The sequence below is a fragment of the Arvicanthis niloticus genome, chromosome 2, assembly GCF_011762505.2.
Source record: "Arvicanthis niloticus isolate mArvNil1 chromosome 2, mArvNil1.pat.X, whole genome shotgun sequence".
Taxonomy (NCBI): domain Eukaryota; kingdom Metazoa; phylum Chordata; class Mammalia; order Rodentia; family Muridae; genus Arvicanthis; species Arvicanthis niloticus.
In genome coordinates, this window is record NC_047659.1 from 100,916,309 (window position 1) to 101,201,620 (window position 285,312).

At 45.0% G+C, this 285,312-nt stretch overlaps 11 protein-coding genes, 3 long non-coding RNA genes, 5 other non-coding genes and 1 pseudogene across 31 annotated transcripts in view; 14 read left to right on the plus strand and 6 right to left on the minus strand.

Moving 5' to 3' along the window:
• Nucleotides 1–3,974: 3,974 nt before the first annotated feature.
• Tgm6 (transglutaminase 6) lies at nt 3,975–21,751 on the plus strand. Its single transcript, XM_034495747.2, has 12 exons — nt 3,975–4,248; nt 4,783–5,025; nt 5,722–5,840; nt 7,202–7,330; nt 9,085–9,262; nt 9,703–9,841; nt 11,138–11,241; nt 11,309–11,551; nt 12,891–13,232; nt 19,247–19,401; nt 19,651–19,784; nt 20,948–21,751. Exons 1-12 carry the CDS (start codon nt 3,975–3,977, stop codon nt 21,099–21,101), a joined length of 2,214 nt encoding a protein of 737 aa, XP_034351638.2. The 3' UTR covers nt 21,102–21,751.
• An 8,621-nt stretch (nt 21,752–30,372) lies between these two features.
• Nucleotides 30,373–30,976, plus strand: LOC117704587 (proteasome subunit beta type-3 pseudogene; annotated as a pseudogene).
• Nucleotides 30,977–38,420: 7,444 nt separating this feature from the next.
• On the minus strand, nt 38,421–45,972 carry Snrpb (small nuclear ribonucleoprotein polypeptides B and B1). Its single transcript, XM_034495441.2, has 7 exons — nt 45,806–45,972; nt 43,615–43,766; nt 41,927–42,038; nt 40,396–40,548; nt 39,822–39,960; nt 39,392–39,517; nt 38,421–38,717 (listed from the first exon to the last, which is right to left on the minus strand). Exons 1-7 carry the CDS (start codon nt 45,806–45,808, stop codon nt 38,707–38,709), a joined length of 696 nt encoding a protein of 231 aa, XP_034351332.1. The 5' UTR covers nt 45,809–45,972; the 3' UTR covers nt 38,421–38,706.
• A 19,750-nt stretch (nt 45,973–65,722) lies between these two features.
• On the plus strand, nt 65,723–126,402 carry Tmc2 (transmembrane channel like 2). The gene is made up of 19 exons (XM_034495440.2): nt 65,723–65,756; nt 70,947–71,259; nt 78,043–78,195; nt 83,244–83,334; nt 89,441–89,522; nt 89,827–89,933; nt 92,111–92,209; nt 93,918–94,060; nt 96,683–96,830; nt 101,205–101,393; nt 102,606–102,785; nt 104,151–104,300; nt 105,584–105,712; nt 108,485–108,552; nt 109,184–109,423; nt 117,197–117,322; nt 121,694–121,772; nt 122,951–123,068; nt 125,583–126,402. The coding sequence occupies exons 1-19, from the start codon at nt 65,723–65,725 to the stop codon at nt 125,798–125,800; spliced, it is 2,667 nt and encodes an 888-aa protein (XP_034351331.1). The 3' UTR covers nt 125,801–126,402.
• Nucleotides 126,403–135,883: 9,481 nt separating this feature from the next.
• Nucleotides 135,884–140,754, plus strand: Nop56 (NOP56 ribonucleoprotein). The gene is made up of 12 exons (XM_034493871.2): nt 135,884–136,011; nt 136,171–136,260; nt 136,587–136,701; nt 137,042–137,203; nt 137,342–137,540; nt 137,859–138,046; nt 138,130–138,281; nt 138,453–138,553; nt 138,897–139,045; nt 139,268–139,389; nt 139,571–139,702; nt 140,327–140,754. The coding sequence occupies exons 1-12, from the start codon at nt 136,009–136,011 to the stop codon at nt 140,672–140,674; spliced, it is 1,761 nt and encodes a 586-aa protein (XP_034349762.1). The 5' UTR covers nt 135,884–136,008; the 3' UTR covers nt 140,675–140,754.
• LOC117704827 (small nucleolar RNA SNORD110) lies at nt 136,872–136,939 on the plus strand. Its single transcript, XR_004606345.1, has one exon. It is a non-coding gene; the product is annotated as a small nucleolar RNA SNORD110 (small nucleolar RNA).
• LOC117704744 (small nucleolar RNA SNORA51) lies at nt 137,656–137,787 on the plus strand. The gene has a single exon (XR_004606278.1). It is a non-coding gene; the product is annotated as a small nucleolar RNA SNORA51 (small nucleolar RNA).
• LOC117704822 (small nucleolar RNA SNORD86) lies at nt 138,616–138,701 on the plus strand. Its single transcript, XR_004606340.1, has one exon. It is a non-coding gene; the product is annotated as a small nucleolar RNA SNORD86 (small nucleolar RNA).
• On the plus strand, nt 139,116–139,185 carry LOC117704735 (small nucleolar RNA SNORD56). Its single transcript, XR_004606270.1, has one exon. It is a non-coding gene; the product is annotated as a small nucleolar RNA SNORD56 (small nucleolar RNA).
• LOC117704734 (small nucleolar RNA SNORD57) lies at nt 139,432–139,503 on the plus strand. The gene has a single exon (XR_004606269.1). It is a non-coding gene; the product is annotated as a small nucleolar RNA SNORD57 (small nucleolar RNA).
• Nucleotides 140,752–146,138, minus strand: Idh3b (isocitrate dehydrogenase (NAD(+)) 3 non-catalytic subunit beta). 2 transcript variants are annotated; one of them, XM_034493873.2, is made up of 12 exons: nt 145,986–146,138; nt 145,772–145,852; nt 145,542–145,640; nt 145,312–145,432; nt 143,300–143,360; nt 143,093–143,225; nt 142,873–143,006; nt 142,675–142,777; nt 142,413–142,559; nt 141,897–141,991; nt 141,707–141,767; nt 140,752–140,881 (listed from the first exon to the last, which is right to left on the minus strand). In XM_034493873.2, exons 1-12 carry the CDS (start codon nt 146,019–146,021, stop codon nt 140,810–140,812), a joined length of 1,143 nt encoding a protein of 380 aa, XP_034349764.1. In that variant the 5' UTR covers nt 146,022–146,138; the 3' UTR covers nt 140,752–140,809. The 2 variants fall into 2 exon arrangements, with proteins under 2 accessions (XP_034349764.1, XP_034349763.1); XM_034493872.2 differs by having other exon boundaries at nt 140,752–141,177; nt 145,986–146,137.
• Nucleotides 146,139–146,218: 80 nt separating this feature from the next.
• Nucleotides 146,219–146,631, plus strand: LOC143441424 (uncharacterized). Its single transcript, XR_013108806.1, has 2 exons — nt 146,219–146,358; nt 146,468–146,631. It is a non-coding gene; the product is annotated as an uncharacterized LOC143441424 (long non-coding RNA).
• A 2,594-nt stretch (nt 146,632–149,225) lies between these two features.
• Nucleotides 149,226–157,679, minus strand: LOC143441425 (uncharacterized). Its single transcript, XR_013108807.1, has 3 exons — nt 157,542–157,679; nt 151,277–157,015; nt 149,226–149,702 (listed from the first exon to the last, which is right to left on the minus strand). It is a non-coding gene; the product is annotated as an uncharacterized LOC143441425 (long non-coding RNA).
• A 352-nt stretch (nt 157,680–158,031) lies between these two features.
• On the plus strand, nt 158,032–231,108 carry Ebf4 (EBF family member 4). Of its 10 annotated transcripts, XM_034495248.2 has the most exons (18): nt 158,466–158,786; nt 159,244–159,365; nt 169,732–169,888; nt 170,125–170,188; nt 170,324–170,379; nt 171,956–172,029; nt 172,971–173,039; nt 218,096–218,177; nt 218,893–219,010; nt 219,095–219,228; nt 219,325–219,451; nt 220,891–220,979; nt 221,099–221,164; nt 221,260–221,431; nt 221,517–221,702; nt 224,526–224,723; nt 228,592–228,667; nt 228,861–231,108. In XM_034495248.2, the coding sequence occupies exons 1-17, from the start codon at nt 158,481–158,483 to the stop codon at nt 228,660–228,662; spliced, it is 2,091 nt and encodes a 696-aa protein (XP_034351139.2). In that variant the 5' UTR covers nt 158,466–158,480; the 3' UTR covers nt 228,663–228,667; nt 228,861–231,108. The 10 variants fall into 10 exon arrangements, 8 of the variants coding, with proteins under 8 accessions (XP_076785862.1, XP_034351136.2, XP_076785861.1 ...); XM_034495245.2 differs by lacking the exon at nt 158,466–158,786 and adding an exon at nt 158,038–158,114 and having other exon boundaries at nt 218,893–219,228; XR_013108803.1 differs by lacking the exon at nt 169,732–169,888 and having other exon boundaries at nt 158,247–158,786; nt 218,893–219,228; nt 228,861–228,947; nt 229,313–231,108.
• A 16,919-nt stretch (nt 231,109–248,027) lies between these two features.
• Cpxm1 (carboxypeptidase X, M14 family member 1) lies at nt 248,028–254,866 on the minus strand. Its single transcript, XM_034496675.2, has 14 exons — nt 254,638–254,866; nt 253,604–253,765; nt 253,381–253,490; nt 253,116–253,255; nt 252,925–253,012; nt 252,222–252,372; nt 252,037–252,125; nt 251,613–251,736; nt 251,335–251,531; nt 251,069–251,248; nt 250,687–250,984; nt 250,374–250,513; nt 248,497–248,599; nt 248,028–248,398 (listed from the first exon to the last, which is right to left on the minus strand). The coding sequence occupies exons 1-14, from the start codon at nt 254,783–254,785 to the stop codon at nt 248,160–248,162; spliced, it is 2,169 nt and encodes a 722-aa protein (XP_034352566.1). The 5' UTR covers nt 254,786–254,866; the 3' UTR covers nt 248,028–248,159.
• Nucleotides 254,867–258,579: 3,713 nt separating this feature from the next.
• Nucleotides 258,580–261,794, minus strand: LOC143441426 (uncharacterized). The gene is made up of 3 exons (XR_013108808.1): nt 261,510–261,794; nt 259,495–259,688; nt 258,580–258,687 (listed from the first exon to the last, which is right to left on the minus strand). It is a non-coding gene; the product is annotated as an uncharacterized LOC143441426 (long non-coding RNA).
• Nucleotides 261,795–262,080: 286 nt separating this feature from the next.
• Nucleotides 262,081–262,783, plus strand: C2H20orf141 (chromosome 2 C20orf141 homolog). Its single transcript, XM_034496464.2, has 2 exons — nt 262,081–262,238; nt 262,322–262,783. Exons 1-2 carry the CDS (start codon nt 262,081–262,083, stop codon nt 262,557–262,559), a joined length of 396 nt encoding a protein of 131 aa, XP_034352355.1. The 3' UTR covers nt 262,560–262,783.
• Nucleotides 262,784–262,895: 112 nt separating this feature from the next.
• Nucleotides 262,896–264,521, plus strand: Tmem239 (transmembrane protein 239). The gene is made up of 2 exons (XM_034496460.2): nt 262,896–263,100; nt 263,234–264,521. The coding sequence occupies exon 2, from the start codon at nt 263,248–263,250 to the stop codon at nt 263,701–263,703; it is 456 nt and encodes a 151-aa protein (XP_034352351.1). The 5' UTR covers nt 262,896–263,100; nt 263,234–263,247; the 3' UTR covers nt 263,704–264,521.
• Nucleotides 264,522–275,543: 11,022 nt separating this feature from the next.
• Nucleotides 275,544–281,547, minus strand: Pced1a (PC-esterase domain containing 1A). 3 transcript variants are annotated; one of them, XM_034494248.2, is made up of 8 exons: nt 281,402–281,547; nt 280,326–280,466; nt 279,721–279,800; nt 279,372–279,610; nt 279,131–279,281; nt 278,796–279,042; nt 276,225–276,485; nt 275,544–275,916 (listed from the first exon to the last, which is right to left on the minus strand). In XM_034494248.2, exons 2-8 carry the CDS (start codon nt 280,447–280,449, stop codon nt 275,669–275,671), a joined length of 1,350 nt encoding a protein of 449 aa, XP_034350139.1. In that variant the 5' UTR covers nt 280,450–280,466; nt 281,402–281,547; the 3' UTR covers nt 275,544–275,668. The 3 variants fall into 3 exon arrangements, with proteins under 3 accessions (XP_034350139.1, XP_034350140.1, XP_076785865.1); XM_034494249.2 differs by lacking the exon at nt 281,402–281,547 and adding an exon at nt 280,763–281,224; XM_076929750.1 differs by lacking the exon at nt 281,402–281,547 and adding an exon at nt 280,620–280,764.
• The window catches only part of Vps16 (VPS16 core subunit of CORVET and HOPS complexes), a 21,823-nt gene continuing 17,720 nt past the window's right edge, over nt 281,210–285,312 (plus strand). The window contains exon 1 of the mRNA XM_034494247.2: nt 281,210–281,356. Coding sequence (XP_034350138.1) covers nt 281,304–281,356 — 53 coding nt within the window. The 5' untranslated portion in view covers nt 281,210–281,303. The remainder of the gene's footprint in view (nt 281,357–285,312) is intronic.

Here is a 285,312-nt window from a genome sequence, read left to right on the forward strand (position 1 = left end):
CTTTCTGTCTTCACCTGTGTCTAGCTTCTTCTCTCTTCAACCTGTCTCTGTAAAGCTCTCCAAGTAAAACTCTCTCTCTCTCTCTCTCTCTCTCTCTCTCTCTCTCTCTCTCTCTCTCTCTCTCTGCACTGCTTCCTCTTATAACTTCCCTTTCCTCTCTCTTCTCATGAGGGTCGGGCATATTTTATTCTGTCAAATCTTTACCTGATTCATCACTTTGTCTGCTACTCAATTACACATCACTTTCAAACATGGCTGCTTCTTTCTACAAATTAACTTAGCTTCATTGTTTGGGATTAAAGGTGTGTACTAAAGGCATGTCTTTATTCCAGCCAGAGGGATTAAAGGTGTGAGCTAAGGTTGAGCCACACCAGAACTAGAAACAGATTTTACCAGTAAACAACACAATCTCAGGGTTCACAGTGTGATCAAATATTCTGCAACATTTCCCTCTTCTTTCTTTTTTTTTTCCTTTGTTTGAGCTAAAAAAAAAAAAAATGTACACAGTTTAAGTTTTACAACAGAAACAATTATCGGTCCCATGAATTTAGCAGTCTGAATGCCCTTATGAAGATCTGTTGATGCAATGACCCTTCATAACTGCAGTCCTGGACCATCTGTCTTCAGCAACAGTTCCTTTCAGCATCAAGGTTTCAGTCTGACAAGCAATCTGTCCTTTTTCAGTTTGTTGAGCTGTCCCTATGCAAGGAGGATCAGCTTTCTTTATTGTCTGAGTTGCTGTCTTTCTTTGTCTCTTCCTTCCTTGTGCCTTTAAGGTGGAAGTTTCTCAGACTTACATTAGATCTTTATCAATTTTGATAGAAGCCATAGTCTTTCACCACCCGTGGAAATATAGGAAAAAAAAAAAACCTCATCCCCAAAGTAACACATTACCTGTAATGTGTTTATAAAAAGATAAAGAGAAGAAGGATATGTTTTGGTGGATGTGTGGTGAGGTGTAGGGGGACGGGGTGCCTCGGCGGGCCCATGCTGAGGCATCCCTTCCCCCTGAGAGGCCAGTCACATGACAGTATAGTATAAAATAGAGTTTATTCAGGGCATGGGGAGGGGAGTTAAGAGGGTAGTAGAGGCAGAGAGAGAGAGGGAGAGAGAGAGAGAGAGAGAGAGAGAGAGAGAGAGCGCAGAGAGAGCGCAGAGGAGTAGAGAAGTAGAGGCAGGCCATGAGCACATGGAGAGAGAAGGGGAAAGGGAATGGGGAGAGAGACCAGGCAGAGGGAGAGCAGGAAGGCAAGAGCAAGAGACAGCTGAGTCCGCAAGCAACCCCTTTTATAGTGAGTCAGGCATACCTGGCTGTTGCTAGGTAACTGTGGGGCAGAGTTTAGACAAAATGCTAGCAACTTGACTTCCATTCTGATGGTAAAACATCTTTAAAGTATACAGGTTGACCTAATTCAGCAGTGTCTTCGAGCTAATCTTATTCACCCTTTCTGTTTATCAAGGTACAATTAGATCTTTATGAACCCACACATAAACTAGACACGTTAAGCACTTGCATCCCATGTCAGGCTCCACACCGTCAAGCTGGGCTTCTTAACATTGTCAACGGGCTATCTATCTTGAACTTCAATTTCATTAGGTACCATAGGTTCACAATTAAACACTTCCTGTTCTCTTATTTCCTCTGGCTTTTGTCTCCTAAGCCTTTGTACTACCATAGCTATTTTTCTTGTAGTACGGCTATTTTTCAACCTTTTTTTTTTTTTTTTGGAGGAAAAAGTATAAAGATTGAAATTGAAAGGGGGGGGGGTATTCCAGTGGTTAAAATTGCAATGAGCACAGCAATGGCTTTGTCTTTCTTTCCTTTTTTCTTTTTTTTTCTCTCACTCTCTCTCTCTCTGTCTCTGTCTCTGTCTCTCTCTCTCTCTTTTACTCTCTCTCTTTCTGTTTATTGATTTTATTTGCAGAACACACTCAGGGTATAAAATACTTCAGTTTTTTTTTTTAAACAGGGTTTAGGGTCTGCCCCAACAGTTATAACTTTACCAAGCATAAAAGACAACACATAAAAATAAACATACAATTTAAAGGGAAAGGGTTTTTTTCAAGTAACATTTCTATCCCCTCAATTCCTTCCCTTGGTTTAAGGAATCTTAATGGAGTTTCATTTTTTTAATCCAGGAAGAGTCTGTCTATATAATTAAAATTGTCTTTTGCTGTTGCTTACTGTAACTCACTGTCTCAGAGGCCCTGTGTCATTCCTCACTCTAGGCTTGAAGCTCCCGCCACTTCTTTGTAGTCTCCCAAGTCAAACCCAAAGAACTGATGGTTCCTCTGGAAACAATCTCAGGCAAATTTCTCCTCTGCAACTTTCTGTCGGATGTCTCCTGCCCTCTTTGATGTTTCTGTCAAATGTTTTCAACAATGTTGGTGGGCTTTCTCCTTCTCCAATCATGTTGAGGATCAGATGTAAAAAAAAAAAAAAAATTATTTGCCTAATGTAATTGTCATTTTGAAAGCTTACTGCCTCTGTCTGCTAACCTAGGACTAGTCCTGGAAGCTTCTAGCCTCTGTATAATCTTATCTAGGCCTAGAATGTTTTCAGCCTCTGGGACTTGGTGCTAAATGAGCTAGCCCCCTTCTTGTTCTTTCTGAACTCTGGCTGGCTGGTTCAACTTGGCTATTCTTGTTCAAACTCCTATCCAAGCTGTTATTCAATCTGGTTTTTCTCTCAGCCTCTGACTGAATTGTTCTGCTTGGCCTCAAACTAACTTTGGGAATGTATTCTAATTTTCTGGCTCCTTCTTGTTCTCTGGCTCATTCTGTCTTCACCTGTGGCTAGCTTGTCTCTATATAACTGTCCTGGTAAAATCACCTCTCTTTTCTCTGTTTGGGTTAGAATTGGGCATGTCCTATTCTGTCAAATCTTTCTCTGATTCATCACTTTGGCTGTCACTCATTTAGACATCGCCTTCAAATATGAGTGCTTCCTTTTACAAACTAACTTTACCTTTATGATTTGGGATTAAAGGTGTGTCCTAAGGCTGAGCCACACCAGAACTAAAAATAGGTTCTCCCAGTAAACAACAGAATCTCTAGGTTCACAGTGTGATTAAATTTGGCTCTACATGTGCCTGAGTACAACATCTTGGTGGAAGGAACATGAGACAGAAGAGAGCTGCTCCCCTTTAAGGTGGACAGGAAGCAGGGGGCCAGGGAACAGAAGAAGGAATTACTAGTACCACAGTGTACATGGATATACAAGTACCATAGCCTATTCCTCTTCTCCCTCCAAGTTTTGGTGATCTGTTACTTGTAACAATCCACCCTCACAGCAGGTTTTCCTCAAATGTCAAAAGTCACTGTAGACTGTTGGGTCCCCAGTACTCAGTAGGACACTCAATACCTAAACAAATAGACCTCAAATAGATAAATGATGAGGATTCTGGGATTGAGGTCAGATTCATCATTCTGTCACCTAGAGTGGCTCTATCAACTGTAGATTTATCCCCAATGCTACCTTCCCAAGGAAGTCTTGTTTGTTATTCTTTAGACTGCCCCTCTGTCATTGTCCTTTCAGCTCAGGAGCATGTATGGCTAAACAGTAATTAGCCAAGTGTGGACTCAACTCAGGTGTTGTCCCTGCTCATTTGGAACATAATGATGAATCATTTTCGAGTGCTCTAAATGAGAAGTTGTCCTCATGACCTCTCCCATGGCATCATTATTCCCTTCCTGTTTGTATAGGTTTCTTTTGTTTTACTGTTTTGGTTTGGTTTTCTAGTTTGTTTGGGGCTTATTTTTGTTTTTTACAACAGGATCTCACTACATAGCCCAGGAACCCACTATGTAGAACACACTATGTAGTTGAACACACTATGTAGACCAGGCTGGCTCACACCCACAGAGATCTGCCTGCCTCTACTGAGATTCTAGACCTAGTATCACAAGAACTTTAAGTACTATTGATAACAATACCTTTAAGTACTATTGAGAACAAACAATGTCATGAACAGATGGATATGTACTGCCAGGATGAAGCAGATGGAAGACAGAGTCAGGAACAGATGAAGCGCCTCAGGAGCTTGGCCTCACTTCTCTCCTCTTCCTGCTCAGGGGTCAGAATCACGAAGGTGGACTGGCAGCATTCAAAAAATGGTTCTGCCCACCACACCCAAGATTACCCTTGCCCTGAGCTGGTGGTTCGAAGGGGCCAGTTATTCAGTCTCACCCTGGATCTGAGTAGAGCCCTGGACAGTGAGGAGGCCCTCATCTTCACCGTGGAGACAGGTAATTGGCCTTGCCAAAAGCCCTGGTGGTCCACAGACTACCGATTTTATGACCAGTAACTTGAGACCCTTTAGTCAGTAGCCTGGGCTTTAGGAAAAAGTGAGTCTCTGAGAAGTGGGCTGAATCCTGGGGGTCTCTAATAATAGTCTCTAGGAGAAAGATAGAAAATGCTACCGGCCTAGAGCAGCCAGCTGGGTGAGGTGACCTCTCCGGAGCCCTATGTATAGGAAGGAATCCAGGGCTCGTTATGAGCATGAAAAATAGTCAGGCACTTTTGGAATCCAAATTCTTCTTTGCTTTTCCAGACAGACAAAAGACCAGCACCACTTTCTCCTCTGCCCAGGGGATGGTTGAAAGCCAGGACAGCTGAGAGATGCCTGTCCCAGGGCTTCCTGAGATTGACTAGTCCCTCCTTTTACAGCTTCCCAGCATTTGGGGAATGAAATCTGGGCTTCTAGACCTATAGCTTTTCCTCTTCTCTAAATGAATATTTTTAAGAAACGGAGTCTCATGATCCCTTCTCCTCCCTGCCAGGACCCCACGCATCTGAGGCTCTCCACACCAAAGTCGTATTCCAGACAGCAGAGCTAGAAATAGGTGACACCTGGACAGCTGCAAAAGAGGAAGAGACAGAGAATACAGTCACCGTCAGCCTCTCAAGCCCTTCCAATGCAGTCATCGGCCGATACCTGCTGAGTGCCAGGCCCTCTTCCCGCAGGAAACACAGTGACCGAAAGCTGGGCCAATTTATTCTCCTGTTCAATCCCTGGTGCCCAGGTAGGAACTGCCACATCTGAGACCAAGGGTCCCCTGGAAGCCATCTTCAAAGGCAGGCGCACCAGTGGTAGGGCAGGTGGGGAGGGGGAAGGCTTGGAAGCAAGTAAAGGGATTGGAAAACAAAAACCAAGGGCTGGGATCAGGCAGAGGTCCCAAAATCAGACATGACAATAGAGCCATTGGAGAGAGGCAGGAAATTGGAGATTTCTCACTTTAAGAGGCCAGTCAGGGGCTGGGAAAGTGGTGAGGCTGAAGGGTGGGGTGTCAATCAGGTCTACTAAGCTGATCCCTCAGTGAGGCTATTTCCATCCTTGTGAGGTGGGAGTAACAGGACCTAACTCTTGTAGAAGTGCCAGAAATTCATTGGGCAGGCACTGAAACATACAAGTCACATCACAAGGCCTCAGCAAAGGGTAGCTAGGATCAGGACCTTACTGATGTTCAGAAAAAGATGCCGCTGCCACTGGCATCAGGGTGAAACATCAGACATATCAGGATTCAAGGGGTTAGGCCCTGCTTGGGAGAAAAAACTATCCAAAAAACGTGATTCTTAGCAGGGAGAGAAGCATGGAGCCAGTAAGCCCCTTGCCCTGTCCAGACCAGGTCAGCCCCTGGGCTCTGTCACATTGCTAAGCTCTTCCTAGGACAGTGAGAACAAAGCCCCAGCCCACATGGGGTCTGCTGACTGCTTTTCAGAGGATGATGTGTTTCTGGACTCCGAGGAGGAGAGGCAGGAGTACGTGCTGAACGACAGCGGAGTCATCTTCCGAGGCGTGGAGAAGCACATCCGAGCCCAGGGCTGGAACTACGGGCAGGTCTTCAGGGGCACAACCAGACGGGGTGGACAGGGGCTGGGATGTGGTAAAGGCAGCTTAGGACACTTCCGTTTACCCACCTCTTCCTAGGAGAGGCAAGCTGGGCCAACTTAAGGCAGGCAAATCCATTCATTCTTCCATTCACTTGGCTACCATCCCCCGTGCCAAGGCCTGCCCTGGACCCTTGGAAAGAAGGAGTTATGTTAGATACAGTTTGGAAGGAGAATTCAGTTCTGTGTGGGAATATAAGTAGTTTCAATCAGTGATTGTCAAGCACGATTGTGCATTGGAGTCACTGGAGGTCTAGAATTACAGGTGGCGTAGAAGCAGGCCTAGAAATCTGGGCTTTAAACAAGTACTTAAGGCATGCTGACACTGTTGGTCTGGGACTCTGCTTTGAGAACCCCTCCATTATCTGTAGAGAACTGGTTCTATATCCACTGCAGGCATCAAAACTCGTAGATGCTCAAGCCCTTCTCTAAGAGATAAAGATTTGGGTGGGGCCTTGTGTTCAGGTCTCTCTAAGTCAATCCTAACACATAAAGCAGTGGAAATGCTGGAGAGCTGTGCTGCGTTGTCAAGGAATGACAAGCTAAAGTATATACATATTCAATTCAGACACGAGGATACAAAACATACACATGTAGGCCTGACTACAATACCAGTCACAATGAGCGAAGAATGGAGATGTACAGAACAGAAGAACAGAGCAGAGGCAGCTCAAGAGAAGGTGAAAGAATTCACATCTGGGATGGTAGATAGGTTCAGGTCCCCATCAGAGTTAGGCAAGACCTAAATGGGTGAAGGGAAGCAGCCCTAGCAACTAGGAGTTGAAATCAGGGGAGTGTAGACTCTACTAATGGACTTTGCCTGCCTAGGCTCCAGGTGCCACCTGAAACTTGACTGTCTACCTAAGGACAGGCTGACATTAAAACATTAATAGCTCCAGGACTCATCAGCAATGATACCCTGGAAGTTTGGGGTCCATCTAAAGAGTCACCACCCTTAGCTACAGTTTTTTCTACACCGCAGGAGCCCGGGGCTGTTAAACCTTCCAGATTCTCAGAGGAAGTTTGCATGGAAAATCCTAGTTGTTACATGTCGTCAGCTGATCCAAATGTACATGAAACATGTAGAAACATATAGAGTGTTAGAAAGATGGATATGTGGCTCAATAGCCATCAGGGGAGGCGTGGGAAGGACATGGAAGGTTGCGGTTCCAAGATGACCTTTGAAGAAGGATTTTAATGTCCCCAAGGGGAGTTGGTGCAAACTGATACAGACACACACAACAGATGGGGTGGGGTTTGGGGAGGGACTGGATAAGACTCTGCCTCTGAGTACAGCTCCTCTGGGATCAGTTTGAAGAGGATATCCTGAACATCTGCCTCTCCATTCTGGACCGAAGTCCTAGTCACCAGGATGACCCAGCCACTGATGTATCCCACCGCCATGACCCAGTCTATGTCACCAGGATCATCAGTGCCATGGTAAGGAGGCCATTACCATCCGTACAGCCTGCCTTCAAGGATCCCCCAAACCAGTCCCAGCACCACACCCTAAGAATCCCACTAAGTCTCACCTCTTGCTTTCTTCATTGTTGTGTAACTAACCACACCCAAACTCCATGTTATCAAACACCCTGGGTTACAGTCAATTCTGTAGGCCAAGAATTTGGCAGGACACCATGAAAATGGCTTGCCCCAGCTCCTGGATGCTTTGGCTTGGGGTTCCTGAATGGCTGCAGGTGCCCAAGGTGGTTAGGTACTATCCTATATCTTAAGCCTTTGACTCTGGCACTTGGTAGCTCTTCGTTTCCTGCTCATCCCCTGCCTGCTGGGTTTCTCAGCCCTCACTCAGGCCTCCAGGCTGGAGAGGACTAGAAACTTCGACTGGCCAGTAATCTCACTTCTGTGATCAAAGCAACAAAGCAAGGGCATTTCTGTCAAAAGGGTATGGGCCCAGATCCCACTTCTCCAGGGAAGGAGTGCCCACTTCAACGGATCATAAGCTGGAGGTCATATGCCACAAAAGGGAGGAAGACAGCCTACTATTCGAATTGGTTTTTATTATTTTTTAATTAAAATATAATTACATCACCATGCCCTTTCTCTTTCGGCACTACAATACCTCTCTTGTACCTCTCCTTGCTCTCTCTCAAAATCATTGCCTCTTTTCCCCATTGTTATTGGTGTGTGTGTGTGTGTGTGTGTGTGTGTGTGTGTGTGTGTCTGTGTATACAATGCTTAAATATATAATATATAAATACAACCTTCTTAGCCTGTGTAGTGTTGCTTGTATGTATATGATTTCAGGGCTGACCACGTAGTACTGGATAACAAATTAGGGAACGCATCCCTAGGGAAGACCATTCCCTCACACTCTGACTCATAGCTGTCTGGAGTTCTTTGTCTTAGGTGGACTCCATGAGATCTCCCCCTTGCATGTTAGCATGTCTGTGGCTATTGCACTAGTTTAAGCAGCCATTCTGTTGAGGTACCAAAGGTGAAGCTTCCAGGACTTTAGAATGATGATGAAGGTCAGAGAGTCAAGACCAGTGAAGGATCCCAGACCTGGCACACTGCAGCCCAGTGACAGCCACACAGGCTGCGAGTCTAAGTCTCGAACTCATGGATCACATGCTTTGCATGGATCACACTGGAGCAGGTCCCTCCTTCATCTCTGAATTTCACTTTTCTCCTCCGAAAAAAATACAGGAGGATAAAGGGCTTTATATTACAGACTTAAAGCAAGTTAATCCTCTAGACATAAAAGTCTTGGGACAATGCTTGATGCACAGTAGTGTTCAACAGGCACCTGACTGCAGCTATGGTTACAGTACCACTAATGGTCCCAAATTTAACCAACATACACATATTTAAAGCAGGAAATACTCCCAAATCATAGATGACTTTTGACAACAGACTATTCAAATTGAAGATAATTGAAAATGATAAATAATGAAAAAGGTAGGCTTTTTTAGTTTTGAGTATGGGGAGGCGTTTAGATCAAGTCCCAGGCCTCTTGCATGCTAATCATGTGATCTACATTCCACACACATACACACACATACACACACACACACACACACACACAGAGTATTTTAAGAAATCAGTGTGCCCTAATCTTCAGGCAACTTAAAGGCAAAGAGTGACCCCATTGACTTGGGATTCCAATGCTCGAAGATGAGTTTACAATGAAGGAGATGCCTGCCCAGGGACTGACTCACACCCTCTCTACTCAGGTGAACAGCAACAATGACCGAGGTGTGGTACAAGGCCAGTGGCAGGGCAAATATGGCGGTGGCACCAGCCCACTGAACTGGAGAGGCAGTGTGGCCATCCTGCAGAAGTGGTTCAAGGGCAAGTACAAGCCAGTTAAATATGGTCAGTGTTGGGTCTTCGCTGGAGTCATGTGCACAGGTATGGAAAGAAAGACTTCTCATCAGCACACATAAACACCTTAAATTTGCATGGGTTTATATAGATTTGCATAGGTTATAATCAGTTTTTGTTAATGAAGAGGAAATAGAAATCTGGTTAAGGAAGAGAGGAACCAAACAGTTCGCTTATTTGGTACTTCAGGCTCAGGTTTGGTATAAAGCCTCCCTCTGCCTCTGTCTTGTTGGGTGTCACGGGTCAATCTCTTGGTCCGCAGATTCCCTCAGAAAGGTACATAGCATTGTTCACAGGACAATGCTACCTGCCTGCCTACCAAGACAAGGGTGACAGTAGCATCCACGGAAGCCCTCCGAGAGAGTGCAGAGGACTTGGTGGTTCTGAGGGAGGAGCTCCACAGTGGAGAGACTGGGGGCTGAGGCCAGAGAGGCAGAGCAGCCTGCAGCAGGCTCTCTGCTCCACAGTTCTCAGGTGCTTGGGGATCGCAACCAGGGTGGTATCCAACTTCAACTCAGCCCATGACACCGATGGCAATCTGAGTGTGGACAAATATGTGGACTCTTATGGCCGAACCCTGGAGGATCTGACAGAAGACAGCATGTGGTAGGTCCCAGGCCACTGAGATCGGGGTCAGGAGCCACCCAGCTCAGTGCTAAGGGCTTGGATCCCTGTCTCTCTCCTCATGTAGACATTTCCTCCTGATGTTGTCACCTCCCCTTAGCTCCCAGACAGTTATTGATGTATTTTTTCCATGAGAATAGCCTCCCCAGGGGAGTTTCACTGCCCCTTAGCCCCAGCTTAGTAAAGCAGGAGTCTGGTTTCCCTCTGGTGACCTTATATGACCCTGTGCAAGTGACACCACCGCTCCTAATCTCATGTCTTCACTGTGAACATCGGAAAATGAAAATAGTCAAGACGGCCTCACCAGGGCCCACACGTCTGCACAGCCAGCAGCCTACCCACCCTCCTGTCTATCAGGCCCAAGATAAACACACTTCCTAGTTCCCAGCACACTAAGAGTTTCCTGTTTCCTGACCTTTGTATATACTGTTCCCCCTACCCAGAAGGCTGTTCCCTTTGGTCTTTCTCTGGCTAATTCATCTGCATATAGGCTTCATATTAGTTATTGTTTACCTAGAGTAGGTATCCAGCAGCCATTCTTTGGTACAATCCCCTAATTTTCTGCACAGAATTTATTATCATGTTTGAGGCTTCTTATCTGTCTCCTTCATTAAAATGAACACACACACGTATATACACAAGGCTATACACATATTCACAAACAGAAGCACATGCGCATAAATACACAGAGACATACATATACACACATACATATATGTAAGGACACAAAAACGAAACATACCGCAGCATACAAGTAGGAAGATGCATAAACACAAAAAACCACAAATATGCAAAGATACAGACACATAAACACACAATTATGCACATATGCACACACACATATACTTATATGCACACACATGTACATACAAAAATACATTCACATACACATACGTAAAGACACACATCACAATTGCTAATATGATACCCTGCCTTTTTGCCTGGCATGGCAGCACATGATTGTGATTCTAGCACTCCAGGGGCTCAGAAAGGATGATCTGAGCTCAGCCTGGCCTACATGAGGATCTACAGACCAGCCTGGCCTACGTTGGCCAGAGAGTGTGAGCAGCATGAGGCCTTACTTGCAGTTGTATTTCTTTTATTTTGTAAGCAGGTTGTTCATATGTGGCATACATACATGCACACACAAACGTAAAAGTATCCATCAGACCAGGTGAATAAGTGATTCATGAGGTGAGATTAGTCTGCAATAGGGATTTCCCTTCTCAGGGCCTCCATATGTACATAGCTGCCTCCTTACCCATGTGTCTCTGGCAGGAATTTCCACGTCTGGAATGAGAGCTGGTTTGCACGACAGGACCTGGGCCCATCCTATGATGGCTGGCAGGTTCTGGATGCCACACCCCAAGAGGAGAGTGAAGGTAGGGATCGTTGGGTGGACCCAGCCCCGCTTGGCAGAACACTGCTCATGATATCCCTCCTGCCCAGGTATGTTCCAGTGTGGCCCTGCCTCAGTCACTGCCATCCGTGAGGGTGATGTGCATCTAGCCCACGATGGCCCCTTCGTCTTTGCCGAGGTCAATGCAGACTACATCACCTGGCTATGGCATGAGGACAAGAGGCGGGAGCGTGTGTACTCGGACACCAAGAAGATTGGCAGGTGCATCAGTACCAAGGCTGTGGGCAGTGACTCTCGTGTGGACATCACAGGCCTCTACAAGTATCCAGAAGGTGAGGGTCTTTATCAGCCTCCCCACGAGGGTCTGTGGGCTGCAGATAGATCCTCTCCAGATGTGAGAGGCTGGCGACAGTCACTTCGGTTCAGCATCATGTGTGCCGCCAGCGTCTGCCTTCCCTGCCTACTGCGCCTCTCTTCTGGGTTAGGTTCCCATGTATAGTAGTAAGAGTGGTGTTTCCTCAAGGTGTGTACAGAGAGTGGTCACAGGGACAGTAGCAGGTACCAGAGATGGCACAAGCAGGAGACAGGGACTGGGCACAGTGCAAAATGAGAGTTGGAGCCATTGGATCTGGTTACCTTCCAGGCCTCTGCCACAGCCTAGCCCCTAGTTTGTGGAAGAAACTGTGTTTGTTGGGGAACAAAAACAAGACAGATGGAGGTTTTTTCATTGCTACCTCCAATGCTGTACCCTGAAGGTCTCCTTTTCCCATAGGAAAGCAGACCCTGGACAGGGTGGAAAGTTGGCCGTATGCCCAGCCACTTCTGGTTGTTAAGACACACTACCAAGTGATTAAGATCTGCTACAAACTGGAATCAGTTTGTCTCTGCTGCTCCCTGAACACAAACCAGAGCAGTGACACTAGCGGGTTACAGGAAGGAGGATGGGTCTGTTCCAGAGTCTCTGCCAGAGCTGCTGTGTAGTCTTTTGGGTATTGCCTCTGCCCAGATAATCTGAGGCTCCCTATGTCCCGTGAGACTGCCATCGGGGCCACGGCCCTCTGTGGTAGGGAGTTCATATTTACCAGCCACTCTGCGGTTGAAAACACACCAAACCTCGACTCCATTCTCTCAGCATCCATATCCCAGACACCAGCACCGTCTTGGTTGCCATCTCTGCTGGGACCACCCACACACACACACACTTTTGTCCTTTTACACCATCAGGATAGGCTGGTTGGCAAAGAGAGCTCATCTGCCATCTGCAGAAACTTTCTGGAATTCAAAATATGGAATCCTGGGATTTGTTTGTTTGTTTGTTTGTTTGTTATTTTTTTGTACTGAATTGGCCTTGGCCTGAGATCAGCATCCTATTATATGAGTCTCTTGACATCCAGCTGTCAGAGATGCTGAAAAATCTGATTTTTGTGTGTGAGATTTCCTGATCTGATGTGCTAACAACTATGGTGATGTATATTTAAATAGAGAACCGAACATGGACGTTTGGCAAAGGGCTGTTGCTTTGGGCTATGACACTTGGGCTTCCAGTCTGAGCCCTCAGAGAGCCGTGGGAATTTAAGGTCACCACAATTGGTGGGTTTTCCCAGAGCAAATGAGCCTGGACCTGGGTTGGAAGAGTGTACTGCCTGCTCCTAATGTGAGGGTGCCCGGCAGGGTCACGGAAGGAGAGGCAGGTGTACAGCAAAGCCGTGGGGAGACTGCTCAGCGTGGAAGCCTGGGGGAGGAGGCAGCGGATCCGCAGGGCCAGTGTGCGTGGTGTCTGGCGCGATGACCTCCTCGAACCTGTCACCAAACCCAGCATTACTGGCAAGTTTAAAGTGCTGGAGCCGCCGGTGCTTGGCCAGGACCTAAAGCTGGCTCTGTGCTTGACCAACCTCACCGCCAGAGCCCAGCGGGTCCGAGTCAATGTGAGCGGTGCCACCATCCTCTATACCCGCAAGCCGGTGGCAGAGATCCTGCGTGAATCCCACGCCGTGAAGCTGGGGCCACTAGAAGGTAAGATCGGGGAGTTCTAGTGGGTTCTGGCCACTACCTCCTTTTCCAGGTTGCCTGGCGGGGAAGCAGCAGTTGGGGAGATTCCCAGATTTGCATCCGTATCCAGGAAGGACAGCCCTAAACTTTGTGGTCAGTGCTTGCCTCTTGTCCCCACTTTACAGATAAGAAAACTGAAGGTCAGAGGAGGAAATCATGGTCATGTGATTCACTGTATTATGATGGCAATACAAGTGACAGATGGCAAACTGGCCTTGAGGGAGAGGTGACTTATACCTTAGTCATCACAACTAATGGGATTATTTACAGACCAAATAAGCACATGATAGGAGCATGTCACAATGCCCAGGACATGCTCTATGTCGCTTTTCTAACGTCCTCAGGCATCTTAAATACTAGCAATGGCCCCATCCTTTGGAGAAGTCAACCCACACCCAGAGTTCAAATTCACACCTGGTACATGTGGAGGCAGGCATGACCCAAACCCAGACAGCCTGGCTTAGAGGAACTCGGGGAGCTTGGGGGTGAGGGTTCTAGGTCCAGAACACTGCCAGAGCCCAGCACCTCAGCACTCAGCTCTTTGTTTACAGGCTGTACAGGGGATGGCTCATTCTATGCCAATGACGCTCCCTTGATGGGACATTTGCCTAAGAGCCACACTTGACATTTCACTGCAAAACACCATCATGGCCCCTGACTTTGCTTTGCTTTGCTTTTTTAATTATTATTATTTTTGTTTGGGTTTTGTGTGTTTGTGTTTTGGTTTTTTGTTTGTTTTTTGATTTGTTTCTGTTTTTGTTGTTATTAATTGGGCAGGGATGTTCTTTGTGAGCCTTGAACACCTCATTCTTCCTGTGTGGTTTGGACCCCATTTGCTCACTCTTCCACCCTTTTCCTAATTGCCTGTCTCCTCATGTCATCTGTCTCTACCTGACTCTTCACACATATGGTCCCTCTCTGTCTCCCTAGCTATGTGTCACTGTTCTCTCCATCTCTGTATGCCTCCCATTTCTGACTCTGTCCCCACACCTTTCCTAACTGTGTGTGTTGTGTGTGTGAGTATCATGTGTCTGTCTCTGTCTTTTCTTTTACAAGCTGTCTAAATTCTAAGGATACAGATATACAAACTTAACTGCTGTCACCCCTCTGGCCCAGCTCCTGGCACACATACCTTGTGGGTTTGACAGGCATGAAGGGAGTGCCAGACAGCTTTAGCTCTGACTACCATTTCTTTTCACAAAATCTAAATCACAAAATAACACTTTGTAATAGAATAAATTAGCATCTCCTGGCTTTTAGCATTTTTCATGTTCAAAATAATACATATTCATTAAAGAACTTAAAAAGCAAAAGAGAAAAATGGCCTCTCATCTCACCCCTACCTAGGGACTGCTGGCAGGTCCTTCTAAATGTGCACTGCTGTTTGCCTTTTGAAAAGCATAGTCCTAATTAAATATTGCCATGCTGTGCACTCTTCATATTAAATTATAACTCATTTTATAAGCTCTTTATAGATATCACTTTACTCGGTTTAGATTTTTAGATAAATTCAAGGTGGCTTTTTTCTCCCAAAGAACCAGCACTAGGTTTGGTTGGTTTTCAATTCTGACATTTTTTTTTCCTTTTTAGCTTTAACTTTCATTGGTTTCTACTTTAATTCTTATTATTCCCTTTATCTTTCTTTTGTACTGTTCTCTTTTTGTATGATTCCTTTGTTCTTTCTTTTGTTGGTTGGTTGGCTGGCTGGCTGCTGGCTGGCTGGCTACTTGACTGCCTGCCTGCCTGCCTGCCTGCCTGCCTGCCTGCCTGCCTGCCTGCCTGCCTGCTTGCTTGCTTGCTTGGCTGGATGGTTAGTTGGCTGGCTGGTTGGCTGCCTAGTTGGTTGGCTTGCTGCCTAGTTGGTTGGTTGGCTGGCTGGCTGGCTGGCTGGCTGGCTGGCTGGCTGGCTGGCTGGCTGGCTGGCTGGCTGCTTGCTTGCTTGCTTGCTTGGCTGGATGGTTGACTAGCTGGATGGTTGGTTGATTGGTTGGTTGGTTGGTTGGTTGGTTGGTTGGCTGGCTGCTGGCTGCTGGCTGCTGGCTGCTGGCTGCTGGCTGCTGGCTGCTGGCTGCTGGCTGCTGGCTGCTGGCTGCTGGCTGCTGGCTGCTGGCTGCTGGCTGCTGGCTGCTGGCTGCTGGCTGCTGGCTGCTGGCTGCTGGCTGCTGGCTGCTGGCTGCTGGCTGCTGGCTGCTGGCTGCTGGCTGCTGGCTGCTGGCTGCTGGCTGCTTGCCTGTTTGTTTGTTCGCTGTAATGCTACAGATTGAATGTGGTGCTCTTTGCTTTGCAGGAACTTCACACTGAGCACCATCCCTACCCCTCCACTTTTTCTTTTCTTTTCTTTTCTTTTTTGAGCCAAGCTCTCACTGGTTTGCCAAGGCTAGCCTTCAGTGATCCTATAAGCCCAACAGGATTTTGAACTTGTGGTCCTCCTACTTCAGCCCACCAAGCAGCTCAGATTACAGACCCATGCCACCAGGCCCATCTCTATTTATCCCTTTTTTTTTTCCTGTATGTATTGGCTTTAATTTTTCTAGTTTCCTGTGGACACTTGGCTTAACGATTTTAAATCTGCCCCTTTTCACTACTGCATAATAAAAATGTCCTTCTCAGCGCTACTTTTGACATTCTTCATAAAGCATTTTTATTTTATTTTCATTTTGTTTGAAATATTTAAACATACATCTTGACATTTCTTCTTTGGAGCTAGGCATGGTGGAACAAACATGTAATTTTTATGGTCAAGAGGCTCAAGCAGGAAGGGCATGAGTTCAAGGCCAGCCTGAGTTAAGTAGCAAGAATTTTTTTTTAAGTAATAAATCCTTTAATCTCCTAACATTTTAGATTTTCCGGTTCTCTTTGTTATTGTTTTCTGTTAGATTTCCCATGGTCTGAGGGCACACACAGCATCATCTCTATTTTATACAGTTATTAATATGTTATTGATGGCACAGACTGTGATTTGTCTTGGTGAATGTTCTATATGAGCTTGAGAAGAAAGTGTATCTGCTGTGTTGGATGAAAATTCAATAATTGTCTATGAAATTCCAGCTGACTGAGGTGCTGAGGAAAGCCAGTGCTTGGGGGAAAGCCTCAGCATTTCTTAACTGTGAATAAAGTCCATGACTTAGGGGGGCTGCACATTGTGAGGGGCCACCTTTTTCAGGGGTCTGGACTGGTGCCAATGCTCTACCCAAACATCATTGGTGACACATTGGTTTTTCCTCAGGAATTTACATTCCAATGAGTTTCCAGTTGATTCTGATAATTCTGGTCCCAGGACCACTCTTGGAGAGCCAAGACCTATGACTGTGAAAGAAGTAATGATAAATGTATTTAGCACAATGCCTACAAGCTAATGAATATGTTCATTAGCTATTACTGTAAGTTGGACATAATAGTTATAGCATCTATCCAGGGATGAGTCTAAGGATTGTATCAGTTTATCCCTGAAAGTGCTTCCAGGTTCCCAGCACACCTTAGTCCTTTAATAAAAATTTGGTTTCAAAATTATTATTGTTGTTGTAACAAAGATTCTTCTAGTAGTAACCCAGTAAAGTAAGGGAACCCAGAAAACATGTTATCATCTGTTTTGTGTGACTCAAAGAGTGATCTACAACAGTGTATTTTTTTATTTTGAGTGAATTTACTAAGTAAGCAATAGAGAGGACAAAGAGATCAAATTGAATACTCAAAATTTTTCAGCAAAAGGTCTGGAGAGATGGCTCAGCAGTTAAGACCAGTGGCTGCTCTTCCAGAGGATGCAAGTTCGATTTCCAGCATCCACATGATAGCTCCTACTGATCTGTAGCTCAGGTCCAAGGGGATCTGATACCATCTGTCCTCAGCCAGCACCAGGCATGAAAGTGGTACAAATACCCATATACATTAAATAAAACTTGGGAAAAAAGTTTAATGTTTTAAACATCCAGCAGAAATCAACTGGGCAAGCTCCTACGGCAGCTGACTGGAATATCCGGTCAAGAGAGTCCAGGATAGAGTAGTTCCCCCTCTGACAAGATATCCAAGTGAAAGAACAAAGAGCAGCAGATAGAGACACCATCACCAAATCTGATGTCACAACATCCAGCAGAAACCAACTGGGGAAGTTGAGGCTGATAAGAGGAGTGCCCAGCTGAGCTTTTGTTGGGGTCCACACTAGCCCCACGTTGGGGTGGCCAAAATAATGTTGGGGTCCACACTAGCCCCACATTGGGGCGGCCAAAAAACGTCGCAGCCCAGGCAAAATGTTGAGGCCCGGGCCAACCCACGTTTGGGCGGCCACTGTATCCCAGCCCAAGCTCCCGTCTGCAGGTCGGGGTTCAGCAAGAGCGAGGGTGAGGGCAGACTCGAAGAATGGAGACCAGACAGGGTGTGATTCAATCCCGTTTATTCTTCAGTCTCTCTTCCTCTAAGTGTCTCCTTCTCTGTCTCCTCTGTCTGCTGTGTCTGATTCTGTCTGGAGCCAAGTGTCTTCTACCTAATGTCTGATGTATCTGATTCTCTGATCTCAGTCTGATTCTGATCTGTTCTGTCTCTGCCTTTTATATGTCTCACTTCTAAGCCACGCCTCTAAGTTACACCTTTAATCATGCCCTTAGGTCTTGTCTCTAACTCTGATCTCTATACTTCTAAGTCATACTCTTAAGTCACACACCTTTAATCTCACACACCTTTAATCTCACGCACCTTTAATCTCAAGGTATCTAAACCAAGATTATCGGAGTGTGCTCAGCTGTTGTAGGCTTTTGTAATCCAAGTCTCATGTCAGGGTATATGGCTCAAGATGGCTGCAAAGCTGATAGCCGCTTTCTGCTAAAAGTTGGCCCCCAACAAACTTTCTCTCTGTGGCTGAGTGTCCCATGCCTGAACGTGTGGCTTCTCTTTCCTACTTCAAGCTCTCTCAGATTGTGTGACAAACAATGGTATTGTCTGTTGAAAATGATTTTCTTCCCAACTTTTCTCAAAGGCACCGTGTTTTTCTCTTGGGATATGTTGCTGTTCTCCCTGTTCCCTGTCACAGAGTAGGGATTGGGCAGCCCATCCCTAGACCTTGAAGGACACTGAGACAAACATGTTTGTGTATGAAATGAGGAAGGGAATAACCAAATTTCTAGAGCCAGCTTCTCAGTGCACTAAGCAACCCATGACAATTTACCAAAATAATGTACCTTATAGTGTCTTAATGCACAGACCAACCTCCTGGCATATAGGAACAGCATGCTAGATGCAAAGCTTTTGGCTAATGGAAACACTTAAGAATCTTCCCTAAGTAAAATCTCAAATGTTTCTGGGTTTCAGAAATAAAGAAAAAACATAAAGCAGCAAAACAATAGTCCATTATAGTCTGGGCCACATATGTAAGCATGAACACACACACACATGAGATATAGTGGTCAAAATAATCCAAATAGAACCAAGAACTAGCTATGATTTTCAGTAAGCTACACAAGAAGAGGATGCCTAAGCAAGCTGTGTGTGGTTGGTGAGGAAGAGACACAGACGATCCAAACCATGGAAATTCAAGTCTGAGAGTACTGGCAACGGAAATCAGTAATGCCTGCCCGTGGCTGGTGGGGCTGACTAAAGACAGCCATTCGTGGTCAAGCAATATTTGGAGACATTACAAGGGAGTTTCCCCCATGAGCTTGGAAGTTAAAGGCCATTGTTTGATCTCTCTCTCTCTCTCTCTCTCTCTCTCTCTCTCTCTCTCTCTCTCTCTCTCTGATACATAGTAAGCACGCAATAAAGAGTGACTACATTCCAAGTGGGATGGGCAGATGATGTATCAAACATTTCCATCTTGAATAAGTATGAAGAGTCTGTGCAAATGTCTGGGTACTCTTGGAGACACCCATGGTACTGACTGGCCTGGATTTGAACCCAGTTGTATATGAGGTCTTTCTTGCTGTGTGCCTTTAGGTGTGAAAATACCTTCTCCAAGCCTTCAATTTAGTACCTCCAACGGTTCTACCTTTCAGAGAAGAAGATCCCAATCACAATATCTTACTCTCAGTACAAAGAAGACCTGACAGAGGATAAGAAGATCCTGTTGGCTGCCATGTGCCTTGTCAGTAAGGGAGAGAAGTTCCTGGTGGAGAAGGACATTACCCTGGAGGACTTCATCACCATCAAGGTAATTCCTGTCCACATCTACCACCATGTTGCTGGCAGAGCTGGTGGAGAGCATCCAAACCTGGGGTCTGAGTCTAGGGCACCAGCTTTGTCTCTCAAGGGTCAGGACGATTGTGGCAGTCTAACAGGGTATGTGGAGGCACAGGTGGATACAGCTAAACCCACATTCTCTGGTCTAGCCAGAACCATGGGCTCTAGGGATGTGGGGATGAGGAGGATGCTGGGTAAACTGTGGGTGTTGCCTCTCCAGGTGTTGGAGCCAGCGGTGGTAGGAGTGACAGTCGCTGTGGAAGTCTTGGTGATCAACCCCCTTTCAGAGAACGTGAAGGACTGTGTGCTGATGGTAGAGGGCAGTGGCCTTCTCCAAGGACAGCTCAGTATTGAGTAAGTGATGGGCTGTTGATTGACAGGGCCAGGCCAGGCCAAGGAAAAAGGTACTGAGAAGGTAACAGGAGGGACTCTGGGCTTCAGGAACACACCTACTACAGACATCAGCTTTTGTCCATGTCACCATTACTTCACTTACGTAGCAGATCTGCCCTTCATGCAGACGGCTACTATTTCCAGTTTTTACCCACTTGCTTCATGTTTGCTTGCTGCCTTTGTCTATTTTCTTTATTTATATATAAGGGCATTATGCCTGCATGTATGACTATGTGCCATGTTTATGCCTGGTCTCCAGAAGAGTCCAGAAGAAGGAATCAGGATCCCATTGATCTGGAGTTCCATTTGGTTGTGAGCAGCCATGTTGGTGCTGGGAATCAAACCCAAGTTCTCTAGAAAGCAGGCAGTGCTCGTAGCCTCTGAGCTAACTCTGCATCCCCATGTGCTGTCCTTCAGTCATTCATTACCCACGTTTTGATTCATATTTTCACTCCTCAGTTATATATTCCCTCAGCTCAGTTTTGACTGGTTCATCCATATAGCCAGCCATTGTTAAGTTTGCTCCCTCACTGACCCACATATTCATTTATGCATTCATTTACTCCATCTCTACAGCCCTTGGTCACATTGATCTGTGCTCTGAGTGATGTGGACTTGTTAGGGACACTAAGATGGCTGTCCCTATGAGAAGAGTATAAGGGATGAGTCTCATGGTCTAGGGTACCAGAGACAACTTGGGTGAAGTTGGAATGGGGTGAGAGAGAAGTTCTTGTGCCACTGACATTTGGGCTGGTCCCTAAATGATAATGTGAGGAGCTTTTCTGGCTTGGGGAAGGAAGACAGGATTCCCAGGCAGAGGTCTCTTATGGAAAGGGAAGGTCTCCTTAATAAGAGAATTCTGATTCTGAGGCCCTGGTATGTTGGAAAAGGAAGGGTGGCAAGATGGAACGAATGTTAGAGCCAAAAGCCAACGAGGGAAGTACGAGGTGTGCTCAGGACCAGTGAGGGAGAGGATGAACATGGCTGCAGGGGAGGAATGTGCATGATAAACAGATGGTAAAGCCAGAGGTGTTGATCCAGGGGATCTGGGGTGCACAGCCTGGCAAGCTAGACTCAAGGAAAGAGGACTGACTGACAGCCTTTTCCCTTGCTTTTGTCTCAAGGGTGCCCAGCTTGCAGCCTCAGGAGAAGGCCTTGATCCAATTCAACATAACCCCCTCCAAGAGTGGCCCAAGGCAGCTGCAGGTGGACCTTGTCAGCTCACAGTTCCCAGACATCAAGGGTTTTGTGATCATCCATGTGGCTACAGCCAAGTGATGGGCTATGAGGAACTTGGGGGAGGATTCTGTCCATCTGTCCGTTCCTTCACTATAAGAGCCAGGAGTCTCAGATTAGTCCTGCTTCCATCTTTGCTCTCCATGAGCTTAGGCAAGATCCTTCCCAGCACGTTGATGAAGGTGCTGGACTCACTAACCCTTCACCTTCAGGACAAGTGGCTGGTGTAAGAACAGAGGGGCCTTCTGATGGGAGAGTGGCATGTCCCAGCTTCCTGAGAGCCCTGGCCCGAGAGCTCTGCCAGCTCAGCCCAGGTAACTCACCATTTCTTGCTTTTGTATCATCTCTGGACATTTGGACCCAAGAATTCTCCAAGCCAAATTCACACCCCCTCCCATTAAAGAGGAGCCTTCCTGAAGCCATAAGGCAAAGCAGAAGCAAGGTTGAGAACCAAGTGATTCACCCAAATGTTCTCCCAAACTCATGTTCTTAAAAAAGCATTGGATTTTAAGCAATAGGGGATTCTTTGCTAAGTGGAGACACTGACTCTGGATTTGGGTGATGTGGCTAAAACTGCCTGAGAACAGCTGAAGGAGACAAAGGAGTTCTCCCCTAAATTCCTCAACATGGATATGCTCCAGCTCTGGCCATCCTAGAGTCCACAGGACCACCCCAGACCACTCAGCCACTCTTTCTTGGGACTAGAATGTCTTGCACTGTTCAGATCCTACACTTTGAGTCAAAGCAGGACACGGATGTCTGGAATAAGGAGCAGAGTAGACACAACCAGGCCATGAGACTACAACACTGGATATGAAATTCTGCGCTGACATTTTCTAGACAGACAAATTAAAATTAAGCCACAGTTTAAGAATGTTGACCAAGACAACAGGTGCATCTGCAACTCAGTGCCTCTTGGATACAAATGACTGTGAGGGAACTGGAGAGATGGCTCAGCAGTTAAGAGTACTTTCTGACCTTCTAGAGGGCCTGAGTTTGGTTCCCAGCACTCGTGCCTGTCAGACAACTCAGATCCTGTGACTCCATCTCCAGGGCTCCAACACTTCTAGTCTCTGTGAGCACCCACACTTATGTGTACATACACCCTCCTCCCAAACACATGCAATTAAATAAAATAAATCTTTTTTTTTAAATACAGATGAGAATATGTTGAAAGTCAAGCAAGCATGCAGTATTTGCTCCGTGATTCTTGTGGTAGCTCCATACAGGTGCTTCTCTGACAACTCTACAAAATGTGAGATGAGACTTGGAGACCAGATGAGTAGATGTTTCAAGAAACTTGAAACAGGAGAATTGCCATGGGTCCAAGGCCAACCTAGGCTACATAATGAGTTCCAGGCTAACCTGAGCCACAGTATGTTGACTGATGAGCAATCTGGGATCCACAGTGGTAGAGGTCAAGGGGGTGGGAGTAAACAGGGAACAACCTCACCCTGCTGAAAGCCTTGTGACAGCCCAGAGGGTGGGGGCATGCACAGCCCTGGAACAAAACTCAGCAGAACAGGGTTGGTATTCCGAAGACCGCTTGTCTCCCTGACAACTCTTTTTCTCTTGGTGCTTTCCAGCTGACCCGAGATAGAGCTTTAATGAGCCAAAGCTCTAGAGATGTTCTAGCCCTGACTGGCCTCACTAAGACTTTACATGATGGGACTCAGGCTTTCTGCTTCCTTTAAGTCACTCCATCCCCTGACCTTCTGCTTTCATAAAAGCTCTGAACACTGAGATAGATGAGGGATCTGGTCTTCCTCACACCCAAGCCCCCTCCCTTTATTGCAGTGGTTGCTAAGCTAATGTCAAGGCCTAGCCTAAGATTTTTAGGCTTTGCAAGCCAGGAGGCCTTGTTGTGCTAGTCAACTTTGATCCTACAGCATTGAAGTTAACATAGTGCACAAACAAATATGTGTCATAACAAACATTTAAAACAGGGTGCAAGCTGCACTGGGGAGAGTGGGCCCTTGCCTAGACAGGATGGTAGAGCTGGCCCTGGTGGCAGGAGTACAAGTAAGCCAGCCCCCAGGGCATGAGCTTGGGAGAGCTGGCCCTGCCACTCACCTTCTTTGAGGTGGCATGGTAGGGGGAGCACTGCCCTCTTCCTACCCACCTGAGGCTGTCAGGAGAGCTGGTCCCAGGTCAGGTTGTGGGAGTGCCTGAGCTAGCCCCACCCCTCTCCAGCTGCAGCACTCCAGAGAGCAGACTGGGCAGCAAGCACAGCAGAGCTTGCTCTGGTCCAGTGGGTGCTGCTGAGCCGGCCTCAAGGACTTGAGAGCAGGAGAGCTGACCCTGCCTCTTGCTGACTGCATCATCAGGTGAGCTAGCCTGGACAGCGCTTGGAGAGCTTGCCCTAGAAGTCCCAGTGTGGGAGAGAAGGTGGCTGACCAACTCAGCTGCCACCCAGGTCCAGGGCTTTAAGTTGGCCCACCTCAACATCTACCTTTATCTATGAACTGCTGGAGCATGTGAAAGAACTCATCCTGCAGACCCAAAGCTGCAAGATCTCTATGACACAGGGCAACAGCAGGGTATCTGAGAGGAGTCCCAATGAGGATCCAGTATTGATGGGGTAGCTGAAGCCAGAGGCCTCGAACCAGACCAACACTCACTGCAATGAACATTTGCAAGTAAAGATGTATGGGCAAAAGGGTACACTGTGACACTGCGACACTGCGACACTGCGACACTGTGACACACTACAGCTTCTATAACAAGATGTTTTATGCTTTGTTTCGTTTTTTGTTTTTTATTTTCTTTTTGAGGGGAGGTTGCAAGAGCAGAGGGAGGATATGAAGGGATGAGGAGATGAGTGAGACCCAGGTGCATGATGTGAAACTCTCAAAGAATCAATACAAAGTTAGAAAGAAAGAAAAAAAAAACAAACCAGCCTGCCGGCCAAGTCTACCCAGGTGTAGACCTTCCACAGAACAGCAAGTTAACTCAAATGCTAGGATCCAGCTCAAACCAGGGTAAGGTCAATAAACTCCCAGCTTGTGTCAGTGACTCTAGATTGAACCATGATTCAATCCTGGGCTAGATCATAACCTTGATATTAAACCAAATCCTAACCTTTATCCTCAAACCAAGGCCTGGCTAGTACCAAACTGAATCCCATACTGACACTGCCCCTCGGACCAACTCTCCACAGATAACTCTGACACCAGATTATATATAGTTCCCACTTCACACGGGATCTGATTCCAACCTCTTGACTGAATCCTAACCCTAGACTGAGCCCTACCCTGTTAGATCTGGTTCCAGGTCTGGGCTTTAGCTATTCTCTCAAACTTGGTACTTCAAACCGGAGCCCAGACAGACCTGCTGTCCCAGTCATTGGGTGAAAATGACTATCTTCCTGGACCAAGTCTCTAAGCATTGACTCCTTTCTCTAGAAGGACATGGGGCTGAAATACTGAGGAAACATGCTGCCTTCCCTGCCTGCCCCCATCCTTCTCACCGAGAGAAGCCGTGTCTGCAGTGTAGTTCTCACAGAGTGACTTAGTCAGGGCTTCTGTTGCTGTGAAAAACACCATGACCAAAGGGACATGGGGACAAAGTGTTTATGTCAGCTCACAGTTCCACATCACAGCCCATCAGTGAGGAAGGCAAGGCTGAAACTGAAGGAGAACAAGAACTTGGAGGCAGGAAATAAAGCAAGGATGTGAAGGAGTGCTGCTTACTTGCTCTTATGGCTTGCTCAGCCCAGGACCACTAGCTCAGGGGTGGTACTGCCCACAGTGAGCTGGGTCCTTCCACATCAATCATTACTCAAGGAGATGTCCCACAGACTTCTCCCAGAACAATCCAATTGAGGCAACTCCTCACGATTCTCTCTTCCAGGTATGTCTAGGTTTGTAGCAAACCAACCAGCACACAGACCATCTCAGCAGGCCTGTCCCTTCTGTCATATGGGTCCCTTTCTCTGATGTATGTCCCCAAAGAGAGAGAAACTGTGAAAGTACCATCCCCTCCACAGCAGGAGTCATTGCACAGCAGCGGAAGAGGTCTCCTGGATCCTCAACAAGTCATCCTCAAGCTCAGCTGCTGTGGGGTCCCAGGAAGCCATACAGAGGTGGGACTTAGGATACAAGATATTGACTAAGGAGTAACCTGGAGTCCAACACACATGGCCAGGGTTGGGAGAGCTAGACTGAGCAGACAGAGGAGTTGAACCATGATGTTCAGCCCTGTGACAGCACTGGGCAATACATCCCTATCACCTCACCTCAGGTAGCTCCAGAACTGGAATGGCTGTAGGAATGACCAGGTTGACTGACAGGACTGCGTTCCTTGGATGGAAGCCACCACTGATTTGCCTAGGAACATGACGCTGAGCAGAAAGGGGCTCTACAACTGGGATGTCCCTAAACAGACAACTGCATCTACTGTCAGTGATACTTACCAAGGAGCAATTAGTCCACTGAAAGGGGTCTAGGCTGTGTCCGGTCCCCACACTGCATGTTATATAAATCCAAGGACAAGACAGTGCCACATGTCCCTCACACACTCCCCAGCCAGTGGAGACAGGTGTCCAATCAGGACATTTTCCACAGCATGCCACACAGTGTGAGAAATAAAAGTAAACAAACAAACAAATCATTGACTAAATCAACTAACTGAATTTAGTGCTGAATGCCAAAAAGAGAACAACAGTGACAGCCCCTCCCTTAATGTAACAGCCCTATTTTTCGAGAGAAGAGCCAGAGAAAGACTCTCTGAGAAGGCTGGGGTCTCAATTATGATAAAAGCAGTGATTGAACTAGTGTGCATGCTGGGAGCTACTTCAGGATCCTTACAAATGTTCATCTTTCCTGTAAAGCAGCTCTATAGAGAAGGCCCTATTGTTCTCTCTTTCCAAATGAGGAAGAAAAAAGTCAAGTAGAAAACGGCTGTCACTTACGCACAGTCAACACAGAACCTATGATGCCTAATCCTGTGTTTTACGTTTAAATTACTATATTTAAGAGATCTATAAAACAAAAATGCCTCTACCCTGTAAATCCCACTTGCCCAAGGACAGTCTTGGGGGCTGTTGTTCATGTAAGATAACAAGCCTTGTGTTTTTGCTTCTGTGAACAAGCTTGGTTGCCCCAAAGGCACAGGATGTGTGCTTGATCACACGTGGGCAAGATGTCAGGATGTGTGCTTATCTCTGATTGCGCAAAGGCAGGAAGTATGGAGCCTAGTGAGTTTTGCCCCACCCCACTCCACCCCCTGACTAACGTAGTTCAGCATCACATTTTGAGCATGTGTTTCAGGTATGAACCTAGCCAGTATCCACAGTCCTGGCCGTATTTTATAAAGCCTCTTATTTGTTAAAAATTTATTGCCAGATTGGTAAATCTCTGAGCAACCCCAGACCCATAACACACCTAAGAGGCAGTCTGCCGTATCAGAAGTTTGCTTCATATGAAGAGACAGCTGTACAAAGATCTAGGAAAGTTCCAGGCAGAGGAAAGTTTAGTATTTGCCTTAGTTTTCTGTTACTACAACAAAAATGCCAGAGATAACCAACACACACACACACACACACACACACACACACACACACACACAGTGGCTTACAAACATCTGTAACTACAGGTCCAGAGGATCAACACCCTCTTCTGACCTCCACAAGAAATAAACATGCACATGGTACACAGGCACACATGCAATCAAAACACCAGTACACATTAAGACACAATAAAATCTAAAAATTTAAAAACAGGAAACGCTCATCTTGCCTGGTGGTTTGGTGACTTCCCTTCATGCTCTTTTGACCTCACTGTTCCTGGGCCCAGGCTGAGCCACTGCATCATGGGAAGGAACCCATGGTGGATCAAAATTCCTCATCCATGGTGACCAGAAAGTGAAAAGGTGGTAAGGAGAGACACCTGGTCTCACCTACTTTGGAGGTCTGGCAGATTTTCAACAAAGTGCCACACCTTAAAAGCTCTAGTAGCTGGGATGATGCTGTGGCAGGCTCACACAGGGCTCTCTGGATAGCAAGGACATTTTCCCCAGAGTGACTCTTGGGAAAACTCTGATCTCAACAGCCCCTCCCTCTTCCCCAGGCTGAGAACCTCTAAGCCTTCTATAGTGTGCCCCAGCACAGCCCAGGCAGAGTATCCTGACCAGATAGCCATATGCTGGAACTTTGCCCTTAGAGATTAGAGTGGAGGAAATGTGCAAAGGGTGTCAGAGGTGTTGCTGGTGATGGCAGAACCCTCACTAATGTCCCAGCTAGGTGACATCTGCCATGACACATTTGCTGTCTTCAAAGCAACCCATAATTTAAGGCTTAAAGTAATGACAAAACGCTTATGCATCTGCACTCTGAATGGAGTTTGGAGAGGAGAGCTGCTCTCTGCTCAACTCAGCTCAGCCACCACTGGGGCAGGGCAGACAACCCACCCTATCCAGAGCTGAACACACCCACAATCCTTCCATGTGTCCTGGGCTTCCTCACCGAATGGCAACTGGTTGCCCAAAGGCAGTCTTTCAAGAGGATACTCTCTTTACTCAGTCTGAACTTTTGCCCCACCTAATACCTTTGACTGATAAGATAAAGCCCACCCACACTGAGAAGGGCTATCTATTTTACTTAGTCTACTGACTCAAACCTCACCAGAGGCATCCAGAATGTTTGTTCAAAGTTCTAGGCACTCCAAGACCCAGTCAAGTTGACCCTGAGACACCACCGTGCTGCAATTGGCTGGCTGCTATGTGGACCTGTAGAAGCCATGGTAGGTAGACAGACTCTTAGGCTTTGGAAAGCTGATTTGCACCAGCAGAGACATCGAAGGCATTGAACAGTGTAACAACAGCACTCTATGCTTCCCACACGCCAAGTAGACAAGCCGAACTCTTATTTCTGTTTTACATCCCGTGGGTGTTGTTAGCCACATTCCCACGGGGTAAGGGGTTCCCAGCAGAGGAGCAGCCAATGAATTCAGGTTGCCTAGGCCTAGAACCCATGCACGTCACCAAAGGGTGCATGTCTATCCCTTCATGGGTGTCTATGGAGTGAGCTCTCCTGGTCACAGAGGCTGGGTAGACATACCAGTCTATGGGCACATGTGAGGGGTAGGTTACTGATATCACATGACACTTGCAGATTGCAATAGCTGTGACTTTGTTTTCCTTCCTCCTACCGGATTCAGAGTTTCAGGGACAGGTGAAAGTGCTTAATTTAGGTCTATGGAGTGCTTCTCCAATTTAAGTTATCAACAATGGAGCCTCAAGAATCCCTCAGACTTTAAGGTGCTTCTGGATGAGGTTAGGTTCCAAACTCCTGCTTTACTAGGACAAAGTTAAGGGATACAGCCCAGTCTGCAGTGTCCCCTCTTCACTCTCCCCCAGGAAAAGTCAGGCAAGGAGCCTGTGGGAATGGCTGCAGTCTGAGAGCCGTGTAAACCGAGAGATGTTATACTTGGGACTCGCACCTTTTGTGTTTTTCCATTGCCACGGGCCTGAGCTAGTCCAATGGCAGTGGCTCGATGATTCACTTCCATCTACATTCATGCCCAGGATAGCTGAAAGCAAGGAAAGCTGTGTATTCTCGTTATTCCTGCTTCTCTGCCTCATACTGGGGTCCCCGGACAGGAAAGCACAGCAGCTATCCAGAGATGGAGTCAATGAAAAGTGGATCAAAATTTTTAAAAGCAAAAAGATGGGAACCAACTGCCCACAGGGAACTCTCAAGCGCTCCAACATAGGCCTGGGATATGGGGAGCCAGCCGGCCCAGCACTGCACAGAAGCTCAGGACTGGGCACTGCCCAAGAAAGACTAGGAAGTCCTGAGCAATCACCCTACCTCTAGCTGACCTTGCAGGTGTGCACAAACAGGAAGTAGGGGCTAATGAAGAGTAGCAAACTTCCTGCCAAAGGATGCAGGTGTGCCTTAGCACACAGAGGACCACGGCAAAGCCTGAGAGTTTCCCACTTAAGGTGCTTAGCAGCTAATACACCAAGGTTCCAGTGTCTACACACAACTCTACAGAACTAGGTCAAGAAAGTCACTAACAACAAAAACCCACAGCAGTATACAATGGGGAGATGGGAGCTTGCTCCAAATTCAGCATGGTATATTAGCTAAAAGTCTGGGCCGGGGGTGAGAAGGGACTGACACTGAAGTAACAGAATATGATGCATGTCCGAAACAAATTCCACTTGAGGAAGTCCAGACATCACACCCACACAAAATCTGCTGTCTTGAATATGTTCAAACAACTAAAAGATGACAGAAAGCTCAGTCAGTGGAGCACTCGTGCAAGCATGAAGACCAAGAAGCATGAGCCTGTAACACCAATTCTAGGGCAGCAGCTCCCTGGGCGTTGTGGCCAGACTGGACAAATCAGTGAGCTCCAGGTTCAGTGAGAGACACTGACTGAAGAATAAGATGAAGTAATGGTTGCTAGGGCTTCCATACACAAACACACAAACACACATGCACAATGTACACACAAAGAGAAAGCTAAGGTGATGAAAACAGTATCTTAGGATAAAGTCTACCATTAAGGGATAGACATTCTATACTAGAAGTCAACAGGGATTCTGGAGTTGAAATGTATTGAACATAAAGGATGCTTTGCTCCAGGTGCTCAGCAGTAGATCTGAGCTGCAGAGGAAAGAGCCAGATTCTCTGGGTCTTTGTTTTCTGGGAGCATTCTTATAAAGCTGAGTCTTTGAGAATGGTGGGGGGGGGGGGGGTAATGAATTCTCAGGACTAGCCAGAGCCCCAGAAAAAGTCCCAACGTCACACATACAGCCTATCCACTGTATGTAGTGGTGAATTAGTTCAACTGCTTTGGCTCCGTGTTGCACCCACTCAAGAGCTCTCTGGATTTGTGAATGAACACACACACACACACACACACACAACTTGCCAGCTAATTATGATATGCCTTGACTAGTTCAATGCTTGGGCACTTCTAAACCTCCCCAAAACTAGCAAACACTCCCCTCTGGTATTCCTGAGATAACATCTCTGCTACCCCAGACCCTAGGGGCTACTTTTCCAGATTCTAACATGCCAGTGGGACTTTAATTTTCATCTATCTGCTACCCTATCATGGCAATTCTCTGTCTCTCCTTTCTCTTCCCTGGTCCCTTGCCCACACAATCTAAAAGTCCTGCCTCTGTCTCCCTGCCCAGCCATTGGCTGTATGGCAATTCCTTATTACCAATCAATTCCTTATTACCAATCAAAATTACAAATGTGGCTTTGGGAGACAAATTAAGACAAAGCATTAGAGAGAAAGCCAGAGCCAGTTTGCAGGCAGCTCAGTGGCGGTCAGGCTCCCACTACAGCACAATCATGTCTATTATGTCCTATAATGGAGGGGCCATCACGGCCATGAAGGGAAAGAACTGTGTGGCCATCGCTGCAGACAGGCATTTTGGGATCCAGGCCCAAATGGTGACCATGAACTTCCAGATCTTTCCCATGGGTGACAGGCTCTACATAGGCCTGATCAGCCTGACCACTGATGTTCAGACAGTTGCCCAGCATCTCAAGTTCCAACTGAACCAAAGGAAGGTGAGCAGATCAAGCCTTACACCCTCATGAGCATGGTGGACAGCCTCTCGTATGAGAAACAGCTTGGTCCCTACTACCCAGAGCTGTCATTGCTGGCCTGGACCTAAAGACCTTTAAGCCCTTCATTTGCTCTCTGGACCTCATTGGCTGTCCCATGGTGACTGATGACTTTGTAGTCAGTGGTACCTGCTCCTAACAAATGTATGGGATGTGTGAGTCTCTCTGGGAGCCCAACATGGATCCAGAACACCTGTTTGAAACCATTTCTCAGACCATGCTGAGTACTGTGGACCGGGATGCTATCTCAGGCATGGGCATCACTGTCCACATCATTGAGAAAGACAAGATCACCACCGGGATGCTGAAGGCCTGGATGGACTAACCTGGATGGACTAACCAGATGTGGTCTGGTCCCATCTCCCTTTTGTTTTTCTTTTTAATAAAATCGCCTTTCTTTCAAAAAAAGAAAAAAGAAAGAAAAGACAGCATTACAACCAATTCCCAACTGTTGTAGTTCTGTTTATTTAATGTGAAATGGTGTTCACACAAAAATCTGTATGTGGATGCTTGCAGCATCTTTATTCATAAAAACCCCAAACTGGAATAACAATCTTCATATCTGTCCTTCAAGTAGTTATGTGGTAAGTATATAAACTACTTGTAGTATACCCATGCTGTGGAATACTACTCAGCCGTGAAAAGGAACTGTTGGCACCAATAACACCTGAAAGAATGCCATAGCATTATGTCAATTTTTGTTTTAAAAGCCCATCTTAAAGCTGGGGCTATCATTCAGTTAACAGAGTACTTACCTAGCATGCACAAATCCCTGGGTTTACTCTCTAGTTCTGCATACACTGGGTGTGGTGATACATGCTTGTAATCCTAGCATTTGGAAAATGACAACTGTATGGTCATGCTTGGCTACATAGCAAGTCCAAGGCCACCTAGAGTATTTGAGATCCTGACTTAAAAAATTCTAAAAGATTGCATCCTTTATGTTACCATTTAAAACAGTCTTAAAATGAGAAAATTATAGGAATGGAAACACATTCCAGTTGCCCAGGGCCTATGGCACAGTGGGAAGAGTGAGTGTGGTTATAAAGAAGCCTCCTGGGACTACCCTGCCATGAGCACATCAAACATAACATCTTAGCTGTAATGTTGTCCTACAGCTTTAACATGATGCAGGGGGTTGCCCTGTACTGTTTTTTTCAGTATATGTGACTATATAGTCATTTCAAAACAACAATCTTAATTTTAAAAATAGGGATTTATTTTACTGCCTAGCACGAGCTATTCTCAAGAATGTCTCATGTGTGTCTCAGAAGAATGTGTATAGTACTGTGGGTGGGCCCTATAGTTTTGACAAGTCAACACATTCATAATAACTGAAGTCTTTGTCTGCTAAATCTAAGATCCTGGGCCACTGAAAGACTTGTGTATTGATTGCTGCCAACCAGTTTTCTGTTGCTTTGACAAAAATGCCTGAGATGATAACATATAGGCAAGCGTATAATTGAGGAGAGCCAGTAAATCTTACATCCTTTTCTAGGTCTCAAGAACACACACCTTTAATCCCAGCACTTGGGAGGCAGAGGCAGGCAGATTTCTGAGTTTGAGGCCAGCCTGGTCTACAGAGTGAGTTCCAGGACAGCCAGGGGTACACAGAGAAACCCTGTCTTGAGGGGGGGAAAAAAAAAAAATCAGGCTGTTTCCAAGCTGCCATTTTTCTTCCTTCTTCCTTTGTTACTTTCAGGACCTCAGGTTACTGAAGGAAGACTAGCCAACTGGTATGCCAAGAGACTCAAGGCTGCTCACAGTCTCACAGCCTTATTGAGATCTCTGGGCTAAGAATGCATCGCAACAGGAGAGCTGGATGAAGTTCCCTTTATCCCTAGAATAAACAAGCATTTCTTCAGCTTTCTTCTTTCAGCTCTTGAGATTGCTGACTGGTCTATCTAGTTATTCCAGCTACTATGGAAACCTTAGGCTAGCTGTGACACTGGCCTCTCTAGTTTTATCTTACCAGCTCTGAACATGCCATGTGCTGTGTCCTTTTCTCACAGACGATGCTCAGTCTGCACAGGAGACCACAGCTCTAGCCTAAACCACCCTTCATTTTCATTGTTTTTACCAAAGTCAAATAGGTTTCCTTAAATAAAGGCTCCCCAGTGTAGTATGAGGAATGTAAGTCAATGCCCCTCAAGTTGCTTTGCAGTGACACCCAAGCAACTCACTGCAAAAATATCACCAGATGATGATGCTCTTGACCTGTGCACTCAGTTTTAAATCTGTTAGAACTATTATCTTTGCTTCAATTTGTTTCAGAAGTTAAAAAAGACATTTAATGCTCTAATCTATAAAGCACCGACATGCAGCACAGTGCACTGCCCCATGGCGATTTGCCCTGGTGGTTGTGCAGCTGATGGAGGCTGACAGCTGCTGTCAACACTCCAGACAGGATCACACAGCTAAACTAGACTAGAAACAGTCAAAATTTGAAATCCGAAACATCATTTCTTTTATACAACAGTTTAAAAAAAAATCCAAAACTGCTAAGTCAAGCAATTTTAAGATGAAGACCCTATATATATATATTCAAAACTGAATCTCAGATTCCTGTCCCATTTAAATACAAATGGAAACTCTGTTCTCCCATCTGCTAAGGTGAAAAACCTTGAGTTTATACTCTCCCTATTTTTCTTCACCTCAATAATTCCAGCTGTGAATGCTATCCATTTACCTTCAACAGACACCAAGAACCTGCTCCCCATCATCACCACCTCCACTGGAACCCACGCCATCATCTTGCTGGGAATTGTGCAGTGACCTCAACAATGAACGTTACTGTGTCCCTCAGCCTCCCCCATCCCTTCTCAGGACACTCTATAGGCACCCTCCCCACTCAGTGAAAGCAAGTGTCCCTCATGGTTCCCTGGCTCCTCCTGACTTGAGCTGTGATTATCATTTTGCTCCTGTGAAGCTGGGTGGCTGCATCAGCCAGGTCTCCTCGGGAAACAGAAGCTATGTAGTGGTTTGTTAGTAAGGAACAGGACCAGAACAGAGCCAAAGTGCAGATTTCTAGAGCAGCTGTCATGACTATGGCTGAGACAGTGTCCAAGGAAGGGCATATTCCCCTGTCCACTGCTAGCTGAGAGCCAGGTTTAGCTGGATAGGGAGGCTGTGGTTCAATATAGAAGCCACTGTGGCATCTCCTTATCAGAACTTGCTACAAATCTGCCAGAGGAAAGAAAGCACTGCTGAGGAACCTCCCACAGACCTGTGACGCCACCACCCAAGTGTACCAAAGAAAGCTGCCTAGTGCCAGTACCCACTGTGCATTACAAAAGCCCCTTTCCTGCCAAATTTTGGAGCTGGAGAAATAACTCCAAAGGCTACAAAGAGACAAAATCTTTTCTGATGTCTCTCCAGCACCCTCTACTGACAAACCTGAACAACTGCCCCAAAAAGAAAAAAAAAAAGGGTGAGTGGATTTAGAGCTGACAGGAAACCTAGAACACCAAGTGCATGCTCAAACAAGACCAGTGCCTCTGGACTGACTGCCTGGAAAGCTCTCAGCTCCCCTCATACACACATGGCCTGTTCCCTTGCTTCCTACAGGCATGTGTTCATCTTGTTCTTTGTGATGAGGGCCCTTTCCAGTCACTCCAACAGTAGTCCAGACATTCCATCTCCTCCAGTGATTACCATGACTCAGCACCGCTGACTTACATATTTGTTCATTTTCTATGAAAATGCAAGCTCCTCAGGTACAGGAGTTTGTTCTGTTCTATTTGTTCACTCTTTTGTACACAGCAGTTGACTACAAAAGAATGGTGTCTAGCACATACAGTAGGTGCTCAATAAATATGCATGTACAAATATACAAGTTGTCTAATTTAATGTTGATACGTACTTAGGTAGTGTCCAATTTGTGAATTCAGCTTTGTATATATTCTCATGCATGTCTCTTTGTGACTGTGTCAACATTTCTATTGGGCATATATTTTAGTATGAAAATGCTAAATCATAGAATATGTGTATGTTCAACTTTACTAAAAAACAATCCCCACCTAAGACTGATTCTTAGTCTGACCCACTCTGTAAGTGAAACACTCAGGATTGTTCACAGCCCTTACTTAATAAAGAATTCTGGCAATCAGTGTGTTTTTCCTTTAACACCCAGCTAAACACTGGTTTACTAAATAGAAAAAAGATGTAACATACACAAGAGTAACCAATTCCGTAGCTAAGTCTAAAGCTACAGATCTGCTCTGAAAAAAAAAAAAATGTTCTAAAAAAAGGAGGGAGGGAAAAAAGATGCAAAGAGAAATGGAAACAGAGAGACAAACCCCAAGTCCAGCATCCAGACCCACACATGCAATCCAAGTCTTCCTCACAGAGCAATGCTGCCTCCTGGTGGATCTGGACCTTACAAGTTCATCATTTTAAATGCATCTGATTTTCAAAACTAGGTGATGTACATATTTAAAAGGTTCCAAGTGATATTCAGTGTACATTTTCCCTTTCATTTTTTTTCCTCTCAAAGCAGGCTCTTCCCATAAGCAACTAGTTCCTGAGACAGAGATTACTGGACCTGGACTCAGCAATTTCCTTTCTAACTTTCTAACTTTTGGCTTTAAATCATAAATATTGCTATTAATTCAGAAAATCCAAAGAAAAGTATTTCCACATAATCTAAGTCAGTACTGCCTGATTTGTGGTTATTAAAAAGAAATCAAGAATATAAATTCCCAAAGTGCTCCCATTCCTGAGTCTACCCAGTGTCAATCACTATAAAGATGCAAGTCATTGTGATGATTGTCTCCGCAATCCTTTCCTCAATAGATGAAACTAATTACATACTGCAATACATAAGAAAATAAGAATACATATATAATTTGTGTATTATCTTTCCACTGCCAGACTTTTTTCTTGATAATTGCCAATCCTAAGGAAGACCTAGTAAACTGTCAGTTGTGTCTAACATGTAACATGGCAAATAGACTCAAACTTTCAAGGTAATTAACTTTAATTAACTTTCTTGATAATTAAAATGTTTACATCCTTTAGCTCAAATTCCCATTTAATTAGCTAAATATAGAGTAATATTTATGAAAGATTCAGCCATCTCATTATTAGTGAAAAAATAAGTTAACTATCCAGTCACCGAGAACTGATTAATAGTGGTCTGCTCACAAATTATGAAGATCTGAGATGTTTAGGACAGCACAAGCCTATACTATAACCCCAGCTACACAGAAGTGGCAAGGGGGACTAAATTTAAGGTCTGTAAATTCAAAGCTAAAGTGGGTAACTTAGACACTGTCTCAAAGTAAAGAAGGCTGATGACATGGCTTCAGCAGTAGTGCAGTTACCAAGCACGGTCAAGGTCCTTAGCATTAATCCCCAAGACTATAAAGAGAAGCATCTCTTTCTGGCTGTTACCATGGTTCAACAGGTAAAGTGCTTACCTAATGATTTGATCTCTGAGACCAAGGAATGAAACAACCCCCACAAGCTGTCCTGTGACCTCCATGTGCATACCATGGTCCACACTTTCACATATACACACTAAATTTAATTTTAAATAATTAAAGGCTAGGCTAAAGAGATGGCGCAGTGTTAACACAGGTAGCTCTTGCAAAGGAGTTAGGATCAGTTCCTAACATCAACAGTGACTCACAAGGATTTGGCACCTTCTTCAGGCCTCTGGAGACATTGGGCAGGGAGAGTACACTCAGGAACATACAAAAGCCAAGATACTCACACATAAATTATCTTTAATATTAAAAAAATTTTTGCGTATACAAAAAACAAACAAAAAAGGAACCAACACCTGACAAGTGGCAAGCATTGGATGCTGGGACTCCATTTTCCTTCAAGTCACTCGATTTGCAAGTATTTTTTTCCCTTCTAAGCTGCTTCACATTGCTAGCATCCTTTGGTACACTAAACTTCACAACTCTCAAGTCCCCCACACCTTTTTGTTTTTGCTTATGCTTTCAGTGTCAAACCTAAGAACCATTATAGACAATGTACTGAATGGTTTGTATTCTTTATAATCTATATCATTTTACCTTTTCTGGATGTTGGCTGAGGAGAATGGAGTGAGGCAGGTCTGCAGTCATTCCTATCTTAACATTACGTGTTTGAGAGGCTTTCTTTAACGACTGTCAAGCTTTAAGAGCTTCTCTCAGTTCCCATCTCTACTCACAGTCCATGCCCAGATGCCACTACTGTGCTGTCACAGCTTTGACAGCTACCTAGACCTTAAACATCTTACTTGGAAGACTTTGGCTATTCAAGGCTCCCTGTGGCACACAAAATTAGCATGTTTCTTTTAACTATTCCACTAGACTTAAGAGAATCAAATTCCTTTAGGTGGTACAACTAGCTTAACAATCACGTTCCAACCCATGAACATTAAACATCTTCCCTCATTTCCTTTCACAGTTTTTCATTTTCAGAGACTTTAGACCTCTTTGATGCCTATTCTTCTGGTTGCTATCTGTGATCACTAAACTCAAGCTGTCAACTTGACTAAATTTACAATTAACTAAAAACCCAAGCATCTGGGTACACCTAAGGCATTTTTCTTTCTTAATAAAATCATTTGAACTGGGAAGACTTTTAATCCACATCTTTTGAGGTGGGAAAATCTACCTTTAATCTGGGCCTTCTGCTAACAACCTATGTAAAGCACACGGAAGACAGAAACGTGCTCTTTGCCTTCTTACTCTTGCTGGCAAGAGCCACTTCCTTGGGATTGTGAATACTGGAGACAGATACACAGCCTTGAGGACTGAACTACTGGAGTCTTGGACTTTCTATGGGTAGACAGCCATCGCTGGACTAGTTGGACTGCGGTCTACAAGCCAGTATAATAAACCTCCTTTATAATCCATTTTCTAAGTTCTGTTCTAGAGAACTCACTAGAGAATTCACTATCCCAACTGCAATTTCCCTTTCAGACTGAGAGTGGTATAAACTTGTATCCATTTCTACCCTACAACTTTGCTCAATTTGCTCACTCACTGGCTGCTTTGTGGATTTGCAACTTCCTGGACACACAATCCTATCATTTGCAGTTACTTTACTCTCCTAGCTACATATTTTCTTCCCAACTGCCCTAACTCAGCTTCCAGCACCGGGTGGAAGGAACAGCCAGAGAGGAGCTTTCTGTTGTTGGCTGTGCAGCCACTCCCCGACCCCGACAGTGCTGGGAATCAAATCCACCTTGGCAAATATTGGGCAAACATTCCATCACCAAGCCACATCCCCCGGCCCTAGGTGAGGACTTATATGTTTACAAGTTCCTTCTGTTTCCAGTTTGATCACGAAAGGATGATGGGATTGAGCACTGACTCTTTACCTCTGCTAAGGTGACTTCAGAACTACCACTGCATGCAAGAAACCCAACCCCTCCATGGTTCACGAGTCTTGATGCACTAAGTGCTGCTCACTCTCTCCATCTAAACAAACTGGCAATCCCATTACAAGTCCAGTTACAGTATGTGCTGTGCAGCCCTGAGACAAAGTTACACAGTAGCCAGCGACAGTCCCTCAACAGCATTCTCACTTTTAGTGTTTGTTTCGTAAACATCTGCCTTCCCAAGGGATATAACACTTAACAGCATATTTATTTCCTCAAACTGATCTTTATATTTGATAGGCAAAAAGCTTCATTCTGAGTCACCTTTGTAATTTTCTTAATCCAAACAGTAAAATATTAGTAGTAAACAGCTAAAAGTAGGGTTAAAATTTCCAAGGTAAGCATTTCTAACTATTACGCACTCTAAAGACAATGGATGTAACAAGTGTATGTATAACAGTCTCTTAGTTTATTACAAACCAGCTTCATAGGCCACAGGGGAAAAAAAGGACTATGTACAGCCTTTTAGGAAACAGGCAAGGAGCTGAGGAGGACCAAGATGAGTCTAGGGCCTTGGAGGGCACATTTCCCAGGGAGGGAGCCCTGAAAGGGACACCAGACAATCCAGTGAGATTCCATTAACAGCATAACAAACAAACAGGTCTGTGGTAACCTGACCCTGGGGAACAGTGTCCACGTCTCCTCGGAGCTACTGACATAATGCTGTGTGAAGATCAAAGCAGACCTAAAGCAAGAGAAACAAGTTTCTAGTCAATATCTGATCTATAACCCAAGCCCCCAACTTCCCAACTCTGCAAGTAGCTATCAAGTGACTACAGGGACATACAGTGCTAGTTAGAGACATTCCTGAAGTTGACTGGGCTAAGTCTGAAAAAACTACAAATGTAAAATCAGGGACATAAAATAAAATGATCATAAAATCTGACCATTATTTATCCTAAGACCTACTATGATGACTTCATGGAAAGAACACAGGGCTGGTAGTCAAGATGCCCTCTAGGCTTTGGGGGGAATGGGAAGGGGGGGGGTAGAAAGTCTCACAACCTGGCTGGCCTCAAAATCAGAGAGATCCATCCTGCCTCCCGAGAACTGGAATTAAAAGCATGAGCCACCATGCCCAGCAAAAGATACTCTTAGATTAGTCAAGGGCATCAGACAGTCTCTACTGTAATCCCAGGCTCTCCTCTTATGTCGAGGGCTTCTGGGTTGACAATGAACACACCTCTGTTCCACCAGGGAGGCAGGCCAGCCAGTTAAATGCTTACCTCTCTTGCATACTTTCTGCACACAGCTGTCCACCAAGAGCTCATTCTTCTAAATTTGAGGCCCCAGAATGGATGTGGTCTAAAGCAAACCTCCAGTTCCTGCCCTAGTAAATTCTAGGAAAGCAGCACTTACCTCGCATCCCTGGAGGAGGAGGTCGCATCCCAGGAGGAGGCATGCCCATTGGAGTTCCTCGGCCAGGAGGGATCCCCATTGGGGGACCCATGGGAGGCCTCATGCCAGGAGGTGGGCCCATCATACCTAAAAAGAGAGGCTCATGTGACTTTCTAAAAGATGGAAGGAAACATACAAGGCTGTCTACCAAGTCAGGAGGTATCCACCCTCTCAGCCTCTACAAGCAAAGCAGCCCTTGAGCCAGAGTGGAGTTCCTAATGGCTTTTATCCAGCTAGTTCCCAGTTCAGTCAGCCAGGCTGGATCTCAGAGTAATCCTGCTTAATTACACAAACCCATCATCAGTATCAGTCAAGGATCTATTTCATCATGAATCCAGCTATGGCATTTTGTGACTAATTAGTCCTAGTGTCCTTTGATGGTGATATTCACCTGGAGGAGGTGCCCCTCGGCCCATAGGTGGAGGAGGACCCCCACGACCAGGTGGGTACTGAGTTGGGGCTCCTGCAATACTGGCTGTGGCTGCAGCTGCAGCAGCTGCAACAGTGCCTCTTCCTTGTGGGGTCATCACCTAAGAAAACAAAGAGGAATTAAAGCACTATTCAGTACATCTTCCTATTCTTCTCCCAAACTGCACTGAGCATCAAGTCTCCCAAAGCTACAGCTCATGCCATTAGACTTTCCATGTAAATATCCTGTATCATCAGGAAGCCTGACTGTTCAATTTCCAGCCTCTTGGCTGACATTAATATTAAGGGTTCCCAATCCAACTTGGAAAAAGCACTTATACTTTCAGTTAAAACTGGTGACATGGAAAAAGAACTGTCACAGGAACATTCTGCTGAATTCAGTTGACTAGAATACTTTTTGTACCTCTCTTCACACAGACACTAATAGCCTGACAATCATGACTCTCATGAGACTGGTCATTCTGGACTCCTCCCCAGCTGTGATTCTCCCTTGTCCTTTTGGCTACCAGACTGGCAATCTTCCTCCAATAGCTCACCTGTTGGGATGGCCCTCCAACACCTCGGACTGGCCCCGCAAGTCCTGCAGGAGCCTGGGGCATGGGAACACCAGCTGGGATTCCTCTGCCAGCAGCTCTGCCAATGCCTGGCCCCCCAGCAGCTCCAGCAAGTGGCACTCGGGCAATGCCAGTCTGAAGAAAAGAAAGAAAGATGCCAAAATGCTCACTGCCTTCAATTCTAAGTCCATCTTTGGAACAGCACTACCTAAACTTCTCAGATCTATAAGGCATCTAAATAGCACTAACTATATACACAAACACCATTCCTCCTTCCATGCAAGACCAAGAACCTATCTCCCCTTAAAAAAACTAGATCTTAAATCTAGAGAAGCCTGCCACCCCATACCTACATTCATTCCCATGAGAATAAAAGCCGGAGTCAAAGCTCAAGACTCTTAGTAAACATACCACTTGACCGGGCAACAAGTGACCATGGCCAAATAATACCTCTTATACACACTCACAAATGAGAAAGGCTGTAATGTAGAATTTAAAATAACGAAATGAGTGAGATAAACTACTCTGTACTCATTTGAGAGGCTATCTGAAAGTCATTAGCAAGACTTAAAGCAAAATAAGAGGTAACTGAAAATATAAAAATTAAAAGGCAGGACAATATTTTTCATGTATTACATACAAACCATGTGTGTGAATAAAAATAAACACAGGAGCTGAAGCTACAACTCTGTGGCAGAATGCTTGCCCAGCATACAGGACGCCCTGGGTTCAACCCAAGCATGGCAAAAATTAAAACAGATGCATACACACATAAATACAAGCTAAGAATATTCTCCTGGTTGCCAATGTCTTAAGAGAAAACAATTTGGCTAGATTCTTTTTAGAGAGCTCTATTTATAAACATAGTTGGTGTTTATAGAACCAAGAACATCTGGGATCAAATGTCAGGTTTACCATTTACTAGCTATGACATCTTGGGTGAGCTAAAACTCAAGTTTATTTCATCTATAAGATGAGGATAATTTTCAAAAAGCAAACTAAAAATCTCTTATAATGATTAAATAAGACACTGACATCCCTGGTGCACAGGTAATAAATATAATATAAATACTAATATTCTGTAACTACCAAACAAAGCATTCATAAATTCTATTATTTGAAGCTGTTTTATTGTTGTTTTTGTTTGAGACAGGGTCTTACTATGTAGGCCTGAAATCATAGATCTACTTGTCTCTACAGGGACTGAAGGCTTGCACCACAGTACCCAACAGAGCTGTTAATTTTTTTGAGATTGTAATTACAGCTGCCCCTTTCCCTTTCCTTCTCTTTTTCACTAATTGTTGTTACATACACATATGGAGCCTCAGGCAGCTCCCCTGATAATTAGGATTCCTCTGGGGGTTGGGGTTAAAGCCACAAATTCTAGCTGCCTCTCCACTCACTGACAAGGTAGTTGTTTTATGATTTCATTTATTATCTGTAAAGGGGTACACAGCCAAAGTACCTGACAGAGCCTGGCCCCCATGAGGGCAGGTATTTGGGAAGGACTTACATCTTTGGGAGGAGGTCCTTCTACTGTCATAGAGACCAGGTTCTCCCCTCGAAGCAATACCAGACCAAGGACTCGCTTCTCTTCCCTTTCTGCTTGTTTGGAGTTCTTTGGCCTAAAATTGAATTTTTTTAGGAAAAAAAAAAAGCAAATATTAGAAGGTAGGGAATATTGAGGTTTATGTGTCTAGGACCCACCAAGGTTGGCTGTGTATTACATAATCTCACAAATGGTACGGTACATAAACTTTCTCAAACAGGTCATCTGGACAGGCTAAGTGATCTCATATGGAGATAGCTGGCTGTTTTCTACCAAGCCAAAAAGATACAAAGACCAGGAAACAGGACAAGCAGCAAGAAAGGCCAGCCCTGACAAAGATGCTTCTACAGCCAATGGCAAATCCTTTCCTGGTAGTCTTAGTTATTACCTTGTTCCCTCCCTTCAGCTTAAGAGTTCTCAGAAAGAGGTAGGCTAAACAATTCTTTATCAAAAGTGAATGCCACTGGCCCCACACCCAAGGCCTACATTCCACCCTTCACCTTATATGAGAAACAGAAGGAAGAGAGGAAGGGAACAGAGTCCACACACAGAGATGGTGACTTCTCAAGGATGACCTCAGACCAGAGCCCACCCAAACGATGAATGTGACGAGTATGAACTAGGAAAACTAACTACAAGATGGGAGCAGGAGTCATAAAGGCAAAATATCCTGATTTTTAAAAAGACAACTTGATTTTTTTTTCTTTTCTTTTTTTTTTTTTAGCTCATACTGGCTTGTTAAATAAACCTATATTGGCTTTTCATAATGGAAAAATAGGTAGTTAAGTTTTTTTCTCATTAACTTTATTTAAAAAACATTTTTTCAGTATTTTTTAAAACCAGAAAATCTTAAAATGCAAGCTCCACACTGATCTGCCCCACTCTAACACCTACCAGGCACTCAGGTATCTCTGCATTTTTATTCTATACTTGATCTTGGGCCATAAAAGAAAAGAATCTCAAAAAGAACTTAAGGGAATTCGGTCAGTACATAATATGAATGCTGCATAGGACAAGAGTGTCATATGACAAGGCTCACCATCTTGCTGAGCCTCAAGATGTCCTTAATATATAAAAGAGGACTGAAATAGACCACTTTGTTTAACAGGCCTGAATTAGCTAGTAACTTACAGAATTGCAGCACCAGAAAATATCTCCTTTTTTTTTTTTTTTTTTTTTTAAAGAAAATGCCAACAAAAATGACTGGCCCCAAACCCACATGGGGAGCAGAGCACTTACCCTGAAGAGGGTCAGAGGCTTCTTAAAGCAGTTTCAGACCAGGCCGAATTAGGAGAGCCCTTTAGGCTACAGCTTTACAAATAGGTAATGAGGCCAGAAAATCAAGTTCTCCCCCCTCACACACCTGTGGGGAGAACATGAAAGCCCTTTACCCCAGTACCCAGGGGCATGCAAAGTCAGAGAAATTAAAAGCCTAGCAGCCCTCCTCACCAACTTCCACTTTGCTAGATTCGGAGAGCAAGGTTTGCTGGACTAAGGAAGAAGTCTTAGCGGCCAACAGTCCCATTTAAGTTATTCGTCAAAAGCAGGTGAGCAAGCAAGAACACTAGTTGTGTCACCATCCCAAACTTGGCCTGCCCATCCCATCCATTTCATCCTCAGTTCTTTCTCCCGCCCAATCGCCCTCTCCTTACTTGATCTTCCTGAACTCATCACAGTCACAGAGGATCAAATTCATGTGCTTGTCAAAAGCTTTGAAGGTGCCGATGAAGATCCGGCCGTCTTGCAGGATGCACCTCATCCTGTAGTCGATGTGCTGCAGCATCTTGCTGCTCTTGCCCACCGTCTGTGAGGAGAACAGGCATCAAGGAGGCTCAGCTCTTCTGCACTCACACACTTCCGGCTCTCTCCCAAGTCTTCCACCACAGACTAATTTCTCAACAATTTTTAGCTGTCTTCCACAGTCTTTACGTGAGAATCTTCATATCACCCAGCTTCAGCCTAGACTTCTGCCCAGTAACCTGCTAGTCTCCCTTCCCTTTAAGTGATCTTCCTCAGACTTTAATGATTTTGCCTATGTGTATCTGTCTCAGGAGACTGTAAAGTGTCCACAAACTAATCAAATCCATCCATACTAAGGCAGACTCGGTGCTATGAACATTTAAATCCATCAAAACAACTAAGAACTGGAATCTGACTGACTGGCACTAAAAATCCACTTAAGGAAAAGCTTATTACTAGTAAGTGAATCAGCTCTGAAGCAAGAATGAAGTCCTCAAACCAAGAATTGGTTAGTGTGCCTCCAGGGCTTTGTGTAATAGGGTTAATTTTTCTGGACTAGTGTTAATTAGTTTGGATATGTAATATGCCGATATATAACTTGTTACCCTTAATTTTTAATTAAGGCAACAACAGTTTCTATCCTGGCTTCCAATGTAGCTTTGCAAAAATAAAGGGGGAGCCTATATACATCCCAAAGTGAACACAAGTACCTGTCTCTCTGAGAAACGTATGGGCTTTCCACCAATCTAACTGGTATTATGTCACCCCTAACTACTCAAGTATCTTCTCTACCAGGAACTGCAATTGCTGTTCACCCTGTGAGCATGAGCCAGTCCTAATCTTAAGACCCAGATTGTGTTTTCTGCTTAATCACATTAAATAACTCTGTTCTAGGGGATCAGCATACATCGGTCCATTTGCCTAGTAACAGCTAAAACTTTATTGGATACTCCCTGTATATTCAGGCCCTTGAAAGGGATTGTGTATTTCATTTGATCCTCAAAATTGGGCCCAGTGTCATTCATTTTTACTGGTAAAATAGGCTAATCCGGCTGAAAATTACGTAAGGACTTGCCTCAGTCAACTCTCAAAGAAAAAAAAAAGTGGTATTGTTTCAGCACCTCGGGTTTCTTCAGCTACACAACTAGAGTAATGTTCTGGAGATAATCGAGGTATTTATTACATTTGCTTTGCAGCCAAAACTAATCTCAAAATCAGGATCCTCTGCCTTCTGAGTACAGAAATTACAAATAACAAACTGAGATTTCAAGCAGCGGCCACTTTCCCTGGCTGACCTTTCATTAAGCCTATGAGAAATCTTGCAGCGATATTTTACTACCAACAGTTAAAGCAAGGTCGGGCCTTCAGCAACCAGATTCCTGGAAACCTCTTGCCAGCTACTGCTGTGCTCTCGCACTTCTCCAGACTGCTAACCCTCCCTCACACGGGGGATCGAGGGGGGCCCTTAAACAATTACCTTCAGAGTCAGCTCTGGACCGGAACCCACCTACTGGAGAAAGCGTTCTCGCCCCTCCCTCTGCCGTTACTTCTGCCTAATGCTGAGCTACCATAGTGAGTTATAGTAGAAACTGCCTGGCTAGGAAAACTTCTTACTTCAGGGTGCAGTCCCAGCGCCTGACACAACAACATGAAAACATGAGTAGCAAGGTCGCGCTCTGCGTGCAAACACTCTCCTTCACCCTCCCGCTCCCTCCGCTGCTAGACTCCGGTTTCCGGCCGTGACCTCCACCACTCCTCGGTCTCTCCCGGCGCTCCCCGGCCGGCCCGAGGCTCGCGCCTGCTCCACAATTCCGGACACACATTGACACACAAGTTTAAGGCTACCGAGGCCGCGGAACCAAAACCGCCGAGGCTCCAGGAGTCGACATTTGACGGTCGCACATCGGCCTCTGTCCCCCGGCCGGCCTTCCCCTCGACCCGGGCGCAGCCTCTTGGCAAGTCTTGGCCTTTGCGCTGGGATTAAGCGGCTTTCCACCCCGACCTTCTCCGCCACAGCGGCTCGGTTCCAACCCACGGGCGCCGCCAGCTACCGCCCCACTCCGCACCCCCCGAGCGCCCTGCGGCCAGCCCGTGCCTTCTCACCATGGTGGCGGTTCGGATGGCTCAGATTCCCGCCGGATTCGCTTCCACAGAGGCCTAGTCGCCAGCCAGCCGCTGGATTCCCGCCGCCGCTAACGGAAATGCAGCCTGCAAAATGCCGCCGCTTGTGAAGCTACTTCCGGTCCGGCCTCAGCCCTGGAGTTCCGGTCGCTGGAAGCCAATTAGGGGGCGGAGCATTAGTATCAGCTGACGGTTTGTTTGGTGTTTTTGTTTTGTTTTGTTTTGTTTTGTTTCGTTGTGTTTTGCTTTTGGTGGAGTTCTTCCCCCCCACACACACCTTGTTTTGATTTTATGGGCTTTTCCTTCTCGTTTTTGTTTTGCTTCAGACTGGGTCTCACTGTGTCTTGAGCTCCGGATCCTCCTACCCACAGCGTCCTTAGTACCGGATGCTGGCGTACACCGTTATATTTGGCGTCAAACATCAAACTGAAAGCCTCGATAGGACATACACCTTCCCCGCTTAAGTCTCCGCCGGAGTGCCTTGTTTTACCCGCCGGTGTCCCGGAACCCCACTCCCACCCCAGTCTCACCCAGCACTCTGGTGGAACTCACTCTAGGAAGCCACTGCTCTAGCTGCTCTCTTGGGACTTGGAATGTTCTTTCCTCTTTGTATTTGCTTTTGTCTCTTGAGGAGCGCGCTAGACTTGCAGGTATATGTACACCCTCACGCCCCTACCTCCAGGATTTAAACAGAAATGACTTGAGGACTTTCCTGACTATCCTTTCTAGAAAAAAAAAAAATTGCAACTTTTTCAGGCTCCTTACGCTTACTTTTTGCTTGTTTTTATTTTTTTTCTTTTTAATATTGATTGCTATCTGACATGCTAGACTGTAGTCCCCCTTGTTATGGGGGTCATACCTTCCAAGACTCCGAGTAACTCCCCAAGTCACAGTATGCTATTTTTTCTACATATGCATACTTATGCATATCTTTTTCACTTAAAGCAAGTATATTTTGTTACCCTTGAATTGGCAGCATCACTAATCAAGTGCTTTAAAAACCAGAACTTAAGGGCGGGCGGTGGTGGCGCACGCCTTTAATCCTAGCACTTGGGAGGCAGAGGCAGGCGGATTTCTGAGTTCAAGGGTCAGCCTGGTCTACAGAGTGAGTTCCAGGACAGCCAGGACTACACAGAGAAACCCTGTCTCGAAAAACCAAACCAAAAAAAAAAAAAAAAAAAAAAAAAAAAAAAAAAAAAACGGAACTTAGGCAAGACAAATTTTGGGTCGAAGGTTTTGCGTATGGATTGATGTCCCCTTCCCGCCTCTGGAAGTCTTGCCTGCCTACAGGAGGTGGCTACTTAAGTCTCTATATACCCCTCTGGTAGGACTCTCAGCTAGAGTCACCTCTATACCTGTATCCTCCTCCGCCCCAGGCTCCAGCTAGTAGGTGGAGAAAAACCTCAACTCCCTCTTCTCCCCCCCCCCCACCTATTTTTATTCTCACTCCCAGCCCTCTCCCAACACCAGATCCCTGCACTCACCACCCACTCCCCGCACCTGCACCCCACCCCCACCCGTTCCCTTCCTCATCTCTTCCTCCCCTACCCAGTTCTCTCCATCCACCTCCAATGACTATTTAGTTTCCCATCTGAGTGAGACTGGAATCCTCCCTTGGAACCATCAGTGGTATGGGAAGGAGGCAATATGGGGAGTGGGAGTGTGAGAGATTTGTAAGGGAAGAGAGAGGGAAGAGAGGAGGGAGCAGGGGCTGTGATCCGGATGTAAAGTGAATTTTAAAAAATGTCAGGAAAAAAAACTAAACAAAAGGGGATTTAGCCAGGTGGTGGTGTCACACACCTTTAATCCCAGCACTCAGGAGGCAGAGGCAAGCAGATCACTGTGAGTTCGAGGCCAGCCTGCGCTACAAAGCAAGTTCCAGGACAGCCAGAGCTACACAGAGAAAACCTATCTTGAAAAAAAAAACAAAGCAAAACAAAACCAGGAACTACCTGAACACCAGCACTGCAATGTAGGCCAGCCAATTTGGTGAGCCCTACTGACTACTGTGGGTAGCAGATACAGTGTGGACACAAACCTGCACAAAGGGTTGACTTGTGGCTAAGATCCAAAACATAGTATTTCTTTGTGCTACTCAGATCAGTGCGGGACACAGAACATTAGTTGCTTATTTCTGGAATTTCCATTTCAAACTGATAGACCAAAGGTAACTAAAACCTGAATAAGAGAGTATTATATATATTTTTAACTTATTTTATTGCCCCAGTAGAATGTAAGCTCCGCTACAGTGTGGATTTTCTTTGTATACTGTTTATTATTTAGACTACTGCTTAGCATAGGGGCATAGTAAATGTTTGTTTAATAAATTAAACTTATTTGGTACCATTACTTTTTAATCTTTGCCTAGAACTTTCTAATTTATTCCTTTGACCTTGGTTTTTGTTTTTTCTTACTTTCGGTCTTTTATATAAAGTCACTTGCTGACTAGCTGCCCAGCAGATATACTAAAGTTAGCATGTTAAAAACTGAATTCTTGCTGGGCAGTGGTGGCGTACGCCTTTAATCCCAGCACTTGGGAGGCAGAGGCAGGCGGATTTCTGAGTTCGAGGCCAGCCTGGTCTACAGAGTGAATTCCAGGACAGCCAAGGCTATACAGAGAAACCCTGTCTCGGAAAAAAAAAAAAAAAAAAAAAAAAAAACCCTGAATTCTTGGCCTTATTATTCTTCTTCCAAACAACTTCCCCATCTCAGAAGTTTTGTCAAGTTACAAAAACAAGGAATGGTGCTAGGACCGTGGCACATTGGGTAGACTGTTTGTGTACAACATACAAAGCCCTGGGTTCAATCCCCAGCACCATCTAAACTGGGCTTGGTAAGCTATGCCTACCATCCTAGCAGGCAGTGGGATGGGTAGACAAGGAGTTAGAAACTGCAGTGAGATGGGTAGACAAGGAGTTAGAAACTAACCTGGGCTCCTCAGGCTCCTGTCTCAAAACAAACAAACAAAAACAGAACAAAGTAATGAGAACATGAAGCATAGTCAATTCCTTTCTTCTGGTTTATAATCTACCTGTCAGGAAATTGTCCAGTCCCCACAGTCATCCTACCTGGAATAGGACTATTGTTGTTGGTTCAACTGCTATGATTGCTAGTTTTAGCCACCAGCATCGCAGACTTGGATTTCCAAATGAGTCCATAACTGCTCTCTCTGCCTTACTCTTGTTTTCAGTGCTGCCAGAGGGGTCCTTCTAAACTATACTGGGATTCTCTCAGGTGACTGCTTATCCTGTTCTCTACCTCTCACTAGCTTCCCAGGACCCATGGGGAAAATCCAGCCTGTCCTCTCCTTAACCTCATCTCCTTCAACATCCTGCTCATTCACCAGTCTCCAGTTGCACTGGTCTCTTTGTTGCTTCTCAACCGTGGCAAGGGCATGGTACCTCCTTAAAACTCTGCCCCCTTCACACCATTTCTACGAGATATCTTCACTGTCCCATTTCTGTGAACCTACAGATAGAGACATAAAGGCCCAGCAAGATAAATTAGCATGCCCAAGGTGTCAGAATCAGAATGAAAATATAGATAGGTACATCTGACTAAGCCGTTTGTTTGTTCCCAGGTTACCCAGCCACCAGCAGATGCATAATTCATTGAAGCATTAAAAGTACTTATTTAGAGGCAGGCACATGGCATGTGCATACACATATCTACCCCAACACTTGAGTGATGAAGACAGAAGGCTCAGGAGTCAAAGCCAGCTTCAGCTGCATAGCAAAGTCATGGCCAGCCTGGGCTGCACAAAACCCTGTCTCAGAAAATGCAAAATAAAACTTTAGTAACTACTAATAGCATGAATTATTATTGGGTGAGGGTTAGGGTGAGTTTCTTATCTCAAGAAGCCTATGTTCTACTGAGAAAAAAGAAAACAAAAACAAACAAAAAGGAATAAGTGTATAATGCAAGGATCCAGTGGTGAACAGGAAAGCCAGCTAGGGATAGGGGAGTTCTGGTATATACCTTGGCCAGGCCATTAAGGAGAGGCCCATGGGCCAGTGCTTAGATAACACCACAGATACCACGGAGTCCTGCTATAAAACTTTGTCTAGACAACCACAATGCTCTGACTTCCCAAGCACATCCTAGTCCACTTCAGCTCATCCCACTACAACTTTCATTTGCAAGGTACCTCTCCAGGGCTCTGCAGCATCTCTTCCACGTTTTCCACCCTCTCTAGTTTCTTTGCCAGTATATTCGGTAGTAAAATCCAATCTCGGAGTTTTTATCATTTTACTAGTTTATCTGAGTACATCTCCAATGTTGCAAAATGTATTTATTCTCAGACTCTTTTCACAGGTTGACACACACACACACATCTTGGAAATCAAGTATGCCTCTGCTAGTGGTCATTTGTTGTGGACCCCACATTTAGGGACGTTTACCCCACATTTAGGGACGTTTACCCCACGTTTAGGGACGCTCTATCAATGTTAGAACCCGCACTGCTAAAAGCCTTGGGGGCTAAATTGTTAGAGCCTGCACTGCCCCAAGCTGCTCCAGTCTGAGGGTCAGGGTTCAGCAAGAGAGAGAGGACAGATGTGAAGAATGGAAACCAGACAGAGTGTGATTCAATCCTGTTTATTCTTCAGTCTCTCTTCTTCTCTCCAAGTTCCTAGTTCCTAGTACCAAGTCTCAGGTCCTGGGCTTTGGGCACCAAGTCTCAAGTCCTAATCCTAGTTCTAAATTGCTAGTCTCTTTCCCAGTTCCAAGTTACCTGCCTCAAGTCTCAAGTACTCTTCTAAGTACAAGTGTTTAATTCCTAGTTCCAAGTTCTTCCAGCTCCAAGTCTCAAGTACCAAGTGTCTAATAATTTCTTCTGTCTGCCTCTCACCTTTTATATGTCTCACTTCTAAGCCACGCCTTTAAGTCACGCCTTTAAGTCTTATCTCTAAATCATATCTTTAAGTCACACCCTTAAGTCTCGCTCTAAATCACACCTTTAAGTTTCACACACACAAGGGAAGATCCTGGGTATCTAAAACAAGATGTTATCAGAGTGTGCTCAGCTGTTGTAGGCTGTTGTAAACAAGTCTCTTGTCAGGGTATATGGCTCAAGATGGCTGCAAGGATGATAGCAACCTTCTGTTAGCTCCCCACAGTCATTTACCAGACTTAAGTTCCAGCCCTTCTACTTTTGCCCTAGGTTATTAAAATGACAAAAGTCCTTTAAGTAGTATTAACATTCATACAATGAAGACAGGGGTTGGTAGCAGTGCCTTTAATAAGAGTTACCTTGGACATGGTATCTCTTTACTGCGATGAAACCCTAACTAAGACACTAAGTCCCCATTGCCAGGACCTGTAGAGAGCTGCGATGTGCCATGCTGTAAAGATGACGCTGGCTCCCACCCCCCACCTGCCCGATGTCGAGTGCTCTCTAAAAAAAACAAGTCCTAATATGGACAAGGCTGGTGATCTGTGCTGCTTCCCTTACGTGTGCCTATCTGCTGCCTCCTGGTAGCTTGCCAGGGTAGGTTGCTCCAGGAGTATTTAGCCTGTGGGCGGGCTTTCCCCCTTGGGCAGAAGAAGATACAAAGTTCCTGAATAAACTGCTTGAGGAAGAGCTCCGGCGTTGCGTCTTCCTTGCTGGACGAGGTGGGTGCGACAAGGACCCATACAGTGAGAGAAGAGAGCTCCAGTGCCAAGATATCTGACTCTCTCCTGGCCTCTGGCACCAAGTGTACACGTGGTGCACAGACACACAGGCCAAACCCCACAAATGCTAAATTAATTGAGATTTTAAAAAATTGGAGATAGTAGTAATGACCATAGACTCATTCTCTGATGTAAAGTGCATCATATATTAGGTAAAATATATATATATATGTTTTTTTGGTTGGTTGGTTGGTTGGTTTTTCGAGACAGGGTTTCTCTGTATAGTCCTGGCTGTCCTGGAACTCACTCTGTAGACCAGGCTGGCCTCGAACTCAGAAATCCGCCTGCCTCTGCCTCCCAAGTGCTGGGATTAAAGGTGTGCGCCACCACTGCCTGGCAAAAAAATACTGTTTTGTCAAGACAAATTATACATACAGATACATGTGTGTGTGTGTGATTTTAAAGAAGGGAAACTGTCAAGATGGTAGGGCTGGTGTTATGTTTTGTTTTGTTTTGCCTGGCTGGTACTGATGAAAAATGTTAGAAATGTCAAAATAATTTCAGTTTAAAGACAATAACCTAGCCTCGGATAACAGGCCCTTTCCTGTTCTCTATCTATGGCTCACTTATGTGCTGTCCCTGGGAGTTCCCACAGTCACAGGACATAGTCCTCCCTGGGATCCTGCCTTATCTGCAAAGCAGGTGAGGACTGAATGTAGGTGTCCCTCTGTCCTCTGTGAGGGAAGGCCAGCCTCCATCCAAGGGACTCAGGCTCAGGTCAAGTTTAAAATAGGACAAACACCCTGACTGGTTCTGGACTATGAGGAACCCAATGAGAAAAGAGACCCCCGTGTTCTTGGGGACTGGTGAGGCCCTGAACTTGAACAAGCTCTTACTTATTCTGTCTCTGTGGATGAGCCCCAGGCAACCATCCATGTTCAAACAGCAAAATTATTTTCCTTTTAAACTGACGATACATTTTCAGCTGTAGCCACCTCCAGTTTGACTTTCTTTCTTTTTTTTTTTTTTTTTTTTTGTTGTTGTTCTTTTTTTTTTTTTTTTTTTAAGATTTATTTATTTATTATATATGAGTACACTGTAGCTGTCTTCAGACTCACCAGAAGAGGGCATCAGATCTCATTACAGATGGTTGTGAGCCACCATGTGGTTGCTGGGATTTGAACTCAGGACCTCTAGAAGAGCAGTCAGTGCTCTCTAGAAGAGCAGTCAGTGCTCTCTAGAAGAGCAGTCAGTGCTCTTAACCACTGAGCCATTTCTCCAGCCCCCAGTTTGACTTTCTAATCCCCAGTTTTTTTCACTGGTATTCATGGTATGCCTCAACCAGCCGGGTTTACATCCCCTTTAGCCTACATGATGGATGCCTTCTCACTCCTTTCTGATCCTACCTAGTTGTCCCATGCCCCTCCTATTGAGAACTGTCATGTCACTGAGACTCCAGAGGCTCTTACTGCACTCTTAACCCCAAGTGCCCTACCCAGTCAGATGGTCCAGAGCCCTTTCAGACTCTACAGCACTCAGTAAATGTCACCTGAAAGCATGGGCTATCTCCGTTCCTGGCTGATTGCTAATAGCCACTCCTGTCACCATTACTCTCAGGACCATCTTAGTTACTTCTCTGTTGCTGTGATGAGACACCATTGGTGAGACCACTGTCTTACAATCTGGCCCAATTGGGAATGAGCACAAAGGGAAAAGGCATAATAGAAAGTCTCCAGAATGCTTAGGGGTTAGAAAATGGGCAGATCACAGGGCTCCGAGTTTTCTGGAATATTGGCTGTCTACCTCTGATAGATACAACAGTTTCTCATACTTCCTTGTTTTCTCTAACTAAACTCCTGTCTGCTCTACTGCTCTGTCCCTTCAGAATTCTCTTTCAAGAGCACAGTAACAGACTGCTGCAGAAATCCAGACCACAGAGAAATGGAGAACTCTGCTGCATAAAAGCAGAGGCTAACACTGGAAGCTTTAGTTCAAATTTCAGGGCCTAGCTGTTTATCTCTCCAGCTCTTCAGATCTGGTGGCATGGGATTCTCCTCTGCCTTGCCTCAGACAGTGGCTGTCTTGGTAGGTGTGACAGCTGAAATGCTTCACTAGGCCCTTTAAACTCAAGGGTTTCTTACTGGAGTCTCAGCAGAATCAGAAATGCCAAGTTCTTCTAGAACTCCAGAGCTAGACTTGAAGGAACTCTCCAGACTTGAAGTCTCAACATCTTATGCGTGTTCTCTCTCTCTCTCTCTCTCTCTCTCTCTCTCTCTCTCTCTCTCTCTCTCTCTGTCTGTCTGTCTCTCTCTCTCTCTCTCTGTCTCTCTGTCTCTCTGTCTCTCTCTGTAACCTTACTGCAAGATAGATCTACCTTGAGGCCTCTTTCTGTCACCTTACTGCCAGATCACAACCTGGAGGTCTCTCTGTAGAATTCTCATGTAGAGGTGATCATATTACCTACACCATGTCTACATGGTGCCACACCATGTTTACAAGAGTCACGGCTTTTCTTACATGAAGCTACCTAGTTCACAGATAGGAATAGGTGGCCAGACACAGAGATCATGGATCTGGACCACTTGAGGTATTTCACATTAATCCAAAACACTGAATAAAGTGCCCTCACTAGGACTCCCAGCTGGAGACAAGAGTGAGGCTTATTATGACACAGATTCTGCCTATTCTTCCAATGTAACCCATACCCAGTCAGCCATCTCGAGAACCGGTTCTCCTTAATACCCATTACACCTGGCTGAGCATGCCCAGCAGGCAGCTGGGCTTCTACTCTAGATTGCCATAGTTCTCAATTTTACCCTCGTTCATTCTCAAAATATCTCTCAGGAGGCTCAACAGGCTTTACATTAAGACTTCACTGCCATCCCAGGGAAATGATTATGGAGTCCAGAAAACAAGCCCCTATTCCCTCCACATGAACTGTTGTTCACCAGACCACCCATTGAGGAATTGTTTAGTCCTTGTAGTCTGTTTGCAACTATAGTCAAGCTGCTGATGTAAAAGAAACTCAAGCATAAAATTGACATTAGAGAATGTGCTAATAGATTTCCTTAGGAGACAGTAAGTCACACAGTGGAATTTAGCTAAGGGAGCACTATCTCTCAAATAACCCAGAGGTAAGTAGTCTGCTAAGGCTGTTAGAGATAAGTGACATTTACAATGCTAGGATGTAAGTGTTTGCTCACGAAGACTCACCAGCCATTAGGTACATCCCCAAAGAACATGCCTCCAGCTCAAGGAGGCAGTGCAGGGTCACAGTCAGTGTTAAGTCCTGGACAGCCATGAAGACCCCAGGTCTCTTAAGAAAAGTATAATCCTGTCGGATGGACAAGATGGATAACCCCAGGTAACAATTATTTGAAAAGAACAATACCAGTGTACTTAAGAAATAATGCTGGCAATATCTGTGTTGTATAAACTCTCCCATCTGCCCAAGTGACCAGACTAGCAATTCCCTGTCTCTACTTAAATTGTTCAAAGTGTAACCTGGGGCCTGGGACTGAACAAGAGATTGAAGGATGACAGTATAAGTGGAATGCACAATCCTGGGGTGTGTATTAGTCAGTAAATCTTCCTTTTAAGGCTGACTCTTTTGAGCATTATAGCCCTAGCAGGACAAACACCATTAAAGAGCTTTTCTTCATTAATCTCTAAGTGTGCAGAGTGATTTCTCTCTGGGAAGACATTATTTCTATAACAGTACAATGTTTGTCACTGTAGATTCATCTGTTCAGAGTTAAGACTGTCCATGACCAGAAGCTTAAAGCACCTATTTTCTTTGAGTCTTTTGAAAATTGTGGGGTGACACCCAGGTGGAAGCCACCTACAGACATTCCCACATCCTTGTGAGTGATTAAGAGTCTCTTACATTTCTGAATTCTATGATATAATTCTACAAGCCCCTTCCTCTTGCTTCCTGGAATTCCAACATGTCCCATATTTTCAGAGACCTCTAAGACTATTCCTAGGCAGAGGTCTTTACATATCTCAAGACAGAAACCCAGTCTCTATTTCTGGACAAAACTCCAAATGTGATTGTACTGGGGCCTACTTGGTGTCTTTTTACTCAGATACATCTGTCTTTTGAAACTGACCTGTTTCCCAGAAAGGCAACTTCCTTTGCCTGTACAGCACTGTACAGGGATGCCCTGCCATCCCAGCATGCCAGCCAAGTGAGCATGGCTCCTAATGAAGAGAGAGCTATTGGAGCAGAGTGTATGTAGATTCCAGAATGTCAAATGACAGTCCTCCAACAGAGGGACTGCCCTGTGATAGAAGTGACTAAGAAACCTAAAGCTGTTCAATTCTCCCTATGTGGGACTCCTGCCATGGTCTCAGCTGCACCAGGTTATTGCCAAGTTATTGGTTATCGGCGATGATATACACAGCTTGGTTTAGTGCTACTCCATGGGATGAAGTTATAGCAGCCTTTCCTCTCCTAAAGCCACATGGGATAGAGAGAAATGGTGGACAAGGAGTTTGCCTGTGCACCCACAGAAGGAGAGCCAGACCCATGGTAGGAGCTGGCATTGTGAACAGAGACCATGACCAGGAATTCCATAAAGCACCTATCTTCTAATTTCAGATTTGGAATGTTCTTAGCCCATTTTATGTTGAGTAGGCACTTTACTTTGGTGAACAATTAGTTTGGACAGCCATGGTTGGTGCATAATAACGGAACATCACATGCAGATAATCAGCATATGGAGAAGAGGTCAAACATGAGGCATGGTCTTATGTTATAATAACCTGCTCTCTTTATAGCAGCTGATATCATCCCTTCATAGACATCCCTTCATAGACACTCTCCCATAAAGCCCTAACTCTTAACCACTTCATGAAAGTACTGTTATGTCAGGAACCAAACTTACAACACATGAACCTTTGGGAAAAGATAATACAAACCCATAATGGGGATATCCCAGTTATGGCCACAGCATCTCAAGCCCTGAAAGACCCTAAAAGTCATAACAGAATGTCATCCATACGACAGCTGAAGACGAGACTGAAAAATCTTCAGTATCTTGTTTATAGTCAACTCATGGTGTAGACTAACAGGAATAAGACCCCTGTCTGATTCAGGTGACTCCTAAGTAGGGTGCAATATTACAGAACACATTTGTCCTGAGGGAATTCCAGTTATGGATTGGGTCTATCCCCCGTGTGGGCAAAAATAGCATAGCCTCTGAATCGTGAGCTTTTTTTCTCTGTGTCTCCTAGAACAGTAAAGGAGGGAATGAGTAGACAAAAACAAAAACAAAAAAAAAAAAACAAAACAAAACAAACCAACCAACCAAACAACAACAAACCCATGATCCTGGGTCTGGAGAGATGTCCCAGCAGTTTGGAGCACTAACTGCTCATCCCAAGGACTTAGGTTCAATTCCCAGCACCCATATGGCAGCTAACAACTGTCTGTAACTCTAGCCCCAGGGTATCTGATACTTTGTGATCTCTAAGGTGTATAGCATTACATGCAGACAAACACCTATACACAAAAAGTAAAAATAAATAACAGACAAACAAGCTCCATGACCAACACCTGCCCACAAGTTTCATTGTGAGTTTGGTAAGATGTACCTCTTAGTTGCTTGGCTTTTATCAGAAAACATTTGTCTCCTGGTTTGGAAAGTCTGTATTCTTCCCAAAGTTAGATTCTGGAGTGGGTTTTAACATCCTAAGAGTCTGAAACAGCAGCGACCACACCAGGAGTGTCCGCCAGGATTCTTGTGCCCCACCTTCAGTGCTAATCAAGAAAGGCTAAGTAAGAGACCAGCACTAGTGAACAAGCCTCAGAGCCTGCTCGTATGTCACACCTCAAAACATGTGAGAACATGCTGCTATATCCAGATCTCCCCAGCCTCTTCCTCCAATGCACCACAAAATACCTAGTAACGAGCTCTTTGCTGTGGTTGGCAGCTGCAGAGTAACAACCTTATGACAGCACCAGATCCTGTTGTCCAGTGGAAGTGTCACCGGCATGCAACTGGATCCCTCCACTGTACTGGTTTACAAGGTTCTGTGAGTGGCACTGGGATGTTTAGTAAGCAGACACCCATAGCTAATTATATATATAAACTTTTAATTGGGGAGATAAATTAACAAATTACTGCAAGAAGTGTCCGTTGATAAAGAGCTTAGTGACACCCTGAAACAGCCAGTTGGTGTTGTACTGTTTTATCGGTTGCTCTTCTCCTGCATTTGGCTTCCCCTGATCACATAATGAAAGAGAATTAGTATAGCATTCAGCACCTTTAGCCCTAGCAGTGATGGTGCTCCCTGTTCGGATGATGCACTATATGAGACACCCCTCCAGTATGATTACTTACCAAGGCAATGCTTGTTTCTATTCAGTTGAATTAGCAGCCAGTGTAAACCAAATATTAATTAGCAAAGGCTTTGTGTTAAGAAACAAGAAAGGATGTTTTCTGAAAGGATGGAAGCTAAAGCTCTGTGGTACTCGCCTGTGCTCTGCTCTGCTCAGTGGATGATTTTCCTCCTGAGTTGCAAATGTGTGAACTCAAGAAGATTCACACCTATCCATGCCGAAATCACCTAAAATCAAAGGCAGATCTTGATGAAATGTACCTATTCTGGCCACAGAAAGAGATATTTTAAAGGGAGACACTTGTATTACCAGACTATTGAAACAATGGACACCAGAGGATTAAAATCTCCCTGGGAATCTCATGCTTTAAGAAGGGAAAAAGCTAAGCTGGACAGTGGTGGCACATGCCTTTAATCCCAGCACTTAGGAGGCAGAAGCAGGTGGATTTCTGAGTTTGAAGCCAGCCTGGTCTACAGAGTGAGTTTCAGGACAGACAGGGCTACACAGGGAAACCCTGTCTCGAAAAACAAAAACAAAAACAAAAACAGAAAGAAAGAAAGAAAGAAAGAAAGAAAGAAAGAAAGAAAGAAAAGATAAAAGATGGGAAAGCTAAAATTAATTAATTAATTAATTAATTAATTAATTTAAAAAATAAAATTTAAAAAAAGAAGAGAAAAGCTGAGACTCAGTGCCAGCCAGAGGAGGACCTTACCTCCTCTACTTCAAGGGATCCACACAGTTCTGACCACTCCTCAGACCACCTTACAGGACACAGCTCTGGCCCTCTATTTATGCCTAAACATTATGTCAGTACCCCAAAGATAGACTTGGGAGTTCACTAGACAACCTTTCTTTGTTCCTCTTTCCAGGTGACCATACTGAATAAATCTTTCTCTGCCTTCCAGTATTACTTACCACTTTAACTGGCATGTTGGGCATAAAGAACCATGCTTAGCTGTAGAGAAAGTTTAATCCAGGAACATCCAAAGACCTTCTAGGTCTCTGTGATCTGGCTGGAATGCAGACATGCTCTGGATTACAGTATAATCTGGTTGGAATACAGACACACCCTTAGCACACACTTTTATATCTCTAACAACAAAGGTAAGGTTAATTTGTAGAAGAAAGCAGCCATGTTTGAAAATGACATCTAATTGAGGGGCAGAAAAAATGACATCAGATTTGACAGAATGAGTCAGAAATAGGATATTCCCAACTCTCACTAGAATAGCATTGGAAAGAGAGGTGACTTCAAAGAACAGGAGTGAATCAGGAAAGAAGGGCATCTCAGTTCAGAGCAGTTTGTGGTTCATTCAGTCAGAGGCAGTTTTTCCAAGAACAATTCAGTGAGAAGCTGAGAGAGGCCAGTTTGAATCAGTCAGCTTGGAGAAGAGCCAGACAGCTGAGTTGTAACAGCCAGAGTTCAGAAAAAAAAAAAAAAAAAAAAAAAAAAAAAAAAAAAAAAAAAACTAGAAAGGATGAGCTTATTCAGCAGTAAGCCTCTCAGACAACAATTACATCTGGTAAATAAAAGGTACATTTACACTTAGCTTATTGGGACTGCCAGAACCTGAGCTTTAAAAAAAAAAAAAAAGTATTGATTCTTTGTGAATTTCGTATCATGTACCTCAATCTCTTTGTACCTATCCTCTGTTCTTGCAATCTCCCACCCCCAACAAAAGAAAAAATAGATGGGGTAGATGTTGGGTCAGCTTAAAGCCCTGGGTCTGAGCCTGGGTGGTAGCTGAGTTGGTCAGCCTGCCAGCTCTTCTGTGTCCACATCACCAGGGCAAGCTTTTCAGCACTGCCTGGGTTACAGAGCCTGAACTTTGACCCTAAAATTCCCAAAAATAATTTTGGAATATTGGGATAGATAGATTTCTTTCTAGATAAGAGCATTGGCTGTGGGAGCAGAGGATCGAAGTTCAAATCCTCCACACCCACATAAAAGTCAATCATGACAATGTGGGCAAAGAGGTAGGAAGATCACTTACTGGCTGCTAGCCTTAGTCCAGACTCAGTGAGAGACCCTGTCTCAAAAGAAAGGAAACAGGGAGAAAGAGAAAACGGTACCATACACAGGTACACACATGATTGTTTATACAGTACATATATTTAACCACATGCTCATACATCCCTTCCTAAACACACACAACAGTTTTGGGATGTCATACCACAAAGAAAGACATTTGCATTCTGAATTGCTTACAGCAAGTCAGTCCTGAATGGACCAGATGGAGAGAGAAGATGGAACTGACCCACGTGGCTTTTTTTCTCTTTATTTCAACCAACATCGGTTGCTTTCCTCACTACTCACTAATGCATAACAATGAGTGGCTGGGCTCATAGACCATAAAGTTCGACCCTTGCTAGTCAGGGCACCTTGGGATGCTCCATTCTTCTTCTTTTTTTTTAAATCAGTTTTGATGTCTTTTGAATTGGTTGGATTCGATTGAGCCATTTGGCAAACAGACATTTTGTGTCTAGCCTTGTCTTTTGGGACTTTTTTGAGTTCAGGGTTCTTTTGAACCATCTGTGTGACAGGCCTCAGTGCTTTGAAAGCTCTTTTGAGAGAATGTGGGGGTTCTGTTGAACTACTTGGACATCTGCCAGCATTGATGAGGAAGCCAGAATTGTGTTGGGAAGTATCTGTGAGGGACACTGAGAAACAAGGTGTTAAAGACATTGTACTTGTACAGCCATGAAAAATGTTATGTCTGTGCTGTCTTGGTGCACTTAGGAAGAGTTTTAGCTGATTAGTCTTTTTTTTAAACTTTTTACTTATACTTTGAGAATTTCATATGTGTATAAAATAATGCATTTTGATGGCATTTACTCTTCATTCTCCTCACCTTCAATTTCTCCAAGATCAATTTAATCTGATTTTTTTAAAAGAACCTACTGAGTCAAATTTGGCTGTCCATATGTACTGGAGAATGGGGTCACCCGCTGATACATTGCCAACTTACTAAGGGCTACACCCTTAAAGAAAACTGACTTTCCTTCCCCTAGCAGCTGCCAACTGCCACTATCTTCTCAGCTAGGGATGAGGCTAATGACTCGCTCCCTAATCCCTCATCCCTCATCCCTCATCCCTCATCCCTGCTGGAATGCTGGTTGGCTTGATCTTATGCAGGTTGTGTGAAGGAAACTGCAGGTGCTGTGGGTTCATGAGCTACTATTTTGCCTTCCCTGGCTCCTGGTTCTTTTAGTCTTTCTCCCCTCTCTCTCCTTCACTATGTTCCACAAGTCTTAGGGGGAGGGAATGTGATACAGATGTGCTATTTATGGCTGAACACTCCATAAACACCTATTTTCTGCACTTTGACTAGTTTGTATCTCTGTATTACTGTCATCTGCTACACAAAGAAGCATCTCTGAGGAGAACTGAGAGCTGCACTATTGTATATAGTGTCATGCTTTGTCCTTGTAGCAAAACAATAGTCACAGGTTCACTACCAGGCCTATGAACTCCCCAGACTCAGGTTCCAGAGACATTTCCAGATGTCAAACCGAAGCCAGATCCTGATTTAGACTGTGATGGAGAATGGTCCTCAGAAAAGTGATACAGGAGATGGTCAGTGGTTAAGAGTGCATGCTGCTCTTGCAGAGGATCAGAGTTCAGTTCCCAATACCCACATGGGGTGACTCCCAACCACCTCTAACTAACTTTAGCTCTAGATATGACCTCTGTGGACACTGCACTCTAAACACACACATGTATGAACGCATGTGCGCACACGCACAGAGAGAGAGAGAGAGAGAGAGAGAGAGAGAGAGAGAGAGAGAGAGAGAGAGAGAGAAAGAACCACAGTTGCCTACTGCTCATGGAGAGAGAAAAACTGTGGGGAGCCAATAGAAGGCAGATATCATCCTTGCAGCCATCTTGAGCCATATACCCTGATAAGAGATTTGATTACAATAGCCTACAACAGCTGAGCACACTCTGATAACATCTTGTTTTAGATACCCAGGATCTTCCCTTGCATGTGTGAGACTTAAAGCTGTGATTTAGAGCTGAGACTTAAGGGCATGACTTAGAGATCAGATTTACAGACAAGGCCTAAGGGCATGACTTAAAGGCATGACTTAGAGGCGTGGCTTAGAAGTGAGACATATAAAAGGCAAGAGGCAGACAGAAGAGTTCAGTACAACTTGAAACTAGGAATTAGGTTAGAGAGTACAACTTGGAGTAGGAATTAGGCATTGAGGAAGAAGACACTTGGACTAGAGAACTCAGAAGAAGAATTATTAGTTATTAGGCACTTGGCACTTGGAGGAAGACCTTGGAATTAGACATTAGGCACTTAGCACTTGGAAGAAGTACCTTGGAACTTGAAGGCACTAGGGACTAGAAACTAGGGACTAGGAACTCAAGACTTGGGATTTGGACTAGGAAGAGAAACTGAAGAATAAACCAGATTGAATCGCACTCTGTCTGGTCTCCATTCTTCAAGTCTGTCCTCACTCTCTCTCTCTTGCTAAACCCTGACCCGCAGACCGGAGCAGCTTGGGGCAGTGCAGGCTCTAACAATTTAGCCCCCAAGGCTATTGGCAGTGCGGGTCCAACACTGACAGAGTGGTCTGTGACACTTTGGCCCCCAAACACGGGGCAGCTCGGGCCACAACAAAAAACATTCTATGAGAACTAAAAGTCCTGACCACTAGGCCAGCTATATTATCTACAGAGGATACCATAAGGAATTCTTCAAACTGAAGAGAATAATAAATATATTGAAGAGACTCCAGGGGGTAAAGTTATGCTAGAATAGTAGTTAAACAAATAAGAATTAGGATAATATCAACACAAGGAAATTTTATTTAAGGTAGGGGGTTGGAGAGATGGCTCTGTGCATGCACACACACACCACTCAATAACAAAAATAAAACCTTTTTTGATTTTCAAGACAAGGTTTCTTAGCCCTGGACATTCTGGACTCACTCTGTAGAGCAAGCTGGCCTTGAATTCATAGAGGTCTCTCTGCCTCTGCTCCCCAGTGCTGGAAGTAAAGGTGTGCACCATCATTTCTGGCCTAAAAATAAATCTTTTTAAAATGCAGGATGCTTTTTCTGCATGCTTTTCACTAGTAACTCAAATATTAATGGTTTTAGTTTCCCGATCAAAACACATGGACTAGCAGATTAGATTGAAAGCAGCAACTGAGAGCTATAGAGATGGTTCAGCAAGTAAGGTACTATCCTGGTTGGTTTCATGACAACTTGACACAAGCTAGAGTTCTCTGAGAACAGAAACCTCAATTGAAGAGAAGAACAAAACCAACCTCCCCCTTCAGATTGCCTGTAGGCAAGTCTGCAGGGCATTTCCTTGATTCACAATTACTATGTGTGGGTGCAGCTGGGGGGGGGGGGAACAGGGAGTGTGCCACCCCTTGGTAGGTGGCCCTGGGTGGCATAAGAAAGATGGCTGAGCAAGCTAGTAAGTGGGAGTACTCTATGCCTCCTGCTTCAGTTCCTGCCTCCAGGTTCCTGCCTTGAGTTCCTGCCTCAGCTTCCCTTAGTGGACTGTGACCAGGGGTAGATAAACCAAATAACTCTTTCCTCACCAAGTTGCTTTTTGTCACGGTGTTTTATCACAGCAATAGAACCCCAACTAAAACAGATGCTTACTGTAAAGACTGATGATCTGTGTTCGATTCCTAGAAACCCACATGGTAGAAGAGGCTCCTATAAACTGCCCTCTGCCCTCCACATGTATGCCAGGGCATTCATAATGTGTGCATGTGTCTACATACAGATAGAGACAGACAGACAGACAGACAGACAGACAGACAGACAGAGACAGAGAGACAGATTTGTTGGGGACTGCATTAAATCTGTAGGTTGCTTTTGGTAGGATAATTATGTTCACAAAACTAAGTCCTCCCACTGATGAGCATGGGAGATCTTTCCACCCTCCAGTGTCTTCTTACAATTCTTTCTTCAGTGTTTTAAAGTTTTTATTGCAAAGGTCTCTCACTCTCTTGCTTATTAGGTTTAACCCAAAGCATTTTATTTTGTTTTGAGACGATTTGTGTTTTCTGATCTTCTCCTTTATTATGTCTTCTGGCAGATGGGATGACTGCCAGTTTTTGGCATCCGGCCATTTTGCTGATCTACAAGTTTTCTGTGGGGATTGTGGAATTTATATATATATATATATATATATATATATATATATATATATATATATATATTCATATATATGTGGAATCATATATATGGGATCATATATATATGGAATCAAATATATGGAATCATATATATAATCATATATGGAAATAGAAATACTTTGACTTCTTTTCCTGTTTTATCCCTTTTATTTTCATCTCTTGTCTTCTTCCTGGCCAAGCACTATAGTGAATAGAAATGTAGAGTTGGCATGCTTCTCTTCTTCTTGATCTTAGCAAGAATGCCAAGGATCTTAACACAAGACCTGAAAGAACAAGTGGGAAGATATAGGCACAGGTGAGGACTTCCAAATAAAACTTTAGTCCTTGAGAAATAAGAATAACCACCTTTAAGTGAGATCTTATAAAATCAAAACTTTTTTTTTACATTAAAAGAAACTGTCAATCACATAAAAGTCACCCTAGACAATGGGAGAGAATCTTTGCCAGCTATACATCCCACAGAATTAATTTGCAGAGCAGACAAATGAACAACAAGAAAACAGACAACTCAATCACAAGAAGAACTAATGCAGTGCCAGCAGTACGCTACCTTCCTGGCTCATCAATACAGCTGACTACCCAGGCAAGATATGCTGACTGGTGCAATAGTGGCCAAGTTTGTTCCAGAGGTAAGCAACCACTTTCCAATTGGAGTTGAAGACAAGTCTATGGAGGAAATTCATCTCTAATACTGTAAATCTGGTCAAAATCCCATGGTTGGGAAGGCCACAGGCCCTAGTGGAGAAGCTACCGCTGTTGTTTTGGTAAGTAGACATCATGTACCCATCAAGTTGAAATTAATTAAGTGGAGCTTTTATAGGTCCATGTCCCTCCCTGCTGCTGGATTAATGTTCCTAGAATACAGGAAAAAAGAAAACCAACTCTCTGCAGGATTGTTGAGCTACTAACCTCCCTGTCCCAGCCAGATTCCTCCTTGCAAGTGTATCTTTTGCTGCAACTCTGTGTCTCTGATCAATTCCTTTTTAAGGGATAGAAGGACCTGGAATCCCTCTAGGGGAACACTCTAAACTGATACCAAGGAGAACTTTGGTACCATTCTTGTTCTGCAGCCTTGCTATTACACAATAACAGCGGTTCTCAAAGCATCCAAATGAACTTTCCCTAAAGGCAAGCAGCATTAGAGAAAGCTGCTGAATGAAGAAGCAGGTGACTACAGTAGAGACAGTCATCATTGTTGGCTCAGGTCCAAAGTGTAGATTCCAAGACCCAGGAGTGCTTGCCTGGCATGCACAAGGCCATTGGCTTGATGCTAAGTGCTGGGGGTGGGGGGAGAGGAAAGTAAGAAGATTCCCTTGTCCATCTCTTATAATCTTCATTTAAAACGAAAGCCCAGATAGCTTATACCTTTGAGTCCAATCAGGGACTCAAAACACTAGGAAAGAGCCCTGCAACATAGCTCACACCTTTCCCCTGGCTGGCATGCAAGTGGTATCGTTGTCAAGAGATGAGCCTGCAGTTCCTACCCCTCTAGGGCCCTCATGTATAAGTGATGTCTGAAACATGAGGCCACACTGTCCGTGGCAGAGAAACCAGAGCGGAGGAGTGTCTGGATAGATTGGCATGCTGCACACTCATTGCTTCCTCCCCATCTTTCTCTCCAACAAAGCCTACCTCTACCTTCAACCTCAGAGGACCCAGATGCTGTCAGGTCCCAGGAAGAGGCCAGTGACCATGACAGCATGAAATCACCCCAGGCAGCCAGTATATGAAGACGTGAGCCAGTGTAAGGATCTTGAAATTCTGGAAACCATGAGCCCCCAGTTAAAGCGCCTAGATGAGGAAGGTGAGTCTTCAATCTTCATCCTCATGGGTGCTACTTACCAGGCCTCTTGGCACAGTGTGTAAAGGGGAAGCAGTCTCAAGAGGCATGGGAAGGCCCTGTATTTGAATTCAGATCCTGCAACTTGAACTGAGCAACTTTAGGGTGGCTGGCCTCTTCTGAGCCACTGATAGGATGAGGGTGGTTGTCACTCCCTTGCAGGGCTCCTAGAAGGACTGAAAACCACCAGAGCAGAGAATCATGCAGAGCCACATTAATGAACTTGCTAGAGCTGGCCACCCATCTGCACGATACTAAAAGCCACTGTTTGCAGCTGTCTCTCCTTAACAATTCTCACCTTGTGACTATCTGTCTTTCTGTTGCGTGGTGGGGGACAGGGGATGGGAGAGTTCTGAACTTAGGACTTTTCCAAGGGATCAGGGAAAGGTTGGACTGAGAGCGTCTTGAAACTGAAGATTGTGTTAATAAATGCTCAGGGCCTGCCTGCTACCTCCGCTTCCTGATCTCGTTGTAATTGCAACTGCATCCCAAGTGATGGGATTACAACCATGTGCCACCATGCCCAGCTCCTTAGAAATATTTTGAAATACTTAATGTGTATGATCATTTATTTATGTGTTATACACCAATTGCATAATCTCCTTTAATCTTTTTTTATTTGAATTTTTCATACAATATATTTTGACCATGTTTTTCTATCCCCCTAACTCCTCTCAGATTCCTCCCACGTCCCTACCCACTCAACTTGGTGTTCTTTCTTTCTTTCTAGATCTCTCTCAAAAAATAAAAATAAAAAAAAAAATCAAAATTGACAAGCAAAAGCCCAATAAGACTGAATATGCCAAAACAAAACAAATTGAAACAAATACACACACACACACACACACACACACACACACACACACGAAGCTCATCATTTTGTGTTTGCCAACTACTCTTGGACATAGGGTTTGCCCTGGAGTGTAGTAGATTATTTAGTGAGACTCCATTGGAGAAAACTGATTTTCCCTTTGCTAGCAGGTATCAATAGCAAATAGTGTCTTAGTTAGGGGTGAGATATATGTCCACATTTCCTCTCAGTGCTGGGATCCTGTCTGGCTTGAACCCTTGCAGATCTTGTGTATGTTGCAACCATCTCTGTAAGTTCAAATGTGCATCACTTCTGTTGTCTAGAAGACAGTGTTCCCTTAGAGTCATCCATTCAACTCTGGCTCTTACAATCTTTCTTCCTTCTCTTCCTCGTAGATCATTGAACCTTAAGAAGAAAGGTTTGATGAAGACATCTCATTTAGAACTGAGTGCTCCAAAATCTCTCACTCTTTGCACAGTGTCCAGTTGTTGGTCTCTGTGTTGATTCTCATCTATTGCAAGAAGCTTCTCTGATGTGGGTTAAGTGAGGCACTAATCTATAGATGCAGCAATGTGTCACTAGAAATCATTTATTGTTACATTCCTTTAGCACAATAATAGCATTTGGTTTCCCCCTAGGCCTATGACCTACCTAGCCTCAGGACAACGGCCACTTTAGCAGTGTTGGGTATGTGTGCTGTCTCATGGAGTGGGCCTTAAATCCATTGTTTAAAAGTGGTTGGTTAATCCTATGACATTTGTGCCACTATTGCACCGATATGTCTTGCACGAAGGTTGCTGCTGCAGGTCTCAGGGTTTGTAGCTAGGAGATACTGATGGTATCTCCAGATACATAGGTGACTGCCTTTCACCTCTGGCAGTGCAGAGCACCTTACAGTACTATGAACTCGATTTAGTAGGGCTGAAGTTTCCAGTTAGGTGGCAGCTCCACTTCTCTGTGTTGGACATGAGTAAGCGTCTTCAGCAGTAGGGCCTTACCATCAGGTTGTAGAGAGCAGCAGTAGCCGGGAGCAGCACTAGCCTGTAGTGTTTAGGGAGTTCCATGGGACCCCTGTGGCCAATGACCCAACAAGATGCAGCCCTGCCACTAGAGGTTTTACTTGGTGGCATAGGAGATCTAGTTGTGGTATTGTCTCCCTATTATTTGGTGATTCCACTTGTATTCCTTTCACAGTCCATATACATTAGGAAGCTTCTACCGTAGTAGGTTTCCATGTGGCTTTTTAAAAGGCCTTTAGTTTTACTTGTTCCTCCCCGTATTCCCTCTTTTCCCCTTCTTTCCCATTTCTCTTCCTAGTTAACCCTCCTATTCTAGTTTCCTCTTTATCTCTCTATAACACTATACTCTATTTCCCCTTCCTTGGGAGAGCCTCTCCTCCCTGCTGGTCCTAACCTCTGTGGTTATTCAGACTGTAACATGTGTACTGAATGCTTAAATGCTAACATCCACACATAAGAGAAAAATACAATATTTGTCTTTTGGGGTATGGGTTACCTCCTTCAGGATGATTTTTTTTCTAGCTTCATCCATTTACCTGCAAGTGTCATAATTTTATTTTATTTTTCTTCCTTGATAGTGAGATGCATCACTTGGGTACAGCAGAAAGGTGGATTCTGCCTTCTAATCCAGTCTGTTAGTCTGTGTCATTTTGTTGGGGAATGGAATCTATTAATGCTGAAAGTTATTAATGAGCCATATCTATTGAATCCTGCTATTTTGTTCTTGAGGCGTGGGCATTTTCCCTCTCTTAAATTTACTATTCTTAAATTAATCAATCCTTGTGTTCTTGGATGTAGTTAATCTCTTCAGATTGAAGCTTTTCATCTAGTGCCTTCTGTAGAGCTGGACTGGCAGAAATTGCTTAAATTTGGTTTTATCGTGGCACATTTTTCTTTCTCCATATACTGTGATTGAGATTTTGCTGAGTATAGTGGTCGGGTCGCAGCATTAGGAAGATTGAGAACCACTGAGAATCTGCAGAATCTAAAGTCACCTAAGAGGTGGGAACCTAAACTGAGGGATTTCTCCAATCAAACTGACCTGTGGCCATGTCTGTGGGGAACTGAACTGTCTTGATTATTGATTGTTATAGAAAGGTCCAGTCCCCTGTGGGGAACTGTCCCTCAGGTAGATGGTCTTGGACTGTATTTTTAAAAAGTCAGTTAGGAGACTGGCAGAGAGCAAGTCAGTAATCATTCCTCTATGACTTCTGCTTCAGTTTCCTGCCTTAAGCATCTTCCCTGACTTCCCTCAGTGACGGACTTTGACCTGGAAGTGGAAACCAAATGAATCTTTTCTTCTACAAGTTGCTTTTGATCACAGTATTTATCACAGCAGCAAGAACAAAACATGGGCTGGAGAGATGGCTCAGTGGTTGGGAGCACTGACTGCTCTTCCAGAGGTCCTGAGTTCAATTCCCAGCAACCACATGGTGGCTCACAACCATCTGTAATGAGATCTGATGCCCTCTCTGGTGTGTCTGAAGACAGCTACAGTGTACTCTCATACATAAAATAAATCAAAAAAAAAAAAAAAAAAGAACAAAACATAAGCTAGCTTACTCATTTCTTCAAATAAATCCCCTTCTGTAAATGAAATTGTGAGGTAGTTTTATGGTGTGTATTGTTTGGGTCTGAAGAAGAGAGAGAGGTGCTAAGATGTTTAAGCTTAAAGTTGCAGACATTCTGACCCTAAATAACACATTCTACTTATTTTATATTTCAAACTCTTTGTTTGAGAAGTCTTTTGAAAACCAATCATTGTCACTGTAGATAAGTTTAGATTTATCAATTGTGTTGCAGTTTCTTGATTTCAACCAGCACGTAATGGAAAACTTGATCCAGGAGGAGGAGGGGACTCTGTCCCGTCTCATGTCCTCGCCACATGCCTCTTCTCCTTTTACCTCAATGCCTTCATATGCTTTCCCACCAAGAGCATTTCATCACACAATGAAGGCTGGTGATTCCATCAGGGAGGAACAAGAACATTTTGAAACATGCCTAGAACATTATGCTGTCTGTCCTGGCTGGCTTTATGTCACCTTGACACAAGCTAAAGTCGTCTGAAAAGAGGGAACTCCAATTGAGAAACTGCCTCCACATGACCCGCTGTACAATATTTTCTTCATTAGTGATTGATGGGGAAAGGCCAAGCCCATTATGGGAACTAAAGATTGGGTCCTTTCCCATCCCCTGCATGCCTCATGCTGAGTATTTCAAGCCTGTTTTTGTCTAGCTTCCAAAGTTTCTTGAGCTCAAAGGACAAAGGCCTGCATAGAAGCAATTCTCTTAAACTTTAAACAGCATCTGAGACTTATTTAATCCATGTGGCAAGATGCACAAAGTGAAAAAGACTGTCATAAAGGAACATAGAAGAAGGATGCTCATAAGAGCTTCGGAAATGACTCTAGGGAGAGTTGTGCTTTTATGAACAGTTATGTTGGAGAACAGAAGAGCATGAGCTAATGTTGATCAGACATGGGGAAGTCTGTCTGTCCAGCTTCTTCTTGGCTTCTCTCTTCCTAATATTGTAGAACTGGACACCTCTACATCAGGGTGGGTCTCCCGGGATATGAGGAAAGGTCAGAGAGTAAGCTGTTGGCAGTAATAATTTGAAAAAAAAACGGCGGCTCCCAATCTTGCTTGTTCTTAATCTGCCGCCATGTTCCCGACTAGCCTAGGCCTATGGCCAGGAGCGATGGTGGCCATACCGCTGCTGCTCAGCTCGGGCTGCCTGCTCAGGCAGTCAGGGACACCAGCTCTGCCACCCACGAGACGCCAGAGTGGGAGATGGCTCTGCCAATCTTCCATGCTGTCTCTACAAGGCTGGGCAGTGTCCAGACCACGTGGTACCCGGTATGAATGAAACTCTAATGCTTAAATATTAATCAAAGGCTTTATATGTTTGGTAATGCTCAATAACAATATGCCCATACAATCAGAGGTGTAACCCAATACCCAACCTAGATATACCGACTACCTTTGACTGCTAGAGACATCTGCTTCCATGTTCCCCTCTCTCTGGTCTCTCTCTCCAGCTCCTCCTCTTCCTTCTTTTTCTCTCCTTACTCCTCCTCTTCCTCTCCTTACTCCTCTCACCTTAGCTCCTCCTACAGTAAGCACTTGTGGTTTCTCAATTTTCTTCAACATAAAACATTCAATATGCCAAGGTGCTGTATTTGAGGGCATCATGTTCTGAGCCCAACAGAGCTAGCAGGCTCTGGGAAGCATGTTTGCTTTTTGCTGCCTAACCCCCACAAGGGAGTGATGTTTTCTTGGACTGAGTCTTGTGGAGCCACCACTGTCTATATCCTATTCTTGCAGGTGATAAGTCAGCAAGGAGATCCACAAGGAAACAAACATCAGTAGCTGCAAGTCCCCAAGACAAGCACCGAGCCCAATGTAGTCGGAAGGATCCTGCTAAGAGTAGCCCCAGAACAGGGTCTTCCCAGAAGAAACAGATGGAACATGGAAGCTATCAAAAGGGATTGCGGGGACAGAGACCTTCCAAGGTGGAGAGGCCTTCCCAGGGGAGGAAGAAGGACCGGAGAACTTCCCTCAAGGAGCGGAGAACACCTCCAAAGAAGGAAAGGGAGACTCTGCGGAAGGAGACAGGCAAGCAGCTGAGAAAACCCAGGTGTGCTGTAGCTCTGATTGAGATTCTTCCTCTGCTCAGCTACCCTCTTCCTGTCTCTGTACGGTCGGTTTTCTCTTTGGGAGAGAAGTAGTTACTGTTCTTGCTCCTACTTTTCCATACCATCACGGGCAGAACGGCCCCAATACAGGGTTTTTAAATAGCAGTTCCTATTGCAAATCAGGCTCTGGGTGTGGGAGAGTAGAGATAAGATCTCAAGGTTCCTGACTTTCAGCTAATAACTCACTATCACTCCAGAAGAGATCAGCTAAAAATAATGAATAATGAATAAAAATAATGAAGCCATTTGGAAGTCATACAGGGACCATGAACACTCTTTCCTCTATGTGCACACACCCTTCTCTTTTCTAGAAATATGACAGTCTAGAACTTCAAGAGGTCTGTCTGCTCTGAGGCTGTGGTGTTTGGATAATTGATTTAGAGTCCTTTGCTCCACTCATATATGGGCGGCAGAGTTGTGTATATAATAGTAGACAGGCAATTTATGAAATTAATGGATCAGGTTTTCTTCCATTTGGTGGCTATCGATTTTGATGGCTTCTCTGGCACTCCTTAGAGATCATCTATGATTTACTCTCTTCTAGGGACATTTGAAGGATCCTTCATGATTACAGATGAGGAAGGCTTTTGAAGCAGGTGTGAGAATGAGGATTGTGGCAAAAACTTGATCTTCCTTCTGGGTTTCTGAAAGCTTTCTTTGTTCATATTGTTAACAGAGTTAGTTAGGGCCAGAACCTGGACACTGCCATATTCAATAAGAGAAAGAGAAAGGAGATTTATTAAGTGTGACCACACTGGGGGAGGAACAAAGACATCCAGTAGCCATAATTCATGTCTATCTTGAGGCCCCAGCATGAAGTTCAGGTTTAAGTAAAGGGCAGGAGATATGGGCAGGAGATATGTATAATAAGGCAGTCCTGGTCAAGGCAAGGTCCTGCCCATCATGAGTTCAGGTCCAATCTCTCCCGAAAGGTGGTCTGACAAGCTGTTAGACCTGTATGAAATCTCTTCCTGTTTCTCCTCTAGCTGGCCCCAGGATTCAACCTTCTCCTCTCAGCATGAGATTCCTTGGAAATTCTAATTTCTAGGGTGCATCATTCCAATAATCTTATAACCAGAGAGACACAGTGTTTCATTCCAGACTTAAGAGCTGGCTTAGTGGTTAAGAGCACATACTGTTTGTTCTTCTAGAGGACCCAGTTCAGTCCCTATCACCTATGTTGAGCAGTTCACAAATGCGTCTAACTTTAGCTCCAGGGGATCCAAGGCTCTTTTCTGGCCGTCTCGGGCATTACACTCAGATGTACACACCACATACTGACACACATTTATTTGTGTTCAGAGTTGTACTACTATACAATATTAACAGGCCTCAGCTCTCAGGCACTGGGATTTTAATCAAATTCTACCTTGCCTACTTTTTCTTTCAGTTGGTTGTTTGTTGTGCCCAGGATTGAACCCAGGTCCTTTTGTATTCTTAGCACATGCCTTACCATTAAACTACACCTCCATATAGTTTGAATGCATTGATTACCCTTGTGTATCTTATATTTTAGAAGGAACCAGTACTCTAAATGACACATGCAATACAAGGAACTACAGACAAGGACTCAGCAGCGCCACTTTTAGTTGACTGACAAGACAGGGTTAGAAGGATAAAAAGACTCGGCCCTGGTTCCCCAGATGCTGATTATCTAGCAGGAAAGATGAGACTCAATTAAGACAAGGCAGAAAGCAATGTGCACACGAGACAAGATTTGATAGTGTTGTAGTACTGGGGCCCTGAGGCATCAGGTTTCTTCTACAGAGAAGGCGAGTACTTCAGTAAGTATGGGGGGGGGGGGGGGTGGAGTTTAAATAAACAAAGACAACTCCCTCCAATGAGGGAATACATCATACAGACTCAAAGACAGTTATCACTGGGAATGTGTGAGGTATGACCAAACATGCCTATGGCTAGGCTTGCCTGGTCTATTGGTATGCTAAGATTTCTTTATTTCCAAGAGTTAGAAAGCTAAAACTCACAGAGCTTTCTGTAAACTGGTCTCTAAAACCTGAATTAGCAGTAGTCCTGATTACTCTCTTTATGAGCATCATTAAGGTTATCCAGACTCGATGTCTTAGCATTCTACTGCTGTGAAGAGACACCATGACCAAGGAAACTCTTATAAAAGAACACATTTAATTGGAAGGTGCTTACAGCCTCAGACAGTTAGTCCAGGATCACCATGGCAGGAAACAGACAGGTATTGCTCTAGGGCAGTAGATGACAGCTTTAAATGCTGATCCACAGACAGCAGTCAGAGAAAGAGAGAGGCAATGGACCTGGCTTGGACTTTTGAAACCCCAAAGAGCACTCACAGTGACACACCTCCTCCAACAAGGCCACACCACCATATCCTTCCAAAACAGTCCCACTAATTGGGGACTAAGCATTCAAACATATGAGCCCATGGGGGCCATGCTCATTCAAACCACCACACATAACCTTCCTTTTCACCTACCCTGTCAGCGATTGTGTCTCTTTATCACTGAGGCTACACTGAGCACACACAATCATTTGGATCCTATAGCAGCTGAGCAGATAGTATTACCAGGGCATGGGGAGGGCCATAGCATGGGGGTTCTCCACAGAAGTTCTCTGTTGTTGTGCTAGCCAATACAGTAACCATTAGGCACTGGAATGTGACGGGGGGGGGGGGGGAAGGGGGGAGGAGGAATGAGTTTCAAACTTAATTTAATGCAGCATAATTTAAACTTGACATTAATGCAACCGAGTTGACATAGTGAATTTATTTAACTTGGACAGATAGATATAGTTTTGAAACTAACCCAAACTGGCTTTGGAAGCAAAGTATTCTGTTAATGATGTAAATATTGAAGAAAAATAACCATATACCACTTGATTTGGAAGAAACTTTTTAAAGCATGTCTAAAACAATTTATGTATGTGAATCTACTTTTTCAACTATAATTTTACAAACTATAAATACAGAGCAAGTATATCTGATAAAAATTTGAGTTCTGAATTGATATGCACTGTAAATGAAGAGTGAATATCAGGTTGCAAAGACAGAGCCAAGACTATCAATAGAATGGTGTGATGGTTTTTACATTGATTATGTAAAGAATATAATCTGATTGAATTATTTAAGTACATTATTTATTTTTCCATTTAATGTCACCATTTAAATATGGCTCTTAAAAAACTTTAATTAAAATTTTCCCAATTTTGTGAGCCTTTAGGCTGATCTTTGCATAGGATGTCTCTGGTGTGTCAGAGGGCACCTCATACTTTTTGTATAGATTCATGGTCTTGCTGATTTATCTGTAACCTGAACTGCAGCCTGGCTCTGAATCAGAGTGAGATGAGCATTCTCAGCCTAGGAAACCTGCTCTGGACCCGTCACTGACCATGAGGACTTCTCTGAGTTCCTTTGACTGACCCTGGCTGGCATCCAGGCTCATGAACAGGCACAAGCTATTCTGATTCAAAGTTCAATCTCATGTAATTTGGTGCATTTCCGTTTCACTGGTCAGTTTCCATATGATGTTATAGTCAAAACCATTTTACAAAATGTTAATTAATACAGAGAAAAATCAAGGTCTCCTCTTGGGGTTCTTAACCTCATTAATAAAAGAACTTTAGGATAGACCCAAATGGAAACTCAAGGACAATTTTATGAAGGTCTAAAATAACCGCAGGACAGGCCAGCTATAAACTACAGCTGGTGCCCAGAGAATGAAGACAGGAAGGGGACATCTATGTCATCTTAGAGAGAATGGAATCCAGATACATGGTGGGCAAGCAGTCACATGGTAGGTGAAGGGCTTTAGAGAAAGCATAAGAAAACCCAGTATGGGTAAGCCCAAAATGCTTAGGAAAACATGCTTGAAAAAGAGGAAGAAGAAAAGAAGTTACACTTTTCTGGATAACTCAAAGAAGCAAGCAGATTATATGCTACGTGACTGTAGCCTGGTAAGCCGTATACTGAGGACTTGGACCTGGGAGGAAAAGGAAGGGTGTGTCTTTTTGAAGGACTAATTATTCTGCCCATCTCTTTAGCATGGCTTAAGGTGAGCCCACCTTCCTAAGGGTGGTCCCTAGGCCAGGGATTGACCCTGCCCAACGGAAATGTTAGGTCTCTACCTAGGTCAGAGGTCTATTCTCTTAACTAGAAATTGTTGTTGTTGTCGAATGGGCTTTTATTGATATTATAACACTATGATAAAAGGGACAGAGGAAAAATGTATTGCCTATGCCCTGTACTACTCACCACCTAACCCTACCTGCCCTTGAGGGTTGGAGGTGAGGTGGTGCAGAGTCAACAACACAGACTTCAGGAGCAGGTGAGAAACACTGCAAGCTCTGTGAACACTGCTGCAAGCTCCTTTAATACCCTCCACCCACACCCCCATTGGTCCCAAGCGTCTCTTCTAAACAACAGTTCCTGATAGGCTGGCATTGTCTGCACCAGCAATCCTTGGTCTCTAAGGTAGTCCTCAATTAGGTCCTCCTGCAGGAGATGCTTTTTGTAGCTGAGTTTACATAGAGGTGGGCCCCTGCCATTCCTGCTACAAAAATGGATGCATTTTTAGGAATCACTGAGGCAGAAATGCTTATTATATGAATTTGAATACTTGGGAATCCAGGGAGGAACGTTACTAGGGGACAATTTACCCTCATTCAACCGTAAAAATCGTATTTCCTCCTGTTCAGTGTGGGATTAAGCTCTAAATTCTGAATTGTGCAATAGTGTTGTAACCTCAGCACTCTCACTACTTGAGGACTTTACTAGTGTGTGTCTTAGGGTTTCCATTACTGCCATTAAACACCATGACCAAAAAGCAAGTTGGGGAGGAAAGGGTTTATTAGCTTACACTTCCTTATCAGTAATGGAAGTCAGGACTCAGGAGCTATGGTGGGTGCTGCTTACTGGCTTCCTCCTCATGCTTTGCTCAGCTTGCTTTCTTATAGAACCCAGGACCACCAGCCCAGGTGTCTTTAGTTAGGGTTTCTATTGCTGTGAAGAGACAACATGACCATAACAACTCTTATAAAGAAAGCATTTAATTTGGGGCTGGCTTGCAGTTTCAGAACTTTAGTCCATTATCATCACAATGAGAAACGCAGCAGCATGCAGGTAGACACGGTGCTGGACAGACACAGCAGCGTGCAGGTAGACATGGTGCTGGACAAGGAGCTGAGAGCTCTGTATCCTGATCCTTCAGCAACTGGGAGAGAACTATGTTGAGCTTCTGAGACTTCAAAGCCTGGTGGGACAGTGACACACTTCCTCCACCAAAGCCACACCTACTCCAACAAGGGCACACTTCCTAATAGTGCCATTACTTATGGGCCTATGGGGGACATTTTTACTAAAACCACCACAACAGGGACAGCACCACCCACAATGGGCTGGGCCCTCCCCCATCAATCACTAATTTAAAAAATGCCTTTCAGGCTTGACTATAGCCCCATCTTAAGGAGGCATTTTCTTAACTGAGGTTTCTTCCTCTCAGATAATACTAGCTTGTGCTAAATTGACATAAAACTAACCAGCACAATGTATGTGTAGGGGGGTGAATACCCTATGCACATCTGAAGGTTATAGGACAACTTCATGGAGTTGATTCTCTCCTTTTGCCTTTATATTGGGTTCCAGGGATCAAACTCAAGTCACCAGGCTTACATGGTGAAAGATATAGAAAACTTATGAAAAGTATAGAAACTTTTTATGACCCCTAGACCTGAGCAAAAGAATGCAGGTTCACTAGTCCCAAGGAAACTGAACTGAATGTAAGATTTCAGGCCTTCACTGCACTGGAATACATTCCGGGAAGAGTACTTTATCCCTGAGTCAGAGGACACTTGCTAGATTAACATTCCTCAAGCCTCAGGGAAGAGAACCCACCTGTGGGTGGGGAAGGCCCAAAGCAGGAAGACATATTCCTAACTACAAAGAAACATGCAAGTCATCTGGGTAGTCCCAGGAACTGGCTGACCGCAAGATAAATGGTTGGGCAAGGTTACATCCTTACAAAAGATAAGTGTATAAGATGTTTTCCGAATGACCCTGACTAAATTTGGGTTGGGACCTTTTAAGACTTTCTACTGTTTTTATTTATGTTTCCTTGGTAACCCCTTCACACACCCCTTGGTTTGTGGTTCTTTCCTATATAAGCCCTCCACTCCCAGCCAACAGGGTCGACACTCCTTTGCCCCTGCGTGGGTCATGAGTCTCAGCCTCAGTTGACTGACCCCGAAATATACCTCATGCGGTTGCATCAAGAATGGTGTCTTGTGAGTTATTGGGTAGCCGTGAATTCCTGAGGCTTCAGGGAGGTCCTCTCTTCGTGTGTGTGTGGGGGGGGGGGGTGTCTTACAATGGCAAGTGCTTTGCCAAATAAGCCATTTTGTCAGCCCTAAAATCTTACAAGGAATGAATGAATGAATGAACAAAGAAAACAATTTTAAATCAAAAGTGTCTCAACTTTTATTTCTATTGGTCGCCACTGTGCTAAAGAGTATATGGATGGAAAAATCAGAAAAATCAGGTTTGGGAAGGCAACCTAATCATCCCTTAGGCTGCAGGACACAGACTTGGTCTCCTCTAGCTGGGAGAAGGAGTCACTGCCAGTTTCTGGTGGGGACAGCCTCCATCTACCCTGTGAGTGTCAAGAATCCTGCCCATCTTTCCTGTGAATTCCTCCCCTGTCTACAACCATTTAACTCATCTGCCTCAGCCATGGCTCTGCCCCTAGGTCCACTTCCTTGGGCTCCAGTGTCTCTACTGGAGAGTCCCTGTCTGAGGAGGAGCTGGCTCAGATCCTGGAACAGGTGGAAGAGAAAAAGAAACTCATCTCCACCATGAGGAACAAACCCTGGCCCATGGCAAAGAAGCTGAGGGAACTCAGGTGAGTGAGCTTTGGAATGAGCTTCTCCCAGCACAGGAGGCTCATCTCCTCCAGAAAGGGGGCATGCCTTCCTCTTCTTTGCCTCAGTGAGACAGGACAGGAAAGGAGATTTGCTCTTCCAGCCTCCCCACCACAAGCATGGCACAGAGAGATGCACCAGGACCTGTCAACCTTTAAGATTTGCCAGCAGCAGTCTGTGTCAGGCCTTCAATCACTTATAACCATCTCTTCCACGCCCTGCCGCATGCGCTGGTTCTGGCCCTCTCTCATGACCCAATGCAGAAATGCTGTCCCCAGGAAGCTGACTATGATATCCTTTCTGTCTTGTGTGCTTTCGGCACCCACAACCTCCTGTTTCAGCCATCTCTTGCTCTAAGGGCTTGTGCAGCAGGTGGGAAGGTCTGTTAGCATGACTTGTGTCCTAAGGCCACACTGGGCATGGTGCTCCATTGCTGTGGGTTTGAACTGTGATGCTGCTCCCTACTCGTGCTATTCGACTCTTAGTTCCAGCTCAGCTTTCCCTTGAATTGCATATGAAAAGCTGGTATGCCAAATATTATGCTTGAATGTCTGATTCAGTTTTGAGCTAAAGCAGGACTCACATTGCATAATTTCTGGTTATCTACTAGAAAAGTCTTCCCCATCATTAACTTTGCTGCCCCACATCTGGCCTTCATTTTCAATGACAGCGACTTACTTTCTTTGTGTAAATCTCATTTTCCCTGACTCCCCTCAAACATGAATTATTTCATGCTTGGATTAAACTCCAATTATTATGGAGAGTGGTATGGGAGTCATGTATTGGCATTATTTATTTCCAAAAACAAGGCAGAGATTCTAGCCACATCAGAAAGTGAGTCCTGACAATAGTTCTAATAAGCAAAGTTAACTCTGTTGCAGGGCAAATTGTCACACTCTCCCATGTGGCCCAGGCTCCCTGTGTTGTCCCCTGACTCCTGCTGCACTGACAAGTAGAACTTCCTGCCATAATAGAAATCTCTTAAATCTGTACTATAAGATATAGCCACTTGTGGCTCTTGATCACTAAAACACACTAGTGTGACTAACTGGACTCTTGTTTTTTTTTTTTTTTTAACTTACTTGAATTTATGTTCTACATAGTGATAACAATAGTTGTGTAGGCTCTCACTACAAAAAAAAGCTGAGGATTTAATATGTTGGTTAGCTTGATGTAGCCTTTAATGTATATCATAAATATATACATTTGCCAATTTAAAACTGTTTGGATGATGGGCTGGCTTCTTCCAGAAGTTCCCTCTCCCTGTCCTAGAGGCTGGGTTTTTCCTCCTGCACCAATGTCCTTCTCACAGAACCTTGTACTCATGTACAGTTTAGACACAACTTCTATTAACAATGGGAAGAGAATCATCAGGACACTTGAGAAAATAAGTTCTCCAGGAGGCTCAGGTTTCAGAGTTCCTATTGCTGGCAGGGTTGGCAGTGACTTTGTCTCCCTCATTTTCACATCTCTGTGCCAAAGTATATTTTTTCATGTCTGAACCTCCCTTCTTTTTCTTCTCTTCCCTTCTCCAGCAGGCCTTATTCTAGGCTCAGGCCTCAGGTTTCCCAGCCCCTAAGTCTCCAGCATCCTCTGTGGGAACAGCGAAGTGCACCCTGCCTGACCAAATCTTATACACCAAGTGAGACTCAGCCAAATGTCCCTTCTGGTGGAAAGTCTCGCTGGGTGTATAAGATTTAGTCAGGTGGGATGCACTTCAGTGTTCCCACAGAGGATGCTGAAAAACTATCCAAGTGGCTACCTTTCTTTCCACACTAGAAGAGACTTGTTCCTGCTTCCTGTCCATCAGTCAGGTCTCATCTCCTTCAAACATTCTGATTCATCCTCCCACAGGGAGGCCCCTCCTTAGGCTTCCTTCAATGGTACAGCTTTACTCAGGAGCTGGCCCTGGTGGGCAGGACGATTGGGAGCTGCTGTCCACGATGCCCTTAGCACTCATTTCTGACTGACTCCATCCCAGCCATAAGGTGAGTTCTGACTGAGCTTATTCAGTTCTGATGAGGAAACTGCTAGAACCCCTGAAAAGGGACTTCACAGTTACCACAGTCTCCTCCAGTCACCAACTCCTGCTCCCTGTTGTCTTCAGCCCAAGTCTACAGAAATCTGAAGTATGGCTTTGTTTTCTGTCAGCAGCTTCAAGGCCCGTCCCATATTGAGTTCCATCTGTCTCTTCAGCTAGCATACGGAGACACTGGGTATTTATTCTGAACAGCCACCTCTTCAGTCATCAGGAGATGCCTCTGGGGGCTCTACTAAGCATGTTGACAATCACACACAGTTGCCAAGGCTGACAGGCAGGCCCAGGCTGTCCTGATTCGAGGCCTTGGTTGGTTTTCTAACATCCTCTGAGGGAACACTAAAGTGTGATGAATCCTACCTGACTGACTCTTATACACACAGTGAGTCTCAGCCATGTGTCCCCTCTGCAGGGAAGTCCCTATCACCCCTTTCTGCACTCAGGCTGTATGCTCTTGTTTGTGGAACTGTGCCTAATTACTTTTTGCTGAATATTCATTCCTTAGCTGCCAGACCCTACTCTTTAGGTACAGTAAGCATGGCAATCCTATTTCCTCAAAACAGCCCTGTGACACAGGTACTACTATATTTCTATTATATCTACCATTGAATTGACAAGGAAACTGAGTCACAGAATCACCAAGTAATTTGTCCAATGTCTCACAGCAAGTTAAGTGGTCCAGTCTGGACGTGAACTCGGACACTCTGCCTCTAGAGCCTATACTGCTAATTACTTCTCCGGAATTACCAGACATTGTAGACTGCACCCCCTTGCCTGCTGCATGACTCTTCTGGCAATGAAGTCTCTGTCCTACTTACTTCTCTACTGCTATGATAAGACACCATGCACAGCCAAGGCGACTTATAGCATGGTTGGTTTCAGAGTGTTAGCGTTCATGCTAGCAGAACTAAGGAAACTAAAAGCTCCTATCTTGAACCACAAGCAAGAGACCACAGTGGGAATCGGGTGATTCTTTTGAAACCTCAAAGCCTGCTCCTACTCCACCCAGTGGCTTCCTCCAACAAGGCCACACCTTCTAACCCCTCCCAAACAGTTCCATTAGCTGGGAACCAGGTATTCAAACATATGAGCTCATGGAGGCCACTCTCATTCAAACACCACAGTCTCCAACTGCAGTTAGCATTCCTAGAGGCTGTATCCTCCTTTTTAGAAGCACTTCTATGGGCCTCAGCCTCTGACACACACATGAGGCTAGCTGGCCCACGCATAGTAACTAGAGACTGTCTCAGAAGGATGGCAGGGTACAAAGAACGGTGACAGCAAAGCAGAACAAACCTGAGCTTTGGCTCCTGCCCCACCTAAGTGTTTTTAACAGGCTCCTCAGTCACTCAAACAGGCCCCCTTCTCCTGGCCTTTCAGCTTCACATTCCTCACTTGTAAAATGAGGAAAATGCATGCCTCCTGGGATTGTCCCACAAGTCAAGATAATATCAAGTGCCCTAGACAGAATCCATAAACAGGAGTTGTTGTTATTATTAAAGCTTGAACATCTTCTGTGTTTAAGCTCGAGATACTGTGTGTCCTGAAAGATGAGGTTGGGGATAAAGATGAGTCAGAGAAGCATACGGACATCATTAACAATGATGAAGGTAGGAAGTGTTATTGACATAGGAATGTCTGGTGCCCGAGAGTTGAGGATGTTATTTCAATCCTAGTCAGGTGGTTCTTGCTTCATCAGAAGACTGATGTCTCAGAAAGTGACCCAAACTAGTCTGAGAGTGTAGCATGAGAGTTCATGCCTGCTATAAAGAAGACCCTAGGATCACTCCTCAGCCATTGTGGGGTTTGTTATAGAATCAACTACTCAGGGGAAGAAAGGGTGATCCTGGCTCACAGTTCCAAAGGCATCAGTGTATCACAGCAGAAAAGCAAAGTTGCCAGGGCAGCAGCCAGAGTTAATCTGAGTGGGGAAACAGAGAAAGCAACCTGGAACCAGGGACTAGCCAGAACACAAAAAGGCTGCCCCTGCAGACCTGCTTCAACCAGTTGGCTTCTTCTCTTAGTAACTCTACAATTTCCTGTAACAGTTCCCTCAGCCAGGGAACAAGCACTCAAAATGTGAACTTGCAGGGGTCCTTTCAGATTCAAATCACAGCATTCCCACCACAATAAAAATTCTATGGAGCAGCTAGTGCTTGCCCTACCAGCCTGACACCCTGGATTAGAGCCCCAGGACCTATGGCAGATGGAGAGAACTGACTCCTCAAAGTTGTCCTCTGACCTCCACATATGCACACATGCACACATATGTTCATATACACACACATATCCATAATTTTAAAAAATACAAAGAGTTTTTCTACTTTTAGTCTCTCTGACTTCTACCACCTATCTATCTATCTATCTATCTATCTATCTATCTATCTATCTATCATCTATTTATCATTTTTGGTTTGTTGAGATAGGGTCTCTTTCTATGTAGCCCTGGCCTGGAACTCACAGAGATAAGCATGTCTCCTGAGTTCATCCCATCATGCATTGTGAACCTCTGTTTTGTTTTTTTGTTTGTTTGTTTTTTTTTTTTTTTTTTGAGACAAGGTTTCTCTGTATAATCCTGGCTATCCTAGAACTCACTTTGTGGACCAGGCTGGCCTTGAACTCACAGAGATCTGCCTGCCTCTGCTTCCTGAGTGCTGGGATTAAAGATGTACACCACCACTGCCCAGGCTGAACCTCCCTGTTTTAATGTTGTTAATCTTCACTATACCTGTCATGTAATAGTTTGTTTACATATGTAACACCAAGGGTCAAAGTCTTGGAGAGAAATGACAAAATCCCGTCTATCCATATCTAACGTATGCCTGCCAGTGGTGGCGGTAGGGAAAATTCAGTTGACAAAATGCCCTGACTCATAAAACTGGTATTCCAACTTAGGGTATATACACGGAAGGCTTTCAACGACACCATTTAGATTTCTGGTTTAACTCTTGGGTCTCCTTACCTTCTGCTTTTTTTTCCCCTCCTAACCAGGGAAGCCCAAGCCTTTGTGGAGAAGTACGAGGGAGCCTTGGGGAAAGGCAAGGGCAAGCACCTCTATGCCTACAGGATGATGATGGCTAAGGTATGGTGGTCTTCAGACAGCAAACTGTGGGAGAGCCTGCTCAGCACGAGGACATGGGACCCACCACAAACACCTGCCAGCTTGACAGTTAGTGCCAGGTTACCCTCAGGAGTCTGAACGTGAGGTCCAGTAGGCTACTCAGAGTCCTCCAGGAATGGAAACCAGCTACCTCTTGCCAATTATTCCATACTTTCCTGTGGGGCTTCAACATGTATGAGATTTGTTTTCTCTCCAGTAAATAAACTCGTAGAATGAGTGACAGTAAACATCACTGCTATTTACTTTTGTTTTCCAGCACTCAAATCAAGGCATCTTGATTTGGTGAAAACATAGCCAGGCTTTGAGTTATCAGGCTTAGTGGTGTGCCTATAGCCTGATCTTATTGAGGACTTTTCCCAATTCTAATATTCCCTCCTCTCAGATGACTTTAATTTGTGTCAAGTTGACATAAAACTAGCCAGCACTGCAGGGGAAGGCATTTCTGTTCAATTCTTCTATGTGTGGTATGTCATTCCTACCTGGAAATGCAGTTTCATGGTTCTCCAGAAGTTTCAGCTGGCAATGTTTAAAATAGGTCTCTATGTCTGTTTATCACTTTAATGAGAATAATTTCATTGTCTTGCACATAGTTTATAAACATTGTCAGCCTGAAGTAAACTTTCTCACAATCAAATTTTAATAAATCAAAACCTCTCCCCTATTTATAGTTGAATAAGATTTTTGTTTTATTAAAAATAAATAGTAAAAGTGTATTAAATACCTTCCCCTTTTTGGGTATGAAAAGTTCCTTTTTATTATTGAGACAACTATCATTCACTGTAGATTATCACTTCATAAACACATTTGCTCTTATGGCATTTTTTGTGTGTATGTTTTTCTCCAGGAGTTTTCTTTAGATCTGAATTTTAAATTTTCTTTGCATTCTGTCCTGTCCAGCAGGGCATTAAACAGGGGTCTGGGGAGGTTACCTGAAAGAGAAGATGGGGGACAGGCAACCGCAAAGAATGGCGATCTGTCTATATAGGATGATCAAATCACAATTTTTACTTTTTCACACAGGGGTTATATACACAAAAAGGCAGGATGTGGGGGAAGGGGTTGATGCAGGAATGCAAGTGTTCAGGGGGAGTACAGATATTTTCCAGAACAGAGTATCAGCTGAGTGAAGCTTCAGGTCACTATTATAGACTCCACCTATAATTCACTTGTCCTCATCTAAGTTGGTACTATCCATCAAGGTTACTTATCTACAAGGTCTATGATGACCCAGGCTGGCAAATTTCCACCAAAGCTGCTTGTTTACAATATCTTATAGCTATCTGTTTCAGTGTTTTTCCACAGAGACCCGAGACTTTGTGTTAGCAGGCTGACTTAGGCCTATGGTTGATTTTAGACCTTCAGTGTATAAGCAAAGCTGCCCCTGACAGCATTCATTTATTTGTCTGTGGACGATTATTTGGGGGAGAGGGGGAGTGCATTGCAGTGTACCTATGAAGGGCAGAGGACAATTTAAAAGAGCTGATTCTTTCCTTCTGTGTGTGTCCCTGGGAAAGGAACTGAGGTCATCAGGTTTGGTGACAGGAACCTTTGCCCCTGAGCCATGATGCTGACCTCTGCTCTGCATTTTTGTATGTATGTATTTGTACATATGCTTCAATGCCCAGCTTCTTTCTCTGCCTCTGCCTGACTCCAGGGCATTTTCAGTACAAGATACTCAAAGCCTTGAAGGATTATCTAGTGGTTGCCAAAGAACTCAGCAGTAGGCCATAACTCCAGAAGCTAAGTTTATAAGATTGTTATAGAAGACCAGATGTTGTATTACTAATTTACATGAGAAACAATTACTGATACAAGAACCAGAAAACTTGGAGTCCATGTCAGCACTGTTTTGCTTGTTGCTGTTGGCCTGGTTTTTGATGTTTGATTGGTTTAGTTATATGGGAAATTAAAGCCAAAATAAACTCAGCTCAGAGGAGCATGAAGGGCTTATGTGGGCAGACCTACAAGGACGGCAAATAAGTTTAAGATTGAGTACAGAATCAGAGCTTGGGGAGGTGGATGAAACAGGAGGGGTGCAGCAGCCTGTGTCTGTGATCGAGGCTCCCTGCATTCCTCCAGATACTGCGATCTTACCAAGCAGAGCATTGCTTACAGACCCATCTTTGCAACCATCTCTGTCTTCTAACAGGTAGTGTCCTTGTTCATGTAGTAACCAGTCAAGCAGCACATTGTCAAGTCCTATCTGGGAAATGGGGGCTGGAAGAAATCTGATTCCTTCCTATCCATCTTCTGCTAGCTCTACAAGGGAAAATACCATTTCCTTCACAAATAGCATTTTACAGAAGAATCCCAGTGTGAGCTAGGGAGATGGTTCAGTCACTAACTGATGTTAGGGAGGACCCAGCATCAGTTCTCAGTTCCCAGGTAACTCACAATTCCATGGGGATCTGATGCCTTCTTCTGGCCTCTGTGGACACAGCACACATGTGTTGCACTTACAGACATGCAAACAAAACACATAATACATAAAATAAAAATTAATTTCTAGTTTTACTCCACTGTGGTCTGAAACAAAGAATTTTCTCACTTGTTTATTTTTTTTAGACTTGATTCATGTCCTAGGATATGACCAGTTTTAGAGAAGTTTCCATGTGCTGAGAAAAAATGTGTATTCCCTATCTATTAAGTGGAGTATCCTGTGTATGTCTGTTAAGTCCCATTCACCTAAAGTGTATCTTAGCTCTGAAGTTTCCTTGTTTTATGTTTGGAAGCCCTATCCAAATATCAGAGTGGAGAGCTGAAGTCCTCCACTAGCATCGTGTCGGGTCCTGTGCCATCTTTAATATCTTCTCATGTGTCATGAAATTCGGGCCTTCAGGATTTGGTGCATAAACATTTACAACTGTTAAACATCTAGGTGAACTGTTTCTTTTTATTAATGTGCAGTGTTCATTTTAATTTCTTCTCATTAGTTTTGGCCTGAAGTTTAGAGTGTCTGATGTACAGGTGGCTGAGCTGTTTCTTTATGCTTTATATTGGCCTGTTCCTTTGTTTTTGCATCCTATGGTAGTTGTTTTGGTATCTTTGTCAGATAAGTATGCTTCTTGGAGACAACATATCATTGTGATTCAGCCATTATTCTGTACCTTTTTATTGGTGAGATGAGGTTTGCACTTAAGGTTATTATAGAAGGTATTTGCTATTTCCTATAAATCTGTTAGGTGATGTTCTGGTTCACTGAATTATCTATCTATAGATAGGGGTGTGTGTATGTGTGTGTGTGTGTATGTGTGTGTGTAGTCCTTAGAGAGGACTATAGTCCTTAGAGAGTCAGCTCAGAAAGAGGGAAGGCTATTCAGGCTCAGGCTCACAGTCACAGCTTCCTAACCCATGAATAACCTCATTGTTTTGGGCCTGTGGATCATACAGCAAAGCAATACTGCACACCTCACATCCAGGATACAAAGAGATGGGGAAAAGGGCAGATCTGGTGGTGCATGTCTGAAATCCCAGCATTCAGGAGGCTGAAGCGGAAGAACCTGGAGTTCCAGGCAGCCTGGCATCACCACCAGACCCTGTCTCAGAAAGGGGGTGAAGAAGAGAGAGAAGGTGAACACTGGAACAGGGGAAGGGGAGTAGGGTTTCACTGTACAGTTTGGGCAGACACCCAATGACCTAGGGACCTCTTATTAGGCTCCATGACCTCAAATTTCCACTATCCCTTGATAGCACCCCTCTGGGAGCAAACCTTGAGCATACACACCTTTGGGGGACATTCAAGCTCCAAACTATCAGGAAAGGAGGAATTTTTTTTTTTTAAATTACGTTTTATTTGAATAATAATACTTCACATACCAGTCACAGCTCCCTACCTTCCTTCTCTTCTCCCAGTCCCACCATCACAAATTTCTCCCCCTATTTTCCCCTCCCCTTCTCTGAGGAGAAGGAGAAGCCCCTCCCCCTTGAGTACCACCCCATCAAGTTGCAGCAGGACTGAGCGCCTCCTCTCCCACTAAGGCCCTACCAGGTAGGCCAGCTAGGGGAAGGAGATCCAATGGCAGGCAACAGTGTCAGAGGCAATCCCCACTCCAGTTGTTAGGGGACCCACATGAAGACTAAACTGTATATCTGCTACAGATGTGTTGGGGGCCCAGGTCCAGCCCCTGCATGCTTTTTGGTTGGTAGTTCAGTCTCTGTGAGAGGAATTATTTCTTTACTCCCTTCAACCCAGCAAGGTGAGTGATTCACCCAAGAAAAGGAGAGCAGCAGACCTGGAGCAAGATCTCTTCCTGCAGCTTAGCAACACTTCCTGCAAGCTGAGGCTCTTGGCTTGCTGCCAAATATGAGTGCCTTGTGAGGCTTCTTTTTTCTTGATTTTTGTTTTAACATGAAGGAAGTTGTATCAGAGGATCCAGAAAATGTACACAGAACTTTAAAATTCATATCAAAATGTCCAAATTTGGATTGTCTCCTGCACTATAGACATACAACATATCATAGCCCTGGCTTCTGCAAATGTCTCCTGTCCCCACTCACCCACCCGCCACTGCCCTACCTCTCTCAGCATCCTCCCTATTGGAGGCAGGCTTCCTGCCCTCAGTGTCCATGCCCTATTCCCTTCTCTGCCCCATACTTCAACATTTACACCACATACACACACAACACACACACATATACACACCACACACACAAATATACCATACACACACATACACACCACAAACACACACATACACATAGACACACCACACATACATACACCACACACATCCACACCCCATATACACACACATGTACACCATACCCCCACACATAGACATACACATACCACACACATACACCCCATACACACCACACCCCCACACATCCACACCACATACACACATACACACCACACCCACACACATACATATCACACCCACACACATATACACACCATACACACATATATACCCCATACACACCCATGCACACACACACCCCACACACACCACAAACACACACCCCACACATACACATATACACACAACACATACACCCCATACACACACATAAACATATACACACCACACATACACATATACAAACCACACACACATACACATCCTATATACACACACCACACACACATACACACTACACCCCACACATACACACACTACACACATATACACACCACACACACATACACACTCCATACACACACATACACACAACACACACATACATACCACACACCCAAACCCCCACATATACACATACACACACCACACACACATACATACCCCCCTCACACACATACACACACACACCACATACCACACATACACATATACACACCACACACATACATACCACACAAATATACACATACCACACACATACACACACATATACACACATCACGCTCACATACACATATCATACACACATACACACACATACACATACCATACATACACACATCACACTCACATACACATACCATACACACACATACACACATCACACTCACATACACATACCATACATACACACACACATACACACATCACGCTCACATACACATGTCATACACACATACACACACATACACAGACTATACATACACACATCACACTCGCATACACATACACCACACACACATACACACATCACACTCACATACACATACCATACACACATACACACACATACACATACCATACATTCACATATCACACTCACATACACATACCATACACACACATACACACATCACACTCACATACACATACCATACATACACACACATATACACACCATACACACATACATGCAGAGAAAGAGAGAGAAAGGGAGAGACTGCCTACTTCCCTCAATATTCCCCATGAATATACTGTTGCCATGCTTCCTGCCTTCCTTCTTTCCTATCCATACCCCATTCCTTTCTCCACTCTTTATCTCAACATTTACACACACACACGCACACACACACACACACACACACACACACACACACACAAAGCACTGCCCTACTTCCCTCAGCATCCCCCATGCCCTGACTGTGTCCCTTGGTATTTAAAGTCAACATGTTGGTGACTTGGTTTTATTTGTTTCATTCCAGAAATGGATCAAGTTTAAGAGGGACTTTGATAATTTCAAGACTCAATGTATTCCCTGGGAAATGAAGATCAAGGACATTGAAAGTCAGTATATTTTGGCATCGCTGTTTTTAACTGGTTTCCTTGGCCTTCTGGATAGATCACTTCATAGATTCTGTTGCATCAGGAAAGGTGGGGATTGGATGAGTACAGGAACCAGATTCGAATCCAGATTCCTCACTTTCTGTTGCGAGAGCTCAGGTGGCTCAGCCCCCCACAGAGGTTCAGGTTATCTCCCTGCAGTGTAAAACTGAGCTCTGGGTCTTGATGTGGACGGGCTGGCATGAAAGCCCCAGTCCTTCAGGCAGCGCTGGTTTCTTCATGGACACGTTTCACCCTTCCCTCCCAGGTCACTTTGGGTCTTCTGTGGCATCTTACTTCATCTTTCTCCGATGGATGTATGGAGTTAACCTTGTCCTTTTTGGTTTAATATTTGGTCTAGTCATCATCCCAGAGGTAAGAACAGAACTTCCTATGTCTTCAGACAGAGTTGATGAGGCTTGACTACAGCCAGCATCTTCATTTATATTTTCCAAATACTCTCTCTCTCTCCCTTTTTTTGCTATAATCTGTCATTCTTTAAAAACAAAAACCTTTTTTTAGAAAAGATATTGCTATATAGTCCAGAATGCCCTCAAACTCATAATCCCCCTGCCTCATTCCTCCCAATGCTTTTATTATAAGCATGTCCCACATGTGCAGCTCTGTTTAAATTCAGTATTCATGTCAGTCGCCTTGGTAGTTCAGTATAAAACATGGAACCAGAACCAACACCCTGGATTAAGAAACTGATAACAGCTTTTCTGCCTTTCATTCATACTTAAAATGAGAGAAAAATTGCACATGTGCAGGGGCCAGAAGATATGTTATATATCTATATAACTTTGCAATGTATCCCCTTAAGACAGACTCTGCCAACTAGACACAGTGGTGCACACCTTTGATCCTAGCGCTTGGAAGCCAGAGGCAGGCAGATCTCTATGTGTTCAAAGCCAGACTGGTCTATGTTTCAAGCTGTACACCAGTCATGGCTACATAGAGAGAATCTGACTAGACAAGCAAACAAGCAAATACAAAGAGGTTCTCTTGATGAATCTAGAGTTAGGTCAATAGCCAGCAAGCCTAGTGATCCTCCTACCTGCTCCTCACCCTACACACACACACACACACACACACACACACAACCACTGAGATTACCTGCACTGTACTCAACTTCTTGCATGGGTGCTGGGGCCTCTGACTCAGGTCCTCATGATTACACAGCAACAGCAAGCACTCCTGCCTACGAAGCCAACTCCCCAGACCAAATTTTGTGGAGTTTTTAAAAGCTAGATGATAGTTGGGCAAAAAGTAGTTAAGTTTTATTATTACGACTAACTATACTTATGTATTGTGTATGCTCCTTTAGATGTAAGATATTTCCCAATAACTATAAAAATTAAAATCTAAAAAAAAAAAAAAAAAAAAAGAAACGCAAAGCCTGGGTGACACATACCTGCACATCAGCACTGGGGAGGGGGAGGCAAAGGCAGGAGGAGCACTGCAGGTTCTAGGCCAGCCAGGACCAGATCCACAGAGGGCAGGTGGAGGGTGTGGGGAGAGGGAAATAAACCTGAAAATATGAACCTGTATGTAAAGTAACCAGCAAAAGTAATGTAGTGAAATACCAAGTGGATGCTACAAAAGCTGAGAACAGTGTCATGTGTCTTTGTCTTCAGCATTTGTCATTTTTTTAAAATTCCTACTTTAGCCAATAGGTCAAAAATTGAATAGTTTGTATATTTTGTGCTAAAAGCACAATTTGTCTACAAATAATATCACTGCAGAAGTCCCCAAATCCATGTATTCTACCAAAATATGTTCTACTTTACATAAAAGACTATGTGAAGATGGTTACAGTCTTTAAATAGACAAACATTGCCAACAAAACCTACACTTTGCTATCTGATTTATAATACATTCAAAAATGTTGACATGAGAACAATAAATCCATAAAATAACTAATAAAAATTAATAGTCTAGAAGATTTCCATTAGAAGCAATGTAATGTTTAATGGTCAAAAAAAATTAATTCATATTTTTAAAAAGCCAATCTTGGGTCTGGAGAGGTGGCTCAATTGTTACTGCATCTACTGCTCTTCAAGAAGACTGATGCTCTATCAGATCACGTGGCTCAATCACCTGTCACTCTAGTTCCTGGGGATCTGACGTAATTTTCTGGCCTCCTCAGGTGCCCCATATACTCACATAGACACACAGACCCAGACAAAAAGATAAACAGACAGACAGACAGACAGACAGACAGACAGACACACACACACACACACACACACACACACACACACATATATATATATATATATATATATATATATATATATACATATATACATATACATACACACACACATGCATGAATGCATGCATGCACATACATGCATGGACACACAAATAAAAAAATATTTCTTGAAAAGCCAATCCATCCTAAATCAGTATGTAACTTTGATCCAATTCTGACCTTTCTCCTAAGAGTATGAGTAAGGCTCACAGAAGGACATGGGATTTGTTAAATGTATTTACTGTTACCGTTTACATTTTCTCCACTTACACCCTGTCATCTGTCCCCACGGGAGGTGCTGATGGGCATGCCCTATGGAAGTATACCCAGAAAGACGGTGCCTCGAGCTGAGGAAGAAAGAGCCATGGATTTCTCTGTCCTTTGGGATTTTGAGGTATGAACCATGGTGTCAACACACCTCCATTTTGCCATTACAAAGTAGGTGTCCTTCACTCTGAAGTCAAATTTCAGCCCCCTCAAAAATGAGTGACAGTAAACTGAAGTAAGTTCCCAAGTGCCCAGGCACACTGCTCCAAGGAATCTCTTTATCCTCTACTCCACTCAGGGATCCCTAGGAAGACGAGTGAGTAGATGATGTGAATATTACATTGACTTGTTGAAAAGTGATAGTTTCTTCAGATAGGACCCTGGTTAAACAAAATGCTTTCCCACCCTTTTTTTCTATGCTGTGCTCATTTGATCAGGGCTGCTGTCAGGATGCCATGTCTTGTGTGTAGATGGTTACATCTCCATTTCCTCTGCTGTCAGAGTGAACTTTGTAAAATGCAGGTGGAGCGTGCCCACTCCTAGTTCAGCTAACCCTTACTTCCCATTCCCAGTAGAGTTAACGCCAATGGTCTTCATTGGGCTTACAAAAGGTCCCTGCACACACACACAGCACTGCACTGCAGTGCCTCACCCCCTGCTGATGAACCTGTCCCGGGAATCTTCTTCCTTATCCTCCATGCCTTTCATTTGTAGTTTCTTTCTTTCTTTCTTTCTTTTTTTTTTTTTTTTTTTTTTTTTTTTGGTTTTTTGAGACAGGGTTTCTCTGTGTAGCCCTGGCTGTCCTGGAACTCACTCTGTAGACCAGGCTGGCCTTGAACTCAGAAATCCACCTGCCTCTGCCTCCCAAGTGCTGGGATTAAAGGCGTGGGCCACCACCTCCCAGCCTCATTTGTAGTTTCAAAAGGTTCCTGAGGTCGTGTTGCCTGCAATGCCGTGGGCTGGCATCCTCAAGCTTTAGAGTCAAACTTGAGTCTCCTCAGAAATGAGTAACAATGAGTTGCAGTGATTTCCCAGGGTACCCAGCCACATTGCTACCAGGGGTTGTCTTTACTTCTTACCCAGAAATCCCTGTTGAAATCTCTCACCTACCAAAAGCAAATGGAATTCATTCAACAATTCTTTATGTTATATTCAGCAAAGAAGTATAAAAGAGAACTAAAATGTAAATTAATTATTAATCTAACTAATATAAAGTTTACTCACTACTAAAGCCAAGTACACTTAAAAGTAAAATCTAAAACAGGGACAGATGAAATGGCTCAGAGGGTAGGCATGCCTGTCAGTGAGACTGACACACACACACATACACATGCACACATACACACATGCACACACATACACACATGCACGCACACACACACACACAAGCACAGGAACACACATACACAGTTGTCTGGGGTCATTTTGAAATGTTACAAAAGCCCACAAACCCTTGTTTATTTCTGGCCTCCACATATATTGCCTCCACAATCAGGAAGCAGAGAAATGATTACTAGTTATTTAAGAACCTAGTTATCAAACACAATAGCTTGGAGCTATACATTCTTGGGCGCACATGCTGGGCACATATGCTCACATGCATACACACACTCACCTCTCCTTCCTGAATCTCCATGCACTACATGCAGTGAGAGAATGATGAAGGGACAGATGATGACTATGGATGGCCTCTGGAAACACTATGAATTGAATATTTAGGACTCTTTTTCTGTACACCTGCTTTAAAACTCTGAGACAGAAATCCCTGATAGAATGGAAGTGTACAATTAATCTCTCCTCTGAGATTATAAGCACTTTGGATGTCTTTCCTACAGGGCTACATCAAATATTCCGCTCTCTTCTATGGCTACTACAACAACCAGCGGACCATCGGATGGCTAAGGTACAGGCTGCCCATGGCTTACTTTATGGTGGGAGTCAGCGTGTTTGGCTACAGCCTGATGATTGTCATTAGGTCGTAAGTATAAGGGTCTTGTATAAGTAAATATACAAGTGGGGTTGTGTATATGTAAGTTGTATATAAGTAAATAAGTGGGGTTTGATCTTTCTTCATTCTAACAACTCTCCTCTGACTACTCTGTGTGTACTTCCCTGTGATATACTTTAGGAGGAAGCAAACAAGCAACTATACAAGTCTTCTAGCTCCTTGTCACTGCTGTGACGAGATAACTGACAAAGGCAACTTAAGGGAGAAAGGTCTTACTTGGGCTCACAGTTCTAGAGTACAATACATCATGGCAGGATCTGGTGGCAGGAGCTTGAGGCAGCTGGTCATATTGCCTCCATAGCCAGGAAGCAGAGACATGATGGCTAATCACTTGAGCTAGCATGTCTCCTTTTTCTTCAGTCCAGGAGCCTAGCCCACTGAACAGTGTCGCTAACAGTTTGGTCTTCCCAACTCTATTAACCTAGTCTAGATAACCCCTCACCAGCATGTCCAGAGGTGTGTCTCCTAGGTGATTCCAGATCTCATCAAGTTGACATTCAGTATTAGTGATCACACCAAGCCAATGCAGATTATGGAGTATCTATAATAAGCCAGATGATGTGTGAAGCTCTGGGAGATGAACTTTATGAAATGAAACCCCTCTAAATGAGGAAGAGCACAGTGAGTGACGTGAGAGTTTGAAGTGTGGGATGTAAGCAGAAGAAGCACATAAACAAAGACCCAATGGCAGCAAACAATTCCACAATTCCTACTGAGGCAACCCATCCAGTTTTCCAAACTAGCAAAAGGCCACTGTAGCTTGAGACAGAGTGTGGTATCTGATAAGGTGGCTGGAAGTTGGCAGGCCTGTTTCTGCTTTTCTCCAGGGCTCAGCCTCCTTAGAATGAATGAATGAATGAATGAATGAATGAAGTGAATGAATGTTCCAAACCTGTCATTTACACATATATAAACAATAGTCCTATACCAAAAGAATTTGTATGGCTGTGGTTAATCATGGCAGCCTCTCTGGCCCCAGCTCTATCTTCCTTGGTGATCAAGATTGGCCTTTATATGTCAGTGTCTCTTTATTCTCTCTCTCTCTCTCTCTCTCTCTCTCTCTCTCTCTCTCTCTCTCTGTGTGTGTGTGTGTGTGTGTGTAATAAAAATAATATATATACACATGCATATACACACATATGTATGTATGTATTTCTTAATCACTCTCTGCCTTATTTTTTTTGAGATAGGAGCTCTCACTGAACCTGTAGTCTACCAGTTCAGACAGGCTGTCTAGCCAGTGAGCTCTGGGAATCTATCTGTCTCCACTTCCCAAGCCCTGGAATTGCAGACACACCTGGCTCTTTACCTAAGTGCTAGGAGCCCCAACTTGGGTCCTCTTGCCAGTAGCAAGCACTTTTTTATGATTTACTTATTTATTTTCTGTATATGAGCACACTATAGCTCTCTTCAGACACACCAGAAGAGGGCATCAGATCCCAGTATAGATGGTGGTGAGCCACCATGTGGTTTCTGGGAATTGAATTCAGAACCTCTGGAAAAGCAGTCAGTGCTCTTAACTGCTGAGCCATCTCTCCAGCCCCCTAGCAGCACTTTAACAGCGAGTCCATCTCCCCCAGCTTCATCTGTTCCTCTTAATTCATATCCTTTGAAGGAAAAAAATTAGTTCAGACCATGAATATGGGATGTTTCTGTGATGAACCCAAAACACCTAGGTCCTGTGGACCAGCAAGTCCAAACAGTCATCAGTCAAGCTAGACTCAAGGGGAAGCACAAAGTTCCCACACTATCTGGTGAAATCCATGATTGGAATTTCGTAGTTCCCACGGGCTGAGCAGCAGGGAGTACTGAGAGGCTGGGTCAGGTAGGATGAAGCAGGCAGCCAACAAGGACCCAGGGACTTTCATCCAAGCTTGCTGAAGGACGTATTAACCAGTTTATCTAACCAACATCCTTGAGAGTTGCTGAGTTTTTATTAAATACTTATTTACTTTATTTTACATATGTGAGCATTTTTGCCTACATGTACATATGTGTACATGTGTGCCTAGTGCCCAGGAAAGTCAGAGGAGGGCAGCGGATCCCCTGGACTTGTAGTTATAGACAACTGTACCTGTAACAATAGACAACTGTAGCCACCATGTGGTTGCTAGGAATAGAACCTGAGTCCTCTGCAAGAGCAGCAAGTGCTTTAACCACTGAGATATCTCAGCCCAAGTTGCTAAGTTTTATATCAGAAAAATACATACCTCTAGCTAAGGAAATTAGATGGCTTAGACAGACACATTTGTGTTTGAGAATAAAGTTCTCAGGTTCTCAGACTGGAACCCAAACTAGTTTGACCAACTGAGTCAAGCCTCAAGAAATCCAATGCAAGGACAAAAAGCATAATGGAGTTTCCTGTACCTTTCAGACTTGTTATCTAACTGACACCATGGGTACTTGTAGGTAACTTTAAATTTTGGGAGAATAGATCCCTGGGTGTGATCAAAATTGTCCTAGCTAATGTCCCTTCCTGCCTTCCCCCTTCATTAGAGGTCAACTTGTACCCAAGACTGACTTAGGCCTAGGATCCCATTGGCTGATGTAGCAGAAAAGAGATAGGTGTAACAACAGTAACATGTTCTCTAGGATGGCCAGCAATACCCAGGGTAGCACCAGCGAGGGGGACAGTGACAACTTCACATTCAGCTTCAAGATGTTCACCAGCTGGGACTACCTCATCGGGAATTCAGAGACAGCAGACAACAAATATGTCTCCATCACCACCAGCTTCAAGGTAGTGACCCTGGGGCTGTTTCTCCTTCCTGAGGAAACTCTGGGTCCCTCTAGCCACTGGGAAGCTTCCCCCAGCTGGGTGAGAGGAAATGGGTCTCCAAATAAATAATCTGGAAGAGCCATATCAGTCTACACACCTTCTAAAAAGTTGCTCACAGCAGAGCATACTAAGAATCTTTCTTCCGTGACAGAGGATCCTGACTTCTGAAGTCTGGGCCTGCCTCTTCCCTCACAACATTCCTTTCTAGTAGAGTTCATGGAAGGACAATTCATGTCAACCTTCTCTATGTGCTAGAATTGCATAGAGAGCTTTAAAATCACCCTGCCCGGGGCCTTTAAGATGTTTATGTGACTGGCTACCATTATTATTGTTGTAGTTTAGGTTGGCTGTTTGGCTTTTTTAAAGCTCTCCAAGTAGCAGAACACCCATTTAAGGATGTGGAAATGAAAGAATTAACCTTGTAGTTCTTACAATCCATGTCCCTTACAGTCCTCATTATTTTGTTCCCAAGAAATTTGAAGTGGGCTGATAAAATATAGTTCGGCCAAAATAACCATCGTAGTGGTATACACTTGAAATCCTGGCACTTGGGAATGAAAATAGAAGGATCATGAGTTTGAGGCCAGGCTGGGCTATTACACAGCAAGACTGTGTCTCAATCAAGCAAACATGAACCAGACAGTAGAGAAATAAACAGAGGCAGAAACTATAGCGTGTTATATTGCGCCTCCATGGCTGTAAAACTACTGCAAGCCTTTAAGACAAGGGTCTCATTAAGTAGCCTAGGGTAGCCTTGAACTTCTGACCCTCTGTCTCAGCTTCCTGAGTGGAAGGCTACAGGGACGCTCCACTATACCTGGCTTCCACTCCAAGCTCTCAGTAGCTTCTCCTGAGTAGTTTGGTGGGCCCTTTCCTGATGACTTAGCACTTGCTGTACATCAGCTGTGCACAGCTCCCTTCTCATTTGCCCTCTCTAACCTGGCCCTCCCTGGGAGGAGGAATGCTCTTCCACTCACTGGCAACAAGATTTGAGCTTACTACCTACCAAATGGGTTTACTGGGCCAGAGTGCTTTCACCTGGCAGTGGGTGGATGCGGAGCCGACTCAGTTCTGTCCTCTCCTCTCAGCCATCTGCAGCCATGGGCAGGAAAGGCTGGAGTGGCTGTGACTCTAGCCCACACCAAGGGTCCTGCCATGCCTATAATAATAGAATTAGGAATAAAGCATTTTCTATTGAAAGCAGAGGTAATACACACACATAACTGGACCACCATGTCCAGCAGAGTAACAATTCACATGAAGCAAGAAGGATGCCTGGTTCAACACAACTCAGTAGCAGATGTTAGTTCAAACTTTGATATTCTGGCCCCGAGTAGTTTATTTTAGGCATATTTAAACACAGTATAATTTGAACAAAAAAATTCTGGTGATAACTAACTTAATCTCACATACAAAGTAAAGCTTAAAACATTAAAATAAAGATTAAAACAACATTGTACAGGAGTCCAGCCCAGCACCACTTCTTTGAGGAAGGCAGCAGTGGGGTTTGGAGTCAGCAGTGAGGCCAAAGTTTATTTATCTTTGGTAATTCTTCTGTCTATAACACTTTATTATTCTAAGGCCAAAAGCATTGGCTTCTGGTAATAAACTCTTTTGTTAGCAGCAAGGGATTAAAAAGAAGAAAAGCTAAATTGGTAGGACTCTTCTCTCTGGCTCAAGGACCACTTGCTGGGCAGGTAAGAGGCTTGGACCTGTTAGCTCTTCGTGAATAAGGAAGAAAAGAGAAAAAGGGGAAATCTTTTACACAGGCGATATGCACAGACACACATACACTCTTACACACATACACATTCTGATCAGGTGCAACCACCTGTCTCATAAATTCCACAGGTGTTTGTGCATACTTACATACATACACACATGCCTACCCATGCATCTATATACATACATATAGACAGACAGACATAGACACATATACATTTGGTAGATAATGCAGACCCCCCCCCCCAAAGCCACCACTTCATTTCTCCTCTCTGGCCTTTTTATATATTCTTAGACAAAAGTTCTTTAGAATATTACCTCATAGATAAAACATTACATAAAAGGGGAGTTACAGAAGGATGTTGATAGTAACTTCAAAGCAGTGTTTCATTCTTTAAGCTTATTATAAGTTCAAAGCCACAGTTTCACATGGCCTTGCTTTATCATAGTGCACACCTGTGGCTTCATCCTTGGATCTGACCTAGAATGAATGTTTTTCCTTGATCACAGATTTGTCCTAAGCCTCTTTCTCTTTTTAGTACAATTTATGAAAGTTCATTGTATGCTTTATTATGCAGCCTTTACTTACTATTCTATGAGGAGTGGGCACATTTTATTTTTGATTTTAACTTTATTACATCTTTCTGACAAAAAACTGAAATCATCTCTTAATACATTTTTCCTAAAATTAAGAATTCTATAAAATCATTAATTCATCTAGACAGTATTAATTCATGAAAGTTCATCTTCATGTTGATCTGTAGGATCTGCCCAATAGAGTGGGCTGATGCCCAGGAATCATTAGCCTATGTAATAGTGACAGGAAAAGGCATATCAGTAAGCAATCCTGGGATGAAATCTCTGAAAGCCCAACAATTTGGAGCTTGCTCATCTCAGCCATGCAAAGTGCTGGGCCATCTCCAGAAAACCTACTTGCATGCCTTTAGCTGTTCCTAGATGGCTCCTGATAACATTGAAACTCTTTGTAGAGTACATGTGACATTGTCCAAGATGGGTTCTATTGACTGACTGCATGTGACATCTCAAGAGTCTAGGGGAGGATCTGGTACGGATCTCAGTCATACAGATACCACAAAGGTCACCAGAACATAAACCACCTCTGCTTCCAGCCTTCTGAGCAGAAAACAGATCATACATTTCTCCCTTTGAAGAGACAAGCCTGTGTATTTAACATTTCTAGTTTCCCTAGTGTTTACATGTGAGCACAAAGACATCTGTGCCTCTTACAAGTAACAGTGTAGAACTGAGGATTCTGTGAGCTAACATACACTAGTTGTCTGATGAGTTGGCTAGACCCCAGAGTGAACACAGTAATTGGTGACTGGTAGAGAAGTCTTCTCCCCAGCACTTGGTCCAGGAGACCACGTTTTCCCATCCAAGTCTCCCTGTTACTGCACATATGTCTTCATAGAGAGTTACTGATGCAGGACATAAGCATGATAAAAATCAATTATATTTTTATACTAATAGAAAACAAACTGATTTTAAAACTGATTTTATTTATGATAATTCCCAAAACACAAATATCTAGCCATCACAATAAAAATCAATTATATTTTATACTAACAGAAAACAAACTAATTTTAAATCTTTATTTATGATAATTCCCCAAACATAAATGTCTAGCCATAAATTTAAATAAATTTAAACTCTCTCTACCAAAAAATATGACACACACACACAACCCCCACACACAAACAAAACAAAAAAACAAAAACAGCATTCAATATTAAGAAACTCTAAGAATAGACATTGGTAAAATATAGTTTGGGGAGCAAATCCAAGCTGCTGCATACTTTTGTAAATAAAACTTTATTAAAACAAGAACACACACATTTACTTACATGTGGTTATTTTTCTGAAAAGTGAGAGACACATGGACTGCAGGCTAACAATATCTAAAATCTATGTGAATTTTATAGGCGATTTGACAATTCCTGTACTTGAAAACTTAAGATTAAAATTTTAATCTGAGGGGCTGGAGAGATGGCTCAGAGGTTAAGAGCACTGGATATTCTTACAGAGGACCTGGCTTCCATTCCCAGAATCCACATGGCAGCTCACAACTGTCTATGACTCCAGTTCCTAGGGATCTGGCGTCCTCTTCTGGCCTCCACAGGTACCAGGCACACATGTGGTGCACAGACATGTATGCAGGCAAAACACCCATACACATAAAAAATAATAAAATAACAGAAAACTTAAATGAATTAATACTCCTCAATTTAAATTTACTTGGCCTATTGACTTAAAACAACCCTAGATAGTTCACTGATGCCATTGTGGGCCTTTACATATGCCTGTGGGCAATAACACTAACCCTTCTATTGGCTCACAGTTAGATTAAGAAATGAGTCATAGAAAATACTTAGTACTGTGTCTAGCACATAGTAAATCTCATTTTTCATTATTACAAAATAACCAAACCCAAGATAATAATAACAGAGGAATATATATATTTATAGGAGATATCGCTAACTCTCTGCAGGGTATTATGTCACCTCTGTATGATTTATGGGGATAGAGAAACAACAGCCATAGGTAGCTGGTCCTGGCCTGCTCCTACTCACCCTCTATTTTTCACATGCTAAGGAGTCTATAGTGGACGAACAAGAGAGTAACAAAGAGGGGAATATCCACCTGACAAGATTCCTCCGCGTCCTGGCCAACTTTCTCATTCTCTGCTGTCTGTGTGGAAGTGGGTACCTCATTTACTTTGTGGTGAAACGATCCCAGGAGTTCTCCAAAATGCAGAATGTCAGCTGGTATGAAAGGAATGAGGTAAGATGGGTGTCACCAGTGACACCAAGACTGAGGGAAAATCCTGAAATCACTCTTTGCTGTGAGCTGGGTGCCATTTAGGGGGGGGGGGAGGATGAGAGTGAGGGAGGGAGGGAGGGAGGGAGAGAGTTAGTTTACTAATATTCTGTATATATTAATTAATTCTGAAAATTAATATAGTGGCAGTTATTCCTTAACCAGCTAGTTCCACCCCCTAAACAACCACACAGAGACCTATTAACATTTCAAAGCTTAGTCACTCAGCAGAGTCTCTGAAAGTCTGAATTACAGACCTTGTTTTAAAAAGCAAAATTAAGCCCAATCATGGTGGCACTTTCCTTTAATCCCAGCAGAGACATGAGGATGTCTGAAAGTTTGAGCCAGGCTGGTCTACATAGTGAGTTCCAGGACAGCAAGCTACACAGTGAGATCCTGTTTCAAAACAAGTAAATATCATAGGGTAGAGAGATGACTTCACTGGTTGACAACACTCTATAGAAGACCCATTATTGGGTCCCAGCATTCACATGGTGGCTCACAATCATCTGTAACTCCAGTTCTAGGGAATCCAACACCCTCTTTTGGCTTCTACAGATACCCAGGCATGCATGGGTCTGCATTTTTACATGCAGACAAAAACACTTGAATTTATAAAAATAAATGACTTATTTTATAAAGGCCAATGAAACTCTTTAATTTTTTTTCCTTATAAATGAATTTGTTTTGTTGCTAGAAGGGTTTTCTTTTTCTTTCTCTTTTTCTTTTTTCAAGTTCAGTAACTTCCCTAGAATACTAGGGAAGTGTATGTTATTCTGGGTTGCTATTCCCAGCTATATAGGATATACATTCTGAATTTTTAAATTTAGATAATTATATTTTGTTTTTATATTTAAAGAGTAAGTTATTAAATCGTAATTTTTTAAAGATTTATTTATGTATATGAATGCTCTATCTGCATGTACAACTATGTGCCAGAAGAGGGCATCAGATCTCATTACAGATGGTTGTGAGCCACCATGTAGTTGCTGGGCATTGAACTTAGGACCTCTGGAAGAGCAGTCAGTGTTCTTAACTATTGAGCCATCTCTCCAGCCCCCTGAATCATAATTTAAAATTTTTGTTTTGTGGACTAACTAATGTTTTTTCTAAAATTTTTAGTATCTATTTTCATTTATCATTTATTTAAAAATTCTCCTCCTTTCAACTTTTCAGGTGGAGATTGTGATGTCTCTGCTGGGGATGTTTTGTCCCCCTCTGTTTGAAACCATCGCTGCCCTGGAGAATTACCACCCCCGCACCGGGCTGAAGTGGCAGCTGGGCCGCATCTTTGCACTCTTCCTGGGAAACCTCTACACGTTTCTCCTGGCCCTCATGGACGATGTCCACCTTAAGGTAGAGCTCCCACACTCCACCGTGCCTGCTGCCCACGGTGTTCCCTTTTAGAATATAATAACTTTACTGTGCATAATTTCTATTAATTACATGAATGTTGGAAGTTTAAGAAGGAAAATGAAGAAGAGATACTTCCGGAATCTGTAACCCATAGGCAATGGTTGCTACAATTCTTTCCTGCATTTTCTTAGGTTGTCTTCTCCCACATCATCTCTGTATCATTTAGGACTCTCATGTTTGGGATGCAGGTTTTTCTATGTTGCTTTACAGCTGTCATAGCTAGTCAATAACCAAGTAATTGTCCACTGATGTGATGTGTCATGGTTGGCCAAACTGCTCAGCAGTGCTTGTCAGGCGAATATGGGACGCCTGCAAATTAGGCCCTTGGGTACAGCAGGGAATTAGACACAGTCCTGTTCCAAACAGCTTCATGCTCAGGGTCAGGAAACAGACTCATTCAATGCAACACACTGTGAAATATGCTTCAGTGGGGGCGAGTCCAAGGCAGTGAGTTAGAGCACAGGGAGAGCTCAAATCCTCAGCTTGGGGAGTCTCAGTAGATACTGAAAAAGCATCGGGAAGAGCTGGTGCCAACAGGGAATGGCAGGATAGTGGAAAAATAGAGAGGAAGAAAAAGAACAGAGACAGTGGAGAGACAGATGAGTCTTGTCACTCTCCCACCTCATTACTACCTTGTTACTATTCTGCAGGAACTTTTCCCTGAGGTTGCAGAAAGGGTTTGGAAGGTTCTAACAATGCAAGTGACCAGCACTGGTCCACAACCCTTCTAGCCATTTTTGCTTCTAAGAAACTGCTCCGCCCTCCCAGGCCTCATATTTTACTCTGGGGAATAGATACCACTTGACTTTCTCTGAAAGTAGCTGGCCAGTTTCAGATGTCACTGCCTCAGAGGATTCCTCTGTGCTCCCTATCGTCTGAGGTGGGTGCTCCTTGGTCCCAAGGGACAATTCCCACAGCTCAACTCATTTTGTTTTCTGACTGTTCATCTGTTACTTACTAGACTATGAACTTCCTGCGAGAAAACCCTTTTGGTCACTCTTGTGTCACCACTGACTTGTATGTACAGATTAGACCCTGAATTCTCAAAACAAATGGATGGGTGGGTGGGTGGATAGATAAGTGGATGCTAACTTAGGGAAAAAACTTTGTGGAAAAGATCAAGAGACTTTAGCCCATTGTACCCTCTCTTGATAGATTGAAAGCCTGAGAAGTTCTTTTCTAAAAAGATTGTCCAGTGGTAAAGCAGAGGCCAGATGGCAAGGCTAGAGTTAGTTTTACTTGTTCCCATGGAAACAGCTGAACTACCCCCGGTTTCATCCAACCGATTGCCATGTTCTCTTCCAGCTTTCTAATGAGGAGAAAATCAAGAACATCACTCACTGGACCCTGTTTAACTATTACAACTCCTCAGGGGGAAATGAGAGTGTGTCCCAGCCACCACTGCACCCTGCAGATGTGCCCAGAGGTTCTTGCTGGGAGACAGCTGTGGGCATTGTGAGTAGTTATGCTCTCCAAAAGGTGACCCTTGTTCTCGGTTTTTCGTTATCCCTTCTTTGATCTTTCTATTTGGGAAATAATCCTGAAAACTCAAATGTCCATCAAGTAGGTATTTCCTAGTCATCTTGGAAAGTCCAAGATAAATAGTGCAGACCCAGTACATCCTAGAATGTCACATGTATCTGCTGTCTTTAAACTTGTGATAAAGTTGTTATGTGACAAGACTTTTCCTAAGGAGATGTGACACACATGGCTACTTACCCCAGATAGAGTGTTCAGATCAGATCAGAGTATAAATACCACTAAAGTCCAGCTGGTGAACCAATGCGTTTTATGAAGGTCACTTACAGGAATGTCAGTGAGGGTTACTTACAGGAGCAGAAATGAGTCAAAGTCAGATACATCACATCACCAAGGCTCACCCTAGCACGGGTGACAGCTCACAAAGCTGGGAACCTGGAGCCCACTGCACAGCCTGCAAGCAGCTCAAGTTGGAAAATATCCTTTCCATGTGCTTCAGTTGGTCTAAGCCTCCTATGGGCAGTAGCTGGACCTGGGGTCTTCTTTGCAGCTCACTTCCTTTAAGAGTGACTCTCAGCCTCTTTATAGCTTCCTCTTAGTTTAAGGAGCTTCACTGCTGAGTGGAATGTTTCAATCTCCTAAGAAACTGCTACATAACAGAGGTTTATCCGCTCTTTTTCATTTAAAAAAAAAACAAAAACAAACCAAACAAAACTCAACTAGTTACATGTGCTCTATGTAAATGGGGAAAGCCTTGGTTTTCGTTTCTGCTATGTGGGTCTTTGATTTATTTTCTCTATAAATGAAAAAAAAAAATGTTTTGATTAGTAGGGAGTGTTGGCCCAAGTAATTGTTGGTCACATTCAGTTTTAGTGGGGGCAACCAGGGTATCAGAGAAAATGGGAAAAGCAAAAAGTGAGCCTTCAGATCCTAGTAATGATAAGTATGGGGCTCTGGTCATTACTAATAAACCAGGCAATTTGCATACTTGACGGAAAGGCTTCCCAGTAACTCAGCAAGCGTGGTATTACTCCTCGAAGTTCAGATATTATTCTGAAGTTATTTAATTAGTGACTTATAGAACTGAGACTTAAATTACACTTTCTCCAAAGTCTGAGGTCCTTTCTCTACCAGGAAGAATCAGGCCACATGGATGGATTCAGGTGAGTGGGAGAGAGTATTATACAGCTATGATCATTTGAGAGAAGTAGACAAGTTTACATCTGGCCACTTCTATGTTCCTGTGTTCCTCCCTACAGGAGTTTATGAGGCTGACTGTGTCTGACATGCTGGTAACATACCTTACCATCCTGGTCGGGGATTTCCTCCGAGCTTGTTTTGTCCGGTTCATGAATCACTGCTGGTGTTGGGACCTCGAGGCTGGTTTTGTAAGCTCTTCCTCATATATTCTGCACTAAGGTGCTAGTACCACCCTCTGATATTTCTACTCAGATACATTCTTGTGCATTTCATGTCTGAGGATGCTTAAAGCAAGTCGTTGTTCTGTGAAGTGTGTTTAATCATATTTACTTAAGAGTCCTCTTTGCAGTCACCGAAGCAACTCTACCTTTTCCCACTTTGACCTTCATCTAGAAAATGGAGGCGTGGGGGCTGAGGAGATCAGGTTCCATTCATAGCACGTACTTGGTAACTCACAGCTACTCCAATTTCTAGATACCTAACACCCCTTCTGGCCTCCATGGGCATCAGGCACTTGTGTGGTACACAGATATACATGTGGGTAAAACACAGTACACATAAAGTACTACAATAAAGAGTTTTTAAATTTTTTAAAAGAAAATAGAAGCGGTCAGCTTTGGGGAAAGGTAGACTACAGTTTTCAGTGCCAAGCAGAAGGCCAGTGGAGAACAACTTAACTGACCTCTATGAGAAAGGCCAAAATCTTAGGATGCATAAACATTTTAGAAATCTCTGAACAACCATGAACCTGATGCCCTTTTCCTGACTTCTAATTGTGCTTTGAGAAGCCTCTTTGACTCTTATCACCTCCCCGAGAGTCCCTCTTCCCCTACCTACCTGGCCAAGCGCTCATCCCAAGCATATGTCACTTTCTCACTATGGTGACTTTCTATGAACTGCTGGACCCTCGGGCCCCCTGGCTGGCCCGGTGAGCATCTCCTCCACAGCACTGCACTATTCTTCTCAGTAGTCAAGTTGGGAAAAGAAAGTCTCCTTAACTGAGCTTCTGGTGAAAAACTCCACATCTTGATTACTTCTGTAGCCCTCACCCTGGCCTATAGCATGGTGCCTGACACCCACGGGCCACAGCATAGGTTTCTGGCATATGTTTTAAATAATCCTGTTCAGCCCCTCCTCAGCACCAACAAACCTTGTGACCGTGCCTGAGAACAACAGTGAAAGAATGACGACCTAAAAAGTGATGACATCTTTGATGGGAAGACACAGCATTGCTGTCTTCAAATTAACTGCCAACTTCCACAAGATTACAAAGTTATAGTAAAATCTGCTCAGAAATAAGCATGTGAATTATAGGAAAGCACTTTAGAGAGAAACAAAGATCTATACCCACCACTCTAATAGGGTATAATATGAAGCCAGGGTTGGCAGTTGGAAAGATGGTGGTTCAGTGGGTAAGAGCACTTGCTGCAAGCATAAGGACCCACCCCAGTTCAGATTCCAGCGCCCATGTAGAAAGGCAGACAAGGTCACGCGCCCACTGTAACCCCAACACTGTGGATTGCTAGGACTTGCTGACTGCCAGCCTAGCTTCAGGCTCCATGAGAGTGATGAATATGCACACGTGCACACGCAAGCATCACACTCGCATAAACATATGTGCAGAAGAAGAAGCCAGAAGATCAGGAGCTTGAAGCTAGCTTGGGTTATATATTGAGACCTTGTTGCAAAAAGAAAGAATGATGACACTGTAGTAACTAAAGCTGTCACTGGAATAAACGTCCTTGCCAATGCAGCAGAAAGCACAGACACTGATAGAAGCTATGGGGAAAAGCCGTTTATAATGAAGATGTTGTTTCAAGGCAGTAAGGAAAATCCTTATCTAAAAATGAGCCGTAGGGGCTGGAAAGATAGCTCACTGGTTAAGAGCAGTGGCTACTTTTCCAGAGGACCTGGGTTCAATTCCCAGAACCCACATGGTAGCTCACAGCTCTCTGTAACTCCCGTCCCAGGGGATCTGACACTGCTTCTGGCCTCTGAGGCCATCAGGCACACACATGGTGCGCAGACATACATGCAGGCAATATAAATAAACAAAATGGTTTTTAAATTAGTTTTTAAAATAAGCTGTGGATATGGTGGAATGTTTTCTGAGGCTTGAAATTCCTTCCCAAAACAGAGCCAGGCTTCAGCCTGGAGAAGCAGATACAATCACAGTTTGTTGTTGTTGTCATTGTCCAAAGCTTTAGTTTTAATAACTTCCTAACTTTGGGGGCTAAGGAGACAGTCAAGAGCACTGTTGCTCTTGCAGGGAACCTGGGTTCAGTTTCCTACAAGGCAGCTAACAGTGTCCGTTCTAGGGGATTTGATGCCCTCTTCTGGTTTGTTAGGGCACTACAGATATGTGGTATTCAGACAAACACAAAACACCTATACACATAAAATAGAAATTAATTAAAAACTTCAAAACCTTTCCTTAAAAGTTTAAAACAAGGATGGGGATATCAACCATTTGGTGGAATACTTGCCTAGCATGCCACAGGCCCTGGGTTCAATCCCAGCACTGCCCAAGCCAAGTGTACTTACAGGTATATGGTAACATATACATATGATCCCAGTACTTGGGAGGTGTTGGCAAGAGAATCAGAAGCTCTAGCTGTGTAACAAGTTAGAGGGCAGCATGGGCTACACGAACCCTGTCTATAAAAAAAGCAAACAAATGTATGTCAAAATAGAACCCTACTACCAGTTATGATGCTTTAGCCTCAGAGCTTGGGAAGTTGAGACATAAGGATCACCGTAAGTTTGAGGCCAGCCTGAGCTATATAGTGAAACTATTGAAGATTAACAACAATGAAAAAAAAAAACAGTATCCTAAACCTAAGGCAGGTGTTTTGGGGTGAGGTGTCGACTTGTGATAGGATCCAGCTGGTGTCACCTAATGTTTGCTTGTTCAGTCTCCCTCCTTCCCTCTTACCCGCTTGTCCTTCCTTTCCCTCCAGCCCTCATATGCCGAGTTTGATATTAGTGGAAATGTGCTGGGTTTGATCTTCAACCAAGGAATGATCTGGTGAGTTTCCCATTTCATCTGAGGATCATTATAATGTGGGGAGTCAAAGAACTAGAGCCTCCAACTTCATCAGTCCGTGAGCTTGGAGCCACCAGCAAATCACCCCGCCTCTCTCAGCTCCGCTTTTTGATGAAAGCCAGAGAGCAGGACTGGATGAGAAGCGGAACAACTTAGAGGCAACCAGTGTGCTGCAGAGAAAGTAGGAATGGAGAGAGAGGAGCGGGGAGAAAACATGAAGGGAGAAGGAAAGGGGGAAGAGAAAAGTGGGAGGGAAAGAAGGAACTTCCTTCTCCGTAGGCTGTGTGAAGTCTGTAGGAGTGTCTGTAAGCCACACCAGCCAATTGGGCTGCTCCTGGAGGCCAGAGACCATGTGATCTGCTGATGGTTGGCAATGATAAAATCCTAGCCAGGGTCGCAGCTGCGAGTACTCAGAGTTATCTCCCTCTCTTGGGGACTGGATGGCTCCAGCCTGAAGGCAAAACTTGCTTAAACAGGAAGCTCTGCTCTTGGGCCCTTCAGGAAAGTAATTTGACTGCATGCCTCTAATCCACCCATCCCATCGCCTTCTATTAGCCCTCCCTCGCCTTTCCTGCCATCAGGTCAACCATGTATCCTGTTTCTGACCTTTCAGGATGGGCTCCTTCTATGCTCCAGGACTGGTGGGCATCAATGTTCTGCGCCTGTTGACCTCCATGTACTTCCAGTGCTGGGCAGTGATGAGCAGCAATGTGCCCCACGAGCGTGTGTTTAAAGCTTCCCGATCCAACAACTTCTACATGGGCCTGCTGCTGCTGGTGCTCTTCCTCAGCCTCCTGCCCGTGGCCTACACCGTCATGTCTCTCCCACCCTCGTTTGACTGTGGCCCCTTCAGGTGCACTCTTTGTTGCTGGGTATAGTTCTCCTTCTGAGGCAGTCTGCCCACAGGTCCTGGGTCAGAATTTCAGTTCTGGGTTCATGCCAGCCTGTGAGAGGCTATGCAGCTTTAGGCAAACCATTAGACCCATTCAGCCAGTTTTCTGTAAGGACGGAGGTGCTCCATGTGGTAGCAGGCAGCTACTTGTGGCTACTGAGTTCTCAAAATGAAGAACTGGAATTCTCATTCTTTCTCATTTTTTTATTGTATGTAATTTTGATTTTAATAACCATGAATGGCTGACTACCATATTAGATGGTATAAGTATAACCCTTTAATAGTAGATAGTCTGCTATGATTGCCTTAGCACAGGATAAATCATAGAGGATAGTCTAACCTCCACCCAGATGTGAATCAGGAATAGTTTGTCTTGACTGAGACTCTCAAATGGGTCCCATGCTCTGTAGAATTCTGCCAGTACTGAAGGTTGGTTATAAATGAAAGTTCTTTGGGAGACTGAATATAAGGAGTAGGTTGAGCAATGATTGGTCCCTTCTATTATCTTTATAAGTATATGACCCACTAAAAACAAAGCCCTCTACTTCCTAAAAAACAATAGTTCTAAAACTACAGATACTTGAAACATGGTACCCTTTTACCAGGTGTCTTTCTCATTTAGAAATCCTCTATTTGCCCTCCTTGAGAGTCTTACAACAAGCTTTCAAGGATAAACTAGTGTTCCCGTCCTTGCTGAATGCCTATCACAAACTGGAAACAGGGTAAGGCAAGTGAGAAAGGCCATGCATAGTCATGCATGGTTCTGAGTGCAAATGTCTCCTCCAACTGTGCGCTCGCCCACTCTAGGGCCAGCCCCACATGTGGGTGAAGTGGGCTGTGGGGAAGTCTGGTTGTCTCCTTCCAGTTTAAGATAGGCCTGAGGTTGACATACCTAGAGGAAGTATTCACTGAGTGTTCTGTCAGAGCAGGATCCAGTCACACTAGAGTCTGCACAGACGAGAGAAGGTAGCAGTCAGGGTATAAAGCTGTGGGAGACCAGAGATGCCAGACTGAGGGAACAACCACGTGAGAGAAGATTCAGTTGGCTTCTTTAAGGGCCTGGGTACAGGTGCTGCCACCACTTTCTTACCCTGCTCACCTGTGCCAAGAAAGATGACTTCTTGACCTGTGTTGCACCTGTTCCTTGACATTTGTGTCCCTTTTTGCTGGCCTGTGTCATGCCTCTTCTTTATGTGTACTTTTTACCACATCTGCTTTCCTGGGTGTCCCTGACAACCTCTGTCAGATCATAGGAAAAGAGACCTAACCTAAAACTCATGGAAGAAACATGGTTACAATCTACAGAGCTGAGCTAACAAAGGCCAACTTCTCAGTGGGGGTTTTGCTAGAGTTCTCAGCCGAAATGCATTCCTTTGGGTGCATGTGTTTCTCTCTCTCTCTCTCTCTCTCTCTCTCTCTCTCTCTCTCTCTCTCTTTCTTTCTCACTTATATCCTTTATACCTATCATGTGTTCCTTGCTGGGCATGATGGCCACTGTCAATAAGCCAGCACTTGGAAGGCTAAGGTGGAGAAGCCTGAGTTTAAATTCAAACGTATCACAAAAAAAAAAAAAAAAAAAAAACAGACAAAACATGTGCCTTTTCCTTGTTCTCCCAAAGGCCAAAAGGTCCAAGAGGAGATGGTGTTTTCTTCCATTCTCATTGTTGTGCTCTGTCTGGAAGAAAACAACTGTCTTGTGGTTGATGTTCAAAGTAGAGAGCTGCCTCACAGACATTCAGTTGCACAGGGAAGCAGCTATGGTTTGGACCACACTAAATGCCTCAGGGTCCTGGCAGGCAACACAGATGATTCAGATTATACACAGCATACACTCACAAACGAGAGCTGGCGAGTCATGGCCTTTGGAACAAATCCAAAACACCATCTGGTTTTGTAAATCAAGCTTTACTGGCGCACAGCCATGTTGATGTGCTTACACATACTCCATGGGTGCCTCTTCGTTACAGCAGCAGGGCTGAGTAGTTGACATGGAAGCCACCCTCACGACATAGCTAACAGTGGAACTGTTTGGGGCTCTGCAGGAGAATCATCTGATGTCAGAGCATATCTGAGAGCCAGCTCTCTCACTGACCAGTTTTGAGCTCTGCACAGGTTCTTTTCCTAAAAGATAGAAATGCTAGTGGCATTCAGCTCATAGGGTTGTTTTGAAGATCTAATATGGTGTTATTTAGAGGACCATGTTGGTCTTTAGTAAGAATATCAGTGACCCTGTTAAGCTGGAGCTCTGCTCAAGTCAAGGACAGTTGGTGTTCACCTCAGCCGGCTGTCACCATGAAAAACATGGCCCATTACTATAGACTTTTCAGATCCTCATAAAAATCTGAACATCTATTTGAAACCAGATCTTCTTTCAAGTAAAAAGTCACTTAAACTTTGAAAACATTCTACATGTTTTCACACGTCTGTGGACAAGGACTCCATCTTGGCCAGTATTTGATCTGCTTCCTTCCAAGCAGCTCATAGGTATCTGTTGTGCACATATCTAGGTGTGTGACTCAGGGACACAATAAGGGGGAAGTTAGGAGTGTTTGCCTATGGGCTCGGGCTTTCCCTGCTGCCAGCAAACCAAGACTTTGGCCATCTGCAACAGATTTAGGTCAGTGTATAATATTTGGGATTCTGAGGCATGCTGCTCACTTTTATCTGAACAGCAACATGACACATTCATGTCTGTTTCAATTTCTTAACTCATGAAATCACTTATTTTTGAGAGAGGAGTAAAGGCAATCCTACAGCATATGGAATTTGAGAAAGGGCTGCAGTGTTGGTCACAGGAGAGAAATGCTGCCCATGGATCTCCAAACCCTTTGTCTGTGTTTGCAGCTCAGGTTTTTTTGTTGTTGTTGTTTTTCAAGACAGGGTTTCTCTGTGTAGTCCTGGCTGTCCTGGAACTCACTCTGTAGACCAGGCTGGCCTCGAACTCAGAAATCCGCCTGCCTCTGCCTCCCAAGTGCTGGGATTAAAGGCGTGTGCCACCACCGCCCAGCACAGCTCAGGTCTTATTTGTTTTCTTTTGCTTGAAGGGAGACTGATGGCCCTTCCCTCCCTTCCTCCCTCCCTCCCCCACCCCCTCTCTCTGGATTTGTTGAAATTTCACCAGCAGTGATGTGGAGGTAGCCAGGGTATTCTGAAAGCCTGGTGTGTGACAGTTGCTGATGAGGGACACAAGGCGCTTATAGCACCACTGTCACGTGGGAGGCACTATACTAAGCATCGGTTAACTTTCTGTAAGGAGCCTGATAGTGTATATTTTACACTTTGTAAGTTACTAGGGCTTGAACATTCGTTGCCTCTGAAACTAATGTTGAAATCCAGCTGCCATTATGTTGATTTGAGAAAATCCTGAACTTTAGAAGGTGATGAAGGAATTAAATGGCAGTAGGGTCATCCTCTCATGACATTGGTTGTGAGCAAGTTCTTACTCATGGTGTTGTATAATATTTAATCCCAATCTGGGTTTCTACCTTGCCTTTAACCATTTAGTTCCTGAGTAAAAGACACACATACAAGCTTTATATTTACGAAAAGCCTTAATCAGCACAAGAGCTGGGCAGATATCTATCCTCTATGCTATCATGTCTGTTTCCCAGTCAATAAGCCCATTATATAATTTGCCATGTTTCATCTGGGCTGCTCTTAACTCCAATTAGCCAACCCCCATGGCTGCTATTTCATAATTCACCTAACCCATGAAGGCTTCCTCCTCTATTCCTTCTTCTCCCCCTCATGGTTCTCCTCTGACCCCAAGCCTGGGAACCCTAAACCCTGCCCATGTCTCTTCTGCCCAGCTATTAGCTGTTGGCATCTTTATTCACCAATCAGAAATAACTTGGGGGCAAGGCCACTTAGTGTTACTTGAGTCTAGTGTGGACTCTGGTCTCTGGGACAACCAGGTCTTGGGGGCCTGCACTTAGCATTCCAGTTAATAGCGACAGTAAACATCATGGGCCTGGATTAGTTAATGTAAGAGTAAGCTGTTTTAAATCAAGTCTGTCCCTGTGTTGCCTCTTCTTAATGCATCTGCTTCTGCCTTAATTTTTTTTTCTTTTATTGGATATTTTTTTATTTATTTACATTTCACATGTTATCCCCTTTCCTAGTTTCCCCTCCAGAAACCCCCCCCCTTCTATGAAAGTGCCACCCACCCACTCCCATCCCCACCCTGGCATTCCCCTACACTGGGGCATCAGCTTTCACAGGACCAAGGGACTCTCCTCCCACTGATGCCCAAAAAGGCTATCCTCTGCTACATATGCAGCTGGAGCCATGGGTCCCTCCATGTGTACTCTTTGGTTGGTGGTTTAGTCCCTGGGGTCTCTGGAGGATCTGGTTGGTTGATATTGTTGTAAGATGGATCCCCAGGTGGGGCAGTCTCTAAATGGCCTTTCCTTCGGTCTCTGCTACACACTTTGTCTCCATATTTCCTTTCTTGAGTATTTTGTTCCCCATTCTAAGAAGAACTGAAGCATCTACACTTTTGTCTTCCTTCTTCTTGAAGGAAGGTCTTCCAACTTCATGTGGTCTGTGAATTGTATCTAGGGTATTCAGAGCTTTGGGGCTAATATCCACTTGTCAGTGACTACATACCATGTGTGTTCTTTTGTGACTGGGTTACCTCACTCAGGATAACATTTTCTAGTTCCATCTATTTACCTAAAAATTTCATGAAGTCATTGTTTTTAATAGCTGAGTAGTACTCCATTGTGTAAATGCACCACATTTTCTGTATCCATTCCTCTGTAGAAGGATATCTGGGTTTCCAGATTCTGGCTATTATAAATAAGGCTACTATGAACATAGTGGAGCATGTGTCCTTATCACATGTTAAAGCATCTTTTGTGTATATACCCAAGAGTGGTATAGCTGGGTCTTCTGGCAGAACCATTTCCAATTTTCTGAGGAACCACCAGACTGATTTCCAGAGTGGTTGTACCAGCTTGCAATCCCACCAACAATGGAGGAGTGTTTCTCTTTCTCCACATCCTTGCCAGCATCTTCTATCACCTGAGTTTTTTAATTTCTACCATGAATGACAGCAGCTCACCACAGTTAGCTCCCTCCATAAGAAGGAGACTCCATCAAATAAAAACAGAAAGCAAGGTGACTGTGAAAGCAGAGAAAGATTTGACAATCCCTGGCTTTATAGATGAAGGAAAGGGACTTGAGCCAAGGGATGCAAAGAATGCACTCCTCTGTGGCCCTCAGGGGATTGTGGCTCTGCCAACATCTTAGGTTAACCCAATGAAACCATTTCAGACTTCTCTCCTGAGCTGTAAAATAGCCCAAGTATATTATGTTAATCCTCCAGTGATGATTTGTCATAGCAGCCACCACACTAACACTTCAAAGACAAAATAATCACAATCAGCTTGACTTTAAAATGTGATATTTGAAGTTATCTTTTTTATTATTTCTATATGACATGTACTAATAATAAAAAATATAAAACTACCAAATGTTATGACATGGTAGTATGCATGAGTAAGATTGGTTTTTAAGACAGAATGTCTGCCTACTTAGACAAGGTCTGCATGATCCTCCTGCCTCAGCATCCCAGATGCTTGGATTACTGGCATGAAACACAGTAGTGCCAAGCAATGAAATATCTACACATAGTCTCTGCTTCAACTGCTCAGCTCTGCCATTATAGGACAACACACACACACACACACCATTGTATATACATTATATATACATATATGATATATATGTCATTATAGCTCAGCCATACATACTGCACCAATGAATGAGCATGGCTGTCTTCCAGCAAAAGTTTATAAACAGCAAAATGTGAATGTGTAAAAAAAAAAAAAAAAGGAAGAAAAGAAATCACACTTCACTTTTTATATGTCACAAGATATTATACTTGATTTTTTTTCAACTACTTAAAAATGTAAAAAGAAAAAAGAAAGAAAACCATTTTAGCTTACAGGTGACAAGCTGATTTGTCCCTGAGGCATTATATGTCAATCTGATCTTTGCACAGAGAAAACTAAATCTGCTGACTACCAGACTCTCTGACACAGCTTGGCAGTGCTATCCTCAGTACCTGCAGCTTGGCAGTGCTATCCTTAGTACCTGCAGCTTGGCAGTGCTATCCTCAGTACCTGCAGCTTGGCAGTGCTATCCTCGGTACCTGCAGCTTGGCAGTGCTATCCTCAGTGCCTGCTGACTTCACCTGTTCCGCTCTAACTGTATTAGCATTGTACCTTATTACCTATAGAGAGATGTGGGAATTAGAGAAAAGAAAATGTCAGTAGCATCCCCAGAGGTCGAAGCTCTGCACATGCAGTAGAAGGTCTGTAGTGATGAAGACAACCCCATATCCACTCTCCTAATTCAGTCTTCCTGATACAAGACTGTGGACGGACACTTGAAATATTAATCTAACAGGCAAATTTTCACTTTAATTCTTATATTATTTTAATAGTCACATTTGAAAGTACAACTCTAGTGGAAAGAAGCAAGGCAGGAGAGAAGCAAGATATAAATGTAGTCATAAAAAGAATGTGGAGATGCCTTGGCCTTTAAAGTGTTTGTTACACAACCCAAGTCCCCAGAACCATGAGAATTGCATAGGCATGGCTTTCCCTAGAATCCCAGCCTCTGAAAGATTCTCAGGGAAAGCTGGCTAATAGACTCGCCATATTGGCTAGCTCTAGGTTTGAAAGACCCTGTCTGAATAAGTGGAAGAACAATTGTGAAAGACTCCAGACATCAACTCAGACCTCTCTATATGCACAGGCACACACATGCCTGTGTTACATACATGCAGGAAAAGAAGACAGATGATGACAGACAGAGGGATGGATAGATGATTGATAGAAGACAGATGATAGATTGATAGACCAGGAGATAGATGGATAGATGGACAATGAATGGATAGACAGATAGACAAAGAGACAGGCAGGCAGATCATAGTATTCTACAGAAAAAAGAATTTGAACCAGAATCTTCAGTCTCCTAAATCTACTTCATAAGCACCAAAATTAATTAACATTCAATAGCCACCAGTATCTAGGTGTCACTGGAGAGCGTTTTAGGAGCCGATCTTCACAATAATTCTAAACAATTAGAAGAAAAATGAATCTACTATTAATAGTGCAGAACCCCATCTTGGGACAATCCAGATTCCTAGTTAGAAGACTAATTGTAGGTGTGTTTTAGAATCACTGTGATGTTTCCACCACATTAACTTTAGAAAAACTGCTTCCAGGTCAATGAGCCCAGAAGACTCAGTGTTTGTCTTATAACTAAATCACAGACAATTTTCTCCTGGTAGAATACATGCAAAGGCCTGACACAGAGACCTATGCCTACAGTGCCAGCCACTTGGAGGCTGAAGTGGAAGTATCACTTAATCCCAGGAGACCAGGAATAGACCAAGCAACATAGCAAGAGCTATCCTTAAAGGAAAGGAGAACATATGAGGAAATCTATTATTTTCTTGCCAAAGAAAGGTGTCAAACTAAAGAGCAGTTTAGTTTGCAAGTTTGTGAGGCATTGAGAGCAGGAAGCTAGTATGTGCCCTGCAGACAGCCCAGACGCCTGTTCCAACCAGAGTGGCATCTTGTGGGCTCTTCTTTCTTAGTCTATTTGGAGCAGAGCTCTGGCTCTCTCAGAAAAGCGGTGGTGAGTGGCAGCTTTGGAACCATGGACGTGTGTACCACAGGAGATTTGCACATACTATAACGTGTCTTCTCCTCTCTCTAGTGGGAAAAACAGAATGTATGACGTCCTCCACGAGACCATCGAAAATGATTTCCCTAAGTTCCTGGGAAAGATCTTTGCATTCCTTGCCAATCCAGGCCTGATCATTCCAGCCATCCTACTGATGTTGTAAGTTATCCTTGACAATCCAGGCCTGATCATTCCAGCCATCCTACTGATGTTGTAAGTTATCCTTGCCAATCCAGGCCTGATCATTCCAGCCATCCCACTGATGCTATAAGTTATCCTTGACAATCCAGGCCTGATCATTCCAGCCATCCCACTGATTCTGTAAGTTACCCAGGACCCTGGCTCTGCCTCATGGAAACATCTCCCGGTAGCTGAGGCTTTCTGGACAGGGGTCTCCATTTCCCTCTCTTAGTCTGGATTTTCCAGAAGCAGACCCTGAGACAGATTCAAATGCAAGTAGTTTATCAGGGAGTAGGGATGGTGAGGGATATGGCTACCTCTGTCATAGATGAATCTGCTGTAAATCTTTCTGGAAAACCCAAAGAACTATGTGCTCAGAGTTACTTGTCTAGGGGTAAGGAGTCTCAGGCATTTGCAACCAACCAGATTGATTGGAAATATCAAAGAGCTGTGGAATCTGATCTCAGAGCACTGACAGTGCGAGTGTGTTTGTTATGCTTGGATGTGTGGTGTCTTCTAAGGACCATGGTTGAAGCGCTGGTCCCCAGCTGGTGGCACTATGTTTGAGAAGATCTAGAAACTTTAGTTGGGGCTAGCTGGAAGAAGTAGTTTATTGGATATATTACTACCTGGTCACTGGGACCACAATACCAAATGCTACATGACGCTATTCCTGGGAAACTGTGAACAAACATCTCACCAGCATCAAAGTTCAACTCTGTGAGCCAGTGAGTAATTCTGAGTAGGAGTTCTGGGCTACTTACAGAAACAGAAGTGACTCAAAGACACCCAAGCATGGATGACAGTTGACAAAAGCTGGAAAGCTGAAGCTCACTGTACAGCCTGCAGGCAGATCAACAGATTGAAGTCTCTTTTCAGGCAACGCTGTCAGTCTCTTCGTCTTTTAAGCTTCTCTGACTGAGCATCTCTCAGCAGTTGTTATTGCTTAGAAGCTTGGGGATGCAGGCCTAGTTCATCTGGTCTGCTCAGGGACTTTCTAGTTCATTTGTTTGTTTAAAAACAACAACAATAACAAATAAACAACAACAACAAAACCAGTATATGAGTTTGTAGTGTTGGCTGGCCTGGAGATTTCTGGGTAGACCAGATGATTTTGAATTCATACAGATCCACTTGCCTCTGGCTCCTGAGTGCTGGGTCACCTTCAAGCTTTTTTGAGTTGTTTATTTCCTGTGTTTTAACAGTTCATCAGCAGAACTAACTGTTTCACCTCTGTAGACACTCTCAGCCTTGAGTCAGTCTCCTGCTGGATGGGCTGTTCCACCTCAGAGGAAATCTGCCACCCAATGCTCAGCATAAACCAGAGGGAGAAAGGTTCACTTTGCTCCTGTTTTAGAGACATAACAGAACAGTTCCTGTCATAGCTGACCAGGAAGTAGGGGGAGTGGGACCCAGTGCTTTGCCTTCGCCATTTTCTTCCTTCTTCAGCCCATTCACCCCAGCTCACCAGATGGCACTACCTACATCACCCTCACTCACACCAGAGGTACGCTGTACCATCTCCTAGGCAGTTCTACACTGGGTCAGGCTGACACTGAAAAAGCATCCTTTGGGTTTGTATTTTGTCTGAGGCCCTGGCTGTCTTTTCTTTGCTCCCCATCCACTGTTATGAAGCTGCTTTACACCCTCTTTGTCAAGGTGGGCTGATGTCTCTGAAATCATGAACATAATCCTTCCTCCTTTAAAATCATTTCTCTTGTGTACTTCATATGAGAAACAACAAAGTAATAACAGAGGGCAGTTCAGCCTGACCTCTCTGTATAAACAATGATCAAATTTTCCTCCTGGCCACTGAATTCTCAGAATAAGGACTCTGAGACTAATTATTTATTAATAAATGCTTAGGCCATAAGCCTCAGTTTGTTCTCTGACTTGCTCTTACTTTTTTATCCCTTTTATTCTCTTAGGTTCAGCTATGTGGCTGGTTTCCACTCCTTGTCTTCTTTTTTTCTGTCTCCTCAGAGTTGCTGGGGTGAATTGCCCTTATTCATTAACAAACATGTCATAAGCATAACAAAAAAGTGATGCTTATAAAAGATTCTCTCTTCATGTCTGGGCTGTATTAGTTTGCTTTTTGTTGCTATGACAAACATTATAGCCAAAAGCACCTTTAAAGGGAGAGTGTTTGTTTGGCTTACAGGACTCCATGTCCATCATTGCAGGGAGTCAGAGAGGATCTCAAGCAGGGCCACTCACTGGAGCCATACCATCAAGCAATGTTCTGACTGGCTTGCTCCCCACGGTTTTCTCATTTTCACAATTTGACCAGCACCACTTGCTGTCTTTTTTCCAGTGTGAGTTTCTGCCTTCTTTATTTAAAAATCATGTTTGGACTTATTTCCAGGTCTTCAATTCTATTTCACTGGTCTGTTCTCGTGTCTTTGTCTGTTTTTGTGGCAATACCCTGCTGGGTTTTTTTTTTTTTTTTTTTTTAACTGTCTCTGTAGCACAGTTTGAAATGGGGATGGTAGCACCTCTGGCAATTCTTTTATTATTCAGGATCATTTTAGCTATCCTATAACATTTTTTATGTTTCCATATGAAGTTGAAAAATGTCCTTTCAAGTTCTGTGAAGAATTTCATTGAGGTTTTGATGGAGATTGCATTGAATCTATAGAATGCCTTTGGTAGGATGACCGCTTTTACTATATTTATCTTACTGATCCATGAGCATAGGAGATCTTTCCATCTTCTGATGTCTTCTTCAATTTCTTTCTTCAGTGGCTTAAAGTTTTTAATCATTCAAGTCTTTCACTTGCTTGGTTACAGTGACCCCTTAATATGTTATATTATCCAAGGGTATTGTGAAAGGTACTATTTCCCTAATTTCTTCTTAGACCATTTGTCATTTGTATATAGGAAAGCTACTGGGGTTTGTGTGTGAATTTTATATACTGCTACTTTGCTGAAAGTGTTTATCGGCTGTAGGAATTGCCCAGTAGAGTTTTTAGGGTCACTATTATGTAGTCTGCAAATAAAGGTACTTTGACTTTTCCCCTTCCAGTTTGTATTCCCTGATCTCCTTCAGTTGTCTTATTGCTCTAGCTAAGACTCCAGGTACTGTATTGACTAGGTATGAAAAGAGTAGACAACCTCATCTTGCTCCTTATTTTGGTGGGAATTCTTTGAGTTTCTCTCCATCTGAGTTGTTGACTAGGGGCCTCCTGTAAATTGGTTTTATTTGTTGAGGTATGTCCCTGGAATCCCGAATCTCTCCAGGAATTTATCATGAGTGGGTGTTGAATTTTCTCAAAGGCCTTTTCTACATCTAATAAGGTGATCATGTGGTTTATATGGTGGATTACATTTATTGATTTATATGTTAAAATCATATGTTAAATCATTACTGCATCTTTGAGTAAGCCTATTTGGTCATGAAGGTTGATCTTTTTGATGTGTTCTTTGATTTTTGTTTACAAGTATTTTATTTACAAGTATTGATTGTGAATTTTTGCAACTAAGTTCATATGAGAAATTGGTCTGTGTCCTGGCTCACGCTGCTCCATGCTGCCCCAGGTTTGGAGGCCAAGTGCTCTGGTCCGTGGGTCAGTCAACAGGGTCTAACAAGAGAGGGAATGGGGATAAAGGGGCAAGAGATGTGAAGAATGGAGACAAGACAGAGAGTCTGATCAAGTCCCGTTTATTGAAAGAAAATCCTGGGTATTTATAGGCACAAGCAGGAGAGCACAGCTGAAGACACTTTACCACGTGCACCTTGCAGCTGGGGGCATTAAACAACAAAACAAGATATGTGAGAAAAATAAGATGTTTATCAGCATGTGCTCAGCTGTTGTGGACTGTTGAAAAACAAGTCTCTTGTCAGGGTATATAGCTCAAGATGGCTGCAAAGATGATAGCCACTTTCTGCTAGGAGTTGGCTCTCAACAGGTCTGTACTTTTCTTTGTTGGTTCTTTATGTGGGTTAGGTATCAGGATAACTGTGGTCTCATAAAAAGAATTCTGTTTCTGTTTTGAGGAATAATTTGAGGGGTATTTCAATTAACTCTTCTTTGATAGTCCAACAGAATTCTATTCTAAAAACCATCTAGCCTTGTGCTTTTTTTTGGCCAGGAGACTTTAAATGACTGCTTCTCTATCATTAGGAGTTACAGATCTGTCTAAATTGCTTAGTCGATCTTGATTTAACTTTGGTAGATGGTATGTTATACCCACACTCAATAAAATGGAGTCTAGAACCTGGGATGGTAGGATCAGCTCTACTCTGCTAAAGACAAAGGTTTGGTATTTCAGAAATCCTAGGAAAAACACTCAGTTTCTGTTATTTTCTAATATCCCAGGACCATAGGATGTATGCTTTTTCTCTTTTAGTCTGGCCATCTACTACCTGAACTCCGTTTCAAAAAGTCTTTCCAGAGCTAATGCCCAGCTTCGAAAGAAGATCCAAGTGGTGAGTCTCTCAGGAGCAGCATGCCTAACTGTGTTCTTGTTAGTCTCTCGGGAGCTACATCCCTGACCTTGTTCTGTGAGTCTCTTGGGAGCTACATCCCTAACAAAGTTCTTGTTTCTCAATGATTTGCTCTGTGACATCAGTTGTGTTCTTTCAATGCTTTCCTCATAAGTCAAATCCCAAAGTGCCTACACTACAGGAAGCATCCTGTAGGGTTCAACAGCATGCATATACAGTATGAAAATATTTGAAAAGCTGATGGTACAGCTTAGTGGTAGAGAAAGTGCTTAATATTCACAAGGCTTAGAGTCAGTCACTAGCACTCACGCATTTGCACACACACACACACACACACACACACACACACACACAAAGAGCCCTTAATAGTATATGTACTAAAAGAAATGACCGAACAAATATTACTGATCCTTACCCTAAGATGTCTCCTCAGTTTCCTTGATAAACAGGCAGCTTCTCTCAACTGATACTCTGGTATCCTAGCTGGTGATATCCAACTGATACTCAGACTGTTCTCTCTAGACAAACACACGCGCATACACACAGAGATACATCACCCATATGTACATACATATACACACAGACACACACACATATATACGTCATACACGCTCACACATACACATACATACACTCACAAACACACACTCATACATACACTTACACATATATATACACAGAGACACAAACACATACACATTCATACACACTCATACACACACACTAATTCTAATAATCTCTGAGTTACATATACACCCACACATACACAAACATACTCACACACATATACCATACACACACACACATACACATGCACGCATAGACAAACTCTTAACAATCTCTAAGTCCTGCCATTCTCATTTCCTGTCACGCTTCTGGAACTAACTTTATATATCTTACTGCCAGTTCCCCACGCACACCTCCTTCTGCCCAGATACAGGAGAACACTGAAGTAAAGGATAGGCATTCCTTCAAGTGCTGTGTGAAACCGGAGCTACACACTACACTCTCCAGTTAGGTGTAGAACCAATAACAGGCAGTTGAAGGCAGTCAGCAAGAACTATAAACATGGTCCTACCTCACCTCTCATGATCCAGAGCTCTAAGCATCAGATACCCATACCCTTTGCTGACATATATGATTCCTTTTTTCCCCCCTAGCTCCGTGAAGTTGAGAAGAACCATAAATCCATCAAGGGAAAAGCCATAGTCACATATTCAGAGGACACAACTAAGAACAGCTCCAAAAATGCCACCCAGCTACATCTTACTAAAGAAGGTATTTTTTCCAAGTCCACATAGAAGTTGTAAAGAATATCTGATGTGAACTTGGACTGAGCTGGGTTTGAGATAAGGATACTGGTAATTAGTTAGCAGTATGAAGCACCTACGTCCTGGGATGGTGATGATGAAAGCAGACCGTGTAAAGTGCTCAATGGAACCCTGGTGCACAGAGTAAACTAACAAATACTTGCTAGAGGCATAAAGAGACATGCTATAAAGAGACATGCTAGAGCCAGAGTGGTAGCTCAGAAGTTAAGGGTGCTGGCTGCTCCCAAAGGATCAGGTTCTACTTCCAGCACACATACGGCAGCTCACAGTCCAACGCTATCTTCTGGCATCTCTGAGCACTACACACACGGCCCACAAACATACATGCAGGGAAAGCACTCATATATAAATAATAATAAAAACTTCTGCCAGGCAGTGATGTACCTTTAATCCTGCACTCCCAAGCAGAGGCAGGCAGATCTCTGTGAGTTCAAGGCTAGCCTGGTCTACAGAATGAGTTCCAGGACAGCCAGGACTACACAGACAAATCCTGTCTTGGGAAAATAATAGTAATAATAATAATAATAATAATAATAATAATAATAATAATAACTTTCAAAGAGACATACCACATAGAATAAGCTGGTAGGAGAGGGTAAAAAGTCTTTTCCAGAAGGGTCTCAGATCTCTAAAGAGTGATCACAGATAGATCAGGCTGATGTTGGAGAGAGGAAATGGCAGGATTCAAAGAAAGACTATGTCTGAGGTTATCTCGTTGTCTCGGGAGCACCTCTGTTTTACAGGGTGCCAATATGCCACAGTGTTGACCTAAGATGAGAGAACTGTACAAGATGCAGCATAGATTATTAGTCAATAATTTAAGAATTTTCCTATGTGTTCCAATTTATTAGTAGTTGCATTTCACATATTCTTCACCATTATTTTTAAGCATTGACCAGAATAATACTATCTGCTATGACCAACAGATCCAAAATATCTCATTACATCTCATTCAATGTAAAATCCAAATGGGGGCATTTCCACCTAGTGAGCACAAGTACAGGGGATGTTATAGGTGCACAGAGCTAAGGCTAGGCATTTGAGGTGCTGAGCCTCTTGTCCAAAGGAACTGGAGATAAGGGCTCACACAGCTTTACTAGAGTGATAAGAGAGCTTTATTGGGAGTGAAGCAACAGTACCAATCAGAAGAGGACACTGTAGATAAAGACTGACAGCAGAGGACATTCGGGAAGATAGTCTGTAGCCCTGGCATACATCTGGAGTCTCACTTTGTGGGGAAGTAGTGGCTGGTTACCAAGAGGCATAGTTTGATGGATTCTTGTTGTATTCATAGATTAAGTCACACGTTCATTTTTCTACTTCGAATATTTGCCTTACGGTGCATGTGCCTAAAACAAGTTCAGAATGACTCAGCTCTTCCATTCATCATACCCAGATAGATTGGGAATACACTTGAACAGAAGCTGTCTAAATGTAATTGTTGTTAGGGGCAGAAAATGTATACTATTGTTCAGAGAGGGGGTTCTGAGGTTGCTATATTGTTCAAAGAAGCAATGTTAATAGTACATTCAGGTAATGGAGCCAAGCTGCCAAATGCATTATTATAAGAGAGGATATGGTGTGTTTTAACACAAAACTAAATAGGACCCCAGGATACTACACTATCCCCTATGCTTGTCTGCTTTGAAAGGAACAGATGACTCCTTCTATCCCATGGTTCTACCTGTATCAAATGTCTGAAAGAAGAAAAGCCTAGAAGTTATAGTTGGTGGTGGTACATAAAAATCCACAGAGGAACACTGTCTATTCTGTGATCCATAAGAAGAGGAACTGAGTTTAGGAAGGAGCATGTCTCCATCTTGGGACAAGGAGGAAGGAGAAGATATGTAAGTGAAAGAGCTGTAAATGAGGCCATTTTCTAGGGGGTTATATACTCTCTTCCCTTCCATCATCAGATTTGACCTGGCCATCACCCTGAGACTGAGGCTGCTGTTACTACTGTCCCAATTTTTACTCTGGAAAACCTAGAATAAAACTCTACCCTTGGGGCTGGAGGGGTGGCTCGGCAGTTAAGAATTCTTGCTGATCTTCCAGAGGCCACAGGTTTCCCTGACACACACACTGGGTAGCTCATAACCCCTGTAACTCCAGCTCCAGGGGATCTGATGACTTCTGTCCTCCAGAGACACCTGCACATACCTGACATACATTCACACACATAAATAAATAAATAAATAAATAAATAAATAAATAACATTTATCTATTTAAAATAAATCTAAAACCCAAACAAAAAACCTCTAGCTTAAGGCCAGAGTTCAAATTCTAGTTCCCCAGCCAGCAAACAAAGGTCTTCTTATTCAAGTACATACCAGACCCCAAGGGCAATCTGACAGCTCCAAATGGGACTAGGATCTACATACATAGCAGAGCAGCCTAGAAAGCTCCAACTGGAACACAGACAAAATCTTCTACATCTTTATCCTTGTCTCTCTTTTCCAGAGCCCACATCTTACTCTCCTAGCCAAATCCAGACCCTGGACAAGAAGGCACAGGGCCCCCGCACCTCCAGTACTGATGGTGGGGCCTCACAGTCTACCTCCTGGCACCATGTTGGGTCTCAGCCACCAAGAGTCAGACAAGATTCTGGCCAACTCCAGTCTCAGACTTACACAGGCAGGTCACCTTCTGGAAAGAGAACCCAGAAGCCTCACAACTGATGGCTGGCATCCATGGGTGTCCCAGTCCTGGGCTTGATTCTCGGGCTCTACTGTTTTACATATCTCTTCCCTTCTTGTCTCACACACATACATGTTTCCCTATGACACATGTAACATATGAACTTTAATCCTTGCTTCTAGACCTTGATTACTACCTAAAGGGAAGAGCAATGGCTTCCCTGATTTGGGGAGTGGGAGGAGCTAAAACCCTGTCTGAACTAACTGGCCCTCCCAATATCTTGTTCAGGAAACCTTGGACCTCACACACTAGTGGTTTCCCTTGGCTCCAGACTTGGGGAGACAGGAATAAGGCCAGGATTCCCTGTGTGGACTTTTTCCATGGTGTATATGTTAGGACTCAGTTTCTACAACCCCTCTGAGCAAAACTATGGTGTAGAAGAGCCTACAGATCTTACATCAGCCCCATCTAAAAGAGGCTATGTGGTTCAAATGGCATGTCCAAGCAAAGGAAAACAGAGATGGATTAGCCAGAGTCCGCCCAACAGGAAGATCCACAACACCCAGCACCCAGCCTGGGAAGCTGATGCCAATCAAACACAGAGACTGCATTGGAGCCTCCTAGCAACAAGACAAAGAAACACACAGGCAACATGGTTCTTCTGACCCAACTGAAGAAAACTTGAAGATTGCTCAGGGCAGGAAAGTCTTTTTCATGCATCAAATTCTAAAAGGAATTAATCTGATTCTTGTATAAGTGTCCTTGAAGATGGTAATTCTCTGCAAAATGTCTCCTAGTAGGTGTAAGTGAGGGAAGCCAGACTGTTAAGAAGGCTTTGCACTATTCCCTATGCTTGTCTGCTTTGAAAGGAACAGATGACTCCTTCTATCCCATGGTTCTACCTGAATCAAATGTCTGAAAGAAGAAAAGCCTAGAAGTTATAGTTGGTGGTGGTACATAAAAATCCACAGAGGAACACTGTCTATTCTGTGATCCATAAGAAGAGGAACTGAGTTTAGGAAGGAGCAAAGGTTTGAAGAGAGGTTTAGGAGAAGCCAAAGGTTTGGCAAGGTAGAAGAAGTCTTGATTCTCTAGAAACCCCAAGTGTAAGAAAGACAGTATTTTCCTCTATATTCCCAGACACAGGTGAGCAGCAAAGCTTCAGGCCAAGGGAGCATCTCACCCCACGTCTGGGTATTCTGAAGGGAGTACTCTTTTAGCCAGCTACAGTTTGTAGCTATTACCTGAGTCCTCAGGAGCCCTCAAAGGTATCTCACGCACATACACTCGCACATGCACATGCACACACACACACACATACTGAACATCAGGCAAAGTCCTGGTAGTGAGAAGATTTCACAGCTACTCATACAATTAACACAGTTCTCAAACTGAATTTCACACATAAGCTACAATGGAATGGAAATGAAGGCATATGAGCAGGAGAAACAGGGTAGTTACTTCACCTCAGTCCATCTGTCTTAGCTAGGGTTTTACTGCTGCGAACAGATACCATCACCAAGGCAACTTTTATAAGGACAACATTTAATTGGGGCTGGCTTACAGGTTCAGAGGTTCAGTCCATAATCATCAAAGCAGGAGCATGGCAGCATCTAGGCAGTCATGGTGCAGGCAGAGTTGAGAGTTCTACATCTTCATCTGAAGGCTCCTAGCAGAATAGACTTCCAGGCAGCAAGGATGAGGGTCTTAGAGCCCACACCCACAGTGACACACTTACTCCAACACGGCCACACCTTCTAATCAAGCCACTCCCTGGGCGGGGCATATACAAACCATCTCACACACCATCCTAACAAAATGAAGACTTCCATGAACTCCCAGTGAGCCTCCAGATCTGACACTGCCTTCAAGTCACACACTGCCATCTGGGGACAAACATTCTGGCTGTAAGCTTACCTAAGATATCAACACAGGAATTCAGGCAAGCTAAGCCACACCAGCCAGCAAAGGCCACAGCAGCTTCCATGTCATGTTGTCAGTATCATCTAGCCTGCATAATGCCAACTCAGAAACGAGAACAAGTGGAGGTACCTCTTGAGCCATCAGCCTGTTACTGTTGGGCATCTGACAGTTAACAGTACACATACGCGGCTATTACAAACCAAATAAATCACCTGTTTTGAGGAAACATAATTTTATGTAAAGAAATATATTTTCTGTCTATTGCTATATACTAAGCAAGCTCTTAAACTGATGCCTTAAAATGGGTTGGGCATAGTGACACATGCCTATAATTCTGGGCACTTGAGAGGCAGAGACAAGAGGTTTGCATCAAGCTCAATGCCAATCTAGTTTGCAAAGTGAATTTCAGACCAGCCAAGCAAGGCTATATCACGAGAACCTGTCTCAAAAATCCAAAAGGAAAGTAAGTAAAGTATATTAAATATTTGTTATATTGAATAGTGTCTATGGGTCAAGAATTTGGGGGTGATCTGGGGAGATAGCTTAATCAGTAAAGCGCTGACAGTGAAAGTATGGGAACCTGAGTTTGAGCCCTAGAACCCACGGAAAAGTCAGAAGCAGTAGCCTGCATCTGTAACTCAAGTGCTTACAGGCAAGGGGATGTGGACACAGACAGACCCTAGGGACTTGTTGACTGGCCAGTCTAGTTCAAACAGTGAGCTCCAGAGTCCATAATTCTGTAGAGCTGGATAGAGGAAGGCACTGGATATGGATTTCCACATCATGTATATACACTGAATATGTGCTTGTATTTGCAGAATGGGGAGAGGGGGAAGGAAGAAGGGGGAGACAACTCCTGAGTTAGAATACCCAGGTTGATGAAGGAATATCTTCATACATGTGCAGCTCATGCGTGCATGCGCACACAGAGAGAGAGAGAGACAGAGAGACAGAGAGAAACAGAGAGAGAGACAGAGAGAGAGAGAGAGAGAGAGAGAGAGAGAGAGAGAGAGAGAGAGAAGAATCTAGGCACTGCAAACAAGTGAAGCTGAAAAGCACAATTCCATAATGGTTCACACACATGGCTATGAGCAGGAGCCCTTAATTCCTCCTGGGTATTGGCAGGAGACCATGGTTATTCTCCCTGTGAACTTCCATAAAGCTGTTTCAGAGTCAAAACTATGGAGGCAGATCTGCAGTAAAGGGGATTCTGTCTGTTAATAAGCAAAGGTTAGGATTGCAATCTGGAATACAGCATGCACAGGCCAGAGAGGACTATGTTACATGTGTAGAACAAAGGAAAGGTTGACTGTTTCTTAGAGAGATCTACACAGGATATTTTGGGAAAAAAAAAAGTCCTGTGTCATTGTGGGCATTTTCAGGAGCTAAAAGTTCAAACTGGCAGTACTTAATGTATAAACCCAGTCTTTTATTTTGAAGCTTTATTTGTATTGCATGGGTGTTTTGTCTGCATGTATGTTTATACACCTTATGCATGTCTGGTGCCCAAAGAGTCCAGAGGAGTGAATCAGATATCCCAGAATTGGAGTTATAGACAGTTGTTAGCTGCCATGTGGTTGCTGGGATTCAAATCCAAGTCCTCTCTGGTAGAGAAGCCAAAACTCTAACCACTGAGCAATTTCTCTATCCTCCACTGTCTAGTAAATCTTCACAGCTACTTGAGTGAGCTAAAGAAGGAGGTGGAGGAAGAACACATTGGGTGAAAGAAAAATGTTAAGGTGATGTGGGCTTGCAGTCAAAGGACATTACTATCAAAACAAATAAAGGTGGCTATCTGCCCTGCTTTCTTAGGGGTGACTTTCCAGCATATTCCATTTTAGCACTTCATATTCTCAGAAGGCATCACAGCCTGTGAAGGAGGGCTAGCAGCAGAGCTGTGGGTAGGGCATGGCTACCCAGGTAACATTATCCAAAGCACAGGGCTAAGTGTATCCATCCTGCCTCTGTGGACCTGGCCAAAACGTAGAGCTTTGTAGACATAACTCAGAAGGAACTGGACCAGTGTGCCCCACCCAATTACCAACCTCAGAATCAGAGTCCAGTGTGATGGGTACTCCAAAGGTGGCTGCACCACTATCCTGGCTATCCAGCTGTGAGAGATCATCCTGTCAGACTCCCCAGGTCTCCTCTTATACCTACGGTTGTATCTACATTTGACTTACAGTTGTAGCCTTCTTGGTTATCTGCCACTGCCACCTTCAAGCACCCAGAAGGTGCATTTGGGTACCAGCAGGCTAAGCTGGTGTAGCAGGAATAGTCTTTGAAGAGCTAAGGAAAATTCTGACTCTGGTGCCACCTGTGGTAGGATCAGGATACAGCAAGTTCTAAACTTCCAAGGACAAGGACCACCTCCCTTTTTCCCTTAGAGTGCCTTGTTACTATACAAACTATGTACTGGGATGTTAAGGAAAACCTGTCACCTCAGCTGAGGCTAGTTGGGCTAGTTTAACTCATGTGGCAATTGACAAGTACAGGCTGGAGTGGCTTGCTGTCTCTGCCTAACCCTGACTGTCTAACAGGGTTTACACTTATAAATGGCCTCAGAGTTCCTACAGAGAGTAGACGTGACACAGCTTTGAACCCTGGGGCTCGAACAATGTCATTTTGCTGCATTCTCTACCCAGATTCAAAGGGTGGAAACAGAGTACATCTCCCAATGGCAGGAACACCAAGAACTGGGGACCAGGGTTCATCTATCACTAATAAGTTTTGGTGGGCAGATAAAAGTATTTGTCTCTTACACAAAAAGACATATACTTATACACAGGGCCTCATCTCGCTCAATCTGAGCCTGAGACTCTGCCTGGCCCTTGGGGCCTAGGGAGGAGTGATAACTTTAGGCCCCATTATCTCTATGGGATGGGTCCCTCAGCAGAGGCCTCTTTGTTTGACTAGTGGGTTGGGAGTGAGGAGGGCTTGTGTAAACCAAGAGTCCTGGAGGTCAAGAAGAAAGGTGCAGAATGAGGCAGGCCTTGCTCCCATCACTCTTAAGGAACCCAATCACTTAGTATTCTTATGCCTCAGTTTCTACAGCTCAATATTGAGGACGACAGTTTTCCACTATCACCCCGACTTATACACTCACTGAATGTCTTAGGGTTTTAGTGTTGTGAATAGACACCAGGACCAATGCAAGTCTTACAAAGGACAACATTTAATTAGGGCTGGCTTATGGGTTCAGGGTTCAATCAATTATCATTAAGGCAGGAGCATGGCAGCATCCAGGCAGGCATGGTGCAGGAGGAGCTGAGAGTTCTACATCTTCATTTGCAGGCTGCTAGCAGAATACTGACTTCTAGGCAGCTAGGATGAGGGTCTTAAAGTCCACACCCACAGTGACACACCTACTCCAACAGGGCCACACCTTCTAAGAGTGACACTCCCTGGGCTGAGCATACACAAACCATCACACTGATGCTAGTAGTTGATGTGCTAGCCAGTAAGGGAAACTGACTAAGGTATAGTAGCACACAGGTTTTATCCTAGCATTCTAGAGACAGAGACAAGTGGATCTCTAGGAGTTTGAGGCCAGGCTGATTTACAGAATGAGAGCCTACATAGGGACCCTGTCTCAAAATGATTTAATAATAATAATAATTATTATTATTAATAAATTTTAATATAAGTGTTTCCCTTTATAAATACAACTATGGGGCTGCCAAGATACAGCCTGGATTAGTAGCACACACTTTTAATCTCAGCATTTGGGAGGCAGGGGCAGGCATATCTCTGGTGAGCTTAATGCTTACATAACATGTTCCAAGCCAGACAGGCCTCACTGGAACTCACTGTTCCAGTGACAGTTCCAGGACAGTCAGAGCTACATAGTGAGACCCTATCTCAAATAAGTGATAGATAGATAAATAGATAGATTAGATAGATAGATAGATAGATAGATAGATAGATAGATAGATAGACAGACAGACAGACAGGAATAAATCAGATGGAGAACCATACAAGAAGACATCCAACATCGATGTTTGGCTTCTCCATGTACATTCTTACACACATTTATGTACTTGTGAAAAACATACATTTTGGTACATTTACAACAGAATACTACTCAGCTATTAAAAACAATAACATATGAAATTTTCAGGCAGATGGATGGAACTAAAAAAGAATTATCCTGATTGAGGTAACCCAGACCCAGAAAGACAAACATGGAATGTACTCACTTATAATGGACATTAGCTATTAAATAAAGGATAACCATGCTACAATCCACAGACTTAGAGAGGCTAAGTAACACAAAGAGTTCAGGGGACAGGAGTTGGGGAGACACATGGATCTCCCTGGAAGGGAGAAATAGAATAGATTTTGCAGGTTGTAGGGGGCAAATTACTTTTTTTTTTTTTTTTAAAGAGAAAGGACTCTTAACAAGACTGTTTAGAATGGAAAGGATGAAAATACTAACAATTAGTAAATTTACCATCTGAATGGATTTTCCAATTCCTATCATTTAAAAATGAAAGTAAATATTTACCTACCACCACTGAAAGTTGAATGGTATTGGTAACTGTCTCACCATGTGAAACTTAATTGTATTTAGAGACAATGTGTTGTTTATACATGTAAGTGAATGATTGAAGTCATTTTAAAAATGAACTTCAGAGGGTATGTAAAAATTGATGTTAGAAAATTCTTATATAAAATGGTATGCTATTGACAAATGAACAAAAAAGTGAGCTGGAGAGACTGCCCAGTGAGGGAGTGCTTGCCTGGTATCCTGGAGGCCCTGGTTCCATCACCAAAAATCACAACACGGGAAAGAAAAAAAACTATTACAAAGATATTACAAAGGTCTTGCACATTTTGTTAAAGCACTCAATAATTTTAAAAAGAAGTTAGGTGTAGTGGTGTGCACCTTTAATCCCAGCATTAGGAGACAGAGGCAATTGGATCTCTGTGAGCTAAGGCCAATGGGTCTACGTAATGAGTTCCAGGCCAGCCAGCCAGAGTTTAATAGTAAGAGCTTGTCCCAAATAATAATATTACAACAATAAAAATGACCCAGAAAGCAAGATGAATCTTCACTTCTTATGAAGCAACTCAAAGTCCACAAGCATGCAAAAGGTCCAGAAATGGCAGACTCAATCTACCTGTGTCTGTGGGGCCATAGACCTGGTTATCAGGAAGCATGGATCATTATTGGCCTTTCTGGAGAACAACTACCACAGGTGATTATGGGATATCAGTGCCTATAATTCTCTTATTACTTTGTTCACTATGAACAACCATAAGCAAAACATGAATTTCTGCTTTAGAAATATTCAGGAAGCAGGGGTTGGAGAGATGGCTCAGTGGTTAAGAGCACTGATTGCTCTTCCAGAGGTCCTGAGTTCAATTCCCAGCAACCACAAGATGGCTCACAACCATCTGTAATGGGATTCAATGCCTTCTGGTGTGTCTGAAGACAGCTACAGTGTACTCATATAAGTAAAATAAGTAAATCTTAAAAAAAAAAAAGAAAAGAAAAGAAAGAAATTCAGGAAGGATAAATTGGAGACAAAAGCAACAGCTTTACAAAAGTCTACTTCAATAGGAAAAGTCTGTCTGAACCTAGGCAAGAGCAATATATCAAAGAACCCTAGGGAAAGGAAGAAATGGTGTCTGAAATCACAATCTACAGATGCCCGCTAGGTTCAGAATTATAAACCTTACTGTACTATGTAATCCTGATTGGCCTGGAGCTATGGATATAGACCAAACTAGCCTTGAATTTAGAGACATCTGCCTCCCAAATGCTGTGATTAAAGGTGTGTGTCACCATTCAACTCCAGGGGTGGCATTTTAATGAAGTGGTGGAGGTGAGGAAGCCAAAGGAATATCTTGTTGTTTTGCTTGTTTGTGCTGTATTTCCTCATCTAATCACAAGCATTTATAGCTTACTTTTCTTCAGTCTCACTGGGTAACCTTGCCTGCCTTGGAATTTCTATGTAGCTCAGGCCTGTCTCTGCCTTCCAAGTACCAGAATTAAAGGTGTGTTCCACCATGTCCTGCCAAGCACTTGTAGCTTCCTAGTTGCAATACATACACATTTCTTTGACTATCCAAGTCCACCTCATTATCCAAGCCAGCTTCATGAGACAATTTACAGCCAACTTACTCCATGATTCTTTTTGCTCACTAAAGACCTCTCGAGAGTTTTTATGTTCTAAATTTAGACAAATATATACATATAGTTTACATATATGTGAATATATGAGATTTCTATGTGTACATATATATGTAAGTATGTACAGCTAAAACAAAAAGATTTACAATCATTTCTCCATACTCTGTGACATATGATCTCCTAGTCTCTACATCCTGCTTACTCAATACTGCCCATGAACTACCAAATTAACTCTGTAACCTACTGAGAGATTCTAACCTCTTACTGGAAACTCATTAATAGTTAAGCACCTCTAAAAACATAAAGATTTAGGATTAAGTTAAAAAAAATAATGGAGCTATGCCGTTACTATTTCCTATTATATTCTGGAATCATCCATTTGACCATGTATGCTAATTATTTGTCATGTTTAAGAAATCAACAGCTAAGTATTCAACAGATTAATTTTGTAATTCCACTCTAAAAAATGTGAAATGTGGGGCTGATGAGGTGGCTCAGTGGGTAAAGACACTTCTTACCAAGCCTGAAGACTCAAGTTCAATCCCTGGACCCCATGTGGTAGGAGAGAACCAACTCCCAAAAGTCTTGATCTACACACACAGTGCCATGCACACCTGCAGAGAAGCAAGCACACATACACAATAACATCTTGAAATCCGCCTGCCTCCGCCTCCCAAGTGCTGGGATTAAAGGCGTGCGCCACCATCGCCCGGCCTAACATCTTTTTAAACGGGAAAAGTAGTGACTGATTTTGTTTTGAGATCATAAACCAAAATGCAGTAATAACCTGTAATACTGAGATTATTATGATTTAATCATTATGTAATGCTTAATGTAGATTTGTAAGTGAAATAAAATGAACAATGTGCTTCAATTTTAAATTGTTTACATGTATGTGTGTGTACCACATATGTGCCGGGTACTCATGGAGGCCAAAAGAAAGCAACAGATCCCCTGGAACTGGAGTTACAGGTGGATGTGAGATGCCATGTAGGTGCTGGGAATTGAACCTAGGACCTCTAGAAGAGTAGTCAGCACTCTTAACCACTGAGCCATCTCTCTCTCCACCCTATGTGTGAATTCTGTAAATTCACTGAGTTAGGAAAACCAGTCAGATACAACTTATAAATGTGACTTATGGTTCTGAGAATTTTCAGATTCCCTTAGGAGTTGCAGTAGAGTTTAGCTGATGGGGGCCTTGCCTTGAATTCACTAACAAATACACAGGACTGGTAGAGGTTCAGAGTATACAGTCTGCTACAGAGCCACCTGAAAGCCAACCCTGGGGAGGGGGAAGGGAAAAGAAGGGGAGAGGGAGAAAGGAAGAGGGATGAGGTCAGGAAGAATTAAGGATATGAAGAAAGAAATGGCTAAGAGTGACGGGAGGTAGGCGAGAAATCCCCTTAGCATTAGTATTTTCTGTAAGGCATAGACTATTTGAGATAATTAAGTTTGGGGTTTATAATCCTAACACTAAAGTAACGTAGTTTTTTCTCTTTAACGAAAAATTAATTTTAAATTAGTCACCTCGGTGTGTCTAAAAGTGGCACTGGAAAACAGGAAAGCGGCTCCTTGGAAGAATTTAGGGCCTACAAGGCCAGGAGCACCACGTGGTGCGGAGCAGAGCTGGGTTCTATAAAGCAGGGCAAGAAACAGAACTAGGAAGACGTAAGCCGCCCTTATCTTCGCCTCTGCTCGCACCAACACTTTTTTGAACAACAAAATTAAAAGAGGAAGAAGCAGGCAGCAAGGAGACGACATTTCTGTAGCGTCGGTGACTGGGTCCCAGGCGGAAGGCGAGGACCCGGAGTATCTGGGCAGCGGGAAACCTGCGCTCATCAGGGAGACTCTGGTCCCCTCACCGAGCTCTGCCGCTCGGCACACGGGTAACAAAAGCACGAGAAACGGAGAAGGGCTACCTGCCGGTAGGACCGGCGCCATTCACTCAGGACAGAGAACAGGCTCGCGCAGCCGCAGAGACAAGGATGGGCAGGCCCGCTCGCGCCCGCGGTAGTCCAACCCGCTCGACGGACGATACCACTCCTGCGAACCCCTCCGAAGACATGGAAATGGTTCCGTCCTCAGCCTCTGATTGGTCAAACGGGAGAAGGCGTGGTCTCCGCAGTCAGGTTCCGCGCGCGCCAGAGCGCGCTCGCCGCATTGCGAGCTGGGCACGGAGCAGGCGCCATGGTGAGGAGTGGTTGTGGGCTATTTGCATTGTGAAGGCCTCAGTGTGCGTCTGGGTTTGCATTCGGGTTCGGGCTCTGAGTTTAGGCCAGGACCTGCTCTAGCAGCCGTCCACCGGACTCGGAAGTTTGACTGATGGCCGCGCGCCGGTTCCCTTTTCAGGTTCTGCTGCACGTGCTGTTCGAGCATGCGGTCGGCTACGCGCTGTTAGCGCTGAAGGAAGTAGAGGAGATCAGCCTGCTGTTGCCGCAGGTGGGTGGAATCGGTAGGCTCGGGATGCTGCAATGCAGCCCCTAAGGCCGCCAAACCCCAGCATGCACCGCGTGTTCCCACGTGGCCGGCCGCACCGGGCGGGGCGGCGGGGGAGGGGGGAGCTCTAGAGTGAGGGGACTCTAACGCAAATCAATATAATTAAGCTGTGGGAGATGAACATCTCATACTCCCATTTCTTGAGAATTAAAGAAGAGTCGGGATGCAGGGCCCAGGCACCAGTTGCTACAACAGCTGGTTGGTGTTCCTGCTTTACTGCGCTGTAGAAGCCAAATTCAAAGAAAGCCCACTCATCCTTCTCTCCACAGGTGGAGGAGTGCGTGCTTAACCTTGGCAAATTCCACAATGTCGTTCGACTGGTGGCCTTTTGCCCCTTTTCTTCATCCCAGGTGGCCTTGGAAAATGCCAATGCTGTGTCTGAAGGTGAGTTGGCCCCTCCGGGATATGTGATCTCCAGATGGTTGATCGTGTTCTTAATATGATTTTCTTCTAAGCTTGAAAAGCCTGGGCATTATTTGAGACCTACAAGATGACAGTTTAAAACATTTAAATGCTTCACAACTGTGCTCCTGGACCTGTGGTTGAGCCGGGCTTTGCAATGATGACTTGAGAATCTGTCAATCCCCTGAGTGATCACTGACGACTCCATGTTTCTGAGCAATGCCTGAAGGGAAGGGTGCTACTGTATGATCCGATTGGAGACAGTCCTCTTTTACAGCCAGAGGATTCTTCAGCCTGTTGAAGCTGTGTTCTTTGTCCCAAGGTGTTGTTCATGAGGACCTCCGCCTGCTCCTGGAGACATACCTGCCATCTAAAAAGAAGAAAGTACTTCTGGGGGTTGGAGACCCCAAGATTGGTGCGGCCATACAGGAAGAGTTGGGATACAACTGCCAGACTGGTGGTGTGATAGCTGAGGTCCTTCGAGGTAAGAGTCCTATCTCACGTGCTGTGCCCTCCACGAGGATGCAGTGCCTGCCTCAGGCGCCAGAAGAGGGCCTGGTGATGGTTATCTGCTGTGAGTGGTTCTGGGCGGTCCTCACTTATAGTCCCGCCTTCTTTTTAGGAGTTCGTCTGCATTTCCATAATCTGGTGAAGGGTCTGACAGATCTTTCTGCTTGTAAAGCCCAGCTAGGGCTGGGACACAGCTATTCTCGTGCCAAAGTTAAATTTAATGTGAACCGGGTGGACAACATGATCATTCAGTCCATAAGCCTTCTGGACCAACTGGATAAAGATATCAATACCTTCTCGATGCGTGTCAGGTAAGGTGGTGAGGTTGCCAAACACTTGTTTCTTTTGCCTATATTTTAGCTATTACAAACTTAAAAGTCGAGCGGGGCTGATAATTAGTGCGGGTAGGACCATGGACCAAAGCCAGGCCTCCTTGTGCTTACCGCAGGCTGTGTTCCTACACTGACTGTATAGAAAGAGGAGGCAGAATAAACCTACCCTACGTACACCCCAGCCTAGGCCCTGTGCCTGGTCTGTATTGTGAATGGGGAGACAATGGGTTTGAGGGGGGGTCTGGGACCTGAGATCAGGTTTGACAGCTGGATCAGGGAGTGATGGTTCCTCTGCAGGGAATGGTATGGCTACCACTTTCCAGAGCTGGTGAAGATCGTCAACGACAATGCCACATACTGTCGCCTGGCTCAGTTCATTGGGAACCGCAGGGAGCTGAATGAAGAAAAGTTAGAGAAACTGGAAGAAATTACAATGGATGGGGCCAAGGCTAAGGCCATTTTGGATGCCTCTCGGTCCTCCATGGGTCAGTGCGGAGCGCGGCAGCCTGTATAAGGTACGAGACTCCTTGAGTATTTGGTCCCCCTGTTCACACTAGGTGTTTCCTAGGCATGGACATATCTGCTATCGACTTGATAAACATCGAGAGCTTCTCCAGTCGTGTGGTGTCTTTGTCAGAGTATCGCCAGAGCCTACACACTTACCTTCGCTCCAAGATGAGCCAAGTAGCCCCCAGCCTGTCAGCCTTAATTGGGGAAGCGGTGCGTCATGGGGAACACGACAGTGGGGGAGTAAAACTTTGCATTCTGTACCGCTATACTTGTGGCTAGCATGTTGTCCCTAGTTGTTGCATGGTGGGAAGAAGAGGGAATGAGACTGGGAGGTCAAGTTGCTGCTCGTTCACCTGACCTCCTCCTTGGATCTTTCTCCAGGTAGGTGCGCGCCTCATTGCTCATGCTGGTAGCCTCACCAACCTGGCCAAGTATCCAGCGTCCACAGTACAGATCCTTGGGGCTGAAAAGGCCCTGTTCAGGTACCAGTGAGGGCGCCTGCCCATGTCAGGTGCTGCTTCTGGTGTCCACTGCTTTGTTTGGGGATTACAATGATGGCTGACCAGGGCGACCTGACCTATACAGGCCTCTGCTATGGGGGTGATGGCCAGTCCTGGTGTCTGAGTGATTCCCAGGGTCCAGCAAAAAGGGACCAAGTTTACAGGTCAGCAAATTGGGTGCCTTCCCTCTCTGCCTCTGGGAGCTAGGTTGGCACGTGTGGAGGTAGAAAGTTCAGCCAAGCCTGGTGGGAAATTGTTGGAAGAGGGGAACTTGGCCATTTGGGTTAAGTCTTCTGACTAAACTATTGACTGAATATTCTCACAGAGCCCTGAAGACAAGGGGTAACACACCAAAATATGGACTCATTTTTCATTCCACCTTCATTGGCCGAGCAGCTGCAAAGAACAAAGGCCGTATCTCCCGATACCTAGCAAACAAATGCAGTATTGCCTCAAGAATTGATTGCTTCTCTGGTATGGATGGGGAAGTTGGCATTTGAGTGAAGGGGTTAGTGGGGGGGGCAACCTACTATCTTGGCAGCTTCTACAATGATGGTAATATTTTTCGTCAACAGAGTTCACCTAGTGAGTGTTGACACTTTGGGTCTGAGTGAAGCTGAGAGGGGAGGGACTGGGAAGTAGTTTGTCATTTCAAGGGTTGTAATTGGCTTTGTTTACACATACACACATATCTAGAGGTCCCCACAAGTGTATTTGGGGAAAAACTCCGAGAACAAGTTGAGGAGCGGCTGTCTTTTTATGAGACTGGAGAGATTCCACGGAAGAACCTGGATGTCATGAAGGAAGCTGTGGTTCAGGTCGGTGTGTGCTTGGTGGTGGCTGAGTGCTGTAAAGACTGTTGGAGATGATGAAATGACTTGGCCTGACCTTCAGAAATGGAGGCAATAAAACTGATTTAATGAGCCTGATCCTACAAGACTGAAAGTGTTATGGCAAGTCAAGAGTCTTCTGGGTTTTCAGCACTTTGCTTTTTGCCAGGCAGAGGAAGCTGCTGCTGAAATCACCAGAAAGCTGGAAAAACAGGAGAAGAAACGCTTGAAGAAGGAAAAGAAGCGACTGGCTGCACTGGCCCAGGCATCTTCAGAAACTAGTACTCCAGAAGAGTGTGAGGTCAGTCTTCTACATGGTTCCTAGGTTGTAGGTTTTTCAACAGTAGAACACAGGACATCAAACCATGGTCTGGAGCTTGGGCTTTTTGGACCAAAACACCTAAAACTACCTCTTGATTCTATAGGGAGGAGATAGGTGCTGAGAGAACTTGACAAGAGCCCAGAATGCTGGTTGTAGCACATGGCCCATTCCATGGGCAAGTGTGCTCTGTCCTCGGCTGCCTCCCAGGAGTCCTCAACGGGGGTAGTGTGAATTCCTGCTCTCCCTGTTCTGTGTCTGGAGGTGATAGTGTCTCATGATGGGGGGTGGGGGCAGGGAGGTCACCAATGTGACAGTTGAGAATTGTCCCCTAGGGTTTTTTTTTTAAATCTTAAGCTACTAGTGATTTTCAATTCAGGGTCCCCTGGGAGCTCTGCATGATGTCCATCATGACCAGCATACAGGGGGTCTTCTCTAGGGTTTAAGAGGGCCAGGGAAATTCTGCTAAAATGTGAGAGTAGATCACCAAAGTGCCCGTGCATTAAGTCACCAGAAGTACTAGGTTTGCTCTTCTGCCTGGATTCTAATGGGAGCTGTGGTGCCAACAAATGTAAGCAACATAGCCCGTGTCTGATTCCCCCTCAGGAGGTACAGGAAAAACCGAAGAAGAAGAAAAAGCTTAAACAACCCCAGGAGACCCTACAGGAAAATGGAATGGAAGACCCACCTGTCTCTTTGCCTAAAACCAAGAAAAAGAAAGCTTTTCCCAAGGAGGAGTTGGCCAGTGATGTTGAAGAGATGGCTACTGGCAGCATAAGTGCTCCTAAGAGAAAGAAATCCTCACCCAAGGAGGACACGGCCAGTGAGCCAGAAGAGGCAGCAAGCCCCACTCCAAAGAAGAAAAGGAAACTTTCTAAGGAGGAGCCTGAGGCCAGCTGTACAAAGAACAGCACAAAGAAAAAGAAAAAGTCCCAGAAAGTGCAGGAGGATTAGGATGGACCTGCTTGGTGGGAGGGGCATACCTTATGGTGGCAGCTCCTGCCCATAAACCCCAATAAAAACACAAAACATGATAGCATGGTGTTTGTTTATTGAATTTTTTTTTTTACATGGGCATGTGTAGGATTATCACAGGGCAGCAATGACAGCTTCAGTGAAGTCATGACATGTGGCATAACCACCCATGTCTGAGGTTCGAACCTGTGGGAAAAAGTTGTCATCATCTTGTGGTCTGGGCCTTGTCCCAACAACCCACCCTATGAGGTACCCTTAACACCAGCCCCCAGGACGACCTAGCCTCTGCCAGAAAAGCAATTATAGTCTACTGTCTAGATGTTCTCTTCTGGTCCATTGTACTGAAGGGATGTGTACGAAGCATGGTCCTTTGGAAGTTGAAGGGAGTAGGGGCTCTAGCCCCCATGGGGGTGCAGGTGGCCGATGACAGATTTGATGAAGTCAGTTGTAGTGCTGTAGCCTCCCATGTCTCGAGTCCGTACCTACAACCACCAGCAGCAATCGCAGTGGGGAAGAAGAGAAAGCCCATGAAGGAGATGGGGCAAGCATGATGAGATGGAGACCAAGAAAGACAAGATACAGTGAAGAAAGAATGGAAGGAAATGAGCAGGTGTGGAGGTCAAGACCTGGCCACTTGAACAGACAAGGCAATACAGGAGGCCGAGCAGATGGGGGAAGGTGGATATCTGGGAAGGATGAGATGAGGTTACCTTGCAGGAAATGAGACCAGGTGGGAAGAAAACCAAGCACCTAACCGTGCCTGCAATCTTCACCCCAGACAAAGCTGCAAGGTCTGCAATCAGGTGGCCCAAGAAGGGCAAAGGATGGTGCAGGAAAAGGACCAGCAGATGGTACTAAAGCGAAGAAGACCAAGAGGATGAAACAGCCAAGAGAGGGGAAATGAACAGCCCTGAGATCACAGAGCAGGCATTGTGGGGCCCTGGAGGGGAGAGGTCCCTCAGGTCCCAGCAATAGCACAGTGCTGAGCCCTTGAAGCCTTTTGAAACTCACCTTGCCAACTTTGATCACCTTCTTCACTGCATCTGCAATCATGCTGGAGTGATACTCAAGACTGCCAAGAGACAGGAGAAGCTGAGAGTCCATCCACAACACTCCCACCCTTATTTTCCTTCCCACTTGTGCTTCCCCTTCCAACACCCACCCTCCACCCACACCACCACTTTGGCTTCCAATAACCTACTTGAGATGCCGCAGCATGTTGGAAGCTGACAGCAGCATGGCTGTGGGATTGGCTATATTCCTGCCCACTGCCTGGGCAAACGGGTGCCGAGCACCCTGTGGAAAAGAGCAAGCTAGAATCACTGGAAGGAGACAGGCATGTGCAGAGGTACAGGTCTATAAGATGTATTATGGCACAGGAAGAGGGGAGCCTAAGGTGACTGAGAAGACTAGGCTGGGAGAGGAGGCAGCCATAATCATTTCCAAGCGAGGCACTGGGATAGAACACAGCAGACCTACCAGAGGTTAGGGAAGAATAGGTACAGATGACTACCAGGATTTTTTTTTTTTTTTTTAAGACAGGGTCTCACTATGGAGCTCTTTCTGGCTGTCCTGGAACTATGTAGACCAGGCTGGTTTGAATTCACAGAGATGCCTCTGCCTCTGCCTCTCTGCCTCTCTGCCTCTGCCTCTACCTCCCAAGTACTGAATTAAAGGTCTGTACCACCATCCCTAGGAAAAAAATAATCTTGCTCACCGTCTCAAAAACTGCATACTCTGCACTGTAGCTCTCACCAGGAACCACACCAGCTCCCCCAACAAGGCCAGCAGCCAGATTGTCAATAATGTTCCCATAGAGATTGGGCATCACAAGCACATCAAACTGGTAAGGATTCTGCACCAGCTAGGAATGAGATATGAGAATAAAGAAAAGAGTTCCAGAGAGAGTGAGAGTTGATGGATGGATGGACTGGCTTCCACTCACTCCCTGCTCTCTGGACACTCCCCAAGGGCCTTACCTGCATGCAGCAATTATCTATGATCATTGTTTCAAACTTGATTTTAGGGTACAGTTCAGCAACTTCCTCACAGCACTGCAAGAACAACCCATCCCCAAGTTTCCTGTTCACAGGCCAGAAAGACAAAAATTAGTAACAGAGTTCGGGGGATACCGCTCCAGGAATTCAGCCCACAAAAAACCCAAAACCACGCCTCACATGATGTTGGCTTTATGGACAGCTGTGACCTTGCTCCGCCCTTTCTTGGTGGCATAGTCAAATGCAAACTTTGCAATCCTCTGAGACTTGGTTCGAGTGACAATCTTCAGGCACTCAATGACACCCTTTGCGCTCTGGGTGGGAGGGAAGTGGCTGGTGACACCAGGGAAGAAGCAAGGAGGCTTGCCTCTCCTTGTCCTCCATAGTTTCTTGGCCTTACCTCATGTTCCAGAGAGCTATACTCCCCTTCTGTCTGTTCTCGAATGATCACCAGGTCTAAATTGTTGTGCCGAGTCTTGTAACCAGGAAGTGACTTCACGTGGACGACGTTGGCAAACAAATCCAACTTACGCCTGAGAGTAGACAGCCATCAGCTTTGTGCCTGGTGCCCAGCACCCCTCAGACCCAAGCCTACCCATCTACCTACCTCAGTTGCATATCATAGGAGGCTAGTTCGCCCTTATACTCCATTGGGGTATAGATCTTTCCTGTGACAACAAAGTATAGAAGTAATGTTAGACAAGTGTCCAGTCTCCCCACTGACTTCATACTACCTGGACTCCCATCTCCCACTCCCAAATCCCTCAGCCCTTTTATTGCTACTGGCAAGAGGCAAAGGAGAATAATGTGGTTAAAATTAGATAACTGAGCATAATGCTTTAGTTTTAGATACTATGTTGAAATTTCTAAATGACCTAAGTACTATTTTTTTTTAAATCAAAGAACTTTGGTTTAATACCAAGCTGAAAAGCATGAATAAGGAATCAATGGCTTTTCTTATATTCATTCCTGTGTCTACTGACTTTGCATTTTCTCAGCTACTACTTACTGAAAATTGACTATGTATGTAAGGCAATAGGGATATCAATCAAAATCACACAACTCCTGCTCTCAGTGAGCAAGCAATACATTGGGAAAGACAACGTAAGTACTGTAAGGACGATAGTAACAATAAGCATAGGAGCACAGAAGAGGAATCCCCTCTGATAATAGCAGGAAATGTTACAGAAAAGCTGGTACCTAATTTAGTTCTTTGATTAAGTACATTCAGTGGGTCGACCAGTGATCCCCCAAATGATAGGCCCATCCATGCTCTTACACCAAGAAACCATAAACATGACTTTATTGAGGGGCAAGGAGAAACTATAAATGAGGGTTTTGTAGTGAGAATTTTGGTTTCTTTATTTTTTTTTTAAATATTGGTTGTTTTTTTTTAAGATTTATTTATTTTATGTATGTGAGTACACTGCTGTTGCCTTCAGACACCAGAATAGGGCATCCAGATCCCATTACAGATGGTTGTGAGCCACCATGTGGTTGCTAGGAATTGAACTCAGGGCCTCTGGAAGAGCAGTCTGTGCTCTTAGCCACTGAGCCATCTCTCCAGCACCTTGGTTTCTTTAAAAAACACCAAAATAGTATATGCTTTTGTTTTACTCCCAGGTGTGGGATACAAGGCTTCTTCAGACTATCCATAGCAGCTGATAACGATTTGCCTTGTGCTGGGTGTGGTTTTGCCAACATCAAATAGTTTTTGTGATTACATAACATTTAGAAGTCTGGGAGCTTTTCAAAGGGCATAGAAATGCTAGGGCCCTGAGAGGCACAGAGGGGTTGTTGATTGATTGTCGTTTGATAGTAGTTATGCACAAAGAAAAAACAAAAAGAAGAAATTAGATATTAAGATGGTGAGGACCAATCTATATGTTGTTTTCAGTAGCATCCAATGGCAACCACAGAAAACTAATGCCACAAGTGAGTGAAGATCCTGATGGGTGACAGAATGATATATACAGGACAATTAGGAAAGCTGATTGTGAGCAAAGCACAGAACACGTTGTAGAAAGAAAAACAGGGAAGTCAGAAGCCAGGTTATAAAGAACTGACTTTCCTCTGCAAAAGCTGGCCCTGGAAGCCAGGCTGTCCAAGGAAACAGATTAGAAAAATGGCCTATAGGGTAAACCTAGAAGCAAGCAATAAATAAATATTTAAAAATCCAATACGGGGAATAAAACAGCACAGCAGAAGAAATGGACTGGTTAGAATGGGCAGTGCACACTGGGTTAGGGTGGCACATGCCTTTAATCTCGGCCCTTGGGAGGCAGAGGCAGGCAGATCTCTGAGTTTGAGGTCAGCCTGGTCTACAGAGTTCCAAAACACCCAGGGCCACACAGAGAAACCCTACCTGGAAAAACAAACAACAAAAACAAAAACGAATGGGCACGCGAACACAACTAACAGAATCTGACTCTGGTGACACAGCCTCAGCAGGTCCCAAACCCTTCCTGACATCATTAACTCCTTCTTTCCCACTGAGAGGAAACAAATTCCTAAATGTCAGTAGAGGACAGTCTGGGAAACTGATATAGACGCACTGCAGAGACAGAGGCTTTATGAACACTGCTCATTTGAGTTTAAATGACAGAGTGTCATACACACCAATGATGGCAACTTTGTTCTCCTTCATGGAACTCAGCACCTGCTCCAACTTCTCCTCAGAAGCCATATTCTGCACCTCGCTCAGGTGGTGCTCCTTGAATTCCACAGGGACAGCAGCAGCCTTCAGGGATAAGTCCAAGCACAGAACCCAGTCAGGTCTGAACTTTCCAACTCAACCCATCCATCCCTGTGGCCTGATCCACCACCCATCCCCCGGCCCAGCTATTCACCTTGAACACTTCCTTGACAGCATGCATGAGCTCTGGTCCCACGCCGTCTCCAGGCAGCATGGTCACAGGAAAGGCACCCTCCACCCTCATATCTTGTGCCTGTGAATGGGGCCATCAGAGATGGGGCAGGGGCAGAAGTGGGAGTCAGGAGAGAGGTGGGGAGGGAACACCCAGGGGACCGGAAAGGAGGCAACAAGGATGGGCGAGAACGAAGCCGGACTCGAGCGTACCTGGCTCTGTGAAGCGGCGTGAGCTGCAGCTGATGTTCCGAGACCTCTCCATGCACCGGAGTTCCGAGCGGCGAGCACCGCCTGCGACAGACACAAGGTCAGATCGGGGACACCCAGACCCCTTACACCGCGATGACCTTGCCTTCTTTTGGAAACCGCGGGCAAACCCTCTGTTTCCCTGCCCACCCTCTGCCCAGAGCGTCCCGGGCCTCACTCGGGTCAGCCAGCGGACACTGCTCAGCGCTGCCATGTTCAGCCGAGGAAGTCGCAGGGGAAGTGACGCCGGAAGTGAGCGCTGTCGTGGGAGCTGGATTTCCTGTCAGCTTCCCGGAGGGCTTGGCGGTTCTTTCTCTCCTACCAATTGCCAGAGTGTACAGATTCATTTACGTTCTGTCCTTCTGTATGGTAATGTAGGGTCACCGGACACACAACTAGTTTGTCTGTTTACTTTGTTTTCAGTCGTCAGATTTAATTTCTCTTGAAAATTCAAAAAAAACATTCAAAAATGATTTTTAACGATAATTTGAGAAGCCTAGGGAATCTGTGGATGTTTCTGTTACGCGTTTTTCTCTTAACTAGTACTCACTGTAAGTCTCTTAGAAGCACTACATGAACACACATTGCATGGGGGATGTGTCTGTTATCTCCTTAAATTCAGTTAGTGGGTATTGATCACGTCTCTGTTGTTTGTTGTAGGTTTCAAGGATCAAGTTCAAGTCAAAGGCTTAGCAGCAAGCATCTTTACCCACTGAGCCTCCTCATCAACTCCAAGTTAGTTTTCTTACCATCATATGCCAACATAATGAGTTTTCTTTGTAATCTGAATTATTTTGTTCATTTAAAAGACCTCTAAGATGTGATTCATGAGTTTCGATGTTCTTCCAGACAAGTCCTTGGCACCCAAAGGGTTCAGAATTTCTTCTCTGTTAAGGCCTGTTCAATCGTTTCCCCTACGACCATGAGAAATCAAAGCAGTGATCTAGTGATGGCAATTTCTTGAAAATGGAGTCTGAGAGGTTTTTGGAATCACAATCTGTGATTGTGGGATGAAGTGGAGTTTACCAAATCAAGTATACTCAGTCTAGAGGAAACTGGATTAGAAGCAAAAGTGGTGTGTTTGCCTCCCCACAATCAGAGACGAAGAGAGGTTGTTAAAGTGACTTAGGACCTGTGTTCTCAAAGGAAATGTTTCAATACTGAAAAAAAGTGGGGGACAGGAGGAGGAGTTCAGCAAGAGTGGCCCCAGCTGGAGTTTCCCCAGCCTGACACTGGAGAGCAATGAAGTGTGGGTAATGTCTCGAGATTATTCTTTCTAGCTTGCTCTGCCCTTGTATAACATAGGCCAAGGACAGCTTTCAGAAAAGGGAGTTGGCAGCAGTTAATGACCAGCAGCTGAGCTGAGGCGGTTGAGGGACTGGAGGATCTTAGCAAGACAACTTCAATGCAGTGCAGGTAAGGCTATGAGCACCATGGCCAAAGATCAGGATAATGGACTTGTGTAAAGAGACGAAGCACATGGAATGAATAATGAGTAAGGTTAGTGCATGTTCTAAACTTGAGAGAAAATAAATGAGAGATTTATGAGCAATACTGTTGAGCCTGGTGACCATGGAAATGACCTTTGTTTAGTTGTAGGTGGCTTCTTGGAGAAAGCAAACATTTGGCTTCATTTAAAAGTACCATCTTCAGGAAGATCTCTGTGAGTTCAAGACCATCCTGGTCTACATAGTGAGTTCCAGGACAATAGCCAGGGCTATGTAAAGAGACACTGTCAAAAAAAAAAAAAAAAAAAAAAAAAAAAAACTTAAAAAAAAATTTTAAGGGTCATCTTGCCAGAAAGATGGACTTGAGGCTTCTGTCAAAATGGAATCAGGAGATAAGTGAAAACAGTCCAAAAGTTCTAATTGATAGACAAGTGAGAAAAGAACCAAAGGTTTCAAATTACTCAAAAAGTAGCACTTACAGGAGTCATTGAGTGCATAAGATGGAAGGAGAGGAAGCTTCCTCAAGGACTTTTGCAAGTTGAACAGATGTCAGTAACAATGAAGTTGGGGCCCTTTCAGATGAGGACACAGATCTGCAGTACTGGATGGTCGTCCTTGAACAGTGTGCCAGCCAGGCTAGAAAAGGCCTGGGAAGATTCTGTGCACAATTCCAGGAAGTCAGACATGGCAAAGAATGAGGATTATATCATAGGAAGAGCTCTTCAAAGCAGAAATTTTTCTGTTAATTATTCTTTTTACTCTGGGTCTCACTGTCACTGTAAAGACCAGGCTGACAGCAGACTCACTGAGACCTGCCTCTTTTGTTTTAATTAGTATTTAACTGTCTTGAGTATTTTGATTAGTAACTAATTATAGCAATTCTCTTAAATATATGAATAGTAAAGAAGGGGAAAGCTTGTCACTCGAACCACAGGCAGCTAGCTGTGTCCTTCAAAAGCTTTCTTGTATGTATACACACATGGAGGAGAGAGAGAGAATATAGTATTGGTTTTAGTGTATATTTCAGAATAAATAGTTTCATACTTGATAAGCTTACCTTTTCATAATTTCCTGTTTTCTCTCAACACTAATTTACATGTCACCAGATGCTATGTCATAAGGAGTTTGAATACCCACTCTTTTCTTTTTCCATTTTTTTTTTTTTTGTTTGTTTGTTTCTTGTTTTAAAGTTTTATGAGACAGGGTTTCTCTGTGCAGCCCTGGCTGTCCTGGAACTGACTCTAAATCAGTTCCCTGGCCTCGAACTCATAGGCCCGCCTGCCTCTGCCTCCCAAGTGCTGGAACTAAAGGTGTGCGCCACCACACCCTGAAAAAAAAAAACCTGAAAAAAAAAGCTAATTCTTTTGCTCCACTGTATAGTATGCTATAATGCAAATTTACTAAATTAATTAATCTTTTTTTAAAATAGGCAGATACCTAGCATGAAGTCTGATTTGTTCTCTTCTCAGCAACACTGCTCTGTATAGTCCTGTACGTTCTCCTTTGCACACATGATGAGGGTTAAAGCCATCCTACAAAGCACCTTCAGCCATGTATGGGTCGCAGGTGAAATGGTATGCTCATGATAGTTTGATTATAGATCTGTGTGTGTTTCACTCATGAATTTGTTCTGATATAGTAAACAGAAAACTCGCTCGTCATACTGGCTGATAGTTTCTCTCCCACTCTTCTGAAAGTAAAGAGTTATTGACATTGAGTTAACTGCTTAGTAATGTCCCCAGAGATCCAGGATCTACCATCTCCTCTCTGAACTTCATTGGACCATTAAACTCAGTGTCTATCTTATAATAAAATGTTGAATATCTCATATAACTTATTGAATGCTACACTGAAAGTGAAATTGGAACAGGCATGTATGTTTGGTTGAGACAAGATTTCTCTGTATATCCCTGGTTCTCCTATAACTTCCTATGTAGACCAGGCTATCCTGGAACTCAGAGAGATCCACCTGCCTCTTTGCTTTTTAAGCACTAGGATTAAAGGTGTGTGCCACAATGCCTGGCTAATGGGCTTGTATCATTGTCGGGACAAAATACACAACAAAAGCAGCTTTAAAAGGAACAGATTCACTTGGCTCACAGTTCCAGGAGAACCAGTTCACCACAGTGGAGAAGAGACATGGCAGGAGCAGGAAGCAGCTGGGCACATTACCTCATTACATCATTACTTCATTACATCATTACCTCATTACCTCATTACATCACTGCATCATTACATCGTCACATCGTTACATCCAGCCAGGAAGCAGGGAATGGCACAAGCTGCTGCTCATCTCACTGTCTCCATTTTATTCAACCTGCCATCCGAGCCCATAAAAAGGTGTTGTTCACATTTAGGGTGGGTCCTCCCATATCAGTTAACACACATAACCTTTCACAGGCATGTCCAGAGTCTTGTCTCTTCAGTCTCTTCAGTGACGTTAGATCCTGTTAAATTGACAATAATATTAACCAACACCACTTGTCAACTCAACACCTAAACATATCACTTTTAAGTACAGCAAAGGATAAAATGACTAGTTTGTTTCCTCAGTAATCTTCCTGGACATTAGGCTTAAATCCATATAAGGTGTTATTTACATAACTGTTTCTCACTAATTATTTTCTCCTTGATAAGAAAAGTGCTGCCCTGGTATAAAGCAGGTATAAAGTGTTGAATTAGCTCAGTCCAACATCGCAGCACTTCCATGCCTTCAAGGGAGCTACACTCACCATTTTCTCCTTTTCTAGAAGCTCTCTGGGATGGACTGCACACTGTGATTTTAGCCACACCTACTCTAACATGTGCTAATCCTTTCTAATAGTGCCACTCCCTAATAGTGAGCCTATGTGGGCCATTGTCAGTCAAGGCACAACAGGAATAGGACCTTCGACCAGAAGGGAAAAGACCTTGGAGCCCTGTAAAATACTCAAGCAGATGCATGGGGGTGGATGGAGGGGTTACTTGGCAGTTAAGAGCATTTACTGCTCTTGCAGAGGACCCAGATTTTGTTCCCAGCACCCACACGTGAGTTCATGACCATCTGTAATTACAGTTCTAGGGGATCCAATACCTCTTCTGACCCTTGTATGCATATGATACACATATATACATTCAAGGGCATACACATAAAATAAATCTTTTTAAAAATACACAAACCAGCATCAATTTAGTAGACACCCAGCTTTTAGGGCCTCTCCCAACTCAGATAAAACTTTTACTTCTGCTTTCTCTATGGCTTGGTCTTCTGTCTTTCTTTGACACTCAATTCTTTGACCGTTTCAAGGAACAAACTTGGCACTCCCCTCAATGGCCACTGATACTGTATTACATGTTCACATAGCCTTCAAAAAAATCAGATTTGGAAGTACCCACTAGAGGCTTGTGTTGTCTTGGATTAGACATGAGAGAAGTTTGGGCAATGTTAGGAATATTCTTACTGGATGGTGGTTCTGAGTGTTTATTGTTACCAAGCAATGGAAGAGCATGTGTGCCTCATGCAAAGGAAACTGTTGGTCCAGGCAGTCTGGACAGAATCGGCTCAGTGTGAACGCTAAGCTACAGCAGATGTGGAGATCTGAGGGTTGCTGTGGCAAGAACTGCAGTAGAAGGAAAAGGGATCAGAATGTGAAGAAAGGTGAGGAGAGGAAAGGCCATGGCAACCAGTGATAGAGATGGGATGGCCAAGATCATGTAGGGAACCCAATCACTCATCTTTCTGAGGGGCAGGAGAAGACATTCTAAAAATAAATGAAGTAATAGCTGATGTCTATTGAATTTTTAAATGTGTATATATGCATATGCATAGACTCTCATACACACTAAAAATGTAACTTAAAAAATAAAGATGCCGGGCGGTTGTGGCGCATGCCTTTAATCCCAGCACTTGGGAGGCAGAGGCAGGCGTATTTCTGAGTTCGAGGCCAGCCTGCTCTACAGAGTGAGTTCCAGGACAGCCAGGGCTACACAGAGAAACCCTGTCTCGAAAAAAAATAAAGATAAAACTTGTGTTGGAACATACTTTATGAGCCGAGGTCTCTTGTATCCCAGGCAAACCTCTACAGTGGTACGGCTCTAAGTGAAAGGAAGGCATATGTCACAATTCTACAGATGAAAACATCGAGGCTTATTTTTTTTTAAGATTTATTTATTTTATGCATATGAGTACACTACCATTGTTCTCTTCAGACACACCAGAAGAGGGCATCAGACCCCATTACAGATGGTTGTGAGCCACCATGTGGTTGCTGGGAATTGAACTTAGGACCTCTGGAAGAGTAGTCGGTGCTCTTAACTGCTGAGCCATCTCTCCAGCCCGAGGCTTATTTTTTTTAATCCAGGGATTTACCTGGAACCTAGGTCTTTTCAAACTCAAAAAGGTCTTTCCATCCAACATGGCACTCTTATTTGCTTTTTTTGTTTTATGGTACTGGGGACAGATCCCAGAGCCTCACATGTTCCAAGTAAGAATTCTGCAGAAGAACTATACATAAAACAGGCTAGGCCATGGTTCAGTGCTCTAGCCCAGCAGTCAGGAAGCCATGGGTTTGATCCTCAACAACACAAACCAGCATGGTAGCACATTCCTGTAATTTCACATTCCTGTAAAAGACTTGCAGGAGGTTCAAGAATGAACTTCATTCTTGACTACATACCAAGGGATTATATCCACGTGTGGAAGTTAGAGGACAACATGCATGAATCTATCCCCTACTATATGGGTCCCAGGAACTGAACTCAGGTAGTCAGTCTTGGCAGCAAGCACCTTTACCAATGATCCATCTCATAGTCCCACCACCACATTTTGAAGTTATAGAAAAATTTAAAGCAAAATATTTTAAGCTTAAACAGTATGGACATAATACCAAGTTTCAAGTCATGAACTGGTAATAGGCTCCCAAACAGACCTCAGCACAACTGACTCCATGGTGGAAGTGCCAGTCAGGCCATAAGACAGACAGTACCACTTGCCAAAGGAAAACAAAGACATAATCCATCAAATGCCATGGTTCTGGGGAGATCTCTAAATGTACTAACCTTGCTTTCTGGCTCCTGTAGTTTCACTTCTGGCTAACTGTTCTTGTTAGCTGAAGTATGTCGACCCAGGATGTGGGCTTTCTTTCTTTCTTTCTTTCTTTCTTTCTTTCTTTCTTTCTTTCTTTCTTTCTTTCTTTCTTTTTTGCTTAAAAGCTCACCCTGAGAAAAGCTTGGTGCTACACTAGGATCCCAAACACACAGTATAGTCATTAGCTTGCTAATGAAGACTTTTCATTGGCTTAAACCTATGTCCAAGTAGTCTTTTCTGGTGGATACCCTAACACCCACATGTCAGAAAAGAAAAATTGCCCACATATAGCTTAGTACAGAACCTGGGGCCCTCAGTATACAACACTCTGCTCAAATAAGAGCATCAGTCATTAACCCTCACACAAGAGTATGCTGCAGTCAGAGTACACGGGCTCTGGAAACTTCTTGTGTCCACCTCTTTCCATCCCACTCATTTATACCACACTGGTCACTTGAAGCAGTCGGGGTAGGAACTCCAGACATCATAAATCAGTAGATGCTGCAAACTGGACTTAATTTTTGAGAAGCAGCATCGAAAACTCACCATAACATGACAGGCCCTCCAGTATCTAACGTATCCATGAGGTAACAAATGGCATAGTTAAAGCAGTTCCCTATCCACATCAGATCCCAGAGCACAGGTTCACTCTGTGGCACTTTTCAAAGGTTTGGCTTCAGCAGTCCAAGTGGCCACAAAACCTAAGGAGGTAGAGATCTTTTTTCCTTTCTAGGGATGGGACAGAGCAGCAGGATGAAGTGGGACCAGGTGACAGGTGGTGGCTGCATGAGCTCACTGAGCTCATCTCTCAAGGATCACCTACGTGACATCATGACATCACACATCCAACTGAGCATGAGCTCCTGACCTCTGCACGTGAGACACATCTGAATTCCAAACATTTACTTACCACGCCCTTTTCTACGAATGCAGAAGAGCAGGGGCGGGGAAATCAAGACAAAAAATCCTTGTCTTCAAAAGCTACAGACCAGTAAGGGGCATATCTCACTCTCCATTGACCCTGCCTTAATTGTTAGGGCCACAGAGGTCCCTGTACTCAAGAGAAGCACTAAGAGAACCAGGAATGTTAATCATGCAGGGGTGTCTCCTCAGTGAAGGAGAGAAAAATCAAATCCCTGCATTCCATCCAGAAAGCCGAGAGTGGAGATTGCTAACAACCTGGTGACCTTTTTGCTATTGGTGGAGGCGGACCTCACCCACTTTTTACTATAGAGCAGACCTCACCCAAATTCCCCAGAAGAATCATCCCAACCTCTTGACCATTACTCACCCTTAGGGGAGAAGTCACAAGTACTCTATAGCCTGCTGACCTCTATGTTATCAGTTAGAGACCACAGTAGATTATAGGCCTTTTAGCTATGGTCACATGGTCATGGTCACACTTACTTTGTAAAAGAGTCTCTATGTAGTCACACCTTAAGCTTTATTGTGCACCTGGAATTGGACTGATTGGACTGATTGTTGCCTGGAAACCTTTTCCCAAATCGTACTGCTTTAAATATGTTGACAATGAACTACATATGTCTCAAAATGTAAACACATACACATTTGTTACCGAGACATTTAAGTTAAGCCTGACCACAGCAAATAAGCAACCAGTTTGTAATCAGAATATAAACAGAATAATTCATGGATTTACTTCAGTTTTTCCTTCTGTGACAAAACCTGCTGATGCATACACACAGATATCGCTACAAACAAGAGTCTGACCTCATCTGCCTAAATAATAGTCATGGTCTCTGAAAAACAACAAAAACAAAAATAGCAGCCATGTGGAGCTTTTCAACCTCCAGAGATTTTTGACACTGTCTTTAGGTAGCTAAGAAGCAGCCATCCAGAGACAATGCTAGCTGCCATTCCTGTGTTATCTTAGAAGGCTACAGCCTCTAGACTCTCTAGGACTGAGATGAGCCAAAGGTACAGTGTGGCTCTACACAACAGCACAGAGTGAACATTCCTCAAATTGTGAGGGAAAGTAGTTGCTTCTTATTGTCCAGTGAAGATGAGACTGGCTGTCTTTGAGATTCCCAGTGATTGACAGGGATGTGGACACCCTGGAATAATGAGGGTGTAGATCTTGCCTTGGTTTCAGGCCAAAGATTGGAAATGGGATATCAGCTTTTTCACCAAAGGCTCCAACATTGTAACTCCCATTGTCTTATTATTTAGGACTGAATGATTCAGCCTAGACACCAGACCAGGCCAGGAATGGAAAAGATCCCCAGGCAAGACCCATTGTTATGATGTGTTTGCTGTTTGTTTTTTCTTGAAGCAACTGAGGAGACTTCAGGAGTCAATAGCAAGGAAGACTGAAAACTGAAATATAACCTCCGGGCGACTTTCTGAAATGGTCCTACTCTTCACTTCCTGGGAGTATGTGAGAAGCCATAATTTTCTAACCATCAGGTGACTTAAGAAGTGGATCCAAACAGCAACCTAACACTCTGGGGACTCCAGGGGGCACTATAGTACAATACACAGACTGTCCAAGCACTAGTCAGCCTAAATAGACTGTCTGCTTCTCACAGTTTTCACTGGGCTGGGGCATGGGGTAAACAGCCCTTGTGTTCAAACAGTGCCATCTCAAGACCAGACTTACCAGAAGAAAAAACAAACAACAACAAAACAAAAAACCAACTCTAAGCTCCTCAGCACGGTGAGGGAGATACCAGCAAGGCACCCTAGGTACTGGGAGCTCCCACCTCTGAGGTGTAGCCAGTCTTCCAATTCCACAGGCTTATTCTTCTGGCTGATAGGTCTGTCTCTCCTCCCGAGTCTGGGCCATTCTGTGCTTGTCTCATCCCTGCTTTTCCGACAGTCCACATCCTCTGGGATCACAATGATGTTCATGCACCTACCTCTGTGAGCTTCAGGAGGACACCACTGGGCTCTATTTTTCCACTTACACTCTAGCACTGGGCACATGACAAGAATCTTTTTGAACATGAGCATGAATATCTATGAAGCAAAAAGGTGAGGTAAGAGGTTCTGGCCTAACTGTTCCAAAAGTGAGACCTTGACTGGGCCAGAGTAAGGAAAGACATTTTCTCTCAGCTCAGACCAAGCCTCCCCTGTCTGTTTCCATGCTTCCACACTCCTTAAGTTCTTATCTATAAAGCAGTCATAGTATGTAGAAAGGGACAAAGCTTTCCTCCACATAAGATAAATAATGTAAAATAAAACATCATTCCAAGAAACAGATTTGTGGCTGAAGCTGAAGAGAGATTCGACTGTGACCCCAATGGCTACTCTAACATTTGTCCAGAAGATACCCCGAGTCTCCCAGAACCTTTGCTTCTTGGTTCAGCAGCTCTAACCCAGAAGCCCTTCACTGGGGCTGCAGGGGCTGCTAAGTCTCAAACATCATCCTGGCTGGTCCCTTTCTATTCCATGGGGTTAGTTAGGACAGAGTAGAAACTATTCAGGTCAGGAGGTCCCCAATATCTCTCAATGCTACCTTCCTAGGCCAGTCTGTTCTTCCATTTTCCCAGGTTATTTCTGAGCACTTGTCCCTCAAATCTATTTAGAGCCTTAATGCACCACCAAAATGCACAGGGACTCACTCCACTGTGCCCTGGAAAGAAAACCCATGCCTACGTTTGAGTGTTCCTTCTGGAAGGGGTGGCAGAGTAAAATAAAAACAGCCTAGAGTTCGGTCAATGGAGAGTTCTTTGTCAGGCAAGCAAGGCACTGGCACAGCAAGGGAAAGAAGACTGTCTGGGGAGATATACTGGATCAGCCAGCAAAGGGCCTAGAATGTCTGTCGCCAAACAGTCCCCAAATGTGAGAAGCCATGAGAGACACTGAACTCTTCCTAAGAAGGTTACATATACTCCAAATCAAGCAGCACTTTAAAACCTGCAGGAGGATGGAGGGTGTTTGGGTAGACACCCAGGAGACAGAAGAGGAAGCTGCCAGCAGAACAGGGTATGTATCTCCTTCAAGCAGGGGTGGAATCTAGTGTTGAAATGTGTTATTATCAGAGAGATTTTCTGTGGGTACTGGGGCAGAGAGAAGGGCATGGAAGACCTGACAGTGTTAGCTGTAGGTAGAAGAAAAAGTTATCAGAGATTAGCCGCCCCATCCCATTCCAAAGCCTGTGGGCTGCCGGGTGTGTGTGTGTGGGGGGTGGGGGGGTTGGGCACACACACAGAGGATGCACTGGCTTGTGAAGGATAGGCATGTGGGAACTAAATTGGACCACTGTGGCCTATGAGCCCAGTCACTTGTACTGGGGGCTCTTGCTGCTCCTCTCCTGCCCCGTGGTCCAGCCCAGTTCTAATTTCCCCAGTTGATGGTCAGCACAGACAAAAGACAGAGGCCCAAGCTAGGATGTGGTCTTCTCAAACACAGCCTCACATACTGTAGAGAACACATGAATTCTTGAACAACAATGAGGGGGCAGGGCAGACACAGCAGCCCAGCATCCTCAGAGGGTGGGAGGAGAAAGAGATCACACTACTTGTCCATAGGGTAGCTTCATCAGATGGGTGGGAGGAAGAGATGTAGGGATTAGACACTGTAGGTCTGAGGGCCAGAAGCCCCAAGAGGACCACTGAGTCAAAGCAGAAGCAACAGTTCCAGAACAGGGAGGAGTCAGACTGTGAGCTTCCAGGAGTAGCCAGCCGAGCCTGAGCCTGGCAAAGCAGCCTTAGTGGCTGCTCCTGTGACCTGCTGCAGAAACAAGAGAGACAGAGGTTGTAGGAGGTGGGGGGAAAGGGGAGGGGTTTAAGAATGGGAAGTCTTAGCCAGGGGTATTAGCTGGCATGTTTGATCCCAGCACTCAAGCTCTCTGATGCTGCCTCTGATGTGACAGGTCTGGGAGGGCCTTCGATTCTGCTCTTGTCACAAGCTACCAATGACAATGCTGCTGTTCCAGGAGCCATACTATGAGGGGCAAGGTTTAGAGTCAGCTAAAGGGATGTAGAGGCCAGTTGGAAAAGAATTCATTTAGAGAAGCCTGCTTTTGATAATTCTGTGGGTAAAGGCCAAGACCGTGCGAAGTCTGCGTGAGACTGGCAGTGTCCCTTCTTCCTCCTTCACAGGTGACAGGTGTTGAAAAACTGGGCAAAAAAAGGGAGAGTGAAGACCAAAGAGGTCAAGAGAAGAGGCAGAGGAACTTTGGTGTCCCTGGGGTCCTTTCTCTGGGTCAGTGCAAGGCAGGAGATTAAGGGCCGACTTGGAGCATGCCCCATCTCACCCCCAGAAAGATGAAGATCTCGGAGTGCAAACAGCAGCAAGAGCAAGTCCACCCTCCATTCCCCTTTTGCTGTTCTTCAGGAAACAGCTGGACTTTACCCAAGCTTTGCTGATAGCCCGTAGGTCACACAGGAATGGCTATGCCCCAAGGTCGAAGGCCAGACGGTTTCTGTGCAGAAATAAAAGATGAATGGACTTAGAAGGCTGGAGAGAAAGAGGTGAGCTGGGCTTAGGGTTAAAGAGTCCAGCTCACCTGAGCTTTCAGAAGTCAAGAGATTTCTCAAAAGCTCAGGTGGGAATGTAAACTTAAGTTTAGGTAATCCAAGGACAGGAACAAGAATGGGAGGTGCGTGACTCAGGTAGCTCAGCTTGTCTGGGGCCCCATCCCAGCACAAAGTGAGACAGACCCTTAAGCACTAAAGCTGCGGAGGTTAACCCGAGGTCAAGTGGCACCAAAGGAGCAGCGACTCCCACAATCAAACGTTGGCTGAGGAGAGGGCGGCGCACACTTAGGGGAAGGAGATGGGACCACAAAGATGCTGGAGCTTCGTCTGGTGGCGATGGGGAGGCCAAGGTGATTCCCGAACGCGGTGTGACGAGCTGCCCTGCTTAGGCTAGGCTTCCTCGCCGCGCAGCCCCCAGCCCGTCCTTTCTAGTCCTTCCCCGGCCCCGGGCCAGCTTCCCGGCGCCCCTCCACCGAGGCCGTGGCCCCCAGCCCAGCTACCGACTCGCCAGAGTCCGCCCCGCCGCCGCGGCCCCAGCCCGGCCGCTCCTCCCCCGATGATGTCACGTCCCTGGCCGCCCCTCGGCCGGCCTCGCGCCCCGCCCCCGCCTCCCCTGGCCCCGAGTCCCCTGGGCCCACCCGCTTGCGACAGCCCTCCTCTTGCCCGTGCTCCCTCCCTACGGCTCCCGCTCCCCAGGGAGCGGCGGCGGCGGCGGGATGGCCAGGGCCCGCGGCCAGGCCCCCGGGAGCGGCGGGCGGCGGCGGCCGCGGCGGGGAGGCGCGGGGACCGGGCCCCGGGGGGACTCGGCCGGTCTGCTGCTGCTCCTGCTGCAGGTGCTGCCGCCCGGGGCAGCGGCAGGCCCGGGGCGCCGGGGCACTCGGGGGCCTGGCGGCGGCTGCATCTGCTGGCCCGGCGCCGGCCCTGCTTTTCCGCGGGACGCGCGTCTGCTGCTGTTGCTGCCGCCCCGGCCACCACCGTCGCCGCCGCCGACCTCCACGGCCGCAGCCTCCCCCTCTCGGATGGTAATCAGCGCCCCGCGCGGGCGCCGCGGGCGGGCGGGGGAGAGGCCCTGGTGGGGGGAGGGCGGGCACCTCGCGGGGCGCTCGCCCCCCCTCCGACGACCGCGGCGCTGGGCAGCCGCCAGAGCGCGCCTCTGGGGCGCCTCCGTGCGGAGCCGGTGCGGGCTCCGCTCTCAGTCTGTTCACCGGCGCTCAGGCCGCGGGGGAATCCCTCCATCTCCCCGCCCCGCGCCCCGGGAGGGGAGGGGACAGTGCCAGCGCCCGGGGACCCGTTTTCTCTGAGAGAGCACCCGAGAGGCGAGCGGCACTGAGGCACCGGGACTCCGTGAAGCGCTGCTCTCCTGGAGGCTCCTGGTGCCGTCGGGTCGGGCTGAGCTGAGACGCCCACAGCCTCGGCGGGACGGGATCCCTGGCAGTGGGGGGCGCCCACGAACTGCGGGTCCTTATGTTCCCCGCACAGGACGCTCTGCCCCGCGGTGGGCTCCACCTGAAAGAGGAGCCGCTGCTGCCCTCCAGCCTGGGCTCGGTGCGCTCCTGGATGCAGAGCGCGGGCATCCTGGACTCCAACACCGCGGCGCAGAGGTAAGCGCTCTACCCGACCTAGCACGCTGGTTGGACCGCTTAGTGTCGCCTTCGTCCTGCACTCCTAGCTACTGGAGAGAAGGGTAGAGGGAGTCCTAACTCTTGACTGTCCCAATGAAGTCTCCTGTTCACCCTGTGTGAGTTTGACTTCTTCCTGAGGATATGGGGCGGGTTGCTCACTAGGGTCCAGGGCTCCGGAGGTGTCGCCTCCTCCCGCACACCTTGAGCCATGACCCAGTTACTGTCTAGAGATGTACAGACCCTTCTTTCTGTGCAGTCTCTACCGTTGCACTTGTCCATTTCCGCGGCTACCCAACAAGAAAGGCAAGAAACTCTGTGGTGTACAGGACCAGAGGTGTGGGTGGGGCTGAAGAGAGGCTAAGCCAGTGGGCAGTTAGTTAGCCTTACTGAACTGATTGGGGCTGAGAATGGAGCCTGACTCCTCTGTCAGGTGGTCTGGGGTAGATCCTGAAGGAGACTGGAAGCTCTTGGGAACTAGCAGGATCTGCTCTGGTTACTTTTCAGGGGGAGGAATAGGGGTCTAGGCAGGAGACTTCTGTAAGAAATGGACTCCAGGATTTGGATGGGGGCTTTGAAGGCTTGTTAACCCAGTCACTGCAGCAGCCGGAACCTGGTCTCTGTAACACTCCCTCTAATTATACAACATGGAGGTCATACATCGGGTCAGAAGCTCATGGTGCCTAGCACTAGGTAGGAACTGACCCTGCGGACAGCCAGGACAGGGTAGGCACTGGGTCTTTAGGAAGTTTGAATAGCTGCTGTCCAGTATCTGAAGGATGTCAAAGCAGACCAAGGCTGGCACATTACTCCCATTCACACACCCAAACTTGTTCAGGTTATCACCCCAACTTCATCCAGTAGTCGACACAGAGTGTTTGTGGATAAAGGGGTGCAGTATTTTTGCACATCTGTCTTCACAGAGAGAGTGCTAAGCTTTCTGTCGAGTGAGCCCTCCTGGACAGAGAAGGGTATTCCAGATGAGCCAAGTCTAGTAAGTCTCTAGTTAGAGCCGTCTAGCTAGCGACTATAGAGACACAGTAACAGTTGTTCAACAGTGTGCTGGTATGTTTCCTTCCTAGTGACTATAGAAACAAAGTAACAGTTGTTCAACAGTGTGCTGGTATGTTTCCTTCCTTGTTCCCCTCTTAAGTTTTGTCTTGTGCTATCCTTAAAACTGTGTGTGCCTGCTTTCCTGCTGGTTTTGGCTTTCCCGTTGCAGTGGTCATGTGAAGTTATAGCTGAATGTATTAGACTGGAAGTTGCTGTTTCCTTCAGATTTTGCTCTCTACCTGCCCAGGGCTGCCAGGTTAGATGAGGGGAAGCAGAGGTGCCAGAGATGGCGTCCTGAAGGTTGGTGAAGGGCCAAGAAATCTGGGCATGAGACTTTCAGCCTCAGCAATCCTAACCACCAACAGTGTTATCTACACAGAGAAAGGTTCTTGAGTCCCCAAGACCACATAACTGAAGCCCAAAGGCTTCTGAGGTTTGAACAGAACATTTTTCAGGCCTGAGCTTGCTTGACCCCAAGTCTGGAACCTGTCATTCTAGGACACAGATTGAAAGTTTTCAAACATGTGGGTGAGTCTCTTTCCGCTTCCAGAGGGGAAGCTAATACTTGGTTCTCATTTCTTTGCACATTGCTTGTCCTTTCTCCTGTGTGTATCTTTCCCCTCAGTCCTCTGCTCGGGTCTTCCCATCCCAAAATGTAACAAGAAACATCCCTCTCCCAGTCTCCCCTTCATCTTCCTCCCCTGTCTGGCTGCACACTCCTGCGATGCTTCTGGGTGTGGATGATCTGTGCCTTCCTCAGCTTCACCCCACAGCCACTTGGTTTGCAAAGCTTATGGATGGCTAGTCTCAACCCCACTGTCCCCAGATACCACTTTTAACAATCACACTCCTGAGTCCTAGACTCCATTCCTCCCTGGCTTGAAGGATAATTCAGACTCCTGGTCCTGCACTCTGACTTTCCACTTTAAGGATGGTTACCATGGGCTACTGTCACTGGCACATCCCAGACAGCTGGCATTCAAGGCTCATCACAATCTGACCCCAGCTTTTTTTTTTTTTTCCCAGCTTCTGTATGATAATAGCTGATAATGTTGAAGAGTCAACAAGTCTGTCAGACCTGCTTTCTTTTAAAACAGTTCTCAAGTCCTTATCGTCACACTGTAGAGCTTTAGTGAGCCTTGAGCCACCCCAACTCCTTTTCAGCACCTGCTCTGTTCGTATCCTTCCTCCCTGCCCAGGGGAACAGTTCTTAATGTTACCTAAACTACAGGACAGGCTCTGCTGTCCTCAGCCTGTCACTGTTTTCCTGGCTCTGACAACTGAGGCTTTCCTGTAGGGCAAAGATGGCAGTTCATTCATCTTTCTTTCTGTAGCCCACAGGCTTAAGTAGTCCACCAAGATGGCTCCAAAAGCCTTCTCTATCAGATGCCTCCCTTCACTTCAGTTTCAGCAACTGCCCTACATCCCTCAGCTACCCTACCCATCTCCAATTTTAAAACTTCAACTTTACAAAAATGCCAAAGTTTTGAAGAAAGTAGAGGAGGAGGAAAAGGCTCAGAAGGCTTGCTAAGATCAGTGAGGGAGCCTCTGCTGAGAAGAAGGGAAATTCTGAGCATAGAATGCAGGGAAAGAAGAGGAAATGAATACCCATCCCATAGGAAGGGGAGAAGGGAAGGCTTCTTGCTCCTTTGCCAAGGTCTCTTTAACAGGGGTGTCTGCTCCAAGGCCCCTGGCCACTGCTGTGACTCCTCCTGCCCTGAATCAATAGGAATTTACCTCTGAAACCTAGCCCCAGGCCATTCCCCATCCTCAGACAAGTCTCCCTGCACTAGGCTTAGCAGAAATGATAACGCTTTTCTCCTTCTGGTGTGTTTCCCAGGCTGGGGAGACTAGCGAAAGAGCCTGGCCAGCCCTAGTCCTGCAGTAGTCATGGAAGACACTAGGACTGCCCATCCTACCAGCCAGTCACTGCTCGAGGAGCGGGGCCTTAGAGGAGGAAGGCAGCTGGGGATGTCTTTCCTGTAAGCAGCTGCAGGCTGCCTCTCTGCTAGGAAATGCTTTTTTTGCTTTAATAATTAATAGCTGCTCCTCATCCTGGAACCTGGCTGGCAGGCAGGCCTGTGGGTAGATAGTGAGAGGGCTGGCAGAAGAGAAATGGGATGAATAGCCAGTAGGTGGGACTGAAAGCCATGAAGGAAAGTGGTAGAACTCCCTCATGAGAGTTTTCCTTCCCCTGCCTACCATTTAGACCTGGGTCCCTAAGTTGATTTGGGGGTAAGTACTGAGCAGTAATAAGAGGGACTTCGAAGCCTCCATTGACCTGGACCTCCTCTTCATCTACACACAGGTTCTAGGTGGCTGGCCTTAGCTACCAGGTCTTCCCTCTGTGGGTACCACTGACGTGGGTGTGCCCTGTGTGTTACTGCTTGTATCTTCTTTGATGTTCATCTTGGCTAGGTTCTGAGAATATCAAGGCCTGGGCAGGGCTAGGCCAAGAAATCTTGGCTGGAGGCAGGCACAACATGATGATCACTACCAGTCCTGGGGATACAGGGAATGCCTAAGGGAGAGCTTGGGCACCTCTGGGATGCTTAAAAAGGAAGGGAGGGTTTGGAAGAAATGAACATGGAACTTTAGCAGCCAGACAGGGTGGGGGAAGAGAAAGGCTGGATTGAGTAGAAGAACTTGAGGCAAATCTGACGCCAGCGATGAAATACAGGAGGCACTGTTTTTGTTGGAGATAGAGGGTGGTCAGCAAAGTCTACTTCCAATGTTGATGACATCAGGATATGTCCTATTAGGTCAACATCTCAGATTTGAAGATGAATCAGGCTCAAGCCAAAGTGCTGTTGAAGGCAGAACCTTGGGCTGCCAGGTGGGCCAGAGTTAACATTTGGCAGGAAAATGGAAGTCAGAAGCCTGGAGGGGTGGCTTGTCCTCTAAGGGGATGCAGAAGGTTATTGTTAAATTGCTATTTATAGTAAGTGTGTGATCAAGCATGAGTGTTGTGTGAATAGAGAACAGAGACTGCAACAGGAGCTTTGCCTCCTAGAGAGTTCTGGATGCCAGGAGAAGAGCCCTGGGCCATCTTGCCCAGCCTTACAAGAGAACATCTCCAGGGACCTGCTGGGTGGGCTCAATAATAGCAACCAGATACTCTGTTGCCTTACCATGCCAGCTAGCATCCCTATGTGTTCTGGAGTGCAGCTTACCTTAGTGGTCCAGGCTATGAAGATGAAGTTGTTCTTGTTCATTTGACCTCGAAGTCCCAAACAGTGCTCACAAAGCCTAGGCATACCATACCTTACTACAAGGCAGGACTCTTCTGTCCAAAATGTAGCTGTCCAAACTAACTTTTTTTCCTGGTGTTTCAAAAGGTCTCCTTAAATCTTGGGCCTATGTAAGAGCAGAGAATCTGACATGGTAGAAAGACTGCAGTGAAGGCTCCCAAGTCTGTGTTCTCTAGAATAGAAATCCATCCTCTACCACCTCAACCCTCTCCAGAGCTGAGAGGAAAGTGTTTTGACATTGTGTTTGAAACAACCTTCCTGAGAAAGTGAAGAAATGTGTTGTTTGTTTTGGATTCTTGCAAAACTGGTTATCATGGTTTGTTTGTTTGATTGTTGTCTGTTTGTTTGTTTGTTTGTTTTTGTCACTTGGGGGCATTTATCTGAAGAAGGTGTGTGCTCTATTTCCCATGATGCTAAGGGAATGAAATGTCGTTGAAGTGCAGGCTCCAGCGGTACACATGCTGAGCAGGCCCGTGCTCACCTGCATACATCAGAAACCTGGAATCTGCAGAGTTGCCCTTAGGCCCCAGGAGCTAAAGCTCTGCTGGCTTCACTCATGTGTCCAGTACTTCTGGGTGGCTGGTAGTTGAAACCCACACTCATCTTCTTAGTCCCCTTGGTTGGTAGAGGCTCTACCTCAGCTAGCACCTGCTCCCTAAGGCTTGAAGACTTAGGAGGGCAGAACTTGTTCTGCCTACAAATACACGTGGCAGCAGCAAGCACAGGAGGAAAACAGAGCAACAGGAGCTGGAAGGACGACTCCATAGTGAAGAGAGAGCCACAGTTTGAATCCCAGCCCCCATATCAGGAGGCTCACAAATGCCTGTGATTTCAGCTCCAAGAGAATACACACCCTCTTCTGGCCTCTTTGGGCACACAAATGTATATGTACATGGGAGTATACATAAATAAAATACATCTGGAGGAAGGGATGTTGACTTAAAAGGGGGCAATGCCTAACCAGAGTTGCTGGAGTACTGAGTCCCTGACCTAGTACTCAGGTGGGATAAGTCTGAAGTCCTTGGTCTGTGTTTCTGCCGTTCTCCATGGACTCGCGCTGTGGTTGCCTACAGGTAGCTTGATGGGCTGTCTTCTTGCCTTTGTCTCCCTCTGCGCCTGCAGTTCCTGGAATCAATCCAATAAGCTGTTGCTATTTGGGTTTTCACCCCCAGGGAGTTCTCTGCTTCTAGGAGAACATAGATGAGACATTTTCCTCTCTGTCCATGACTCAGGGGCTCCATCCTCTATGCCCCCCCCCCATCTTTCTTTCTTTTAGAGAAGTAGTATGCATCAGTAGACATCCCCAAGTTTCTTCCCACCCTCCGGAGGTTGTCTTGGACAGTACAGCTTTGGAGAGGACACAACCAGAGATATCAGCCTTCATGTGTAACTCTCTATCTGAGCAGAGAGCACTCATGCCCAGGATGTGGCCATGGGGACTATCAGACCACTGGGTACTTTGTGCATGGTTACAGCATGTCTCTGTTTCTGTTCTTTAACTGTGGTTTGTTTTCTAATTACGAGAGCAGCAGCTTTTCCCAAGGGGAGAAGAGAAAAAAAAATGTTTCCCTTCCTCCTCCCCAGGCTTCTCCCTTTGTAGCTTGCAGTTCTGTGTAACAGGTTCTGATCACCTACTGTGGTTCTAGGCAGGGGAGCAATGGAGACTACTAGGGAAGGAAGACTCGGGCCAGCCTGATTCTGTTTCCTTTTGCTTTCTGTCCTCTGTACAACATAATCCTTGTAGTATTCGGTGTCGTGCACATACAAAATACTAGATTCTTCTCAGCAAAATCTTTTCCCATTTTATCTCAGTGCTAATTAGCTAAAGCATGACTGAGGTAAACTGGAGTCTTCTCAGGCAAGGAGCAGAAGATAGGCCTAGCTGGGTGTCTTCCCATTTTATTGGCCAACCATGGTCTGAAGGGGACTAAGGCTGTCATTAATACTGTTCTGTAGTAGTTCATGATGAGCGAAATGTTAACTAGTCCATGCTGCCCCATGGAAGGCCGTGAGTGAGGGGGTGGGAGGGTGGAAGGCTTAGTGCTACTCTGGCTGCCTTAGGAGGAATAGAGCTGGGCTGCGTGAGATGGTATTGTGTTGTGGGGCACGTGAGATGGGTCAATTTCTCTATGCCTCACACCCTAGTGCTGGATGCTGACCCATACCCTCTGTGGGAACCTGCCGCTTTTCTCCTTCCCTAATCTCTGTGTTCTTTCTGTCTCCCAAGTAATGCCATTCCACAGGGAAGGCAAGCCCAGTATAGGGAGTTTGGCCAATGGTTTAGGGAAACCACCAGGGGACCCATAGGAGCAGGAGACCAGCAGGAGCGGGGAATAGACTGAGTGAAATCTGCCAAAAGGACAGGGATAGACTAGGAAGTTTGGGTCACTAACAGTTCCCTTTGTACCAGTTTAGGAGCCCTGAGCCAAGCAAGGCCTTTTCCATAGAAAGGCCTATCGAGCGGCCTGGGGTTTCTGTACTTTCTCAGTATCTACTTCTTCTCTGCCAAGGCCTGTCTGTCTACTCTCTTCCCACTGCCTGAGAGCCTGTCAGACTCATAAGAATAAAGAACAGCAGTGATGGGATTTCTCTACAAGGCCACCCCTTCCATCATCTTTTCCACTTGGTGGTTCTTAAAACCATCCCTGGCAGAGTTGAAGCTAAGCTGGCCCTGGAAGCAGGAGGGTGGAGCTCAGAGTTGATGTCTCATTAGCATATTCATCCACAGTAATCAGAGACCTGCTGTGATCAAAAGCTCTTCAGGCTTCCCTGCCTCTCAGCCAGGTAGAGAAGCTGACAGAAGGTGGTCAAGTCCCCACTTGAAAGGACTGCCATCTAGCTGGAGGGAATGGGGAAGAATGGAGAGAGGACCATACCCTGGGAAGGAAACTTCTGGTAGGGTAGGTACCTTTCGTCATCACACATTCCCATGGCCACTCCCAAGAATGCATCCATGAGAAAGAACAGTTGGTTTTATGATTTGCTGTACTCAGTATGAAAACATAGCAATCGCCTATGATACTATGACACTAGATACCATGACCTAGTGTGAAGCCAAAGAAAACAGTAAGTTCATTTTATTTAATTGTTTAAAAAAATGACTTGTGTTTATTTATTTGTTGGGGGACGGTGCTTACACGTGCCATGGTACACTTTCAGAGGTGAGAAGACAACTGGAGATGTTAGCCCTCTCCTACCATGCAGGTTCCTAGGATGGGACACAGGTTATCAGACTTGGCATCAAGAGCCTTTTACCCATTGGGCTATCTTAGTGGCTCCTGATTTCAAATTATGAGGAAGGAAATACTGAATAGCAGTGAATCTGGTAGTTATTGTCACAGTAGCATGCCTGATGGGCATCTGGGAAGCTGGTGTGTGTGTGTGTGTGTGTGTGTGTGTGTGTGTGTGTGTGTGTGTGCGCACGCGCGTATGGTACATGTGTGTTCACGTATGAGTGCACATGTAGGGAGTGCATAAGGAAGCTAGTGTATAGCCTCATGTCATTCCTCATACACCTGTCTCCTTCTGTTTGAGACAGAGTCTCCCATTAGCCTGGAACTTCACCAAGTGGTCAGCAAGTCCCAGGAATCCCCCTGTTCCTGTTTCCCATCATACAGCACCAGGTCCTGCTTTTCATGTTGGTTCTAGGGGTCCAAACCCGGGTCCTCATGTTTATGAAGCACATGCTTTACCCATTGGGACATCTCCCCAGTTCTGGGCGTTGGTTTTTAGTGGAAGCTGACGTCCCCCTGTGTAATGAGCCAGAAAAAGAACAAGGCAGAGTCTACAATGCTCTCATGACCTAGAATGTAGAAGTCATGTGCTATCATTTTTTGTTCTATTGGCCACATGGATCAGCAGAAACACAGGAGAGGAGCCTGCTAAAGCACATTGGGAACCATCATCTTGGAGTACTGAACGTATGGGATGTACTAGCCTGAGCCAACTGAAGCACGGTTATTTTTGCAGGACGTCCAAAGCCTTCACAGAATCAACTTTCCCAACAGTGTGGCCACAGCACTCTTTTTCCAGGGTGGAGATCAGGGAGCCTGTGAGAAACATGCTTTGGGATACCTCTAGAGAGGAAAGCCTAGACTTCTTTTCCTGGTGTTCATATTCCTACACAGTCTGGCAGGAACTTTCAGTGCAAACTTTTCTCTCCTCTCTTTATACCGTCATGGGTCTGTATATACAGTGTGTGTGTGTGTGTGTGTGTGTGTGTGTGTGTGTGTGTGTGCACTTGCATCTTTGTATATGTGGGGCAAACATGAAGTGGGCACATGCATATGTCTGCATGAGGTGGCCCATTATTGCTGTCTTCTTTGGAGCCTTTCTTAGTCATTCTCCAAGTTACTCATTGAGGCAGGGTCTCTCAATTGAACCCAGAGCTCGTCTAGATGGCTAGGCTAGCTAGCCAGCTTGTTATGAGTAGCCCCCGCCTCTGCCCTTTTAGCACTGACACTCCCCAGAATTTATGTGGTGCTGGGACTATGAAGTCCTCACATTCACATGACAAGCGTGTCGAGCACTGAGCCGTCTTCCTAGCTCCATCCTCATTATTCCCCCTTTATTTATTGTTTCCTCATTTCTCTCCTTATCTCTCTAATTATTTTGAGACAGAGTCTCCTGTATCTCATGCTCACCTTCAACTCACTATGTAGCCAAGGATGAACTTCCAATCTTCCTGTCTCCACTTCCAGAGTCCTGGGATTACAGGCATGCACTACCAGCCCTGGTATTATGTGGTCCTGGGTATTGAACATAGGGCTTCCTTCATGTAGACAGGGCCTCTTCCAACCAAGCTACACCCTCACCCAGTATTTCACTTTTTGAAATCTGATCCACTGATGCCTGCCCTTGCAAATATTTCTTGGGCTATTTGTCCTTTCTTCCCCCTTCCAGTTATTGAGTATAAACTTATCCCCGAGGGTTGGGGCAAGACCATAGTCTCTATAAGTCTTCCCTCAGATCCCACAAAAGAGTTATTATCCTTTGTGTTTTTTTGCCAGGTGTGGTGGCTCATATCATAATCCCAGCACTTGGGAGGCTGAGGCAGGAAGATCACAGCAAGTTTGAGGCCAGCCTGAACTACATAGTGAGTTCCAGGCCAGCCTAGACTACAGAGTGAGACCCTATCTCAAAAAATAACAACAATAAAACTAGACAAAACCAAAACACTGAACAAACAAACAAACAAAAACACCAACCCAAAACAATATTCTCCTCCTTTGCTTCTTTTTTTTTTTTTCCCATTGGTGACATTTGGGGCTAAGGGTCCCCATACTCTGACCCTTGTTCCACCCTCTGCCTGTGATTCCATCCTCTTCCAGGCATTTAATTCCATAACTGCGTGCTGCGTGTTACAGAGTTTAAGGGCAGTCTGGTGAATGAGACCTTGTTCTTCTCTTCCTCCTTGCTTCTGAGCAGGGTTTCTGAAGAGCCAGGAGCAAGCCTTTCACAAGGCCAAACTAGGAGATCCTCTTGCCCAGAAGCCATGCTGTCTTGAAGGTGGAGTCAGCCCTTTGCACCCAGAAGGGGTATTCCTCTTCTATACCCATAGCCCAAGACCTAGGATAGGCAGAATAATAGCCTGGATCCCTGATAGTCTGCAGCATCCCTGATAGTCTGATGGACAATCATGTCGGAGGCAGTGCTATAATCTCAGTCAAGCACTAGTTATAAGCTGGGCTCAGTGGGAAATTCATTTCAGAACCTCCCAGGTACTTCTTGATGCCCTAATACACAGTCCTAAATACCTCTGGATAGTTTGTAGTTTATACACTTGATTTTAGATATAAACCATCATAGGGAGAAGCCTGCAGTGAGGAAGAGCCTGTCAGAATGCCTTCATGCAGCACCTGTGGTATTCCTTCTTCTCAAAGAAGCAAGCTAGGGTAGCCTCAGTGCTGTAGGCCTCTTTATGAAATGGATACGGTCCTTGCCCTAACGTTTGGCATGTCACAGCCTAGTCCTGGTCAGAACCACTAGGGCCTTTCTCTGTGGAGGCCTCTTCCAGTGGTTTTCCAGTTCCTTTCCTCCCACAGTGGCGTGGGCCTGGCCAGAGCACATTTTGAAAAGCAGCCCCCCTCCAACCTCAGGAAGTCCAACTTCTTCCACTTCGTGCTGGCCATGTACGACCGGCAGGGGCAGCCCGTGGAGGTGGAGCGCACAGCCTTCATCGACTTCGTGGAAAAGGATCGAGTGAGAGGCTCATGGGCTGGCCTGGGACTAGCACTGGGAGCGATGGGAGGGCTTCAGGGACCCTATCACATTCACGCGAACACTGGGGAAGATGAGTGGACACATGCTAAATGTGTGGGAAAGGATGGGTGAGTGGCCAAAAGGCAAAGAAGGACCGTGGGAGTGGAGTGGAGGGTGTGGGGGAAGGAGGTTGAAGACACTGAACGCTTGAACAGCCTTCTGTCTTATCCTTGCAGGAGCCTGGGACAGAAAAGACAAACAACGGGATCCATTACCGCCTTCGGCTGGTGTATAATAATGGTAAGCAAAACCTGGGCACTGCAGCATCATGAGACACATTGCACCCACCTCAGGGCCTGGGAGGGTATGGGTATAGCCATCGGAGGCATCCTCGTGCTCCCCTGACGGCAAGCTCTTTCTGCCTTCCCCCCCTAGGACTTCGGACAGAGCAAGACCTCTATGTGCGTCTTATTGACTCCATGTCGAAGCAGGTGAGCCAGCCTGCGGCCTGTTGGGGCCCATTTAAGGCTTGGTTTGAGTAAACAACCTTAGCCCCTCTTCATCTCTCCTGTGCCTCTCACTGGTTTAGCTCTCTCAGCTCCCTGCCTATGGCAGAAAGACTGTGCTTTTTCTATTCAGTCTGGAAAACAAAGTATTTCTAAAAAGACCCTGGCTTAAGTCATATTCCTTAACAACCCAATCTTAGACACAGAATCAGGGGTGTGTAGTTTATTGGTGAAGGGGGAGAGTACTTCTCAGGAGAAGAGGAAAGGGAACAGGACAGGAAGAGATGCCCAGCAAGCAGGTAGTCTGAGTCCAGCCCCAGCCCAAGCCACAGGGATCACTGGAATAGAAAGCAGGGGGCAGCGGTTTGTGCCCTCTCTCAGTCAGCCATTGGCTAGGGACCATGCCTAAGGCGAGAGTACACATTACAGGCAATCCCACTGAGAGCAATTCTCCAGAGAAAGTCCTCTAACATCATCACTAACTGCAAAGGGGGATGGGCCCCCCCCGGGGGGGGGGGACGGAAAAGAGACCTGTATGTGGTCCCAGAGCCTGTCCTGCAGACACTCAGCACCTCACTGATAGGCTGGTTCCAGGAAGGAGGCTTGGGGCTGACAAAAGCAGTTCAGAGGGACAAACCTGTTGCATTGAGAGAGGTAGCTCAAGTCAGGGCTTCAGAAACATGCTGGGAGAAGGGGCTTGAATTGAAAAGGGGCCAGATTAGTGGGTCTGGATGAAACATGGCAACTTGCACACTCTTGTTTAGACAAGTGTTTCTAGCAGCCTCAGCTGGTCCTGGTCCCAAAACAGAATAGAATGGCCTGTATCCAGAAAGCTCTCAGTCACCGTGATAGAGGAGGTACACCAAGCAATGGCAGTGGGACTGGGTGGCAATGGGCATGGAGCCTGCAGAGAAAAGGACCTACAAACAGGAAGTCTGGAAGGCCCAGGGGGCAATAGACTAGGAAGCCAGATTTACATTTGGGAAGCCCACTTCTTGTTTAGGACAGGGGGCACTGGGAGACTGGGAAAGAAGGGATCAAGAGTCCAAGGGCAAGATACTCGTGTGCACTTGGGAACTGATAGGGAGGTATGAAGAGGCAGCTTAGTGGCCTGTGTTATTAGTTATCAGGAATTGCTGAGAGGTTCAATATATGTGACTAGAAGCCCACCATAAGCGTGGAACAGCCTGCAAAGAGGTAGATGCTAAGAAGGGGTAAGGGGAGGAGCATGATGCAGGGTAGGACCAGGAGCCTGTCTGCTCCACCAGCAGAGACTCTGCAGACCTGGTGCCCGTCTTGCTACCTAGCCAATGGTCCTATTTGAGGGTAGGAGGCTCTCCTCCACCTGAACAGCTAGGCTTCAAGTTCCTGCTTTGCCCCCACCCCCAACCCCCTGGACTCTTCAGATCAAGGCAAAGGACATGATCTTTCTTGGGGTGGGACCTCTCCTGGTCCTTGGTTTGAAAGACACCAGGGCAGACCCACAGGCTCATTGATGCTTGCCATGGGGACTTGAGAGGAGCCTCCTTCCCCTAGAGCCTGCACACTTCCTCCTCCCCAGGCTATCATCTATGAGGGACAGGACAAGAATCCTGAAATGTGCCGAGTGCTGCTCACCCATGAGATCATGTGCAGGTAAGATGGATGGGCAGTGTCACCCAAGAGGTACCTTGACATTGACATTGTACATCCTTGTCAAGATGGAGCTCAGGTTCCCTGTCAGGCCCAGCTCCTATTTCACAACACCTCCATTTCCCTGGGGAAGCCTAGGCAGGGGGATGGTGAGCTCCCTAGGCACAGCATGGGCAGAAGAGAGGCTCCCTGAGGGCCCATTAGCCTGGCCTGTTTATGTGACTTCTCTAAGTGTTTTTGCAAAAGAAGCCTCCTACTGTTGAAGGAAGCTTAGCTAACAAAGCTCTGGGGAGTAGCTCTCTGGAAAGATGGGCACAGGCTGGGCTGGGATTGGCTAAGAGGCCTGGAGGAGGAAACCTAGGTGCCTAGATGTGAGAATTGCCAGGCAATTCTTTGGTAGATAAATTGGGGGGGAGGGGGGGAAGCACAGCTCTTAGGTCCCCCTTTCCTTACCCTAGAGCATTTCCTGAATATTCCAGTCCTACAGTGCCTCAGAGACAGTTCCTGATAAGTAGAAAAGAAAATAATATTTAAAAGCCTGTAGTTGAGACAGTGGCCACCCTTGGAAGGAAAGAAAAAAAAAAAAAAAGAAAGAAAGCTAGAGAAGGTATCTGCAGTGTGAGCCTTGTCAAGGTCAGGATGCAGCTCACAAACACAGTTTTACTGGTGATCATCCAAGAGACACTGTAGGTGATCCACTGCTTGGTGGCACAAGGCTTTCATGACTAGCATCCCTAGAACTAGGCTGCCAAGGGTCTTGCCAAGCCCCTTCCTAGCTTTCTCCCTCAAGTCCCTAGAAGAGATTCGCCTGCCCATAGGAATTCTACACCCAGATCATCTGAGTCCTCACTAGGGCGCCCAGCACTCCATGCCCACATCCCCCGCCCCCCCCACACTCTCTTTCTTTCACCACTTCTTTCTGTCTTTCTTCATCTTTCCTTCAGCCGGTGTTGTGACCGCAAAAGCTGTGGTAACCGGAATGAGACGCCTTCTGATCCAGTCATTATTGACAGGTACAGGCTTGGGGAGGGGACCTGGATTGAGCCACTAAGCATACAGTGAACAGGTGGGAACAGAGTAGTTCCCTAAGGTGCTATGTGGATGGCTCTGAGACCAGAGAGACTTCATAAGGGATCAAAGAAATAGCAGCCATGGCCCTCTGAGGGAAGTCCTTATGACAAGCTTCCTGGAGCTGTAGTCCCCACCTCCCTTATCAAAGGAGCCAGAGAAGAACAAGGGAATGACAGGGGGCATGGGCAAGAATGGTGAAGAACATCTAAGGAGAGCGTCCAGAGAGTGGAGCTGCTGCGGGCTAGCTGCTGCTCCTCCGCGGTTGGCCGACTCCGCTGAGTGCTAGTGTGCACTGCCACACCTGTCTCACTGTCTAGATTTTGTTATATAAAGAGAGAAGAAAGAGTCAAATGCAGAGGCAGAGAGATGACATTCAAAGATGTCTGCAAGGTCTCAGATCTGGTCACTGGGAGAGGGAGCTCACGAGGAAGAAGATTCGGAGGAGAGAAGGTCTGCAGCAGGGTGAAATATTAGAAGGCTGGTTGTAGCCACACAGTGTTTAGTCAGCTAACGACACGCCTGGATGGGAGGTTTTCAAAGAAGCCGAAGGATACCCTAGAGGAAGAGGAGAGGCTGTGGATACAAACGTGAGTAGCTGAGATTGGTGAAATGAGTGTTGACAGAAGACAGGAGAGTTCTAAGGGCTGGACCCGAGGTGTCCCTTATGCAGATGTCGTGGAGATGTAGAACCAGCCACGGAGAATGGATAGAAGCTGTCAGAGTGAGGTAAGAGTGATGTCAGGGCGGTGCTGTGTCCTGGATCAGAAAAGACCCCATGGACTGGGCAGTAGACAACAGCAGCAAACGCTGCTCACCGCCCCGTCATTAGATTTTGCCGTGTCAAAGATACCGATGACCTCAACAGGAGTTTGTCAGTGGAGTTGAGGTGCACTGACAAGTCCTTGCACAACTCTGGGGACTAACCTAACTGGGGCAGCAAGCGAGTAAAAGAAGGACACACAGAAAAGCTGGGCTTAATGGTCTGGGCTCAGTCTGATAGAGGAGACTCAGTGTGTTCATAATATACAATTCAACAAGGGGGTGGGGTTACTGCACACAGCTGAACAAGGAGCTGGGGTTGTAACATACAAATGAACAAGAAGGCGAGCTTAGCTAACCTCAGTAGGAGCAATCTCTGTGGGGGAGCAGTCTTCAATGAACATTAGGCAGTGGGAGTGGTGGTGGGGCCTCTGTAACACACTGTCAGCATTTGAACTCAGACCCAAGGAAGGCTTTTTTTTTTTTTTTTTAATCCCTGTGAGCCTTACCTGGGAAAGGCTCTGCCACTCCTGTGGGACTGAGCTACTGGGGTCCCGATGTGCCCATGTCCATGTCGGAAATACACATTTAGCCAAGATGTCACTCATTCCCTACAGTGCAAAGAGAATGGAATTGGAGAGTTCAGAAACAGGTGCAGAGTAACCCTGAAGGGGTCAGAGAGAGAAGCAGGGTGGTTGGAGCACTACAGGTAAGGACAAGAGAAAGTGTGGTATGTTGAGAGACCTCACAATGCTAGGAAGAGAAGGGGGTTTCTATGGTAGTGTCCTGCAGTTTGCATAGTGCACAGGTTGATGCGGTGGTTTTACAGGGGGACTCAGACCATTGGTCCAGGGAAGCAATGGAGAAGACAGAGAAGATGAAGTGAGTTAGTGCAGGAGCTTGCTGCTTGCTTTTGGGGGTTATTTTATGATTGCTTTGTTTTCTCAGTGAAGAAGGAAGGATGAAGATAAGGTTGAAGATGGAGAGGGAGACACTAGGGGGATAAAATGGTTGTCTAGGAGAGTGAACAATTTTGGGGAAATCTCACATAATTGCTAAAGCAACACTCGGGCCTGTCTGAGGTCTGTGGTCATAAACTTAGTGAGAACTTTCTCTGACGTTCTCTCAGGCAATACAGGTGTGGGTGCAGGGTGACTGTGTAAGCCAAGGAAAGGGCTTGCCAGCTGAGCAAGATGAAAGCTGGGTGGTAAGAAAGCTAAAGGTGCGTGCAAAATGGCATTACAGAGATGAGATGGGACATGCTGACTGAGGAGGGGCTTTGGGAGAGGGAACAGAGGTTCTGATGGGATTGAAGACTAGTCAAAGATAAGTGAGTAGGCAGGAGTTAGGCTGGAAGTCAGAAGGGGGCTGGAGGGTGGAGCACCTATAGATGGGAGTGTTTTACGGTTGAATTTATTAGCAACAGGTGGCCAGCAAAGTGGGAGTGGGGGATGGGAGCGGGGAAGCAATGTCAACAAAGGATGAAAGTGCTCAAGAAATGGGGTGGAGAGAGTATCAGAAGAAATCTGTATTGCAATGGCTACCCTACTTCGCCTGTCTCTGTCAGGGGCCAAGCAGTGGTCTTCCAGTGACTTCCATTTCTCTTCGTAAGGCTGAGCATACCCTCGTGTTTCTATTAATGGTCTGTTCATGTTTTGTGCTGATTTTTCTCTAAGAGTTGGTGTTTCCTAGTGATGTATCTGAAGGAAATTAGTCCTTTGTTATGTTTGTCCCTATTGGCTCTATTTGGCTGTTGTCTTTGAACTGTGCTTGTGGTGCGCTTTGTCCAGTCTTATTGTTACATTTAGAAAGGCTTTTATCCGAACGTTATTTTATTTTATCCTGGAGATGCTGAGGATGAACCAGAGGTCTCCTGGATACTACTGAGGTTCTCCACTGCTGAGCTGCACCTCATCTCTGAGATTACCTTTAGAGTTTATCCTATGGGGTTGGAGAGATGTCTCTGTGGTTAAGAGCACTCGGAGGCCTGGGTTCAGTTCCCAGCACCCACACGATGGTTTACTACCATCAATAACTCCAGTTTCAGGGGATCCAACACCTTCTGTCACTGGGCACACACGTGGTACATACATACATGCAGGCAAACACTTACATAAAGTGATTTTTTAAAGAAAAATATTATATCCTATATGATACATACAAAAAATAAAATGAAAACCACTAAACATAATAACCAGTATATACCCGTGAATATACTGATAGATGAGTGGAACATTAAAAAAACAATATCATTGAATGACAGGGGTGGGGATGCTCACGAGACAGACACAGAAAGATGTCCCATAGAGTTAGGGCTACATAGAGACCCAGCCTCAAAACAGCAACAACAAAAGTCCCCCCTGGGACTGGGTGTGGTAGAACATACTTATAATCCCAGTAGTTGGAACACATTCATAGGACTGTTAGAGACCATAACTAGGAGGCTCCACTAAACAAAAATAAACAAAACTGAAAACCTCACTGCACCTGTTTCATACCATTATCTAGTCCTCACGTGAAGATAAGTGTGGCTTCATTATTTCTAAATTATGTTATCGCAGACTGTATAATCACTAAATAATATGTTGTGTAGTGGGAGTTGTGTTCATCGTTGTTGTTTGTTTGTATTGCTCTTGTTTTGAGACAAGGTCTTACTGTGTAGCTCTGGCTGGCCTGGAACTAGATATGTAGACTAGGCTGGCTTTGAACTCATAGAGATCTGTCTGTCTCTGCCTTCCAAGTGCTTGGATTTAAGGCATGGGCTACCATGTCTGGCTTCTATTTTTCTTTGTCAATTATTTGGGTTCTTGTTTTGTTCTTTGCTTGTTTGTTTATTTATTATTTTTGAGACACTGAGTAGCCCAGGCTGCTGTTGAACTTGTGATCCTCTTGCCTCCTCCCTAGTACAACACTGGGGCAGTGGGTGTTTGTCACACACAGTTCCCATTTGATTTTAGTGACCCCTTAGTGTTTTCATCACTATAGATTGATGACGATGATGATGTAGCAAAAGTATATAAGGCAAGTCCTTCACTTTCCCTAATTTTTTTTTCAAGAAAATATTGGACATTTGGGCCTTTTGTGTTTTCATACAAATTTTAGAATCTGCTTGAACAAATTCTCATATCAATACACACACACCACTTAGTATATAATATCTTTTGAGTAATATTATAATAAATACAGTCTATTTGTCCACTTTACAGGCACTTTTAATGCCTTTCAGTAAGGTTGTATAACTCTTCAAAGCCACCACATATGGTTACTGATTTCACTCATTTATTCAATAGTTGTGAAACAGCACTGTGTACCAGGCCCTGGGTAGGTAGCGTATATACTAGATTCTGATACTAGGTAGACAAGGAGCTCAAGATGAGGTAACTAAGGAAAACTGCAGCTGTTCTGTGGCTACTGTGTCTCCTTCCGGTCAGAATGCCTTTGTGGTTAAATATCCTTGAAAATGCAGTTAAGTTGTTCAAGCTATGTCAGAAATTCAGGTGAGAGAGGGCATTCTCCCACACATGTGCATTCACAGAGGGCCTGTGTTCTCAAAAGACCTGACATCATTCTAATACTACTTGCACTGCGGTCTTTTAAAAAGCATGTGGGTGTTTTGCCTGGGTGTATGTATGTGCATAAGGTTCAAGCCTGGTGCTAGAGGAGGTCAGGAGAGGGCACTGGATCCTCTGGAACCAGGGTCACAGATGCTCATGGGCTGCCATGTGGTGCTTGGAACCAAACCTGGGTCTTCTGTAAGAGCGACAAGAGCTCTTCACCTCTGAGCCATCTCTCCAGCCCTGAACTGTGCTTTTGATATCCCCATTTATCTAGAGGAGTTTTCTAGAGGAGCATAGGAACAAACACTCTAAAAGGGAGATCTGGTCTACCTTGATTTGTGAGGAAAAGAGCTACCTTGTGAATCTGCTGCCTAACCTCATAAATACTCACGAACACCCTTTTAAGGTTTAAATGCAGAACCTCCTAGACTGCTCCCTGCCTGGAGGCCGTCCACTACAGTCTCTTTTTGGAGTATTTATTTTGCTTACTTTGTTAAATAAACTTCTGCTTCAATTGTCTATGTCTCTTGACTGAATTCTTTCCTTCAAGAAGACAAGACCCCCCCCCCCCAGAAGAGTTTTAGGCCTTATATATGAAATAATAAATAAGACAGACAAGAATACTTGTCCTCCTGGAAGGAGAGAGCCCAGGGAGTTAGATAATAATAAGTGTTCAAAAAAAATGTTGGTTATTTTGGCTTGTTGTGTTCTCGTGTAAATTTTAGACCCTACTTATATAAAGTTGAAGTCTTTTGGAGGAAATGGAGAAATGGGGACAAGTAAAAACAATTATGATGGAGATGTGCAATTTTAAATGGAGTGGTCACAGGAGACTCAACTGGGAGGTGGCATTTGAGGAAGGACTTGAAGAGATAAAGGAATGAGCCACTCAGACAAACATACCTTCTCACGACCTATATATTTTATATCCATTGTAAGTGATACCTTTAATTTTTCTTTATTATTGAGAAATCCATACACATGTGCAATGAAATAAGATCATACCTACTCCCGAGTTCCCCAGCCCATCTCATCACACCCACCTGAATCCCCTCAACACTCCACAACTTCATGTCTTTTTTTTAAACAGCTCACTGACATGTTCAGGGGTTTAGGTCATGCACTGGAACATGGGAATCACACCAGTGACTACATCATCAAAAAAACAGTGATTCTCCTTCTTCCAGCAATGGTCAACTTCAAGTAGCTTCTCAGAAAGGAGTGGAGCCTGGAGATCATTTACCCTATCTATGTTAGGATTTGGGGGGTGGCTTGATATTGTGTGGGTAGCTGTAGCTACCATGAGTTCATGATAACAGTGGCTGTATCCTATCCAAAAAACAGCATTAGCCCCATCCTCTGGCTCTTGCATTCTCTCTGCCTTCTACAGAGTATTCAGTCTCTTATTCTCAGCACTCTGACCAGTTGTGCTGCACTGAATGGTGCCCACTGCAAAAACGTAGCTTCTGACCAAGGCTGAGAGCAGCCCATGTCTATGAGGATAAATGTAAATAAATATATGGAAGGCATTTTGAAAGTATGACCAGTTAGCAAAACAATAACAAGTTCTACCCTAGAGCCCATGAGCTACCCAGCCATGGACTTTTACAACTTTTGTTTTGAAATTTTATGTGCATAGATGTTTTCCCTGTATGATGTGTGTGCCTGCGCGCGTGCGCACGAGCACACACACACACACACCACACACACACACACCAGTGTTTGATGTGTGTGGAGGTCAAATGATTGTGAGCTACCATGTGGGTGCCAGGAACCAAAGCTGGGTCCTCTGGAAGAGCAGCCAATGCTCGTAACTGATGAGTCATCTCTCTAGTGTCACCCTTGGACTCTTGACCAAGTGTGAAATTCCCACTATGCCTATGTATCATGTCTTGATAATCAACCAATTTTCACTTTTTGCTTTGCTTTTCTGTGCATATGCTGTTTTATTCAAATGGCCATTTTAACTCTCCAAGCCTTTTACATGTGACTTCTTGTATTGTTGCACTGTTTAGGACTACAAGGATAGCCTTGAGTGGGTGTGGTGGAGCACATCTTTAATCTCAGCACTCGGGAAGCAGAGGCAGGCAGAATTCTACAAGTTTGAGGTCACCCTGGTCTATATAACAGTTCCAAGACAACCTGTCAAAAAACAAGCAGCCAAGCACTACAAAGAGTGTTATTTTGTTGTTTGCTTATTTTTACTGTGTTTTTTTTTCAAAACAGGGTTTTCTGTGTAGCTCTAGCTGTCCTTGAACTCACTTTGTAAACCAGGCTGTCCTTGAAGTCACAGAAATTCATCTGTCTCTGCCTCACAAGTGCTAGGATTAAAGGTGTTTGCTGGCTGCTTTATTGTTGTTTTTTTTTTTAGACCAGGCCTTCCCATATAACCTAGGCTAGCCTCAAACTTGTGCTCTTCCAGCCTCAGTCTCCCAAGTCCTGAGAGTATAAGAGTAAGTTGCCGTGCATGGTTTGTACAGGGCATTCTTGTTTTGTTTTGAAATAGTGTCTCACAGTGTAGCCTTGGCTACTTGGCATGTAGACAAATATTCTTTATCTGGTTGGTTGGGTTGTTTTTCCTTCTTCCCAGGACTCACTCCCCATTCCTCCTTTTACTTTTTGTTTTGAAACAGGGTCTCACTAAATTTCTCACACTGGCTTTGGTCTCGTTCTGTATCTCAGTCAGGCCTTAAACTTGTGATCCTCCTGCCTCCACCTCCCAAGTACTTAGGATTAAAGCACCACTAGGTCCGGTTTGATTTGAAAGAAAACATTGCCAGGGTCCCACTGCTGTAGTACCAAGTGGTACACATCTGCGGTTCTGGCAACTGGGAGGAGGATCAGCAGTTCAGGTCTATCTTTGGCTACATAGCAAGTTCAAGGTTACCCTGTACCGAATAAGACCTCTCTCAAAATAACAACATTAAAGAATGTTAACTCCAGCTACCTATCTGACCATGTTTCATTGAGTTAAGAAAGGTGGTTTTCCATTTTAATCATGAAGGGATGTTGAATTTAAAATGTTGCTTTTCTCTGCATGTGTTGGTAGCTTTTCCCCTTTAATCTGCTTATCTATTAATGTGCTGAATTACATTAACGGGCTTTTGTGGGTTTTTAAAAATTGTGTGCACACATATGGAAGTTAGAGGTCAAGGTTGATGTCTTTCTTCATCTCTTCCACCTTCCCTTTTGAGATAGTCTCTCACCAAGCCTGATGTGCACAGATTGGCTGGCCAGTGAGTTCCAGGGATCTCTGCCTGTCTCCTTCCCCCAGCAGGTTACAGATGTCCATGATCTATGGCCTTTGTACATGATGCTGGGGATCAAATTCAGGTCTCATGCTTGTTGCTTGTGCTCCATGTACTTTACCAACTGGGCATCTCCCTAGCTCAGCCAATGAAGTTTAATACAGAGTGGGTCCTGGTGTAGGGAGCCTATGAGGATTTGCCGTCTTCCTCTGCTGTGCTACCTGCTCTGCCAATCATGTGTTCAACGTGCTTGCTTTTATGTTCATCTGTGTTAGGTAAATTTCATATAATTTGCTTTTTATTGTGTGTTTTGGACCCATGATTTGCCAGCCTGAAATAATTACAATTGCTCTGGTCTCTTTCTTACTGTTTGCTGAATGAGTTTGGATTTGTTCTGTGAAATTTTGTTAGAGTTTGTCTCAAGTTTGATTCTCTATTTTCACTGGTCAGAACACCACCTAGGCTTTCTGTTTCCTTTTCCTGAGCCCAGGACCCCGTGCATACCAGGGAAGTGCTCTGTCACCGAGCTGCACCCCAAACCTCTCTCTCTGTTTTGATGAGCTTCCATTTAAGGAATCTGGGCATTGTGCCTGTTTTCAAATTTGTTTCCATAAAATTGTTCATAATATTCTTTTAAACATTTTCTTGGCTGAGTATGGAGCTGCATGCCTTTCATCCCAGCACTCTGGAGACAGGCAGGTGGATCTCTGTGAGTTCAAGGCCAGCCTAGTCGACATAGGGACTTCCAAGACAGCCAGAGCTATATAATAGAAAGACCCTGTCTCAAAAACAAAACAAAACCATAAAGAAAGAAAGAAATCTCTGCTGGTTTTGCCTATGAGCCTTTCCTCTTTCTAATATGTTGGTGTCATGTCTTTGTCCTTAAGTTTTGCTGAAAACAACAACTTTTTTTTTTTTTTTTTTTTTTTTTTTTTTTTTTTTTTTGGTTTTTCGAGACAGGGTTTCTCTGTATAGCCCTGGCTGTCCTGGAACTCACTCTGTAGACCAGGCTGGCCTCAAACTCAGAAATCTGCCTGCCTCTGCCTCCCAAGTGCTGGGATTAAAGGTGTGCGCCACCCCTGCCCAGCAAAAACAACATTTTTATTGTGTGCTTGTTATTTCTTGTTTATTTGTTTGAGGCAGGGTTTTGGTATGCAGCCCTGGCTTTCCTGATCCTTACTCTGTAGCCCAGGCTGGTCTTAAATTTGTAGCCATACTCCTGCCTCAGCTTCATGAATTCTGGGATTATAGAAGTACATTCCATGCCCCACCCCCATACTTCTGCTATTTTTTTTTCTTTTTTACGCTATTTTTATTGATCCTGTAGGCTGTGTTCTCCTGGGGTTCTCAATCCCACTGGCTTCTACACTCCTTCCTCCCCCTCTTCTGCGGGGTTTCCTAAACTCTGCCTAATGTTTGGCTGTGGGGCTCAGGGTTCTCTTGGGCTCACAGAGACTGAAGCGGCAACTACAGAGCCTGCATAGGTCTGCACTAGGTCCTCCTCATACATGCTGTGGTTATTTATCTTGGTGTTCTTGTGAGACTCCTAATAGTGGGAGTGGGGGTGTCTCTGAATTTTTTTGCCTGCTCACGGGACCTTTTTCCTCGTACTGGGTTGCCTTGTCCAGCCTTAAAATGAGGGTTTCTGCTTAATTTTATTGCATCTTGTTTGATTGGTATCCCTGGGAGGCCTGATATTTTCTGAAGGGAGAGCAGTGGATCTGGGGGAGAGGGGAGGTGGAGAGGGGCGGAGAAGAGGGTGAGAGGGGAGACTATAGTTGGGATGTATTGTATGAGAGAAGAATAAAGAAAAAGTATTTTTAAAATTGTTCTATTTAGTTTTAATTTTCGTTTTTTGTGTATTTTGCCTGCATGTGTGTTTGTTCATCATGCATGAGCCTGCTGGCTGTGGAGGCCAGAAGAGAACTCCATATCCCCTGAAACTGGAGTTGCAGGCAGTTGTTAGTTGTCATGTGCGTGCTGGGAATTGAACCTGGGTCCTCTGGAAGAACAGCCAGTGCTCTTAACTAACGGGCCTTTTCCCTAGCCCCTTATTGTTTCTACAAAGCTGTTAGCCCTGTGAATCTTCTAATGGATATCGCTTTGCAGAGTGCTGATTTCTGCTTCATTGGGCTTGCTTTTTTATTCTTTTCCAGATTCTTAAATTGGGTGCTTGTTAATTTTTACCTTTTTCTTTATTGTTTATTTGTTTGTTTGTTTGTTTGTTTGTTTTTGGTTTTTCGAGACAGGATAAGCCTGGCTGTCCTGGAACTCACTCTGTAGACCAGGCTGGCCTCGAACTCAGAAATCCACCTGCCTCTGCCTCCCAAGTGCTGGGATTAAAGGCGTGCGCCACCACTTCCTGGCACAACTATTTCTTATTTAAAACTATGCCATTTTCCTAAAATACCTTTAGAGGCTGGGGAGATAGAGCCACTGAACCTGGATCAGTGCTAAGTATTGTTAAAGTTTTGTTATGATTTCCCTTTTATTACAGAGAAATTGGAAGTAGGCTTCCTTATTCTTTATTTTAAAAACAGCTTTCCTTAAAAAGAATGAACAATAAAATGCATATGTAGTATTCAACTCACCAAGTACAACACACATCTGTAATCCCAGCACTCAGGAGGCTGAGGCAGGAGAATTGCCTCAAGTTCAAAGCCAGTCTAGGAGCACAATATGTGCTCTTTTTTGTCTACTTTATTTTACCTGCCTCAGGGTTTTGAGATTTCTCCATGTTGTGGCATGTACCAGCAGGTCAAGGTCTTTGTATTGTTGAGTCATATTCCATCCTATCAATTTGACAAAATATTTGTTGACTCTTCATTTGGAAGACTTTTGAGTTGTTTTCCAGTTTGAGGATATCATTGCCAAAAAAATTTCATAAACATTCACATACATGCAGCCCTTTATATGGACAAACATTTTTGTTCCTCTGGGGGAGGGGGAATGTCTAAAAGCGGAATGGGTGTCCCGTGGCACATGTGTGTTAGTGTCGTAAGCCACAGTCTGCGTCTGCAGCGTGTGAGCCATTTCACATTCCTATCGTCGTGTTTGAATATCACTGTTCCTCTCTGCATTCCCATTAACACTTAGAAGGTCTAGTTTAGTTTTAGCTGTTCTAACAGGTATGTAGTAGACTCTCATTGTGCTTGTAACTTGTGTGTCCCTAAGTGCTGATGACACCCATCTCTTCATGGGTTTCCTCATCATCCCACCGTGTCTGCTAAGTTGCTGCTCATATTCTCGACACGACACTTCTTTTTGTCTGGGTAGATTCTCAGTATGGAGTCAGGGCAGTTCTCCATCTGCTGTAGATGCTGGTGCTTCATCAGATAGACCCTTGGCAGATGTTTCCTCTCAGTCAGTGTGTATGTCTTTAATCTCATAGCAATGACCTGTGAGGAACAGACGCTGTATTTACTTGGAGGAAGTATAATACATGTTTACCTTTTTCTTCTGTGGCTTGTGCGTTTGCTGTCCTAGCTGAGATCCTCCATATTTTATAGGTTTGTGTTTTATGTATAAGTTCATGATCCATTTAAGTTAGTTTTTAAAGATGTATTTATTTATTTTGTATGTGTATGATGTGTTTGTTTTGACTGCATATATATATATATATATATATATATATATATATATATATATACCACACGCATGCCTAGTTCCCAAAGAGATCAGAAAAAGACATCAGATCTCCTGAAACTGAAGTTACAGATGGTTGTGAGCTGCCACACGAGTGCTGGGAAACAGACCTGGGTCCACAGCAGTGGCAGCCAGTGCTCTCACTACCAAGCCATCTCTCTGGCCCCAGGCTAGTCCTTATGTGCCGGGGATAGAATCCAGGACACTGCATGCTAGGCATGTGCTCTACCACTGAGCTACATCCCAGCCCCTGAGGAAAATTTGTAGAGGATGGGAGGTCTTGGTTCAAAGTGGTTTTGATAGGTTGATGGGGGGCGGGGTCAGGGTTTTTTCTTTTCTTTCCTTTGTTTTTCTTTTTGTTGTTGGATTCTCACCCGGGAGATACTCAGTTATCACAGCACTCCCTGCTTAAAAGACTCCTTGCTCTGTTACATTGCCTTTGCTCTCTATTTTGTCTTATTTCTGGACTCATGCGTGCCCTAGTGACCCATTAACATTCACCTTTATGCCAGTATCACACTGTTTTGATTACTGCTGCTTTATTATTTTTGTCCTTTGAGACAAGGACTCACTACATAGCCCTGGCTGACCTGAAATTCACATGTACACAAGGCTGGCCTGTTTTTGTCTCCACAAGTGTGAGCCACCATCCCTGCCATATAACACACACACACACACACACACACACACACACACACACACACACACACACACAACTTACTTGATCATCTATTTATTTTTGAGATAGAGTCTCATGAATTACAGGCTAGCTTTGAATTCCCTGTGGACCTAAAGAGGACTCTGAACTCCTTCCTCTACCTCACAAGTGCTGGGATCACAGGTGTACACTACCACACCTGCCACACACTGTTTCATACAGTGTTGAGGATCAAATCCAGGGTGCCCTGCCTGCCAGGCAAGCACTGTGACAACTGAGCTCCGTCCCCAGCCCATAATCCTTGTAACTGCGGAGTATAAGTTCTCCAACTTTGTCCTTCATATATTTTAAAATAATTTCTGTTACATTATTTAGGTATGCTCACACACACTCACAAGCCATGGTGTACTTACGGAAGTCAAACACCTTGTGGGAATCAGTTCTCTCCTATCAAGTCATTAACCTGCTTTTTAGCAAGCCCCTTACCCACTGAACCGTCTTGCCAGCGTTCCCGCTTGCTTGGCTAGTCTTCATTCTTTGCATTTCTGTATGAACTTGTGAATCTGTTTACCAATTAAAACTACTTTTTTAGTGTGCCTCTGGCTTGCACATTTACCAACAAAGCCAACTTCACAGTCCTGGGGTCTCTCTCTGTCGCTCTCTCTGTCTCTCTCTCTCTCGCTCTCTCTCTCTCTCTCTCTCCCTCTTCCTCCTCCTCCTCCTTCACTCCCCCTTCCCTCTCCTTCTCCCTCTCCCTTCATTCCTCTCTCCCTCCCTCCCTCCCTAAGAGAAAAAGGCCCAGTGGTTTGATTGAAATTACATTGGATTTCTGGATCAGTTGGGGAAAATGCAACTATGTTGACAATGAGAGTTTGCTAGTGTACCTGCAGCCGTGCTTCCTCATTCATTTAAATTCCTTTACTCTCAGCAATATTTGCAGTTCTCAGCATAGATATTTTACATCTGTTGCTTAGATTTGCTTCTACTTTCTTATTTTTATGTACTATGAATATTACTTTCTGGTTGTTCTAAGTACAAACTATTTTTTTCTATTGATTTAATAAACCTGCAGCCTTACCAAACTTGCACATTGAGTTCTAGTAGCCTTTAAAAGAAGAAGTTCATCTGATTTCTACATAGACGATACTTCCATTTGAAAATAAAGTCAATTTATTGCTTTTTGATGTAGATACCTTTGGCCTATCTTTCTTGTCTGAGTCTTCTGACTCTATTTCCTAAAATAAAGCCGTGGTGACTGTGAGTGAGCCTTGGTCTTGGGTGGCTAACATTTAGAATTTTACCCATGTAGAGTACATTAGTTGTAGTTCCTCACACATGCCCTTTATCAAGTCGAAGGGGTCCCGCTATTGTTAGTGACTGAACGTTTTTATGAAGAATGGATGCTGGGTCCGCGAGATGACTCAGCAGGTAAGAGTGTCTGCTACTAAGTTCAACTGCCTGAGTTTGATCTCTGGAACATCCTGAGTTTGGTCTCTGGAACCTGTTTGGTGGAAGGAGAGAACCAACTGACTTCTACAAGTTGTCCTCTACCCTCTGTATGTGCTCTGTGACATGCACACACACCCATCTAAAATAAAAAAACGAGACGAGAAAAAGGTGCGATAGGACTGTGCATGGTGCCACACACCTGTGACCTTACCACCCAGGGACAGAGGTAGCAAGGTTCCTGGCAAGTCTGGGACCATCCTGGTCTACAAGCCAGCAAGGGCATATCGAGGTTCTCTTTTAAAAAGATTAAAAAAAAAATACAGATGGATACTAGATTTTGCCAAATGCCTTTTAAATGCATCTATTAAAATGATCATACTTTTTAAGATAAATATTATATCTATGTATATGTGCCTACTTGAATTTATATATAGTATATATGTGCAGGTGACCAAGGAGGCCAGAGGGCATCAGATCCTCTGGAACTGGAGTTAGAGGGAGTTGTTAAGCACCTGGTATGGATTATGGATGCTAGGATCTGAACCTAGGTCCTCTGAAAGAGCAATAACATGCTTTTAACCTCTGAGCCATCTCTTCAGCCCCAATCATATATTTACATTTTCCTTTATTATACCTAACTACATTAGATGGTTTTCTAATATTAGGACTAATCCCATATTTTGTCCAATAAACTCTACTTGTATTATGGAAATATGTATCCTATTTTAATATGCTGTTGGATTCAATTTAATAAAAATTTTGTTTAGAATATTTAACTTAATTTAAAACTTCTTAGCATTTATTTTTATTTATGCGTTTGTGTGTCTGTGAATGCCCCATTTGTGAGTACCCATGGAGACCAGAAGAGGGCGTTATATTCCCCCAGAGTGGAAGTTACAGGTGGTTATGAGAACCAGACTTGGGTTCTAGGAATTAACTCAAATCCCATGAAGGAGCAGCAAGTACTCTTAACAGTGGAGGTATCTCTAAAATCCCATCAAGTTGTTAGCTTCTTTATTTTGAAATGGTCTCATGTAGACCAGGCTGGCCATGAACTCTTTATGTAACCAAGGATGAACTTCAACTCCCAATCATCCCACCTTCTCCCCTGTGCTGGGTTAACAGGTGTCTGCCACCAAGCCCAGACAATGTGGTGTTTGGGATTGAACCCAGGGTTTCATGCTTGCAAAGCAAGTGCTCTGCCAACTGAGCTACATCCCCAGCCCTGCTTATAGTTTTACATCTGTCTTCATGATCAACACTTACAGTTTTTCCTGTAATTTATTTGCTTGTTGTTAGTATCGGGGTAATATTTAATATGCTATGAATATTTGATATCTCTGGGGCTAGATGGGAAGCATTTCTCCTCTTTGGTTTTTAAAAACAAATTTTGCACTTATTAATGTGTATGTGCATGCACTGTGTGTGTGTGTGCACATGCATGTGTGCATATGTGTGTGTATTCATGTGTGCATGCAACTGTGCAGAAATAGAAGCCAGAGAATAACCTGTGGGAGCCAGTTCTTTCCATTTACCATGTGGGTGCCAGGGATCAAATTCTGATTGTTAGATTTGACAGTAAGTATCTTTACCTGCTGAGCTATCTTGCAAGCTCTTTGATTTTTGAAAGAATTTGTGTAGAGTTGATATTACTTATTCTGTAAGTATTTGACAAAACTCACCAGTTTACCACCTCGCCTGAAGTTGTCTTTATTCTAATTGGCATAAGGACTTATCTTTTTGTTGGAGTTGAGATGTATCAGTTGGTGATTGCTGAAGCCCCAGGAACCTGAGTTTGATCTGCAGCATCCATGTAAAACAAACAAGTAACAACAACCACCAGGTCATGATGGCACAAGCTTGCAACTCCATCACTAGAGAAGCAAAGACAAGGGATTCTAGGTTCTGTGGCCAGTCCAGCTAGCAGAACCAGTGAGCTCCAAATTCCAGTAAGAGATCCTCAAAAAATAAAGTAGTGAGTGGTTAAGGCACACATCTGCGCAGCTGTTAGCCTGCTGTCTTAGTTACTGTTCTATTACTGTGTCAGAGCACCTTGACCAAGGCAATTTATAAAAGACAATGCTCTGTTGGGCTTATGGTTTCAGAGGGTTAGAGTCCATGATAGAGAGTATGGTGGCGGAACGGCTGAGAGTTCACAGGGCCACACCTTCTAACCCTTCCCAAACAGTTCTAAAAAGCATATGAGCCTATGTGGGGAGTGTTCTCATTCAAACCACATTCCACTTCCGGGCTCCTGTAGGCTCATGACTGTATCATAATCCAAAATGCATTTAGTTCAACGTCCAAAGTCCCCATTATTCCTCAGTCTCAACCCTGCTTTAACATCCAAAATTCAAATCTCTTCTGAGACTAAAGGCAATCTCTTAATTGTGACCCTCTGTAAAATTTAAAAAACATTTTTAAACTTCCAGCAGAAACAGCACAGAATGTACATTACTATTGTAAAAGGGAGAAATCAAAATAGTGAGGACGTACTGGACCAAAGCAAGACCAAAACCCAACAGAGTAAACTCCAAATCCTGTATCTCCTCCATGCCTGACGCCAGGGCTTAGGTGGTTCTACCCTTCCAGTGTTGCTGACTATGAACACTTCTCTGTCTCTCCGGCTGGCTCCATATTCTGTCTGCAGCTCCAATATGTTGGGGTCTCCAATGTGACTCAGGCTTCACTTTCACAGGTTCCCACAATCACTTCTCAGGGAATTCATGCAGGGATTACCCTGCCACCCATTGTCTGACCTCAGCAGCTCTCCTCTGAGGTTATCAAAAGAAGATCCCACAACCCCCTTTCTAGTGTATCATCCTGACTCTAAGGCCACATGAATGACACTGTCATGTTCAGCTGCCAGCTTGGGATGGAACTTTGAATCACATTTGCAACAGCTTTCATTAGTTTTTGTTGTTTTAAAGGATTAGATAGGAAGCTTAGCTGGGTGGGTACTGCCCCAGGGCACCCCTCCCTTTATTCCATTTTGGACTAGGCCACACCTTAATCACATTATCTTTTTCAGCACAAGCTTTGGCTCCAACATTACATTTCTTGGTTCTCATCTCCTCTTCAAACTATATATTTTGTGTCAGGTATGGTAGCACATACCTTTCATCCCAGCACTCAGGAGGCAAAGGCATGGCAGTAGGAGCAATTGAGAGCTCTCATCTAGATCTGCAAGCAGTAGGCAAAGAGCACACTGGAATGGGTATGAGTCTTATGAAACCAGAGACACGCCTCCTTCAACAAGGCCATGCCCCTTAATCCTTCCTCAACAGTTCCACCAACTGAGGACCAAGTATTCAAACATATGGGCCTCTGGGTGGGGCACTTTCATTCAAACCACCACACCGGCCTATGTACCTGCACATACATGCGTATGTACCTGCAAACAAAATAACTTTTTAAAAAATAATTTACCCATTTCTTCAGGAATGACCTTTAGAAACTGGTATCTTTTAACAAGTTTGTTATTTCTTAAAACTTGCTCAACTTGTTGATATAAAGCCATTCATAATGTTCTCCTACAGCTCATAGTAACATCACTGTTCTCATTTCTGATGCTGGCAACTTATGGCTTCTCTCTGTTTCCATTAAAATCAGTTTGGCAACAGATTTGGCTATTATTGCCTATTATTTAATTTGCTTACCTTTGTTTAACTTCATTTACCTTTTCTTTCTTTTTTTATTTTATGCATGGGTGTTTTGATTACATGTATGTCTGTATACCACATGTGTGCAGTGCCCACAGAGGCCAGAAGAGGGTGTAGTATCACCTGGGACTATGGTTGTGAGATACCATGTGGATGCTAGGAGTCTAACTAGGTCCTCTGGAAGGACAGCCAGTGCTCTTAACCACTGAGCCATCTCTGCAACCCACATTGTTGTAGTTGTTTTGTTTCTTAAGGTAGGAGCTAAGTCATTGATTTAAAGCCTTTATTGTATCTAAAATAAATTCTCAAAATTGTGCATGTCTCCTTAAATACCCCTTCAGTAACAGACTACACATTCTGGTGAGTTGTGTTTTCATTTTCATTCACTTTTAAATTTTAATTTCATGGAGCTGGAGCGATGGCTCCGTGGATAAGAATACTAGCTGTTTTTTCAGAGGAGCCAGGTGTGGTTCCCAGCACCCACGTGGCAGCTCACCACTGTCTGGGAACCCAAGTACATACATACATGTAGGAAAAACAGCCATACACATAAAATAAAAATTAATCTTTTAAAAATGTTTCTCATCTCTTTTCAGTGATCTATCTGTCTGGCCCATGTGCTATCCATTATCTAAAATCTTGGGAGCTGGCAGTTTGGTCGCAGTGGGTGAAGGCACTTGCTACTAAGCCTGATGACCTGAGTTCAATCCCTAACACACACAAGTTGTCCTCTGGCCTCTACATATTCACTTTGGCATGTATGTGTGTGTGTCTACACATGGGAGTGCACACATACTCTTGTGCGCGTGTGCGCACGCACACACACAGTAATTTTAAAAATAAAGACTAGAAACATGAAGATGCTCCTATATCTTTCCATTACTAGTTAAATTCTGTTGTCAGAGAAGACACTTTGTATGACTTAAATCCTTTTGAATTTGTTAAGCATTATTTTATGAGCCAGGGTATAGCATACCTTTAAAAATGTTTTGTTTGCACGTGCAAATAGTATGCAGTATGTTATTGATGGATAAGGTTGAATAGACACTGAACAAGTCCAAGTAGATGACAGTCGCACAAGGCTTGTATATCCTCAATGATAGTCTGTCTGTTCTAGTATTTTAAAGAGGTTATGAAATCCCTGGTTAGGAGCCATCAGAGATGGCTTAGTGGTTAAAAGCATTGGCTGCTCATTCAGAGCACTGTAGTTCCAGGGGAGCTGGTGCCCTCTTGTAATCTCCACAGGCACCAGCCACTTGTGTTATGCATCGACATACACGCAAGAAAAACTCCATCCACATAAAATAAAAAATATATTTTCTTAAAAAAAAAAAACACTGGCTAATGATTTATCACTGGCTACTTCTAATCGCTGGAACAAAGTCCAGTTCACACAGCTGTATGTATATACTGTGCTGAAACCAGGCGTGGTGGTGCACACCTGTACTCTCTCGGCACTCACAGAGAGGTGGAGGCAGGAGGATCAGAAGTTCGAGGTCATGGTTCGGTAAGTTCCAAACCTGGGCTCCATGTGGCCCTAACTCAATAAATAAATAAAACAAAAGTCACTGATTATTACTGTATGTTCTCTTCCTCTTGGGTTTCTGTCAGTTTTTGTTTCATGCATGTTGAAAATTTGTTATTAAGTACGTAATTTGAGATTAGTATGTCCTCCTGTTTCATTGGCTCATATCACAAAACATGCTTTGATACTAGATAGTCACAGTAGCTTTCTATATTACATTTCATTTGTGTTGTGAGTGTGTGCATGCATGCCTATGGCAGCCAGAGAAAACTGATTGGAAGTTGGTTATCTCCAGCCACCGTGTACAGCCTGGGCATTGAGCTCCTGCAGGACTCAGAACTACCCATAAAAGCCTCTACCTGCAGAACAGTTTTGCCAGCCCTAAAGTGCATTGCTTATAAAGAAACTGGTTGTTTTTACAGCTCTATCTTAATAATACTTGTCTGTGTGTGTTCATTTATTTTGCTTTGGTTTGATTTGTGGGTTTTTTTTTTTTTTTTGGTTTTTTTTGTTTTTTGTTTTTTTAAAGACAAGAGTCTCACTGTGTAGTCCAAACTAGCCTTGAGCTCATGGCATCCTCCTGCTTCTACCTTCTAGGCTAAGATTGTAGGCGTGACACTGTGCTAGTAATATCTGCCTTTTAGTTGGGATATTTGAACTGCTTCCATTTTGGGTGATTATTGGTATGACTAGGTTTGGGTCTGTTTTGGTATTTACTTCCCCTTTGTTACTGGCTCTTCTGTTCCCCGCTGTATTTAGTTACTTTTTTGTTGCTGTGGCAAAATATCTGACAAAAGTGACTTAGGGAAGGAAGGGTTTATTTTGGGTCCACAGTTTTCGGGTACAGTCCATCCTGGCAGGAGCTGGAGGTGGTGGCTCATGGTGTATGTACAGCCTGGAAACAGACATAGTGTCATGCCCTCCTCAATGCCTTCCTTTCCTCTATCTGCAGCTTCTCTGTTCAGCCTGCATTCAGGGAGAACCTTCCACCTAAGTAGCCTAATCTAGAACCCTCTTCACAGAAACTCTTGGAGGTTTATCTCCTGGGTTAACCTAGATCCTGGTCAAGTTGAAAGTCAAGATTAACTTTCACCTCTCCCCTCTCTTTTCTGTCTTTTGAAATGTTACTCCAGGCTTTCATTTCATATATATATATATGTGTGTGTGTGTGTGTGTGTGTGTGTGTGTGTGTATGTATATATATGAAAATATAGGTATTATATATTTATATATATATGTGTATACATATGTATATAAATAGTAAAGAGAATACTGTACCCCGGCTAAGTGGGCTTGTGATTTTGTAACTTTCTGAGCTTCCCTAGTCATCTGAGGCTCTACATCTCGGGAGGAAGAATGTTTCAATTCTGAGGAAGCAGCTATAAAACAGAGGGTCTCATTTCCTACACCCACTTCCACTCTTACTTAATACCTGTAGTTTAGAGTTAGCACCATGGTGGAGGTGGTGGACAGCTGACAGCTGAAGATGTTTAGAACAGAAAAGCCAGTCCTATAGTGACAGAGATAATGTCATTCTTGATTCTGGATATATGGTACACAATTCTATCTTTCGCCATGCATAAACTTTTGTGGCCTTCTGAAATCTTCACCCTCCCACCCCAGAGAGCCTTCCTTTCCCTGCTGTTAATTCTCTGTCTACTGGAGGAATCTTAGCCGGAATTTTACAAGGACCTCCCTCTATGGGCCCAGAGACAGAATTCTGGGTAAATTTGGATGAGAAAATTCTCTCTGTATTTTACACAACCTCTAGGTTGATGAGCCATTAGCAAAACATTAATATATCCTTCAATGAGTGGAATAAGCAACAGACACGGGAGGGTTAGCACTGTGGGTAACTGTCTCTGTAATCACCACTTCCTTCTTTTTTTATTATAATTGTGCATGTGTGTGCACAAGCATGCATATGCATGTGTACAACTCTGGGGGAGGGTTGGGGGGAGTTCTGGGGATCACACTCAGGTTTTCAGGTTTGTACAGACCTCTATGAACTTTTACCCACTGAGCCATCTTGCTGGCTCCAAAAGTAGTCAGTTTTCATATCATAGTATAGAGGGATTGTGAATATTTTAAACTTTCATATTCAGTGTTACTTCAAAACCATGATCATTGTTATAATTGTATTAATCTTCAATTAATCTTCAATTAGTAAAGTACATAGCCACATTACCATTCCAGGCATTGATAACTACATTTATAATCTTGAGTAATTTGTCTTTCTTATACCAATGGAAACATTACTATGAGAATAGGCCTAGCGGGGATCATGACACCAAAAATATTGAAAAGCCAAGGAATTTAGAGCTGTTCCCCCATTCCTTTAAAAACATTTTATTTCCTCTTGAGTGCGTTTCCGTGACATCTTACAGCTAGTCATCCTCAAGGAGCCTGCATCTGGCTGATGGAAAGGCATCCCCTCTTTGATGAGCTCTGGAAGAGCATCTGGTCCCCAGGTGTCTCCAGCAGTATCCAGCTCTGCTCAGGGACCTGAGATGAGTGAGCCATTCCCCAACCCTTGATAAACCCAAGTTCCGGATTAATTTCTTGGTCTTTACCTTTGGAGGACACTTTCCAACTGCTCTCTACAGTTATTTTGAAGCTCAGCTGAAGTGAGGTGGGGGTGGGGGAGCTATGACACCCAAATCTTCCCACTTTCCACTATAAAAACAAATAATGAGCTCAGGGTCATAAGCCTTTCACAGCTTGTTGCTAGGTAACCGGCAGGGGAACTACTCTGATGTGCCTAAGTTTCAGTCCTCAGCGGAGTCTAAGACCCCTCCAAACAAAAATCCTTTTCAGTTCTTCAGTTAGCAGCAGTTGCTCCTGTGGAACCAGCAGGCAGTCTCTGTGGAGGTCAATGCCAAGACAGATTCTTATGCTAGTGGACTGAAGCAGGAAGACAGTCAGCGGGGATACGGGCTGAGCTAGAGCCTGTCCCCAGCCCCTGTCATCTGAGAGCTCTGGAGTAGTGGAGGCACTCAACTAGCTAGCATTTGGCAGCTTGTGAGAGCAAGGGAGTCAGAGGCTGCAAGCTAGATTTGTGGTAGGGGAATTACCACCAGGCATTTCTAGGTGGAGTGACTCTGTCTCTGGGGATTTGCAGCTGGTTTTGAGCATACTGACCCAGTATATTGATCTCCAGGGGCCTCATAACACCTCTTCACAGGCTTTATGACTGGGAAGAAATTCACTGAGTTCTGGGAGTCAGGCTAAAGGGAAAGCCTTGGCAGAGCCAGGCTGCCTTGCTGACTGTTGACATTCTAGGTGTCTGCTAGTACTACTGTGGCTTCGCTGCTGCCATTGCTGTCACAGGACCCTTCTCCTCTCCTGTGTCACTTCTGCCTTAGTGTCACAAGGATCCTTGTCATAGAATGGAGGACCCAATCAGATAATTCAGGGTAATTTCATCTCAAGATCCCTAATTTAATAACATCTATAGGGCTGGAGAGATAGCTCAGCTGTTAGGCTAGGCAAAAAAAAAAAAAAAAAAAAAAAAACAAAAAACCCTATAAAGATACTTTTTCAAAGTAGGGTCACATTTACAAAATTTGCAGGTTGTAGACTGTGGGTATACTTTTTTGGGGGATGGTGAGACATTCACTGCATTGCACCCAGAGAAAGGGATTGGATCAAGTGCTGATGACCTCCACACAAGAAATCCTTACCCCAGTAAGTTAGCTGAGAACCATAGTGAAGGATCTGTTCTAATAGCTTCTAATGAGGCTTGTGAACACAAGGCACGCCACACCCAGCTGGTTTACTGTGTGGAACAGGACACAGACCTATACAGCTCTACTGGTGAGAGGCTTGCTCTGTGTCCACCCTGTCTCAGCATTCTCTCCTAGCCACCACCCCCATTTGTCACCATAGCTTGAATTCAGGTCATCTACTATAATACAGTTCCTGAATATAAAGCCATATGTACTTATTTCTCTCACATGAAACTGTCTAGAAGTAGCCAGTCTAGGTGGCTCTTCTCCAAGTCATCCAGGACCAAGTTGTTTGACCTCAGCTCTCCCATAATCTAGCACCTTTATCTGCATAGTGCAAACAGTTTCAGATGTGAGCTAAGGACAAACCATCATTCTATTCCTGCCATTGGCCAAAACATAATCACGTGGCCATACTTTGATGCAAGGGAAGCTGGTACAGGTAGATTTGTGGTAGACTCTCCTGAACCCAGATGAAAGTCAAAGAGCCTGTCGAGAAAACAAAGGAAGTGCGTTATTTACCACTGGTATGTCTGGGAGAGCAACTTAAAGGTAAAAGATTTATTTGAGCTCCCAGTTTCAGGGTGTTCATTCCGTGATCCCTTGCCTCCATGTTTCTGAACCTGTGATGCAGGAGAACATTGTAGCAGGAAGGGCAGATGGAGGGAGATGCTGTACACATGATGGCAGGCAGAAAGGAGAGATAAGGAAGAGAGTGAGGGAGAAAGGCAGAGGTGGGGAGGGGAAGGTGCACAGGACAAGATACAACCAGCAAGGGCCTGCTGCCAGGGATCTCCTTTCTCCAGCTAAGCTCTACCTCCTAATGTTTCTAGACTCTCCCACAAGCTGGAGACTGAGCCTCCATGAGCCTACAAGAGAAAAGGAATGTACACAGCAGAGACAGTGAACATTCCCTGTCTGGCCCCATCAATTACTCATCTGTGAACAAACGTTCCCGTTGTCCAATTCTACTAAATATCCGTTCCACTGGAACAAGTCCTTGTGATCTCTTTTACAATAGGGAGCTGTCGCAGAACCCAGGTGTCCATCTTCTTGTGATGTGATGGACCTTGTGTTCCTGGAGATATAAGAGAGGTTCCTAGGAGCAGGTCTAATCCCAGGAGTGTCACTTTCCACCTGTCTCCTTGTCATCAGCAAGCTTTTAACATGAAAAAGAGGTTTCTTTTGCATGGTAGTTCTTGCTTCTATCAACTTAGGTCTGCTAAGATATCTACTGGGGCTTTTTGTTTGTCTTGCTGTTGTAAGCCCAGGGACACCTAACTATGCTGTTGCAAATGAATTTTTAATGATATATTTCAAGATGTAATTAATGTACCAAAATTCACTCTTTTAAATAAAATCATACAATCCTTGGCATTATCTAAGTTTAGAATATTTTTATCACTCTTCTTCAAGTTTGGGTTTGGTTGTTGTAATAAACACTATGACCCGAAGCAACTTGGCTGGGGGGTGGAATTTCACCATACAATTTACAGTCCATCGTGAAGAGAAGTCAGGGCAGGAATCCTGGTGCAGTAACTGGAACAGAGATCGTGGAGGAATACTGCTCACTTGCTTGCTCCATGGCTTGCTCAGTCTCCTTCCTTACACCGCTCAGGACCTGTCCAGGTCCTCTCATGGCAATCATCCACCAAGAAAACACCCCACAAACATGCCCACACTAGAGTATAATGGGGGGAGATTGCCCATCTGAGGTTCCTCTTCCCAGGTAACTCTAGCTTGTTTCAAGGTGACAGAAACTAACCAGCGTAACTCCTAAAACAAATTTGTCCCGCTAGCAGTCACTTCTCATTCTCCCTCCCCCAAGCTCCTAGCAATCACTAATCTGTGTTGGGTGTCTGTGGGTTCTGTATTCTGGATACCTCATAGAATTGGCATCACACAGTACACAGGTGTTGCTGCTGTTGTGTATGCATGGTGTGTGTGTGTGTACATATATGCCACAGTACCTGTGCAGAGGTCAGAGAACAACTTTGTGGAGTCGCTTCTCTCCTGACCTTTATGTGGATTCTCTTGGGATCAAACTCAAGTCAGCTCCAGTGGGAGGCGTTTATGACCAGCTTCTTTTATTTGGCTTAGTGTTTTCAAAGTTCATGCAGATTATAATTTACAATAACATCCACTCCATTCGTCTTCTTGCCAAATGCCATCTCACTACTTTTGCTTTGTCCATTCATTCATTAGTTCAAAGATAACCAGGCTGTTTCTGCTGAGTTATTGTGAATTATGTTAATACGAAGCTTATTGTACTAGGTTTTGTGGATGAGCTCAGTAGCTCAGATCTACAATACCAACTACTTGTGAGGCCAAGGCAGGAGACCCTCAAGTTCCAGGTCAAAGTGGAGAGAACTTAGCTCCACAATACAAACAAAATTAAGAGGCTTTCTGTATTTTCTTTCAGCAATTTTTTTTTTAACTCAAATGTAATTGCTGAGTTATAGGTTAACTCTGTTTCACTTTTTGAAACATTCTCAAATTGATTTCCAAAACAAGTACACTAGCTTTTACCCCATCACTAGTATATGAGGGTTCCACTTTCTTACACCCTAATCAATACTAATTATTGTTTAAGTGTTTTTTATATTTATTTATCTTATGTATATGAATGTTTTACCTCTATGTATGTTTTTATAGCACATACATGACTGGTGCCTGAAGAGGCCAGAAGAGGGAGTTGAATCCTTTGGAAATGGAGTTACATATAGTTGTGAGCCACCATGTGGGTGCTGAGAATTGAACCCAAATCCCCCGCAGAAACAAGTGTTCTTAACCACTGAGTCATCTTTTCAGCCTCTTCAGTTAATTTTTATATAGGACATTGCCATAGAATTTTTTGATCCTGATTTAAGATTTCTACTCTGCCTTTGACCGTTTAGTTCCTGGATAAAATACACAGCCTTTGTATTTACAATAAGCCATAAACGGCACACACACACACACACACACACACACACACACACACACACACACACACACGGACTTTATATTTACAATAAACTGGGCAGATATTTACAGATATCTGTGTTATTAGAATATACTTTCCTATTGGTAATCTCGGGTCATTACTTACAATGTTTCATCTGGGCTGCTCCAGCTGGCCAGCCCTCAGTGCCACGTTTTTCTTTACTTGTAACACACTGTGACTTCTTCCTCCTCCTGCACCTTCTTCTCCTTGTAGTTCTCTGAGAATACTGCAAAACCTAAACCCTACTCATGTCTCTTCTGCCCAGCTAGTGGCTGTTGGCATTTTTATTTACCAATCAGAAATAACTTGGGGGTAAGGTCTACTCTGAGAACTCTCTACTTCGGGACAACCAGGTTGTCTTAGCGTTACAATAGATACTTAGCACTTAGCATCACAAAAGATAAGAAAAGACCAAACCTCAACTGGATGAGACTTCTAGTTTTGTTGAGAGTTGTAAAAGATTGATATTTTCTTTGAATATTTGGTGCGATTTAACACTAAAGCCATTTGTGAAAGGTTTTTAAAAGGCTAATTCAGTCTGTCATCCTAATTTTATTTTCCTGCTGAGTCATTTAGAAGTTTTGCCATTTCATCTATGTTGTCTGGTGTGTGGTTGTCCATAATTCCTGTGTGCAGTCTCCCGCAATTCCTACTGCTGCCAGCTGGTTGGGTTATCACCTCTCTTAATCGTGATTTTGGCGGTTGGGATCTTTCTTTGTCAGTCTAAGCATTTGCCACTTTTGTTGTTCTTTATTTTTATTTTTTTAAATTTACTGTTGGTAGTTAGGGCACACCTGCCACCATGCAAGAGTAGAGGCCAGATGACAACTTTGTACAGTCTGGTTTCCCCCACTTTTGTTGGTTTTATTGTTAGCATGAGCCTGTATATTTTTCTCTCTGTGATTTTAACATCCAATAACCAAGTCCTACAGTGCACAGAGAATAAATAACATGCTATTAGAAGGTGACCAAATCAAACCTGGGTGATATTCCTACACCTTGCTAACCACCATAATTGGACTTTTGATTAAAATTGTTTGATAAACATTAACTAAAACATTTCTCTGAGTTACCAAATGAGACCTTGCAAAAAAAAAAAAAAAAAAAAAAAAAAAGCAATCCTTTAGCTATTCCATGGCTCCCTGTTGAGACCCTGACTTCTTGGCAACCTGAGTAGTGCCAGACCCTCCCCTAGGAGAGGGTAGCAGTCAGCCAGCCCCAGCCCCTGCGCATGGTGACCACGTTCTAATGTGTACATTAGGAAGGCAGTGATCGAAGCTGCAGCCATGTAAGAAGGTGTACAACAGGACCTGGTGGAGTGCCGGACTCCGGCACTGGAGACCTGACATAGAAGAAGAGGTTGAGACTCAGAACACACTCTATGGCACTGCAGCATGCTCCTTGGTTTCTGCCATCCTTGTGTGACATGAGAAAGCAAACACTCTGCCTCTCTGTGGGTCAAGTGGTGGCTCTTCTGATCAAATCTGGTTAAAAGTTCTGGGGTGGAGTCCTTGGGCTCGTCTACAAAGTGCCTTTTCCTGATGAGCCATCTCACCCCCAGCCTTGTGGGTCTTAAAACAAAACAAAGTTGCCAGGCAGTGGTGGCGCACGCCTTTAATCCCAGCACCTGGGAGGCAGAGGCAGGTGGATTTCTGAGTTCAAGGCCAGCCTGGTCTACAGAGTGAGTTCCAGGACAGCCAGGGCTACACAGAGAAACCCTGTCTCGGGGAAAAAAAAAAAAAAAAAAAACCAGCTAAACAAACAACTTAACCAATTTTTACTTAATCATCTGTGCTTTCTATTCTTTATTTCGTTCATTTCTGCTCTAATCTTTGTTTCCTTTCTATTGTTTACCCTGGGGGTAGTTTCCATTTTCCCAGTTTTTAAAGGTTATGTTGGAGATTTGAGTTCTGTCTTCTTCTTCTTCTTTTTTAAACAGCTCATGTAGATTACATAAATTACATAAAATTTCACCCAAGTATTTCCCTGGCAACATCACATAAGTGTTAGTTGTTCTGTTTTCATTTTGTTACCTAAAAGATTTTACAATTCTCTTGGGATCCCTTCCTTGACTCTCTGATTATTTACAAGTGCCTTATTTCGATTCAACGTTCGCAAATTTCCCAACTTCCTTCAGTTATTGATGTCTATATTTAATCCCACTGTGGGCAGAAAACCTACTTTGTAAACTTTGTAGGGTGCTGATTCCCTAAAGTTTATGGGGGATGTGAAAATGGCCTTGTGGTTAGAATAGGAACAGCCCCATAGACTCATGTCTTTGAATGCTTGGTCACAGGGAGGGGCACTATTAGAAGGCATGGCCTTATTGAAGGAGGTGTGGCCATGTTAGAGCAAGTATAGCACTGTGTAGGTGGAGCTTTGACGTCTTAAATACACAAGCTATGCCCAGTGTGAAACACATCCAGTCATCTCCTTACTACCTTTGGACCAAGATATAGACCTCTCAGCTCCTTCTCCAATACCATGTCTGCTGCACACTGCCGTGCTCCCCACCATGATGATAATGGACTAAACAGCCAAAACTATAAGCCAGCCCCAATTAGATGTTTTCCTGTATAAGAGTTGCCATGGTCATAGTGTCTCTTCACAGTAATGGAAACCCTAAGACAGGCCTAATGCAAGCTATGTTTTGTTTTTTAAAGAAGTACCATTTGCCCTCAAGAAGGTGCTTCTTTCTGTCACTCAGACAAGAGAGCTGAAGTTACCAACTATTATTGCTGAACTGTTTCTCTCTTCTGCATTTGTTTTTTTGTTGTTGTTGTTGTTTGTTTGTTTGTTTGGTTTGTTTGTTGCTTTTTGTTTTTGTTCTGTTTTGCTTTTTTGCTATGTGTATTTTGGAGCTCAGACATCTGAGGCTTCTGGATGGAGCCTCTCAGAAAAGATGCAACTCCCATCAAAACTCTAACACAGTTCTTTACAGACCTTGAAAGAGCAATTCTCAGCTTCATGTGGGAAAACAAAAGACCAAGGATAGCTAAAACACAGTTATTATAAAATAGCCTTCTTTGTGTCTCACAAGCTTTGCCTTGAGATCCGTTTGGTTTAGAACAGCCACTGCGGCGCTTTTTTGGCTGGAATCTGTATGATGTACATTTTCCATCCTTTTGTTTTCTGAAGTGTGTTTTACATAGATAGCAGACAGTTGAATCACGTGACTTTTAATCCCTTCTACCAATCTCTGTCTTTAAACTGGGACACTTAATTAATTTATATTAAATGTAATTACTGATAAGTCAGGGGATTTTTTTTTGCACTTAATTTGTATTTGATATTGAGGATTAAATCCAGACTCTCATGGTATGAGGCAAACGGGCTACCGCTGAACTAAATCACTGCGCCATCTCTCCAGCCCTTACTTTTAGTTTTAAGACCAGTTCATACTCGCTTTCCCCGGCTCACAGACTCACTTCAGCCTGTGGTCTCCCTGCTCCAGCCTCACAGAGGCTGAGAGGAAAGCCCCAGGCCCGGATATGTGCTTTCTATCTTTTGGTTCCTTTATTCCTCCCTTATTGCTTTTTTAAAAGTTAAATGTATATTTTTCCAGAGAACTGTTTTAATTCTGTTGTACTTGTTGTTACTGTTATTTTCTTAGTAGGTGCTCTAAGAAATATAATTAAATATCTTAAATTTAAAATAATCTAATTTAGCCAAAGTCAACTTAATTTATACACTATACAAAAATAATGTTCCAAGACCAGAAAAAAAAAAAAAAACATGGCTTTTGCACATGCACTCCTACAAAATAAATAAATATAGTGAGCCAGTTTATAATACTAATAACAAAGACCCAGTATAGTCTCTCATGTTCTCTCTCTCTCTCTCTCTCTCTCTCTCCTCTTTTTGTTTCTCATTGTCAGTAAAATTAAGATCTTTTTTTTTTCTTTTAAAAAAAGAGTGTTTTTAAAATTCTCTCCTATATTACATCATGAATGCAGTTGTCCCTCCCCCAGATCCACACCCTGCTGCCTCCCGTCAGAAAAGAGCAGACCTCCAGGGACATCAACCAAACGTGGCATAACAAGCTACAGTAAGACTAGACACATACCATCACAGCAAGGCTGGATGAGGCCACCCAGTAGGAGGAAAAGGGTCCTGCAAGTAGACAAGAGAGTCAGAGAGGCAGCCTCTGCTCCTACTGTTAGGAGTGTCACAAGAACACCAAGCTACTCAGCCATAACATATATATACATATACATATACATACATACATATATATATATATATATATATATATATATATATATATATATATAAATATATGTATGCAGAGGACCTGGGTCAGACTGCTACAGGCTTCCTGATTTCTGCAAGTCCCTGTGAGTACCAGTTAGTTTATTCTGTGGGCCATGTTCTCATGGTGTCCCTGACCCCTCTGGTTCTTCCAGTTGTCCCTCCCACTCTTCTACAGGACTCCCTGAGCTCCTCCTAATGTTCGTCTGTGGGACTCTGCGTCTGCTCCCATCAGCTGCTGGATGAAGTCTCTCTGGTCTCTTTGAGGACAATTCTGTTAGGCTCTGGTCCCAGAACACACTGCAGGAAGGACAGACTATAGGTTGAAGGTTTTGTGGCTGGGTTGGTGTCCCAGTCCCTCCACTTGAGGCCCTGACTGGTTACACAGGTTCAGGCTTTGTGTCCACATAATTAGGTGTCTGCTAGGGTTACTCTCCTAGATTCCATGGAGTTTCCATTGCACTAGGTTTCCACCTTGTCCCCAAAATGCCCCCCAATTCTAGTCATTTCTCCCAGTATTCTCTCCCCCGCCCCCATTCCTCCTGTTCTCAACCCATTCCATTGGCTAAATCTGTTCTATTTGCCCTTTCCAGGGAGATCCTTGTGTCCTCCCTTAAGCCCTCCTTGCTACTTGGGCTCTCTGGTTCTGTGGATTGTAGCATGATTAAGTAAGATAAGATCTTAAGTAGGCTTATAGTAAGGGCATTTAAAAATAGACCTTATTTTAAGAATAGTTGTAGTAAAATCTGACTGCAGAACTGATGATGTAGTTCAGTAGCATGCTGCCTGAAGCCCTGGGTCTGATCCTTAGTATCACATAGAACAGCTGGGGTGGAGCACTCAGAAGGTACAGGCAGGAGGGGAACCTGGGCCTGAGAAAAAGAAAGAAGGAAAGAAAGAGAGAGAGAGAGAGAGAGAGAGAGAGAGAGAGAGAGAGAGAGAGAGAAAGAAAGAAGACAGAAAGAAGAACAAAAGAAGTTGGGCTATGGCTCACACCTTTAATCATAGCACTGGGGAGGCAGAGGCCAGTGAATCTCTGTAAGTTCAAGGCCAGCCTGATCTACAGAACAAGTTCCAGGACAGCCAGGGCTACAGAGAGAAACCCTGGCTCAAAAAAAGAAGAGGAGGTGGAGGAAGGAGAGGAGGAGGAAGGAGGAAGAGGAAGAGGAGGAAGGGGAAAAGGAGGAGGGTGAGGAAGAGGAGGAGGGTGAGCAACAGCATTACTAGGCTGTTCCTATAACCCCTGGTCTCACATGTGTACAGTCTAGTGCATTCCTGTAACTCCTGCTTCTACACACATGCACACCAGGACATTCCTATAACCATGCTCCCACATGTGTGCACTCCAGGGCGGCCCTATAACCCCTAATCCCATACCAGTCTTTTAAATTAGGTAGAAAACAAAATAGTTACATGTGTGTTGTGTACCTTTTATGTTTACCTGTTTTTTTTTCTTCCTGTGAATTTGAGTTACTGTCATGTGTCTTTTCATTTCAAACAGAAAAATTCCTATTAATATTTCCTGCATGACAAATGTGTTACTGATGAGTCTTTAGTTCTTGTTTACCTGAAATGTCTCAATTTCTCCTTCATATTTGAAGTAGAAATTTTTGACAGTATTTTTGGTTAACAGTTTCCCTTCAGCATAACATGTCATCTCTGTATCCGTGGGCTGCTAACATGTCTGATGAGAAGTCAGGTGTGAATCTTTCTGAGGAGCCTTTGCCCTTGGGAAGTTATGTCTTCTGTGTGCTTCTCAGGCTCTGTCTCCATCTCTGCCTTGGAATAGTTTAAGTCCGACACATCTGTGGGGTCTCTAAGTTGCTTGGGATTCACTGAGCTTCCTGGATGTGCTCGATAAAATCTTTCATTAGATTTGGGGTGTTTGGGCCATTATTCAAACATTCTTTCTAATCCTTTCCCTCTCTTTTCTCCTTCCAGAGAGAATGCACTACATATATTCACACGCTTGATGATGCTCCATACACCTCCTAGGCTTTGACATTTTTCTCCATTCTCTCCTGAACTAGACAATCTCAATTGGCTACTCTTGTGGCCGGAGCTACCCCACGTTTGGGGGCCAAATGTCTTGGACTGCTCTATCGGTGTTGAAACCCTCACTACCAGAAGCCTTGGGGGCTAAACTGTTAGAGCTTGCACTGCCCCAAGCTGCTCAGGTCTGCGGGTCAGGGTTCAGCAAGAGACAGAGTGAGGACAGACTTGAAGAATGGGGACCAGACAGAGTGTGATTCAATCCCATTTATTCTTCAGTCTCTCTTCTTCTCTTCAAGTCCCAAGTCTTGAGTTCCTAGTCCCTAGTGCCTCCAAGTTCCAAGTTACTTCTTCCAAGTGCTAAGTGCCTAATGTCTAATGCCTAATTCTTCCTCCAAGTGCCAAGTGCCTAATACCTAATAATCCTTCTTCTGGGTTCTCTAGTCCAAGTGTCTTCTTCCTCAATGCCTAATTCCTACTCTAAGTTGTACTCTCTAACCTAATTCCTAGTTCCAAGTTGTACTGAACTCTTCTGTCTGCCTCTTGCCTTTTATATGTCTCACTTCTAAGCCACGCCTCTAAGTCACGTCTTTAAGTCTGGCTCTAAATCACAGCTTTAAGTCTCACACACCCAAGGGAAGATCCTGGGTATCTAAAGCAAGATGTTATCAGAGTGTGCTTAGCTGTTGTAGGCTGATGTAATCAAGTCTCTTGTCAGGGTATATGGCTCAAGATGGCTGCAAGGATGATAGCTGCCTTCTGTCAGCTCCCCACAGGCTACATACGAGTTCACTGCTAGATTTTCTTCCACCTAAGCTATTTCTTTCATTTCAATCATGTCTTTCTCGACTCCACAATTAACATTTTTTAAAACGATTTCTTTATTTTTGTTGATATATTTTTGGAATGAAACATCTTGAATTTTTTTTTATTTAGTTAGTTACATCCCAAATGTTGCCCATCCCTCACAGACATCTTGAATTCTTTATACATACTTTCCTTTAGTTCTTTTTTTTTTTTTTTTTGTAAGAATACATTCAATTTACTCAAAAGTAACTGAAACTGGGCAGTCAATATGCACACTGTATAGCCTTATCAAAATATCAACTCAATTACAAGAACAAAACAACAACAAATCAATAACAAAACTTCAAATGAAAACAAGAAAACCCAAATAACCAAAGTTAGAAAAACTCAAACCAAAATCCAAACTCCAGAACTGTGGGAAGCAGCATTCCTTGGCTGCTCCTTTTGCAGCACAGACTTACAGCCTGTGGCTGGCCTTGGCAACATAGTAGGAAAGCAGTTACTGATGGAAGTCATCTTTTCAAGAGAAATGTAAGCAGGTCTCCTTTTTTTGGAGTCTGTGTTTGAAGGATATGTCCTCCCAAGTCCTTTAGTTCTATAAACATGAAAAATGATGTTTTAAATTATTTATCTAGAAAGTCTAACATGGGCTTCTTCAGGGACTGTCATATTGATTGCTTTATTTGTTTATATCTAAATCCTGCTTTCCTGTTATTTTATACATAACACAATTCTTTGTTAAAAACTAAGCATTTTAGTAATAGAATGTAGAACCTCTGGCAATCATATCCCCTAATGGTGATTTTTGTTGCTGTTGCCTATTTTTTGTAGAGGTTTTGTTTTGTTTTGCAACTTTTCTGGAGAAGTTCTCTAGCTTGTATTTTCTATGATGTGCAGTTAACAAAGTTTCTGGTACTACTTTAGTGATCAACTCAGTTGAATAGGCTTTTCTGCTCCTCGTTGAAAGGCTCTCTCTGTGTGTATCAGGGAACACTGTCATTGCTCTGGAGATTAACAGCTCAGACTTAGATGTTTCCTCTTGCTTGGACAGGGAGCCAGAGATGAAAGTAGACCCCACACCATCCCTGGGCGTGTGCCCTTTCTCAAGACAGGCATAGCTTCCTAAGGCTTTCAGAATGTGCTAGAACTTCTTAGAGTCCTCAATAGAAATCTTATTTCCCAATTCATTTCCTTTGAAAAATGTTTGGCCAGATTTATTTTTCCCCAGACAGTATTGCTGTCTCCAGCAGCTGACTGAGAAAATGACATGTGTGTAGGGCTTTTCTCACAGAACAAGCTTTGAATCGGGGTAATAAGGTCTGTGGAGAGGGCTGTTAGGGGCCGCCAGAGTGGTCAAAGAGTGACGACTGCTAGGGAACAGAGCTTGTCACAGGCTCCTATCACACCTCGCTCCTCTCTGGCTCCTGCCAGATTGCAGACTTTGCAGTTCCCATACTTGTGAGGCTTCTGCTTTCCAATCATGCTGGGGAATGGAAGAGGACTGTTTAAACACCGCTAAGTTCTTATTAATTCTGATGCCTTTCTTGAATAAATGTTACAAAACTTATTAATTTTAAGAGTTGTAAAAATGTTAGCTGTACATGGTGTTACACAACCTATAATTTTAGCACTTAGGAGGCAGAGATAGGAGAATCAGGGGTTCAAGGTCATATATATGTGGCTATATATTATATATATGATATATAATATATATATAAAACCTTGATCATATACATATATATATATATATATGAAACTTTGTTAACTGCACATCATAGAAAATACAAGCTAGAGAACTGATTCAGAAATAATACACACACACACACACACACACACACACACACACACATATATATATATGAAGTTCAAGGTTAGCCTGTCTACATAAGACATTGTTTTTATTGCTTTGTGGGAGCACTCTGTGGTTCTCAGTCCTCTCTCTATAGTGAGCATCTTTAACTGAGAATACAACTTTATATGTCTCCTAGTAAAAGTGATTGAGAGCTTTGGACCAACATTCATCCTATCAAAATGGTGTGTGTGTGTGTGTGTGTGTGTGTGTGTGTGTGTGTGTGTGTGTGTTGTACATGGAGAGGCCAAAGGGCAAATCCAAGTGTCATTCCTCAAGAGCGATCCATCTTGTTATTTTTTATATATTTATTTATTTTGTGTATGACTTTTTTCCATGTATGTATGTATGTATGTATGTGCACTACGTGTGTACCTGGTGCCTGCAGAGATCAGAGCCCCTGGAACTAGAGTTACAGCTGGTTGTAAGCCACCATGTACATGCTAGAAATTGAAGCTGGGTCCTCTGCAAGAGCAACAAGTGTTCCCCCCTTATTATTTTGAGACCAAGGTTTTGCTTTGTTTTTTTAAATGTGGGTGCTGGGGACTAAACCCAGGTATTCATGCTTGCACAAGGACTTTGCCAATGGACCCGTGTCCCCAGTCCCCATTACAGTAATTTCTGATCTTTTAATTCCATCCTGAAGCAGGCCCTATGATAAATGTTTGGAAGAAAAAGAGAGATCTAAACACATGATTCATGCTCCCAGAGAGCCCCAACAGAACTTTGAAAAGACAAAATATAATTACTTAAATATTTCATAATAATGGAAAATAATCAGTGAACTTGAAGACAAGTTAGTTATGTATACTACATAATGATAGGAAATAGAGAGGGGCTGGAGAGATGGCTCAGTGGCTAAGAGCACTGGTTGTTCTTTCAGAGGACCCAGGTTTGATTCCCATCACCCACAGCAAATAACTGTCTATAACTCTAGTCCCAGAGGGTCCAGTGCCCTCTTCTGGCCTCCATAGACATAGTACACAGACATATATGTAGGACTAGCCCAGGCACATCAAACAGACAGACAGACAGACAGATAAAATTTAAAGAGTAAATAGAAAGCAATATAGGATTTTAAGACTACATGATCCATCATGGTAGCCAATACCACACAGAAACATTGAAATTGGCTTCTGTGACTGGGCAATTAACTTTAATTGTATTTAGTCAGAACTAAGATAGACTTAACTTCTTCAAGTTTACTTTATATGTATGTGTGTGTTCCTGAGTGTATATACATGCACCACATGTGTGTAGGAGTCCATGGAGATCAGAGAACATCAGATCCCCTGAATTGTAATTACAGGTTGTTGTGAGCTGTTATGTGGGTATTGGAAACTGAGCCTGAGTCTTCTGCAAAAGAAGGAAGTGCTCTTAACTGCTGAGCCATCTCTCCAACCCTCCTTAAGTCAGATTTAATAACCACACTCAGATGCTTTATCAGACATCATAGCTCTAAGACTTTAAATAATTGCTTGATGGGCCAGGATGATCCTGCGTTTGAGCTGGAGATAGAAGGTTCCTTCCGGTTGGGACCTTAGCTCTCTTCTTCTGGCTGTTAGTCATGACCTCTCCTGCCACGTGGTTGAGCTTGCTGCACAATGAGTGTTGTTACAGTGACACTGAAGTAGGTCATGTCTCAGTCACCTGGCAGAGGTCAGCCCAAGTCTACTCACAACCTAACCCCCAAGTCAAGCGCAACCTAACAAGTTTGAGTCAATGAGAAAGGCTTCAGAAGCCCTGGAAGAATCAGCCATATTCGTAATGTAGTAGTAACTGCAGTGCTCCTTGCACCACAGTCCCAGGCTAAGCCCACAGTAGCTTCTGCCCTTCCAACCAAATCACATCATGCTGCAAACATAGGTGTCTGCCTTGACCCATCCTGCCCATTCCTTTTGATGCTTTGACCTCCTGTTGCCTGAATGGCTGCATCTCCTTTCCCCATCCAATCCTTTTCATAGTTCAGAGCCTTTGAGGTAGGTAAGAACAAAAGAAGTTTGAGATAAATTTTCCTTATCTGCCCTGGGGACCCTGTAGGCTGAAATGTCATAAGGACAAACATCTCGAAGGGACCTCTGCTCTATCAAGGACATGGGGGCAACTCTCCCTTTGGAAATTACAGGAGGCCTGGAGATCCATAATAGATATCTATAGTTCTGGCTGGCTACAACTTGAATATTGTTTTGTTTTAAGTTAACTTGTCTTAGTTACTGTTCTATTACTGTGAAGAGACACCATGACAAAAGCAACTCATAAAAGAAAGTGTTTAGATGGGGTGGTAGTGGCACACGTCTTTAATCCTAGCACTTGGGAGGCAGAGGCAAGTGGATCTCTGTGAGTTTGAGGCCAGCCTGGTCTATAGAGTGAGTTCCAGGCTGTCTATGTCTACACAGAGAAACCCTGTCTCAAATAAATAAATAAATAAATAAATAAATAAATAAATGGAAAAAGAAAGTATTTAATTGGGTGCTTGCTTACAGTTTCAGAAGGTTAGTCTGTGGGCCATCATGGTGGAGGAACGAGGCAGAAGTTAGACAGACATAGATAGAACTGGAGCAGAGGCTTGGCGTTCACACCTCATTCTCAAGTTAGAGGCAGAGACTGTGCCTGTTGTGGGCGTTTGATGGTGAAAAGCCGTCTCCTGGTGACACATCCCTCCAACAAGGCCACACCACCTAGGCCTTTCTAAATAGTCCAGCAACTGTAAACCAGACATTCCAACGTGTGAGCCTCTGGTGGCCATTCTCATTCAAACCACCACAGATGGGTTATTTGGGGCTGGTGCTCAAACTGCCTTGGATGTCTGGCCGTATGAGTTGGAGCCATGCCTCTCTAGTCTGGGTTTCAATCTCTAATTATCGTGAACTAGAGCTGACTGAATGCTCGCTTGGTTGGGATGTTAATGAAAAGAAGTACGGGGGGCGGGGGGGGATAGCTCAGTTGGTAAAGTACTTACTTTGGAAGCACAAAGTCCTGAATTCAACCCACACATATTAAGAATGCAGAGATGGGCAGATCCTTGGAGCTTAGGGGCTAACTAGCCTAGCTCTTTTTTTTTTTTTTCTTCCAGCTTCAGGCTAGTAAGAGAATCTGACTCAATAAACAAGGTGGATGGTATCTAAGAATGACACCTGAGGTTGTCTTCTGGTCACCACATGCATACATGCATACACATGCACCCACCCACACATATACACTCACACACTAACACACACACACACAAAGAGGAGGGGGAGAAATATCAATGATGGAGTTAAGTGAGTGCCTGCCATAGTATCATGTATCACATCTCACCTTCTGCCTCCCAACCAGCTTCTCGTGATCGTCTTAGACAGCAAAGGTACCTGAGGCTGATAGCAGCAAGAACATTCAAAGTTAAGGGAGATCTTCCTGACTCTAACCTTGGTCTTAGAGGAGCAGAAGAATGGTGGCCATTAGCATGTGCTCTGGTCTGGGGCTGGAAGCATGTCTTTCTCTAGATAGAAAGGGGCTACATCCAGCCTCCTATCTCTTCCCTTTACCCTGGCTTACTTGACACCTTGCAGAAGATACCTGGCCTTTGACAGCACCACCCTACCTGCCTCCCACTTAACTCACAAATAGGAGTTGCCAAAGTCTTGTACTTCAAGAACCCAGCTTCCAACCCTTAAGGCTAAGGAACATACCACTTAAGTCTTTCTATCCCCATACTACACATAAGATCACCCTCTTTCTCTATGAGGAGGAAGTTAGTCTAATATCTCACATTCACATAATATTCTCCAAGTAGGGGGACATACAAGAGATGTAGTATGTATGTGCCTCTGTCCATATGGACACAAATGCTCAGATTAGCCACTGTCACTTCACCCCAGCTGGTCCCCAACTCCTTATGAAGAACCCAGAGGCCTTCAATTACTAGACTCTCCACTTCCTCTCCCCTCAGGCCAATCCAGGAAAAGTGGGGTCTCTACAACTCTTCATGGACAGCTGAGGACCTCTTAGCAGTTTCTCCACCCCCTCTCCCCATCTCCTCAGGCCCCATGCCCAGCCCCGAGGTTTGGAGAGCCTAGTAAGTGCCCCATCAACATGTTAATCAAATTACTTAGGAGCTAAAATTGACGCTGTTCATTAATTATACAAGATTATGCTAATTGTGCATGCAAATGCATGCAGGGGAACAGAAGGTGTTCAGGCGCATGGTGGGCCATTAGCATAGAGGATGGGGTGCGGGTGCATTGGCATGCTAATGTATGCGCCCTGGCTATTTATAGTCCCCCAGCCCATCTGCACAGCCGCCACCTCTATCCTAGTTGGGGATCCTGGTGGGGAGACTAGGTCCAGGCATATCAGGTGGCTACCCCTGGAGAGACTGTCTTGACTGCTATTGCACATCAAGTTCAGGAAGGAGCCTGGCCCACCTCCATGCAAGCCTCAACTATTTCAGCCACCTCCTCGTTCATTCTGGCCTCATCTCTTGAGGGTCTGCCCCTCTCTCTCTGGAATCAAACTGACTCTTCCAGCTCTCACCGTCAGTAAGTGAGAACTTCCCTTTGCCCACAGTATCCAAATCACACATGAAATGAAGCCAATTCCAAGCTCTGACCTACTGCTGCCCCTGGGTACCACTGGACAAGTGTAGCAATCTTGCCACTACTCTAAAAAACTGTGTTCCCTTTGCCTCCTGCTTCTCCCTGAGGTCCACCAAGACCTCAGTGCTCAAGAGCAGGTGTGAGCTATAGAAACTCTTGTACCCTTGGCAGGCAAAACAAGTTGATCTTGCACGGAATACTTGGCAAATTCTCCTGCCAAGCCCAACACTGTGTGGCGCTCTTTGAGTCTATCTTGGTTCATGTATTGTAAATGATTTAAAATACTGTTCAGAGGCTAGACCTATTGGCACAGGTCTACAGTCTCTGCTACTCAGGAGACTGAAGCAAGAAAATCCCAAGTTCAATGCCAGCCTGAGTGATTGAGCTAGGGATTGGAGCTCAGTGGTAGAGCACTTGCCTAGCATGCATGAGGTCCCAGATCCAGTCCCCAACACTTCCACCAACAGCAGCAAAGGAGAAACTTCCTGGCCTCTAGATCCCCTGTGACTGACATGTAAACAATGTCCAATCAGTCCTTTGGGATGATGTTTTCAGCAGTAAGGGTTTTCAGCATCTGTAGTGTCCTGAGTTGGAGGTGGAGGGCAGCAGACAGGGAAAGCATGGCTCCAGGTGCTAGTCTGCTCTTGAGGCTAGCCTGCTCAAACACAAGGCTTTAGGAGAAAGATTAGCAGAGGGCCCCTCCCCATTGCCCCATCCCAAGCTGTACTTTTACCCTGCACATAGAGATATGTCTTTGGTTCTATGCTGTCTTTTGCTCCAAATCTGTTTTCTTTCCCAAGACTTTCATGAGAGCCACCTTATTCTCAACTTGTGCAGCATTCATTACAATCTCTTTCCAGATCTGCACAATCCAATATGGCAGCAGTAAGCTACATGGAAAAACAGATTTAAATAAGTGAAAATGAAATAAGGTTTAAATATTAAGATCATGTCACCATATACCATATGCCATATATCATATGCCATACACCATACATCATATACCATATACCGCACACCATACATCATACACCATACACCATACACCATACACCATACACCATACACCATACACCATACACCACACACCATACACCACACACCATACACCAGTAGCTGAGTGTGGCTAGTGGATATCATTCTGGAGGAAATGGCACAGCAACGGAAATCTAGACATTCTCTTCTGTGCCTCTGGCTGCCCTGTAGTCAAACGAATCCTGCTTGGCTCTCAGCCCAGGTCTTTGAGTTACTTACCAGCTTTCTCTGAAAAGTGGGCACTGTAATTTCAACCCTCAGTAAGTGTCTCAGAATGGGACGGAGGAGGGGAGAAGAAAAGGCCTTAGCTGCTTGGCCTGACCTCTTACCAGATTTTCTAGAAGTAGACAGTGAGATGGGATTTTTGTGAAAGTAGGTTTATGAAGAGATATCTGAGAAAAAAACAAACAAACAACAGAGAAATGGGGACCTGGTAGGGGAGGAGCAAGAGCTTCACAAGGAAGCCAGACTTGCCAGTGCCCTGGAGTGGTGTGAAGTATGACGTCATCTAGGCTTGCTCTGTCTAAGTGATTGTCAATCCATAGTTGACCAAGGGTTGCTGACAGGGAGGACGGGCTTCTGGTTGGGGATGATTCAAAAGTAGTAGTGCAGCTGTGAGCACTTTATCCGACAACAGTGAGGACAGCTTCGTGGGATTCAGACAAGTGCTGCCCAGCTGTGCTGTCCTTGGACACTGGCCTCAGAAGAGGAACTCACCCCACCCTGCTTTCTGTCTCAGGGGAATCTTGAATTTAACAGTAGAGTCATTGATCGATGGGCCGAACATTTTCTCATCTATTGATTTTGGCTGAGGACTGTGCTAGGGTAGATAGATTCCCTGGTGCAGTGCTGCGCCTGTAAGAGCTCATATGTGAGTCCAGGGTTTCTACTTGAGGCATACTCAACCCAGCCTTGCTTCTTTGTAAGACGAAGAAGCGCCAATTTAATTTCATTCTGAGCTGTTTTTAGTTAAAGAAGTAAAAACTCTTTAGAGAGATGATTAGGAATACTAGACTAAGTTGAGCGCAGGCAGCTAGGTGTGCCTCTCAGGCACTCTGATGGGTGGTTTGTTTGGTTAGAGACAAGGTCTCACTAGGTAGCTCTGTGTAAACAGGCTGGCCTGGAAATCACAACATCCGCCTGCCTCTGCCTCCAGAGTTCTGGGATTAACAACTGACTTACTACAGGCATCCAGTGCAAAATTACTTCCTTCAAATGCTTTATCAAGTGGATCACTGCTGTTTGTAGCTCTGCCCTGTTGTACTTTGTTTTTAGTTACATTTTCTTCCCTTTATTTCTGTTTGTTTGTTTGTTTGTTTGTTTTCAAGACAGGGTTTCTCTGTGTAGCCCCAGTTGTCCTGGAACTCCCTCTGTAGACTATGCTGGCCTCAAACTCAGAGATCCTGCTTCTACCTCCTGAGTGCTGGGATTATAGGCATGCGCCACCACTGCCAGGTCTTAATTACATTTTCTTAGTATGGAGGATGTTGAACATAAAAGCAGAATAGATACTGAACCCCAAAGAGCTTCAAAAATCACCAATCTTAGCTCATCTTGCTCAACCATTTTTAATCTAGAAATTTTGAAAGCTGCAGACACAACATGCAAAGGCCCCAAACTACAGGCAAGTAGTATCATATATCATATCATAGTTCTACTGCCCCCACTCCCCTCACCCCGTCCCCCACACCCACACAGGCCACCTCTCAGGACTGCAGAGTCCAGCCACACCACCTGGACCCTCACATCCCGACCTCCAGGAACTCTTGTCAGCAGCAACAGCTCAGAGACCTAAGTTCACACCCCAGCTCTAGACTTACTTTACTGTGCAACTTATTCTTGCTTAACCTTGATTCTTGTTTGTACAGTGGGAGCCATTACAGACTCACACAGCACCTCAGAATTTTGAGAGGATGAAACAAGACAGTGACAGCGATGACCTGAGCAGGGTCCCAGGCCTTCACTACATAACCGACTGGGCTGGGTTTGCTTTAGCGTGTTTGCATTGCTTCCTCTCTGAAGCATTTTATTGTCACCTCATACTTGCCTTTGTCGTATTTTCTCCCAATGATTCCAAGGGCAGCTCTTGGGATGTGACCTTTCTCTTACTGGCATTTCTTGGAGATCCAGATGAAACTGTATCCGTAGAGATACCTGTTGTCACCAGTGACGTTGGCACTATGTGTAGTCCCATGCTCATGCTACTGGGGCCTATAGGCTTGGTTTCTTTCCCCTGGACTGTGGCTCATCTCAGTCAGAGTAAAGGATTTCTCTAAGCTCCCTTCCAGCCCTGTGGAGCCAGGGGCAAGGAATGCTGTACAGATGACACCCCATGCTCTTCCCAGCTTCAGGGGTAAAGTGCACTTTCTTCATGATGTGCAGGGATTCATAGAGCCTCAATAAAACGTGTATACCTGCCTACCTGCCCCGGGTCTCTGATGGTGTTTTAGATGCTCAAGTCCATTATGTGTATTTTCCTTTCCACCAAGTTTCTGAACCCTCCCCCAGCTCTCAATCTCCACGTCTGGCCTCTCCAGACATGCCACCCTCCTTCTCCTGACCAGCCTTGAGTGGCAGGAACAGTTTTATGCTAAAGCTCAGTCTTTGAGCGTGGCCGCCCCATTCATAGGATCCCCTGAGGATCAGATACACTTGGGCATTGTTAGTGACATAAACACTCTACAGCAGTGTCATCTAATATAAATATAATGCAGGCTACATGTAAGATTTTCTGGTTACAACTTCTTTATAAAACAAAAAAGAATAGGTACCTGGGGTGTGGCATACGCCTTTAATCTCACCATTAGGTTGAGGCAGAGGCAGGTGGGTCTCTGTGAGTTCAAGGCCAGCCTGATCTACAGAGCAAGTTTCAGGATAGGCAAGGCTACACAGAGAAACCCTTTGTTTGTGTGAAAAATAAACAAACAACAATAAAAACAAAAAACCAACAATAGTAGAATAGGTAGAATTAATTGTGATAATGTATTTTCTTAAATCCAATGTATCTAAACTATTATTGTTCCTACAGTGTAATCAAAACAAAAATTACTGAGGTTTGGGTTTTGGAGGTCTACTCATGTAGCCCAGGCTACCCTTAAACTCACTATATAGCTGAGGCTAGCCTTGAGCTCCTGATCTTCCTGCCTCTAGCCACTGAGTGCTGAGATTAGTTATGCACCACCATACCCAGCTATCTCATGAGTTATTTTATAGTCATTTTTTTCTAAGTGTTTGAAATCCAATATGTATTTCTTGCAGTACATATGTACATACTTGCAGTATATCTCAGATTGAGACTAAGCACATTCCAAGAGGTCAGTGCCACAGAGGACTTAAGAGAACACAGATGTTGCCCACCCACCCACCCAAAACCTGGATTCAGCAGGTCTAAGACAGAACCTGAGCCTCTGCATTCCTACCAGATTTCACACCCCTTAGCTGACCAAGTGTGCAGATTAGCACCTGCGCGTGGTACCCACATCTCACCCACATCCCAGGAACCCTTCCTCTCAACTCTACAGGGTTGGGAGCTGGGTACAGTGAGCAAGTGTGGATCCCAGGGAAGTACCTTTTGTGTCCACCTGCAGCACATACATTGCTCCTCATATCACCCATGGAATCTAACACTGTGCCCCAATCTGAGATGTTTTCCTCCTTCTAGTTCCTGGTAAAAGCATGTTGGGTACTGAAGATTAATAAACTAGCCTCTACTCTGTGTGTGCCAGGAGCTGATGTGTTACATGTGTGAGTGTGGGACAAGTCAGAGGACTATGAGGCTCTAGGGCGTCTATACCGTGAGATGTCTTAAAGATTGAGAAATGTATAGAAATAGAATAAAGATAGCTACAGTATGTACTTTTTCAGAGCACCACCCCAGTTTTAGACCCTTAACTGCTATTTATTAAAATAAGCAGCATGGTAAACATGCTTCCCAAATTAGTGGAAGTAAATTGGGAATACTAACCAGACACTCAGGAAGCCATGCTATCTGCTAAGACCCTCCATGGACTTAGCCCTGCCCTCTACAATTGTAGGACATATCCAACCATGCTCACAGAGTCTCACAGGGGCTAAGGTGCACATTCTAGCATTTGCCTTTACAATGGCTACAGTATCTATGGTTACCTTACTGATGGTGTCAAGGCTTCTCACCAAGTATGAGGAAGACAGGAGGTTCAAGTGCCTGTGTGTTTGTATATACAGTGGCCACTTCACAGCATGGACTGTGCTTTTTTTCCCTATTATTATATGTTTAAAAAAAAAAGAAGAAGAAGAAGTGAGCCACTGCTTATCTGTTTGGTGTGTGTGTGTGTGGTAAGCAAGCACTCCATGTTATCTGGTTTTCAGTGTATAATGGATATAAAATCTATGGGAGGGAATTCTGCTGGGGAGGGTGTCATTCCCACTGACAGATTTTAAATTATAGCCCACACAAGTAGGTAGATTGTTCTCTGTATTCTTGCTACACACATACCCTGTGTGTTTGTACCATTCCCAATCTGTGTTTTCTGATTATTTGATTGTTTTGAGATAGGGCCTGTCTTTGAAGTCTTGATTGCCCTGGAACTTAATGTGTAGATCAGGCTAGCCTAATCTACTCACAGAGATCTGCCTGCCTCTGCTTCAAGTGCGGGGATTAAAGGGGTACCTCCCCATGCCTGGCCTCATGTCTGATGAGTACAGGTCATGTATGAAGTACATGCTTGTGGCAATGGCTACATCTTTGAATAGTGACCGTTAAAGCATATGCATTATTGATAACTGACACACTGTCTATGCTGAGCACATGTTGTATAGGCGATGGTTACTGAGGAGAGATGTGATGCATGACAGATGTATCGTGTGTGACAGTCATAGACTGTGACCGATATGCATGGTCTTTACATTGACTGTATTCAGTATTGGGCATATGAGAGTATATGGTTCATGTGGAATCAGTGTATGTGTGATAGGTATGCATTGCGATGAGTATAATTTGTGAGTAATAGGTACACATACATAGACTGTAGATTTATGATTGGCACATTCTGTGGTGGATATACACTGGGAAGGTGAAGAAACATACGTTTTATAGACAAATAAACACTGTGTACACCTGTGTACTAAGGTAGTCCTCGTGATGGCTGTTTGGTCCATCTCAGGCATTCTGTGAGTCCATAGCTTGAGACAGGAATGTGGGGTGTGCACCAGGGAGGAGGCACAGCAGAGAATCGTGAACTTCATCTATTTACAGAAACTCCAGACCCTTGAGCCTCCCAATCTCACTGTTTCAGGTTCTTCCTCAAATTCTTCCTCAAATGCAACCAGAACTGCTTGAAGAATGCTGGGAATCCCCGAGACATGCGCCGATTCCAGGTAGGCTTCAGAAGAGTCCTCTCACCTCATGCAAATGTACCCTTTCCCGATAGGTGAAGGGAAAGCTGTGACCCTACCATAGCCGGTCTCTGCCTAGCCCTGTGCCTCAAGCCTGGTGCCTGCTGGGGGCAGGGCAGCTCCATCTCAACTTATGCTGACTGCCAAGGGAGGCTTCATTAGAGTCCCACTTAAGAAGATGCTAATTGTGACATTTTTACATGATTAACGACCCAGGTAATTTGCATAGTGTGAAGCTGAGAACAGCTGCCCTTAGCACATCCCCAACCTGCACACCCCTCCCAAAGCAGGGGGTAGGGAGAAGGCAGCACCGATTTCCTGCCCAGAATAAAGTGGGGGCTCCTGTTGATGGCTTCTGTGACTGATGTTGTGCTCCAACTTTAGGAAGGCATTCCTATCTCCAGACTTGATTGATACTGTATAGTGTTTCTGTGTCTGCCAAAGAGGGTACTCTTTGCCTGAGAGCTATGGCTTTTTCAGAGCTCCCTCGAGGTCAGTTCATGGGGGGGGGGGTCACCTGGTTCAGCTGGCCTCAACTATTCCAGCACAACCCCCCGCCCAACTGAAACTTCCCTCCCCTAAGGGGACTCTGAATTCCAGCTTCCAGTCACCCATCTCAAGGTCCTAGTTCTCCCTAACAGCGCCCATTCATGGGTCCCAATGGTCCCAGCCAGACTGGTCTTACCTGTGCTCACAGGTGGTGGTGTCCACGACAGTGAGTGTGGATGGACATGTTCTGGCTGTGTCGGATAACATGTTTGTGCACAACAACTCCAAGCATGGACGCAGAGCCCGACGCCTGGACCCTTCTGAAGGTCAGGACTCCCAGCCCAGCCCTGGCCAGCCTCAGTCTCCACCTTGGTGCAGTCCCTTGACCTGGGTCCTCTCCTACCTCCCAGCTGCCACCCCCTGCATCAAGGCCATCAGCCCCGGGGAGGGCTGGACCACGGGAGGCGCCACCGTCATTATCATCGGAGACAACTTCTTCGACGGGTTGCAGGTCGTGTTTGGCAGCGTGCTCCTGTGGAGCGAGGTGGGCCAACCCCTGCCAGTCAGTCTCCCTCTGAGCCTCAGGGCTAGGCCCTGCCTCACAGGACTAGACCTGCAGGCCTCCTGTCTTCTCTTGCAGCTCATCACTCCCCATGCCATCCGGGTGCAGACACCACCAAGACACATCCCTGGGGTAGTAGAAGTGACCCTCTCCTACAAGTCCAAGCAGTTTTGTAAAGGAGCCCCTGGCCGCTTTGTCTACACAGGTAAGCAGTCAGTCAACTGAAGCAGGGACAAAGAGCTACAGAGATAGCCCTGTGAGCTCAGGGAACTCAGACACAGTTGCAGGGATTAACAAAAATCTACAGTTAGTCAGAAGGCCCAAGCAGCTAGTCTTCACTGCCTCTACACTGCCTCAGCCTTAGCTACTCAGTGATCATTCAAAGTCCGTTTCTCTCTTGACCTATGTGTCTCTCCCTGAGTTTCTGGCCCTTTGGTGACAACTTCTGCCTCAAGTCTTCTCACCAGGGGATATCTTTTCCTTCTGGCAGTGTATTCTGGAGTTCAGGACCTCCTGGAGGGTTTTGCCTTTTCTTTCCTTTTGGTTTTTTGTTGTTGTTGTTTGTTTGTTTGTTTGTTTGTTTGTTTGTTTTTTGCCTTTTCATCACAAAGATTGCTTCCAAGTGGGCTCACTACTCTTCAAATCTTTCGAGGGTGTCTTGGGTCATCCAGGATGCACTCTGCACTCACATACTGGTGTGTGTGAACACACACACCAACACCAACACACACCCTCTTGTAGAATGCCATGGTGAACAATTAGTACAAGGCTCGAGGGAAGGCAGTGAAAACTGGGGTTCAGTCTAACTACTGGTGGGAATCCCAGGCACTGCCATCTTTAATTCTGTCTCCAGCTGAAGCCATTGGCTTCTTCCTGTATTCACAGAGGCTTGGGGGGCATGGGATACCCTTAGGTAGCTCCTTCAAAACTTGGACAGGCTGAGCTGCAAACACAGAATGGATGGGTAGCGGGAGGACCGAGGACAGAGGAAAATCTACATCTGGAAGTATGTGCTGAACTAGGCTAAGGTGTAACTAGAGAGGAATAGAGACCCAGGCACTGGAATCAGGGAACTGGCCAGTGTAAAGCTCAAGAACACTTTGGGAAAAAGGAAAGGAAATGAACTAAGTCTAGCACTGGAAGTGAAGAAAGTAGAGCTTTGAGACAAGGGTGGAGTAGGAAGCTCAAGGGGGACAGAAGGGAGGACAGCCAGAGACTGGCTGAATACTTCCTCCTCCTGAGCCCAAGGTTTTGGTGAATCCCTTTCCTGAGGTGCATGCAAACCTTAATAGTTACATGTTACTGAGAAACTACCTGATCCATCATAAAGATTGTTAAGGGTTGTTTTTGTTTGTTTGGTTGTTTTTTTTTATAACAAACAAATATGACCAAATACAAAAAATCCTGAGTCCTGCCCCTAGGAATACAGAAGTGTGTGTGTGTGTATACCAAGCTTGGCACAGAGCCAGGCCTAGTAAATATGTGTTGAATTAATTCTAACCAAATAAATGAAGAAACTGAGAAGACTTCCCCGACACTCGCTGGTACATGGGAGCAGGCTTTTCTGGGCAATATGGGCTGGGCTTGGTGGATCTGAGCTCTGCTCCGGGAGGGGTGTCCTCCAAATATTGCCGTTCTCCCCAGCCTTGAATGAGCCTACCATTGACTACGGATTCCAGAGGCTACAGAAAGTCATTCCTAGACACCCGGGAGACCCCGAGAGGCTACCCAAGGTACTCAAAGGGATGGGTCAGGAATATGGATGTCCTGTGGACAAGGTGAGGAAACCCTTCTGGGGCCCGTGTGTGACCTTTAGGGCTGCCCCTTGGTTCTGTCTTCTCCCCTGCCCTAGGAAGTGCTGCTGAAAAGGGCAGCTGACTTGGCGGAGGCCCTGTATGGAGTGCCCAGCAGTAACCAGGTATGGCGCCTCTGCCCGCCTCCCAGCGCGAGGGGCTGGGGCTCTGATCCTGCGCCTGCCGCTGCCCCGGCCGTGCCCCGTTCTTATCTTCGCAGGAGCTCCTCCTGAAACGTGCAGCGGACGTGGCCGAGGCTCTGTACAGCGCCCCGCGAGCGCCTGCACCACTCGGACCCCTGGCCCCCAGCCATCCGCACCCCGCCGTCGTGGGCATCAACGCCTTCAGCAGCCCTCTGGCCATCGCCGTTGGGGATGCCACACCGGAGCCGGGTGCGTGTCGCAGCCCCTGCCCTCGATAGCGGTGCAACAGAAGAGCCTTGCGCTGCCAGATCAGTTAACAGCCACTCTTCCACAGGCTATGCCCGTAGCTGCGGCAGCGCATCTCCCCGGTTCGCGCCCAGCCCTGGCTCTCAGCAGAGCAGCTACGGTAGTGGCCTTGGAGCCGGCCTCGGTAGCTATGGCGCGCCCGGCGTGACTGGCCTTGGCGTGCCCGGGTCCCCTAGCTTCCTCAATGGCTCCACTGCAACCTCACCTTTCGCCAGTGAGTGTCCCCAGCCCACAGGAAGCGCGCACGCGGGGGTAGGGGGTCAGCCCGGGGAATGCAGAATGGACTCAGCCCTGCCTTCAGCCCATCCTGGGGTGTGGACTTCAGTTCCTGCCTTATGCGTGTGGACCCTGGCCTAGCCATGGAGAGTCCTTAGTACTCCTTTCATATGGCCACTCCTTGGTTTTGGACCGTAGCATCACGGGGAGCCCCGGGATCCTGAGGCCAAACCTTTTTCACCTTAAGCACTATTTGCTGACCCCAGTTGTACACATCGCCTAGCTTTCCATGATTGTGAAACTGCCCTTAATTAGGGGGACCTGTGCTGAAACCTGGTGGACAGCAACCTTTTGGGCCTTCACCGGGACTTCGGGAGGAGGCTGGCGGCCCCTGCTGGAAGCCTAAGGAACCTCTAGAGACTTGGGCTTCCAGCTCCTGGCAATCCCCAGGGATGTGTGGCTCTGGGTTTCAGAAGCACTTCCTGGGGCAGGGAAACACAGGGGTTCCCTAGGAGTTCGGTGGGGGGCCCTGGAGGAGCTTCCTCACTTACTGGACACTCTTATTCCTGTCCCGTCCTTCTGAGTACCTTGAGCAGCCTATCAGGTTCTCCCAGATGGTTCAGGCAAAACAAGAGGATCCCCTGTGATCAGAGCTGGATTCAGAATTGAGTATCTTAGCCAGGAGCTTTCAGACATTCAACAAGTTACACCCATGAACCCAAGTTCCTCTCAGTAAATCAGAATCAACACCACCCCCTGCTTCAGGTGGCTCTCTTACCTGAATATGCCACTGTACATAGAAAGCCAGACAAAATTCAAAAAGAATGTATGGTTTTTCAGGCACAACCCAAACTGTAGGTGCTAACCGACTTCCCTGTCATCTTGGGTTAAGGCAGTTCCCTTGGCTGGCTGGATGGATGAATGGATGGATGAATGGATGGATGGACAGACAGTGGATTTTTATGCCTTATCATTTTGCACTGCCTGTCAGTCCCTTTCAATACCAATGGTTACTTAGCAGATGCTTATGTATACATCTGGTGATAAAGCTTGGCAGACCCTGGTCAGCCCTTCTCACCAGCAAAAATCTCTCTACGGTCAATAGAGAGGTTGTCTCTCAAGGCTTGGGGCACTACTGAGTCTGCCCACGGGAGAGCTTGTGGCTTTACCTGCAGGTTCCTCACTTCTGCCTCCCCTGGTTTTCAATACCTGACAACTCGACTTGTCACCCGCCTAGCTTTCCTTACAAGGGTGCTGTTCTTACAGGCTATGAACCTAGCCTGGCACTTACTTTCACCTTGACTTGACTTGTAAAACCCAAGGTCCCGCTAAGCCAGAGTCCACACAGGCCATAGCCTTCTTGTGTTTCTCCCAAAGCCAGTCTCTTCCAGACTTAGCCCAGGATCAGGCCCCATTGCTCCACATCCCTTCAGCTCTGAGACAGTCGGCCTCACAGCCTCTTTCTAGGTTTGCCTTGTGTTTGGATGGCTCACCCTTTCCCGGAGACACAACAGCATTGGGCAGCAATGACAGCTGCCCCAGAGCACAGTCTATCCTGGGTCACCCATTCAACAAGATCAGAACTTCCAGAGGTGCTTACGCCCTGCTCCACCATCAGCAGGGACATTCTGGACTCTACACAGGCCTGTTCCCATCTCAGAATATACTTACCCAGGCCCACATCCATTCCCTGAGTGCAGGGTGCTTTGTGACACCATAGCAGTGTGACATTCTCATTGAGTTTGCCAAGGTGTCCTTAACATGTCATCAGAATTGTCCTAGCCAACCAATTGTGCTTGGTCTTCAGTATTAGTTATTAGCAAGTCTAGAACTTTATAACTCTGCAAAATGTGGCTATGTGGCGACCTTAAGAGAATATATGTATATGTATATTCATTCATTGGTGTAAAGTACTTCACTATGTCCAGGGATATATGGAAAATGTCCAGGAAATTGCTAGCACTGAGCATCTCCTTCAGGGAGATGGTGACCATGGCCTAAGAACTTTTAGAATAGGGTAGTGATTGCAGCCATTTTTGTCTCAAAAGTCATAGAACGGTTGGTTCTGCTATCAAAAGCCTTCTCAGGCCACAGATTTCTTCCAGGAAGTCTGTACCTGCTGCCCATTGCCTGCCGACTGAGGCTGTAGAGAGGTAGAACTGAGAGACCCTAGACGGAGCCCGGAGCAGATACAGGAGGCTGCCAGGGTCCAACCGGAGATGACAGGGACTCGAGTCAAAGTGGAAAGAAACAGTGTCCATGGGTGGGGAGGACAAAGTGCAGGAAATGCTGGGTAGGAATGCTCTTTTGGAGAGGAAGTTTGGGTGCTTGTGTGCCGGTCATTACGTCAGAGGCTGCATATACACCGTGACTTCATCTCTATGTACCTACTCCGACTTTGCTGTGACTCTTGAGCTTTGGTGTTAGCCTTGGCAGTACACACTCATAAGCATTTCAGAATTCCAGTGGTTTTCCGCAGGATTTCCTCTCTCCCTCTCTTTCTTATCTCTGGTTGTTGGGAGAATTTCCCACTGTTTGTTTTCACTGGGACTGATCCTGTCATTTCCATCCCTGATTGTGATGTCCAAAACTCCCAAAAAGGCAAGGACTGGCCCAGGGCCCAGAGGCTCCCAGTTCACCTCTAGACATTACCTTCTTAGGACCCTCACATCCTAGGGAGGCCTGAGCCTGCAGCCCGGTCTACAGGGACTCACTGCCCACATGACACCCCAACCCTGCTGCTCACTCTGGTGCTGTCTCCCTGTTGTGTCTCCCACTGCCTTCCTTGCCGCACCTGCCCCTTCCTCGCCCCGCCCCGGAGTCATGCCCTCTAGCCCCCCGCTGGCAGCTGCCTCCTCCATGTCCCTTCCGGCCACCGCCCCCACCACCAGCGTCTTCTCCTTCTCGCCTGTCAACATGATCTGCGCTGTCAAGCAGAGGAGCGCCTTCGCCCCTGTGCTGCGCCCACCCAGCTCCCCATCGCAGGCCTGCCCCAGAGCCCACAGAGAGGGGCTTCCAGGTGAGCAATCATGGCTGCCTCTCAGTAATCTGAGGCCCACTCCATTTGGATGTCACCAATGCCCCATGCTGTTGGCCAGTTGCTTTTGGACGGTGCCCAGCAAGAGGCTCTGTGGGGGTCTAGGAAGGCCCAGCTGGACTCCTCTTTCTCGAACCTTAAAGCTTGACATGTCCTGGCCTCTGTCTAGACCCGCTCAATGGACCACTTGGCTAAGAAGATTGAAATCCCAGTTGGAAAAGGTTCCAGTAGTCCAGCCCTGTTCAATCAAGCCCAGAGCAAAGACCCAACCCAAGAGCTGAAAGACCCTTTCTCTTGTGTCCACCAGAGGGACATACCACATTGAGACTAGGTCATCTAATGAACAAGAGGGCACTGACCTTAGATAAGGTTTAGCCTAGGCCGGGCAGTAGTGGCACACGCCTTTAATCCCAGCACTTGGGAGGCAGAGGCAGGCAGATTTCTGAGTTCGAGGCCAGCCTGGTCTACAGAGTGAGTTCCAGGACAGCCAGAGCTACACAGAGAAACCCTGTCTTGAAAGCCAAAAACAAAAACAAAAAAGTTTAGCCTAGCTTCTCCTTTCCCGGTGTGCAGGAATTAAGAACACATACCTGTTACCTGAGTGGGTTGCTCCCTCACTTCACACACAGGCAGCAGATGCTTGTAGCCCACAGAACTTTCCCCACCCAAATAGGCCCTGGAAACCTGTGGTAGACGGACGGTTGTGGGGAAGGAGGTAGGAGTAACAGGGTGTATGTAGAGCAAGTCTCAGTTGGGAGGAATAGCTGGGAGCAGGGTTAGATGAGGTCATCATCTTTGAGAGACTTGCCATTATGAAGCTACAGGATGTCTGGAAGGATCTCCCAGGACCCAAACCAGAACTTAGCACTTAGCCCAGCACCGGGCTTAGCATTTCCTCCACATCTGGTGCTTAATAACTAGAGGTTAAATTTTTAGGTAAGTGTTGTGTCAGAAGACCTTTTCTAAATACAGAACCTCTAAAAGGGTTCACTGCAGTTTGATGGACAGCTGGACTGACAGGCTGGGGTAGAACATACCACCCTACAGGATAGTCTCCCAGATAATCAGTCTTCATCAGGTAGATGGTAATATTTATTCAGTTTTTGATAAACTGAGATATACTGTGAATCTTCCAGGAAACAAATTTATTAGAGCACAAAAATTATTTATTTATTTATTTGTTTTGTTTGAGACAGGGTTTCTCTACATAACCCTGGCTGTTCTGGAACTCACAGAGGTTCACCTGCCTCTGCCTCCAAAGTTCTGGGATTCGAGGCATATAGCACCATGCTTGGCATACAATTTATTTTTAAAAAGAGCATCTATACAATAGTTCCTGGGGGCATCTTTGAGGTTCAGGAAGAGACACCCATGTGGTTTCCTAAATCTGATGTGGTTTGCTGCGGCCAAGATAGAGTCATGGAGGCAAGACTGCTGTACTAGGCCCATGGTCATTCTTCCGCTCAATGAAGTGACGTTGGAAGACTGTAAACAGTACCCCGAAAGGCCTCTGAGCCCTAAGGTTCTCTTTATGATAAGTGTTGGATCCACTAGAAGGAGTGTGAAGCCCTCTTTGGGGCCTGAAGAAACAATTCAGGTGGTAGAGTTACACAGCAGCCAGAAGGTCCACCTGACCACGGGGAAAAATGGCTGTAGTTCAGGGTGGCCCAGGAACCCACTGTGGTCCAGAAAAATTTTGCTGTAGATTTTTGCTTACTCTGTAGACAGAATGGGATCTTTCCCTCTAGAGCCCACTGCTCTGGACAGTCCAGGCAGATCTGAGATGGTTGTTTAACCATCTCAAATGACAAACTTTTATACAGGGTAAGAGGGCAAGGAGAATGGTTGGTAAGCCATCTGCAGGATGAACTGTTGTCAAAGAAGGCCTTGCCCAAGGAGGATTTGAAGCTGCAGGAGGCTTCAGAAAGGTCTGTGGAGAGAGAAGCTGGGGTGTAGAAACCCATATGCAAAGTATTAGAAGTCATGCAGATATATGTCAAAACTCTAACTTATGAATGAGCCAGCAGGGTGACAAAGTGATTGAAAGAGTACACAAGAACCTGGGGGGTTGGTTCAGAGTTTAAAACTCTTAGGCATGAGGTCCAGAGTTTTGATCCCCAAACACACACAGAGGCTGGGTGTGCCTGGCAGCCTACCTGTAATCTCAGGAGGTTGGAGTTGGGGATCCCTAAAGCAAGGCAGCTAGTGAGAGTAGCTATACTGAATCAGTGAGTTCTCAGCCTCACTGAATAAGATGGAGGAACAATTGAGAATGATTCCTAACACCAGTGTGTGTTTGTGTGTGTAATGCACATATGTGCAATTACACATTCATGTGCCCACATGCATGTAACACACACACACACACACACACACGAGAATGCATAAAAGTCAGTGAAATAAGAAATTCTAATAAGGTTGCCCAGTGTAGACTGGCTCTCTCAGGTAGTAGTAAACTTGCCTATATAGAGATTTTCCTTCCTTCCTTCCCTCCTTCCTTCCTTCCTTCCTTCCTCCCCTCCCTTCCTCCCTTCTTTTCTTCCTTCCTTCCTTTTTTTCAGACAAGCTCAGGGCAGCCTCAAACTCATTACATTAGTACTCTATTAACTCCCAAGAATATCTTGTCTATTAATCAGAAATCTCCTCCAAGCCAGGCATGAGGACTCACACTTTTAAACTCAGCTCTCTGGAGGCAATTGAGGTCTCTGTGTGTTTATAGAGCTAACAAATCCCAGCACATCCAGGGCTGCATAGTAAAATCCTGTCTCAAGCAAATCTAAGCGTCTCATCCAAGCTAAGTCAACGCAACACAGCAAGATGACTTTTATGATCAGTTTGTTAGATATTGCTCCAAGATGACTTTAAAAGAATAAAATGTGTATAGTCCTAGCTGGGCATAATGATACTTGATGGTAAGTCTCAGATCTGGAAGTCCTCCAGTTCAAAACCAGCCTGGGTTACATAGCAGGACTATGTTCTCAACTTCCACACCCTAAAAGATTCAGCCCCTCTGTTCTTGGTCTTATTTCCAACTCTTGGGTATAATCTGTCTTAAGAGGTATATGCAGCTTAAAATGTCAGAGATAAGGAAGACCAAGGACTGAAGACTCCTGCCAGCACATAGAAAGAGCTCAGCAGGGTGGGAGCTAGTGACATGATGTATTTCCTACCTGTGGGGGGCAGACAGGATGCTGTACTGGTGCTCCTGAAAGCTACCTCTTCCTTATTGCCCTGGTCCTCACCTGTCTGCTTCCTCACCTTGGCATGGGCCCTGAAGAAAGTGTGTCTGAGCTCAGGAGAGGGTTGGTGAGCACAGTATCTCCTCTACAAATATGAACACCTGAGTTCAGGCACCTAGCTTCCACATAAAGGCTGAGTGTCTTAGAACACACTAACTCCCAGCCCTGGGGCAGACAGACAGATATCTCAGGCTCACTGGCCAGCAAGCCAACCTGGAATACAATGGCAAGTTGCAATCTCAGTGAGTGACCCTGTCTCTAAAATAAAGTGGAGGAAGATACCCAGAGCCAACTTCTGCCCTTCAACACACACATGCACCGGTAAGTCCACATACACACACAACCCACACACAGAGCCACAGGGAGGGAGAAGGAAGAGCACAGCCTAGAGGAGAAGCCCAGAAGTCAGGGAAAGGAACTCAAGAGTGAAGGCTGTCTCTCATCCTGAGAGACCTGAGGGGTCCCCCTCACCTTTCCATCCACACTGCTGGCCTCAAACAAGTGCCAGAGAGATTCACAACCTGTAGGAAATGTTATATATCCTGCCTCCTATCTTCAGCCCAGAGAACAGGCACAGAGGCTTTATTTCCCTCTCTCCTTGGTGCCTACAGACCAGCCTTTTGAAGATACTGACAAGTTCCATTCTGCAGCCCGGGGACTCCAGGGCCTGGCGTACTCCTAATTATGGTAGGTGTCCACTGGGTCTTTCCCTTTTATCTGGCCCTGGGGTGGGTTTAGCAGGATTGGGTAGTTGGGGTCCAAATCTTCCTTTCTTATGCCTGTCTAGATAGCTGACCACAGAACATGCTGAGAGAAAGGGCTGCCTATCTCCCTGCAGCCAGGCTCCCTCTAAAACTCTCTTCTCTCCTCTCCCCACCAGGTCTGCAGGTGCTGTCCTCAATGAGGCTGGACTGGAGTCTTTCTGGATTCACGTCTTTGGCAGGATGGCAGCACAAACAGATTTAGGGTCAGGACTTCGGGAGGACCTCAATCCCTGGGATACACAGGGAGAGGCCTTCACCTCTGTGCTGGAGGCCCCCTCATACCTACAGATTCTCATACTTACCTCTTTCTTGGGGCACATTAGAAGCCCAGCACTGTGAGGATGCTCTTGGCAGGAGAGCATCATAGGGAGGTATTGGGATGCCGGTCCTTACTATTGGATCGGTTCCTCTATAAGAGATGGATTTTGTGCAAACCAGAGATGTTGGTAAGATGAGCAAGAACTGGGAACTGTGGGAAAGAGGACAGCTCAGGGAGAGGTCATCTAGAGAGGCCCTGTTTGCATCTGAACAATCATACCTGACCTAATAGCCACCTTCTCTCCTGTAGGCAAGGTGTCTAGCAGTCTCAGGAGGCCCATTCAGGCTCCCATGGAGCTGCCCACAAGCCACTGGACCCCAATGGCTATCTTCACTTCCTCTGAGAGTAGCACATCCATGCTGATCCTATCCCACCTCCCTGTGGGGGTTTTAGGCATGGAAGATGCATACAAAGGCCTCCTGGATTTTGACTCTGACCCCAACGGATGTTTCATGAAATTTGTCCCCCTACCACCACACACCCAACTCTAGTTGGCCCCAAAGAACAGCCTGGCTGTGCCTTGGTGGCCTCACACTCTGATGAATTTGGACAAAATGGAACAATAAAACCAGATGCAGGTGGCCACGTGGCCTCTCGTGCCTGCTTCCTTTGTCTGCTTTTCTTAGCGGCTCTGTCGATCTCTGAGGACCGCTTTGGTCCCTGCCTCTGGACAACTTTGTGTTTCAGGCTTTTAAATCATTTCCAGTGATCAGCTTAGGAATTGGCCTCTGCTTTGTTCCTTCTGGATGGATTCAGTCCCAACAGTGTTGGCTGAGGCATGATCAGGAACTTAGAACTTGGTATCCTGATCATCTGGCTACAACTAAGATGAGGGTTGCCGGACATTTGTGGAAACTGAGGCAGAACAGGTTAAATCTAACCTAGATGTGTAGGGGTTCAGATGTGAAATTTAGTTTCAGAGGCTAGAGGACCTACTTGGGCTGTGGACAGCTTATGGGTCCTAGGATGCCCCTCTGAGTCACAATTCAACCCCTCTTGCCTCCTCTCAAGACCCAGATTCCTTTTGTCTTTACCTGCTTAAAAGGAGCATAGTAAAAAAAAAAAATTCCTTGGCCTAGTCACCCATCCAGAACCCTAAAAGATTCCCAGACACCGAGACTTTACCTGGGTAAAGTCAGGCTTTCTATTTCTGAACGCCATTAAAGAAGAAGAAGAAGAAGAAGAAGAAAAAGAAGAAGAAGAAGAAGAAGAAGAAGAAGAAGAAGAAGAAGAAGAAGAAGAAGAAGAAGAAGAAGAAGAAGAAGAAGAAGAAGAAGAAGGAGAAGAAGAATCCATCATCCAGTGAGTCCAGTGCCCAATCTGGACTTCAGGCATTTGGAAGCCTTGTCTTATCAACCCTCACACTCATGCCCTGTAGCCTTCTGGGGAAACATCCTTGCCAAAGTGGGTGGGCTATTCTTGTCCTTAGGGGACGCCACTTCTTTCTCTGGTATTCTTGGACCGAATCTAGGATTCCTTACACCTGGGATGCATGGTTGATGTCATCTTGCCCTCAGTGCTTGGCCTCCCCTGTTGTCCCTGATGGAAGCCCACATGACAGACAAGCAAAGCTTATCTACCCAAGCCTGTTCCATTCAACTACAAGTCTTTTCTTGATGTGCTGAGCCTTCCAAAGACAGCCCTCTGCAGACTCTAATCTGTACTGGAGACAACTGATAACCAGATAGTGGTTATGCTCTGGACCTCAAAATGGGCCAGGTGCCATGATCAAGATAAAATGAGATATGATATCTAACTGTCCTTGTTGGTCCCACCTTAGTACTTAAGCACCACTTGAGTTTACATGACCTCTCTCTCACACACACAAACACACACACACACACACACACACACACACACACACACACACACACACACCAGTTCCAGGTAGATTATACATCGAAATAAGAAACCTGGAACAATAGCCTCATTCTCCTGCAAAAAGATAAGCATCCTTCTGCCAAGTCATCTTCAAGATCTATTCCCCACCGACACAACCAATGTTCTTAATTTAAAATAAAATAAAATATTGCTATTTGTGTGTACATGCTCGTGTCATAGGATGAGTGTGGTGATTAAGGGTCAGAGCTAACTTGCAGAAATCTGTTTTCTTCCACAGTGGAATCCAGGGATCAAACTCAAGTCATTGGTTTGCATTGCAAGAGCTTTTACCCACTGGGCCATCTCACCAGCCTAGCACACAGTTTAATTTTAATTTTTGATACATTTATTTGTTGATTGATTGATTGGGTGTGTGTGTGTGTGTGTGTGTGTGTGTGTGTGTGAAGACACAAGTATTAGACCTGTTTGAGGTGGTCCACATAGATCCAGAGGTCTGTCTTCTTCGAGATGATTTTCCACAGAGGAAGCAGTTACAGTCTACAGCATCTTTCTCCCCTTAGATAAGAGATATTTCACAGCCAGATTCTCTGAAGCCTTAAACTCCTTTGCCTGGAGTAGCCACCTCCCTTCTATCTATGCACACACACATTTGCACTTTGACCTTCAGGCAAAAGATAGCCTTCTGCTATCACCTCAGTGGTAGTAACCACAACCAGTGGGTGACGAAACAGAGGGAGCTAGAGGTCTGACGTTCACAGGAAGCCTGTCAGCATGAGAGCCTGGTGGTTGTTCCGCACCGACCACAAGCAGAGCCCAGAGTGTTTACCACTCAACTCTGCCATGCTCCCATTCTCTTCCTTAGCGTTATTGTGTTTGTTCGTCTGTTTGGTTGGTTTGTTGGTTGGTTGGTTGTTGTTTAAGGATCTCACTATGTATCCCTGGCTGGCCTCAAACTCACAGAGATCTGCCTGCCTCTATCTCCCAAGTCCTGGAATTAAAGAACTAAACCACCATACCCAGCTAAAATCGACTATTGTGCCACAGTGACCAGAGGATCAAATATGTTTGTTTTTAAGTGGATAGTAATTGTCCAGCACTATTCGTTAAACTTGCTGTCTTTGCCCCATCTCATGGCACTGGGGATTTACCATAAATCAATTCTCTACGCATACAACAGTCTGTTCTGTATTCTCTGTTCTGATCTATTGGCCCTTTTGTCTATCATCCCAATACCACAGTATCCTAACTATATATATATATATATATATATATATATATATATATATATATATATATATATATCAACTTTATACATACGTGTGTGTGTGTGTATAGTGTGTGTGTGTGTGTGTGTGTATAACTACAGTATCTTGAGATTTCCATTACTGTGATAAATACCATGACCAAAAGCAACTAGGGGAGGAAAGGGCTTGTTTCATCTTATAGCTTTTGTCCATCATCCAGGGAAGTCAGGGTAGGAACTCAAGGCGGGAACTGCTGCAGAAACTAAGGTGGAGCACTGCTTACTGGCCTGTTCCCACTCTTGCTCAGCCTACTTTCTTTCATTCTTCCTTTCTTTTTCTTTCTTTCTTTCTCTTTTGGTTTCTTTCTTTTTAGGGGGGGTGATTTAGTTGGTTGGTTGGTTGGTTGGTTGGTTGGTTGTTGTTTGGGTTTTTCTTTGTTTTATTTTGAGACAGGGTTTCTCTGTGTATCCCTGGTTGTCCTGGAACTCTCTGTAGACTAGACTGACTTTGAACTCAGAGATCCACCTGCTTCTGCCTCCCTTGTGCTGGGATTGAAAGTGTGCACCTCCATTGACTGGTTTCAGCTTGCTTTCTTTTAGCACTCAGGGTCACTGCTCACATCAGTCATGAAATTTTACCACAGGCTTCCTCACAGAGCAGTCTGATGGGGCATTTTTAAATTGAAGTTCCCTCTTTCCAAGTGAATATAGGTTAAGTTCCCATAAAACTGGGCAGAACATACAGCAAGGTATCCACCTTAGTTTCCTGTCTAAGGTTTTACTGACTGGCCTTTAGCTTCTGATTCTTCTGCCTGTTTCCCAAGTTCTAGGCTCACAGTTATGTGGTGCCATACCCAGGTGACGGTAATTTTAAAATGTGTTTATTACTATTTTTTTAAAAAACCTACTGGATTTTCATTAAGATTGCATTAAACTTATAAATTAATTGATGCAGAACCAGCAACATAAGTATTTTGATCTAGAAATAGTCTTTAAGTAACTCCGCTGATTTCACTCTTTTAAAACTTACCATTGAGGCTCTGACATTCCCAGGGGACACAGTCTCACAGCGAACTCCCTGATCCTCTGGCTCTCAGGATCTGTCCCTCCCTCTGAAATGTTCCCCAAGGCTTAGGGGTAAGAGTTATTGGAGATGGATCTCTTAGGACTGGGATCCACAGCTCCCCATTTTGATTGGCTGTGGTTTTCTGTAATGGTCTCTGTTATAAAGAGACCATTTCCTTGATGGGAGGTGAGGACTACACTTATCTGTGGGGATAAGAACAAATATTTAGAATGTAGTTAGGGAAAACATACATACAAGTAACATTATACAGGCAGAGCAGGTTGTATTTATGTATTTAGAAATATATATACATATAACATATAGTATATAATATGAATTAATTGAGAAAGAAGCTATGAATTTGAAGGAGAGAAAGGAAAGTTATATGGGAGGTTTTGGAGGGAGGAAAGGGAAGGGGGAAATTACATAATTATAATCTCAATAAATAAATAATTTTAAAAGTAATATTTTAAAGACTTATCATAAAAGTCTTGCACGTCTTTCACTTTCAGTAGTTCATATTATTATACATTCCATTACCCAAATATTTGTTGTAAATTCTTAAGTGAACGTCACTTAGAAGCACAACTGATTTTTTTAAAATATCTTTGTATCGAGCTACACACTTCATTCAGTCTGTAGTACTTTATCAATAGATTATCTTAAGTATGCGTCTTTCGTAAGTACATGACGATTTCATCTGCAAACATCACTTGCAGTTTTAATTTTAATTTCAATTTCATGTCTAGTTAGAATCTTCATTTATATTGAATCTGAGCAGTGGTAGCGGACATCTTTATTCTAGATCCTGGGTAGCAGGCTTTTAGCACTTCCCCATTATCATGTTTGGTTTACAGTTGTCATTGAATATAATTTTAATTAAAATTATGGCTGAATTCCATATTTTTGAAATGCTTTTCTGCATATCATAAGGTAATTGAACAATACGTTGGTTTTCTGCATCATTTTGTTAACACGCTGAATCACATTAGCTGTGTGTCAGTTCTAAGCCACTGTGGAATGACATGTTTAATGATGGGCTGCCCCGTGTCCTCTGCCCAGGTATAAACTGAAACTAACAGAGGCCCCACTCTCTTCCTCTCCGTCTCCTACTCTTGTCTGTTCTAGCTCTTGGCACATAAAAACATGTGTTTCTGTGACTTCTGGGAAGCAAAATGCAGAAATCAACATACCATATCAATATTTCTTCCCATGGTACATTCTGGTACCTCTTGGGATCCAAGGAGGAGAAACTACAAGAACAAAAAATGACTCCATGGTCCATAATGTCGAGTCCAGAATGACTCTTGTCTTTAGTGTCTGTGATTCCAGCCTAGCTTAGGCTCCACAGCTCTGGATCCCTCTGTCGGAGATCCAGAAGAACCCTAGTAGGTTCTTCTGCCCAGAAGCCCCTGTATCTACTCACTGTCCAAAGGCATCCAAGGTCCTCACTTGGCTTTGGTATTAATAGCATGTCAGTGCCTAGGGGTCTTGGGGGAGGGGTTCTGCATTGGAGCTGTGGAATCTGCTCAGCGTGAAGATGAGTGGGAGGGTTCTGAGTGCAGAGATTCTAGCCAGAGATGGAACAGAGTAAACTACAAAGATAAAGAGGCTTCCCAGCAGGGGAGTAACAGAACAGGCTTTTTTCTTTCTTTCTTTCTTTTTTCTTATTTCCTGTTGATCATTTTGTTTCTTGAGAGAAAAGGAGTCCAGCATTTAAAGGGGAAGGAATATGTCATCACGTGCCAATTTTCTGTTCATTGAGACCTACTATATTAAATATTTATTTTACTTTTAACTACATGCTTGTGTGTGTGTGTGTGTGTGTGTGTGTGTGTGAGAGAGAGAGAGAGAGAGAGAGAGAGAGAGAGAGAATGAGAGTACCTGAGGATGCCAGAGGCATTGGATGCCCCTGGAGAGAGAGAGTTACAGGCCACCTTGGAACTGGAAACTGAACTCAAGTCCTTAGCAACAGCAGTATTCATTCTTCACACTGCCCTGCCTCTCCAGTCCCAGGGCCAATGCTTTTAAAAGCTTTTAAAAGCGGTCCAACACTTTTTTCTCCCGTCTGCCAGCCTGAGAATGAAAGTCCCTGTGCATCCTTGGCTGTATGGGGGGAGCCCTGGTAGCCATCATGAGCCAGCCCCCTGCCATGTACTCATTCACTGACCCAGGTGGACAGAGGAGAACCCAGTCATTTTTGGATTACCTATTCAAATCCAACCCATGTTGGCTTCTGTGGTAAGAACTCATTTCTCTGGGCCACTCCCAGTGCCGTTCTTAGAAGCTGGGCCTAAGAAGCTTGCCAAGATAAACTAGTTACTGGTGAAATGTGGTGGAGCAGCTGCTGAAAATGCCCAAACTTGGCAGACCTATAGAAGGTCTCTTACTGCTTCCCCAGCATGGAGCCCTACAGAGTCAGGCCAGGCCAGAAGCATTTGCCAAAGGCTGCCAGATATCGCTCTGAGCCCTTGTTGACTGAGGCCATGCCTGTCTCACCTGAAAACTGAAGAGCCCATCACCACCCTCAAGGCTGACAGAACTCCAAATCCAGTTCCCCTGGGAGCAGCTCAGCATCAAAGATGTGGGAAGGATGCAGGGGAGGTGTGTGTCAGGTATGGCTATGCAGTAGAAAGAGCTCCAGCAAGCCTCCCTCCACATAGCCGATGTGACAGTGTTACATTGCTGTTAAATCCATAATTCATTCAACACGCACTACAATGTGAGGTACAAGTCCATGGAAGCAAAGCCTCGAGAGATGTGGGTGTGCATGAAGGTTCTCTCTGGAAGAAGAGAAAGGGCACAGTGCGATTCAGCATAATGGCATCTGCAAAGAAGTCTAGTGCCATCCCAGCTCTGAGGCTGAGTACCACAGTAGGATCTCCTTTGTAAAAAGATACAGCTCTATTGTTCCTGTGCTCCTGGTAACTGACTGCTGAGGACCAGAGTGATAACCTGGGTGAAGCAGCTCCCATTTGGCCACGGGTAATACTTGGGAGACAGAAACAGCTGTGCACAAGTTAGTAGCTAGCTCTCACCATAATGGAGAGACAAGTATAGTGGTTGGCAAAGAGGATCCCAGAGAGACACTGAGCCCTTTGTATTGACCTGCCTAGTGGCTCAGGAAAAGGAGTTAGGCCTTCCTTTGTGTGTCCCCATCTACTGCACGTGAAGCATCCTAGGCCACTGGAAGGCAAAGGATATGCGTCCACACACATCAGATGAAGCTGGCAGAAGAGGACACAGAGAGCAAGCAAACACTTGGCTCAACAATCGTCAGTTGTTGGAGGGGTGACGCTGCTGTTTCAGTTAGAGTTTCTGTGGTTGTCATCAAATACAGCTTGAAGAGGAAAGGATTTATTTCTGCTTACAATTTCCAGCTCATATTCCATCACTGAGGGAAGTTGGGGCAGGAGCTTAAGCAAGACGGGAACCTGGAGGCAGGAGCTGATGCAGAGTTGGTGGGGGAGCGCTGCTTACTGGCTTGCTCCCCGTGTCTTGTTCAGCCTGCTTTCTTACAGCACCCAAGACCACCAGCCCAGGGGTGGCATTGCCACAGTGGTCTGGCCCCTCCCACACCGATACCAATCATCAAGAAAATGCCCCCCCAGGAATCCAACAGGCACTCTTATAGGGACATTTTCTCATTTAAGATTCTCTCTTGCCAAATATGTCTAGGTTTGCATAAGACCGACAAAACCACTCACTACAGTGTCTACATTAGTTCTGTTGAACGGTAGCTTTTGTTGCTATATTTTTTTGTTGTTAAAAGCTGCTCAAAAGCTTGTCCTTTTCCTCATTACACCCCCGCAGGGTGGGTTCCCTTTCCCTTCTCCCTTGCCTTCTAGATCCGGTGACCCTCTGCCAGGCCCAGGGTAGGATGAGGGATGGCGATCTACTGTCCCTGAGTCTCACTGGAGCCTCTCAACATGAAGTCCCATTCTCCTGGTTCTTTGCAAAACAAACAAAGCAAAACAACACACACACACACACACACACACACACACACACACACACAATAAAGCCAGAACTTGCTCTATTTATTTCTCTGTACTGCTGGGGCAGTGGTCCTAATTAGCAGTCTCCCTTAGGCAGCTCTGGGTAGCGAGATTAACAGAGCAATAGAAATGACAGAAAGGAGATGAAGCAGAGCCCAAGGGTCATGGTAAAATACCCAGAGAACAAAGATAGCATTCTCAGGAGGTTAAGTATTGAGAAAGAAGCCCCAAGCAGGAAAGCTAATGGGGAAAGACAGGTTCTAAAACAAAACCCGAGAGAAGAGAGAGAGAGAGAGAGAGAGAGAGAGAGAGAGAGAGAGAGAGATTTTTAAAAAAGGACTCATGGTTAACTCCACAGACAGTACCATCCCGCTTCCTGCTAACCTAGCAAAGGCCTGGTGGAAAGCACCAGTTTTGCACCCCCTGGAATTACATGGAGTCCTGTCAGGTAAGAGCTAGTAGAGACCTGTGATGCTAATCCATGCCAAGTAGTGAAGAAGCCGCCTCCTACCCACACTGTCTGTCCTCTGACTTCTCAGTGAAGTTCACTTCAAAACCCACCATTTTCAGCCCTGTTCCACAGCCACAAGTGCTACTCTGCCTCCCTTTGGGGCCAATGTCACTAGAAGCCTAGTGGTGAAGACCATAACCCAAAGTTAGCCTTTCCCTGACACCATGGGGTCACAGGAAATGACACTTAGAGCCAGAGTAACTATCCTTGCCTATCATTAAAAGGAACAGCCCTTTAGGAACTAACTTTGGTCATGAGGGGAACCCGGATTTTTTACTTCCTTCTGACAGATCACTCCCCTACACACAACCCCAGAGAGGCACCAGTAAAAGCTAGTTATACTACAAAGTTGTCAAGTATGGTGGCACAGGTCTGCAATCCCAGCACTCTGGAGGCAAAGAGAGGTACATCTCTGTGAGTTCGAGGCCAGCCTGGTCTATATATCAAGTTCCAGGCCAAGCAGGAAGATATAGTGAATCCCTATCTCAAAACAAATAAAACATTTCTAATAAATCCAGGTGGTGGTAGCATATGCCTTTAATCCCAGCACCTGGGAGGCAGAGGAAGGTAGGTAAAAACTTGAGGTGGATGTAAAACAGCAAGTTACAGGAGGGTCAGAGCTACGTGGAGAAACTCTGTCTTGAAAACAAAACAAAACAAATCTAATAAAAAAAAAAGACCTTGGATACAACACAAAATTAATATAATTTGCAGGGTTGGTTCTAAAGTAATTGACAGATGAGGATGAATACACTTGGAGCAAAATGAAAACGGCCTTAGCAAAGAGAGTAGAGATGTAAAAAAGCATATTAAAAAATTAGAACTGAAAAATACAGTTACAGTAGAAATTTCAACAATAAAATAATAACAAAATTAATACAAATTTTACGTTCAACAATGAAATGAAGGATATAGACAAACCAAAATAAAAATCAATGAACTCAACAGACTAATGGGAATGACCAAAACTTTCCATTGTCCTGACCACGAAGACGCTGTTTTCAAAGCAGCCCCTCTGGCTGGGCCTGAATTGCAACTTACTTCCACACACTTGAATTTCTTATAAAGGTATGGTTTTTTAAAACAATTGTACCTTTAAAGTTCACACAACCTTGGAGAGAATGTCAGTGTGTTGGTTGTGTTTTCCCAATCCCCTCTGTATGCAGTCTTTACTAGGTAGTAGTTTCTCATTAAACTTGGAATCTATGGTCTAGCCTTTGCTAACTTGAGCATATGGAGCATGAGCTGTATACCACAGGCTTAGACCACCTTTGTTCTGATCTCTGTTGGTTGCAAACAGGTTTCATTTTGAGCACAGTTCATATGAAATCTTTGCACAAATTAGAAAAGGGCATTCTCCTCTCATGCAAAAGAAAAAGAAAAAAAAAGAGAAAGAAATGTTTTAATGTTTATTCCTTGAGAATAATACTTCAGATAAACACACAGAAATAATTTTTACCTTCCTCTCCACCAAAGATGATGCCTGGCACATGTCACAAAATGTTCTAGGTCTTCCATGGATACCAGAATATGTGGCACTTCACTCATTATGAGATAGTGTCTTAGTTAGGTTTTATTGCTGTGAACGGACACCATGACCAAGGCAACTTTTTTATAAAGGAAAACATTTAATCGGGGCTGGGTTATAGTTTCAGTGGTTCAGCCCATTGTCATCATAGTGGGAAGCGTGACAGTGTGCAGGTAGACATGGTTCTGGAAGGAGAGTTCTACAGTTTGATCTGAAGGCTGCCAGGAGAAGACTCTCTTCTGCAGGCAGCTAGAAGGAGACTCTTCCACATGAAGCAGAGCTTGAGCACTCAAAACCCACCCTCACAGTGACACACTCCTCCAACAAGGCCACACCTAATAGGCCACTTCCCACTGGCCAAGCATATTCAAACCATCACAAATGGTATATGCACATCCTTCTATATATTTTAAATCATCTCTGGACTACTTATAATGCCTGACATAATAAAACACCATACAAATAGTTATTATATTTTATCATTTAATAATGATGAAAAATATATACATATTTCATACAAATTCTCCTTTTTTTTCTGAATATTTCTGATCTTAAGTTTATTGAACAAACTCAAGAATTCCGAAGACTGAGCAGGTTCCTCAGTGAGGAGCTGGCTGTTTCTGCATCTAAGTCCTTTGCTTCCTTCTTTGTGGAAAGAAATCAAAGCATAGTGATTAGTCCCCCGATTTCAGTAGATAGCCTAGCTGGCCTTTCCCACTTTAAAACTTCAGTAAACTATAAGTCCTTGCATATTCAGTGTTTACCTCCTGCTGTTGAGGGTTCATGCCTTACCAACCTTCACAATGCTAACCGCGACATGCTTCCTCTGCCCACACAGTATGCTATCAGGAATCAGAGGGTAGGAATGTTCTGCATGATGGCGATGTGGGCCAGACGCCTTCCACCTTAGAATTTTGTTCTACTTAGAAAAGGTTAGAAGTAGTTTCACTCAGACAGAATGGACAAAACTGTGAGCTTAGGGTTTACCTCATGCTACATTAACTTTTCTGGCTTCTGTGCCATGTAGGTGGAAGGCTTCTGGCGTAATGGTGTCATTTATTTGAGGGGGGCCTGAGTGTTCTTTTCTGAAGAGTTCTGATTCGATTTGATCTATCTATCTATCTATCTATCTATCTATCTATCTATCTCTCAAAACAAAGTCATTCTTTCTATTTATTGAACAGCATGGCAAATATGACACCAAAAAGAAATGAAGGTAGATGTGATGGTGCATGCCTTTAATTCCAGCACTAGAAGCAGAAGCAGGAGGATGTATGTGAGTACAAGGTCACACTGGTCTACATAGTGTTCCATGCCAGTCAGAACTATAGAGTAAGACTCTGTGTGAAAAAAAACTACCCAGTCCTCCTACCCCAAAGAAAAACAGAATGAGGAATGTTTACAGGAGTCTCCTAAAGGGAGAAATAGCTTGTCCAAACCTATTGGCTCTGAGCAGAAAACCAAAATCAGATGGTATCAATCTGTACCCACTTGCTGCTTTCCACATTGGTGGGAGGAGTCGCCTCCAGCAAATGGTCTTGGGTCTGATCACCACATCTTAAGTAAGAATGCATTGTTCTGAGTCAGGGGCATGAATGGGTCACGAAGAAATAGGGAGTATAGTAAAATCAAAGCCATGCATTTAGTGCAACTTGTAGGAGCTAATTACATTGGAAGTCCAAAGTATAATAAGATTGATTACATTGTTTTTTCTGAAAGGTCAGTTAATTCTCAACAGGCTGAGTACCCAGTCTGTCAACAGAAGGAACACAGGGCTCTAAGTGACTAAAACCACATCATTAGCCTGGTTACAGGTTCAGTGAAAACTTGGTTTGTAAACTTTAAACAGTATTTCTCAGAAAAATCATTCCCACAGTGTGTTTTTAAAAGTGTTTGTGTGTAAGGGCATTTTTGCTTGCATGTATGTCTGTGCACCATGCGTATGCCCACAAAGGCCAGAAGAGGACATTGGATTCCCTTAAAGTTACAGACAGTTGTGAGCTGCCATGTGGATGCTGAGAACCAAACCTAAGACCTTTACAAGAGTAGCCACTGATCTTAACTACTGAGCCATCTCTCCAGCTACACAGTGTGGTTTTTTAATTCACTGTGTCAGTCTCTGCTGTGTAATTAAAGGATAAGATCCACTCATTTAAACTGATGTGAATTTGCACATACCACCTCGCTGTTCGTTTTCTCTAATTCCTCCTGTGTTATAATACTTTCTTTTGTATCATTTACGTTTCCTTTGAGTTCTTTTCTTGGTGGTTGCCATGGGGACTGCAATGACACTCAACCTGCATCTGTCCAGCTTTGATCGTGTGCAGGAACTCCACCCTTCTCCAGCTCACTCCCACGGCATCTCCTCTGCATTTTTGTTGTACCAACTCTATTTTATGCACTGTACATCTGCCAGTGTAGACTTTTTATAACAGCTTTGAGATTAAATTCACAACTGCGCAATTCATTCATTTAAATAATACAGTTCTGTGGTTTTCAATATAGTTGTAGAGGTATATGTCACTATGAACACATTCAGTTTTAGAACTGGGAAAGGCTATATATATATATATATATATATATACATATACATATATATATACATATATATACATATACATATATATATATATATATATATAGCCACTGAAACTAATGCAAAGTCTTACTTTTTTTTTCTTTTGTTCTATGACTCCTTTCCAGTTGTACCCATCACTGCATAGTAATTTGTTTAATGTGTCTATTGATTTGCCTATACTGAACATTTCATATAGAAGGAATCATACAAAGCCAGATGTGGTGGTGAAGCCTATAATCTCAGCACTTGGGAGGTGAAGGCAGGAGGATCAGGGGTTAAAGGCCACTCTGGGCAAACAACACACCCCTGTCAGAAAGAAAGAGAGACTTCAGAGATGGCTCCCCAGTTAAGAGCACTTGTTGCTCTTGCAGAGAATGTGGGTTGGTTCTCATCATCTACATGGTGGCTCACAACCATTCATGATTCCAGCTTCATACCTTCTTCTGACCTATGGATACTATGCAAGCACACTACTGATGCACATACACACATGCAAAACATCCATCGCCTTGTTAACTTTTCTATTGCTGTGATGGAACAGCATGGCCAAGGCAACTCATAGAAGAAAGTGTCTAATTTGGAGCTTACAGTTTCAGAGAGTTACAGTCAGTGTCATTGTCTGTTACAATGACAGAGAAAAGGCATGGAGGCAGGATTGGCTGAGAGCTGACATCTTGAGCCACACATTGGAGGGGGGGGGGAGAGAGGAGAGAAAGAGAGGGGGGAAGAGAGAGGAAGAGAGACAGAGAGATGAGAGAGACAGAGAGAGATAGAGATAGGACAGGGAATAACTAGAGTCTTGAAACCTCAAAGCCTCCTTCCTGTGGTACACCTCTTTCAACAAAGCCACACCCACTAGCCCTTTCTGAATAGTTCTACTAACTAAAGCTCAAGCATTCAAATATATAAGCCTATGGGGGTCATTCTTGTTCAAATCACCATATTCATACACATAAAACAAAAATATACAAATCTAAAAAAAAGAAAAAGAAAGAAGGATGACAGGGTGAGGGTCAGAGAGGGGCTCAATAGTTAAGAGTACTGAATTCCAGAGGAGACGGTTTCACAGCAGCCATGTTGGGCAGCTCACAGATGCCTGTAACTCCAGCTTCCGGCAATCTGTGGACTCTAGCCTCCGCAGGCACCGGCACCTATATTCATAACACATGCGTTTGTGTGCGCGGGACACACACACACACACACTAAAACAATAAAAATAGGTCTTTAAAAAGAATAAAAAGAAGGAAAAGGAAGGAAAACTCTTCCCCTTTGCACTGAGACCTCCAGAGGCACCGCGTTCCCAGATGCACAGCGTTCCCAGGTGCACCGCGTTCCCATGCTCTTTCACATCATTCCTTTTTCTTTCTTAACCTTTGTTCTCAAATAGAACCGTTAATTTTTTTAAAAATTAATTGTAGGGGCAGACAGATGGGTCAGCAATTGAGGACACTGGCTGCTCTTCCAGAGGACCCCACATGGTGGCTCACGACTCTCTGCAACTCTAGTCCCAGGGGATCTGACTCAAAAATTCCATTCTGGCCTTTTCGGGCACTATGCGGAACACATACATACACACAGCAAAACAGCCAAGCACTTAAAAATTAATTGTGGTAAAACATACTTAACCTAAGCTTATCTTGATTTTCCTTTCTGGCAATAGTGGGGTTTAATCCAGTGCCTCATTGAAGCTAGGCAGGTGCTATGACCTGGTCTTCCAGAGTGTTTTTGTTTGTTTGTTTGTTTGTTTGTTTTTGTTTTGTTTTGTTTCTTATGAGGTAAGGTCTCCCTAAGCTTCCAGTTTTGAACTTGCAATACTGCCTTAGTCCCGTGGCTAGCTGAGATTATAGGTGTTTTTAATCATGCTAAGCTCACCATAGCCGTTTTGAAGATTCCAGGTCAGGGGTAGTAATATGTGCAACTGTCTCCACTATCCATCTTCATAATTCTTTTCACCTTGTGAAATTCAAGTTCTGTGCACACTGTGATTTAAACAGAAATGTCCCTCCACTGGCTCCTGTGCTTGAATACTTAGTCCCAGTTGATGGCACTGCTTCAGGAGGTTACAGAACCTCACTCTCTGCTTCCTGTTCCACCAAGATGTGAGGCAGGAAGCACTCCAGCTGTGCCTCCCACGGGAGCTGCCTGTGCCACACTCTCAAACCAGGAGCCAAAGGAAGTTCTCCCTCCTTTGAGTTGCATCAAGTAACACAGCCACTGGACAGTCACTCCTAGTTTGTTTCTTCCCCAACACTGGCAACCACTAATCTCACTTTCTGTGTACTCCATGTGGGTGGAATCACACGGCCCTGAAGTTGTCATTTTATAACTGGCTTATTACACTTAGTGTTTGGTTTCCAAGGTCTATCCATGCTGTACTGTGGGTCAGAATCTTCTTTCTTTAAATACAAGATGTGTACTAATTCTTAGAGAATTTCATTTACAACGTATCTTGATCATATTCAGACTCCTGGAAACACACCACACACACATACTTCTCATCTTTTTTTTAAAGAAAAGACTATCCTGAAGAAAATGTTCCGGTCCTCGGGCTCCCACAGTCTTCCACCCCCCTCTTCCATGGCATTTCTTGAGCCTTAGGTGTAGGGGTTGGGTTAAATGTATTAACTGGGGTCGGGCACTCATGGTCAGTTTTGACAAGTTGTGGCCTTCTGTAATGATCTCTGACTAGTGCAAAAATCAGCTTTTTGATAGAGGTGAGAGCTACACTTACTTGTAGGTATAATGGTAAGTATTTAGAATGCATTCAAACATAAAACAATAAAAAAATTCTTCAAGGCCAATTTAGTTATAAAAATATCATTAGTATTTGTGAGTAGAAATTGGATAGTCTTTCTTTAGTGAGGTACACATTTACATCTTTACCCATTATCTGAGTTGTGTGTCTTTCTTGAGTTTTGTTGGTTAGCTCGCTCTTTCTTTTATTCTTTCTTTCTCCCTGCCCCTCTCCCTTTAAGACAGGGTGACAGGATCTCACTAGCTAGCCTGGAATTTGCTACATAAATCAGGTTGACCTCAAACTCACAGTGATCCTCCTGCCTCTGCTTCTGCCTTTGCTGTGCATGGTGTTGCGATCGCACCTAACCCCTGGAATTCTTTTACCTGTGAAATTTTGTTTTATGTCTAGAAAGTCCTCACTTAACATCTCTTCAAAAAACTGCTCCTGAGACTTAGCAAATAATTCAACAACCTGAAACATGATGGAAAGAGAGAAACTATTATGGGACCCTTGGAAAAAGAACAGGACACCAAGGCCCTGCATTCTGGAAGTGGTGTCTGAGTTGTGGTGGTGGTAGTGGTGTGTGTGTGTGTATGTGTGTGTGTGTGTGTGTGTGTGTGTGTGTGTGTGTGTGTGTGTGTCTGTGTCTGTGTGTACTGAAGTTTAGCCTTCTAGCAGATTCTTCTTCAAAGATGAGAACCCTACACACTGTAGGGTTAAGGCTTTTATATATTTTGGGCTTTTCTTTGTTTTGCCTCTTGTATACAACAGTATGTCATCCTGATTGGAGTTGAAACTACTAGGCTTTAATATTACAATGACTAGACTGGAAGGGAAGTGGGAGGGAAGTGGGAGGGAAGTGGGAGGGAAGGTACTGCAAGAGAGTTGTGGTGAAATGGTGGACACCGAGGACACTGGTCATCCAGCTGTTTCCTGTTTTTTCTTTTCCTGGCTGTCAGGCACCTACCACAAGCCAACTTTTTCAAGTTGTCTTCTGACCTCCAAACACACTCCTTGGCTAGAGGTAGACTTTTGTGCCTCTTGTCCTGCCATGCTGGAATTTTGACTAGCTTGCTCTTGTGCAGGTAACCATAGCCACTGGAGTTTATGAGTGTAACTGCCACAAGTCTCTGCAGTAACCACTATCCACTGCTAAAAGGAGCTTATCTGACCAAGGTTGAGAGCATCACAGACCTAGGGACATAAACAATATTTAGAAGACAGTTCAACACAACGATTTGCAAAACAGTACTAGTAGGCCAGCCTATAGGACCTATGGCCTCCCCAGCCAGGGCTTCTGACCAAGTTTATAGTACCAGATACAGATTCCATCCTGAGGAGCAGGCCTTAAATCAGAAAATGGTTGCCTACCCTCAAACAGTCATGCCACAAACGCCCATCTGGTCTGTCAGGCCATTATTGCAGCTTTTGGAATCCAGTATTGCATAAAACTGTTGATTTTCTGCCCCAGTGACCTACATAGCAGCTTCCCGCACTATGAAAACTAACCAGCACGGAGGATATTTCTTAGTTCCAGATTGATTTCTGCATGTCCTATAACCAAAATTTGTGGTGTATTCAGCAATAGGATCTTACCATCTACTTCTGGAGAGTAACCAAGAGTAACAGCAATGGTCTGCGTCATTCTGTGGGCCTCTGGCTTACTGGCTCATTTAAAGTTTTTAAGAAAATACATGAGTGTTTTGCCTGCATGTAATGTATGTGCGTTGTGTGCATGTAGCGCCCTTGGAGGCCAGGAGAGGGTGTCAGATACTTTGGAAATGGAGTTAAGGAAGGTTGTAAGCTGTGACCCAAATACTGGAAACCAACTTTAGGTCGTCTGCAAGAAAATGAAATGCTGACATATCTCTCCAGAACCTAGCTAGCTTTGGTTCATTTTAAACAGAATTCCCTAAAATGGCACAATACAATGATCCTACTCAGAAATCCTCTCAAGTGTTTCCAACACAAAACAAGCTCACTTAACATTATTTTGAACTTTGTTTTAGCTTGACTTCTTATATTGTAAAAAGTAGAAAGCCACACACTAAGTCTCCCAGACTTCTTACCCGTGATCACTCATAAATACTGAGATTACCCAGATATTCCTGAAGAGATGCTGTGGCCCTAGGCTTGGGTATAAAACTGGGCAATGGGAGACAGCGTATATTCTGACAATCGTAGTAGAGGAAGTGTCCAGTTCTTCTCAGACATACAAGACGTCTCTAACATGTGGTCCCTGGTATCTTACCTGCTAACAGAAAGCAAATGGTAAGTACTGGTTCCTGTACGATATTCCTATGTCATGCTTGGCATTACTCTGGTTTTTCTTGACATCGCCTGCATCATTTTAGTCTAGTCTCTGGTTCTCTTGGAAATTGTTTAAACAAAGACATCTTACAAATCCCTATTTACTTAAGCCATCTAGAGTAGATTCTATTTTCTGCAACTAAGAATCCTGTTATATCTAGCGAAGTAAAAATGGAATCCCCAAACAGAGCAAACTGAGAAACACAATTGAGAGAGATTTCTGCTACTCTAAATTGTAAAGGGGCTAAGAGCGTTACCTACATTTTACAAATGTCCTTGTCAGCTAAGTTAGTTAGATCAGCACCAACAAAGCCAAATACAGATTTATAAACACCAAAGCAGGGACAGGCAAGATGGCTCAGCAGATAGTAGGCTTGATGACCCTTGACTTCTGAGATCCACATAGTAGGAGAGAACTGACTCCCATAAGTTATCCTCTGATCTCCACATGCACATGCTACCTATGCTAAATAAACAAAAAATAGGAGCAACAGTAAATAAAGGTTATTAACTTCCTGCTTTCTGGGTGAAATTCCCCCTCCTCTGTCCTCATCTAGTGGTTTAATATCTTCATACACTATTTCTAACATTAAGTTTTTCAGTCTGGAGTCATTGTAATGGGTTGTTTCCTTGACAAGACAAAGATTCACATAATCCCTCCTTTAGTAGGAAAGAAACTAATCAAGGCCTATCATTTTGGGGGTACCCTCTGAATAGCTGATGAAGTAAATTCAAATGATTTTGACTTATTCTTAGTCCCTTGTCTATAATTCTATGCCTGGTCTGTGTTCATCTCATTTCCTAAACCACCTTTACTGCATCCTTGACTGCTTGAGTCCCTGCAAATCTGCATTTTTCCCATGTGTGTAACTACCCTAACTGCACTACCAAACTGCCTTCCACACTAGTATGCCTCTCAGTGTGTTAACCTGTCTTCCCTAACTGGGAGCCCCAGAGGGCTGAGTACAGGCATTGCTTGCACACTGGCACCAAGCAGATGCCTACAGAATGCAATCACACCCTTGACAGAAAATCACAGGCAGAAGTGAGTTGCTCCGCCAAGGCTCAGGCACAAGGACTCAGGTACAACCTTCTTTGTACATAACACCCTAGTGTGTCCAAGTGTACAGAGAATAGGAACTCAAGAGGAATAGCAGGCACCGGAAAGCTTTAATGAGCCAGAGCGCCTCTTCTTCTATCCCGTCCCTCCCTCTTCCCCCTCCTTCCTCAGTTCTGGACAGGTCCAGCCTGTCCAAGGATGTGGCTCTCTTCAGCTGAAGATGTTACTTCTGTCCCCTCAGCTGCTCCAGCTTCCTCCGAAGGTCTGGGGGCAACTTCGCTCTTACTGCCAACAGTTCTCGAAGCCTCTGTTTGGGAGTCTTGGTGAGCAGGAAATTGCAGGGAACAGGACCCTCTTCAAAGGTGACCCGACAGTGTTTTTTAACTGTATGGTAACCCTCAGCACTGGCTGTCACCACATAGTCCCCAGGTGTCAGCAGCCGCCAGTAATCTCCGCCCCAAGCTGAGAAGAGGAAAAGGGTGAGGTCAGGCTGGGTTCAAGGATCTCCAATTTCTAACAAGTCGAAAGGCCCCCAGCTCCTCTCTCTGTCACACACATACCTGTAGTGACATCGTGGTTAATGCCCTCCACTGCAATAACAGCATCCGCAATCCCGAGCTCTGTGTCTTTGTCCCGGACCACTCCGGAAATGCCCATGCGCACCTGGATAGCAAAGGAGATTTAAATTGTTTTCTTTAGTTTATTCTTCACTCATATTTTACATCCTGACTGCAGTTCCTCCCACGCCCACTCATTCCTCCTCTTTTCCTTCAGAAAGGGGCAAGCATTCCAGGGATATCAAACACGGCTTATCAAGTTGCAGTAAGACTAGGCACCCACCCCCTTTCATATTAAGGTTACAGGAAACAACCCAATATGAGGGTAGGGTACCCAAAGCAGGCAAAACTTTCAGAGACAGCCCTTGCTTCTACTGTTAGGATTTTCACAAGAACACCAAGCTACACAACCATAGTATATATGCAGAGGGCCTAGTTCAGACCCTTCAGGCTCCCTGATTGTCGGTTTGGTTTCTGTGAGGCCCTAGCAGCCCAGGTTTGTTGTGTTTCTTGTGGTGTCCTTGACCCCTCTGGCTCCTACAGTCCTTCCTGCCCCTCTCCTGCCGGATTCCCTGAGCTCTGCCTAATGTTTGAAAATTTTTGTTTTAAGGCAAACTCTCCATATGTAGTCCAGGCTATTCCTGAGCCTGATTCTCTTGCTTCCACTTCCCAAGTTCTGGAATTACAGGTGGAGGCCACCTCAGTCTGTAGAAAAGTTTATCAAAACCTTGAGGTGGATGTAAGATTTCAAGTTTGAGACTAGTCTTGGCGACATGGTGAGACGTTTGTCTTAAAAGCAAAAAACAAACAACAAAAAATTTAAAGATGCCTTTCCTTTACATAAGAGTGACTTGGATAACTTTCTGGCTGTTGCCTTGTAAAACCTGGTAAGGTGGCAGGCTAGCACACTCCTAGATGACACATTTTTGTATTAAAATTATCTCCTAATTGGGAACTTAGGTCTGATCTTTGGGTTTTCTATAGTGTGGTGCTACTGTTACTAGGCTTCTGTGTGCTTGTGTGTGTCACACACACACACACACACATGCTCGGGCACACACTCACCCACGCATGTATGTCTGAAGGCCAAAAGATGCTCAAGATACCCCATTTCTGTGAGGCAAGGTCTATCCTTGGGCGTGGCTCACACTTCACTAGGCTGAGAGGCAGTAAAGCTCAGTGATTCTTGTCTACCCAACTCCGAGCTCGGGTTCCAGGGATTTATGGGATGCTCGGCTTCTTACATGGGTGCTGGGATCTGAATGTCAATCCTCTTTAAAAAAAAAAAAAAGTTTGTACATGCATTTGTTTTGTGTGTGCCTGTGTTTGTATGTGGGTACACACATGCCATGGCAAGTGTGTGGAGGTCAGAGCGCATGTAACAGTGAGCTCTCTCCTCCCATGACATGTATTCCAGAGACTGGACTTCGGGTGTTAGCCTGTTTAGCAGGGACTTTACCTCCTGATCCATCTCACCCCAGGGAGATGTCTTTTGTAGAAGCCATGGATGCAATTATTATAGAACCACTCATAGGGACCTCAGTCCCTGAGGAATGTAACATTCTGTGCCAAGGCAGTTTTCCCATCTGACTAATGTCTTTTCTGAGAAACACTATCCCGACAATGACAGGCTTGTGACAATTCTAGGGAATCACCCCTTAGCCTCAAGTTGCTTCTAGTTCCATTGGCTCATGAAACTACCCTACTTGCAAATTGCACTTCCTGTCCTAGATCATTCCAATCTGATGTCACACGTGGCCCACAACGTCGTGGAAATCTGATGCCAGTTAAGAGAGCTGGTTCTCCAGTTCTTTAAGGTACAACTCCTAGTCTGGCCAGGAGTAATCCAGGGAGGCTAGGAAGTGGGACTTAGACCCCACCTGCTCCAGGTAGGTGAGAAGAGCATCTTTGTTGTTTTCCCACTCCTGAGGTAGCTCCTTCTCATGAGGGAACTTGTCACAGGACAGCTCCACCGTGACCTCAAAGCAATTGGTGTGTAGGTAGCTGAAGTCGTTCATGCCTGGGGATACCAAAGACACTGGAGTATTAAGTGGGTAGACAGGGGCCCTACTTTCCCAGTGCTCTTGAGAGACACTCAGGGTAGGGATTGACAGTAAGTACTGTACATAACAAAAGACTATTATGGGATAGGTGGCTATGGAGACAGGACTAATTCCACTCTCGGGGACATACTCCCAGGAACTGTGTGCCAGTCGGCTCCATTGATGACGTTGCCATGCAAGGAGAAGTCCTGGCTATGACAAGGCCGGCGATCGGTGTCCTGCATGGCCCGATTTGTGGCAGCATAGACAGTGCTGAGCCAGCGGAAGACAGCATCATCTGGTGTGGGAGTGAGTTCACGAGCAGCCCACGGGGTCCGAGTCATGTCGAAAGGATAGGACACCACAAGCTCACCCCCATGGAGGTTGGCACTCAGCACAAATGGAATGCGTTTCATCCATTTGATCACTGCCCACGTTTCAGGAGCCACCTAGACAAGGGGAAGAGAAGATGGTCTGCACACAGAGACAAGGGGGCCTTAGGTGGCCTTCCACTACTGCCCCAGAATACTCACAGTGGCATTGGGCAATGTATAGTAGGTAGGCAGTGGCAGGTGATGGTTGGGGACAGTGTGGGGTACCAGTCCATCATCCTCTGCATACCACAGTTGTGTGTTGAGGTCAGCAAAATTGTGGTTAAGGTCAATGCCCTGGTGGGTCCAGCGGCCCTCTGCCCAGCCCACCAGCTCAGAGCCCTGCCAAGAAAGAGCCTTGTTCAAGTCAAGCAGGCTCTGGGTACCATACAGAAGAGACAGGAAGGCCATCATGCCAGGTGGCCTACCCTGTGGTAGGCAGTCTCATAGCCATCAGGATTCATGGAGGGTAGAAGATGAATTCGTGTTTCAGTGAGAAGCCGAGTCACTCGTGGGTCCCCTCGCAGAAACTCATGACATAAGAACTGCATCAAAAGCAGAAGCAGCTCCCGCCCCAGGGCCTCGTTCCCATGCATACCAGCCACATATCGGACCTCGGGCTCTCCTGGAAACATATGGAAGCTTAGAGTTAGCTCACACCAGAGTCTGCCCTGTGCCCACCTCTTCCCATGCCATGAAGCAGTACCCAGCTCATGCTCCCCAGGATGGTCTGACATTTCCATCACATACAGCTTCAGACCCTGGTGGCTCTTCCCGATGCTGTAGATGCGGGTGATGTTGGGGCACTGTTCATTCACCTGTTTCATCAGCTGGGATGCAGAGAGGAGCACGAGGGAGTTACACAGAGACCATGCATAACCATGGAAAGACTTACAGAGTCAGTGGTGGTCCACACAGATGGGAGCAACACAATATGATCCAGAAAAGGTAGGGGGGGGGGGGCGTGCACAGAAAAGGCGTGGTGTCATGACAAGGGTAATTGAAACTGAAAGAAGTAGGAGAAAGGGGGTCACAGAGACAAGGGGACTCATGGGTAGTCATAGCCAGTTTGCCCTGGTGGGAAGAGGACAGGCAGGCCTCCTTCCAGGGTCACAGGAGTTGGATCTGACCTTCCTCATAGCTTTGTAATTATGGTGCCGGAAGTCCAGAGAGTCAGAAGATCCTAGTGTATGGGCCTCAGGGAACAGGTCATTAGGATCTGGTGGGAAGTGAGTTCCAGATAAAAGGTTAGTTTCTAGTAAAGGATGCCCCTGACATCAGGCCCTGCCCATACAGCCTTTGCCCAGCTGCCCACCTGAGACTGGACAGGCCAGGATCTCTGCCCGGAGGCAAGGCGCACCTCCCTGGAACCAGGTCTGAGGCAGCAGGCGAATGAATCTAGCCACCTGAGGCTCTGGCAGAAGATTCAAGACTGGGGTCTCTGAGTCTGAATTGGCAGGAAATACCTGGGGACACGGAATGCCTTGCTGAAGCTGCTCAGACCTGATGCTGGCTCAAGATCCAGGAATGGAATCAAGGCTGTCATACTCTCAAGCCAACCCTCCCTGGTGGGTGCAGCTGGAGACATGCACTCCGTGAAACATGGACCCCCATTTCCACAGCTCCTGCCAGGGGGCAACCTTGAGCAGCTGTGTTTTCTGGCGTGGTTTCGGTTCATTAAAACAACATACCCATTCTGGAGTCTTGTACAAAGGAGATCCATGAGATGGAAAACCAGAGCCATGAACAGGCAAGAAGTAATTAATCCCAAGGCTCATGGTCAGGAGGGGTGTTCCATTAAGAAGATGTAGCACCTACCCCATGGTAGAATTAATGGGCTATCCCAAAGGAGATCGTGCTTGGTAAATAACTTCCCTGTGAATGCACAGTCCTGGATTTGAGCCTTAGCACTGTAAAAGGCTCCCGCTTTCTCCTGGAGTCTATGTGTGTATCTGGTTGGTATTTGCAGGGGATTCTTCCCCTAATGAACTGGTCCCAATCACTATGGGGCCACTCACCATGTCCTCGCCGGTTCTGTTCCTACTCTTCCACCAGGTCTGACTGTCATTGCTGAACTGGACCTTGAATGATGTGACCCAGTCATACCTGGCCACAGAGATAGAGAAACATTAGTGTGCCAGCAGAGACACTGTGGCACTTCCACATCCGGCCACTAACAACTTCCAGGCTAAGTGTTAGCCTGCCTCACCTCCACACAGAGTTTCTGCCCTGCGTAACAACTCCCGAGAAGCGGACAGGATTCTTAGCATCCACCTGAAGCCAAGGCTCGGTGTCTTGTTGCTCGGCGCACCAAGCCCCATCATACAGGTCACCATCCTCCAGACCTGACTGTGGACACAAGGTCATGGCGCTCAAGCTCAGATGGATCACAGAGAAGAGGGGCTGGGGGGAGGAGCCGGTCCTAAGGCCGTGCTTCCCTATTCCTCAGATCTGGCTGAGCAAGGGCTGCCGACCTGAATATTAAGCCGTCCTCGGTGTGCTCCAAGTCCAAAGGACTGGCTGCTGGAGGCCTCCAGCTGGCTATCTGAAACCCTCAAGGACTCCAGGCCTAGAGGTGGACAGCCTGTGGTAAGGATAGAACAGTGAGACAGGATTAGATAGAGGGTAACCAGAGAGGCTGAAGAACCGAGCCTAAGCTTGCTCATAGGCTAGGTGGGGCCCCTGGAAAGGCAATACCTGGTTCTTGTTTCTCAGGGAGAGTGAGGTTCTTTGCTGGGAGAGTGGTCACCAAAGGCCTGGCAGTTACCAGAGGACCAGGCTGCCTTAGCTTCTTTCGCTTCTTGACAATGATCTTTTTCTTCTTGACAACTCGCAGCCGGACATGCTGTTCTGAGGTCTCTAGGGTATCAGGAGGCAATGTACCAGAGGAGAGAATGTCATGAAGCCCAGACAGAAAGGTCTGCTAGCCCAAGAAGGCATTTGAGCCTATGGGACACCTACAACAATTACTGTCATCCTGGCATGGCGTGCAAGGCCTGTTACCTAACCCCACCTGCCTCTTTTACTCACATCTTCGGTTCTTCCTTCTTAACACGATTACATCTCTGGTCAGCGTCCCCTCTGACTCTCTGACCCAGGGGAGAGCAATGTCGAGCCATTAGAGACTGGTCACTCTGAAGATCTGAAGTTGATTTTTAACCTCCAGGATTTGCCCTGGTCCTTCTTCTTTGGCAACACCACCTCCCGCCTCTAATTTTGTACCTAACCCCATCAACCTCCCAGCCTTGCTGATCTTCAGACTAGGCCTCGGATCTTGTCCTGAAGTCCGTGCTTGGCCTACCTGCTGGCCTCAAAGCTCCCAACTCTGAAGAAGAAGCCTGGAGGCCAGACAGTCTGCCTGTGCCCATCAGGGGACAGTGATCCTTTTCTCCACGCAGCCTCGCCTCCCTGTCTTCTCCCCTCCAGTCCTTGGCCTTAAACACCACCCTGCATAGGCTTACTCTGCCGCTTTTAGTCCGGTGTTTCTTCACCTTTCCAGATTCTGCCCTCAGTTTCTTTACTTATGAAGAAGGGAGGCTGGAGTTGGGGCAGCCAGCATCCCGCTGGGCCTGCCCTAAGACTGCTGACTAGATCTGAGCAGAATGAAGCTGCTGAGTCAGCAGCCATTGCACAGGGCTGTATGTGTCCCTGTTCAAGGACAAGCTGGAGGACCCAGCCTGGGGGAGTGGGTCTGACCTGCCCAGCAGCCGACGATGGGACCCAGAGCTCACCATTTGCCTTTGTGGATGGCTGTGCAACGCTGCTATGTGGGGCCAAGGTTGAGCCCGGCGCCAGGCCCGGCACTGGGGCGCTGGGCGCCCCCAGCCCCAGACCGACGGAAGGCGCAAAGGCGGTCACAGCGAGCAAGAGACCCCACATAGCGGGAAGGGTCGGCGGGCGCGCTGTGCCGAGGTTCTTGGTGGGTTCTCTTCTTCCTGCGGGCGTCTGCGGAGCCCCCCGCCCCTTCCTGCCCGCCCGCCCTCCGCCGCCCCACGCCCCTCTGCAGCCTCCGGCCCGCCCACAGCCACTCGCCGGAATCCGACGTCCTAGGAGAGGGGAGGGCGGGCTGCCGAGAGCCGCGAGGTCGCCCCGGGGCGACTGACTCTGGTGAGCCGCTAGGACCCCTGGGGGCGGCGAGCTGGTGGCCTAGAGACCCAGTGTCGCAGCCTCACCGGTGCCCGGCTCTGCACAGTCTACAAAGCCACCGCACATTCCGTTCGACTGCGCGCGCCCATCCCACTGCAGGCACCTATGCAAGGCGCTCTGCACGTGGCCTGAATTTTAGTCAAACTTCAGTTTTACAGGCTGGTAAACTGAAGCTTGGAGTGGGCCTCGTTGACGTGGCCAAGGTAACAAAGCTGGGAACTTTGGAGAGGAAACTACAATCTGAGAGGAAAATCCATCCAGAACCTCGGGTGCCTTGCTGGGGTGGGGAGGGCAACGCGGAAAGACAGCAGGAAAGCAGTGGGGGTGGAGGGTCAGGGTTGTGGGGTAGGGGTGAGGGGTTCTCCATTAAATCCAAGACAATCCATGGGCGCAAAGAGAGGCGGCGCTTCCTCCTCAGTCCCGCCTCCTCTCTTTTTCTCTCCCTGGGCTGCCACGTTTTGGGGTTACATAACTCCAAAGGCAGCCAGAGCTGATAACCGGAGGGCTGGCGTCAAGAACCTTGAGGCCAAATCTTAATGTGATTTCTGCTCTCCCTGCTCCACCTCCTCCCTTCTTCCTCTCATCTTCCCCCAGGAGTCTGAACTTGTCTTCCCCAGGACCTCTCTAGGTTCCCCCCACATCAGAATCACCTGCCCAAAAGAACGGCCTGAGCCACTGGTGCTTTCTCTGCCTTCGCTGCAGTCCCCCAAGAAGTGTTGCCCACAGGTGGCTGGGACCCCTGAGTAAAAGGTTTAGGGCTATGGTCTATGTAAATGAACTGAATAACCTCAAGTGGGCACCTTTCCGTCAGCAGAAACAGAACCAAGGTCTGGTGGAGATGCAGGGGCCAGGTGTGGGGTTCCTAAACTGAGGCTACCTCCTGTAGGGACCAAGGGAGTAAGCCCTGCCATCTGGTCCAACTGTGGCTCTCCAGGAGGAGGGTCAGAGAACTCTGAAGGGAGTGATCACAGAGGACCCACACATGACCAAGTCCCGTCTTGGTGCTCCCACCTAAGCAGCAGGGCTAGGCCTAGCTCACCAGAGAGGCATAGAGAAATTTAAGGGCCACTACTCTCTTTTTGGTTGCCATGATAAAATACTCTGACAAAAAGCAACTTAGGGAAAGCAAGAATTTATTTCTGATTACAGGTTCAGTCAGGGAAGTTGAGGCAGAACTCAGGCAGGAACTTGAAGCAGAAACCAGACGAAAGCCTCCTGGGGCTATCAGGCCCCTGCTTAGTTAACTTTGTTATATAGGTCAGAACCACTGTCCAGGGAATGGTGCTGCCCACAGTGGGCGAGGCTCCTCATACACTGATTAGCATTCAAGACGATCCTGCTTAGGCTGAGCTCATCTCTGGTTCCTGGGGTTTTCCTCTCTGATGTGTCAAGTTGGCAATAAAAGCTAACAGGATATGTTTTAAAGCATAGACTTTCTGAACACAGGCCCAAGGCATATAGGCAAGATGGTAGCCTGCTTCCTTGGTTTGCAGGCCACTATCTGAACAGGTAGAGGGCTTCTGGGCTCCCAGCAGAAACCCCACACTCAGCCAAGTCTCAGAGAGCTCAAAGACTGAGGAGAGAAGACAGAAGTACCAACAACAGAACATCTCAGACTCAGCCCCTAATCCCTCCTTCTAGACTCCCTCTCAAGAGCTTTCATGCCCCTCTCAGTCCCCGAGCCCCTTGGCATCTTCTGACACCCATGTCTTGCTAGGCTATTGCTTCTGGCCTCGGCCACTTGGTACTTGGGGACACAAAGGCAAGAGATCAAAAGACCATGACTCCAGAGATATGACAGCAAGTTTATATCCAGTCACCTACCTGGTCTCTATCACCAAGAGCCACATGGAGGATCTTTGAATATCACAGGGCAAGTATATGTTTCAGGGACCAACCTTGTTGGACGGGTGGGGCACTGGTCCAAAGCAGCTCTTAGATGAGGAACAGGCTGGGATCAAGAAGAGCTCAAAGACGGCATGAACAGGACAGCAAGCCTCACTCTCAAGATGAAACATTAAAGAATATGATGAATAAGTAAAATTCTGATTCCCTGTCGCCTTTTTGCTTATAGGTGTGTGATCTTTTTCTATGCAGGAAGCACCAGTAATTCTAACTTCACACACACTATGAACTGGTAGGAGTCTATGGATTCTATATAGCCCAGTGCCTTAGTCAGGCTTTTACTGCTGTGAAGAGACATGATGAACATGTCAAGTCTTATAAAGGAAAACATTTGGGGCTGTCTTACAGTTCAGAGGTTTAGTCCACTGTCATCAGGCAGGAGCATGGAGGCACACACCCAGAAATGGCGTTGGAGAGGGACCTGAAAATTCTACATCTGGATCTTCAGACATCAGGAAGAGACTGCTACACTGGCCGTGGCTTGAGCATGGGAGACCTCAATACTGCCTCCTAGTGACATACCTCCTACTACAAAGACAACCTATTCCAACAAGGCCACATCTCCTAATAATGCCACCCCCTATGACCTATGGTAGTCATTTTCTTTCAAACAAACACTCCCAGACTGATGTCTATGTACTAGGGATGACCTTGGACTGCTGAGCTTTCTGATTCTGCCTAAAGAGTGCTGGAATTACAGCTGTGTGTGGACTACCACATCCAGTTTATTAAGTTTCGTGATTTAGGCTCTGTGGGCACCTGGTCACTAGGGCTGCTTTAACACTGGTAAAAGTGGATATTGTCGCCTCAATGACCTCAACTACATGGTCTACATGTTCCAGTATGATTCCACCCATGGCAAGCTCTTTGGCATAGTCAAAGCTGAGAACAGGAAATTTGTCACCAATGGGAAGACAGTCTCCATCTTCCAGGAGCAGGAGCTTGCCATCACCAAATGAGGTGATGCTGGTGCCAAGTATATTGTGGAGTCACCTGGTGTTTTCATCATGATGGAGAAGGCCAGGGTCCACCTAAAGGGTTGGGGCAAAAGTCATCACCTCTGCCCCTTCTGATAATGCCCCCATGTTTGAGATGGGAATGAACCATAAGAAGTACCACACTCACTCAAGATTGTCAGCAATGCTTCCTGCACCACCAACTGCTAACCCTCAACCCAGCCTAAGTCATCCATGACAACTAAGACATCACAGTACATGACATCACCACCATTCAAAACATCATGGACAACCCTTCTGGGAAAGTGTGGTGTGATAGTTGTGGGGCTGCCCAGAACATTATCCCTGCATCCACTGGCACTGTCAAGGTTGTGGACAAGGTCATGTTAGAGCTGAACAGGATGCTCACTGGCATGGCCTTCCATGTTCTTGCCCATAATGTGTCTGTTGTGGATCTGACCTGCCACCTTGAGAAAGCTGTCAATCTTTCTTCTGATCTCTGTGGGTACCCGGCATTCCATGGTACACTGACATGCAGACAAAACACCCATACACAGAAAGTAAATTTAAGTTGTTTTTAAAAGGTAGTGAAGCAGGCATCCAAGGGTCCTACAGGGTATTTGGGGGCTGCAGGAGGAGGAACAGGCGGAACCTGTGACTTTAACACTCCTTCACTCTTGATGCTGGGGCTGCCGTTTCCAAGCTCACTTGTCAAGCTCAGTTCGGCTACTGGTGGCGCTTATGGTTCACATGGCCTCCGTGGAGTGAGAAGCCCTAGACCACCCACCAGGAAGAACAAGAAAGGAAGAGAGAGGCTCTTGACTGCTGGAGAGTTCCTCTCTAAACTCAGCCCCCAACATTCCTTTTTAATTTTTTTTTTATTCTTTAATCTTCTTTTACAGTCCAGTCTTTATACCCCTCCTGGTCTGTCCTCTGACTGTTCTTTATCCCATACCTTCTCCCCCGCAACTCCCCCTATTCTCCAAGATGATGTCCCACCCCCTCCAATCCCCACACCACCAGACCTCCCCACTCCCTGGGGCCTCAAGTTTCTTGAGGGTTAGGTGCATCTTCTCTCATTGGGGCCAGAGAAGGCAGTCCTCTGCTGCATATGTGTTGGGAGTCTCATATCAGCTAGTGTTTGCTGCCTGGTTAACTCCCAACATTCTTAGCATCTCCTGTCACAGTTTCCATTCCAGGTCCCCAGAAGTGGGGAGCTTGAAGCTCTAATCCCCTGAATAACATCACTGAAGTTCACTATACCAGAAAAAAACGTTTTGCAGTATTATTTTGTATTTGAAATTTCCAAAACCAACTTTCAAGCATTCTTTCTTTATTTTTGTGAGCTTTTTCTAGTTTCTTGGAGGTTTGTTTATTATCCTACTTTCTGGACATATTCCTAAACAATTCCCCCAGGATTAGCTCTGCCATCAACAGATTCTACTGATAGCTTTGACCTCCACTAGCTGATCATGGAGTTGCTTCATTTCCAAGCTATGGGTGACTAAGTAGCCATCTGGGAATCTCTCTCCCTCCTATCCTTCTTCTCAACTCGTGATTCCATCATATTTAATGAATTACCACTGTTTCAGTGAATCCTCTTCAGATGCCAAGGCTGCTCTTGCTCAATGGTTGGTTCATCACAATTCACAGAAGTGGTTATACTAATGGTCGTGGCTTATGACCAAGAAAGGTTGCAGGCAGACTAAAACCAACAATAGAATAATGGACAGCAGGCAGAGTACAGGACTGGGTGTGAGCTTCCAGTTGTTCATCTGAAAATGGAATCAGGTAGGCAGTACTTATTCTTCCAGCAGTATATATGACAGCGTGTACCAAGTGCTGTGAGAGAAATTCACTGCATGCCCAGTGTCCAGAATTTTATTGGAAGATCAGTCACACAAGTATAGCTGACTGTCCATGTTGGTTGAGTAAACCTTCTAGAATCCAAGGTAAGCCTAGTTTCTGGTCTAAGTCCCCAACAAAAATCATATTGTTGACATAGACTATTGATAGGGTCTAAGACTTCTGTGTAAACAGAGATGCTTATATTGAATATAATATCTCAAGGACTTAGAAACTAGATCCTTAGAGAGCCCAGTAAGAGCCAACCTCCTTTCTTTTTTTTTTTTTTTTTTTTAACTTCTGAGAACCTCAGGCTTTCAGAACATTGGTCTAAAAGTCCATGGTCTGCCCTAGGAGTTAGAACGCAACAGAGGCTGGAGACCTGACACATGGGGATCACATCAGAAATGATTGCTGAATGAAGAATAGCCTGAGAAAACCCTCAGTAGAACTCTCCTGCAGATTATGCAGAGCGCCTTGCTCTCACTACGTCTTTAGTCACACACCCTGCTCCCGACCCCTTGCACGTGTGGACTGTTTTGTCTCTGTAGATCAGTCAGGACCTGACTCTTAATTCCATAGTCCAAGGATACAATCTTGTGGCTGCACCAGAAATGAGCAGACTAGTGGAACTGGCAATTTTAAACCTGAATGTTAATTTTCTCATTTACAAAGACAATTGGGACTTAGACAAAAAACGGGATCCTCTACTATAGCCTGTGTCCCTGTAGGCAAATTTATGTCAGAAACACAAGTCCCAAGAAACAAAAGCCAGTGGAAGAGCCATGAAGTGGTGAGTGACATGAAGAGCAAATGACTCTGGCTCTAAGGTCTGTCAAGTCCATCAGCACCAAACATGTCAAGACCACCTGCCGGGGATCTTTGGGTGGGGTGTCCCGGGTGGGGTATCCTGGGTGGGGTGTCCTGGGAGGCAGCTTAATGCTCTTTCCACCATTTTCTCTCAACCTCTCCTTTTCCTGGGCGCTATATTGCCAGTGTCTCCCCAGCTCCAACCCCTTCAGTTTTCCTTCAAGGTATGAGTAATATTTAAATTTATGTCATTTCTACTCCTGTCTTTTGTCACCAAACCATGTATTTAGCAGCTCTGTAGCCACCACCCCCCAACCATTGATTCAGTGGGAATAAGTTTATTCTCGTTGAATAATTATAATCGGTAATGGTGACCAATCCACTTATTCCATGATCATTCCTTAATTTCATTCTTTAGTAGTGGTCTTCACTTTCCATTTGGATCTTATGTGAGGCATAGTGGTGCCTGCCTGCAATCTTAGCACTCGGGAGAATGAGATGGGGAATCATCAAGTTACACGAAGAACCTTGATTTCAAGGTTAGCCTGGAATACATGAAGAAACCCTATTTCAAAACAACTTGAAGTCATGATGTTGTAAGACTCTTAGGTTCAAGACCTCTTTTTTTTTTCTTTGTTTTGTTTTTCAATTTCCTGGGCAGCATCCTGTTATATAGTCCAGTTTGGCCTTAAACTCACAACATTTCTGTCTCAGCCTCTGAGCACTGAAATTAAAGCATAAGCCACCATGCCCAGCTCTCTGTCCCATTGCTGAAACCATAATACCTCTCAAAACTGCAGTGCTTAAAACATCCAAATAGGATCCTCTTGCCCCTCCTCACCCCTGCCCCATGGCTAGGTTGTATTCTAGAAAAGTCTATTCTGCATCCCAAAGTTGCAAACTTGATTTTCCCACTACCATCAAAACCCCACAGGCCTCACCCACTCTCAGGGAAGAATGCCTGAACGACATCTTAGATGTGTAGCCTGGAGAACATTCTGGAAGATGCAGAAGTCCAAGCAGCTGTTGTTTTAGCATGCTTTCCTGACATCGCAGAACCGGTGGGAAGTCCCTGGTGCAGAGAATTATTAGCCAAGGCAAGTGGATGAGTCTTAGTTCTCAGAAACACTGATTTGCTAGCTAAGCCCCACCCAGGCCACCAGTGCTTATGAGGCAAGACAAACTGTTGTTCTTCCCTGATAATAGGTCACAATGCCCCCAGGGTGTCCAAATCTAGAATGGTTGACCCAAGTGGGAGGAGGTGAGGAGGGTTGGTTAAGATGTGGGGTGGGAGTTGGGGGAGGGAGATCCCCAAAGAGGCTAGTTCCTCACTCAGTGAGTGTATGCCAAGGCCCTCCTCCCTTCCCTGATCCCTAATCTCCTAGCACTAGGTCTTCCTAATAACCCCCAGGACCCAGCTCTGCTTACCCATGCCCAAAGCTCCTCTAGATCCATCCTACTCCCTCCCAGGGGTCTGGATACTGAAGAGGAATTGAGTAGGGTTAGTGAGCCATGTGTGTCCCCTGGGACTTCAGCCAGGCCCAGCTCCTGGACAGTATCCTAGGGTTGGGGGCACTAGGAGTGACAATTCGAACAGTCTTCTCAACGGCTGGCCTAACCCTGCTGCTCCTGTTGCTGACCAGCTTCCTTGTTTTTGACCTGCTCCATGGGTAAGTGCCACTTGTCAGATAGGTGTCCCAAGCACGGGGACAAGTGAGCAATTGCCTCAAGCTGCCATCTTCTCTCTCCACAGGTCCACAGGTTGCAACCTGCAACGACACAGACTTCTCCCAATGGGTCAGAGCCAGGGGGCTGGTGAAGGTCCAGGACAGCAAGCAGCTCCCCTCTCCCCAGTAGGGACAGTCTCAAGACTGCTCAGCCTCCAGGATGCACTGCTCCTGCTGTTCCTGGGCCTGGGCCTGATCTTGGGAGGCCCTGGTATACCCTTAGCCATGCTGGGCCTAGCTTTCTGTATCCATCCTTGGGCCTGAGGGCCCTCCTAAAGAGGAATGCCTTCTAAAAATACACCATCCAATCTGCTCTCAGATTTCTTCTCCATCCTGAGCTACATGAGGGTAAGGTTGTGTGGTAAGGATAGAATATTCCATAATATTCAGCTTGAACCTCAGGGCCTTCTAGTTCTATGATATGGACATTTGACAACTGGGTCTGAGGGTTAGGGCATTAAGAGAAGGCAGAGAAAAGAGTAGTTACAGCAACCAACTCCAGCCATGAAGTTGGAGGCAGCCATCAAGGAGGGACAGGTATGGGGAAGGCTTCCTACAAGCAAGGAGAATGGTATCCGTAAGGCTTGCTGAGCTGTCCTGCCAGCCTGGAGGGCCATTAAGTAAAGGACATAATTGACTCTCACACTATGCAACAGCTCCTCTCTTGCCTGGGCCCCACCCAAGCCCGGGTCATAATGCACTCCTTTGGGGACGGTGGGGTGAGGGAGGGTAAGACTGGGACCTAGCTGCCAGGCCAGCCTAGGCACAACAGGAAACACCATGACTTAGGTGGCTCTGCCCCAAGGTAAGTGCTAGGCCCTAGTTCAAAGCCCAATCCTGCCCATGCTGGTATCCTCCTGAACCCTGCATGCCTACCTATCCAGAGGTCCTGGACATCTCCAGGGCTGCTCCTGCAGCTGGCCTGGCCCTGTCCACAGGTGCACCAGCCGTGATGCAGCAGCCACGAGTGGAGACGGATATCATCGGGGCTGGCGAGGGGCCCCAGCGGGCAGTGCCCTGGTCAGCCTGGGTCATCCGTCAGGACTGGGTACGCTGGTGGGTATGCCACATACCTCGGAGCTGGACCCAGTGGTGGAATACTTCAAGCTGGCGGCAACCACTACAGCGTATGTTATGGGGTCTGGAGGGGACACTCTACCTGCTGCTGGCACTGATGCTATGTCATGCACTCTTCACCACGGGCTCCCACCTGCTGAGCTCCCTATGGCCCGTGGTGGCTGTGATGTGGAGCCACCTGCTGCCAGCTATTCTGCTGCTTGTCCTCAGTGCCCTGCCTGCTCTGCTCTTTGCTGCCTCCTTCCTGCTACTCTTCTCCACACTGCTAAGCCTCGTGGGCCTCCTCACCTCCATGACTCACCCAGGCTATGCTCAGGACTTGGACCAATAGAAGGGCAACGCCATCTTACTGCCTGTGTCTGTTGAGCCCTGGCCTAGGGCCTAAGCCCCATGGGGAGGGGGGGACAGTGGAACTTCAACAGACCTCCGACCTCCAGTCACAAACACAAGTGGGGTCTGGCTTCTGGGCATCTACCTTAAACCCACATTGGTGTCAGGAACAGGACAGACAGTTTAGCCAGGAGCAAGAGCTTGGACAAACCACTGAGAGCACCCGTATGGATGTGGTAACGTCACGTGGTCTTCCTGGCAGAATCTTTTTGTCACATCACCTCAGCCCTCCCAGCTTCAGGCTTCCTGAGCGTTTCCACCTACACACCCCGGACGTGTCTGGATTTCTCTCGGATCCTCTCTTTCTACTTCCAGGAGGAGCACACACTCTGGAATGGGTCTTACTGTCAGAAAGATACCTAGGGATCTCACCTCACTCACCTCCCAGGAGTGGGAAAAAGGCCAAAGAGGCCAATCATGGTAGTGAGTGTGTGTGTGTGTGTGTGTGTGTGTGTGTGTGTGTGTGTGTGTGTGTAGACTGGACCCAAGGCTTTGTGCATAAAGCTTATTTATGCACTCCACCTACACACTCTTATTTTTTTTTAAGAGCCCCCAGGCCTGTTACAAAAAATCAAAGTCCTATTTCAGTCACCCATATCTTGGCCAATTCATTACTTTTGAGCCTTGGTGTTAAGTGAACCCCAATGTTTTCATGGAGTTGTTTTGATCAAAAGTCAGTATCTATTTGCAAAATACCTTGCTTTTGTTGTTGTTGTTTTGAAATGGGGTCTCATGAAGTCCAGGATGGCTTTGAACAATTTAGCTGAGGAAGACTTTGAATTTCTAATCCTGTTGTCTCTATGTCCAGAGTCCTGGGATTAAAACTTGTGCCATCATGCCTGGTTTTATGAAAAGTAATTTAGGACCAAACAGCAGTTAAGATGTTTTGGACTCCAAAAACACTATATAAGCTCAAAAGGCCTTTTGATTCAGAAGCTAGGCTTCCACAGAAACTGTCACGTATGGAATCCCAGTCCTAAAAAAAAATTGACACATATGGACGGTGTGATGAAATGTGAAAGGCTGTGTGTCCCACGGCCTCAGGCTAGGCAGATACTGAAGTCCATGAGTTGTGCAATGCTTGAAGCTGGAGCCTGGTGCCGGGCGATGCGTGCAAAGCTGTGTGAGTGGGAATACCAGCTCAGGGATTTCCAGAATGGATTCAGCAGGCTGCTTCCACCCACACTTTCCTGGAGTTTGGCCGTTTACCTATCTGCTGAGCCGTCCACACAAAGCTGTGAGTGTCAGTTACCAAGTAAGGTGGCAGACATGTTAGACAATCTGCCCACAGCTGGGGCTCAGATTTCAGTCTCCATTCACTCCTGACCTCGACCCAATCCCTGCTGCTTCCCAGATCTATCTAAGGTTATATCTAACCTGAAAATCATTGCTTCTGAAGCTCTAGGCAGAAAAAAACACTCATGCACCTTGAGTCATAGTTCATTTTGGCCAAAACCTGCCACGGTTTTAGAACTCTGTTTTACTGGAAGACATCTTCATACTGGTAGATAGCTTCGGTGCCTAAAACCCCAAGCCAGTCCTTCTCTTTGTAGCTCCCCCTGCAATGTGGCCGTGTGTCAAGGCTAGACATGGGGATGGTGAAGCATTGCTTTTACAGCAGTGGTTACCAATGATGTAATTCCAGGACTATCACATTCTTGCTCCATGAATGATCTATTCCTCACCTCTCTGCCTATCTGCCTGCCCCCCCCCCCACCTCATGTAGTTCAGACTGTCCCTAAACTCACTATGTAGTTGGGAATGACCTTGAACTTCTGATCCTCTTGCCTCTACCTCCCAAGGGCTAGGTTTACCAGGATGTGCTCCCATGCCTGGTTTATTTGGTGCCAGTGACCAAACTCAAGATTTCCTGCATCTTAGGCAAGCACTCTACCAACCGAGCTACATTACTAGCCCTGATAAGTCTTTCTGAATTTCATTTTCAACCTGGATATAACAAAGACATAGACACTTGCTTTGGGGCATCTGGCTTGCAAGGTGAAGTGCCTGAACTAGCTCCTAATGCCACAACACAATACACACACACACACACACACACACACACACACAGAGAGAGAGAGAGAGAGAGAGAGAGAGAGAGAGAGTGTGTTTGTTTGTTTGTTTGTTTGTTTGTTTGTTTTAATCAGGAGCAGGATAAGCACTCACCAGTGCCAAGGCCAGGCTGTTTGTGTCCCAAACAGCTAGTAAAGAGAAAATCACATGGACAGGAGAAAATACAACTTAAATGAAAATCCTATGGCTCCTGTTAGAGAGGAAGCCCAGGCCTAGCGGTGTGTTAAGTCAAAGAGTCTAGATGTCTAGATCGCTGAGACTTCAGAGTTGTCTGTGGTGGGAATAGAGACTAAGAGGCCTAGCCTGGACCATGTATCACTGGCCAGGGACATCACTCCAGAGACCTTGGGCCATTATAATTAAGAGGAGAGGAGGTATTAATATTAATCAAGACCATATTCAGGGGACACAATGTCAATGTAGGTGAGAACAAAAAAGGTCTTTTCACCTCTCCTCCAATCAAAATATACATCCTGCCCTCCTGACCTGCTGCTGTGGGTGGGGTGATGCAGTGAGACAGGAGTGCAGACAGGCAGTCCTTACCAAATTAGAGGTTCTTATATTCTATAACCCAGAAACTCAAATCAATTCTCACAGAGGTCCTCGAGGGCATTGCTCTTTGACATGTGGTTAGTTCAGTCTCGGCATCTCTTAGCTTTTCAACTCTACAGACTCTGTGGGACTGCTGAAATGTCTCAACAGTTAAAAGCACTTGCTCTTGCAAAAGGACCCTGGGACAGTCCTCAGAATCTACATGTCAGCTCACAACCATCGGTTACTTCAATTACAGAGGATCAGATGACACTGTCTGCACCAGGCACTCATGTGGCACAGATACATATAAGCACTCATACATATAAAAAATTAAATTAAAAAAATGTAGACTCTGGGGGGGTGGGTTAAGGATGTGGTTCATTTTAGTAGAGTGTTTGCCCAGCATGTGGCCTTGGGTTTGATCCCTAGCACCACATAAACTTGACATGGAAGCTCTTGTCTGTAATCTTGTCACTTGGGAAGTAAACTCAGGAGGAGGAGCAAAAGTTCAAGGCCATCCTTGGCTACATATCTAGCTACATATCTAGCTTGAGACCAGAGTAGATTACATGAGACCACATTGAGAGAGAGAGAGAGAGAGAGAGAGAGAGATATTGATTTTCCAGCTCCATTTAGACCTGCTGAGCTAGGGCCTGTATTTTCCAAGACTCCAAGGTGACAGGTGTTTGTGATGCACTGCCCAGGGCATGTGGTTGAGGACTGTACTGTGCTGTTGGTGGCCATGGGAGGGTAAAGCATGACAACGAGGAGGGCAATAGAAGGGACAGAAGCTACTTGGACCAGTCTTGAGATCTTAGTATAAAACACAGTTCACATGCACATGTTGAAAACATATAGTGGCATAACAATACTTCTTTTTGTAAAAACACCAAAAAACAGAATGGCACGTATGACTAGCCCCAAGCATATGGGAGTGGGATATAGTGTGAGACCTTGAGAAAAAAAAACCCTGGGCAGTGGTGGCGCACGCCTTTAATCCTGGCACTTGGGAGTCAGAGGCAAGCAGATCCGTGAGTTCAAGGCCAGCCTGGTCTACAGAGCAAGTTCCAGGATAGCCAGGGCTCTACAGAGAAACCCTGTTTCAACAAAACAAACAAAAACCAAAAATCAAAATAATCCCTAAAATTCTTTATATGAACCTGGAACCTGTCCACTTTGTTTAAATGACTTAAAATGCAACCCAGTGGAAAACAGTCACACTGGAGTCAACGTGTTCCAAGCTTTTCCAGTTGAGCCAAGAAGAGGTGTCTCAATTGACCTGATGTCCCAAACCACTAGGTGAATATTTTTTTGCTTGCCCTTCCTCATCTCACCCACAGTATTTTGTTTTGTTTCTGATGGGTTTGGAATGAGAAGCTGATATCTACTAATGGTTTGTTTTAGCCAGAAAAAATGGTCAGGCATAGTTCAGCTGATTCATACCAATATAGTACTATAGTATCTTGATACTGAGAGGAAAGAGAGAGAGAGAGAGAGAGAGAGAGAGAGAGAGAGAGAGAGAGATATGCATGCAATATGACTTATCTCTGCCTCGAGGAATAGGGAGAAAAGAGGACCCAGAAGGATCTCTAAAGATGGTCAAAGGGGAAGGATCACAACTGGGCACTCATTAACGAGCAAGCCCGGCTGAGAAGGACAGGAAGGAAAGGCGTCCCTAGAAGGAACACCTGCAGTGCCTGAGAAACTTACAAGGCTCAGTGTGTTAAGACTAGACTGTATAGGGCATGCTCAAGGGTGACCTGCCCTTGGCCAAAGTGAGGAGTGAGAAAACCTCACTATCCAGGAGTGGGTGGCAATCTGCACAGCGAGGTCGAAAGGAAGGACATTATCAAAAGCCGACCACTGTTTCAAGGGCTCAGTTGTGCAAAACGGGAAAGGTCGCTGGCGGGGGGAATGGGGTGGGGAGGGGAGTGCCTGTGTTCCTGGATGACAGAACACCTGCTCTAGAGAGTGGCCTCTAGAAATCCCCTTTGGCTAAGTGGAGAGGAATAGTGAGGGCAGCTGGCAAACATTGTGTAGAAGGGGGTGGAGAGGAGCCTGACACTGATAAGAAAATCCCAAGCCCAGCCTGGGATACGAAGGCCACGGGCACTCACAAGGCGAAAGACTGCTGCCCTGGGCCACCCGAGAGGCCCAAAATCCTAGCACGGGGAATCTGGTGCTCAATGTAGTGAGGCGCGCCCCCTGGCGGAGATTTGTGGCTCTGGCCGTGAAAAGTTGGCCTTGGCTAGAGTCCCCCAGGGTGAGCAGGATTCCGCAAGCCTGGACGCCAGTCTTGGGGTGAACGGGTCAGAACTTGGGGGATATGTAGAAATATCAGGTCTACTACCATCAGGATGACAGCTTTGTTGCCTCCACACTTACTTTCCTAAATCCTCAGTTGCCTACCCCAGCAAGAGAAACTTAAGGCTTGGAAGGTTCAGCTGAGAATCCTGGGACCGACAGGATTCCAACTTCTGGCTTGGCCCTGGGTGTCTTTGAAGAGAATCTGGATACAATTAACTTTGTAAAACATCTTTTTCAGCTGAGTCAACGTTTCCATTTATATTTTGTAATGATACTTCTGCTTCCTTTATACTTATAGCTCACCTTTCAAGTATTTTTCATCTTAAAATAATAATTAAAAAAAAAATGTTAGGGCTAGGAATGTGGCTCCGTGGTGGAGCTCTTGCCCGGGAGACATGTGATGCCCAGGGTTTGATCTCTGATACTGCAGTAAAAATCGTTTTAAAAGAGATTAACTTAACATGTTAATTCTACCATAGTTTCTTCCCTGCCTTCAAAGGTCTGACCCCCCCTAAATAAAATAGAAAATGTTGGTATGTGCATCAATATTTCACATTGTATGTCTGCATGCTCAGAGGCCATACAATAAGCCTCAAGAATACCTATATCCTGTGAGACAGGGCCTCTCATGGCCTGAGCTCCCCAGTTAGGCTAGAATGGTTGGCCAGGCAGCCCCAGGGATCTGTCTATCTCTGTCTCCCTAGCACAGTACTTAGCATTCTTATGTGAGTTCTGGCCATCAAACTGGTCCTTATGTTTGCAAGACTAGCACTTCACCTACTGAGCTGTCCTCCCAGCCCAATAGTTCACTTTTAAAAATAACCGAGTAGTATTCTAATGAGTGATACACCAAATTTATTAACCCACCTTTTGGTGGATGGGCCTGAGTCATTCAGGTTTTGTAATCACAACGGTTAAGTCTTTATATGATCAGGTTTCTGTCTTGTGTAAGTAAACACAGATGAGACAGCTGGATCATAAAGTAGGATCTTTTCTTTATTAGCCATGCCAGCAGGAAATGGTGCTACCTCGTTACGGTTTGTATTTGGATTATTTTAGTGGCTGAAGATGTCGAACATCTGTTGACATGTTTATTTACAATCTGTCTTCTTTCCTTAAGTGTTCAAACTGTTTGCACTCCCTTAAATTTACTAGACTTTTGAGTTATGTATTCTAAACTAGACAGAGGAGTGTTTCTTTATCCTAGAATCAAGTCTTTTATTAGATAGTCTGATTTAAAAATACATTCTCCCAAGCTACTGCTTGCCTTCTCTTCACAGCCTTTGGGAGAACAGGAGTTTTGCATTTTAATGAAATACAGTTACAAGGAACTACACTGGTTTGACTTCACCAAAAAGCTGTCTTTGGAAGGAAGGTTGCCCTTCCCCCACCCCCATTTCAGACCCAAGCATATTTGTCTCAAAAAGTCTTCCAGCTCCCCTTTGTGTGAGGGTAGACTGACCTCTAATTTCTGGGACAGGAAGGGACGAGAACTGCAAAACTGCTTAAGGTTGTATCTACTCCACATCAAGGTGGCCTGGCCCATGGAGATCCCCAAAATGCCAGTGTGGAGAATCTGGTGCTCAAGAGATCTGTGGCGCTGGCCATAAAAGTTCAGTAGTGGCTAGAGCTCCCTAGGGGATTGGGATTCCATCTAGGGGGCAAACTATTTTCAACAGACGGTACTAATGTTTCTCCATGGCATAGTGTCTACAGTGGGGGAGAGAGCCACATAATTCAGTCATGGGGAGCTCATCTATAGAGAGAAAGTTCAACTGAGAACCCAATGAATTGCCTCAACTTTCCCAGCTGATTTTTTCTGCTGGATGTTGTGCCTGACTTTAAGACATTATCTCTGTTGCCTTTTATTCTTTCACTTGGATGCCCCCTCGGGAATCCAGCTGACTGACTTAAGGAGGTTTTCCAAGTACATTTCTGTGGGGCGTTTTGAACACCCAGTCTGATGTTTACTCTCTTTCTCCCTCCCTCCCTCCTCCTCTTCTCCCCCTCCCCCATCTTTCCCTCCCTCCCTCCCCCCATTTAGTCTTGGCTGTCCTGAAACTCATGTAAGTTATGTAGACCACGGTGGCCTCAGACTGACAGAGATCCTCCTGCCTCTGTCTCCCAAGTGCTGAGATTAAAGGCAAGTGCCACTGTGCCTGGGATAGTTGCTCTTGTTACTTAATTCTTTTAAATTGTTTTTTAAATTACTTTATGCGTAGGAGTGTTTTGTCTGCATGTATGTCTCTACACATGTGCTTTCCTTGTTCCCACAAAGGCCAGAAGAGGGCATGAGATCCCTCGGAATCGGAGTCACAAAATGAGCCACCCTGTGTGTGCTAGAAACTGCAGAATCTCTGGAGGAACAGACAATACTCTTAACCACTGCGCACCTCCTTAGCTCAATACTTATTCTTTTATTTTAGTTTGCCTCTATAGTTAATAAACTCTCACAGATCATTCTCTGGACTACACAGTACAACAGCATATCAAACTGTTATTTTATGGGCCTGATATGATGGCACAAGCCTTAAATCCCAGCACTCAGATGCAGAGGCAAGTACATCTCTGTGAGTTTGAGTTCCAGGACAGGTAGGATTACATAAACCCTGTCTCAAAAAAATTTTTTTTTATATATTATGCTGTTGGTGTTAAATCTAGAATATCTTTGTCCAACAATAGGCTACCAACTATTTTCCTCTAGATTTGTCGTTTAACATTTTACATTTTGGGTTATGAGCTATTTCCAGCTAATATTTATGTGGTACAAATTACAAATTGAAATGCATTTTCTTCAGATGGCTATGCATTGATTTCTCCACTTTTTAAGTCTATCTTCTACTAGCGTGTTTACATTTTTAAAATGTTATCCTTTGTGTATACAAGTGTTATGCCTTCATGCATGCTCACAGAGGGATCATGCCTACTGAAAGGAAGCATTTCTGTTACCTCTGGCAAAAGGACATATGGCTCCATTGACATGCATCTGTGGCTGCATATCAAAGCCCATGCCAGTCTCCACACTGTTAGTCCCTACTTATAAATTTCGAAGTCCCCGTATTCCTTCCCTCTCACCCATTTCCCTAGCCCTCGTCATGGCCGGTCAACTTCTCTCTGCTCTGAACTCTTCCAGACGCTTGTAGCTGTTCTCATATCTATATAATAAAAACCTTAACCATATCATGGAGCACTCATGTATATCACTGTATGGGCTCCAGACATTGAACTTAGGTCATTAGTCTCGGTGGCATCTTTACCTATTGAGCCATCTTACTGACCCCAAACAAACATATCTTTGAGGCAAAGTCTTCCTGTGTGCACTGTAACTAACTTGTACATTAACTTAATACTAGATTACCTTTTATAATAATTTGTTAGATATTTTTAAATAGATAATCTGCTGTCTGTCAGTAAGTTGTCTTGCTGTCCAACCTCTGAGACTGAACAGAAGTGGTGACAGTAGACATGATAGCTTCTGACCTTTGGGGGAAGTATTCAGTTCCTTTTTTATTTTTTTAAGATTTATTTATATGAACACACTGTAGCTGTCTTCAGACACACCAGAAGAGGGCATCGGATCCCATTACAGATGGTTGTGAGCCACCATGTGGTTGCTGGGAATTGAACTCAGGACCTTTGGAAGAGTAGTCAGTGCTCTTAACCACTGAGCCATCTCTCCAGCCCTCAGTTCCTTTCATTAGTCTGATTTTAGCTAGAAGATTTTAGTTTTTTTATGTGTATTGGCATTTTGCCAATGTGTGTGTGTGTGTGTGTGTGTGTGTGTGTGTGCGCGCGTGTGTGTGTGTGTGTGTGTGTGTGTGTGTGCGCGCGCGCGTGCGTCTGGTGCCAGAATCCAGAAGAGGGCATCAGATTCCTGGGACTGGAATTGTAGCTGGTTGTGAGCTATACATGGGCACTGGTGCTCTCCACCACTGACTCATCTATCCAGTCCCCATTTTACTATTTTTCATCCATTCATGGTCTAAACAGAAAATTTTTTAGCTGAGTAAAGTCATCAAAAACTGACAGTAAATTAATATGTATTTAATAGTGAAAACTCAGATAATTCTTTTTAAATATTCATTAAACAGGGCTTTGGAGATGGCTCAGTTGGTACAGTGCTACCATGAAAGCACTTCAGTCTGGGCCTCTGGCACCTAGTATAAGCCAAGCACGGCATGCATCTGTAGTCCCAGCATGGGATGGGGCGCAGGATAAAAGGGCAGATACAAGACGCTCCCTGAAGCTGCAATGGGGAGAAGCCAGTGAACTAATCAGTGAGCTCCAGGTTTACCCAGAAACCCTCTCAAGAAAGAAAACCAGAGGAAGATACCACTATTGGTTGACCTCTCACCTCCAAATGCATGTATACAAGCACCTGTGCACCCAAATACACTTCTAATTTTAAAAGATCCAGTCAAAGGTGACTCAAAATGATTCCATGTCCACTGTGTCTGAATCTTTGCATAAACTAAGAAGTACACAGTTAAAAGCTTAACCTAGTCTTGATGGATAGGATGCCCTTTGGTTAGGAGAGCTTCCTAATTTTCAGGAAGTACACATATTTTATATGTACAAACCTCACACATCGATTTAGAAACTGGAATGATTTTTAAATCCTATTCATTTGGTTAAGTGAAAAAGCCTGATGAAACAGAATGCTTATCAAATGATTCTATTCATATAAAACCCTAGCAGATCAGTATCAAGTGCTTGGGGACTAATATGAAATATAAGGAAGCTGTAGGCAGGAGACAGAGGGGGAAACTATAAAATAATTTATAATTTCACAGATATACTTACCAAATTGTACACTTTAAATATGCTAATTACATCCTAGAAAGGTTTTTTTTTTTTTTTTTTTTTGAATGTCTATTTTCTTGTGATGAGAAAGGATACTTTTACTATTTTATGTCTGGATGCACCTCATGATGCCACATGATGGCCATACATTCTCCACAAAAACTAGGCAGTAGTCCACTTTTGTTGGAAAATTTTCAGTTTACATCAAACTAAGGAAAAACTAATAGTTTTACTTAAAATAATTTTGTGTCATGGAGGTAGATCAGTGGATAGAGGAGATTGTTGCACAAGCCTGACAACCTAGATTCAATCCTTGGATCCTACATAAAAGTGAAGACTCACAAAGTTGTCCTCTGATCTCCATAGGTGCTGTACCACACCACGACACACACACACACACACATGCACTGTGCACGAGCGCAAGCACACAGTTTAAGCAGCCCCTCCCACAAGGGCACACAGGCTTGTACTGCTTTCACTCCCATTCTAGAATGTGCAGAAACTGACACTGAACCTATCATTTGAAAATCATGGTTCTGTGAGCGAGGCAGGGTGGGTCACATTTTGGAGACAATGAAAATTTAGTTCTGTCCTGATTAGTCAATAGTGGGCCTTTATATTGGGGCAACCTAAGCTCTAATCATTCTTACACCTCAAAACAAAGTTCAGGGAATAATTTGAATATAAATGATGACATGTATAAGGCCTTTTTTCTTTTAAACTTTTCAATTATATGACAGCCAAAATAAAATCTCTTTATTCTTTTTAGGATAGATTTTAAGTGTAAGAGTATCTATCTTATTTCAAAAGACTTTAAAGGGCTAAAAGAAAATATTTTTAAAAGGGTTGGGGCATGGGAAGTCAGGGGTAAAATGGGGTAGAAATGAAGAACACAGAGGAGGCGCGTACACAGTATTAAGCACACCATTTCGAGGTTGCTTACAGAGTGTGAGCTCTAGAATTAAGCCCAGAATTCAAGGAAGATGTAGAAAAGGCTGAGAAAGGCTCAGGAGGGAAGGTGATACGGCCCTCCACAGGACAGGTCAGCCACTAACACCAATGACCCATCAGACTAGAACAGCACCAGCCCATAAGGCTAGAAACTCAAGTTTTTTCCCCTGGAAATCAATATAGGTACAGTTTTCTCCAACACTGGAGAATCAAAGATACAAAAGTCTCTATAAGAAAATGCAGAAAGTGACAAGGGACTGGACAAACTGTAGCTGGAGAAGATTGCCCTAACAATGACTTTTGATGATGAAAAGAAAAAAATCCATTTCTGCAAGGAAAATTATCAAAATTCTTATCTCTGTAAAAATAAACCAAAAAAAAAAAAAAGCTTTTAATTTTTGTCCCCTTTTAATCTCGTTCAGAAGAAAAGAATTCATACATTTGTTTTGGGCACTGTGTTGGTGCCTCTGCAAGTCTCTTGTCCCCTCCGAAAGTTTTATTAACTCACATTGTCTGAGACCACTTCTTTATCACCTGCCTATGTTAACAGTGCCCATATTGTTAACCAAAATCCATTTTGCTGGTCAGTTTTTCTGTTTTCTTTTCAGTAGGATGTTTTCCTTTTCAAAGGTCTCATTAGCAGGAACAAAAATGAACCCAAGAATTCTGTTCCCTCCATTCTAATTCAAATGTAATGGGTCCTCACTACTCAACTCTCTGCCCATTGTCGCCATTATGGGCAAGTGCCTCTGCCACCACCCTGTCCACCAGTGTCTGCTTTGTTCTCACTGAGCACTGCATCAAGGGACCAATGGGGTGCTAACTGGTCTCTCACCTGAACTTGGAAGCTTCTCATTTAGGTCCTTACAACTTACTGAATGTCTGCCAATGACACTTTTACTCAGTAATTTATATTTCCCAGTCCCAAAGACCTGTTGGTAACAAGGGACCCTCTGGGGATCTTTATTTAGTGTGCATGTGTTCTTGTGAAGATGGACCTGTGCTACAAGAGTGTATTCACAGATTTCTAAATACTTTGTAACAGAGGCCAAGAGCAGCTTCCCCATGCCTTAAGGTCATGGTTTGGGAGACCCACTCCCTCACACAGGAATGTCACTCTGTCCTTCCATGCTTTTATTGATATCAGCAATGGACAAGAACACCCCAGCCCAACAGCTAGGTTATCAGGCAGACCCTCCAGGGCCGTTGGCATCTCTAGCCCCAACCTAAGATCCTGCCTACCCAGGCCATGTTCCCGAGTGAGCATGTCCCCGTCTGTCCTGTTTATATGTGTGGATCAGTCTGTCTGAGTGTCTGAGTCGATGCCTGCATGGGCCCCTGATCCTTGGTACATGGTAGGGGTTGTTCAGAACACAACGTGGCTTGCCCCGGTGGACCACTGGGGCCCGGTGTTGACCGTGGGAGACAGGGCCAGAGACTGATGGTGGCAGGGGGCCAGGTACAAAGTTCATTCCAGGGCCACATCCTACAAAAGAACCAGTCATTATCAGAGTAAGTTTCCAACCGGGTAGCTCTACTCTTCTGGGCTAAGTTTATCTAGGCTTTCATTTCCTATCTGCAAAATGGGAATTCCACTTCCCCTACCACCAGACTAGAATAATAAATTTACAAATGCTGTTCCAATCTGAGGGACTACTGTAACTAAACCCAAAAGGCTGTACCAATTCCTAAGCTCACATGAACACAGGTGGCTAGGCTGGAGAATGTGCAAAGGAGGCTGGGAAAGGTGCGAGCAGAGACTTATAAAGGCACCTACCTAAGTCAGGCACCTACCTGGCATCGAGAAGTCCTCCATTGCATTGTATTTGAATTCACAGGGCGGAAAGGGCTGGCCTTGGGAAAAGGGGGTATCCTTGGGCAGGGGTGGGAACAAGGGAGGTGGTGAGGGCTGAAGTGGGTAAGGAAGAGACATGGGGGGAGGCAAATGGAAAGGTGGGAGCAGGGGCAAGGCCGGCTTCTCCCTGAAGTCTGGGGGCTGCTTATGGCTTCCCTGGAATGAATGATCCACCTCTGGCCAGTCCTCAATCCATGGGTCTGGGAATGGAATGATTGTGTTAAATATGACTGGGAAGCCCGGCTGCCCCAAATGCTGGCTACCCACACTTCCAGAGCTCCACTCCATCCTCTTGGAGAACAAGGACAGCAGCTTTCCTTACCCCTTTCACTTCAAGCCAAGACCAAGCTGTGCTCCTTTTCCCTTGGTACTCGTGTCTGCCTGTGTTCTGACCTCATGCCTGCTCTTGCCTAGTGTCTGTATCTGTAGCTTTTTCTTCTTCCCAAGTCCTTCCCATAGGACACTAAATAAGTCAAATATAAAGATCCATTCCTTCCCCCTCCCAACTAGTCCTCGTTTGCTTCTAAACCACCTCAGGGAATATCCCACCCCATTTCAATCCCTCATCAACTGTGTATTGACTCTTCTTTTTTTTGTTTTGTTTTTTTGAGACAGGGTTTTTCTGTGTAGCCCTGGCTTTCCTGGAACTCACTCTGTAGACCAGGCTGGCCTCGAACTCAGAAATCCACCTGCCTCTGCCTCCCAAGTGCTGGGATTAAAGGCGTGCGCCACCACTGCCCAGCGTGTATTGACTCTTAAACCCTTCATGTCTTCAATAATTTTCCTACTAAATGGAACTTAACAAACCCCTTTTTCCAACAGTCACATGACATCAACAATAGACCCTGTCCTGAAAGTACCTTTCTATTCTCAACTACTTTTGTCTGCCCATCAATCTGTTCTCTGACAATCCAAAGTGAGCATGGTTGTGCTGTCCTCCCTAGCTCACACTCCCACGCTCCACTTCTCCCTCTGCTGGTCCTGACGACTCCCAAATATTCCCACAGCCCCTCACACATCTGCCCTAATCAAACTCGCTTGCTCTCCTTCCCACTTCAAATCAAGTTTTTTCTTGTTTTTTTTTTTTTTTTTTTTTTTAAACAGCCTTAATTCCTTTGTTTCCTGAGACAAGGTCTTACATATGGCAGGCTGGCCTTCAACTCACTGTGTAGCCAAGGATGTCCTTAAACTCACTGTGTAGCCAAGGATGTCCTTAAACTGCTGACACTCCTGTTTTGACTTTCTAAGATCTAGAATTACAAGCATGCACCACTACGCTTGGTTGTAGATGGTGCTGGAGACTGAACCCATGGCTTCATGCGTGCTATCAACTTCAAGCACTCTACCAACTCAGCTACATTTCTAGCTATATCCATAGTTCTCAGATGGCATCAGAAGCTGCGAAGCACCACAGACTAGCCTTTAAACCTTTAAAACATTCCTTTATTTACTGAGGACCAGTTCTCTAATTGAGCAAAGCAAAGAAAATGGAACCAGTATATAATCCATCCCAGTTCACATTCCTAATGTCCCAGCTCCTAGCTACTACTAAGTCCCAGTGGTCTGCCTCTATTCCTGCTCTTTCTATGTCCCCCACAAGCTGTACGTTCCCCTATTGCTGCGATGCAACAAACAGCATCTAAGATGACTCATGCCTCTCTCCAATTCAGCAAACGCTGTACTCCTGTCGCTGTGTAGCCAAGGATGTCCTTAACTGTACAGCACATTTGTGTTGGCACAGGGATCAAGTGACCTGATGCAAGGGAGAAGCAGATCTGGAAATGAGCCATGCTGTTTCCTTTGTGGGCAGGCAGGGACTGAGAGACTAACAAGCAAACAATCCGTAGCAGAGAACACCTCAGCAGGAATGCAATTAGAGTAGTATCCCAAAACCAGCTGAAGGAGTGGCACTCAGGACCACAGCAGTGACTATGTGGGGCCAGTGGAGAACTGCCCTAGGCTGGATCCAGCGAGCTGGGACCCTAAGTGGAGCTGAGAGGCTATCAGCTGTTGTCTACTAACCCTACCACCTTGAGACTTGCAAAGACACTGTAGGTTACACTGGGGTTCTGCTGAACAAGCTGCTAGCTGACTCTACCTTTCACTTCTCTGATGAGCTTGCCTCTGGGACACTGCCTTGACCATCCTTTTTCCTTATCTGTCTTCCCACTTCCTGTGCCTGGGACTACCTGGAAGCAGTCTCATTTCTTTTCCATGAATCTATTGAGTAGGGGCTTTTGGCCCTGCCTTTTGCAATCAGTACTTGCTCGTGTTCATTCAGGTACACAGGAGGAATCACAAAGCTCAAGAACTGGAAGTTGGACAGCCACGTGACTCCTGTGATCTAACCATTCCCAGGAAACGAGAAAGGAACATTCAGGAGCCACACCTGTTCTTCAAGAGATCCCTTACTTTCTACAAGTACTTCTGTTCTGTTTGGTTCTCTTTGTGCCTTGTGCTCTGAAGGTCCTATCTATACCAGTACCCAACCACTCTGTGGGAGGGCTTACCTGGGAGATGGTCATGTTTGGGTAGCTCCACACCCCAGGCATCGGCCACATGGGTCAGAAGTAAGTGTGAGAGGTGGCGGTGTGCATGCTGGTCCCAATGGATACCGTCTCGATGTCGGTGATGTACAGCATGCCGGAAATGGAAGTGGAGATCGAGGACGTCGAAATAGTGGTTCCCGGCTAGAGTAGCACTGTAGAAGTTCCCCTCAACCACATCCTGTCGCAGAGAGACTGCCAGGGGCTGGAGCTAATTGAGAAAGTAGAGTCTCTAAGAGGGTCTCCTATCTACCAGCCAGCCACTCTATCCCCTGTCCAGAAGGGTCCCAGTCACTCACCTCTGGAAGGAGGAAACCCCCAGTGACACGTTCCCCCAAAGGCATTGCCAAGTTCCACACCAGCAGACAAGAGTCTGGCAAAACCTGGTCCATTCGTACAAACACTCGTTCCAAGTTCTCCCTGTAGCTCTCCATTGAGCAGCGGCCATATCTGTTGGGTAACACTTAGGGTGGGCAAGAGTACAGGAATGCTGCCATACCTCCACCTCCAACGGGTATTTCCCTCTCCCACCGCCTGAACCTGGAGAGATCCCAGAGGCAGGAGTTGATGATCACTAGGTCAGGGGCAGGTCCATATGACAGCTCCTCCAAGACGTCCTCAAGGTACTCGGAGTAAACACGGGTGAGGAAGTAGAAGCGCACAAGGTGGTGGCCAGAACCAGAGCAGAACTGGCGGACCTCTCGGTACTGTGTCCCGTTGTGCAGCTCTCCCAGCTGGCCCCCAGCCACCAGCTGATCCTGTTCAAAGCTCAGCTCCCCCTGCCCACCCACCCCCACCCCGACAGTCAGATCCATGCCAGGTAGGTGGTCCTTTTCAGGCCAGGGTCTGCACCCACCCAACACTGGCATGGCTGCCAAGTTTCTCTCACCTTGGCTTTTAACTGGGAAGCTGTGAGCAGTGTGTCTTTCTGGAGCAAAAGCACCAGGTCCTTATACACAGCTCTTTGGACTGCAAGGAGACAGGGATCCCAAGGTTAAGGTAGGCCTCACCCTCTCCCAGACCTTCCCAAAAGAAGGCCTTTGTTTCCCAGGGCTTGGCTCTCCAAGAGCAGCTCCATGGAGGGGCTGGCTTAGAGAAGAAAAGATGAGGTTTTAAAGCCCTGGCTCTGCTTCTTCCAGCTATTTCCCTCTCCTCCAGCTTAGGTACACTGACCAAAGACCAACTGGTAAAATTAAGTCGGTCCAGTCACTAGGGAAACACCCAACATAGCTCACAGCATGGAAGGCAACAACAGATAAAGATGCCACACACATGGGCTATAAAGATGCCACACACATGGGCTAAAATAGTGCACAAATGATATATGCCAGGGCACCCATGGAAGGTATGCAGGGAATTTAAAAAAGAAAAATACAGTCTAGTGTTCTAAAACAGAGTAAGAGATGGAGAAGTCTGAAATGGAAATGCGGTGTGCAGACAAAGGAAGGCTGCAGATACAGGGCTGTGAAATGTTATCCTAGAGTGGTCACTCACTGGAGTCCCCCAAAATGACCACGAACTTGTTGTGTAGCAGCTGCTGGACTTCCGAGGCATGGAAGTGGACCGTGGCGCTCCCCAGCAGGCGGTGCGGCATCTTGTTTTCCAAACAGAAGACCATGCTGCCACTGACACCAGCTGCAGGGAGAGGCCAATAAGTTGATAGAGGGCAGAGAATCAAGGTAGGTGGGTCTGTTCCAAGATGACCCGTGCACTATGGCCCCTCCCTGGCTGCTCTGAGTAATAGGGAGGATAGTGGGGCAGCAAGGTGAATCTCAAGACGGCACCAGCCTTTATCACACTCGGAGGAAAGGAGGAGGGTCACTTGGCCGTGGTCCTATACTATGGCGCTTCGCGCGGGCAGACTCCCTTGCTCCCTGCCACGTGTCAACGGCGGCCCCGCGCGTGCGCACTCGTCCGCTCGCGCCAGTTACCAAGTTTCGGGACTCCAGGGATTCACCAGCCAGTAGGGCAGGTTCGGGTGCCGTGCGCCTTGTCCGCAGCGGGTTCCTGACCTAGAGTCATGTTCCCATGCTCCTGGAGAGCGGTGGGTTCTGTAAAGATCCTGCCCCACAGAGCCCGGGTTCCCAGATTAGCTGTCGGTACACAGCTCGACGCCCAGCGCTCTCCATGCGTGCGCTGCGGTGGTCCAGCCAACGCCTCCAGCATCTGCGCTTCAGGAGATGCTCATGGCTCCCACTTCCGGTCACCTATGTCCCGCCCTATGCGACCCCGGACGCCGTAGGAGTCAGAAAGGCAGCGAGGTTGGCTGCTGTAGAGGACAGGAATCAGGACTAGGCCCACTCGGGCGGGCGCGAAGCCCTGATATGGGCTGAGGGCACAGCTTGCCCATAGTGCTGATGGCCCCTATGGCGGCCTCATCACGTGACCCCGACGGGCGGAAGCGGAAGTGCGGCCTGAGCTTGCGCTAGGCGGGTTTTTCCTCCGCGTCTCTAGCCGCCAGCTGTACTAGACATGGACTGTTACACTGCGAACTGGAATCCACTCGGGGACTCTGCCTTTTACCGGTGAGCCGCCCGCCGCCCCACCTTCTGGCCCACTGCCCAGCTTACCGTGTTTGTTTGATGCTGGCTTGAGCCTCCCGGCAGAGCCAGCGGTGCTCGTCCCGGTCACCACGGGTGCTGGCGTCCGCCCCTATGGCGGCTCGCACGAGCGTTTGCCACTTTACGCACTTTAGGGCCAGCAATCTGGTCCTTCCTTTGCGCCACCTGAGGCAAGCTCAGAAGCCACCCCTAAACCGAGGTCTGTTGGCCTCCAGAAGGATGCTCAGATCAAGTTGAGGGAGGCCGCCCGCGGCGACAGCGAGTGCCAGTCTCCTTCCGGAAACTGCTGCTGAAGTCAGACCACAGGGGCTCTCACGGGAGGGCGGGATCGCCACAGCGGGCGGGGTGACAGTACTGACCAAAGCTGAGAGAAGGGGCTGAACAGCAATTCAGTCTTGGGGCACCACTAGTGAGGAACCCTAGGCAATGGCAGCCCACTAGAATTAGAGTGCCTTAGTGGTGGGTCTTTCTCAAGGCTTAAACTAGTGACGTGATTACAGTGGTTACCGTCTCGTTGGCTTTATTTCGTTTTAAGATATAAAGTACAAACTGCTTGTGGAACGCTCATCAATCTGTCAGCCTCTATTTGTCTCTCTCTGAGCGGTTTCCAATTTAACTTCAACCCTCTTCAATTCGTGGATGTTCCAGCTTCACAGAATTGCAGGACTTCATCACACCATGCAATTCCATGGCTTTGTGTGTTTGCAGTCCTATAGTCCCTTCTATGGGCATTGCTATTTTCCTCTTTATCACCCTGAAGAATGTTGCTCATCTTTCAGGACCTGCTTGGTTTTCATGCAATAGAATGAGTCCTTTGTGCCTCACAGGTCCAGTTGTAGAGTCTTTATATGTGGCACACGAGGGCAATATTTGTATGAGTTTCTTCTGCTAAGCTCCTTGAGGGCTAAGAATACTTCCATTTCCCATGCATATTTAGGCTAGTGCCTGTTACCTAATAGTTGGTCCGCCTGTGGTGGCCCACACCTCTTAATCCCAGCACTCCGTGAGATCCAGGCCATCCTGGTCTAGTTAGGGCCAGACAGGGCTACATAGTAAGACCCTGTCTCAAAACAACAACAAACAAACAAATCCTAATCGTTGCCCTATAGAATGTTTTACTGATGCACTTGAAGATCACAAAGACATTGCATTATGAAAGAAGACAGTGTCTTATTTCAATAGAAGACTTTGCTTCTGCTAGTAAAACTGTGTACCTTTCTCATAGCCAAACTTTTAAATGAAATTTTGTTATTTACAATGTGATGCATTTTCTAGACAAAGGATGCCTAGTGGTCATTTTTAGAAATCTTTTACATTGGTTTATTCATGATTCCTCTTAGACACATGTACAATACAAAGCAACTGAAAATACTAATGAGCAGAGTGTGGTATCCCACTCATAATCCCAGCACTTGGGGTGTGGAGGCAGGAAGATTAGGATTGCCAATTCAGCTTTGGAGATATCTATCTATCTATCTATCTATCTCTCTCCAAGCCTTGGCAAGATGAGACTCTGTCCCAAAATATGTATTTAAAAAGCTAAAAAAAAAATAAATACAAAGTATTAACTATTACTTTTTAAAATACCTGTCGCCCTAGACTTTTAAAATCAGAGCATAGAAAAGATGACCTCATTACAACAGAGCTTCTATTTACTCTATGAAGTTTTAGTTTCATGATACATAAATAATGTTTCAAAACATGTGAGTGAGTCATAGAAGTATTGAACTCATAGAAATGACTAAAAGTGTTAAGCCTTACTGGGACTGATATATATATGCCCTAAGTTGCTAACAAAAATGACTTTCTTATGTACTGGATGTTATGCTAAGTACTTGTATATAGTTTCTTAAGTACCATCACCGTATAGAACTAGAATCACGATTCATACCAACTTACTTATGAGGAAGCTGAGGGAAGGAGAGTACAGGCTCTGCAAGTGGTGGCACACGCCTTTAATCTTAGCAGATGCAGTCGGATCTCTGAGTTTGAGGCTAGCCAGAGTGAATTCCAGGACAACCAGGGCTACACAGAGAAACCTTGTTTTGAAAAGCTTCCCATAACCCACCCAAAAGACATATGTGATAGACTCTGTGGGTCAAAACATAGGAGTTTTAAGTGTGTGTGTGTGTGTGTGTGTGTGTGTGTAGGGGGTGCCCATGTGCCACTACACACATGTGGAAGTCAGAGGACAACTTGTAGGAGTTAGTTCTCTCTACCATTATTGAACTCAGGTCTTCAGTCAGCAAGTATCATTATAAAGCTGAGCCATCTCTCCCAGATATGTATGTATGTATGTATGCATGTATGTATGTATGTATGTGGTTTTTTGAGACAGGGTTTCTCAGTGTAACCAGCTTTGGCTGGCCTGGACTAGAAGACTAGGCTGTTCTGGAACTCGCAGAGGTCTGCCTGTCTCTGCCTTCTGAGTGTTGGGATCAATGGTGTGTGCCACCATGCCCAGCTCCAGATTTTTTTTAAAACAGGAAAATGTAAGGGCATTTTCTAGTTTATTCTCCAGTGTGAAAATGTTTTACAAATAGTTACTTGGTTTAGTTCATGTGTTCATCTTGGACATAATCTGACTCTAGTAAGTGGATGAATGGGCAACAAGTGAAGACATTTCACTTGAGTCCCATATGTAGGGCAGGGTCTGCACTGGAATTAGTGTTGTCAGGAACTTGCTGGATTTGGAAACATAAGGAGAAATGGTGACCATCTCTCACCAGGTTCTAAAGATTTAGCCATTCTAATCCTAAAACTGCAACTTGAGCTGATTCCTTCTTTAGTTTGATCCAGCCTTTGTCAGACTCAGTGTGTGTTGTTAAATAACGACAGGTTCCGCCCTTGACCTTCATAGGGCTCAGAGCCAGCCATGAGCCAGAGGATAAACTCAACCTTTGATCATGGTTACAATGGGGATTCTGAACTTGGGCTGTGAGGAAGCAAGTAATCAAGGATGGTTTGGTGTCTTAGCTGAAAATCATGAAAAGGGAACTTGGCCCAGAAGAGGATGGACTTGTTTTGAAGGGTGCGTTGGGGTGGTATACATTTGTGCTTTGTGGTGTGTGTGGGTGTGCATAGTTCTTACAGAAGGGGGAGGGTTGGTGTTGCTCCTCAGGGGAGAAGGAGCCATTCACTGTTTTTTAAGACAAGGTCTGTCACTGGGCCCAGGGCTTGCTGATTAGGCTGGGCATTCCCCACAGATCCACCTGTCTCCACCTCCCAGTACTGGACTCACAAACATGGGCGACCATGCCAGGCTTTTTATGTGTGTGCTGGGGATGAAACTCAAGGTCTCACTTTTGCAGCAAGTGAGTTAGTAAATGAGTTAGCTGTCTCCCCAGTCATGTGCATGTTCACAATCGTTAAATTTTTGTGAAAGGAGGAAGTGATGATGCGTTTTTATACCCTGAATTTATTCTCGTAAGGTTTTTTCTTTTCTTTCTCCCCCCCCTTTTGTTTTCCTTAAAAGGGAAGGAAGTTATTTTAGTATTATAGTTTTGAATAAATATGAGTATTTAGTAAAAACATCATTAAATATAACAAAATGTATCATCTTATTTTTTTGTTTTGCCTTGTTTTTAGAGAAAATACCACTACTTAAAATTTAAAAAAAAAATTTTTTTTATGTGTGAGTGTTCTGTTTACATGTGTGCCTGTGTGCCTCATTAGTGCGTTGCTCACAGGGGCCCGAAAAGATCATAAGACCCCTTGAAATTGATTTTATAGACATTTCTAAGGCAACATGGTGGGGGTAGGTGGGAATTGAACCCGGATACTCTGGAAAAATAGCCAGTGCTCTTAACTGCTAAGCTGCCTTCGCAGCCATCCTTGGTTATGGTTTTTGAAACAGGATCTCATATAGCCCAGGATGACCTTCTGGCCTTCCTGCTTCTACCTGTCAAATGCTATGGATA

Coding starts and splice junctions, on each gene's coding strand:
- Idh3b (XM_034493872.2), bottom strand. CDS start 146,021: ATGGCAGCGCTGAGCAGTGTCCGCTGGCTGACCCGA. Junction 145,853..145,985: donor GTGTCCGCTGGCTGACCCGA/GTGAGGCCCGGG, acceptor TGTCTGTCGCAG/GCGGTGCTCGCCGCTCGGAA. Junction 141,768..141,896: donor AACATGCTGCGGCATCTCAA/GTAGGTTATTGG, acceptor GTCTCTTGGCAG/TCTTGAGTATCACTCCAGCA.
- Pced1a (XM_034494248.2), bottom strand. CDS start 280,449: ATGGTCTTCTGTTTGGAAAACAAGATGCCGCACCGCCTGCTGGGGAGC. Junction 279,611..279,720: donor CTTCCCAGTTAAAAGCCAAG/GTGAGAGAAACT, acceptor GTGGGTGGGCAG/GGGGAGCTGAGCTTTGAACA. Junction 276,486..278,795: donor CAAACATGACCATCTCCCAG/GTAAGCCCTCCC, acceptor TTCCATTCCCAG/ACCCATGGATTGAGGACTGG.
- Nop56 (XM_034493871.2), top strand. Junction 138,047..138,129: donor TGCCTCTCGGTCCTCCATGG/GTCAGTGCGGAG, acceptor GGTGTTTCCTAG/GCATGGACATATCTGCTATC. Junction 139,703..140,326: donor GTACTCCAGAAGAGTGTGAG/GTCAGTCTTCTA, acceptor ATTCCCCCTCAG/GAGGTACAGGAAAAACCGAA.
- Tgm6 (XM_034495747.2), top strand. CDS start 3,975: ATGGATATGTACTGCCAGGATGAAGCAGATGGAAGACAGAGTCAGGAA. Junction 4,249..4,782: donor CATCTTCACCGTGGAGACAG/GTAATTGGCCTT, acceptor CCTCCCTGCCAG/GACCCCACGCATCTGAGGCT. Junction 5,841..7,201: donor AGGGCTGGAACTACGGGCAG/GTCTTCAGGGGC, acceptor CTCTGGGATCAG/TTTGAAGAGGATATCCTGAA.
- Snrpb (XM_034495441.2), bottom strand. Junction 40,549..41,926: donor AAGGACCTCCTCCCAAAGAT/GTAAGTCCTTCC, acceptor TCTTTTCTTCAG/ACTGGCATTGCCCGAGTGCC. Junction 39,961..40,395: donor TTGGAGGGCCATCCCAACAG/GTGAGCTATTGG, acceptor TTGTTTTCTTAG/GTGATGACCCCACAAGGAAG.
- Tmem239 (XM_034496460.2), top strand. CDS start 263,248: ATGCAGCAGCCACGAGTGGAGACGGATATCATCGGGGCTGGCGAGGGG.
- C2H20orf141 (XM_034496464.2), top strand. CDS start 262,081: ATGTGTGTCCCCTGGGACTTCAGCCAGGCCCAGCTCCTGGACAGTATC. Junction 262,239..262,321: donor GTTTTTGACCTGCTCCATGG/GTAAGTGCCACT, acceptor CTCTCTCCACAG/GTCCACAGGTTGCAACCTGC.
- Tmc2 (XM_034495440.2), top strand. CDS start 65,723: ATGAGCCCCCAGTTAAAGCGCCTAGATGAGGAAG. Junction 71,260..78,042: donor AAGCAGCTGAGAAAACCCAG/GTGTGCTGTAGC, acceptor CTCTGCCCCTAG/GTCCACTTCCTTGGGCTCCA. Junction 89,523..89,826: donor GAAGATCAAGGACATTGAAA/GTCAGTATATTT, acceptor CTTCCCTCCCAG/GTCACTTTGGGTCTTCTGTG.
- Ebf4 (XM_076929743.1), top strand. CDS start 158,321: ATGATGTCACGTCCCTGGCCGCCCCTCGGCCGGCCTCGCGCCCCGCCC. Junction 172,030..172,970: donor ACCCATGAGATCATGTGCAG/GTAAGATGGATG, acceptor TCTTTCCTTCAG/CCGGTGTTGTGACCGCAAAA. Junction 224,724..228,591: donor CCACAGAGAGGGGCTTCCAG/GTGAGCAATCAT, acceptor TGGTGCCTACAG/ACCAGCCTTTTGAAGATACT.
- Cpxm1 (XM_034496675.2), bottom strand. CDS start 254,785: ATGTGGGGTCTCTTGCTCGCTGTGACCGCCTTTGCGCCTTCCGTCGGT. Junction 253,491..253,603: donor CCCTGAGAAACAAGAACCAG/GTATTGCCTTTC, acceptor TCCTTACCACAG/GCTGTCCACCTCTAGGCCTG. Junction 250,514..250,686: donor CTGGCACACAGTTCCTGGGA/GTATGTCCCCGA, acceptor TGGTATCCCCAG/GCATGAACGACTTCAGCTAC.